Source organism: Canis lupus, chromosome 26, assembly GCF_011100685.1.
Source record: "Canis lupus familiaris isolate Mischka breed German Shepherd chromosome 26, alternate assembly UU_Cfam_GSD_1.0, whole genome shotgun sequence".
Lineage (NCBI taxonomy): Eukaryota > Metazoa > Chordata > Mammalia > Carnivora > Canidae > Canis > Canis lupus.
Window position 1 is genome coordinate 18,919,423 of NC_049247.1, and position 288,358 is coordinate 19,207,780.

The 288,358-nt window shown below is 47.2% G+C and overlaps 1 protein-coding gene and 3 long non-coding RNA genes across 4 annotated transcripts; 2 read left to right on the plus strand and 2 right to left on the minus strand.

Moving 5' to 3' along the window:
* Positions 1–3,784: 3,784 nt before the first annotated feature.
* LOC119866188 lies at positions 3,785–7,809 on the minus strand. The gene is made up of 2 exons (XR_005379297.1): positions 7,269–7,809; positions 3,785–7,043 (listed from the first exon to the last, which is right to left on the minus strand). It is a non-coding gene; the product is annotated as an uncharacterized LOC119866188 (long non-coding RNA).
* Positions 7,810–8,290: 481 nt separating this feature from the next.
* Positions 8,291–15,804, plus strand: LOC111092500. The gene is made up of 3 exons (XR_005379298.1): positions 8,291–9,029; positions 14,707–14,851; positions 15,421–15,804. It is a non-coding gene; the product is annotated as an uncharacterized LOC111092500 (long non-coding RNA).
* On the minus strand, positions 10,713–126,866 carry WSCD2 (WSC domain containing 2). The gene is given in 11 exon segments (XM_038575454.1): positions 10,713–12,710; positions 18,958–19,158; positions 27,028–27,192; positions 33,193–33,352; positions 33,354–33,368; positions 36,124–36,245; positions 49,644–49,828; positions 53,807–53,921; positions 65,119–66,049; positions 66,887–67,012; positions 126,852–126,866. Coding segments are annotated over 9 exon segments (1,695 nt in total). The 5' UTR covers positions 65,498–66,049; positions 66,887–67,012; positions 126,852–126,866; the 3' UTR covers positions 10,713–12,357.
* Positions 104,979–106,364, plus strand: LOC119866190. The gene is made up of 3 exons (XR_005379299.1): positions 104,979–105,664; positions 105,805–105,919; positions 106,093–106,364. It is a non-coding gene; the product is annotated as an uncharacterized LOC119866190 (long non-coding RNA).
* Positions 126,867–288,358: the final 161,492 nt, after the last annotated feature.

Sequence of the window (288,358 nt, forward strand, 5' to 3'; positions counted from 1 at the left end):
AAATTATCATGATAGAAAGCAAACCAGTGGTTTCCAGGGGGCCAAGGGGAGAGAATGCAGTGGAAGGAGGAAATTAACTGCAAATGGCTTGAAAGAACTTTTTTGGGGAAATGGTTATGTTCTATAGCATCATATTGATGGTAGTCATATTATTATATCATGAGTATTAAAATTCATCAACTCATTATACCTGAAATTGGCAACTTTTGTCATATGTAAAATATATTTCAATAAAGCCGACCAAAAAGCAAAAGAAAACGCTGAGCTAATGGTAAAAGAAATATTAATATTGATAATCAAATCCCTTTAGCGGATCAAATGATCTGCATACATTTGTCTCCTTTTCTAGACTAGGAAGCAGATGCTCAAAGACATGGAGCAACATTCCTAATGACACACATCAGGGAAGTAAATGTCAAGGCTGAGACTTTAACCTGCAAGGATAAAGGCAGAGCCTATACGCTTTCCACAGGAGCCCTCATTAGAGCTTTCAGACAAACCAGCTTGCCGTCCTGTGGCTTGGAAACTGGGTGAATTTCTGGGGAAAGAAGCAACCCTAACACTTGAGGGGCTCCTGGTTTCTTCTTGGGAATTAGCTAACAATTACCAAATCCATGCATTTAATGAGGTGGAAAGTGGCCTATGATAACAATAATTAGCACTTAAACATTGCTGTTTAACATTAGCTTGCTTTAAAGGTGTGTTTATTAATTAAACACTTTACACAGCCCTAGGAGGCAAGAGAAGGATGGTATGGCTGGCTGTCCAGGAGAGCCAACTGAGGCAAGGAAGTGGGTATGGTATCTTCCAGATCATCTTTCCATCAGGAAATAGTGGCATTAGTTCATTCAGACCATCAATGTGCAGAGAAGGGGCATATGGTGGGTGATAGCTCTCTGATTCATAGCTTTGACATCAGGGAAAGTAGGTATGAAATATGGTGTACCCTTGGGAAAGGCCCTTTCTTTCTCTGGGCCTTGTTCCCCCAGTGGGTCAGTGTGTGTGATGCCAAGTCCTGCATATGCCCCTAGTCTTCTCACTACCAGGATGACTAAATCCTTAGGGAATTGCCCACTTCAGCACACTGGTTTTGCAGAGCGGGAGACTGAGACCTGGAGAAGGGAGAGCCTTGTTTAGGTGGTCTTTCTGAAGCAAACTTTAGTTCCATGATGAGGGAGAGTGGAATGAATTGATTTAGAATGAAGGAGGAGTCACTGAAAAAGCCACTCTGTGGTTCAGTCCTTGTGGGATAGCCTGGATCTGAGGGAGGGTTGAACTTGTTTGTGGAGTATGTTGGATAAATAGAATTCACTGGTGAGTGAGGATGTGGTGATGAGTAGTTTGTAAGCCAATGAATTTCCAAGGAGTGAGTGAACAAGCAAATAAAGGAATGGATGGGTGATGGGCCATACTTTCCTGTTTCTTAACATGCCTTGTAATTCTTTACAGGCAGCATTTTGAGTATTATAATGTAGTAACTCTGGAAATCAGATTCTTCCCCCTCCCCCTAAAGTTTAAACTTATTGATGGTTGGGGGCTGCAACTGTCTGTTTAGTGATTTTTTTCATACCACCCCGCTTTGCCCCACCCTGTAAAGATGGTATTCCTTGTCATGTGTGGTCACTGAAGTGTCTCCTTTGTTATTCCCATAGGCAGAAACCCAAGTCCTGTCATTTCCTTAAAATGCAGAAATTCAGTCCTTAAATTATTTTCTTCATTAAGCATTGCCCTGGTTGCCAGAAGTCTTGGATTAGGTTTCAAAGCTTTGATTTTGTCCAGAGTTTATTTTCTCAGTCTTTGCAAGTTAATGGTGGTTTCAGTGAAGGTTGATTCTTTGAGTGGCTTACTCCATGATTTTCTGTGACACCAGTGGGATATAGAATTCCCATCCTCTCCCTATTGCTTCCCCAACACCAATGCCGAGTTGGCTGCTATGTAATAATGCACTGGTATATTTTTCTTATAGTAGAGAATACTTTCTCTGGACATGTCTCTAGTAAAAGTGTGAAAATTAAAGAAGGGATATGAGAGCCCTATGTTTCAAGAAAGTAAAAGGAGAATATAATTCTTTATGGAAAAAGAATATTCTTTTGTATTCAGTATGTGTACTTACTGCACACTTAACTCATTTATGGCATTCAGCTGGCTCCCCTAGGCATCTGAATTTGAGACCTTCTACTGAAGCCGGTCTCGTGGTTTTTCTATTTGGAAGAGTGGAAAAAGGAAGATTTTCATCCATTCTAGCTGAGCCAACATCAGCTGGAACCTGTTCCAGAAGTGAGCCACAGAAAAGGATTGGGGATGTGTCAAATGAGCTCCTCAGTGAAGACCATTATGGTGGCATTAATCCCCAAAGAGCCTCCTTGTGACTCACTCCCAACCCCTCCCTGCCAACGTGTCCTCCATTTCACACTTTGTCTCAGAGTCCCTCAGAATCTCCCAATTTTGCTTCCTAGGAATTCATTCTGTGGCATAAATCATGTCAGACAGGTTCACAAAAGTGAGGCAGATTGCACAGCCAAGAAAAACTGCTTTCAGGTTGGGGCTGCTGCACAGGCAGAAAGGTGACTGTTCCTGTTTCCTGAGCACCTACTGTATGCTTTAAAAAAACATAAGCTCAGGGGCACCTGGGTGGCTCAGTAGGTTAAGCATCTGCCTTTGGCTCAGGTCATGATTCTGGGGTCCTGGGATCGAGTCCTATGTCAGGCTCCCTCTGCCCGCCCCCACCCCCTTGCTCATGCTCTCTCCCTCTCTCCCTCTCTCTCTCTCTCTCTCTCTCTCTCTCTCAAGTAAATGGATAAAATCTTAAAAAAACAAAACGAAAACAAAAACATAAGCTCTGCCCACTCCCCCAGCAGCTCTATGAGATAGGTACTATTATTCGTACCTTACAGAAGAGAACCCCGACACTCAAGAGTTTCATCATTGGCAGAGGTGAGACTTGAGCCCAGAAAGGGGATCTTATGTCCATGGTGCCATACCCTTGTTAGCTCACTTCAGATTTCAGTTGTGGCTGGTGTGGACAGTTCTGTGTAGGGGACCCCCATTCACATCCTCTTCCTACCTTGCCTCAAGTGTGCACCACACACCTTACTTGTGGTCCTGGGCCTCTCCAGTGCCATGAACTCCTGCTGCATTTCATGTGGGCCCATACAAGAGAGTTCAAAGCCCCACTGACAACCCCTGACCAGAGAAGGTGGAGAGCAGATGGGCAGATGCTCCTCTCAGTGCATGGTCTGGGAGGCATTCTGTATACTCTTCAGGAGTGGTGGAGTCGCCCCTTTCCTTCCCCACCGTGGCTTACCGCTGAGACCTTCATAAGAGAACTAACATTGGCCTTTTCTTATCTCCTTTTTCCTGCTCCCATGTGTTCCCTCTTGATTAAATGGCCTGCACACAAATCCTTGTCCCAGGCTCTGCTTTTAGGAGACTCCCAAGCAAAGGCAGGCAATACAGATTTCTTAAATTAAAATCATCCCAAAGTTGGATGTTGGGATTCTAATTGGTGAATGTAGGAAGTAGAGGTAGGCAATTATAAGGTGGAGCTTTCTATAAACTGCCAGACCAGACATGCCCACAAGGGGATGTGTGTCTTAAGGCAGTCCTTGTGACAAGTGTCACATTTGACATTGATGAGAGACGTTCGTATATTTCGGGGCTAGTTTATAAACTACACAGGGGAATACAGTTCCATGGTCACACTGTTGTGCTAGGTTTTCAGTTCAACAAGACCCCTCTTGGCTTAAACATGTCTGTGGATGCTGCTATAACAGTACATCACAGGGGCTTAAAGAAGACATTTATTTCTCATGGTTCTGGAGGCTGGGAAGGATCCTCTTCCTGCCTTCTTGCTGGGCCCTCACACATAGTAGAGGGAGGGAGAGTAGTGGAGTGATCTTGATCTTGTGTCTTTTCCTCTTTTTATAAGGGCATTAATACCATCGTGACTTAATCTAATCCTGATTACCTCCAAAGGCCCCACACCCTGATACCATCACACTGGGGATTACAATGATACACTGTGGGAGGACACATTGAGTCCCTAGCAGTCCCTGGTCCCTCACATTAGCCAGGGAGAGATGCTTCTCTGAGTTATTACAGATTGGATCCCTCACTTGTGAAATCTTCCACACCACCATTAATAATATGACAATAAAGAGTACAACACCCTTGTTCTTTGCTTCCCGGGTGCATATGGTCCCATGCTCAGTATAGCAAGCCTCATGGTTATATTTCATGATAACCTTCATTTTAGAGATGAAGAAACTAAAGCTCAGAGATGTTTAACAGTTGGCCCCAGGTCACAGCTGAGTCTAAATGGGAGTCAGGTTTGTCTGATGCAAGAGGAGCTCCATACCCCCACTCCTCATCCACTTCACTGAATGAGTGAATGAATGAATGAATGAATGAATGAATAGCTCCCCTTTTTCGATATTATACCAAGGTTTATCAACCTTGGCACTACTAACCTTTTTGGTCAAATCCTTTCGTATCATGGTGGGAGCTGTTCTGTGCTGTGTAGGATATTGAGCAGCATCCCCTGTCTCTACCCAGTAGGTGCCAGTAGAACCTCTCCCTCCCCCCAGTTGTGACAACCAAAAATATCTCCAGACATTGCTAAATGCCCCCTGGGGTGCAAGATTGCCCCTGATGGGAACCCACTATTAGAGGCATCACATTTGGCCTTGATTAAAGATAGGATTCCATTGTCCTAATTTGGAAGCCACTAGATTAGATGATTTTTTTAATTTTCTACTTTAGGTCCCAAGGGATTTACACACTCCCTGAAACTACACAAAACTCTGTATGTGTGAGTATATGTGCATGGTCACATTTTTCGAGGGCGGTAATTCATGGTTTTCGTGAGATTTTTATGGTGGTCTGAAAACCCCCTTCTGCAATCCTTTTCCAATCTGATGATTGGACCTTTGGGGTCTTAAGCCCCTCTTTCTCTTTTCTTATGCCTCCCCCACCGCTCCACTCCAATGTCCCTTCTCCTGGGCCCATCCTTTCTTCTCCAGCACAGTTTCTCCTGGGGAAGAAGCTGTCACCTTGCCTCCGTGGGCTAGGGGGAGTGGCAGTGAAGGGAGGAGGAAAGAATTTCTAGAGAAGCACTGAGCTGTGGAGTAAGAGATTATTGCTTAGCAGTTGCCATGGGGATCTATAAATCAGCCTCGCTGCTTAGAACCCAGAGACGCCTGGCACACCACCTCCCTGCTTGCTTTCCGAGGGGGCAGCCTCACTTCCCTGCCCTACCCCGCAGGTCCTCGGCCCCAGAAAGGCCACCCCTTCACATAGTTTATTTCCCTCCACCGTCTCCTGTGCTACAGTCTGTCTTCTCCCTGACGCCTTGCCAGACCTGTCCCTTCCTTCTTGGCTTGGGGCTCATCTGTCCTCCTAGGATGCAGTGTATCTGCTAAATATAAGGACTCTGAAGTTAGACTGCCTGAGTTCAAAGTCCAGTTCCATCGTTTCCTAGCTGTGGGACCTTGGGCAAATTACTGACTTTCCCTGAGCCTCTATTACCTGATTGTAAAATGGGAAGACTGAGTCCTCTGCCTGCCAGGGTCCTGGTGATTCAGGCTCCTGGCTCCATATAATTTTATATATAATAAAAGCACCCCAGCATATAATTTCTCCTCAGTAAATATTAGCTACTCTCATCTCATGAGTAGTTTCCTATTTCCCTTATTGGCCATTGTTTGGGCAGGTGGATCCTGCTATTCATTCACTGCAAAGTTTGTAGCCCTAAGGTTGGTGGATGGTGTTAAATGTGATTAATTCTTTCATTGGCTGAGTATTTGCTTATTACCTAGTCTGTGCTGGGGGCCATGGAAATACAGAGGTGAAGATATGGTTTCTACCCTAATAGAGCTCATGTCCTGGTGAGAGAGAGATTCCAAATTACTCAAGTGATAGCAAAAAAAAAAAAAAAAAAAAAAGCCACATCCAAAGCTATGATCAAGGTCAGAAGAGTTACTGAATGTGGTCTTCATAATCCAGGGAGGCTGCCTGGAAGAGGAAGAGCCTGAGCCAAGTCCTAGGGAGGGGAAGACATTAACCAGATAAAGCCTTTCCAGGAGTAGGGGGTGGTATGAATACAAGACAAGCACTAGCACAGCCTGTGCCTGTGTGCTTTGGGCAGCAGCGTGCTGGTAAATGCTTGACTGGCTATCCCCCATCCCCCATGAAAGACAAATCTGCCTGATTTGCCAATTTCCATGGTGTAAATATTCTCACCACAGCCTATCAGGCTATCGGCACAGCATCACTGAATGTGAATTTGAGAAGAGATGCACATGACTGGTTCTCAAGAGCCAGTATGAGTGGGCTGTGCTACATTATTGGCTTTGAGGATGCAAGAAAAGGGAGGGGGGCAGTCAGTAATTAATTCAGTATTACTGCAGATAAAATTCAGGGCAAGAAGGGGAATAGTAACTTGGGTCTGTGTTGGCTGATGACTTGTGGCTTTTCTAAATATCCTTTAATATTCCTGAATCCACATATTCAGAAAAATCCACATACATTTGCTTAGCACCTGCTATGTGCCAGGTCCTGAGCCAGTTCTAGGGGTCACCGAGATCATAATGCGCGAAATGCTGGGATGCGTGGATGATACCAACAATCTTTTGCACGCTTCTGCTGTAGCGATGCCCAGACCTGGGCCAGTGGTCATCAGTAAGACAACCATAAACACACCTTTGCCTCCCGGCAAGCACAGAGGATCCCAGTTTGGTCCCCATTGAAATGGACCCTCTCACTTGTGGTTGACTGTTCCCTGTAATTGTTTGGCAAATGACTCCAGAAGACACAAAAATCATCCCATTCCGCGAGGACTGTTCATTTCAATTAGCCGGCAGAGGCCCAGAGCAGAGATGTGCAGGCCCGTTCCAATCAGTCCCCACCTTTGTTTGAAATTGGATTTAAGGTGCCAGGGTGTGGAGGTGGAGTCGGGGGATAAATAGTTTATCATTTCTTCCTCCTCAATGTTCTGCTAGTTCTCATTTCCATGTTTCTCCTCCTGCACGCCGGCAGATTGCAGACTGTAAATTTGAGGGGAAATAGTAAACGTGCAAACATGATAAATAAACATGTTGCTTTTGCGAGGACGGATATTATCATCCAGATTTATAGCTCTCCTCGCCTGCACGTTTTATTGCATTTGGGGAAAAGCTGAGCGAGGTTTCCGTGTTACATTGATCAACTTTCTGCCCTTTGCCCCTGTCACTCCCCTCCTCCCCCTCCCCCCCAGTCACTGAAATATCAACCTGGACCAGGAACACAATTTCTCTCCCAGGAAGGGAATGCATCTTGACAGGTGTTTTCTTTGGGGACAGTTATTTATAGCTACAACCACGATCCTTCTGCTGGCCACTGTTGTCTACTCCCTCCCCGTCCTCAATTCTCAAAAATGGAACATATTTTTGTTTTCCTGGTAGGGGAAAAAGTGGCAAATCAGTGATTTAAATCTCTCTCTGTTCTTCTGTTGCTGTCTCTCTGTCTCTTTCTCTGCCTTTCTTTCCATATTCTAGCCTCTCCGTCTTCCACTTTCTGGACAGGCTCTGGATTGTACCCAGGTTCAAATCTACGTGTTGCCACCCAATTTTTGTGTCACCTGAGCAGTTTACTGACCTTCTCTGTTCCTTGTTGCCAATGTACAGGGACAATTGCATGAGATATTTCTGTGTCTGTCTTCACCTTCCCTCCCCCAGTCTCACCCCAACTAGACGGGGAAGGCTTGGGGACAGGGAGCTGTGTCAGCTTGCCATCTTCTCTCCCGCCCTCACCTGCTCCTCAGCTCCAGTTCTCCATCTGTCACCCTCCCCTCCCGCCCCCCCGCCCAGCTACCCAGGCAGAGCCTTGGTGGCCCCCCTGCTGCCTTTGGCACTGCCTCCCTCCCCCCCACATCCAGTCCGTCACCCAGTCCTGCGGATTCCTCTACATGCTTCTCTCTGTCCCCACCCCTCCTATTTTTGAGTGTCCCCAAAGTGGCAGGCACTGAGCCAGTCTCTGGCCACAGTCCCCTCTCAGGGTCACTACAGCAGTGTCTTTACAGACTCCTGTCTCCAGGCTCGGCGCCCCCTTCCCCCTCTGAGGACTTACTGGAACAGCTAAGGGACAGGGCAGTGGAGCACGTGCCTGCAGTTCGGTTGCTAGGGAAACCACTTCCTTGGTTACCGGCCTGGGTAGCATTTGTCTCCCTGAGTCTGCATCCCGCAGAGTCGCCCCCACTCTCCAGGAAGAGGAGGAGGAGGCAAGAGAGGACAAACGGGTGGGGAGGGAGGCGGTAGGGAGCGAGCAAGAGACAGGCAGAGAGACAGAGATGAAGAGATGGAGAGATGCTGGCACAGACAGCAGAAATCAAGAGAGAAAGATGAATAGGGGGAATGAGGGGGGTGAGGACAAGAGAGAAGAGGTTTAATGAGCAGCTGGAGGAAATAAAACCAGAAAGAGGGAGATGCAACCTGGGAGGCATATGAAGAAAAATGGGGAAGAACCAACGCAAGAGAAAAGGGGTCTTGGCTTCTAGGAGATGGGTCCCCTTGGGACATGCCCCCTGGCAACCCCTCTGCCTCCCCATCCTTCTCCCCCTCCCAGACTGCCCACCAGGGACATGTCTGTGGCAGCCTCCCCCGATTACCAGAACAATCCCAGCCTTCAGCAGATGCCCAGCATGGCCTGTTCCCCTCTAGGAACAACAGCAGGATGAGCCAGGTGTCCCAGCTGCCCCCAGGTACCATACCCTGCACCGGGTGACCACTGTTCCCCAGCTTTCCCTCCTCTGCAGATGCATGCAGAGGTACTGTCCCTCTGCCAGAGAGACTTTCTGGAGAAGTCCCTGACTGGCCCGGTTCTGCCGTGACCTTGGTGGGGCTCAGGCCAGTTCCGGCTAATCTCGGGCATCGGTGGGCCACGCTCCTGTCTGTTGGGGTTGCTGACAACCTCCCGGGGTCGGCCAGGACCCACCGTGGGCCCCTGTCCTCTTTGCCCTGCCATCGCATCCTCAGAAGCTTTCTGACCACTTACGGGTATGTACTCAGCACTTGGTGAAGTATCAGCTGTGCAGAAACAGGGCTTTTTGTCTGTTGTGTTCCTCTTTAAGTCTCTAGAAGCTAGAATAGTGCCAAGTACATAGTAGATGCCCAGTAAGTATTTGCTGAAGGAATGAGGGGATGCTACCTTGGTTCCTTCTGGGCCTGCAACACAGGTGTGACTTGAGACGGTTGAAGTGCAGTAAAGATGGACAGAGAAGAGGTTGCTAAACTGTCCATCTTGCCACCCCCCACCCCTACCCTCAGCCTAAAGGGCTGGAAAAAAATCTCTTCCTTCCTCCCCACCATCATCTGTGATGGGGAGAAGGACGCGGCACAGGATCCGTGAGATCTGAGCAGCAGTGTCTAGGGAGTGTGGGGCTGGATGCGCCCTGGCTTCCTTCGCTTCTGGTCAGGGAGGAAGAGATCATGGAAAAGGTAAAAGAAATTGGCATAGGGCTTTAGGGCTCAACTTGAGACCAGAGACAAGGCTCAATCTAAGGTCAGATGAGGGCCCAGAGGCCAAGGAAAAGACTCCTCCAGGGCCAGGACTGGGGCTCAGTTTCCAACCAGAATCAGAGCTGTGGCAGATTCAGGCACAGTCCACACACAGGATCAGCATTTGTTTGGGGGCAGGTCTGAGTTTAGCCTACTACCCAGGCTGGAGTGCCATCAGTGACTTGGGTCAAGACTTGGTACGGGTGGGGCCGAGGCTCGATGTGGGGATGGAATCGATGTGGGAATCTGTAGGAGATCAGGATCATGGATCAGCAGGTGTTTAGAATTAGGGCTCCACTGTCACCCAGGATCAAGACTCCAGGATTGAGGCTCCATCTGTGACCAGGTCAGACTTGGCTTGAGACTTTGGCCGGGGTCTAGGAGACCTCCTAGATTTCTGAAGCCAACACAAAATCCCAGAAGAGAAAGACCCTGCCCTTGGTCCTGGAGCAGCCTCCTGCTCTTCCCGCTTTCTGAGCTCTTCTTTCGCCCTCCCTACTTCAGAGAACCCAGGACTGGGGTGCGGGGGGTGGGGAGGTGTCCTCACCCACCCATCCTGAGCAATCCCTCATGATGGGGAGAAGTCTCTCCCTCCCCTTCCTCTGCCTGTCTGCACTTGGCTTATCCCCTTCCTCCCCCTTTCTGCCCACAAGGCAGTATGGAAACGCTGGTCCCTCCCGGGAGACAAAGAAGCCTTCTCTTCTGCTCTTACTGGCTTCCCTTCTGCACATACAAATTCACAGCGCCCCACACCCAGGGATGTCCCTTGCACATTCACACAGAAGGGAACCCCCTCCATACATGCACACACCCATACAGGGGCGTTTACACCACACCCCCGCACAGACGCACACTTGCCAAGGACAAGGCATAGGCAGGAGACACAACTTGAGACCAGAGACAATCTGGCAATCTGACAATCTCCACAACAGGCGCCTTCCCTGGCACGGGGCTCACACTCGAGCCCTTTCCTCCTCTACAAGTGCACAATTCCACACACAGGAGCCCACACAACCCCTTAGAAATGGGGCAGTCATCACATCCACACGGGGGACGCCGTCTCGAGACATACAAGGGTAGGTGAGCAGTTTCACACACACAGGCACGTTGTACTTCCCAGACACAAACACAACTACCTCCCCCCAGAGCAATTCTCTTACACTCACACAACGCTCTACCATGTGCTAGAATAAACAAAGTCTCTTTTTAATGATGGTGTTGACCTGAGGAATCTTCAGACAGAGGCCTGTGGCCTGAGGTGACCACCAACAGAACTGGCCCAGGTGGTGGACCTGGAGTCTCCGGGGGACAGACCTCGAAGCGGGAGGGGAGGCCACGCCCTGTACTGCTCTCAAAAGACTAGAAATTAGCCTGGGGGGAAAGAGACAAGGTACAAAATACATTCAGCAGCCCCTGGCTGGGCCCTGGGGGTGGCCTAAATCCCACAGCTGAGGGGATCAGGGAAGAGAGCCACAGGCCCAGGCCCTAAGCCCTTCCCTCTGCGTGGCCAGGTGCCAAAGGGCAGAATGTACTAGTTATATTCCTCTTAAAAAAATATATCTCTTTACACTCGCCTTCTCCGTAGTCTCTTGGGTATTTGGAAACGAGCATTTACCTGCACCCCAAGCCTACTGGGGGGCTGCTCCAGACAGAATAGCAAAGATCTGTGACCTATGGCTTTTGCATCTACATGGTGGCAAAGGTGCAGGTGTGGGCCGGATGCGAAGCCACTGGTATCCAAGGCGGGGGGTGGGGTGGGCAAAGATGTGATCCCCAATCAGTGCTTTCTAAGACAGGATTAGCGACCAAGGTCCTTGAGAATCCTTTGGTTTGAGGTCTTACCACCAAGGGAGCAGGGTTTGTGTGGAAATGGAAGAACCATTCTCTTAAAGAACCATCCCAAGGGAAGCTGGCCCCACTGGACTATGACCAAGGGAATGGTCCAGGAAGGTAGTGGGGGTCTCTTTTGGTCCTGGTCCAACCTGATGTGGAGCACCCCTTCTCTCTCACCCGGATAGCAAAGGACCCATTGGTAGGGGTCAGAGGGCAGTGTAAGATCAATGCATCGGGCCCCACCATGGAGAGAGGTCACTGGGGCTGTCAATCTTAGGATTTGGCATGTGGCTGGCCATCCTGGAGCTAACCGTTGGCGCCTGAGGAACCCCTGGAAGTGGGATCAAAGATGCCAAGGTCCCCTCCTGGCTGAAGCGGGGGAAGAAGAGCACAGAATTCTGGCCCTCGAGGTGGTCAGGCAACCAGATGGTTTCTCAGGAGCAGTGTGACCCACGGTGGTGCCAGTTAGCACACTGGGAGCACCAGTGCCTCCACACCCCACTGAGAACGTCAGAAGCCTTTCTTCAGACAGAAGTGTCCTGAGTCCACATTGGTGCCAGTGCCTCCCAGGGGCGGAGGAGAAAAGGGCAGGCTGTGGACGCTCGGCCCAGGAGGGGACACAGTCGGGGTCCATTTCCTTCTGCAACAGTCCCCCTAGCTCTCAAATCAAGATCCTCGACCTCAGCAGTGGGGCTGCCGGGTCTTGGGGATGCCATGAGCCCTCCCTCCCACAGGGCAGCAGGGTAGGGACATGGGAGACAGAGAAGGGTCCATGTGGTTGCAACACCCCAAAGCAGCGGCCCCCTCTATCTCCAAGGGGGGCTGTGAGTGGGGTGGGGAGGGCCCAGGCAGGCAGTCTCTTCCCTGGAGCTTCCTCTGTCATGCAGGAAACTCACTGAAGGCCCACAGCAGCTGGGGGACTGTCCTCAAAGTGGAGAGGACAGAGGGGCGGGGGTCCCCGGCCCCTCCCCACTTCTCCCCCCTCCCCAACGCATCATCTGGGGTAGTAGTCATCAGGGACGCCGGTCAGGTTCCTCCCCTTGAGGGCCGCGTCCACCACCTTGATGTAGGCAGAGATGACCTTCTGCATGTCGGCCGTGTAGGGGTCGTACTCGAGCTTGCGGAGGCCCGAGCGCTTGAAGTTGCCGTCCTTCTGGCTCTCCACACACAGCAGCCGGTCCTCCCTGACGGCCACACCCAGCAGGCTGACCATGCGGCCCAGCTGCACGAACAGGTCCTGCTTCAGGTCCTCAAAGTGAACCACCAGCACCTTCTTACCGAACCTGAGCCAGTCCAGCGTGTGCGTGGCCCACCACGGGGCGTAGTTCCTCACAAACTCAGGCCACTCTGCAGAGAAGAGGCAGGGCCCAGTCAGAGAGGGGAGGCACTCAAGGGACCAGGGTCAGATGGTGGTGGGCACACAGGAAGTCAGTGACTGGCAACAGCCTTCACTCCTTCGAGGCCCTGGCCTGGCCCGACTCCTCCCCACCTCCTGGCTGCTGCTTCTATCTGGAGCATTCTGAGCTTTTCCTTCTCTTCAGGGAGAACAGTTAACACTTGTCGGGTGCTTACTGCATGCATGGCCCAGACTCCTCCAACAATGCATATTACTGTATTTTTATATACATTTATATTAACCAAGTAATAGTGGTTATTATATTAACCAAGTAATAGTGGTATCATCATTTTCTTCACTTAACAGAAAAAGTGAGGCGCAGAGAGGTCAAGTAATTTGCTCCAGGTCACACAGCTACTCAGGGGCAGAGCCAGGATTAGAAACTGAGCAGTCTGGCTTCAGACTATCAAGCTACTCTGTGCAGTAATAGTTATCCTGCTTGGTAATGGGATCTATGCACAGGATGGTAATAGGACATTTGTATAGAGAAGTGGATAAATGCACAGGAGGTTTGGGTGGGGGGACGGGGTAACTGAGCGATGGGCATTAAATGCACGTACCCGATGTAAGTCATATGCAACTGATGACTTTAAATTCTACCCTGAAACGAATAATCTACTGTGCTAACTTGAATTTAAATTTAAAAAATAGTGACTTGCCGAGGAACAAACAAAATCCTCTAAGGGTTTTAGCATGGCACCCCGTACCCAGTAGGGGCTCAGCAAACGTTGCCAATTGTTATTCCTGCCATTACTCTGTTCTGAGACAGGACAATCGTTTTCCCAGACTCAGGCAGGAGGCCAATCTTTGGGCTTCAGCGTTCCCCATCTAAGCCCCCTCATGTCTGTTGAAGGTCTCTCCAGTAGACTGGGCTGGGGGTACAGTTTAAGTCGGATTATCTAGATTGTCATCTTTGCCTTACTGTTCTACTTTTTATCATGTGTATTTATATTTTTGGAGTTTATTACCTTACCATGGTAAACTGGCAGGGGAATCATCACCAACATTGAGAAGGTGTGTTGGGATGCTCTGACTTGAAAGGCAGGCTACAAAAGAATGTGGGTGATTCCTTAGGGAGCCCCGGAGAGAACCTCAAAGAGACACCAGCCAGCTCTGGAGCTGCTGAAATGGACAAAATGGGGAGCTGGGGAGCTGCAGGGGATGGGGAGGTGGGGTGATCACTGATGACGACGGGAAGGGAGAAAGGGATTCTGAGCCCCCGCTGGACAGTCACAAGGCAGGTGTTCTGAAATCCTGAAGCCAGACCCACTGCTTCTCACAGAAGCAACCCCACCCTGCACCGTCCAGAGGGATGTGCTTATTGAAGGAGGGTCTGTGAGTCTCCCAAGCCGGGTTAGGGGGTCCCAGCTGGTTAATAACCAAATCCTCCTCCTTTGCTGGGTGATGGGTACCCAAGATCTCTAATTCTAAAGACTACCCTGAAAGGAAAGGGCTGCTGTTGACCCTATATCACCAGTGAGGAAATGGGAGCTCAGAGAGGTAAGGTGACTGGCCCAAGGTCACACAGCCAGGCAGCAGCATCCAGATCAGACCTGATTCCAGGTCCTGATCTTTTCCGGTAGCAGTAGCCTCACCCCCCTACATCCCACTGTTTTACCCCCAGCAGGGGCTCAATAAATGGTGGTTGAACTAAATTGGAATTCCCCACCGCCAAAGTGTGACATGATAAAGGGCTCCTCTTTCTTTGCAGAACACATTAGACCCTATGGTGAGGCTCCTGCTTCCCTGTGCACCCCCAGAACACCACTGCTCCTTGCAAAACATTGATGTGGGTGACAAGGAGATCTTTCGTGCTTACGGTAGATGATTTACAATGGTATCTGGCTAATTGGGCCCATACTGTTGTAATAGGTTAAGACCAGATGTATCTGAGTGATTAGAAGAACATATAGCATGTATATGTTCTGTTGTAATTTTTTTTTTCAGAATCTGTGTCACCTCACCGCATTCCTGATGGCTCAGGACACCTGTTGCCTTTCTAGCAGAAGCCCAGGCGGATGAAGGTGGTACTGAGTCGCCTGGTAGCACACGGATTGGATTTTTAAGCTTGGCCATTTCTGACTAACCTTAGGTATTTGCTGGAGGGGTGAGGGTTGCAGCTTGGAGGTCATAAGGGAAGAGGAAGGACCCGTCTGCATGGCAGTCAGGGTCCTACAGAGGGTAGACCTAGCCTTGGGTGCAGATGGGCTGCAGAGGGCACAGCCCCCTTGCTGACTGCACAGCGTCCTGGGATGGGAGTGTACGGTGCCTGAGTCACTTCACATTTTCTGCTCCCAAGCAGGAACTGTGCTCCCAAGAAGCTTGGAGAGTGGGGATTACCAGCAGTTTTACACACGGGGTGGTGGTGGTGGGGGTGGGGTATGGATAAAGGAGGCTGGGAGACCTGAAGCCAGTTGTTCCAGGCCACACTGTGCTTGCCCAAGACAGGATTCCAACCCAGTCTATTCAGACTGAGCCTGGCTCCTGCCTCCTGGCAAGCCCTTCCAGAGCTCCTGTTCCGATCAGCTCCAGCTCCTAGTCGAGCACTGCTCGCTTTGGGTGTTAGTCTACGACTCAGGATCTGTTCATGGCTGACTTTGGGTCCTACAGAGGGTAGGTACAGACTAGCCGCATTCACAACCCCCTTCCTGTCTCCATTAGCTGTGGCAGCTTGGGAACTCCAGTCCGTCTCGAGACTCAGTTTATCCATTGGCAAAACGTGCTAAGACCTGCATCCTGGCCATGCAGATAGAACGGAAGCAGAGGGGCAAGGACTGCGGCAGGGGACCCCTGGGACCCAGGTGGTGCTCACTAAATGCCAGCTGCTGTCACGAGGATTCCTGATGGTGGCACCCTGGTGTCACAAAGATGCCCATCCCCACCAAACCCAGCCCTACCCCATTATCACTGGGATCAGAGCTCCCCAGGCTGCTTTGGCAGCAGCTGTTCACCTACCCCACCGATCCCTCCCTGGAAGCTCCTGAACTTCGTGGAAAAGAAGGAAAAAAAAAAAAAAAGAAACCCTCAGAAGTCCTGATTAGCACAGGATTCCTGGTCATTGATTGCTGCCTTCAAACTGAGTCATAAAGAAGCCAAGCCACAGACCACAGAGCATGAGCACTGGTTCCACCGGAAGGGTCACACAGGTGCGCCCAGCAGGGCACCCCCCAGTCTTCATGCTCCCTCTTCTTGTCCAGAGGAACCAGGGCCTGATTAATAGCTTAACTGCGCTTAATTCCCCACGGAATCATTAAACGCCGTCTGTTTCATTAAACAGATCCAGGACAATTCACCTTGTGTAATCAGATCACATAAAACTTTGCTTTGGCCCCACTCCAGGGAGATTGTAAAATTAACGTTATAGAACCAAAAATGGGGGGGGGGGAGGGTTACAAGAGCCGTGCCCCAGCTCTAAATGGAAAGAGGGCACAGGTGGGGGTGGGGGGTGGAGGCACTCAACTGCTAGGGAACTCTGCTTTTTAGGGGTTGACCTTCACACACTAAGGCAAAGCGCACAAGAGGCTTCGCTTCTCTGGGAATCTTGTTCAAATGCAGATTCCTGTTCAGAGAGCCCGAGGGCAGAGATGTGCTTTTCTAAAAAATCTTCCAGCTGATGTGGAAGCCACTGCTACACAGGCCCCACTCTGTGAGCGGTACAAACAGCAGGGGTTGAAAGCAGTGGTTCTTAAACTGGAGCATGCATCAGAAACATCTGGAGGGATTGGTAAAACGCAGATGGCCCAGCCGCCCTCCCAGAGTTTCTACAGGGTCTGGGGTATGGCCAGAGGATTTGCATTTCTAACCAGTTTCCAAGTGATACTGCTGTGGCCGTGGCTGGTGCGGGCAATCTAAAGCAAGGGGCTCAAACTCCAGTGTCTACAGGGCAAACAGAGAAATGGATTTTTTGGGGAAGGCTCCCAGGGCCCTTCAGACCTGGGTCAGGCCTGGGAGGGGATGCAGGGAGAAGGCTCCCCATCCCAGACTACTGTGGGGCCCCCGGGGCCCCTGCTAGGAGATGCGGGTGCTGGAACCTCCTCTCTCCCATCCCCTGCAGCCTCATGGTACAGCTTGTCCCAACACCTTCCTGATCTTTGATTTTAAAGCTCCCAGCTGCCTTGAGTAAGGAAAAAGAGGCAAGGTGGCTCCTGGGAATTAGAACTACCTGAACCTGAGACCAGATGCTAAGCCAGGAGAGAAGCTGTGAATTCATCACAAAGTCAGGGACATCCCCAAGCTAAGAGACAGCCTGGTAGCTAATGCCTGGGTTCAATCCCAGTTGGGTGAAGCCTGGCCGAGGGTGGGGGCAGGGGGGCAGCTTAGCCACATAATTGCTCCCTTCCTGGGATGGTTTTCTCACCTGTGCAATGGAATGCCACCAGGACTGGCACCCTTTCTCACCTCTCCAGGGACTTAGAAGGTTTAAATGTCCTCATGAATGCACAGTGCTAGGAGCTTCCCAAGTGATTTCCCTTCCCTTTTCTCTGGGGGCAGCAGGAGGCCTGGGAGGCAGAGAGCCAGATTCTACTCCTGCCACCATGTGCCCAAATGACCTGGGAAGGTTCCCTGCCTCTCTCTGGGCCTGAGTTTCCCCATTAATCCATAGAGGATTAATCAGTGGTTCTTGGTCCTACCTGTACCCTAGAAGCAGTGGGGAGCTTTAGAAAAATACCGATGCCCAGGTTCCACTGCACCAATGGTCCTGGTCCGGTGGGATTTCCCCACACCCCTCTGGGGATGCTGATACGTAGTTGGAACTGAGGACCACTGGGGTTGGTCACCCCCAGGTCCTTTCCAACTGGGCCAGAGAAGTCTCTGCTCTGGGCAGGCCTCTGCCACATGCACCTGTAGACTTCTCAGCCTGGCCCTGAGCAGTGGTCATTTTCAACTACAAATCTTCTGGGAATAAATGTCACCACCTAAGCTTCCACCCTCTGAGAGGGGGAGTAAAGCAAGGGGAGGAACAAGGGACCCCCTTGACTGAACTAGGAGCCCAGGGCACAGCTGGCCAAAGAGGCCCAAGGGTTGTGATGAATGAGGTCATTAAGTACTGGACTGCTGCATTAACACCATGCTGCCAAGCTCCAGACTTCTCTGGGGTGGGGCCGGGGCTTCAAAGCAGCTTTAGAAGGGGTAAAGTGGAAAGCACCTCTCAAGGCTGAGCCTGGAGCAGCCTGGCTCCCAGAGGCTAAGGTGAAGAGAGCTCACACGTACAGAGCACTTACGGGACTGGGTGATCTTACTGATCCATCAATATTTTGTCCGATCCGTTATCATAGGGCTGTGGTTAAGGGCAGGAGCAAGACTGTCTGGGGACAAACCCCAGGTCCACCACCTCCTTTTGGAAAAGCCTCTTCACCTCCCTGAATCTAGCTTGTCCCATCTATAAAACAAGGTTCATTTTGGGGTTTAAAGACTCTCATTACAGTGATGGAGATGTGGATGATAATAGATATGGGGTTCTGAGAGCCAGAGGGGTCAAAGATACTCCAGCTGATAGAAGTTGGGTCTGACTCCAGAGCTCTCACCATTATCATGGGCCACCGCTCTGGAGTGAGACATTCATCCCCAAGGCTGTCATCTACTAAGTGCTGGAAATGAGTCTCAAACCCCAATCGTATAAGATTCGCTGCTTAAAAAAAAAAAATGCAGCTTGTTAGCCAACACTGTCACTTCCCAGGTGTGGAGCCTAGCACAAGTCACTGAACCTTACATCCCAGAGTTGTTAGGGATGGGTTCATGGAAATGATGCTCTGCGAGTTCTTAGGAGCTCCTGAGTGACCTGGCCATCAGCCCCTGACTGTAGGCTGGATTCAGGTCTCCTGATTCTCAGGAGAGGGCTCTAGAAACTGTTTCTATTCATCCCATATCAATTATGTGAGAGTCTCCATCTCCATAAGGAGTCACATTTACTGGATTTGTTTGTAAAGGGTTAAAAATTCTCACAATTATTGCTCCCGTTTTATAGATGGGACAAGCCTAAGTTCAGGAAGGTAGTGGTGGAGCTGGGGTTTGAACCCAGGGAGTCTTGCCCTTGAGCCCATGCCCTGGATGGCTGCACTATGGCATCACCCAGGCTCCCAGCAGGTGCAGCTCGTGGGGTGGCGCACCACGGCGGGGGGGCCCTTCTGGATCCCTGGCAGCAGACAGCACTGGCTGCTCCCCCACCTCCCCCGCACCCGGGCCTGCCCCTCCCCCTACCTTTGCCCTTCCAGTGGGCATGCGCCGCAAAGCCCACGTGGCCGCCGTACTTGCGGTTGAACTCTGCCATGAGTGCCTTGTAGGGGTTACGGATGAGCAGGATGGCTGCATCGAAGGCCTCAATCTCCTTCTGGCCGCTCTCATGCGTCTTGATGCAGATGGTCCTGCCGCTGCGCCAGTGGTCCCGCTCGCCTTTGAAGCCTTCCCAAGGTGGGGGGGGGGCGGGTTGGGGTATGTGACCGTCAGTGCAAGGAGTTCGGAGTCCCGGGCACTCCCCGGGGCCACCCAGGAATCCTCCCACGTTCATGCATTTCCCCCCAGATGTGCGGAGCACCTACTGTGTGCCAGGCACTGTGCTGAGAGGTGGGGATAAAAATCTGCAAGAATATCCACGGCTCTTGCTGTCTTTGGGAGCCAGATTATGCAGATCATGACATAAATGAACTAACAAACCCCTAGTGCTGCAGAAGAGACATAGATTTCTTGCTCAGGTGCCCCAAGAGGCGCCTGACAGTGATGCACTGGAGGAGTCTTCTTTGCACGGAGTCTACACCTCTGGGCATGGCTGCATGACTCACTTTGGCCAGTGGAATGAGGACAGAAGCGGGTCTCTATTAAAGACCCAAGGTGCATCATGTTTGTTCTTGTGTGCGCCTGCCATCACTGTGAGAAGGACATGCGCTAGAAGGCTGTTGGTCCCAGATGGTGACTCGTGGAACAGACATGGGTGCCACAGGCAGGTGCTGAGCAGCCCAGCCAGCCTAGCCAAGATCACTGATCTGCTCAGCGTCATCCAGAAAGGTTTCCTGGAGGAAGAGGTGCTTAAGCTAACTTGTGAAGGATGAGGAATTTGCTAGCTCCAGAGAGGAAGGAAAGGGTGCTGGGAACAATAGATGCAAAGGTCCTGGGGTGGGTCAGAAGAAACATGTCATGTGTGTGACTGCTGAGAGCAGAAAGAAGGGAGTGTAAAGCTGGATCAGATTTTAGCAGTTGTGATGGAGTGTTCAGTACTAAGACCACAAAGATTAGGCAGCCCTGAAAAGGATTTAAGCAAAAGAAAGCGGGACATGATCGGATTTTCATTTCAACAGCTGAGGAACTGAGAGAAATTGTGGGTGGCCGCAGAATGTTTCTCTGGTGCCAGTTGTGTGCTGGACACTGGCCTGAGCCTTTTATGTAATTAGGCAACTCCACGCTTTCAGTGATCCTCAGAGATTTTATGGATAAGGAAACTGAGGCACAGATCAAAGATTTTGCCCAAGTTACAGAGTGAGTGAGAGGCAGAGCCAAGATTCAAACCAAGCTACCCAGGCTCCTGAGACTGAGTTCTTGAGCTTCTTGCTCTCACAGGAGCTAAGGCACTTGGATGGCATCTTGAAAGCCAAGTAGAAATGTTCTGGGACTGGGCCTTCAAGATACTGGCTGTGTTTCAACTCACTGTTATTTCTTTGGGCCTCAGTTTCCTCCTCTATAAAATGGGACCATGCTGCTTTTACTTCACAGGGCTGTTTGAAAAGTCAGTGAGGTACCTAGGAGGACTTAGATCAATGGCTGCTCAACCAGAACAAGTCTTGGGGTGACACTGTGGGCCAAGAAGCCACCGTGCTCACTTTTTCTCGCCTTACCCCTGCACAAAGGTTTCTGAGGCTCTACACTTTGGCTTTTAAGGTGGATTAAAATGAGGCCAATATGGTACCTACTCCTGTCCCTGGAGATCAGGTTTCAGACAGGTATAGCACCCCCCATACCCACCCCACCAGGGTCACAAGGTAGAAGAGTCAGGAATGGACTGTCATTTCCAGAGCCAGATTCCATCCTGGCACTTGCCAAGTGAAGCTGCAGGAACCAGTCTAGCCCCGGCCCATGCCCACAAGGAAATATTAACCCACTGCCTTTGAGGCCCATGGACCATGCAGTGTCATGCGACAATGAGGGATGGGGTCTGGAAGCTTGAGAACAAGTCTGGGACACAGATGTTTACCCACAAGGTGGCACCGGATACGATTTCATGGCATGCAATCAGGCATTCCATCGGCAAAGCTCCTCATGACACAGACAAGGAACTTCCCATCTAGGATTGTGTTTTATCTTTGTCAAAATGCATTTCGCCATGAGCATAGCAACAGAAAAACACATGCGGGGGTTACAAAGAATTCATACAGGTTCTCAGAGAAGAAAAATAAACAGAAACCTGGCAGAGTGGTCAAACTAGTCTAAGTCAGCTCTCAGATCACATTTCTCTCTGTTACGTGATGGAGTCAGCCTAGCACGGTGTTTATCAAGATACAAAAACAATGCACATAAGAAAAGACCTGCTCTAGATTCCAGATTTGGGTCACCTAAGAAGTTAGTTTGTAGGGTCTGCTGGAGAAGTAGGGAGGTGGAGAAGATTTAGAACAATGCCTCCCAGAGAGAGGAGTTCTATGTCTAGGAAGAAGCCTTTAAGCCACATGGGATCCACCTGCCTGTGGAACTGGGGATGGTGGCTGGAGGATCCTCCAGGGAGGGCCATCTAGGTGATTACACAGCCATCAGGGATGCAAGCACAGGGCCAGAGCGGAATTGCTGGCCTCCACTGCCAGGGGCCCCCCCTCCCCTCCTCCTGAAACAGGACCCAGCTCCTCCATTGCATCAAGGGGGAGAATTTAAATCCCATTACTTTGAGGGATCATCACACTAGCAGTTTATCTGGGGCACCCACGTGAGCCTCAGAAACTCTCAGGAGCTGGACAACAGTCCCAGGCTTTGGAGAAACGAACTTGTGGATTCAGGGCCAGAATAAGATATACATTCTCCTTCCCCCTCATCCTCCATATGACAGTTGTCAGTGCACTTTGCAGCTAAGGAAGCCAGCATGGAAAAGGGCAGGGGCAAAAACCCCACATTTCTGCATGCCCTGGTGTCTACTGGGCAGGAACGGCCTGCTCCTGGTTCTGCACATGGACACTCTGCAGGCTGGTGGTCCTCCAGGGGTAATGGGGTTGATTTGGGGGCCGTCCTCAGAAATCCTTTCCTGTATCAGCGGGGCCGAGAGGCTGCCTCATCAATGTCCTGGGGCATCCAGGGCCCCCAGGAGCCTAGCAGGGCCTTGGTCAACTCCGGGCAGTCAACCCAGCCCCTCTTGCCACAGAGCTGGAGCCTACACTCGGGGCAGCGGGGTCCCTGAGATGGGGAGGGGGACAGGGAGGGAGAAGAAGGGGATCCCAAGAGAAGTAGACACAGAAACAAAATAAGGAGAAAAAGATCAGAGGCACAAGGAAGGAAAAAGCAGGAGACAGAGCCAGCAAGACCAAGAAAGAGACAGACAGACAGATAGATGGACAAAGACCCAAGTCACGTTTTACAAAGGGCCATCGTCTCTGGGTAAGCGGCAGGCAGAGCTCAAGTGGTACAGACGCTTGGCCTCCGGGAAGGGAGAAGCCACCCATCCAGACATGCCCTCTCCTTCCCCCCTCCCTCCCTCCCTTAGCAGTCCCTTGGAGGGGCAGCCTGCTCAGGTGCGAGGAGAGAAGGTTGCAGAGGAAGTGCCAGGCAGTCCATCAGACCTAGGAGGGCCCTGGGGGTCACCCACCCAACACCAGCTTGTTACAGAGGAGGAAATCGTTTCAAGCTGGGTGTGGGGTGGGGGAGGATGCACCCCCACTTATCCAGCTAGTTAGTGGCAGGGATGAGGGAAGAAACCCTAAAATACTCCAAGCAGCAGGAGTCCCTGGAGCATGGGCTCATCCTACAGAAACCACCCTCTCTGGGCCATCATTGAGGCCCCTCACCTCCAGTCAGTGGGCTCTTGATGTCGTTGTCCCCCCACCCCCGTCCCCTACTTCCCACCCCTGTCCCTGCAGCTGAACATCCATCTGAAGCTCTGCGGCCAGAGGGGTATTTCCCTGCCTGGCCCATGGCCCCAGGATAATGGGGTTCAGGGCCTTTGCCTACCCAGCTCAGGCTGCTCCTTCCTGCATCACTGCCACAGCCCTCACCCCTCCCACGGTCCAACACGCTGCCACCAAACCCTGTTGTTGACCAACTGCTCTGTTTCCTCCTCCTGCTGCTTGTCACATCTCCGCCTCTGCCTGGGGCTCCCTCCACGCCCTTCGGGTGAGTCCTGTCCACTTCTGCACAACCCTGCCCCGGACCAAATCACAGAATATATAAAGCACCCACCCTGTTGCGTCCCTGGACTCATGATCCCATTGCAGACATTCAATAAAACACCCACAATGCTTAGCATTGCTAACCGTGACATGATAGATTTATAACAAGGGCCATGACGCAGGGATGCCCTGGGTACAAGGAAGACAAAGCAGGAGGACACGCGAGTCTGCCAGCAATGCAGTGGAGGGGGTGTGGCCCGTGGCCTGGGGAGCAGGTTTCCAGGCAGATGGGATGGGATAGGGGAGGATCCTGACCTCCCAGGTAGATGAAACCCATGGGCACAGGGCTAGCGTGTTCTCAAACCCAGGACCCAGCAGGGTTCGGGGACTTCCTGAAGTGTCTCTCGGCTGCAGAGGTGATGTTGGGAGCGATTCGAGGTTAGCAGAGCTGACTAATGCTATGGCAGGGGGCTCACCCACGTGTCTGCACCCCACTGCCAGGCCCTAACTCCCAGGGCCAACCCACCATTGCTCCACTGGGGCTCAGCACACAGGAAGCAGGTTTTTAAGCCCTTCACGAAGGGGGAGCTGCTCCAAAGGCTTCCACTGCCTGTGACAGGCCACAATCTGCTCTTTCTCAGATGCACTGAAGGAAACCTTTCTACAGTGTGAGCCAGAGGAACAGCCACGGACAGTTGATATTCTCTCTCTCTTTTCTTTTTTAAAATTCTAGTATACGCCTCACCCCATTAATGATCAACTCTTGATATCCACCCCCACAAGACTCGAGTCAAAATACATCTAGCAGGGACACCTGGGTGGCTCAGGGGTTAACTGTCTGCCTTTGGCTCAGGTCATGATCCTGGAGTCACCGGATCGAGTCCCACATCAGGCTCCCTGCATGGAGCCTGCTTCTCCCTCTGCCTGTGTCTCTGCCTCTGTGTGTGTCTCTCATGAATAAATAAAATCTTTTATAAAAATACATCTCAAAAAAAAAATACATCTCATATTCTCTGAATGTGGTGGGGCTGGAGGTGAGAATACAGACTTCCTAGTCAAGGGAACCCAGCAGTCTCTGGAATACTGGGAATCTGCCCTGGAATCACCTGGGGAGGTTTTAAAAAAAACATGGATGTCACAGCCCCCACCCCACCCCCCAGGATCCTGATGGAAATGGTTGCGGGTGCAACCTGGGCATCAAGAGTTTAAAAGTTCCCCAGGTAGAATGTCTGGGTGGCTCAGTGGTTGAGCGTCTGCCTTCAGCTCAGGGCGTGATCCTGGGGTACTGGGATCAAGTCCTGCATCGGGCTCCCCAGAGGGAGTGGGCTTCTCCCTCTACCTATGTCTCTGCCTCTCTCTATGGGTCTTTCATGATCAAACAAAATCTTAAAAAAGAAGAAAAAAAGCTCCCCAGGTAATTCTACTATGTAGTCAAAGACCAACCTCCCGCCTTTGACTTTGCCTAATAGCTGATTGTCCCCCCTTTCAGGTCATTAAAAAATAATGTGTATTTTAACACTATAGCCTCATACACATGGTCTTATTATATATTTTCAAAGCTGCCATTGAGTTCAGTATTGACATCTCTGTACTATAAATGAGGAAACTGAAACTCAGAGGAATAAATCTTGCCCAAGGTCCCATACCTGATAAGCAAACGGGTCAGTCTAAAGATTCAACCTCCTGACTTCACCTTTTGTTTTTTCTTTTTAAAGATTTTATTTATTTATTCACGAGAGACACATGGAGACAGGCAGGGACACAGGCAGAGGGAGAAACAGGCTCCCTGCAGGGAACCTGATGTGGGACTGGATCCCCTGACCCCAGGGATCATGCCCTGAGCCAAAGGCAGACAGACACTCAACCGCTGAGCCGCCCAGGTGTCCTCCCAACTCCATCTTAAGATTCAGTTTCCCGGGATCCCTGGGTGGCGCAGCGGTTTGGCGCCTGCCTTTGTCCCAGGGCGCGATCCTGGAGATCCGGGATCGAATCCCACGTCGGGCTCCCGGTGCATGGAGCCTGCTTCTCCCTCTGCCTGTGTCTCTGCCTCTCTCTCTCTCTCACTGTGTGCCTATCATGAATAAATAAAAAAATTAAAAAAAAAAAGATTCAGTTTCCCTCTGTTTGAAGTTAGGAGGTTGAGTTAGAGCAGAGGTGGTAAATATCTGGCACAGAGCTCACCATTCCCCCTTTATACCCTCAACCAGGCATCACTACTAGATTAAGGCATTTTGTTTCTGAAAGACAAGAGAACCTCAGAATCCTCCTTAAGACCTCATCCTAAAACAGGGATTCACTGGAACAGACACATGAGATGAAAACACTTTGCATCCCTGGACTAACAATCCTGAGGATCCCTGTATTTGTAAATTCTAGAATTCCCTAAATAGGGTTGCTGCCCCAGCCCCAGAAAGGTTAGATGTGGGCCAGCCATGGAATGCTTCCTGAGTCTCCTTTTCCCTGCCACTCTCCAGGACAAGCCAGAGAGATTCCAGACCGTGCCTGGGCTTCTCCAGGAACTCCCATAAAGGCTGCACAACACAGTGGTTAAGCGTGCAGATACCATTGACAGCCAGGCCTGGGTTCAAATCCTGGTAGAAAAGCATGCAAAACCCCAAGCTGGGAGCCTTGTGCATATTTTGCGCTTGATAAATGATCGCTTAAACCAAAACTAAAAATTAAACAATATATAGAAGTTGGGATTCTTGCTAACTCCGTCCTCCAACCTGTCCCTCTTCATCCTTTTTAACCTTCCTCCCTCCCACTTCTTACCCTCAGATAGACACCCCCTGGCTCTCCCTGAGCTGGCATTCAGGGATGGCTCTCTGTCAACACCACGTTGTGCCTGGCCAGTGCCTGGCCCCCGGACCATAGTATTCACAGCTTACATTTATTGCACACTTATTCTATGCTAAGCGTATTACACGTTGCAACTCGTTAACTTTCACAATGACCCCACAAAGTACATACTGTGATCTTTGATTTGTGCATGATGACACAGGATCAGAGAGCAGCAGACACTTGTTCAATGTCACACAGTCAGGAAGGGGTCTTCATCTGGTTGGCAGACACGAAGACCCACAGCCACGGGCTGCCCCACATATGGACAAAACCTCTCCCAAACAGAGCTGCTTCCCTTATAACCCCCACCATGCCTGGGAGGGGGCTTCACACCCAATGGGGATTTCACCCATGATTTTCAGCTCCCCAGTAAGAGCCCCCTGGACTTTCTTGCCTGGGTGATGAAGTCAGAACGCAGGCTTTGAAACTGGAACACACTAGGGTGTAAACCCTCAACAGTCCTTTGAAAACAATCTGTGTGACCTGGAGTAAGTTACTTCTCTCCAAGCCTCAGTGTTTGCATCTGGGAAATGGTACCACATCCTATGTCCCAGGTCTATTGTGCAGGGCTAAATAAAAATGTAGCACCTAGCAGGCGGCCAAGAAAGTTTGTCCGTGGCCATCTGAACCTACATGAAGTGCCTGGCACAGTCAGAACTGCATAAATGCCTGCTGGGAAACCAAGCTTGGAAGTACATCCAGAGCATAGCAGTGCTCAGTAAACATCTATGAATTAGATGAAAATAAAGTACCCACACAACAGATATCATTGTCTTCAGGGCAGCTAAGATACCTGATGCATAGAAGGTGCTCAATAAATGTCCCCCAAATGAACCTAGTTTTGTCCCTCTGTATATGGCATAGAGTTGCTGGAGAGGGCCTTGCACATAGTAGGTATGCAAAGGTTTATGGCACCCTAATCAGAGACGCACATAGTAGGCTCTAGGTAAGTGTCCATTACTGAACAGATGCCGCTCAGGCAAGGTTTGTGGGGTATAAACGAAGGCAGGGTATCAAGCACACAGTAGGTTTTCACAAACATGCCCTGGTGAGCTGAGAGGCACATACTAGGTACTCGGGAAGGGTATTCCCATGCCCTCCCCCAGGGGGTCCTCTCCACTCCCCTCCGCCTCCTCACCTTTGTTGTAGAGAGAACCGTCAAAGTAGTAGCTGCCAGTATAGAAGCCCGTGGCCAGCTCGATGAGATGGCGAGCCCACGTGTTGCCTGCGCCTGGGAAGCTGGCCAGCGCGATGAGCTGCTTGGACTTGGCTGGGAGGAACCGTCTGTCCATGCAGCGGTTGTCTGCAAAAGGCAGGACGCAGTCAGGGGCGGGGGTGGACGGAGACCCACCCCCACCACTTCCCAACCATGTGGCCCAGGGCCTGTGATGGAACTCCTTCTGGGCCCACATCCCCGTCACAGGGTTGACATGAAGGTTATATGAGATCACAGATGAGAAGGGATGGTCACACAGTAGGGATTCTGTGAATGTCAGCTAGGAGGAAGAGTCTTCTCTCCTGCCTCAGTTTCTGCCTGGCATGGAGAATCACTCTCTCATCTTACCACCCCACACCCACCTTCCTTGCCTCTATCCATTTTCCTATCTTTACTCCTTTAACTCCTTAAATTTCAACACTCTAACACAACAGATCTGGCAACGTACTTATCAATTACATCTTTTGAATGTGAACTTCTCATGGCAGGGCTTTTTCTCTTTTGTGCACTCATCGTCGATGTGCATTTCCCATCATGAAGAGTACCTGGACGTGGGAGACTAGATGAAATCCCTCAAATGGCATCTACCTCACGGCATCTAGTCCAGGGTTCTGACTCTGGTTCTGACCCCATGTGTGGCCTGGCTCTTGCCATCTCCCAGGCCCATCCCTCCCACGCACCTGCCAGCCTCTGGGGTCCCTCCATTTCCTATCCATGCTCTGCTCCTTCCTGACCCAGCAGCACCTTGGGTAGCAGGAGCCTTCACCGCCTCCCGCATGCCTTTGCCAGGCAGAAGGCTTCTCTCCGTGCACTCTGCTGAATCAGCACTGCTCACCTTCCCTATTCGCTGGGCTATGGTTCGAGAACATGCTCCATCCCCTCCTAGTCGCTCAACTCAGTGGGTACTTAAAGGATTATTTGCTTATAATGTTCTTTTGCAGATTCCCCTGCACTTTCCATATCATCTGGCACATAGTAGGGATAATCCAAACATCCTGAATGGATGACTGGACAGATTATGTGGATGGCTGGGTGGGTGGAAGGATGGATACAGTGGTGGGTAGACGGGACGGATGAGGAACAATGGTATTACGTGGCAGGGATCTCATAAGGATTGTCATTATACACGTAATATGTTAATATGCTTCAGTGCTCAAAGGGAAGATTTTTTTTTAGCCTTTGACTTTCTCATGTGTAAATGGGTGGGGACAGGTGGGTACCATTCTGATTCTCTAGATTCTCTGGCTTTACAGAGTCCTCAGGATGCCACTGTTGTCAGAGCCCCAACACCTCCCAACTGCAGCCCCCCCCCAGAGCTAAGAAGGCACCCCCCTGATTTCTTTTGATCCCTAGAGATGCAAGAGAAGCTGAGAGAAGGCCTGGCATGGGGGCCTCTGCAGTGGAAGAGAAAGAGGGGAGGCTCCTAGGTTGGGGGGGGGGGGTTCTAGCCTTACTTCCTCACTCTGGGCCAATGACCTCCATCCTTAGTTACAACAAAGGGACAGCAGACAACCCTGTCTTCACCTGGCCACGGTTCCCCTGCCCCTGAGCTCACCAGACTGCTCTGCATCCCATGTTCCCCGTCCCTCCTTCTCCTGGGGTGGAGAGGGGCTGCCCGTGCTCCCGTGCCTTGGTCTCATCTCCTCCCTTCTCCCCCATCCTCCCCCCCTCCACTCACCCAGCTGGCTCCATCACATCAGCATTCACACAAAAACAAATCACTCCATCATTACAAAAATCTTTTTCGAGGAACCATGCTCTGTCCTCACCGCATTCCAATCCCACTTCTCGCAGAGCTTGGCCACACTCCCCATCCCACCTTCTCCTCCTGCTTGCTCCCAGCCAGGCCCCTCTGGGCTCCACCTGGCTCCTGCATAAAACCAGTCCCCCGCTGGAGGCACAGGTGGCCACCCAGCACTCCACGCAGTGTCTGGCACCACCCACCATCCCACCCCCCCTGCACAGAATTCCTTTCAGGGTTTCACGTGGTCTTTCCTATCCTGCAGGACCAGTCAGTACCAAGATCTTACTATGAGCCACAGTGAGGTCTCTTAACAGCCCATCAAGGGAAAGCTCTGAAGTCCTCAACTGAGATTCCAATCTGCCACCTATTTGCTGGGTGCCCTGGGAAAAATGATGGATCTGAGCCTCAGTTTCCTCACCTATAAAATGGGACTACTAACAACATGGTGCTCTCATGAGGGTGACATGGGGGAGCGTGTGTTAACAAAGGGCTCACGCACTAGGAGTACCAAGCAAATGCCCCTCAACGTGTTGGGGCTTCCGGCCAGGGAGCCAGCTCTCTTCTCCCACCCTGCCAGGTTCAATCTGTTCAGAACAGACTTTAGAAAAAATAAATCTGGTCTTTCTCTTTGCTGAAGCCAAGTAGGTGTCTAGGAACGGTTTTCCTGGAAATACACCGCAAAAAAAAAAAAAAAAAGCTTAGGTGTGTACCTTTCTTGTTCAGGTCTCCTATTTTGATAGGAGTATGGATTATCCAGTTATCTTTGAATAGCACCCTTAAAATCTGTGCATTTCACAATATGTAAAAGGTCACTTAAAAAATCATTAGTAAATACTGAATTAAAAATCATTCAGTAAATACTGAATTATAATTAATGAATGTAACAATGTTTGCAACTTACAGTTGACCCTCAAACAACATGGATTTGAACTGTGCAGTTCTACTCCATGCAGGTTTTTTTAATAAATACAGTACACTACCTTAATAAATGGTTTTCCTTAAAGTTTTCTTAATAGTATTTTCTTTTCCTTAGCTTATTGTGATACAGTGTATTATATATGTAACATACAAAGTATAGGTTAACTGTTGATGTTACCTGCATGGTTTCCAATCAACAGCAGCCTGTTAGGAGTTAACTTTGAACTCCACAGAAACTTAAATGTAGGGGCACCCAGCTGGCTCAGTCAGAAGAGCATGCAACTCAGTCTCCAGCTTGTGAGTTCAAGCCTCATGCTGGGCATAGAGATTACTTAAAAATAAACTTGTAAAAAAAGTTAAATATGGGGGCACCTGAGTGGCTTGGTGGTTGAGCTTCACACATGCTTCACACGTATTCTCCATTTAATCCTGTAAGATTATTAGCCCCATGTTATGGGAGGAAACAGGCTGGGAGGGGGGAGAGTGGTGGGCAAGAATCTTGCTCACACAGCTAGGCCATGACAGCCCTGGCATTAAGACCCAGCTCTGTCTGGTTCTAAAGCTCTGCACGCAGTATTGCCTCCAGCACCTGATTTGATTTATAGAGCTTAGACACCAAATAAACTTTCTTTTTAGGGCTGAGAACAACAGCCTTTACCTCGGGAGTGGGTCTTGGCCTCTCAGACAGCATTTGAATGGAGAATGCGGTTTTTTGGAGAAATTGAAGGGCCAGGTTCCCCCCCCGCCCAAATATTTCATGATGGGGGGGAACAATGTCAGGCCTCCAGAAAAAAATGGAATCACACCGTGAACATTCATAATTCATGGAAGATTTTACATTTGTCAACATTGTTACATTGACTTGATCCTCTTATACCTCTTCATTTTACCCCCCTCGATCCTATTTTTTTCATGCATTTCAAAGTACAGTTGACCCTTGAATAGCACAGGGTTTAGGGGTTGTGATGATCCCCTGGCACAGTTGAAAATCCACACTTTTTTTTTTTTTTAAAGATTTTATTTGTTCATGGGAGACACAAAGAGAGGCAGAGACATAGGCAGAGGGAGAAACAGGCTTCCTGTGGGGAGGCTGATGCGGGACTTGATCCCAGTACCCTGGGATCATGACCTGAGCTAAAGGCAGATGCTCAACCAATGAGCCACCCAGGTGCCGCGTGAAGCATTTTCAACGTATCCTGAGAATGCTGCGGCTCAGAGTGCAGCCCAGGATCCAGACCGCCTGGATCTGAACCCCAGATCCGCCCTGTCCTAGCTGTGTGACTCTGGCCAAGCTACCCAACCTCCCTGTGCCAAGCTGCCTTGTTTGTACAGTAGTAGTAATAGCAGCCTTGTCATTGTGAGGATTGAAGGAGTTAATTCGGCCTAAAGGGCTTACGCGGTACCTGGCACACAGTAGGTGTTAAATAGTTTTGTTCAAGGTAGGAATGTTAGGGTTTAGCACACGGCAAATGCACAATAAATGGGAGCCATGATGCACCAGGCTCTCGGCCACCTAATAAGTCACAGGCCTCTCAAACCTCACCAGTGTGAGGGACTGGAAGCCTGATGTGGAAAAAACTGAAGAACAATAATGGCCTGGGGACGCAGCCCAGGGAATGAGCAAAGTCATCAATTAGGGGCTCTTTATCTGCTATTGAAAAGGCTCCAATGTGTTCTGTCCACATCAAAGCCAGTCACGGTCATGGAATCTGTGCATGACTCTCCCTTAGGCTAGGACAACATGGTTCTGCACACACTAACCACCACTTCCTAAAAGCTAACAAATGTTCGTCCCTCCTCACTGGACTGTAAACAAAGCCAACAGCCACGATTACTAGATTCCCACTCACCAGGCTCTTAGCAGGATTTCAGAGCCATGGAAGGAGCCACAGGTGGCTACCATCAGTACCTTCATCAGGCCAAAGAGGGGACAAGCTCTTCATGGGGCTGCCACTAGCTCTTTCAGCACCTTGGTGCCCATCAGAAAAAGGCACCCTCTCCTCCCTCTGGGCAGAGGCACTGCTATCCAGAGTGCAGAGCAAGGGCTGGCTTTTAGGCACCACTTTTCCTACAGGTCATGCTGTACAGTGCCCAACCTGCCCAACCATACATGGATGCCTGGTTCCTGGGAGATGAAGAGGAGGTCTAGCCCAATAGTGTTGTATAGGGTCTCCAGGCTTCAGAGGGTATGGAGAATGTTCTCTGCCCTGTGAACAGTTTTCTAGCAAGGGCTTTGGAGTCTGAGACCTGAAAACAAGTCACTCTCATAGACGTGCAACTGTGGCCAGTTCCCAACCCCAGAGTCTGCTTCTCCCACCTGGAAAACAGGGATGATGTTGCCTGATCAGAGGCTGTGGGTTTTACATCATTCAATGAGCTGAGGCTTGGCATGTGACCAATGCATAGTAGGTGGTCAGTATATTCTGAAATTGGGGTAATCGTTAAAGGGTTTCCTTCGGACTGAGCACGGCACCCTTGTAAGCACCACCCACCCTTCATGATGCCTGGGTCAGGGGAAATGGCTCTCAGCTAGAAATTTTACAAGTGGTGTGACCTCAGGCAAGGCCCTGAACCATTCGGAGCATCAGTTTCCCTCTCTGTAAAGCGGGCATAACTATTCCCACCTCCTGGGAGAGCAGAGGGGATTCAGTGAGAAAGTTTAAGGAAGAACTCCACACGGACTCTGGCACCAAGACCGTCCTCGAGAGACCCTCAGCACTGCCACCACCACAGACTGGTGGCCCCAAGAACGGAACAGGAGCCAAGCAGAAAGCACTGGGAGGGGAACAGAAGTGAAAAGTGTGAGATGGAGAAAAAGAAGGTTTTATAAATAAATGGACAGAACTCTAGAATTGAAAGGGCTCTTGGAGGGACGCCTAAGTGGCTCAGTGGCTAAGCATCTGCCTTGGGCTGAGGGCGTGATCACGGGGACCTGGGATCGAGTCCCACATCGGGCTCCCTGCATGGAGCCTGCTTCTCCCTGTCTAGGTCTCTGTCTCTCATAAATAAAATCTTAAAAAAAGGGAGGGGGCTCTTGGAGGTCAGCACTCACAGCTTCATATTGCAGATGGAGAAACCGAGGCCCAGAAGAGGAAGGGGCTTGCCCAGGATCCTGCTGCAGCTCTGTGCTGGTTCCCTCAGTGTCCCCCACTCCCAGCCCAGGTGACTTCATACTCAATCTCACTGCCTCCATTACAGGAGAACCACCACCAAGGTGGGGCCCCCTAGGAGGAACAGAGAGGAGGGTCTCCAGAGCCCCACACCCCTTGCCTGGTGGCCCTGGCTCTGTGGCCCCTTGGGATCGCCGAGCCTGGCCAAGTTCCCCAGCCCTGCCCTTGTGTCCCGTGTGCAGTATGGAAGCAGCTGGCCAGGGGCACCTCTGGGAGGGAAGCCGCCGGGAGTCTGCTGGGGGAGCCCCGGCCTACCTTGGACCTGGGTCTGGTACACGATGAAGTAATGGGGAGTCCCGCAGCTCTCAAACTCCTCTGCGCTGCACTTCTGGGCACAGAGCTGCTCATCCTCCCGCTCGTGGAGGGGGAATCGAGTGGTGGGGAAGCCGCAGTGGCAGGCGGTGCCCGCCAGGGCCTGCCAGCGGGTACTCCTGGAGGGGGGCAGAGAGAAACAGCCGCTGACACCCACCCCCCCCCCCCCCCCCCCGGGGCTGCCCAGACTCCCCGGGGAGAGCAGGGCTGGGCTTCCAAACGTCCTGCTCCACCACCCTCCCCGACCTGACACTCCTCAAACTTCACTTTTCCGAGTTTGGCCCCACTTGCGGACCTCGGACCTCGGACCCTCTCATTTCTTTCCAGCTTAATTAAGGTGTAGTTGACAAATAAAACTGGCCCTTCTTACATTTCGGCGCTGCAGAGGCAAGTAGCACAGAAAGAAAACAATGTAATTACTTTCTAAGGAGGCGCTGCGCCTGCCAAGACTCAGAGCCCCAGTGGGCTCTAGCTTTTCCTGCAGAGGGGAGATTAGTGGAGGGTTGAGAGGTGTCACAGACACCTGAGCACGGAGAAGTGGAGAAGGAGCTTTCCCCCGGAGGACTGGAAAGAAAACGGAGAAGAAAATGCTTTTCTCACTGTCCCGCGCCCTGGCACTGGAAACCCCCAGGCCTCAGAGCGACACGAAGCCCGTACTTTGGGAAAAGCTGTCTGAGCCGGTTCCTTTAAGCCAAGGAGGCTGCGGGTCCCCAGGTGTAGCTACGATCTTTGATCTTCGTGGGGACAGCTGCCCCCGTTACATTAACTGTTCTGTGGAGCAGCTAAGCCGGAGCTAGGGGGGACTTGGGTTCAGGGGTGCAGGGGGCTGTCCTTTGCCCCATTCGCCTCTGCTCCGGAATCCTCCCTGAGAGGAATACTCTAGTAATAAAGCAAAATCACGCGTCTGTGGCCAATCCAGAGAACTTTCCACAATAGGTTTGGTTTCTTCCTAACATGTATTAAATAGGAACTTCACCTCTTAGCCGAAGAGCAGAGACAGAAAGGGAGGGAGGGAGGAGAGATGCTGGTACGCAGGTGGGTCTGCGTGGGCCCTGACTGATGGCATTTCTAACAGGTGATACATATCGAGCCTCCGCTGAGCTCCTGAGTCTCTTACACCCTCCACCCCGTGGCACAGGCAGCGCTACACCCCGCCCACATATTCCCTTCAATTTTTCTCCTGTGACCCCCTAAGGAGAGGAGAAAAAACTGGAAGGGGGCTTGCAGAGGGGCCTTCCTGTCCACCCACACATCCTTGCTTCTCTCCGGTCCTGCATACAGTCTGCCCCTTTGTTACGCTGCTTTGCCCGTGACCTGATCATCTCACATGTTTGTGTGCCACGTGCAGCTGATCTGCAGCCTCCGGCACCCTCAGGGACTGAGGAGTGTCCACCTGGAGGAGACACCATTGGCGAGGGGCACTCCTGCCCAAGAGAGAAAGCTGGTCAAACCTCCTCATCTTACAAATGTCACCCTTGACCTTCCAGGATGCCCCTTCAGAGCAGAGCAAGCACTCAGGAGATGCTCGGTGACTTGAGGTTGCCTGGCTGCCCTTGAATGGCTCTGGAATCTTCTCTGGGGTGGCTCAGAAATTCAGAGCACAGATGTGGAGTCAGGCCCAGGTGTCAGCCCTATTCTCTTGTGCCGTGAGCTTGGGCAAATGACTTCACCTGTCTGAGTCTTGGTTTGTCATCTGGGAGATGAGCGTGAAAATCCTCAACCCCAAGCCTCCATGTGAGAAGTTAAACTGAGGCCTGTGGTGCAGAGGGCTGCATGGAGGACCTGCGAGGTGCTCTATAGATCAGAAGGCTCGCTGAGGGTTGAGTCAAGCAGGACAACTCAGAGTGGGTGGGGCTTCGGGAGTTGGGGTGCAGGCTTGAGCACCCAGCAGGAGCCACAAGCAGGCCCCCAGCAAATGCCAGCATCTTTGAGGAGAGACACCACTTCTGTGGATTCTGCATTCCCAGCACTGAGCACAGAGGCCTGGCACAAAGAAGCTTCTCGGCAGCTATCAGCCAAGCAAATGAATAAAATGGGCAACCACCTTTGTGTGGTGGGGAAGCGGTGGTTCTTTGGCCCCTCATGTAAAGAGTTCATCTTAAAAGAAGGATGGAGGGGTGCCTGGGTGGCTCAGTGGTGAGCGTCTGCCTTCGGCTCAGGGTGTGATCCTGGGGTCCTGGGATCGAGTCCCACATCAGGTTGCCTGCAGGGAGCCTGCTTCTCCCTCTGCCTATGTCTGTGCCTCTCTCGGTGTATCTCTCATGAATAAACAAATACAGTCTTTAAAAAAAAAAAAAGGATGGAGCTCCTCCGACATCACTGAGTGCCAATGATACACCTAGTCCTGCTCCGGGTATTGAGAAGGCACCAATGTTCAAGGCACAGCCCCTATTATTGTGGTGTTCACTGCCTGGTTAGGGAGGAAGGATCTCAGGATCTCAGGCTGAGAAAGAACCCACGGGTCATCTAGTCCAACTTCAATCCAACACCCAAAGTTCTGGATGCCATGCCTACCCTGACTCTACTTGCATGTCTCCAGTGATGGGGAGCTCACTCTGTCACAAAGTGGGGCTGCCCTTGCCTTTCCCTGACAATCTGCAACTCAGGCTTGTGGGCCCATTTAAGAACATCACTCTCATTCCTGAGCATTCCTGATGATTAGAACAAACCCACTTCCTCAAGAAATCGACCCCATGTCACTTCTACCCCTTAGATGCACATGAAACCATCATGTCCCTCTCCCGTGTCACAGATCACAAAACTGACCCCCTCCTTATCCAGGCTGGGCCGCTGCCTCTCCAGCCAAGACCCCTTCCTGCAAGCTGCTCCATGCTGCCCCTCCTCAGAGTCCTGTGAACAGGACCCTGCGCTCACCTTCTCGGTGCAGAGGTCCACACACTTGTCCACGGACATGTTCGGCATGGCAGCTGTCACGGGCAGGGCCAAGGAGAGGTTGTCGGGCCTGCGGAAGCAGCCTCGGAACACCGCACTTCCATCTGCAGGGACAGAGGGAAAAGCAGTGGTCAGATCTCGGCCGGAGAGCCACCTTCTGGAGAAAGCACTTTCAAATTAAAGCCCAGAGAAGGCAAGAGTCTTGCCCAAGGTCACAGAGTGAACCAAAGTGGAGACTAATCAGCTAAATAATTCAGAGTGTCCTCCTGAACCCTGGGATCACTGTCAACAGCCCAGGTCACAGAGATGTTCTTTTGGGGCCACATCATTCCCCATTCTTTGTCAGGAGGCTGCTCCTCTCAGGCCAGGGGGCATTTTCACAAAAGGGGACAGGTGAGAACCGCGGCTGCCAACGTCACAGCAGGTAAAGGGGGTTGGGGTGGGAGTCTGTGGCACCCACCATGGGTGTACACAAAGATTTAGGAATAAGGATGTTCGCCGTAGCGTTTATTTAAAGTAACACATGAAAGTCTGGGAACAGCCTAGGAGTCCAACGATAAAGCACTAGACAAAGTACACAACGACAAGACAACGAGCTTCTGTGCCCCCGTCAATCGTAAGTGGTATTCAGGGTTACTTTAGACAGATGAACATGTGTTCAAGAGGTTAAATATAAACTGAGACGACGAAACTCCACATATGATAAAATAGCAGTTTTATATAAAAATTCTCTCTCAGTATTAATCTCTAGAAGGACCTGTACTAACACATCGATACCCACCGTCATCTCTGAAGAGCAAGCATAATGGCCATCATACGTCAACGTGCCTAGGCTACTGCGCCCCGCTGTTTGGTCAAACATATGTCTAGGTGTGGCTGTGAAGGTATTTTGTAGATGTGACTACGATTTATTAAGTAGTGGACTTTAGGGAGACTTATGGGAGATGACCCTCGAGGACGTGGGTGGGCCTGATCCAATCAGTTGAAGGCCTCCAGAGCAACACGTGAGGTTTCCCAGAGAAGGCGGCATTCTGCCTCAAGGCTGCAGCATTAACTGCTATCTGAGTTCCCAGCCTGCTGGTCTGCCCTACAAATTTCAGGCCTGCCAGCTTCCACAACTCCATGAGCCAATTCCTTAAATAAATCCCCTAACATATATATATATATATATATATCCTACAAATTCTGTTTCTCTGGAGAACGCTGACTAATGGAGCAGCATTATAGGCAATTTTTCTTTCCATCTTTTAAAACCTTTCCTAGCTTTTTCTACAGTGAATATATATTTTTAATACAGTTAAGACAAATGTAAAAAAATTTTAGGGGCACCTGGGTGGCTCAGTCAGTTGAGTGTTGGACTCTTGATTTCCATGCAGGTCGTGATCTCAGGGTCATGAGAGCAAACCTAGCACGGGGCTCCGCACGCAGCACGGAGTCTGCTTGGGCTTCTCTCTGTCCCTCCCCCTCTAATCCTCCCCCTCCGCACACATGCTTGCTCTCTCTTGCTCTCTCTCTCTAAAATAAATAAATCTTTAAAAAAATTTTTTAAATGCCCCTGTCAAACTTATCAAAAGGCTCATGATGCCCATTTAAAATTGAGGTCAGCTGTTCTCAAATTTGAGTTGCATGAACCTTTCCAGAACACAGCTGTCACGGAAAACCAAGGACACCGTTCATATGGTGCAGATCAAAACCCGGAGCACAGAAATAGGTGTCATTTACTGAGTGCCCACCACGTGTGATCTACTCTGCTGGGAACTTTACTAACATCATCTCATTGCACCTTCTGGAAAGCTCTCCAAGGTCTGGAGTAAACTCTCGCTCTGCAGCTGAGAGTAGCGGGACTTAGGTTAAGTGCCCATCACTGGCAAAATGTTACTGTGGATCATCTCTGAAACAGAATGTCAGCCCTTGGCCAAAAGGGAAGCAAGTTGCAAAAACCATATACCTCCATCTAGGTCTGTCTCTATGTCTGTCTGGAGTGTCAAACCACCCTGGTGGCATAGCCACATATGTTGATGCTTATGTGCAGGGGAGAAGACACAGAACTGCTCCCCGAGTGGGAGGGTGATGGAGGAGGGGGAGGGAGGGAGGGAGGGAGTTGGGGAGCGATCGCTCTAAATGTCAGCTGTCACCCTAGTGATTATTTCTACCACCTGGCACCCAGTAGCCCAGAGTCGTTCCTGGCGGAGGCAATCCAGCAAACTGAGAAGACATCTGGAATCTGGGTAAACAGCTCATTTCCAGAGCACGCCGCAGGCTTGCACCATCCCATCCTGTCTTCCCTGCTTTCCTCGGCCACTGCTCCAGGCTGGTGAGGGAGGTGGCGGTGGCTGTGGTAGCTGGGGGTGCTCAGGGTGCTGCAGACCCACTCTGTGGTCCTCCAGGCCACAGACCACACCAATTCTCTCCCGTAAAGGATGGCACTCCACCCCCCAAGTGAGGAACTGTCACACCCCAAATGCCACTCGAGTCCCAACCCGTGACCCAGAATGCTCAGAGGGAAGCCCCACGAACTGATCAGTCACCCCGAGGAAGATGCAATGATGCTCAGAGGATGTGCCATCCACAGTGAGGCCAGGGAGGGGAGTCAGGCATTTGAGCTAAAGACTCTCAGCAATGAGGTGGGAGGCCCAAAAGCAGGTGTGCAGACCCTCACTTAACCAGAAAACCATTAGCTGGCAGCCCGCTCAGGTCTGCCTTGCTTCCAGAAAGAAGGGAGCTCGCCTTCCCTCTTCAACTCTTGCTACCACTGATTGAGCCCCTGCCAATGCCGGGCTCCATGCTGGGTGCCTGGCATCCCCTTCCTCTTCACAACAGCCACCAGCCATCACAGTAGATGGCTCCTCCCATTCTACAGACAGAGAGTCAAAGACTTAAGGGGTCTCTCTGCCTTCCAGTGCCACGAAGCAGTCCAATGACAGTGAAATGACGTCACGTTGCTCTGTCTCCCAAGTCCATGCTTTTTCCAGGTCCATTAGAATGATGCTGTTATGAATTAGGTGCTTAGAAGGGTATCGGGGTATGGCTGGTATCACTGTGGCTCCCGCGTCCTGGTCATGTGCTATCTGCCAGGAACGAGGCTGAGCCACTCCCACACGTGGCCTTGTGGAACAGGCACATCACCTTGGTGGTAGGAGCAGCCGCGTTTTTACGGATACAGACACAAGGCTCAGAGGGCTGAAACCACCTGACCCAGTCAGCCAGCGTAGAGACGCAGAGCTGAGTCTGCAATCTAAGTGAGACACCTCCTCCCCTCTGGATGGTATGATCGGCTGCTCTCTGGATGCCGGCCACTGCGTAAACACCGGACATACCTTACCCCCTGTTCCCTACCAGGAAGGCCTCACTCTTCCCATTATATAGATGGGGACACTGAGGCTCAGAGGGGGAGTGTGACTTGCCCAAGGCCACCCAGCTGACAAGTAGCAGCTTCTGGATTCAGATCCAGGAATGTCTGAGCTCAGAGGTCTCACGCTTTCTGGGCCGTGCCTCTTTAAGAAGCCACCATGGGGCCTCATATTAACATTTTCAAAAAACACTGTGACACTCATTTTGCCTCTCCCGCCCTTCGCACTCACTCTACTTTGACCTCTCGTCATTCACAAAGTCAAGGCTGTCGCTCTAGGATATCTCGACGCTAGAATCAGATTTTCTTTAAGTACCAAAAAACGCCCAGATCTTGACCCTGAGTTTCCAAAACCATATTCAAATTGTTAACCTTCCTCTTTCCAAGCAGGATCCTAGTCAAAAGATCATCCTATAATACCCCTGGGTCATGGCTGAGGCTGGGAGGGCTGCTATGGGAAATGATCTGGGGGTTGACGTCCCTTTGGGACTGGGGCAGGCCTGGGGATACTGGAGAGATCTGAAGCCCACCACCTCTTCCCCTCCAGGTGCTTCCTTCCTGAATGCCTCTACCCCTCCCTTGAGACCATGAACAGGAAGACAGAGTTGTTAGATGGGGTCAAGGGTGTCAGGGCACCTGTCGGGTGAGTGGCACCTGTCTGAACATCAGTGGGGCAAGAGGTCAGAAGGTTAGCCATGGGCTTAGTTGCAGTGAAGGTGTGTCTGAGAGGTGGGACAGGTGTGCATAATGCGTGTGACAAGGAGGCAGTGTGTGTGTATGTGTGACTGTGGCAATGTGAGTGCAGATCTTCCTGTTTGGGCATTTGGATGCTCAGTGCCGAGGCTGCGAACATGGGCACCACAGGCACGTGGGTCTGTGTTTGTGGGAATGTAGGGCCCTGTGTGTGCAGGCTGTCTCTTGACAGTAGGCACCTGTATGTGGCCATGTGGCTGTGCGTGGGACCTCTACCATGGGGCGGAGAAATAACCCTATGTGATCTCTCTGGGTTGCCTGGCAACCACATAGCTGAGAGGAAGGCTCCCTCTCTCCTAGCAGAGGGCCCGGCTGAGCCTCAGCCAACCTCCCACCAGACAGGCTCAGTGCCACCAGGGGTTGGGCATTTCTCAAAAATCCCCAGAACAGTCAGCACCTAGGTTCCAGCAGAGATGTTTGTGCCCCCAGTGGAAGGCCACTGCTTGCACCATGCAAGAGAGAGGAATAGGAGGGGGCCAGTCCCTCTACTGGAGCCAAGCCCAGACTAAGTCTCTCTCTAGGATGCTGAGAGCAGAGGGACCCGCAAGCCTGGAGCTCACAGAGAGGGGCACTGCTGGTTATCTGTCTGGGGTCCTGTGTATCACTGGACCTGACATTCCAGTCTCTGGACAGCAGTGTGTGTTTGCCCGTGGACATGTGAGAGCTGGAGTCCACCCAAGGTGGTCTTTGGGGTCACCACTGCTAGGGGCTCACCCCTGCATCCTCTTGCAAACATGACCTTGAGTAACTGAGGTTGCCAGGGCATCACTCAGAGTCCTTGAGCCTGCACATGCATCTGGACCTAGCTGGCCGAATGCCCTGCCCTCCACCACCCCCGGCCTGGTGCCTGTGTCTGGGGCTCCAACTGCTAATGAGTCCACATCATCAGCATGCATCTACAGGTGGCCTTGAGGGGCTTGGCCCTGACCCAAGGGCTCCAGAATAGGTTGTCCAGGCTAGCACCACAGTCGAAAGCCACAGTACTTCCCTGGGAGTGAAAGGTTCAGGATGATCTGCCTGGCCAAGGAGCGGAAACCTAGCAGTCAGCTCGGTGCCCAGACATGAGCTCTCGTGCCCATTTTGCTTCTCTTTCCTTGACCTTAGAGTCTTCACCTATCATACAGGCAGCTCTGTATGGTGCATAATGGCCCCTTCCTTGATGTTTGCCCTTGTGCAAGTTTCCCCTCCTTCTGGAGCCTCAATGTTTTCATCTCTAAAGTGGAGGCGCGGATACAGGGTGGATTTTGCATAGAGACAGAGATGCAGGAGTCTGGGGAGCTGGAAATAGGGCAGGAGGGGCAGCAAAACTCTGTGGACCTGTCTCTTTGTCGTCTGCCCTTAGACTTAAATGGAAAGGCAGGGGGAGTAGTTGAATCTCTTCCCTGCCACCTCTCCGTGTGACTTCCTCCCACTGGCCTGGATGCTGAGATGCCAGGTCATCTTTAAGCAGCCAGACTCTGAGGGTGGGAAGGGTAAGGAAGACTGTCAGCCTAGCTCCACTGAGGTTGTCTCCTTTGACATTTAAGCATCTGCTAATGAGTCCCTGACCCCTCCCAGCTTAGAGAGGAGGGCTGAGCTGAATGCCCTGAATAGCAAATAAGGTAAGGTTTTCAGAGGAGGTATGGAGCCAGCATGAGATCAGGAGGCACTGCTGTGAGTCTCTCTTTGGGCAAAGTGTGTGCTAGGGGTGGGGTGAGGAGGGGACTACGGGTTGGAAGGCGCTTCCAGGAGCAGCTGATCTGTTGGATGAGGGGTCTTCCAACAGTCCTGCCCATTCTGCTTTCTGGGAAAACCACATGGTCACTGAGGGCTTCGTGATGTCCGGCAGAAAGGTGGGGCTCCCAGGGATCTGGGAAATGCTTTGGAGGCCACTTCTCTCTGCAGGTTGCTCTCCATTGTGGCTTAGTGATCAGAACATGGAGAATATGCATGGTGGCCAAGACATTTAACTCTCCTGCTACTCTCATTTCCTCCATCTATAAAATGGGCCACCTGGTTCTCCCCATCAGTGGTGAGAGGCCCTCCCACTACTTATATGTCTGCAAATGAAGGAGAAGCTGCCAGCCTGGGTCCCTTGACCTTCTTTTTTTTTTTTTTTTTTTTTTTCCTTTGACCTTTTAACACTCTGCTGTGATGGAAAGAATTTTTCACTTCCACAGCAGTGGGTAGACGTCTTCCTGTTTGCAAAAAGCTCTGGTGCAGGGCGCCTGGGTGGCTCAGTCAGTTAAGTGTCTGTCTTCAGCTCAGGTCATGATCCCGGTCCTGGGATGGAGCCTGCATTAGGCTCCCTGCTCAGCACAGAGTCTGCTTCTTTCGCCTGCCTCTGTACCCTCCACCTGCTCATGCTGTCTCACTCGGTTGCATTTAAATAAATAATCTTAAAACAAAAAAGCTCTGGTCTCCAGCAGAAAGGGAACCAGTTTTAAGTTCAGATAGACCTGGGTTACATACTGACTAAGCTGTGTGTCTTTGGGCAGGGGTCTTCACCTCCTGAGCCTCAGTTTTTCCCTATCTGTAAGCAGGGATCGTATCTGCACTGCACCATGAGAGTGGAAGTCCATGCAATGGTATTTACAGTGCCTGAGATCCAACCAGGACTCAGCGTCCTTCCCTGCTCCTTTCTCCTTCACCTGACCATGATATGTGAAGGGTGGCTAGACCCCATGTAGTAGACACTGTCAGTGCCCCATTAACGAGCCTTTGGTACTCCCCATCCCGGTACAGACAGATGACGACTTACAATACACACTCAGGATTCTGTCTTAGGGCCTAGAAGGAACGGGCTGGACCTGCCATCTCCCCATGGAGCCACCCTCAACCTGTGGGGAAGCGTGGGGGGGTCAATACGGCGGCTTCCTGCTCCTCTGCTGGGATACCTCTGAAACACATTTGCCACCATCTCCCAGAGCTCTCCCTGGGATTAAGCTTTAGCTGTCCTCAGTGGTGTCTTGCTTTGTAAAGGACTTTGTAAGGGCTTCCTCCGTCTCTCATCTCACTTCTTCATTCCTCTCCCGGCACATCCTGGGCTGGCTTCCCAAACAAACCAAGGTTCACATCCTTGCCTCTCGGGAAACCCAACTTAAAATATCTTTGGATCTTGGAGCGTTTTTAATCCACAAGGGAAATCCCATATGGAGTTGAGGGCTGTTGCTCTTCCCAGCTTACAGTCTGTGAGAATGGGGCTCTAAGTGTTGTGAATATCCAGCCCCTTGACAATGGCAGTGACCCCAGGTAGGGTCTTCCTCATGACCAACATGATGATGGTAAGGACATCAGCTGTTTGCTCTACGTCACTAGTGTTATGTGTTACACGTTGCCTCCCAATTAATCCTCACAGCCACCTGTGAGGTGGACCATACTCTTACCCTGTTTTGTAGATGGGGACCCTGAGATCCAGTTGCTTTTCCAGGGCACACAGCTAGTGAGGAGCAGAGCTGGGATGTGACCCCAATCCTGCTTGACCTCTCATCTTGGTTTCCCACCCCTCTGCCATTCTGCAGGAGGCCTGCCCAATTCTCACATGGCTAGGGGCTCCAGGGATCCCACGCCAGCCCCCTGAATTTCCCAGAAACCCTCTCATGCCCCATAGTAGGGGTCCAGGCATCACAAAAGCCCATGCCCCACATTCTGATAATGTCAGCTCTTCATTGCCAGGCCAGCTGGGATGGTGCATGACCTTGGCAGCTTGAAGCTTTTACTAGCAAGAGGTGAGCAGAGCAACTGTTCAGCAACTCTCTTTGCTGGGGGCAGATGAAGAACAGCCCGGAACCGCTGCAAGTATCTCTGAAGTCCTATCATCTCTTTGTTCTGGGGCTTCACAAAAACGAGGTAAATGTCACCAGGCGTCAGCTTAAAGGCAGGCGTGGAAGAGTTCCCCTTGGTTTGAAAGAGGCCACCACCCCCTGGGTAATTAGGCCAGGCTCTACTGCATTAAAGATGCCAGCAAGGAGGAAAGGCAGTGAGCTGGGAGCTGTTAACGGCTACCTATAATCAGAGAGAGATTGAATTACACAAAGAGCCTAACTGTCCGAGAATTCAAACCAGCTATTTTTAGGCATCACCAAAGGCTCCTGCGGGCTGTTGCAAATTCAGATAGGATGAATTGGGTGCTGCTTGGAGTGCATTGAGGAGTTTTCATTTCAGGAAGAAAAGGGCATCACAACTGCTCAACAACACTGTGCTAGGTGCTTTCTCTATTTTCTCTCACTTGGTGGTCACAGCCATCTTTAAAGGTTGGAATTGTCCCCATTTTACTGATGGGGCACTTGAGGCTCAGAGAGCCAGCAGCCTGGCCAACGTCAACACGGCAAGTAAGTGACAAAGCTGTGATAGAAACAGTGTCTGCCTGATTTCAAAACCCACATTGTGGGCAGCCCCAGTGGTGCAGTGGTTTAGCGCCGCCTGCAGCCCAGGGCGTGATCCTGGAGACCCTGGATCGAGTCCCATGTCAGGCTCTCTGCTTCTCCCTCTGCCTGTGTCTCTGCCTCTCTCTCTCTCTGCATCTCTATGAATAAATAAATAAAATCTTTAAAAAAAAACCCACATTGTCCCCATGGCCTCTGTGGACTTTGCTGAGAGCAAACCAATTCTCCTCCATCATGATGCGAAAGAAAATTTTTCTAGCTATCATCTCCTTGACTCTACACAGCAGAACTATGAAGACCAATATAAATTATAAAATTCAGGAGTCCAAGACACATAACAAGGGGGAAGGAGAGACCTCTAGAACTGGCAAAGGAGGAGCGAGGGATGTTCTGCCCATCCAGTGTGACTTTCCACTATCATCTGTGGCTGCCCTTGAGAGAAGTGGCTGGAATGGAGTGATCAAAGAGCATGACATGAGCCCTACACAAAACTCCCCTTCTAACTTTCAAAGGCAGCAAATTGTCAAAATTCACAGTAGACAAAATATGCCATGTGAATTGTGAACTGTAAGTCAAGGATCTATTTTTTCCATGATCACACAACACACCCACCATAATAATACTTTGTAATACTTCATAATACTTCTACCAAGATAGAAAACAAAACACAGGAGGAAAAGCTGCTCTGTCTGCAGTCCTGGAGGTTTTAGGAAGCAATAAAGGATGGTCAGCACCACGGACAGCCACCCAACAGGGGTTCAATGTAGTTCTAAGAAAACCTTTAACACAAAATCTTGCAAGAATCTTCCAGGCAAATGAAATCTCCTGCAAAATCCTACAAAGCCTTAATATCCTCAAATCACTGGCAGGTCTCTGCCCCTGGGAGGAGAGCTACACTTGCTGACAGATTTAGCAAACTTCTGTGAAAAATGTAATCCAACCAAGAAGGAAGTCCATTTCTCGGTTCTTTTGTAATAAGAGCAAAGAGTCCATGTGCCTGAGAGTCTGTGTCAAGGAAGAATAGCAGGGTGCCTGCAGACATTTGCTCTGCCAACCTTTTAATGCTCTCACTACTGTAGGAGCATACCATCACCGCGGGAACACGTGGGCTGCCTCCCTACGCAAGGCATACGCTCAACCAGAGTGGTGCTTGGAGATAATAAGCCTCCTTTAGATCTTTCCAATTGTTAAGAATTCTGTGCCACTGCTCAGGGAAACACAATTAGGACACAGTGTTAATACCAACTAATAACTCTACAAATTAAGTCTGGTTTCCACCATACCTGTTTCCTGGTGTGTTTGCCCATTTCCCTGCCTAGTGTTGTGTGCCAGTGACTTGGAAGGCCTCCCTTTCTGATTTATTTGTGTATAAATCAGATCCAGAAATGGGAAGCCAAAGGTGCCACAGGGTCAGAGCAAAGATGCTGGCGATTCTGTTTTGCTTGGATTCAGCATACAGAGCAGGAGGAGAGATCAGAGGTCAGGGAAAGGAGGAGGTAAGCTAGATACAAAGAGTTCTCCCAAAAGAGAGGATATGAGGTCCAGAATCCAATATGAGAGGTCAAGGTGTCCACGGCACCCAAACTAGGAGTCAGGGGCTGGGTTCCAGCCCATGCCCAGTCCCTAAGAAGCATTGTGGCCTCGGAAAAATCATGCTTGCTGAGCATTTCCCAAACTCACATTTAGGCTTTGGCATACTCATTCCCTCTGCCTAGATTTCTCTCCCACCCCTTGGCAACTTGAGTCTGGATATCCTCTCCTACTCCAGGCAAAATCCTATGCATCTTTCAAGGCCCTAATCAAACAGCTCTCATCTGTGAAGCCTCCCCCACAGCTGTTCAACTCAGGCCTTTGTGTTCTCTGGGCTTCAGTCTCTAAAGCTGTAAGATGGGACATCAGGAAGGAAGGTGCTTCCAACAGGGTACTCAACATATGATCTTTGCTGACCCTGTACTTTTTGTTCATAGGGCTCTCTCCCTTTCACCCGGAAATCTCCTTAGAATGAGATTCAGCTCAAATGGTGCTCCACTGGTTCCTGCTGACAGAGTCCCTGCAACCCCGCAACACATACCCCCAGGCTAGAACAGATCCCACTGGTGTTGGATCTGTTTCTCTACTGGATGGTGACATCCAGAGGACAGGGACTGTGTTTCATTCTCCACTCAGCCTCGCCATGCCTAATTCATATGGGTGCTCGTCAAGTTTCTAGTTCAACAATGGTCCCCATGCTCTCTCCAGATACCATGTTGCCAAATGGGAGCTCACTGGGAGTGTCAATCTGACACATCATCAACCATCCATCTCCTTATCCAAGCCACTTCCATTCTTGACTCAGTCTTGAGATTAATAAGGCTTCAATTTTCTTCTGGAGGCTCCAGCTGACGGTGCCCAAGCTTCAAACCTGGTAGAAGAGCAACGTGTGGCCTTAGAGAATCCGCGACTCCACCTTCAGTAGACAGGACTATGTTCCCCTCCTGGACAGCAATACAAAAGACTCCTTTCTCACGTGGAACAAAACACCATCCAGGTAATTTTGCTATTGCAGAAGTGGGTAAGCTAAGGGGTGCAGCAGCATCTGTGCTAGCCTCAGGGGCTGTCTCTCACAATCCACCCAACCCTACTATGGCTACAGGGGCAAGACACATCCTATTTTACAGAATCTAAGGTCTTTGTGTGCTGAGGCTTGTATATTTCAGCTGATTGAAAAATCTTGGGGATCCCTGGGTGGCTCAGAGGTTTGGTGCCTGCCTTTGGCCCTGGGCGTGATCCTGGAGTCCCGGGATCTAGTTCCGCGTCGGGCTCCCAGTATGGAGCCTGCTTCTCCCTTTGCCTGTGTCTCTGCCTCTCTCTCTCTCTCTCTCTGTCTGTCTCTTTCTCTCTCGATGTCTATCATGAATAAATAAATAAATTGTTTAAAAAAGAAAAATCTTTGATGGCCTGTGACAGTGTCATTCATAACAGGTGAGCACAATAGTGTGTGTGTATGTGAGAGAGGGAGAGAGACCATAAGCGCCAGTGTTGGGTGGGGGGAGGAATATGTCCAGATTATCCAGCCAATCTGAACATTAACCAAAAGGAGGTCTGGCTAATATCTGGCTAATGACCTACATGGCCTAATTCTTGTTATCCAGCTCATCCTCATCCATGAGGATGTTGTAGTGGCAACAGCTTTCTCACTAAATACCCATGACTCTAAGGCCATCTCTTCAGATAGTCAAAGTCACCATCAAATAACATAAATATTGGCATAAAGGGATCTGTGTGAGCATGGTAAATCTGCCATCAAATTAAAACCTCATTACGCTAACGGCTAAACCAGAGACTCACTGTGTGGACATTCTCCAACCTGGATTTCATACACCGCCTGTGCCTGCTGCCAGCCAGGACTTTGGCCCCGGGTGAACTGAGATGACTCTGGGGCAGTAGACGGTGCAGCCACTTGCAGCAAATCAGCACTTTTGCAAATTGGCAGCACGCTCAACCCCACTGCAGAGCAAATCTTGAACGGGGCTTCCGAAGCACAGGATTTGGAAACCAGAACACATTACGAAGCAAACCAATAATGAATTTTTATAAACAATGGCACTCCCATGGCAGACAGGCAAACCCCGCCTGTGTGGGTGGGTGAACATTCTGGGCAGGCCGTGTCAGCTCCACTGAGGTCTGAGGCCTTATTATTCAAAGCGTGGTCCCTGGCCCCAGCTACCTAGCATCACCTGGGAGCTCCTCAGAAATACAAAATCTCACCCTGACCCCCGGAAACAGAATCTGCATAGTAACAACATCTCCACTGGGTTCACGGGCACATTCAAATTTAGGAAGCACTAGCCCAAGGGTCAGAGATGTGGTTATGGGTTCCTGTCCCTGCCCTGGTGCTGCATGAGAAGGGTAACTGGGAGAAACCCTGCTCTCCATCTTTTGTCAAGGCCATTAGCAATTTTCATAGGTTTGTGGTCACCTTTCAATAGACTAGGTGACCTTGGGCAGGTTTACTTAAACTCAGTAAGCCTCAGTTTCCCCACTGCAAAATTAACACTGATAACCGCCTGAAGAGGCTGTAGAGAAGGGATATGGAATCGGGCCCTAGCAGGCTTGGCACAGTGCCTGGCACATGGCAGATTCTTGCTCAACAGACATTAACTGTTACTAAGCACCCGGAGGGGGGACAGTGTGACAATGTCTGCAGAAGATGGGCCAGCGCTCATGCTCTCCTGCTCATCTCCCTCCCTCCATGTGAAAACTGGAGAGTTTTTGCAACAAAACCAAAGCATTGACAAGCAAGAAAGAAATTCCATCCCTGGAAGCATTAAAGACGTAGGCTCAGGAGTTGGTTTAAATCCTCTGTGGCTAATGTGACACAGACCTTCAGTTTCTCAGTCTATAAAATGGGAGCAAGAGAATAACTGCCTACTTCTAGGGTCACTGTGAGGACGCACTACTCCGCATAAGGCACTTAGAAAAAGGACCAAGTGGGGATGTCTAGGTGGCTCAGTGGTCGAGTGTCTACCTTTGGCTCAGGTCCTGATCCCATGGTCCTGGAATGGAGTCCCACATGGCCTCCCACGGGGAGCCTACTTCTTCCTCTGCTTTTGTCTCTGCCTCTCTCTCTGTCTCTCATGAATAAATAAATAAAATCTTAAAAAAAAAAAAAGGCCAAGTGCCTGCTCTAGCCATCAGTATGGTCATCATCCTTGTCTGCATCACTGTTACAGCAATATGCTTTCAGAACATCACGAAGGCCCTCGGGCTCAGGCTCTAGCTCACTGTGTCAGGGAGGAAGACGGGAGGAGGAGGACGTAGCTGGCACAGGAGGCAGCTCGGAGTGGGAGGGAGAGGACACGGGTGGGGGTGGGGGGAAACACTCAAAGTGGCTGGAGCAGAGGACTCTGCAAGGGCTGTGGTGGAAGTTGGGGTGGGGCTGGGCTGCGGGGGTGCTGGGGAGCCACAGAAGGTGCAGGGCAGGGAGCAGCACACCACGGAGAGGGCGCAGAATGGGCGTGGCGGGGCGTGGGGGGGGCGGGGGCAGACTCACGTACACCTGCGAGCAGACTCCTGGGCCAGTTGCAGCCGGTAGACGGAGAGGCGGTTGGCGCCGCCGCACACGCTGCCGCGCTCGCCTTTGCACCCCATGTCACACTCGGCCTCGCTCACATTTGTTGCCTGGATCTTGTGGCCGCAGTAGCACTCGGCACCGAACTCCAGCCCGGCGTACAGGTAACCCCTGGGGAAGGCTGTGGTCAGGCGGGGGCAGCTGCCACCATGCAGACCCCAGGACTGGGAGATTCAAAGGAGGTGGGAGGACTCTGGGGTTCAGGACCCCCCAGGGACCACCCCCGGCCTTCCTCCCCGTACACCTATCCACGTGGCCACACCGTGTCCTACGGACACCCACCTTATACACTTCAACACATGGCATACTTGACAACACACACACCTCAGAGCCTGGGGTCCCTCTGTTCTAACCCATTCTCTTGCTCCATCAGTGTAGAGCTGCACTAACTCTATCTGTAGAGTCCAGCCCCTTTATTCCAGGAAACATCCCCTAGGGATGATGCCTCCATGCCCCTTGAGAAGAGCTGGAACAAAGGGAGGAGGCAGGAACTCTCAGATCCCCTTGGAAGATGGCTAAACCAAGGTCACATATCCAGCTCAGGAAAAAATTCCTTCCCCTAAAACAAAACAAACAAACAAACAAAAATCCAGGCACTGCAAGGTTTTCAACTTTTTTTTTTCCCATAGCCATGGGACTGTTTCCTAAAGAGGATTCTCAGTGGACACCTATTCTATAAACAAATGAGACATCGCCTGCTCGGCTACAGGGGCTGGGGACAGAGGACAAGAGGGGGTTAGGACAAGCCTGGTTCAGCCCTCTTGCCTCTGAGGCATTCTTCAGAACCAGGAAGGCTTGTGGGACAGCAGCCTGCAGAACCCTGGCCATGCAGGGCAGGCCCAAGGGGGAGCAGTCAGCTCAAGTCTTCACTCCGGACACCCAAGGGACACGGGAGAGATGGACCGACGGACCGGGGCAGACTCATGCCTCCACACACTTCCGCAGCCCAGGTGCCACCTGCCATCCTCTGCTCAAGCTCACCCAGGCAGATGCAGCACGACCAGCTTAAACCAAATGGGCATCTTGGGTGGCTGAACCCCACTGAAATCCTGGAGCTGGGCCAGCCTGTCCTCCACCTGTCTTGTCTCAGTTTTCCTGTCTCTCTGAATTCTGGGTTCTGGGGTCCCCTGGGCCCCTCTCATGATACAAGGAACATTTCCCAAGGAGAAAAGAAAAAAAAAAACCCTTCCAGTAGGTGTTCTGGTTCCAGAGCAAGTGGTAGCCTCCTCTTTGCTCCCTCCCTTGGATGGTGCACAGCGGGGAGGGCAGAGAACAGCTGCCATGGGAGGACACACAAGCAGGCCTTGTGGACACATCCATGCAGTGAGGACACGTCCATGCAGTGAGGACACATCCGTGGGGTAAGGACTCGTCCATTCAGTGAGGACCCACGGGTGCCAGCTGGGAGTGCTTGTCTCAGAAGGGGATCCACCAGACATGTCCATACCCTCAGATGGCTACAGTCCCTGCCATATTTTGGCCACGAGCTCTTGGGGACACTGAGGCAGAATCACCTGGCTAATCTTACTTCCAGATCACAGTTTCTGGCACTCAAACACTCTGTGAGATGATAAATGTCTGCTGGTGTAAGACGCTATATTTGGGGATAATTTATTGCCCAGCGATGGATGACTAACAGAATAGGAAATGGAGTCAGCCTTGCTGTCGTTAGGGTCTCCAGTGGTCTCTGGGAGGGCTTCAGGCTGTTAATCCTGATGTCCCTGCTGTGGCCTTTGCCAGAAGAATCTTTCCAGAATTAAAACAGATCACACCTCTCCACTCTCTAAACCACCCCTGCCCCCAGGGGCTTCCACTGCACACAGAGAAGCTTCCAGATGGCTTGGTTCAACCTACAAACCCTCCTATCAGTGGTTCTTGAACATGGACAGCTATGAGGATCACCTGGGGAACATTTTTTAAATGCCACACCTGGTTCCCACTTCCAGAGAGTCTAATTTAATCGGCCCTGTGATTCTAATGTGTAGCTGCATGTGAAAATCAGAGCAGCAGTGCTCCAACCATGCACCCAGAACCCACAGAGTCCGTATGGTCTCTGTTTCGGAACTCACGAAAAATGCAAATTCTCGTGGCCCCAACCTGCTCAATCAGAAAGTGGGAATGGGAAAAAAAAAGTGGGAATGGAATCCAGCAATCTATAGGATTCCAGGTAATGCAGATATTCACCCTAGGCTGAAGACCTCTGTCCTAGATTATCTGGTCCCCCCAACCTACCTCATCCTTTCAAAACCTGGCAAAAAGTGTTTAATGAATATTTGTTGAATGAATGTCCACCAATCCCCTGATTAACGCCCTCCAGCAGTTCCCCCTTGTCCGTGGCCAGTCCAGATGCTTTAGATGGCATTCAAGACTCTGTGTCCACGGGCATGAGCCAGCCCCGCAGCTTCCCCTCCCTCCCGACAACTCCCATTGGACTTTCTGTGCATCCCTCCCCCTGCCCACCTGAGATGCTGGGCATTGAGGGATGTTTCAGGAGTTCTGGTCTTCATACACGCTGTTCTTTCTGTCCTTTGACTACCCAGAAAACTCCTATTCACCCTTCAAAACTCAACTCAAGATCTCACCTTTGTAACTCTTCTGGAGCCCTCCATTCCATCAACCTTCACAAGCCCCCTGTACTCTAGACAGCACACTCTGCCCAGCACCCATCATCCTTGAGGTCTCTACACTCTGGTTTCCTCATCTGTGGAATGTGGATCATAACGTTTCTGCCCCTTGGGGGTCTTGGGGGTCTTGAACTCTTGCTAAGAGTTCATATTTGCAAAGTGCTGAGAACAGTGCCTGGCAGGGAGCAAACGGCCACCATGTGTAAGCTCCTGCTCTTCTACTGCTCAAGCCTGTTGCTGCCTCAGTCTTCCCAGCTGGCGGGGGAGCCCCCGGAAGGCAGGGCTGCGGGTGACTCATCTCTGCATCGCCAGCACCCAGACACCCTGCGGGCAGCAATAAATATTTGCTGAAGTGGATTACGTGAGTCCGTCTGACTCATCCTCTGAAGCTCACCTTGGCTATCCCCTCTTCTGAGTCTTTCCTGACATCCCAGGCAGGTCGGGGCCCCTTCTGCATTTCCACAGTCTGCGATTCATTACGTCTGGACTCTCATCCCACTACAAGGCCCTCTTCTGCTTACAGGTCTGTCTCCTCGTCAACGCTGTGACTCCACGGGGCCATGAACTCTGTGGACCTCACCTACGTCTCTCCACAGTTTGGTACATTAATGAATCGATATCATCAAGGACTCAGAGTCTTTCCCAAGTTGGAGAGGGCCCTGGGCTCGGGGAAAGAATTATAAAGAGGACGGTGTTTCTCCTAATTAAGGACAGAGGGAGGAGTCCCTCGGGCACACACGTGGTCATTTCCATTACAGCCATGTAGCTGAGATCTTTGGAGTTTGTGACCTCGGAGCCAGGCAGCTAGAGTCCTGAAGGTGGGCATGTTGGCAGGCCACCTTCACAAGCCACCCTGGGTCAAGGCGGCAATGCTGGGGCCCAAGCCTGAACTGAGGGTCCCGTCCCCATGTGCCAGTCCTCTGGGGCCTCGCCCACCCTTGGAGAGTCAGCTCCCTCCCCCAGTGTGTGTTCTAATCAAGAACATCACTGTCTCCTTCAACTGGAAAACACTATAGATTCAGGTGATAGTTTCTTCCTGGGAGACGTCCCATGGATGTCATACAAGCCTCCCTCACACAGAGTCACACCTAAAGGCCTTTCCCACACATGAGCCCAAGTATGGACCCTTGCACACAGATTCAGAGTCTCCTGTACACACAACCACTATTACTTAAAGATTACGATGTATGAACATTAAGCTTACAGACGTGACCTGCCGATGCTGCACATGGTACAAACAAACTCACACCTAGGCCCAGGGGTCACATGAGGACACGATCACAAACTCCAGCTGGCCAACTCGAGAACCATCCTGCACTCGCATGTGCACACGCACACATAGCTACCTCACCCTCTCCTTGTGGCCACGTGCTCATTCTCCACTACGCCCTTCCATGGAAAAGGGAAGAACACCACAGAAGGAAGGAGGCTGAAATGAATGGAGCGTGGGACGTCAGGGCCCTACCGTTCCGCACAGTTGTCCTGGCAACGGAAGATGGTCATCTTTTTGTAGTCGAAAAAGGACACGCCTCGCAGGGCTCGGCTCTGGGTGTCATCCAGGTAGCAGCCGATGTACTTGGCTTTGGGGAGAGGAGAAAAGTCAGATCTGGCTGAGGACAAAGCAGAGAAGGGTTTGCAAACCAGTGGCAACCAGTGTCCCTCTGGCTGTGTGGCCTTCTTGACCTTTTGGTACCAGCTCCAACAGCAAAGCAGAAACGAGAGACTGAAGGTCATGTGGGCTAGCAGACCCCAGACCCGTAAGGGCAGCGGAGGCCAACAGGGGAGGAAGGGACCCTTCTGTGGCCAAGGCTAAGGCCAAGCCCCTGGGCTCTATGGGGACAATGGAGCACTCAGGAAGCACCATGCAGATGCGACCCATATGAAGATGGCTCTGAAGAGCTTACACAGCTAATAGCGTGTTATTTCTACAAGCTGCATTAAGATACTTACCTTTCCTTGGACATGTGGTCTTGGATACCTCAAAGGCTAGATTCTCTTCCTACTTTGGTTACTTCTAGGCACTGGCCTAGTGAGTTTGGGCCGGTGTTATCTCTCTAGGTTTTAGTTTCCTTCACAGTGGGCATGAAAACACTAACCCAGTGAGATCAGAATGGAATGATCGGTGTAAATGTTTCTACCATAGTGTCTTGCACATGATTGGCACAAAGGTAAAATGAGTGCAACCTGAATCCGGCCATTCACAGCACCTGCAGGTACTTTACAGTTTGCCTATATATATGGGCCAGGGTGAGTGCTTTCATCCAAAAATTTTTGAATTATTTATAAAAACCAATTGTAGGGATGCCTGGGTGGCTGAGTGGTTGAGCATCTGCCTTTGGCTCAGGGCATGATCCCAGAGTCCCAGGATCGAGTCCCACATCGGGCTTCCTGCATGGAGCTTGCTTCTCCCTCTGCCTGTGTCTCTGCCTCTCAATGTCTCTCATGAATAAATAAATAAAATCTTTTAAAAAAAACCAATTGTAAACTATACACAAAGTTTTCTTAAAGTAGTAAACATGTTCCTGTACTTCATGGTAAATAGTACTTCTCACACGTGATGACCATGCTTTACAGTTTATGCAAGTGTTTTTCCCCCTGTATGTTCTTATAATTGGGACATGTGCTTTGCTAAGCAGTTTGCACATACTGTCTCACTGAATCTTTACAATGACCTTACAAGTACTAATATTCAGGGATCCCTGGGTGGCGCAGCGGTTTGGCGCCTGCCTTTGGCCCAGGGCTCGATCCTGGAGACCCGGGATCGAATCCCACGTCAGGCTCCCGGTGCATGGAGCCTGCTTCTCCCTCTGCCTATGTCTCTGCCTCTCTCTCTCTCTCTCTGTATGACTATCATAAATAAATAATAAAAAAAAATAAAAAAAAAACAAGTACTAATATTCCCACTCTATAGAGAAGAGGAAGCTGAGGCCAGAGGCGTCAAGTCACTTGCCCAAGGAAACACAGCTGGTCCACGGGGAGCCAGGGTGGACCCCAGGTGATGTGGCTGCAGAGCCTATGTTCTGAACCACCACTTACTTCTTCTGGATTCCAGAGATCCTTGCAAGGACCAAGTGAAGCGGGGAGCATCGGCAAGTTCATGCTCTCGGATAACCAAACAGGCCTACAGAGGTCAAGTGGCTGTCCTAAAACCAGGGGCTCACTGGGGGCAGAGAAAGATTTAAACCCAGGTCTAGGGGATCCCCCAAACCAGCGCCCTTTCCATTTCTCCCCTTGGAAGTATCTGGAGGGTGTAGCCAGCCGTTGCAGAGAATAATTGAGGAAGATACTACAGGCCACTTGGTCACGTTCCCTGGTGGACCCGCCGTCTGTTTCAGCCATGGGCTTGGGCCCCCCTCACTTGCAGTGAACAGGGTCTAAAAGTGAGCGTAGGCTCCTTCCCAAGCATCGTGCCCCCCAATGCCAGCCCACTAAGTGCAGAATCTGTCAGCCCCTATCAGGAGATAGGCCTTGTCCTGATCACTCTGAGTTTCTTTTATAAGACTAAGAGCTGTCCTTTAAAAGAAAGATTGCTTCCCTGGAGCAGGCGCATCACATGGTGACCGCTCTGGAGAAGCCCACATCCTGTCACTGCTTCTTCTACAACGTGGGTCCTTCCTGTCACAGAGGGAGTCCTGGCCCCATGACCGGGGCGTCGGTGCCATTCGCACCCGAGCCGGGAGAGGCAGACCCTCTGGCAAGGGCATCACACCAACTCGGCCTCGATAGTTCCCTGAGGGACAGTGTCCTGGGATGTATTGTACGGGGAGCAGGGCAGGAGGGGAGAAAAGGGGCTTGGGAGGAGGGAGAGAGGAAGGGGGAAAAGGTTATTTTGGCAGCAGGAAGTCTTTGTTGTCAGATCAAAAGATTGCATGGCGGGGCATGTACTGAGCACCTACCATATGCTATCTACGATGGGCCATTTCTTTAAATTTCTTAAACTTTTTAAACTTTTAAGTCCAAAGGCACCTGGGTGGCTCAGTGGCCTTCCGCTCAGGTTGTGATCCTGGAGTCCCGGGATCGAGTCCCACATCGGGCTCCCTGCAGGGAGCCTGCTTCTCCCTCTGCCTATGTCTCTGCCTCTCTGTGTGTCTCTCATGAATAAATAAACTTAATTTTTTTCCAGTATAGTTAACGTACAGTGTTATATTAGTTTCTGGTATACAATACAGTGATTCAGCAATTCTGTACATTACTCAGTGCTCATCATGAGTGTACTCTTAATCCCCATCACCAATTTCCCCCATCCACCGCCCCCCCCATCCCCTCTGGTCACCATCAGTTTGTTCTCTATAGCTAAGGGTTGGTTTCTTGGTTTTTCTCACCTTTTTTCCTTTGTTTTGTTTCTGAAATTCTATGTAGGAGTGAAATCATATGTATAGGTCTTTCTCTGGCTAACTTTGCTTAGCATTTTTTTAATTCACACCCTCAGACGCTTCTCATTAACCCATTTTATAGGTGAGGAAACTGATCCTAATGACAATTACACCTGCCTGCCTTAGAAGGGAGTGCATTTTGGCATCTGGCATATGTTCTGACTGGTCACCACTTCTGTTTTTCATCTTTTCTAAGTAGAATCAGAAGCTTTGAAATCTGCCCAAGTTCCTATATCCTGTAAGTTTCTCTCGCAAATTTTAAACCCAGGTCTGTCCTCACTCGTTTTATTTGTGGGGAGGGACCTCTTCCTCTTGGCCCAGGATCATTAAGAGCCACATTGAGACGTGATGGGGAGAAACGCTACTGCTCCGATATGCTGGGCCTGAAGTTTCATGTGCTGTGGCTCTGGATGGTCTCACCTAAGGGTGAGGGCAGGGGCATTTGGCTGTATCTGAGATAGTGGATCGTGCTAGATGAAATTAAACAACGGTGAGAGTGTACATGTATATGTACGTACACGTGTCCTCTTTGGAGTGAAGTGATGGGCTGTCATGATACTGTTTGCACCTTCAAAGCACCACCTTTTTAAAAAATTATTATTATTAACCGACCTTACTCACCCTAACCTTGGCAGGGCCAATTACATCATCCCTCCCACCAGCCAGTGACGGCTTGACCACTCCAGGGAAGGGCACATGGCCCACTCCTACAGATCAAAGCTAGGACAAAGAAATCTATTTCCCTTAGGTGATGGCGCTGGCAGTCTCTAAACCCAGAGCCACCAAGAGCCAGGATCCCTGGCACCAGAGTCAGCTGTTTTGGGAGAATGAGGCAACCAGAGAGGGCAGTCACAAAGAAACAGAGGACACAAATCACTCCTCTGAAATGCCAGTCCCTTCCGTAGTTGGGTGACAAGACACAATGCATTTTCTCTTTGGCTTAAGCTGGCTCGAGATGGGCTTTTGTCTCCTGCCACCAGAGTAGCACTGAGTCACATGTCAGTCCTCCAGCTAAGCTGATGAATCCACCCAGCTGTGAGGGTCTAGACCAAATCCATACCCAAGCCTGTCTGTTCCCAAAGCTGTCCCTTCCTGTGTACCACAGCGAGTCTTGGCCTGGGAGGACATCTCTGTCCCTGCTAGTGAGACCACCCAGGGAAGGGCAGGGGAAAGAGGGTCCCCTAGAAGAGAGCTGGGAATTGACCTTAGGTCCATCTGCCCCAAAGCCTGGGCTTTTAAATGCTGTGCCACCTCCTCTCTGTCCCTCCCACCAGGCCAGGCATCAGGCTGCGATGTCTCCTACAGCACATGCTCAGAGGTTTGTTAGAGGAACAGAAGTTGCTCTGTTTCCTCATCAGCGGGATGGAGAGAGGATAAATGGTCCCTCATTAATGCCCTGGAGAGGGGATCCCTGGGTGGCTCAGTGGTTTAGCGCCTGCCTTTGGCCCAGGGTGCAATCCTGGAGTCCCCAGATTGAGTCCTGCATCAGGCTCCTGGCATGGAGCCTGCTTCTCCCCCCACCCTGTCTATCATGAATGAATGAATGAATGAATAAATAAATAAATAAATAAATAAATAAATAAATAAATAAATCTTTTTAAAAAAAATGCCCTGGAGAAACATGGGCGTGCTACACTGACCGGATGGACGGGCTGAGCTCTGTGGGTCAGGAAACAAACACTGAATCAGTTACCTTCCTATCCCGGGCAAGTGCTGGTGTGTACCTCCCCACTGACCCTTCCGTGCAGGCTGTAGCCAGCACGACCATGATCCCCCGCCCCACCCACCCATCCAGCACCTGCCACCTGCTGACCTTGTCAGTGTGGTTCCTGCCAACCCGCTTCAGTGTTTTCCCCAGCGCCCTGCCTTCATATCCTGCTGTGGTGGCACAATGTCTCCAAGATGAGGGGGACGTGACGTATGTGAAACGGACAAAATCACGGGCCAAGGGTACCTGGGTGGCTCAGTGGTTGAGGTCTGCCTTTGGTTCAGGGTGTGATTCCCGGGTCCTAGGATGGAGTCCCGCATGGGGCTCCCTGCTGGGAGCCTGCTTCTCCTCTCCCTCTGCCTCTGCCTCTGTGTGTCTCTCATGAATAAGTAAATAAAATCTTTAAAAAAATCATGGGCCACTTGAGGGGGGATAAATGGCCGAGTTCACACAATCTATCACCTCATCTCGGTAGCTATCCAAATATTGCTGAAATGGCAGAGTTGTCCCAGCTGTACTATTCATCTCCAGCACAGGACCCTGTGAGGGGTAAGCCCGGGAGAGCGCAGGCATCTGGAAGAGTCCTCCTGACTGTGGTTTGGCATTTTTCCCCCCTCTTTCCTTTTTCCTTTGGCTTCAATTAATCTTCAAGAAATTTTGCTCTCTTCAATAAAGGTAATTTGTTAAAAGGATAACTAAATATGAACTGATCTGTATTCCTCTGATTTACTGTCCATGAGTCGATTCACAAACAGGAGGCCTTACGATGTGCTAGAAGAAGCCCAGGTCTGGAGTCAACCAAATCTGGGGTCTGGACCTGACCTCGCAGTAGCCTTGCAATGGGACTTAAGCTGTTGGAGGTATTGTTCTCCTGCGTGGAAATTGGGAAGGAAGAAGTGAGATGGACTGAACTGTGTCCCACCCCCAACCAAAAGAAAAGCTGAGCCCCTGAGCTCAGAACCTAAGGATGTGATCTTATTTGGAAACAGGGTCATTGTCGATGTGATTCTTGAAGGTATGAGGGCATTATCAGAGTGGGGGCAGGGCGACCAATAGGACCGGTGTCCTTATAAAAAGATGGCCATCTGAAGACAGCTACAAGGAGAAGGCATGTGAAGAGAGGCAGAGGCTGGAGTTCTGCAGACGCAAGCCAAGGAATGTTAAGGGTTGCTGGTGATGACAGAAGCTAGGAGAAAGGCAGGTTCCCCTGCTGGTGTCTTTAAGAGCGCACACCCCTGCTGACATCTTGATTTTGTTCTGGCCTCCAGAACTGCAAGAGAATACATTTCTGTTGCTTTAAGCCACCCAGTTCCTGCTCCTTTGTTATAGTAGACCCAGAGCAGTAATACAACGGGTACTGTTCAAACCGATTGTCAGTAGGATTAACCTATACACTGAGCCTTGGCACAGAACAGAGACTCAAGAGTCATTTTCTCTGCCACCCTGGATTCTCCATCCTTCAAGATGACCACTCCAGCACTGTCTGGGTTTCCCAGTGCAGAGAATGAAATTTTCTGCTCACACCCAGGCTTCCATGGGGTAGAAGGGAGGCATCCTTCACTCCCGTCAAAGCCTACAAGTCCTACAGACTCAGCTCAACAATTTCTTCCTCCAAGAAGGCAGCCATGATACACCCCATGGCTGAACAGGATCCTTCCCTTAGGATGCCACATCCCCTGGCCCACCCCACTGTAACACTTTTCTAAGCAATTCTCCAGGTACTGTCCACTACTTTTTCAAATTAGAAATAATTGAGGTGCAATGTAGAAGGATTTTTAACACCAGGAAAAGGTGCTAGCACGGGGAAAAGCAAGATACAATGCTATATAAATACAACATGTGCCTGGGAAATTCGAACATGAAGGAAAGAGACGGTAGGATACAACACCAAGTGTTGGCTGTGGCTGCAGGTAGATGAAGCTCTGGGCCATTTTTATTTTCATCTCTCTGTGCATTTTGATTTTTCTACAATGACCACGTGTGATTTTGAGAGTCAGAACAAAGCTATTTTTTAAACATACAAATGTATCATTTTACTTGAGTTAGGTATGTGATAAATACGGGATGGAGGGATGGATGGGTGGAGGGGTGGATGGGGGAGGGAGGGAGGAAGGGAGGGAGGGAGGGAGATGGGAATGTATAGCTCAGCAGTTAAGAATAAGAGCTATAGACAGACTTGGATTGGGAGTCACCTCTGCCTCTTAGCAGCTGTGTGACACTGAGTAAGTCACTTAACCTTTCTGAGCTTCTGTTTTTTTATCTGTGATGGGGCTTCAATTGCTGCCTGGTATAAAGCTGAGGGTTCTGATGCAGTTTCTGATGTAGACTAGACCCTCGACAGGCTGCAGAGATTGTATCTTCAGCTGAAGAAGACGAGGAATGGGTGCTCTGCTATTCCTCCCAGAAGTGCAGACCAATTCTCCCCATGCCCGGGCTTCAAAATCAAATTGGATTTGGCTTCTGTATGGGCTCTGCACATGGCTAGCTGTGTCACCTGAGGCAAGTCACATCTGCTTCTCTGTTTTCTTCTGCAGAATTACAGTATTGATAGTAATAACTGGCATACATTAAGTGCTTACTGAATGCCAGCCTCTGTGCTGAGCACTTCCTGTACACCGAGAAGTGAGCTGCTATGATGGTTAAGGTTCAGGTGTTAAGACTCAGACCAGCAAGGTTCAAATTGCTAGTTTACTCCCTTTTCCTACTGGACAACCTTGGGCAAATTACTCAACCTCTCTGTGCCTTAGTTTCCTCCCCCCTAAGATGAAGTTAGTAACAGTGTCCACCTCACTGGGTTGCTGTGAAGATTATGTGATGTAATAGGTACAAAGTGCTTGGAAGAGTGCCCAGCACTTAGCACACAATCAATTTATCTTTTAGAATCATCTGATAGCCGTCTACTGTTATGCACTTCTCATCCCCAAAAGAAAAACAGAGGCTCAGAGAGGTGAAGTGACCTGCCCAAAGCTGCAGTCAGCAAGCTGCAGAACTGGAAGCTGGGCCCTAATTTGGCTGCTCAGGCTCTCTCGGGGGGCGGAGGGGGGGGGGCAGTTACGTAAAGGACCCGGCAAGGTGCATGGCATACTGTAGGCGCCAGCTCCACTCGCGAAGTCAGGCTTCTTCTCACCCAGCCCCAGGCCAGTCAGGGAGCAGGGCCTCCCTCCCCTCCCACCCCGTGATGGGTTCTGAATCCTTTACAGCTGAAGTCCCGCATCACTGCATCAAGCAGAGCCCTTGCCAGCTTCAGAGAAAAACCAAATGTGTTCAGCGTCAGGTCAGAGAAGCGTCTTGTTTTTATTAGCGTTAATCTAATACGTTGTCTTTCCTCGCTGAACTCCGAATAAGTTAATCAAGGACAGGCCAGATTTGTGTTTTCTTAATAACGCTGCCTGATTCCAAAGGCTGCCTGCTGTGAGCTCTAGGCTCCAGGCTTCTTTCTTATTTTCTCTTCCTTCTCTCTTTACATTTTGTAAAATATATACGATTTCCAGGGGGCACAGGGGTTAGTGTGGTATAGGAAAAGGCTCGCCAGCTTTGGAATTCAATGAACCTTGTTTCAAATCTTAGTTTCTCACTTCCCCGTGTAACCTGGGTTTCTGAGTTTAAAATTGTCCCCATTTGTGAAACAGAATAACAGTGGTCTCTAACATTCTGAATTGCTGAAATTAAATTGGTGAAATTAAATAAGGCAATTTACAACATGGTCTAGCCCACAATGATCACTCAATAGACAGTAGCTATTATTACTACTACTGAGAAGAACAACAACTATTAAGTGACCTATTATCATGAACCAGGAGATGTGATTAGCATTTTACGTATATCATTTCACTCAAATAATATGTGAAAAACAGGGCACCTGGGTGGCTCAGTTGGTTAAGCATCTGTCTTTGGCTCAGGTCATGATCTCAGGGTCCTGGGATTGAGCCCTGTGTCAGGCTCCCTGCTCCACAGAGAGTCTGCTTCTCCCTCTCTCGCTCCCCCTCCCCCTCTGCTCATGTTCTCTCTCTCTCTCTCTCTCTCTCTCAAATAAATAAAAAAATTTTAAAATCTTTAATACGTCAAAAACAAACAGGACAGGGGCTGGTGTGGCGCTGGTATTTAAGAAATGGTAGTAATTGCTAGTAGTGGTGGCAGTGAGAGCTCATTCTCACAACAACTGGGAGGTGTTGTGAGTGTTGTTTGAATCAACTACACCAGAAGGAATTCATATTCTATTCAGAACCTTGACAAGCACAGGTAATTAGATTCACCTAAGGACCCTGACAAGGACCAGAGAGGAAGGAGGATCATTTGATCAAGCCTGGTGGGAGATCAGGAACAATTTCCTGGAAGTGAGCAAAGATGAGAGCTGGAGAAAGAGTGGAGTTGACCTTTGGAGGCACTCCAGACTGAGGGATGCTCATTCATTCATGGGTCCATCCAATCTTCCATTCATTCAAGAAGTATGATCACCATGTCAGTGTCGAGTGCTGTCCCAGGTACTGAACAAACAGCCTGGGGTGGGGGTGGGGAATAGGGCTCTGCCCCCATGGAGGTGGTAGTGGACTAAAGTAGGGGAGGCAGACTACAAACAAGGAAGCAAACATATCAACAGGATGCTTCTGGATGGTGGTAAGTGCTGTCACAAAAATAAAACCAGGGGATATGGTTGTGACCAGATACAAAGTGGGGCCATTTTACTTAGGAAGGCCTCTATGGAAAGGCAAAGTTAGACTGGGGATCTAAAGGAAGGGAAGAAGGGCTCCATGGAAAGATACAGAGGAAGAGCATCCCACACAAAAAGAACTGGCCAAAGACCCTGCATTAGGAACGGGCTTGGTGCATTCAGCGAAGAAGAGGAAGGACAGTGGGGCAGGGTGGGGTGGTGAGGGGCAGTGGAGAGTGTTCCAAGATAAGGTTGAAGAGGTGACCACGGTAGGAGACTCTGGAATCTATCCTAAGTGGGATTACAGTGTATCCTAAGATGTGGGCTTCTAACAAACTTTGGAGCTTGCAAATTACTGAAAGGAGTTGAGAGTGGTGGGGGAAAGTCAGGTGTGTGGAGAAGGAAAGAGAAGCCACTTCATGACTTCTCCGTCAATGCAGCACCTCACACCTCATCCATGCCTACAAAGTGGGGTCCCTTCTGCAGGTAGATCCACAGGAATTTCCTGATCACCTTTAAGAACCTAGTATGTGCCAAGTGCTTTTATAACCACTGTCTCAGTGAGCTTTCAGGAAAAGCCCCAGACAGGAGGGGCCGCTGCCCCTAGTTTACAAATGACAAAACTACAGGCACCTGGGTGACTCAGTGGTTGAGCATCTACCTTCAGCTCAGGTCATGATCCTGGGGGCCCTGGGATTAAGTCCTGCATCAGGCTCTTCACAGGGAGCCTGCTTCTCCCCCTGCCTGTGTCTCTACCCCCGCCCCCCACACAAATAAAACATTAAAAAAAAAAAAAACATGACAAAAGCATGGGAAGGTAAAGCCATTTGCCTAGCCACACAGCTGGCAGGGATGGAACTGGACTATGAATCCAAGTTCCCCAGTCTCTTCTGGCACCACCCCCACCTTCTCCTCCACCTCCCTGTGAATGCTGGGGTCTTGAAGAGGCAGATTCTAGGAAATCCCCGAGGGTGGGGAGGTGGGATCTCCTGGATGGCCTCGGAGCCAGGTATAGGGTGGGACCGAAGCAGGGGAATGTGCTCCCCTGGAGTGAGTCCCTGCCACCAATCCTGCTTCCCTCCAAGGCAAGAGAAGGGGTTTTCTAGGAGTTGAATCACCACGGAAATGTGACATGTGGCAGGGAACACAGAGGCTGGGGAGGTTTTCCTCTTGTCCTGATTCGTGGTGGATTTTCCCAAACCATCTGGCCTGGATTCCCAAAACATGCATTTGTGTTCATCTCAAGAACTGCAGGGTTGTGGGCTCCTCTCTCACATGCTGGCAGACAATGGGCAGACCTCAGCAGACTCTGGGAGACCATCAGGGGGCAAGGGTCTCCCTTCACCAAGCCTCAGTCTCCAGAGGTGTGACCTGGGCATAGGATCACACTCCTTGCTCAAGTCCATGGGGCACAGTGGAAATCAGACAAGTTACCACACTCACAAAGAGCTTTGTGACTGAAAGGGTAAGAAAATGCACGGAAATATGACCATGGCAGTGACACCCTCCAAGTGCCATCCCCTAAGCCATCCAGCAAGCCGGACCGACAGGTGGCATAGTAGAACACAAGCTCTGCCCCTTACTAGTTATGCAGCCTTGGGATCCTGGTACCTCGGTTTCCTCATCCCTAAAATGGGTACCACAGCACCTTCCACACGGAATTGTAGTAACAATTCAATGCACACAGAGTGCTTAAAAAAGTGCCTGGCACATAGTAAGTGCTCAGAAGGTGCTGCTTTCATCCTCATGTGTATTTATCTAACGAGACTAAAAAGGCTGCAAGGAAGTGTCAGGCTTTGAAATCTTGACAGAGGTAGGGTTCAAATCCATGCTTGGCTGTTTACAAGCTTCATGACCTTGGGTAAGTTACTTAATCTGAGCTTTGAATTTCTCCTCTGCAATGGGGGTGACAGTGAACCCCCTGGCATGCTGGTAGCTCTAGCTGTATGGCAGCTGGTTCCTGTTAAACACTGAGACCTGGGAGTTGTTACTGTATTTTTCTCAGCCCCCCACTCTCCTTGGCCACCGTCCCTGCCTACCGCTCTTACCTCGCTCCTCCTCCTTCTCCCGGACGATCCTCCCCTTGAGGGCTCGGCTCCAGGCTCCACCGTAGTCGCCCAGCTTGGCCCTCTCACTCCCGTCCTTGCCCTTGAACCAGGGTCCGTACCTGCGGGCGATGCTTGAGGCGTCACCCGTGTCCCGGAAGCCTCTGCCCAGATGCAGGTCACCCAAGAAGGGCAGCTCGGCGCCCTCGGCCGGCACCCCCACGGCGGGGCTGGCCTGGCCCTGGGAGACAGCAGGCTGGCCCACAAAGCCCGAGTGCAGGAAGACCAGGCTCCCGGCCGTCAGGTAGAGCACCAGGAAGGTAAAGAATCGCACGGGCTTTCTGCGGAAGTACCGCTGGAATCTGAGCCAGAGCTTGGCCATAGCAGGATCATTCCGGACTGGCTCGCTGGGGCTCAGCTGGCGGGGTTGGGGTGGAGTGGGAGGGGAGTGTTCCACAAGGGGAGCGAGGGGGCTGCGTTTCCCAAGCTTCCCTTAGAGATGGAACCCCTGGGGGTCTGCAGTCTTCTTCCCTCTGTGAAGGTGACGTCCCAAAACCAGAAGAGGAGGCCAAGTCTAGCACTTGGTTGAGGCCAAGTGAATGAAGCCCTCCGGTCAAGGTGAGATTCTCTGGGCCACAAAAGGGGCCCAACGCCCAGGAGTTGGTCTTATTTTCCTACATCTTGTTCTTTGTATCAGGGAGTTCCTGAAGAATTCTGACCACAGCAATCATAGGAGAACTTGGTCGGCCACCAGGACTGCAGCTCACTTCTCGCCTTTTTTCTCAGCTCCTCGGGACCGTGAGGGCTGGATGAGTTCACCCAAAGCAGTTTTCTGGCTCCTTCTGAAGCTGGGGGCCAAGCTCAGTGTCCACCTCATGAAAACAGAAGCTGGTCACCTTCCATCAGCTCAAGCTCTAAGCCTCAAGGCTGCCACCTGCAAAACAGCACAGACACAGGCTTAAGAAGCCCCCTCACAGAGGCCAGAGCTCAAAGGGTTTCTGAACCTTCCCAAGGGGGAAGCAGAGGCCCAAGAGAAGGGAGGCAACCAATGCTGAAGCATCCAGCAATGCCAGGTCTTCCAGCATACCACCTTTTTCTTTAAACCAAACTGGGAATTTGGGGCCTTGACTCCTACTGGGCCCATGTTTGGAGACAAGCTTTATCTTGGACAAACACAAGTTCTTATGCCCCGCACTTCCTACGTATGTGTCAAATATACACTAATTCGCGAATTATTTTAAGTCCAAAAAGTACTTCCTAGAGTTGCCTGCTGGATCCTGCTGATTCTAAACCAGATCAAATTCATTTTCTCCCCCACAGCAAATACATAGCAAGTACCTACTATGTAGCAGGTGCTGTGCTAAGTTCTGGAGATAAAGCCGTGAACCAGAGACATCAAGTTCTCTCCCTGCACAGGGCTCATATTCTAAAGGGGGGAGATCAAATTTGTAGCCTCTCTCTTCTATCCAAGGAAGAAAAGGAAAAGAAATCAGGATTATTTAGCAACATGGTCATTCCCTCTGCATTTACTCAGCATCTACAGTATGTCCAGCTTTGTGCCAAGCCCTCTACATGTGTCACCCATTCATTCTTCCCAGTGTTCCCATGGGAGGTAACAATTTCCCCACTTCATAGATTAGGAAATTAAGGACACATAGCCAGTGAGTGGTGGAGTTGGGATTTCAACCCAGGACAGTCCAAATCCAAAAACCACAGTTCTCAACCACTGCCTTTGTGACTCAGCTTTTGTCCCACATGGACTGGGTATCACCTGGAGATTCAGAGAGAGGCCCTGAAGCAGCAGCCCATCTCCACTGTCTCCCAGTCACCCAGTGGCTCACTCTTTAACAGGGGGCCCCTCAGAGTGTGGTCCAAGGAGCATCTGATTCAAAATCACCTGAGGAAAAAAAAAAAAAATCACCTGAGAGCCTGGTAACATATGGAGATCTGAACCTCTCAAACCAGACTTTCTGGTAGAAGGGAAAACCTACAGGTGTAACAAGGTGCCCTCAGGTAAAGGCGATGGGCTCAGAGGCCCAAGGGCACTGCTTTATGAGTAAACATTAAGGATCATTAGCCAGGATGAAAACAGAATGTAAATTAGGAAACAGAATACACCTTCAGGCCAATGTGATTTCATATTATCACCAGCAGGGGGCCTTGTGACAATCTTGGCACAGGATTACCTGGCAGGCTTTGGAGGTCCTGAATGGTAACAGCCCCTCCCAACCAGAGCAGCATGGGAGTTTTAACTGTGGTTCAAGGTAGAATTCATCAGTCCTCCATATGCCATTCTGTTCATTCCGGGACGAAGTACTAAGCTCCTACTATGCACCAGTTATTGTTCTAGGCACTTGAAACAGATCCAAAAGCCCCATATCCATGCTTTTGTGGAATCAAACCACCTGTTCATCCATCAAGCCATCTATCTATCCATCATCCTTTAATCCATCCATCAGTCCTCTTACTCATCCATCCATTAAGTCACAATATATCCATCCATCATCCTTTAATCCATCCATCAATCCACCTACTCATCTATCCATTAAGCCACAATCTATCCATCCATTGTCCATTCCTTCATCCATCCATCAGTTCTCCTACTCATCTATCCATTAAGTCACAATCTATCCATCCATCCATCGTCCATTCCTTAATCCATCTATCCATCAATCCACCTACCCATCCATCCAACCACCCACCATTCATCTGTTCATTAACCCATCCATTCACCTCTCCATCCATCTGAACTACACCCGCCCATTCATCCATACAGCTCTCCCCTCACCCATCCCTCTACCTGTTCTTCCATGCATTCAAAACTGTGTGTTGCTTGCCTACTGTGTGTGCTTGGGATGCGGGAATAAAGAATCCAGGGTCCTACTTCCAGAGAATTCAGTCTACTGAGGGAGACAGCAATTTAATCAACCACCATACTGAATCACTATACTAGATAGTGACAAATCCTGTAGTAGACACAGAGCAGCAATTAATATTAATAGCTAATGTTTCCTGAGCACTTATTATGTGCCAGACACTTCTCTGAACACGTAACGTATTCTGACTTAATCCTTAAAACAATTATATGAGGGAGATCTATAGCCACTTTACAGAAGATAGAAATGAGGCTCAGAGAGATTAGCTAATCTATCCAGGGCCACACAGCTGTGAGGAGCCTTGAACACCAAGCTCGGGAGTCTGGACTATGTTCTTACTGTATGCGTGTGGATCCACTTAAGTTTCATGGTCACACCGACACTTTAGAAAGCTCAATTTCTTATCAGCTTTGAAAACTGCTAGGCAGTGGGTGGTGACCCATCGTATTCCATGCAGATTACACACCTGCCAGATGTTTCTGCAGCTGGGCCAGGCTGAGAAAGAGCCAGCAGCCATCATGGGGATGGAGACAGGGGGACACTAGCCCTTTCAGAAGCAGACAGCCAAGAGCATGGGCTCCGGAGGTGGACAGATCTGGGTTCAGATCCTACCTCTTCCACCCACCAGGTATGTGACTGGGTCAACACCTGTTCTTGCCCACCAAAGTGCCTCGCCTGGAGAGTGGGCATAAGAATCTTGACACCTCCCAAAAGATACGACTTCTGGGAGGACTGTATTTTAAAAGGTAGGAAGGCACTGCCTGGCACACAGTAGGTGCTCCAGGAAAGCACACACCCCCCTCCCCCACCCCACTCCTCTCAAGGGCACATGTGAGCAGCCTTCAAAGGCATTTGCCTCAGCAGCACATTTGCTGCCGTGGAGACGGCAGAGATTCTGGCTGTTACGTTCCCTGTGGCTTTTTGTCTCTCTGAGGATATTTCTGGGTCTAGTCCTTTTTTGTTGTTCCCTTCTCGTTCTTTTCTATTTCAACACATCTTTTCTCTAAGTGGGTGCCAAATGGGTTTTAAGAGGATAATGAGCTCATTAGAAGCTGGCAGGGAACAGGAAGAGACGAAGGCATGGGTGATGTGGGGAGTGAAGGGGCCCCACCCGGGAAGGGGCTGCGATGAGGAGGGGCTCCTCCAGGGAACCGGGGGCAGGGCTGACTTGAGCCACGCATGGCCCCCTGCCAGGGCCGGGAGGGAGGGGCCCAGAGGGAGAGCCCCCCCGGGAACCTGGGATCCACAGAGGTGGGGGGGCCCTGTCTGTTCTCTCCTCATGTGAGCCCCAGCATCTGAAGGTCCCCAAGAGGTACCAGAAATTCTTGAAAAAGAGTCAGGCCTCTGACCTCCCCTGGGGGCTTAAACCGAAACCCTGACATCAGGACACGGGTGACAGCCTCAGAGGACAATGTTCAGGGCTCTGTGGAGATGGTGACTTCCATTTCTCAGCTCTGGGTGGTCCTGGGGTTCAGGGTTCCCCACTCAGCTGCAGCCCCACCTCCCCAAGGGAACCCTCGAAGACTACTCTGTCTCTTTCCCTCTGTCTCTCTCTCCAGACAGAAATTCTAACCTCAGAGGGAATGGGGCAACAAAACCAAGTGCCATTTGTTGAACACCTACTACATGCTGGACACTGCATTCAAAGACTTTGCGAACATTCTCACAAACCCCTCCCTCCCAGCAACCCCCGAGGCAGGTGATGGTTCTCCCCAGCCCACAGACGGCGCATCTACATCCCTGAGCTGGGGGCACATGCTGGCCTTCACCTCTCCGTCTCTGTGTGCCCATTACGTGTTGGAAACCACAATCCCGGCAACATTCTCACCTGTCACTAACTGGTGTGAGACCCCGACAGGTGCCCTCCCCTCTGTGAGTTGCAGATTTCTATGAAATGGGCCAACCAGAGAGTCTTCTTCTTGGGATCTTGGGAGGGTCGGAAGTGGCAGCCCACAGGGCTGGAGTTGGTGTTCACGATGAGCTCTCAGGCTCCATCCCTCTCCATTCTGCATAAGAATCCTCTGAGCTCAGTTTCCCCACTGAATGTGGCGGATGAACTGATCCCTAGCCTGCCTCCCTCCCAGGGCTGGCGTGAGTCTCCACAAGGGTGAGGGCTAGAGGCCCCCTTTGCAAGAATGGTAGCATTTGGTTACTTACTGCAGTTCGTGTTTCCAGCTGGAGCCTCAGAGTGTCTAAACACAGCCTATTTTTAGCAGCGAATGAACCGCTGGTGCTGAGCTGCCAAGAAAATGACTGGCGGGGCAGAGCTGCCCTGCAGGCAGGGAAAATAGGAGGTACAGACTGCCCCATGGCTCTCTCCCCTGGGGGGGCCATGGAGCTGTCCTTCCAGATTGTGGGGGCAGGTAGGTCTGGCTGGAAGCCCGTGAGTCTGGGCAGGGGTGCCCCCCCCCTCTCTGGCCCTTAGAACTTGACTTGAGGGCACCAGCCCCAGGAATCAGCTGACCCCTCCGAGACATCCGAGCTTGGATGGGAGCCAAGAGAGAGCTCCCAATAAATCAGGTTTGTGAAGTTTTGATATCTTTGCACTCTGGGTAGGAGACACACTCGGGGCTCTCCAGAAAACCGGAAGCCCAGACCAGAGATGAAATTTTAGTACTGGCCTAATGATAAGAATATCATCAGACAGAAATCACCAGTATTTGTTGAGCATTTACTTTGTGCCAGGCACTGTGCTGAGCATCATATCCCCATTGGGCCATTTAATCCCTTTGAGAACCTTGGAGGTGATTATTAACCTCTTTGTACCTCAGTTTCTCCATCTGTAGAATGGGAGAAATCATAGTACTATTCTCACAGGATTTGTGTGAGGACCAAATGAGTTCATGTGGGCAAGTGTCACCTACCCACTACTGCTTATCAGAATAATTTGTAGGTAATGTATGTGGTTTTGCCTGCCCAGTGCCCTTTTTTTTTCTGGTAGAAGGACCTTATTTTCCTGCAGAGAGCTTCTCTGTCAATTCTTAACATGTATGGCTGGGGTAGAATAAATTCCCCTCACCAGCTGCTGCAAACACTGGAACTTGTGGTCTCCTAATACCCGACTACAAGAATGAAGGATGTACGTATACCCAGGAGTGGAATTCCTAGAGCCTACTGTGTGAGCATCTCAAGATAACCCAAAGAAATGCTGATTGGTTTTCCAAAAGGCTATACTGACAATCCCCCCCCCCCCCAGTTGGTGTACGGGTCTTCCTGTTGCTCCAAACTGGCATCAACAGTTAACGTTGTCAGCCTTTTGCAGTTTTGCCAATCTCAGAGATCTTTTCTTCTTTAAGATCTTACTTATATATTCATGAGAGAGACAGACATAGGCAGACACAGGCAGAGGGAGAAGCAGGTTCCCTGTGAGGAGACTGATGCAGGACTCGATCCCAGGACCGAGGTATCACGACCTGAGACGAAGGCAGACGCTCAACCACTGAGTGGGGAAGGAAAGACAGGGAGTCCCACCAATCTGAGAGATCTTTAACAGATTTCGTATGTGCCCAACCCAGAGAGTTAACTCCCAAATGCCATTTGGAAGCAATGATGGGAGCTGGGGTGTAAATGCCCCAGTTCCCTCATCCCTGTGATAGGGTAACTGTCAGGCTGAGTTAAAGAGACTCCCTCACTCTCCCTGGAGGGACTCTGCCTCAGTTTCCCTCCATGATAGCTGACTTGACAGCACACCCTGTTGGTTTCTTCCCTTCCCTGTCTTTCCTTCCCCACTCAGGGAAGGAAAAGAGTCAGGATGCTGTAGACACAGTTATGATTATACCCATTTTATAGATGGGGAAGCCAAGGCTCACAGAGATGAAGTGATTGGCCCAAGCACACAGCTCGCAAGACACGGAGCATGAATTCAAGTGCCTAACTGTCTAAACCTCCGTGTCGTGATACACGGGCACACACCAAGTAGAGCACCAGAACAATTAACTCCCCCTTACCCATTCCCTCTCAGTGGAATCTCAGCCTCATGGAAGGATCCTTCCTGAGCTTGGAGACACGGGAAACCATCCCTCAAACAATTCTCTGGCAGTCTAATCAAAGTTCTTTTGGCAAGTGTAAAAAGTAATGAAATAGCCCCAAATAGACCATTATAAATTATTTGCCAGTCTCATGATTTCCACTCATGGTCTTTAGGAATATAGAATTCTCTTAACCCAACTAACCCTGGGGAAGAACTTCACACCCCTATATGGTCCATGGACTTCCCCCCCACCCCTGGGATATATCCTTCCTTCATAGGTGTCCACAGTGTAATGATGCCACTGTGTCCACAGTGGACCTGCTGGGTTGGCTCCCCCGTTTTTGGCCACTCTGTGCAAAGGGCAATGAGTGCTTTGGTACATACAGACTTGCTTTGGGGGTCCTAGAAGTGGGATTATAGTGTCCAAGATTCTGCACATTTGTGTCTGTGGCCACGGGCAAAACCTTGCTCCAGGCTCACACAGGCACCAAGAAGAGTCTCAGAGCCCCCATACTTCCTTCCTTCCGTTCCTAGGACGAGACTCACCCACCATCACCCAGCATCCACAGCTCACCATCCGCGTCCATTATCATTCATCTTTCCCAAAACTCAGGAAAATAAATGAGAAGGCAAAGTGCCATTAGCTTAATGGCCTTTAACACCCAGCCATCTGCCATGATGTAATTAAATAAAAAAATCAAAAGGAGCATATGGTCCCCATTAAAAATAAATATTAAAATTTAGTTTCCCTGGGTAATGACTCCAGTGCCTCTTGCTCTGCGGGCAAACTTTATGGCCATCTTCACTTGTTGTGGAGAACTTGCTGGGCCACAGTGAATAGAAACGAGCAGGGGAGAACCGATTGAGAGGCAGACATTTCTGGTTTGAACCTGCTTCAGCCATACGGTGGTTGTGTGATCTTCAGCAAGCAGTCTGCCTCTTTGAGACTCAGTTTCCTCACCTACCAAAATATGGCCAATCTCCACTGCCTCACTGGAAGGGTATAAAAGTATGAGCTAATGTGTGTAAAATACATAGCACCGTATAATAGGATGTACTTACATTTACTGAGCACCTACTGTGTGTCGGGCACTTTTAACCATCCTAAAAGAAAGGTCTAATTGGTCAGCCCCATTTTACAGATGAGAAAACTGAGGTTTTAGAGAGGCTAAGGCATCTGTGTAACATTACACGGCTAGGAAGTGGTGGAGCAGAGTTCACTCTCCAGCAGCCTGGCTCCAAATCCTGCATTCCACTGAGCGTTACGTAACAATTTCTCAGTACGTGGTCATACTCTGCCCCAACTTTGGCCAACTCAACAAAGCATCTCCCCACTTCTCATGATCAACACCATTTGCCCAGACTTCACAGAAAAAAATGAAGATTCTGTGAGTTGTTTTGATCAATCTTGACCACCCAAGGTAGGTGTGGAGGGCACATTTTGGGGGGTGAGTCTGTCTAGTGAGTGATTTCCAACCCCCTGCTCATGGGGGCAGGCTCCAGCGGCCATGATTATACCATAAAACATGCCCACTGGCATTGCAGGTGACCATAAGTGGACTCAGATATAAAACTGACCCATCAATTCTTGCCCCCTCTCCCCCAGAATGTGGAGCTGGGATTTGAGACGGGAACAATCTCTGCCTGTCACTTGGACTAGAAGCTGTCATCACATGGCCAAAGAAAGAGCTAAAGTTAGTCTGCAGAGAGAGGAAGAAGAAAACAGACTGAGACAGAGGAGCCAAGAAAGCTTTGGGTCCCTGACTCACGGAGGGCTAAGTGCCAGCCTCCCAGGCCTGGAGACAGCGCCGGATGAGAAAATGTGGGTACTTTTCTTACTATGGAGCTAGGTATATAGCAGGGACTCAATAAGAGTTAGCTGGAGGTAGTGTTCAAAGGGCAGCCATACAAAACTAAACATACCTTACCATCGTAAGAAATTGTGCTCCTTTGCATCCATCCAAAGGAGTTGAACCCTGAGGTCCACACAAAAACCTACATACAGATGCTTACAGCAGCTTTGTTCATCACTGTAATAATGTGGAGTCAGCCGAGATGTCCTTCAGTGGGTGAACAGGTAAATAAGCTGCAGTCCATCTGGACAATGGAATATTACTCGGTGCTAAAAAGAAATGAGCTCTCAAGCCATTAAAAGACATGGAGGAACCTTACTTAAATGCATCTTAGTAAGTGGAAGAAGCCAACCTGAAGAGGCTACGTTCTGTATGATTCCAGCTACAGGACATTCTAGAAAAGGCAAAACCAGAGAGACAGTAAAAAGACCAGTGGTTGCCAAGGGTTGGGGGAAAGGAAGAATGGAGGGGAGCACAGAGGATTCTGAGGGCAGGGAAGTATTCTGTGTAATACTGCAATGGTGGATGCAGGTCATTATGGGTTTGTCCAAACTCATAGAAGGTACACCAACCACAATGAGCGAACCCCGATGTAAACTATGGGCTCCAAGTGACAGGGCCATGCTGGTGTAGGTCCACCAATCGTAACACATGTTCTACCCTGGGTGTGGGATGTCGATGGTGAGGGAGGCCGTGCAGATGTAGGGCAGGAGGCATCCTGTACTTTCTGCTCAATTTTGCTGTAAACCTAAAATTGCCTTACAAAGTAAAAATCTGGGGTGCCTGGGTGGCTCAGCTAGTAAAGCAAACATCTGCCTTCAGCTCAGGTCATGATCTCAGAGTCCAGGGATTGAGCCCTACATTGGGCTCCCTGCTCAGTGGAGGGTCTGTTTCTCCCCCTCCCTCTGCCTGCCACTCCCCTTGCTTGTGTGCACTCTCTCTGTCAAATAAATAAATAAAATCTCTAAAAAAGTCTATTAAAAAGAGGGAATGCAATCTTACACCTGAAAAGGTGAGACCCACTAGAGTAGCGGCAAGAAGGGATAGAGCAGGGAGGAGGGTTAAGAGGTGAAGGGACCGCTCCCCTCGACCAATGGTTCAATGAAAGGGACCCAAAGGTGCAGCTCACTCCATCCCCTGGCCTCCCCTGTCAGACTGGCAGCTGGCAGCCCTCCTCAGAGCCCAGATCACTTTCCTCCCCAAGTGGGACTTCTAAAGAAAGGCCCTAAATTCCTATCATTAAGCCATCTGGAGTCATCCTTCTCCAGGAGCTGCTCTGTCGTGGGTCAATTAGTGTGCATTTGCATAGAGTTCCTTAATAGGTTGCTAATTGTCTGGGGGAGATAATGGATGGCTCTGGTGGTTCTGGGCAGAATGTTTACCCACAGGGGCAGACCTACAGGGGGTATCAGAGAACAGAGAGGAAGGAGAGAGGAAGGGAGGGAGGGGAGAGGATGGGAGAGGTGGGAACAGTGAGCTGTTACTGCCTCACGTGCAGCAAAGGAGATGTATTATTTTGTGAACCTTTTGCTGTGTGTGTGTGTGTGTGTGTGTGTGTGCATGCGTGTACATTCTGGATCCTAACCTACAGTGCTGTTCTCGCTGTACGTCCATTAAAATTATCTGAAAGCCCTAGTGATGGAGAATAGCAGGGGAGAGCCAGCCACTCCAGGTAGAGCAGTTGCAGGAGAACCCACTGAGAAGGCATTTGAGTGGAAACCCGATCAATGAGAAAGGTGAGACCCTGGGAAGATCTGGGGCGAGAATGTCACAGGCAGAGAGGACATAGTGTGGAGTGGGAAGTGGGAAAGAGCCGCAGCACATCCCAAAAGCAGGTGGGCAGGGTCAGAGTGCAGAGGACCGCTTGGGGAGAGCGTGTACCCCATTCCACCAGGTCAGAACTGCACACCTGTTTCCTACCATGTACAGTGAGGAGGTGCGGAGGAGGCCTCCAAGGAGCCCCTCCTGTCCCAGGAGACAATGGCCAGGACTCTGGCTCTCAAAGGCTGAGCTGGTGTCAAGAAATGTTGGTTGACTGGCAGGGCTGAGGGCAGGCTGAGGTCCTGGCCCTTCATTGGATCGGTGGTGGCTCTAGAATTTCTTTCTAGGTGGGGCTCAGGGGAAAACTCTGGCCAGAAGGGCAGGCTCTGGTCTTGACCTGACCATACGGGACGTCAAGCACTTAGATGAAGTGAGAACATTTGTCGCTATTAGGGGTCAGCAAACTGTGACCTCAGCCAAACTGTCTCTTGGCTTTTGTCAGCCCTAGAGCTAAGAATGGCACATAAATATATATTTTTAAAAGATTTTATTTATTTATTCATGAGAGTCAGAGAAAGAGGCAGAGACATAGGCAGAGGGAGAAGCAGGCTCCCTGCAGGGAGCCCAATGTGGGACTGGATCCCAGGACCCCAGGATCACGACCAGAGCCAAAAGCAGATGCTCAACCACTGAGCCACCCAGGCATCCCTGGCTTTTGTTTTTAAAGGGTTGCAAAGATGAGATGAGCACTGGGTGTTATACTGTATGTTGGCAAATCAAACTTAAATAAAAACAAATGAAGAAGAAGGAGGAGGAGAAGGAGAAGGAGAAGGAGAAGGAGAAGGAGAAGGAGAAAGAAGGGAAGGAGGAGGAGGAGGAGGATAAGCAGCAGCAGACAGCACGTGACCCCCAAAGCCTAAATTATTTCCTATCTGGCCCTTTATCAGCAATGGAGGCTGGGGGTGGAGATCACAGGGGGAAAGGCATAGATAGGGTTGTCAGTCCTCAGAGCTCAAAGACCCCCCTCTGGTCTTTAAGCAAGTTCCTTAGCACAGGTGACAAACAGCTGGAAGAAGTCTGGAGATCATTGGCCTCGGGGAAACAGTCTCCTTTTACAGAAGGGGAAACTGAAGCCCAGGGACAGTCAGATGAAATCTACCCCATCCGTGTGCAACGCCTCCCGTGGACCTGGACCCCAGTAAGGGTTCAGTAAGTTTCCGCTATTCCCATCATTATTACTATTGTTATTATGCTACCATAGAATCGTAGAAGTAAAAAGCTCCTTTGAAGCCTGTTAGAGCAAGTCTGAGGGTTGACAGATGAGGAACCTGAGGCTCAGAGAGGTTCAAGGGTTGTCCGGGGTTCCACAGCCAGGCCAGTGGGGCGCCAGTTCCCAAACCAAGCCCGCTGCCCTACAACTTTCCTCCTCCTGCTCATGCCTCTCTCCCTGCCAGCCCCCTCACCTCCGCGCCACCTCCCCCCACTCGTCCTCACCACAAGTCAATCCTACCCCTTTGACACTTGCTGGCCCCCCGCTGGCCAAGGCGGATTAAAATCTAATTTAGGACCAGTGACAGCTCCTATTAGCAGCTGGACCACAGAAGGGTTTTCACCAGCGGTTTCCCCAGCAAGAACCCTCGCTCCCACCCTCAAACCTCCAGCCCAGTCCTTCTGCCCAAGCTAGTGTGTATGTGTGTGAGAATATGTGTGTGCTTGTGTCTATGTAGGTGTGCATGTGTGTCTGTGTATGTCTTGGTGTATGTACATGTGTGTATCTATATAGATGTCTGACTGTACCTCTGTATCTATGTGTACGTGTGTATGTCTGTGTAGGTGCGTGTATGTTTGTATATCTGTATCTGTGAGGGGACATGGGTGTGTATGTATGTAGGTGTATGCATGTTTGTATGTATGTATGTATGTGTGTGTAGGTGTGGAGGTCTAGTATGCATGTGCAAATGTATATGGAGGTGTGCATCTGTGTCTGTTGTAGGAAAGGGTCTCTGAGCCCCCAGCCCAGCTGTGCATGCTCAAGCTCTCTCCCCTTCCAGAGCACCCCACCCACCCCAGTCTTAGAGCAGAACTAAGAAGTGGGCTCTTAGCCCAACAGAACTGGAGGGAAGACCCTTCACAATCCCCAGGCCACTTTCCCCACTTTGACCCAAAGGGGAAGGTGGAGTCAGCCGGTGACTCTTACCCAGGCCTCTTGGACCCCAGGGGAAAGCCTTGACGCCCTCCCTAGGGAAAAAGGACAATGTATAAACTGCTGACTGCACACCTACTAGGTGCTGGGGCCTTCTGCTTACACCATGTCACTGATTCTCCCCAGCGGCTCTATCGGCAGGTTGGCTTTAACCTCACTTTACAGATGAAGCAATCAAGGTTGGGGAGGCCAGTCAACTGGCCAGAAGGCAGAGCTGGTGAGTGGCAGAGCAAGACTCGACCCTGGGCCTGTCTGACTCCAGAACCTTAATCACAACGTCCCCGTGACATTGCCTCTGGCTACAGCAGTGTGCTTCAACCGCTGCAGGCGAGTGGGCTGATTCTGAAGCCCGCCAGGCCCAGAAGGCCTTTCTCCGGAGGGTCTGCTCATCGAGCTGGTGCCACCCCTGAGGCTCCTCAGCTGGGAATGAGGGCTTACAGAAGGTACGGGGGTCCTCAGACCCCTGTGGTATCTTCACCATGGCCTTTAGTGGCCCAAGGAGATCTGCTGGCACCCAACACAGAGACATCCCCTCCATGAGGGTAACCACTGCTGGAAACTGCCCAGTACCTCAGCTGCCTGGTTCGCCATCTGGACACCATCCAGAAGGTAGCGTGTGAGCATACATACCACCAGAGACGCACGCATGCATGACCTCATACATCCCCATGCCTGTCGCCTCCCCTCACAGCACATGTACATATGCACCCACCTGTTTCTCCATCCCCCGTTCAGAGCACATGGCAGGAAACCTTCATCCTGACTCACATATGACAAAGAGCAGACATCATGTAATGATTAGTCCAGACATGTTTAGGGTCACACCTAAACCCAGAAACCAGAGCTTCTCATTCGGACCAAGCATGGCTTCTTACCTCCTGGAATTGCCAAAAGAACAGAGATATGGACCCGAAGACCACCCTTGAACCCTCTGATTCCAGATTTACAGAGTTTAGTCTCTGTTTCTAGATCTTACTTCTAGGATTTTACCCCAAAATTGTCTGTCATGAGATTTTAGTATATGTGCTGCTGAAGCGAGCACATGTCGTGAGATTGATTATAAGGTTCCACGCCAGGATCCCTGACACCTAGCATTCTATATGGGGGTACTGGGGTCAGCTTCAATGTTGGCAGGTTCTCAGATTACGAAATTCTGTTCTGAGCCCCTAAGATCCCATCCCCTCCCGTGTCAAGGTTGAAATTCTCCCTGGGAGACAGCCATGCCTCACTGCCTTCCAGTGACCAGGATGAAAGATGTGCACATAAATTATATATTTCCAGGCATCTCTAAATTGCTCAGCAATTACAGAACGCCAAAGGTCAGCTGCCTGGAGCAAGACTGTCCCCTTCGGCAGAGAAAAACAGCTGGATGGAAACTCACCAATGTACATAAAGACATTACCTCTTGCAGGGTAGGTGTAGAGGTGATTTTTTTTTTTTTTTTGGTCATTTTTGCCTGTCTTTCCTTTTTTCCCTCTGACTGGCTGTGGTCTAAAGAAAGAGATGGGAGGGGATGCCTGGGTGGCTCAGCAGTTGAATGTCTGCCTTTGGCTCAGGGTGTGATCCCGGGATCTGGATCGAGTCCCTCATCGAGGCTCCTCGCAGGGAGCCTGCTTCTCCCTCTGCCTGTGTCTCTGCCCCTCTCTCTCTGTGTCTCTCATGAATAAATAAATACAAATCTTTAAAAAAATTTTTTTAAAGAAAGAGATGGAAGGGCACCTGAGTGACTCAGTGGTTAAGCGTCTGCCTTTGGTTCAGGGCATGATCCTGAGGTCCTGGGATTGAGTCCCATATCAGGTTCCCCACAGGGAGCCCACTTCTCCCTCTGTCTGTGTCTCTGCCTCTCTGTGTGTCTCTCATGAATAAATAAATAAATAAAATCTTAAAAAAAAAAAGGAAAGAAGAAAGAAATATGGAGAACCCATGACTTTTGGGGTTAGTGAGACTTGACCTGGGATCTTGGCTTCATCACTAGCACTGAAAAGATAAGCAAGCCTCTTATCTCCCCAAGCTGCAGGCTCCTCATCCATAAAACAGGATGAATGATGGTCCCTGCTGCATGGGTTGTTTTAAAGATTTTTTTTTTGAGAGAAAGAGAAAGAGAGAGAGTGTGTGTGAGCAGGAGGGAGAGGGAGAGAGAATCTGAAGTAGACTCCATGCTAAGTGTAGAGGTGGATGTAGGACTCCATCTCACAACCCTGAGATCATGACCAGAGCTGAAACCAAGAGTCGGACACCTGACTGAACCACCCAGGCACCCTTGCATGGGTTGTTTTAAAGGTTTTGCTCAAGGGGCACCTGGGTGGCTCAATCCAAGCATCCGACTCTTGATCTCAGCTCAGGTCTTGGTCTTGGGGTTGTGAGTTCAGGCCCTCCACCCAGCATGGAGCCTACTGTATAAAGCAAATAAATAAAAGAAATATAGGGTTTGCCCAAGTAACACACATAAAATGCTTATTAGCACAGGGCTGGGCACATTGCTGGGTCTCAACACAATCAAAACTATTGCTAACTTTGTTTGAACCAACACAGGCAGCCAAGGCTTGGCTGAGGGTACTGGGGTTCTGGAATGTAAGGGACTCCCTGAAACCCTACGTCAGCTGTCAATTCGTAACTCAAGACCTATAAAATGGGCACAAACAGGCCACTTTTTCGGGTGTATGATAAGGTGATTCAACACTTGCATACATCACCAAGGGCTCACCATAACCAGTGATCTCTCCGTCACACCCCCCCCCCCATCGCCTATTATTACCCCCTGCTGCCAGGGGGCCCGGCAGGCACAGAGCTGGAGCTGGGAGGGGCGGGCCTGGGGCAGAAGTTAGAACCGGGGCGGCACCTGCTCTGTCAGCTTGTTCGTGATTCTTCTAAAGGAGAGACTCCCCAGTCTCAACATTAATAGGCTGTTGCTGTCATGATGTCTTTAAATTTAGACAAACATCCCCCACACAAACATGCATCTGCCCACACACCCCCAGGAATAAATCTGCCCCGGGAAGGAAGGAGGGAGGTCTGTCTCCTTACATCCTGAGAGGGAAAGGGAGGCAGGGGGCGGGCTGGGTGCTCAACCTGCAGCAATAGGGCCCCTGGGGGCAGGGAAGCTTCTCTCCTCCCTGCCCAGAGTCCTGGGAAGCAAGTAGGGCACTCAGATGTTCAGCCTCAGCAGGGGGTGGGGGGCAGGCTCAGGGGCAGGTTAGCACAATGAAGGACTGGACTAGATGACCACTAAGGTCTGTGGGTTCAAATCCGGACACCGGAGGACAAGTGGGGTGTCCTGGGTGAAATATGCAGCCTGTCTGAGCTGGGGTTTCCTTGCCTGCAAACCAAGTGGTTGCAGGGCGCTTTCCCTGGGTGTGTGGTCCCCTGGGACCTTGTACTTGGTTTATTGCTCTGCTGCTGCCTCTTGAAATTCTTAACAATTATCCAACAGGGAAGCATCTGCATTTTGCATGAGGCCCTGCCAATTGTGTACTGGTCCTGGGTGGCTGTGAAAATGGAAGGAGGCTCAGCACTGAAGCTCCTAGCCCAGTGCAGGCACCAGGTGAAGATTCAGATTCAAGTCTGGTCTCTCACTCCCCATCCTCCTCCTTCTCCCCAACTTTTCAAGCCCCTTCTATGCTTATGTGTTCCAGGCAAGTGGATTATCCTCTCTGGGCCTTCAATTTCTCCTTTGGAAGACACAAAAACCACCTAAAATGTCTTCTGGCTCCTACTTCCTGCCCTCCTCCCATTCAAACTACAATTCACTCATTGATTTATCCAACACTCACTGAGCCCCAGCCACCTGCCAAACCAAGGTTTGCCCCACAGGCCTGACCCAAACCAAGGGATCTATCTATGGTGAGACCTTCTCCTGCAGGAACTTCACGTGCATCATCTCTGGGGAAAGGTTCTTCTTCCTCACCTCAAAATACCTCTGCTCTGATCCACAGGAGCCCAATATTCTCCCCTAAACCTCCCTAAATTCTCCCCTAAAAATCACAACATGATTTTATTTCTTCATTCAACAAGCATTTATTACACACCTGTAACATGCCAAGTGCTATGGTGCCCTCCACCCCACAAAGAAGATGGGGCCCCTGCCAATAGGGAGAGGACAACTTGATTTTTCGGCTTTTAAAATCTTGGGGTCCAGGGTAGGGGGGAGGCGTGAAATAGGTGATGAGGATTGAAGAGTACACTTACCACCAGTAAGTGCAGAGTAATGTATAGAATTATCAAATGGCTGTATTGTACACCTGAAACTAACGCTGTATGTTAACTCTACTGGAATTAAAATTTTTAAAAATAAAATAAAATCTTGGGATCTGGGTTGGTTTCAAGCACTAACAATGACACTTTGTTAGCTTCCAGACCTTGTAATGTGTAAATTCAAATGCTCATAACTTTGTAAGGTAGGTACTATTCTCTCCATTATACAGATGAGAAACTGAGGCTCGAATAGGTCAAGGGACTTACTCAGGGTCACCCAGCTCACAAGAAGCAAAGCCAGGATTTCAGCCCAGGGCTCTGTGGCTCCCAAGGGCTTTTGATGATACTGCTGCCTCTTGGATTGAAGTTTATCTCACCAAAGGGAACATGCACTCCTCAGGGCTGGGGACTCTGACTTAGAGTCTTTTCATCTCCATGGCTAATTTGTAGTTTGAGGCATGGAATCTTCCAGCAAGTTCTGGTTGAGTGTCTGGAGCACACCACTTCTGAAGGAATCCCAAACACTAAAGCCAGCCCCATCAGCCAAAGCTTTTCTGCTACTGCTCAAACAGCACGCTGGTTCCTGAAGTTTTCCAAATCAGAGAGAGGATGACATTCAAGGCCAGAGAGCCACGGGCTGTAAGCCACCTGGGGCTGAAGCTTTAGGTTCCGTCTGGGATCTGATGTGGCCTTTTGATCTGATTCACTTAGGCAACTCAGTGCTTCCAGGTGATCCTCAGGGTACAAAGCAGGGGTTCTCAAACTGGAACGAGCACAGGAATCCTCTGGAGGGCACTGGGCTCTGCTCCCAGAGTTCCTGATTCAGCAGGTCCTGGGCAGAGAGCCTGACAACATGCGTTTCCTTCCTTCCTTCTTTCTTTTTTCTTTTCTTTTTTCTTTTTTTAAAGATTTTGTTTTTATTATTCACTTATTTGAGGGAAAGGGAGAGAACAAGCAAACGGGGGGCGGGGGCGAGAGGGAGAGGGACAAGTAGACTCTGTACTGAGCAGGGGGCCCAACTTGGGGACTCGATCCTAGGACCCTGAGATCATGACTCAAGCCGAAATCAAGAGTCAGATGCTCAACAACTGGGCCACCCAGGTGCCCGACATGTGCATTCCTAACAAGCTCCCAGGGAGGCAGTGGCTGCTGCTGCTGATCCAGAGACCAGACTTTACAAACTTTCTAAGTACTTTGTAATTACAAGAGGCTGGGACAAATCAGGATTTGATCCTCTGGCAGAGAGCACAGACTCTGGGGACAAGCAGACCTGGATTCACATCGCAGCCCCCACATGGGGACCCAAGAGTCACAGGGTATATCAAGAAGCTGTTCTGAGCCTCAGTTTCTTCATGTCGGAGTGGACGTCTGTTAACAGTCCTCAGAGAGTGCTTTCTACGAACAGTGATGGGTTGAACTGCGTCCACCACCACCAGCCCTGCCCCAAATGTGGATGTTGAAGTCTTAACCCCCACACCTCAGAATGTGACCTTATCTGCAAACAGGGTCTTTATAGAGGTAAACAAGTTAAAATGAAGTCAGTAGGGTAGGCCCTAACCCAGGATGACCCGTGTTCCTAAAAGAAGACATTGCACACAGACAGGTACAGAGGGAAGCCGGTGCAAAGCCACCGGCAGAAGGAGGCTTCGCAGGAGCCAAGGAGACAGGTCTGGGACAGAACCTCCCCTCTCACGGCCCTCACAAGGAACCAACCCTTCTGACACCCTGACTGTGGATTCCCAGCCTCCAGAACTAGGAGACAATATGTTTCTGTAGTTTGAGCCACTAGAACACCTCAGACTTTTTCTTAAATGAGAATCTGCGAACAGTACAATAGAAACCACACATCTTAATTGGACAGGAATCTACAGAATCATTTGTCCACATATGTCCGCATTCACGTGACCCTACCCATATCAAGACCTAGAACATTCCCCACACTGCATAGAGGATCCTGGTGCCATCTCTCTAGCAGCAGTCGCCTGCTCTGTCACTAGACATCAGTTTGGCATGTTCTTGAGCCTCATAAAAGCTGAACAATAGGGGATCCCTGGGTAGCGCAGCGGTTTAGCGCCTGCCTTTGGCCCAGGGCGCGATCCTGGAGACCCAGGATCGAATCCTCTTGGTGCATGGAGCCTGCTTCTCCCTCTGCCTATGTCTCTGCCTCTCTCTCTCTCTCTCTGTGACTATCATAAATAAATAAAAATTTAAAAAAAAAGCTGAACAATGTTGAACGGAGGAAACCAGCCCTTCACATTTAAACCCACTTGACCCTCATACAAATCCACCACCACCACCCCCCGCCCCCCGCAAAAGGTGGTATGATGATCTCCATGGTACAGGGGAAGAATCAGAGGCCCAGAGAGGTCCTGTAACTTGCTCAAGATCACACAGCAGCAGAGCCAGGATGGGAACCCAGGTAGTCTGGCTCCACTTCCTGTAGTTACTGCTGTTATAATACACAGTGAGTGTCCAGCAAATATAACCCCAATGACTTCCGTCAAGCCAGGTATGCTATATTATAGAATACACATGCATGCACACATATACACTATATAACACAGCCAGGAGTAAGTAAATATTAGCACTGTCCCCTTTTACAGAGGGAAAACAGAGACTCAGAGCAGCTGAGAACGCATGTCCAAGGTCACAGGGCTAGTCAGTGGCACAGCAAGGATGGAGTACACCTGTTTGCAAACTTTGTGCTCCTCACCATGGACTTCACCAGCTGGCAGGGGTGCAAGCTTCCCCTAAGTGGTAGCGCCAGGACTACGGCACCCAACAAACTGCACTTCCATTAAAACCGCAATGAGCTACCACAGCACATCCACTAGAAGGGCTCAGGCATGCAACCCAACAATCCAAGTGCTGGAAAGGCTACAGAGCAACCGGAAGGCTCATGCATCTGCAGGGCAATGCAAAAGGGAATGTGGACCCTCTGGCAGGCAGTCTGATGGGTTTCTTATAAAATTAAATGTCCATTTACCATACGACCCACCAATCCCACCCCTGGGTACTGACCCAAGAGAAAGGAGAACCCAGCCTCACACAGAAACCTGTATACCAGTGTCAACAGCAGCTTGTCACTGCTGAAAATAAAAACCACCCAAATATCCTCCAAGGATAAAGGGACAAACTCTGTGGCTTTTACACAAACAGGAGTACTATTTGGCCATTAAAAGGGATAAACTACTGATACACACAATGGCATTGATGAATCTCAAGGCATTATGCTGAGTGGAAGAACCCAGGCTCAAAAAGCTATATGATTCCATTTATAGGATATTCTAGAATAGGCCAAAGGCAAAGAGATTGGTGGTTGCCAGGGGCTAGGATGGGGGGCGGATGGATTGACTACAAAGGGGCACAGAGGAATTTTGAGGGTGACGAACACCTCTCTATCTTTATTCTGGAGGTGGTTACGGGGCCACTTGCATTTGTGAAAACTTGCAGAACTATAAACTACCATGGGTGGGTTTTACTGTAGGTAAATTATACTCAAAAACTGTGCTTTTTCCTGTGCTGGCTGAGCTCCGAAGGAAGGGAGGCTTCCAAGAGAATCAACACCTGCTCTCTTCCCATCCCAGACCCCTGGGATGCTCACCTGGAGGGAAGGGATGGCTCAGCAGGGGCAGGGACAGCTCCCATGAGCACCTGGCTGTCCACGTGACCCTAGTCTCATGCCTGCTCTGCTCCAAGAGCAGGAACAGGCAGGGTTATTTTTGCTCTGAGAAGTACCAGCCATAGGGTACTTTCTCCACAGGCAGCAGCCACCCCCTGCTGTGTTTACATAAAAACACATTTGCCCAGGGTTTTGTTTTTACATTTGCCTTAGCGGCCTGGATTCTACGCAATGTGGGGAGGCCTGATTATCAGGCTGCAGGCAGCTGATGGGAGAGGGCACAGGCTGAAGGCAGGTGGTTCAGGCTCGAGCTTTCTGTCCCACAGCACATTGGGGCCTCTGCGCAGAGGTGACAAAGTGCTCGCCACACTCCCTCCTGCACACACCAGCATTTCTCAACCTTGGTGTTCTTACCGAGATCTGGGGCTGGATGCTTTGCTGTTGGGGGGCCGGGGGGCCGTCCCAGGCATTGCAGGATGTTTACAGCATCCTGGCTTCTGCCTACCAGTGCCCCTCTGCTAATTGTGACAATCAAAAAGGTCTCTAGATGTTGCCAAATATATCCTGGGAGGGGGAGCGGCAAAATCGCCCCCCAGTTAAGAGTCACCGTGCACACACAAAGACTCACACACAAGCTCAGTTCAGCATCCCTCTACTTTCCAAGGCCCACCTAAAGAGAGAACTGTCTCTTTCTTTTTTACGTCTGTATCCCCAACTCCTTCCACAGCGTGTGACACGTTCGTATTTTAGAGGCTTGAAGCCATCTGTGGGACGGGCTAACCATCACAGCAGGAGTGACATCCTTGGTCACTACCAGCTGTGCCTTGGTTTGGAGGACGTCATCACCCAGTGGTCAGATTCTGGCTGCCGGGTGTGGATCAGAACCATGTGCCAGGTGGTTCCCACATGACCGCACCTGGCCTCAGGACTGAGGTCCATGACTGTCCCCGTGTGACAAGTCAGGAACCCGAGGCACGCAGCTAGTGGGCGACAGAGCTGGGGCTTGGGCCTAGAAACATGTGACACCAGAGCCCAATCTCTTCAGATCATCAAACTCCTTCAAGGCAACTGAAGCCTTCAATATTTAAGGGCAAGATGGGGAATAAATAGTGATTGTCTGCTTAGCGACATTCCACTCAGCCTTCCTTGAACTTGTCTTCAAGTAGGCATCTCTGCATTGTCCAATTTTAGCAAGAATCCTGTCATGTCAGCTTAGCAGAAGCCCCACCCTCCATATCTGATCACCTTCAATGCCTCCCCAGGGCTCCTTCTCTCCCGCCAGCCCTCAGGTAATGTCTGATCACCCGGCCCACGTGCAGCACAAATCCTGTTGGGTTGGTTTACACAGAAGCCTGATGTTTCCTATCTTCCACCTGCTGACCGCCCCCCACCCTGGTTTTAGCTCTAAATTCCCATTTACCTCTGCGGGATTCAGAGTTAAGCTGGTTCTATCCATGCGTCTCTTTCTCCTTTTTTGCTACAGTCCTGAATAAAATCTGCGTTTATCCATTCAACTACTGTCCAGCTCTGGGAAGAGAATGTGGTCAAAAGGCAGAGATCCTCCCAGGATTACTGCAGTCAGGAAGTGTGGACTTTGGTGCAAGACAGACCAGCACCCAAACTCCACTCGGCCATTTACCAGCTCTATAAACTTGGGCCAGGGACCAAGCCTAGATTTTGTCATCTGTAAAATGGGGACAGTGACAATAATACAGCTCAGGATTTCTGCAATGATTAAATGAGATGATGCTACAAAGGGCTCTCCTAGGGCCCAGAAAACAGCCTGTACACAAGAATACTGGTTGGATGGATGTGCAAATAGGCGTAGGGGAGAATGGCCCTAGCTGAGGTGGAAACCAGAGGTACCAGAGGTAGAAGTGAGTGTATCACATCAATCAGCAGGGTGAGGGTGTTCAAATCCCAGAGAGTCCCCTACACACACACACACACACACACACACACACACAGAGGGAGCCAGAAGCCAGCCACTCCTCAATGGCCTCCTGCCCATTCGATTGGACCAAATGAAGGTCCACTGTGTGTGCTGACCAAGGACAGGCTGCCAAGCTGGGTCAGAGGCCTACACCAGCCCCTCTGCATGGGCATCAGAAAGGTGATGACCCTTTGAAAATTATGGAGCCTAATTCAGCACCCTTTGACCCCTCCTAAACAGACATACCAAACATCAGAGACATGGACCTGCTCTCAGCTCTTCTGGGGAGCACGGAGAGGTGCCACGGTCCCTCCCAGGCCTGACCACAGGACAGGACAAAGGCGTACAGGGGTGGGGGCGGGTGCTCCAGGCCATCGGTCATGGAAGGTTCTGCTTCTCCTCGTTAATTCAAGAGCATCCACGGCTCCCGCTGAGCAGCTGAAGAGCTCTCTGGAACCTCTTTTCAACTGAAAACAGTAATTTGCAAGAGCTCACAATGCAAGCAACAGACGAGATGCACAGTTGAACGGTAGCCGCAGCCAGCCTTTCTCCCAGCCCGGGGTCTGTGGAGCCACTCAGAGGCTGGGCAGCTGCCCCAGGCTGGTGGGAGGGTCCTGGGACGCAGGATGAGAGCCCATATCAACGGCTCCCTAGAACAAGCTGGGGTTTTTACCGTGAGGCCCAGCAAGTCCACCTTCCCCCCAAGTATTGGTTTCCTAGAGCTGCCGTAATAAACGACCAAACTGGAGGGCTTAAGACAACAGAAATGCATCCTCTCCCAGATCTGGAGGTCAAAGTCCAAAATCAAGGTGTCGGCCAGGGCTGGTTCCTTCTGGAGGTTCTAAGGGAACATCCATTCTGTGCCTGCCTCCTAACCTCTGGGGGCTTCTGGCAATATCTGGCATTTGCTGGCTTGTAGATGCATCAATCCAACCTCTGTCTCCATCTTCATGTGTGTTCCCTCTGGGTGTCTGCCTCTGTTTCCTCTTCTTATAAGAACACCAGTCATTGGGTTGGGGCCCACTCAATTCCAATAGGGCTTCATCTTAACTCATTATACCTATTTCCACATAAGGTCCAATTCTGAGGTTCCTGATGGACATGAATTTTGGGGAGACACTGTTTAATCCAGTATATGCTGTACTGAATTCCACTTCGGCTACTTGCTGCTGTGGTGATGGTAGGCAAGTGACTCAACCTCTCTGATCCTGTTTCCTCATATTTAAATAGGAAGGATTTTAAGACTGCCATGATGATTAGGTGCCATGACACAGTACAGTAAGTGGTCACGAGCAAAGACCGTGAAGCCGGATGACGTGCCACCAACTTGCTGTGTGACCTTGGATAGGTTGCCTAACCTCTCTGGTCATCTGCCCCCCTGTCTTTAAATTGAGGAGATTAAAAGACATCATGGTCCTCCTCCCCCTCCCATAGTCTCAAATTCTTAAAGATCCCTAAAGGTAGCACAGAGGTCCATGGGGCCTGTTAGGATTTCCAAGACCCTAGAAACTATACATTAACCATCAACAATAATACAACTCTGTTTGGGAGCTGGAATTGGATTGACTTAGCACTACACTCCATCTTTTCTCAGTACAAGCAGAATTCCTCACCAAGAGTTATCAGTGTAGGGGTGCCTGGGTGGCACAGTTGGTCAAACGTCTGACTCTTGGTCTCAGCTCAGGTCGTGATCTCAGGGTTATGAGATCAAACCCCAAGACGGGCTCCACGCTCAGTTATGGAGTCTGCTTATAACTCTTTCCCCTCTCCCTCTGACCCTCCCCTGCTCTCTTTCTCTCGCTCTGTAAGATAAATAAATCTTTAAAAAAAATAGCAGTATCTCTGGTAGGTTTTAATTTACTGAAAAAAATTCAGTAAATTAAAATCGTGCAATTTGTTTAAGAAACAAAAATATTTCTGGTCACAGAAAAGACAGATAATAAGAACATTCTTGGGGCTGGAGAGGTAGGGGCTCAACAGGATTAGCGCATATCAGCTCATAATAAATGACAACATCAGCTGCCAGTTATGGATCGCTCACTGGATGCCAGATGTTATTTTCACTACCGCCCACTTTGTCTCTCATTTACCCACAAGACAACCCTGTGAGGTAGGTATTCTTACCTTTATTTTACAGTTGAAGAAACTAAGGCTGAGAGGGGCAGTGAATCACCCAAGGTCACACAGCTGGTTAGGATAGGAGCTAGGTGGAAATCTGAATTCAGGTCTGAAACTCTCTTAAGTAAGCTGTTCAGCTATGAAACTGTTAACTGTCTCAGCTAACTGTAAGCTCTAAAGCAGAGAAACACAACGTCAGCGGTATGCATAACCTAAAATGTTCAAGCAGCCACATGAAAAAGGAAAAACAGAAGAAATTAGCTTTAATCATATACTTTAATGTAACCCCCAAATCTAGAATATTGCCGTTCCAGGATGAAATAAATTCAAATATTATTATTAACAACATATTTTACATTCTTTTCTTCACATGAAGACCTCAAAATCTGGTGTGTATTTTACACTTATGGCACACCTAGGATCAGACTGGCCCCATCTCAACTGCTCAACAGGCACGAGGGGCCACCGGCTGGTGTAGCTCAGCAGATCTGGAGATCTGTCTGCGGATTTCCAGAGCTGGGAAAATTATGTGCATCTAGACTGACTCCAAATCAAGACACATCCCTGCTGCCAGTCCATGGCCTCCTTAGGCGGGAAGCAAGGGAACTGGGAAACTATGTCTCTGGCATCCAGACTATCCAGGTACCAGGTGACTCACTCCGTGTGCCCCAGAGCTCCAGCCTCTCCTGCGTTACCCACTCTGACCCTGTGGGCAGCCCCAGGCCTCTCAGCTGAGGGCCCACGGTGCTGAGCCCAGTGTGCCCTGGGGCTGATCTGGGCTCACGTGCACCTAGCGTGGGCACCCCGTGGATCCGAAAGCACCCTGCAAGGACAACCGAAACTGCTTCCATAGGCCAATGGGACTGGCAGTCCATGCCTGGCTTCAGACCCCAGCTCAGCCACTCCTGCCTAGGAGAGTTGCGCCATTCTGTAAAATTGGGGTCATATGACACCTCCTCCTTCACAGGGTTGATAGGAGGGCCCAATAAAGAATTCTAAGAATTGCCTGTATCTGGGGCGCCTGAGTGGCTCAGTCGGTTAAGCATCTAGGTCTTGATTTCTGCTCAGGTCATGATCTCAGGGTCATGAGATTGAGCCCTGCATGGGGCTCCATCTTCAGCCCCTGAATCTGCTTGAGATTCTCTCTTCCTCTCTCTCTGCCCCTCCCCTTCTCCAGCTTGCTCTGTCTCAAATAGACAAACCTAAAAAAAAAAAAAAAAAAAAGAATCATTTTATCTCTTCAACACTTATGTCAAATACTGAGCATGTTCCAAAGACATGCCATTTTATGGATAGGGAAACTGAGATCTGAGAGATGAAATCACTTGCCCAGCATTACACAGCTAGCAGATGATGGATTGCTCATATTGTGGCTGTGAGGGTTAAATCTATTAGTATGCTAAATGAAAGCACTTCAAAGAGAACTTGGCACCTAGTGAGCTCAATAAGGTTTTGCTCATGCCATCATCACTGTCACCATCACCACCATCATCATCATTGACATCATATCACCATTTACATCATTGTCCTCACCGTCACCATCACAGTCATCATTGTCATTGTCATCATCATTATCACCATCACTGTCATCATGTCATCATGTCAACATCATCACTATTGTCAGCCATCACCATCACTGTCACCATCGTCATCACTGTCATCACCATCAGTCATTGTCAGCCATCACCATCATCACCATCGTCATGTCATCACTGTCAACATCATCACCATCGTCAGCATCACCATCATTGTCATCATCATTGTCCCCAGAACCATCATCATCTGACATTCACATCATCACCATCACTCTAATCATCACCACTGATGTTATTACCGAAATCCTCATCCTCTGCCTCCCCATATGTGCTGTGAGCACAAAGCAGCACTGGGCACAGAGGTGCAGGGCCCACATTGAGCAAGCTTCTTAACCTAAGTAATAAATAGACTTGAATCCAATCAATAACACAAAATAAAGATAAAGCTGAAAGATGATTCCTGTTTAGGATGGACGGACAGACGGGGACACACACACACACACACACACACACACACACACACACTCAGACACACACCCAGGACATTTTCTTTGGCCAAAGAACACTGCCAGCACACAGCTCTGTGCTTGCCTTGGGGGAGAGAAAAAGAAGCCAGCCACCACAGGTCCTGTGGAGTTTTTTTCCTTCCCAGTACAAGAAGTCTCAAGGAGCACAGCCTCCATCTTCAGCTTCTTGGCCAACCAGGGGGTAAGCTGCCAAGTGAAATAACCTCCCTCGGGCCCTTAATGGTCTGTGCAACAGAAGGGGCCTTGTTTGGGGCACTCTATTTATTTACCATCAGCACTGCTGCCAGCCCACTTTATATAGAGTCACTGCAGGTCAAGCTCTGGGCAGAACCAGAGATGCCCTCTCTGGCTGACCTTCCCCTCAGCCAGGGAGGTAGCCTCTCGGTGACTCCTTCATATTCCTCCATCCCTGACCCCGCAAAATTTACCAGCTGAGTGTCCTACCTCCACCACACACTGCTCTTCTCATTAACTCTTTCAAGTCAGTGACACCCTGGTGACTGTGGATTTATGTCCAGGTGTTTGGGTGTTAGCAGAGCTTTCCTAAAAGTCAAGGCTTTGGGTGCGTGGGGCCTGGAAAGAACAGAGGCTGGAATGTAAGAGAAGGCAAACAATTTTAGCACCACTCTGACCATTCTACGGAAGCCTCCTGCTCTCAGTTTATACCAGCCTTTCGAGCTTGACATTTCTGGTAAGACCTGTGGACAAACCCAACTGCATGATTTTGGGCTCTCAGCAAAGCTAGGGGAATTCCCTAGAATATGGAACCTGGGGCATTTATAGTCCACAATTTTTATTGAGCACATACTATATGCCAGAAAGGATGCTAGGTAATAAGGGAGAGGGGAGAATGATATAAAACCCCAGTTTCACGTATCTTACATGATAGGAGACTAGAGCTTGATTTCCTTACTTAATATTTCCCCTGGATGTCAAAATCATCTCTATTTTTAATTATTTTTTAAAGATTTTATTTATTTGAGTGAGAGAATGTGTGAGTGTGAGCAAGGGGAGGGGGAGAGGGAGAGTTAGAGGGAGAATCTTAAGCAGACTCCCAACTGAACAGGGAGCCCAACATGGGGCTCGATCTCATGACACTGAGATCATGACCTGAGCTGAAATCAAGAGTCGGATGCTTAACCAACTGAGCTACCCCAGTGCCCTAGAATCATTACTATTTTAAACTAGTGTTTACTGAGACCAGCTCCTAAATGTTTATTACATAAATTACACAAGTTCATTATGGCACCAACCCCAAGATGGGTACCACTCTCATTATCCCCACTTGACAGATGAGAAAACTGAGGCACTATGTGGTTGACAGATTTACCCCAACTCATTCATTGAGAAGCTGGGAGAAATGGGACTTCCACCCAAAAGCCTAAGGCTCTGGAAGCACACAGAGGGGCAACCAACCCAGTCCTGGGATAAATCTGGCAGTGACCCAAGATGTGAAGGAGGTGGGGTCAGAAGGAAAGGAGAGCTGGAAGAGATGGGGAGATGCTAGCCCAGGGAGGGTAGATCACTGACCTGAAGGCTCCGAGTCAAAAGTACCAGAGTATGATTAGGCCCCAAGACTTCTGCTTCAGTCCCATGTTTTTGCTCCCTTTTTATACCCTTGACCTCATGAGCCCTGCTCTAACCAGCTAAGCTAAACCAGGGCTCAGCAGGGACCCAAAATAGCTACAGCTTCGAGGCAAAATTAGTGCCGAGTCAATCTTGCCCCATTCATCACTCTGGCTCCAACCTTGTTATTTTCAGGCCACACAGCACTGGGAATGAGAGAGAGAGAGATGTTCCTTCAATCCTACTGCATTGCTAGATCCCTAACAGAAAATCTCTCATTGCTTTGTTTCAGAAAAGTGTCAAGATGCTGGCTGATTGCAACCCATCCCAGCATCCTTTTCTACCCCACACTCTCTTCTTCCAGCATCAACTTCCAACCGGTGTCGTTTGAGTAGGGCTAACTCTAGATTCAGCTCCAAAAATGGGTCCTGTACTGGCTGAAGCCAATCATCATGGCCCATCTCCCACTTTTTTTTTTTTTTTTTTACCACTGGCTGGTTCAGAAACAGGCAAGTAATCTAATTAGAACCAACAAGACTGGGTGGCAGAGGTCCTGGTTCCCAGTGGATTCAGCATCTAGTAGAAGTGATCTTGGGCTCCCAAGGACATCTTGTTACTATCAGAAAGCCAAAGACTAGGGAAAGGTAGAGAAACAAAGAAACTAAGATCTGATGGTCTTTGTTTGAGCCTGGATCAAGCCACACCTGAAGCATAGAAACATACTTGTTGATTTTGGTGTCAATGAGCCAAAATAAATTACTCTTTTCTTAGTAAGTCATCTGAGTTGTGTTTTTGCCACTCCTACATTATAAAGTCTTACCTGAGTCAGAGCTGTTTGCAGAATTTCCACCCAGGTTTGTGAAAATCTGTGGTCTAGGCTGTGGGAAGCAGAAATCTAGGATAGAATTACAATAGAAAGGGAGAGCTTTCTAAAACAAAGATTTGGGATGATCAGAAGTCCAAGAGGCAGAAGAGGCTCTGCAGAGAATTTAAATGCAACCCATGGTTTCCTTGAGAAAGAATAATTATAATAGTTTGTCTCTTAAATATCTGGCTGTTATATTTTGTACATTATCTTATCTGGTCATTCTTTTTTTTTTTAAATTTATTTATTCATGAGAGACAGAGGCAGAGACATAGGCAGAGAGAGAAGCAGGCTCCTTGCAGGGAGCCTGATGCAGGACTCTATCCCAGGGCCCTGGGATTACGAGCCAAAGGCAGGCACTCAACCCCGGAGTCACCCAGGTACCCCTAATCTGGTAATTCTTATCTCTTGATGAGGTAGGGGTGAATATTTCCATTTGCAGAAGAGCAAACTGAGACCCAGAGAGAAGTGGCTACCCAAGGCAGAGAGTGAGTAGACAGTGGAACTGGGCTTGGAACCCTAGATGGGTCTGATAGGGACACCCCCTCCCAACATCACAACCTCCCTGATAGCAGGTGCATGCGGAGGTCCTGTTTACCCTCCAGTGGATGGGATTTAATGCCTGTGCCTGTGAACAAATGACAAATGTGAATTTCACCAGGACTGTATTCTCCATTTAACCTTGGCAGGATCCCAAGGGCAGTAAACACTCCCCCAGAATGGCAGAGGACTTTGCTGAAGCGAACAGGTGACTTTGCTTCAGCACAAGGGCCCTAAGAGAATTGTAATGCTGGGCTGTCCTGGGTGCTCATTCCCGCTGCCAGCCACAAGATTCATGAGATGTCCAACATCGTGATAACACCAAGACCAGGGTCACTCAATGGGAACCCACAGGCCTCCGAGTCAGAAGTCGTGATGCTCCCGTTGCACAAATGAGGCAGCTGAGAGGTGAAGTCACTGATTCAATATTACAGAGCTGGTGTAGGATCCAAATAGAGACCACTTTCCGGGACTCCAGTGTTTCTCCAGTGTTCACCAGGCCCAGTGTGGACCCCGGCCTGGGCGTGAGAGAAGATTCCAGCACTATGTAACATTCAATCACAAAGTGAGAAAGTTATTCCTTTTTTTCTTTCAATGTATCTGATTACATCAAAACAGAGCCTCACTTCGGCGCTAATAATTCTTTAATGCTTCGCCTCCCTGATATTCACCAATCTGCAGTGAAGACACAGGGAAGCCTCAGGGGTATGGCCCCAGGCTGGCAACAGTATCTGCCCAGAATTGATCAACTTTGTTTTGCTTTTATAGCGTTTGTAGTGGTTAACCTCTGCTTAGGGAAAGTCCTATTGATTTCATATTTGCAGGTAAGTTAACTCCTTCAATAAGTAGTTTTTAGTAAAAAAAAAAAAAAAAAAAAGATAAATCAATCCAAAGAAAGGCATGCAGATGTGGCAAAAAATCTCAAAGGTGGTGTGCTGGTAACTTTAGGAGGAATCACCACACATTCAGCTGACCCCAAACGTCCGCCTTACCAACTCACCAAATGGGGTAGAGAGGTCTCCAACATAGAAAGAATCACCCTGAGTGAAAAGGAGAGTGGTCCCCACCCCCTTTCTCTCCACTTGCACCCATGTCCTACCCACCCTAAACCACCAGGTCAGATGATGCTTTTCTGGCCAGGAAGAGAGGGACCCTTGCACCTCCTTGTCACATAATCCTAGTTCCTGGTCTCATAATCCCCATTACCAGCATAATACCAGTTTCCAGAGATAGAAAATGGACATTCTTAAAACAAAGCTGATGTGAGCAGAGAAGGCATTCCTGAGACTCCCTCCAGGACAGAGATTTTTTTTTTAAGATTTTATTTCTTTATTCATAAGAGACACAGAGAGAGAGGCAGAGGCACAGGCAGAGGGAGAAGCGGGCTCCCTGTGGGGAGCCTGATGCAGGACTCAATCCCAGGACTCCAGGATCATGACCTGAGCCAAAGGCAGATGCTCAACCACTGAGCCATCCAGGTGCCCCTGAGAACCAGGGTATCTACTGAAGCTAAACACCCACCTGCCCTATGATCCACAATGCCACTGCCAGGCACACACCTAAGAGAAATAAGTGCTTCTATCGACCACAAGATTTGTGCAAGAACATTCCTAGCGGACCTGTTCATTATGGCCCCAAGCTGGAGAAACACCCCACCTGTCCTTCAACAGGAAAGCAGACAAACTTGAACTGCTGATAACATGGAACAACATGGGTAAATCTCACAGACATAATGTGGAGCTAAGGGAGCGTGTGCAAGAGAACAGACACCACGTGATGCTATTTATATGAAGTTCAAGGACAGGCAAAGTAATCTCTGGTGACAGAAATCAGAGAGACGGGTCACCCCTGAAGGGTATCAGTTAGGAAGGGGTGCCAAAGAACTTCCTGGGTGATGAGAATATTCTTCATCCTGACCTTGGTGATGGTGATACAGTTCTATAAGATTTGTAACATGTATCAACATTTTACTTTTATTGTATGCAGGTTGTACCTCCATACGAAGTTCCCAATCTCCCCCCCCTCCATCCCCCACCGAAAGTCAAGGGTTAAACACTAAAAGAATGAAAGAGGGGCGCCTGGGTGACTCAGTGGTTGAGCGTCTGTCTTCAGGTCAGGTCTTGATCCCAGGGTCCTGGGATCGAGTCCTGCCTCAGGCTCCCCTTGGGGAGCCTGGTTCTCCCTCTGCCTCTCTCTGTGTCTCTTGTGAATAAATAAATAAAAAAAATGGGGATCCCTGGGTGGCGCAGCAGTTTGGCGCCTGCCTTTGGCCCAGGGCCTGATCCTGGAGACCCGGGATCTAATCCCACGTCGGGCTCCCGGTGCATGGAGCCTGCTTCTCCCTCTGCCTGTGTCTCTGCCTCTCTCTCTCTCTCTGTGACTATCATAAATAAAAAAAAAAAAAAAAAAAAAAATGAAAGACTTAGATCACAATGGGAATGCCAACTGCTCCTTCACTGGGCCCAGGGGCTGGAAGAAGACCGTGAGCCCACTGGGGTGTCCCACAGGCCAGCATTAATGTCACCATGTATCATTCAATCATCTAATACAGCTGGGAAACCACGCGCCTACATTCACGAGCTCTCAAGACATCCTTTATGCTTGTAGTTAGTACCTTTTATTTTTTTCTCTCTCTCTGCTTAGTGAATTCATTTCCTATCACCGCAGTAACAAACAGCAGCTTCAAACAACACATTTATTCTATTAGCGTTCTGGTGATCAGAAATCTAAAATCAAGGCATCGGGCAGCGGGGCTGTTTCCTCTGGAGGCTCTAGGGGAGAATTTGCTTCCTTGCTTCCCAGCCCCCAGAGGGGCACCTGCAGTCCTTGGCTCGTGGTCCCTTCCTGCCATCTGTCTGGCCTCTGGCAAATGTCATTGCATCTCCTTCCCTGACTTTGACCGCCCCCCAATCCACCCCCCTCTTCTAAGGACCCTTAAGAGGACATTGGGCCCTTCCAGATAATCCGGGATAATGTCCCCATCTCGAGATCCTTAACCTAATCACCTCTGCAAAGTCCCTTTTACCATGTCATGTAGCCTATTCATGGGCTCAAGAGACCAGAACATGGACTGGTTGGCAGGTGGGGGTGGGGGAGGGGGCATGCCTTATTCAGTTGACTTCATTTAGAACAGCATAGACTTTTTAAGAGCATAGATTTTGGAATAGGGTCAGACCCATCTGGGTTCAGTTGCCTGTCCTACCACTTATTATCTTCATGTTCTTTGGGGCATCTGCCTGCCTATACAATTGGACGTGACTACACTTCCCTTGGGTTGCCGGGAGAACAGGTGATGAGGGAAGCAGTTGGCATGGAGTCCGGTTCACTGGAAGCGCCTGGTAAGTAGCCTGTGTATCTTCAGTGATGTTCAATGAATGAATTTTTTTTTTCTCAATACTCAACCGCGGTAAATGTAGTCACCATCTGTCACCATACAACGGTATTATGGTTTCACTGGCTGTATTTCCTGTGCTGTAACTCTTCATCTCTGTGACTCCGTTTATAATTCAAGTTTGTGTGCCTTAGTACCCTTTACCTATTTCCCTCAACCCCCCGCCCACCCCCCCTCTGGCAACTGCCAGTCTCATCTCCGTACTTATGAGTGTGTCTCTGTTTTTCATTTTGTTTTGTTGTTTAAATTCCGCATGTAGGGATGCCCGGGTGGCTCAGTGGTTGAGCATCTGCCTTCGACTCAGGGCATGATCCCAGGGTCCTGAGATCGAGTTCCACATCAGGCTCTCCACAGGGAGCCTGCTTCTCTATATTTCTGCCTCTCTCTCTGTATCTGTCATGAATACATAAAATCTTTTTTTAAAAGAGTTTAAATTTCACATGGAAGTGAATCACATAGTATTTGTCTTTCTCCCACTGACTTCACTTAGCCTAATAAGGTCCATCTAGACCTTATGGACCTGTAGGTCCATCCGTGTTGCATATGGGAAGATCTCAGTCTTTTTTAATGGCTGAAAATATTCCACTGTGGTGTGCGCGTGTATGTGTGTACACGTGTGTGTGCACGCACGCATGCCACATTTTCTTTATCCGTTCACCTATTTTTTTTTTCCGTTCACCTATTGATGGACACTTACGTTTGCTTCCATATCTTGGCGATTTTAAATATGCTGCAATAAACACAGGGGTGCATATATTTTTTCAAATGGGTGTTTCCATTTTCTTTGGGTAGATGCCCAGTAGTGGAATTCCTGGATTCTATGGTATCTCCAGCTGCAATTTATTTAAGGAACCTCCATACTGTTTTCCACAGTGGCTACACCAATTTACATTCCCACCAACGTGCACAAGGTTCTCTCTTTCTCTGCATCCTCGCCAACACTGGATATGTCTTGTTTTCTTGATATGAGCCATTCTGATGTAAGGTGATCTCATTGTGGTTTTGATTTGCATTTCCCTGATGATGAGTGATGTTGAGCATCTTTTTATGTGTCTGTTGGCTGCCTGGTTGTCTTCTTTGTAAGAATGTCTTTTTTAGTTCCTCTGCCCGTTTTTTAAATCTGATTATTTGGGGTTTTTTGGTGTTGAGTTGGATGCGTTCTTCATATATCTTAGGTATTAACCCTTTATTAGAGAGGTCATTTGCAAATACATTCTCCCATTCAGTAGGTTGCCTTTTCATTTTGTTGATGGTTTTTGCTGTGTAATGAATGAATGGTATTGATGAAAAATAAAAAGCCACCTACTAAGGTCTGGGCACTTATCTCTCCAGCCTGTCTGACTCTAGAATTCTTTAGAAATGTTACTGAAGTCCCTGAGTCTGGGCAGAGCTTATCTGGGGATAGGGAAGGGAAGGACTAGCTCCCAGCCCTTCCAGAAAATGGATGGAATGTGTTCTTCAGAATGCTGGGGGGAGGGTCTGAGCCGAATTCCTCCCCTAGCAGGGAATACACATCTTAGCTTTTCTGGTGGGTGCCTATTGTTTATCAGAAGTGGAATTTCCTTGGTACTTTGGGGGACACAGATGCCCAGGCGCAGAACAAAATAGCTTTTCTTTTTCTTTCCTCAAAAAAGCAGAACTTGGTTCATACACGTGCAGGGCACATTCATAAAGTTGGAATGAGAAAGCTTCGTGAGCCTGGGGACCAAAGATGTGGCTCTTATCTGTGTGCGAAATGGGTTAGAAGGGCTGAAGTTCCCCCCATTCCCTTTGCAAGGTGAATCCAGGTGATTATTTCATGTGTGAATCTGAAGAGGGATCTGTGACTCCCCCTGCACCCTACCCACCACCTTATCTTCCCCAGTGAATGGACAGGACTCCAAGAGCTTGGGGAGTAATGGGGGCTGCGAGGGAGACACAGGATAAGCCCAAAGGAGGAAATGACAGAAACAGGGTCAATCCCATCTTCACCCCTGGAGGGAATCGGAGATCATCCTCTCTCTTTACTGCCCTCACCAGAGCTCCATGGCCAAAGGACATAGCATGGACAGTCTGTGTCTGACCCCACTTGGCCTCAGCATGACCTTGGGCAGGTAACTTCTTCCCTCTGTAAGCATCAGTGTCCTCATCTATCAAATGTGGAAGGCAGCAATGATAGGGGTCACTGGAGAGTCTGGGAAGACAGGGCCCAGGGAGAGCCGGAGTGCACTCTGCATGCAAGCAGTCCCATTATTCTAATCACGTAGAGCATCCACTTTACACGTTAGGGAACTGAGAGGCCCAGAGAGGGAAAGTGACTTACCTAAGTCACACAGATGGTAAGGGGCCATCTCCTAGCTCTGACCAGTCCTTGATCTGCAGTGAGCTGCACAGGAACTGCACTGCAGAACATACTAGTAATAGTAGCAACGGCAGGCACCGTTATTGCAGTGGGCTCTCACTCTGAGCCAGGCTCTGTGCTAAGGGCCCTGGATGCATTTGCTAGGGCTGCTGACAAATTACCACGGACTGGGTGGCTTCCCCAACATGGACTTATTCTTTCACAGTTCTGAGGCTAGAAATCCAAGATCAGGGCCGGTTCCTTCTGAGGCTGTGAGGGAAAATCTTTTCCATGCCTCTCGCCGGTTCCAAGCCCAGCTTCTGGTGGACTGCTGGCAATCTTTAGCATTCCTTGGAGTATAGAAGCACCACCCCAACCTCTGCCTTCACATCCACATGGCGTCCTGCCTGTATGTGTGTCCGTGTCCAAATGTCCTCTTTTTATGAACACTACTCATAGTGGATTAGGACCCACCCTACCCCAGTATGACCTCGTCCTCATTTAATGGATTATATCTACAATGAACCTTTTCCAAATAAAGTCACATTCTGAGGTTACTGAGGGGTTCGGATTTCAATTTATGAATTTGGGGGGTGGGGCACAACACAACACAGCCTGTCACAGCCCCAAAATGCATTCTGACATTTTCCTACAACGGCTCTACCAAGGTAGATTGGAAATAATATTTCCACTTTACAGATGGGGAGACTCAGGCTCAGAGAGGCAATGGGACAAAGCTGAGGATTGCACAGCTCACCAGGGGGCAGACCTGGGATTTGAAACCGGACATCTACCTCCCAAGTTTGTGTGATCACTTTACCATTCTGTTTTTGAAAAATCCTGGGTTTATTACATGGCATAGTACACACAGTATAGTACAGTATAGCATAGTATAGAATAGATAATACAGTATAGTATAGATAGTATAATATATAGTATAGTATGGATAGTTTAGTATCAATAGTGTGGCACAGATGGCATAGAACAGGACAGGTTGGCTCAGTGGTTTAGCGCCTGCCTTTGGCCCAGGGCACGATCCTGGAGTCCCAGGATCGAGTCCCGCATTGGGCTCTGGCATGGAGCCTGCTTCTCCCTCCTGCTGTGTCTCTGCCTCTCTCTCTCTCTCTCTATCATAAATAAATAAATAAATCTTTAAAAAAAACAGTACAGGTCGTATAGAACAGTATAGACGGTACACTATAGAATAGAGAGCACAGCACAGAGAGTACAGTAAAGGTAGCATACTGCATAGTACAGATGGTTCAGTATATGGTATGGATAGGATAGTACAGTACAGGTAGTATAGTATATAGTATAATATAAATAGTTTAGTACAGTATAATATAATAGGATAGTGTAACATGGTATAGCACAGATAGGATAGCACTGATGGGATAGCATACAGCATACTAAAGTTTAGCATAAATAGTGCAGTGTAGTGTAGACAGTATAGCACAGATAGCATAGTATTAATAATAAAGTGGAGAATATTGTATTACACATCATATCACATCATCTCTAGCTACAGCATAACCAGGAAAGGATTTAAAGCAAGCTGTGTGCATGCCAGACCTCAGGCTCTGAAGAGCGTCCTTCCAACATCCCTCTCTCCCCTGCCTGCCCTACCAGCCATCCTCCTGCAGAATTCGCAGTGGTTCATTTTCACTCGGGGTCCTGAAAACAGCCTAACGCTCAGCAGCCTCCAAAGACCCAGTAACCCTCACGCCTGGTCCAGCAAGCTCCTAAATTAACGATGAGGTTGTAATGAGCTGCGGTTCTTACGCTGCCATACCCGCGTCTGATACCCCCATTAGGCCCCAGCAGAGCCACCGCCAAGCAAACTCCCTGTGTCTCAGTGCAAAGGGGAAACCTTAGGAGTCCCTGTAGGCAGAGATCTCCCCAACGATATCATATCTCTGGACTCCACTGCCTGCCAGAGGCAGTCTATATTGCAAAATAGTCTGAGGAAAACAAATGATGGCAAGGACCTTCCTCCCACACCCACATTCCCTGGCGAGAGATGCTTCAGTGGCAGCCAGGGCCTCTCTGGAGCAAGGAGACGGGATTCCTCCCCTTGGCTGAACCAACTCACAGTCCAAGTGGAATTATAAGAACCCCTTAGAGCAGGCAGTCCCAAGCAATTCAAGTAGGGCTTTGACCATGATGAGCTCATTTGTTTATCAATACAGTCATTCATCCTATAAGGAGAGTTTACTGAGCACCTACTGTGTGCCGCGTCCTGTGTGCTGCAGATGCAAAGACAAGCAAGACAGAGTCTCTGCTCCAAGGGACTCGTGATGGAATGGCCAGAGGTGACTGAAATATTGTGGGAACCCAGCAAAGACATTTTCCTCTCTGTACCTTGCTTCTCTCATCTGTAAAATGGACACAGAGTCTGATACACAGAAAGCACAGTGTGTGTGTTGGCTATTATTCTCATCAGGGCTGTGATGGGTAAACAGAGAGGGCTAAGGAGGGCTGGCTGGACAATAAGGTGCCAAAAGCGACACCTGAAAAGAAGACAATATCATATTAAGAACAGGAAACCAAGTGGAGGGAGACAGCAAAGGCAAACATTCAGAGGTGTGGGGGGGAATCCATCAGTTGCAGGGACAGAAAGGAGACTAAGAAGACTGTAAGTTTCCATTTTATTCTAGGGGCAGCAGGGAGCCCTGGATTCATCAGATCTGCAATTCAGGAAAAACTCTGGCTGCAGTGAGGAGAATGTTCCAGGAATCCAGGCAAGAAACAGGGGTGGCCCGGGTCAGGGTACTTTGAAGTGAGGATAAAGACACTGAGAAGGTCACTGATGAGACACTCCAAGGCCAGGGACAGGGTCTATCTTGTTCACCACTGTGTCCTTGGAGCCTAGGACAGTGCCTGGCATACAGTACACGCTCAGTAAATATCTGTGGATTGAATGAACATGGAGGGAGAGGAGCAGAACGTCAGTGCTGTGGGGAGGGATGCAGGCCTGCGGCAGGAGACGGAAGACCCCCTGAGATATGACAACCCCATTTACGCTCCCCTGACACAGTATTGCCACCTTCTTTTTTTCCATCCAGAGACAGATATGAAGACTCAAAGAGACAAAGCAATTTAGCTAAGATGACAGCACAAAGGGAGCAGACACTGGACTCTACATTAAGTGCTCTTTTGACCACTCCTCGACCTGTCCTGGAGGCTCAGAGCATAAGGATCACAGAGGGCCTTGCTGTGGGGAGAGAAGGGAACACACTCCCATCACGCCAACCCACGTTTCACTGCTCAGAAATGCAGGTTTTCCTCCAAAGTAAAACTGGGTTAAAAGGCTATCTTCATCTCTGTGTCTCAGAGACGCTCTGGCCTTGATGCTTCCAGAGTCTCCCCAGGCACCCACCACCTCCACTCTCCCACCTGCCACTCCCCGGGGCAACTTAATCTCTGGGTGTCCAGTTCCCCGACACACTCCAGGAAAGCAGGTCAGTAGGTTGAATTGCAGCATTAGCATAAATAATTGACCCAGTGCGGTGGCCACCACTAAAGGACTTTGTGCAAAGCCCACACCAGAGTCCACAGCCCCAGACAACCAGCCGTTTCAGGTTGTACAGAGAACACAGAAAAAAAAAAAAAAAAACCAATACACCAATCTGCTGAGTGTAGGATGTTGGCCAATTTGGTTCTGGCCTCAGCTGGGTATTTGCATGGCTTCAGATGAGCCTCCCACAGGTTACAAGATAATTTCCAGGGGAATAAATTTGTGTTTTACTTCCCTAGTTCTTCTCTTCCCAATTTCAAGCAGGTGTCCAGGCTGTTGCAAGACCTGGCCTCAGGGATGCATTTGCAGGGCAGGAGAACAGAAGCCACCCACAAACCAGAGGCTGTTCTGGTCTTCCATAGGGGGCCAGGGCAGGGTGGCAAACTCAAATGCCGAGATGGGCCACCAAAAGGAGAGGGACCACACGTACGAGGACACGGAGGAAAGAACAGGAGGGCCACTCATTCCCTTCTGAGAGGGCAGCTACTTGTATTCAGCTCCAGCCTGAAGTTACTGAGGATACCCCAATTCTTCACGAGCTATTGGACATCTGGGTTTTTATGTAAAGTATTCTGCTTTTTTTTTTTCATCTTGGAAGCTAAACTAATTAATTTAAACAACACAGAAACGGCAAGCCTATGGAGATAGTAAAAAGATCAGTGGTTGCTAGGGGATGGGGGGAGGGAGGGAACACAGCGGATTTTTAGGGCATGAAGCTATTCTGTATGAGACAGTAATGGTGGATACAGGTCATTACACACTTGTCAAAACCCACGGGATGTACAACACGCAGTGAACTCTAACATAAACTATGGACTTTAGATAATAGCAACGTACCAGTATTGGCTCATCAGCTGTAACAAATAAGCACACTAATGTAAGATATTTATCAGAGGAAGCCCAGGGCAGGGGTGTGGGGGGAGCAGGGTTGAAAGGGTATATGGGAACTCTGTACTGCCTGGTCAATTTTTCTATAAGCCTAAAAATCCCTACTCCTACATAAAGTCTATTAATTAAGCAAATAAGCACACAAACCCAGCAAGCAAAAGTGAAATATCTCGGGGATGGGGGGCTCTCATCCAATCTTAACAACTGCCCATCTGCAAAGTCACAGCAGTGCCAGAGGAAAGTGGGGAGACCCCTGATACCAGAAATAGCAATCTGGGCACAGGTCCCCTCCCGTCTCCAGGGCTGGCTCAGAAATTGGCCAAGTTTCCAGATTTGGAGAAAACCTGCAAGATGAGTGCATGCTTTGGTGGTGACAGGTGGACAGGGTAAGTCCCTGGGGGATATCTACCCACCTTCGGTGAAGGAGCCCCAGCAAGGATGAAAATTAGGTTCCTTGCAAGTCAGTAGAGACTCCACATCTAACTTGAATTCGCTTAACAGAGATTTAAGAAAGTTGGTATTTCTGGTAAACCTGAATTTGTTGGCTTCAACCGATTCCTTGATACCCGCCACCCACACCTGTCCGCCTCATTGGAACGCAACGCTTTGTCAAACCTGACTCTTAAGTGTGCTGGTTCTTGAGATATACAGATGGGGTGGATTTCAACCCATTCTTGGAAAGGCATTGCTCAAATCCAACTAAAATTCATCCACTGATCCCTCTGCTACTGGGTCCGGTTTACAGGGAAACTAACCAATAGTCAGCCAGTTGTTGAAAGACCAATTGATGGAACAAAAAGCATGACAGTCCCAAGAGGTCAACGCTTCCAGAAAAGCCCTTCGTGGGATCAGAAGCCCCTAGAAAACTCGGCGGTGAGCATATGGGTTCTGTGAATCAGACAGACCTGGGTTCAAATCCCAGAGCCACCACTTAGGAGCTCCCTACTGTGTGCCAACCGCTTCACCAGTATTGTTTGAGCACTCTAACAGCTACTGTTGGTTGCGTTTACTAGGTACCAAGCTAGCCCAACTGGGCAATGTGGGAGTGACCCGTTGCATAGAGGGGCCAACAGTTCAGAGACACTAAGTGGCTGTCCTGAGTCACCGCGTCATAAGCAGCAGAGCGAGGTATGTACCCAGCACACAGCCTTCCTCCTCTTTGTGACGATCTGAATCTACTGCCTCCGTTTCCTCTCCATCCCCAATCTATTCGTGCAACATAGAGCCAATTAACAATGATATTTTTTGTTCACGGGGGATTTTTAGTTTTGGCAGGCATTTAAGAACCGTCTTAAATACAGTTTCAGAATATTACATCCGAACACTATTTGAGCTGCAGCGAGAAGCTGTTGGTGCAGAATGATGGGGGGATCGGCACAAATTTCGGAGACCCCAACGTGCCTCCTTACATACAGCGTCTCCACAGAAGTTCCCCACTTACCCCGTGTGGCCCAGGAGAGGCGCGGGCTCTCATCGGATCATCAACATCTTCCCCAGACAACGTGGGTGGCAAGGGTAATAATAGCAGTTTTAGTTGTTATTTCTACAGCACGAACTATGTGCCAGGTGCTGGGCTGGGTGCTCTGTGTAGATTATCTCATGTAAATCTCAGCACACGGGGACGCCTGGGTGGCTCAGTTAGTTAAGCAGCTGCCTTCAGCTCGGGTCAGGATACTGGGGTCCTGGGATTGAGCCCCTGCGTCACAGGAAGCCTGCTTCTCCCTCTCCCTCCGCTCCTCCCCCTGGCTTGTACTCTCTTGCTGTCAAATAAATCAATAAAATAGACTTTTTAAAAATTTCAGCACACACTTAGGAACTCGCTTCTATTGGCATCCTTACTGTACATCAGAACACCGAGGCTCAGGTGAAGTAACTTGCCCAAGGCCAGGCAGCTCCTCGGTGGTGGCTCTGGGATGTGAACCCAGGTCCGTCGGATTCACAGAGGCTACATGCTCACCACTGAGTTTTCTGGGGGCTTCCAGTCAGTGCTGACCTCTTGGAACTGTCATGCCAGTCAACTGGTCTTTCAACAAGTTGTAAATATGTTGCCTGCCTATTCCAAGGGCTGGTGTGATGGCCACAAGGCTGAATAAAGCTGGGTCTCCCTGCTACGAGCCATGATGGATGTGTGCCTATGGTGCGAGCTGAGGGCCAGGAACAACATGCTGGCCCTGGAATGGGGTGGCTCCCTACGGTGCCTCTGAATAACCTCTACACTAGCTGTCCAGGTCAAAGCTGGCCTGCCCCACACTCTGCTCTCTCATAATTAAGATACCAAGCAGCTAACAGCAGAAGCTTTACATGTCTGAACTAGAGAGAACCTGAGGAATGATCCCCATCACACAGATGAGGAAACGGACACTCCCTGGAATGGAATGAGACTTGCCCAATGATTCAGAGTAGACCCAGAACCCAAACCCAGGTCCCTTCACTCCCCACTCTGAGTTCTTTTCACAACGTCCCTGTGATGGCTAATTTTACGGGTCAACTTGACCCAGCCATAGGGTGCCCAGACATTTGGTCAAACGTTACCCTGGGGGTGTCTATGGGGGTGAGACAAACACTTGAATTGGTAGATGGAGGAAAACAGATTGCCCTCCCCAGGGTGGGTGGGTCTCAGCCCATCCTTTGAAGGCAACAGTAGAACACAAAGGTGGAGGACAGGTGCATTCACTCGCCCCCTGGTTTCTTCTGCCTTCAGACTCGGACTCAGACTGGAACTTACACCGTGGGCTCTCCTGGGTCTCCAGCTTGCCCATCGCAAATTGGGGGACTTCTCGGCTTCCATAATGGCGTGAGCCAATTTCTTACATTAAATTTCTCAGTGTTTCTGCCTCTGTCATGTACATATATATGTGGATATATATATACACACATACACACATACACACACACACACACACACATTCTGTCTAAGAAGAACCCTGCCTAATGCAATCACAGTGCAGCCAGCAGGATGGGATTCAGGGTATATTTGCCATTCGGGCAACACATTTGCTTTTAATATGGTGATCCAGAGTTCCCCACTGTGCGGTATACATATACTCATAGTACTCCACGAGGCACTTTTAGGTGGCTCACATATCAACTGTCCTTGAAGTGCTGAGAATTATGTAATTGTTTTAATGGGAATTGTTAGAAAAATTAGAATTGAGCATCAGACTTCGACTTTACATGTACTGTCACTTAAGGATGACACGGAGCAAAATAGTGAGTGGATATAAGATCCTATTTAAAGACAAATGTGCAGCTCTGGGAAAATTCTTGAGGGCAGATTAAGAAGTATTGGAGTTTGAGGACATCATTAGTCCAAAAAAGAGACACTAATGGAGGAGATTTGGGATTTCTGAGCATGGCAGTGGGAATATATTTTCCATCTGAGAAGCTTCTAGAACCCTTTAGTCGTGGGCAGAACAGTGGCCCTCAAAGATGTCCTAATCCCCAGAACCTGTGACCCTGTCACCTCAAGGGCTAAAGGCACATTGCAAATGGATTAAATTAAGGGTCTTGAGGTTAGGGAGGTTATCTTAGATCATCCAGCAGGCAGATGTCATCATAAAGGTCCTCAGAAGAGGGAAGCATGAAAGTCAGAGTCAGGGACGCAGATACGACAACAGAAGCAGACACAGAGCATCATGATCAATTATTGGTTTTCAAGATGGAAAGGGATCATGCACTAAGGAACGTGGGCAGCTTCTAGAAGCAGGAATGGGTGAGGAAATGACCTCCTCCGAGAGCCCCCCAAAGGCACCTGCCCTGCCAACATCTTGATTTTAACCTAGTGAGACCCATTTTGGCCTTCTGACCTTCAGAACTGTAAGGGAATAAACGTATGCTGCTCTAAGGCATCGAGTTGGTGGTAATTTGTTACGGCCACAATAGGAAATACACCTTCCAACACCAGGGGTGGGGGGCCATCTGCTTCCCCCTGAAGTGCACCAGTCTTCCCTCCTTCGTGACAACAGGAGTACCTTCAAGCTCTTGCTACCACCATGTGTCGGGCATCGCACTTCCCCTAGACCAAGGAAAGCCTTCCAGAACTGAGGCTGCCAAGGACATCACCTGTCTTCTCCCTTCTCTGCCAGGATCTCTGCCTGGGGAGTGGTCTGCATGGACCACATCCACAGGCCCTCTGGTTCTTTGGCTTCCCCTTGACGATGATTAGTAGGAGAGCAGGAGGGGAGACGGTGGGTTGCGAATGACCAGGGCACTCCTTCCTCCAGCATCTCTCTCTCTCTCTCTCTCTCTCTGTCTGTGGGGCCACAAGGACGGGCTGAGCCCCTCTACTGAAGACTCCAGCTCCAGTAGGTGATCCTTTCTACACAGCTGACTTCCCGTCACTACTCAGAATAGCTCCCTCTGCTACTAACTCTGGAGTGCTTCCCCACCCCTTGTGATTTCCCCACATCGCGCCCCCCCCCCCATTAAACTCTCACCCACTGCCCAACGTGAGTGATCACTTCTGCTAAGCTCGCGACTGATGCCCCAGACAATGGGAACATGGCAGAGACAAATTAAGTCACTTGTCCAGGCTCCAGAACCAGGCAAGGGAAGAGCCAGTGCTGGAGCCTAGGTCTGTCCAAAACCCCTGGCCACAGTTCGCCAGGGTGGCCTGCAGGCCGTCAGCTGCAGACAGCCAGAGGACAAACTGTATCTACCTACCTTTCTTTCTTTCTTTCTTTCTTTCTTTCTTTCTTTCTTTCTTTCTTTCTTTCTTTCTTTCTTTCTTTCTTTTCTTTCTTTCTTCTTTCTTTCTTTCTTTTCTTTCTTTCTTCTTTTTTCTACCTATTTTTCTATTTGAATTCATTACTAACAGTTAATGATCTGGAGCTCTTGAATACAAACCCGAGCTCCTGTTTGTTTTTTTAAGATTTTATTTCTTTATTTGAGAGAGAGAGAGAGAGAGAGCACAAGCAGAGGGAGCAGCAGAGGGAGAAGGAAAAGCATGGTTCCCACTGAGCAGGGAGCCCAACGTGGGGCTCAATCCCAGGACCCCGGAATCATGACCTGAGCCAAAGGCAGATGCTTAACTGACTGAACCACCCAGGGACCCTGTCCCCGCTTATCCTAAAATTTGAGAAAATTAACCAGCACTGTGCTAAGTGCTTTTGTGTGTTAAATGGTTTAACCCTCCCAAGTGCTGGCACTGACCCAAAGTTCGAGGTAGGGAAACTGAGGCACAAGATTAAACTGCTTGCCTGAGGCTGCCTAGCCAGCAGGTGGAAGAGCTGGCATCTGAACCTAGTTCTCTGATCGGCCATAGGAAACAGAGCCATCGGACGTGGCACAGGATCCCCGCACTGCCAGGTCTGCCACAAACCGGCCTTCACCTCACCTGCCTCGCACCTAAGGGCATTAGAGTTGCCACCCCTTCCCTGGGCTTTTCGTTGTCTCCAGGGGAAGAAAGCCCAAGCCCCCTCCTCCCCCTCCAGGTTCCTGAGATGGAATCATTTTTACCCCAGGGCAGGCCTGGCCATCCAGAACTCTTCATCCCAAACGCAGCTCACCGAGGAAACTCGCGCACACCTAGATCACACAGCCCTGGTGCTGCCCAAGCCCGTGCTCCTCCAGCCACACCATGGATTTCTAATTGCGTCCAGTGCGGGCTGGAGCCGGGAAGCATGTGCTCCCCAGCCCTGTGCCCAGAAACACAGAGCCCTTGTTCCCCGGCCCCCATGCCGCCCTGCACGGGCTGGACCCTTGCCTCGGCTGGTCTGAATGGGGCCTCTGACTCTGCTCCTCCTTGGGCACTGTGCCCTATCAGCCCAGCAGTGGAGAAAACAAGCCATGCAGAGGCACTTCCTAAAAAAAAAAAAAAAAAAAAAAAAAAAAAAAAATCTCTGAAATCTGACCTGGCAAGGCCTCCTTCTCCCAGCGCATGGCCTTTGGAATGGGCAGTTTTGCCGGGTTCTGTTTCCTCTCTTTCTCCTCCCGGCTATTCCTCTGGTTTCTGCCTCTGAGCATCCCAGGATGGGCGAGTCCAGCTCAATGCCCTCATTGTCGGGGGAAACCAAAGCTCCCAGACGCCTTGAGATGGGTCCAGGAGGCCAGCGCCACCCGGGAAAGGGGATCTGCGGCCCTCTTATCACTGAGCAGCTCTCCCAGTCAGGCCCCAGTGTGGGCAGGGGGAGGGTGGCGACAGAGGGATGGGAACTATCAGAAAGTGCTGGTCAGACCTCAGGGGAAACAGACAAAATTTCTAGAAAAAAAAAAAAAAGAAAAGAAAAAGAGAAGTGTTATCTGGCCAAAGAGAGCAGTTAACTGGCCATTAGTCTATGGAGTAGGTTTTCCTCTCCAAAACTCTCAGAGATTAGGAAGGGAACTGGGTGAGTCCTGGGGAGTCCCCAGAGGCCACAGGGTCACTCGGGATGCACATGGTGCCCAGGGTTGCAAGGCATTGTGGGAGGTGTCTGGGAGAGACACCCAGGAGGGCCTGCCAGGCACAGGGAGGCCTGGATGTGACCCCGGAATTTGGTTCTAACTGGCTGCATACCTGGGCAAGTCCCTCCCAACAGAGATGATCTTGGTTCATCCACCTCTGAGCAAGAACCTCTCAGAAAAGAGTTCTGGAGCTGGATGGCAGTGATGGTACATTACAAATGTACAGTTGATCCCTGAACAACACAGTTTCGTAAATCCATAGAATTTTTTTTCAATACAATACACAATACGGTATATATACGTACTTTCTTTTCCCAATGATTTCATTATTAACAATTTTTTCCTCTAGCTCATTTTATTGGAAGATTACCGTATATGATATACATAACACACAAAGTATGTGCTAACCAGCTGTTGACTTTTAATCGTTAAGAATTCCAGTTAAAAGGGGCACCTGGGTGGCTCAGTCGGCTGAGCATCCAACTGTTAATTTTGGCTCAAGTCATGGTCTTGGTGGTTTGGGATGGAGCCCCACATCAGGCTCTGAACTCAGTGTGGAGTCTGCTTGTCTCTCTCCCTCTGTTCCTCCCCCCACACTTTCTCTCTAAAATAAATAAATTTTTAAAGGAATTTATTGCAGGGACATCTGGGTGGTTCAGTGGTTGAGGGTCTGCCTTTGGCTCAGGGTGTGATCCCAGGATCCAGGGATTGAGTCCCACGTCAGGCTCCTGCAAGTAGCCTGCTTCTCCCTCTGCCTATGTCTCTGCTTCTCTCTGTGTGTCTCTCATGAATAAACAAAATCTTAAAAAAAATTGAATTTAAATTAAAAAAATAAAAAAAATATTGCAAGGGGGTCAGTACCCCAATCTCAGAATTGTTCAAGGTCATCTGTTTTAATACCACTGAACTATATGCTTAAAAATGGCTCAGATGGCAAATGTTAGGTTATGTGTACAGCTATCCCTTGAACACAGGTCAAAGGAGGGCTTGAAAGGTGGGGACGGAGGGCCACGCTGCAAACTTCTAGCGGCTACACTGGAAGGCTGGTTTGTGGCTCCAACAAAGGGGCTTTTCTTTCAGAGCTCAGGGAGGTCTGCTCAGAGTATATGCCTGGCCTGGCCACACTCAGGACAGGTCCCCATCCACGTAAAGTACTGAGGACAGTCCCTGGCACACAGTAGGTGACTAATAAGTACTTGTTCGCTGAATTTCCACATAAGGAATGTACAGCCTAACGGGGAGGATACATAAATGGAAACACCGTCTAGCTGGGGCTATACAAAGAGATATGCAACATACTTGGGCTTCCAGAGGGCACCCATCTGTCTCTCAGGAAGGCTGGACCTCAGCTTCCCCATCTGTAAAATGGGCTGTGAACATGGCTTGGGGGCTAGCTGGCAAAAGCTCAGGCAATGTGGGTGCCTCTTACATGCTTCCACTCCAGGACCCTGGGAAAGCTTCCACAGAGAGGGAGAGAGAAGGAGATTAAAATCTGGGGGAATTAAAAAACAAAACAAAACCTGCAAAGCCATTGTTATCATCTTCCATCCCAGTACTGAATTAAGCCAACATTGGGTCCTACTGTCTTTGGCCAAAAAAGAAATAAAAGACCCTCTATTTGCTCAGGGGTTTGCTGACTTGACCTCGCCTGCACGTCTGCTGTAACCCCCTAGCCCCATTCAGCCCAGTCCCCACCCCTACCACTGGGCTTATTGAGATCAAGGCTAAGGAGGGAGAGGTTTCTCACGGCTGGGGGGCCTGGTGAATTTTACAGGGTCTCCAGCAGGACGCTTCGAACTGCAGTCTTGATAATTAATGTGTCAGTGGGAGCCCTTTGATCATTTGTCCTCAGCAGACAAAAGGCAAAGGAAAGACTCTCAGGGGTGAGGCTATTATCTGAAGTGGGGTGGGGAGGGCTTGTGCCTCCTTGTCCCCTGCTTAGAAGTCAGCCTCAGACTCCAGAATCACATGGGTCCACTCCACCCTGGCTGTGTGACTCCAGGCAACTCACTCCACCTCTCTGATCCTCAGAGTCCCCACTGGTAAAAGCAGGATAATGACAGTAATCCATGATGTTGTCAGAGGCATTAATAAGGTGATCCATCCAAAACGTAGTGGCTGGCCCGTAGCAAATGCTCAATAATGGCAGTTAATGCCCTATGAGGGCATCTGATGCTTGAAAAAACTCTGAATATGGTGTCTAAGACCCAAGTTTGAGCCTGGTTCCATCACCATTACCATGAGATTTTTACTCACATCATTTAACCTCTCTGACCCTCCTCTGTTATATGATGGAAGGAGTACAAGCCCTGGAGAGGATTATGAAGAGCACCAGGATCATCACTGTAACAAACACGATGGCAGCTCTATTTATCGATCAAGTCTACTACTTAACTGTTTCCCAATCCTTGCTTTCCCTACTCGCTCAGGCCACCACCTCCCACTCATTCATTCATCCAACGGCTGTTCAGTGATCCACAGCACACCTGATTTACCTCTTCAACACACCAGGCTCTCACCTATCCCGCCTGTCAAGAATCCCATCTTTCACTCCCCCACCCACCCACCTTTCACTCCTGCCTGACCCTGTTCCTCTTGAAGGCTTCGGTTTAGATGTTACCTCCTCCAGGAAGCCTTCCTAGACACCCTCTGCTGGGTAAGGGGCCTCCTCTGGGCTTTCACACCACCCTCTACTTCCTCCACTGAAACACTGATCTCCTGGTTTGTAACTCCCTGCCTCCTCCACCAGGCCATGAACTCTGTGAGAGTGGGCATGAGAAGCATCTCTCTTACCATGGGCCAACCATCTAGGTTTGCCTGGGACTGAGGGGTCCCCAAGATGCTTAGACTGGAAAATCCAGACAAACCAAACCCAGCTGATCGCTCAAACTGTATTATTGAGGCTTAACAGAGTCTAGTCCAAGGTAAGCCCAATTCTCATTTGTTGATAGAATGGGGAGTAAGAGATTTACATATGTTTCCTAAATGGATGGATGAAGTTCATCAAGGAGTTAATAATCCAAAACCATCAGCCAGACTTCTGGAAGGCCCTGGAAGACCTCAACCCCACTGCATTCTGCTCCAAGCTCCAAGGTCCTATAAAATTCATAGTGTTTCTGCTCTCTAGCAAGGGCCCAGATTCAAGATCAGGATCCAGGCCCACCCTCCTGTCTGTAAAGAAAGGGAGGTCAAGGCCATGGGCAAACAGCCAGGATGGCAAGTCCAAAGACCTAATTCTTCTGGACCGAAAGGCCAGCCCACCCTGGGCAGCACTCAGCTGCCCCACCTCAGGGCCCCAGCTCCTTATTCTTACACTGCCCCAGCCCTGTTATCTGACCCTCCATCCAGGACAGCTTATCTCCCTGTCTTTGGGTAGCCTGCAAAACTAGAAACTTGAAAATGCTTCTCGGGTTTTATTTTTCTCTTTCTTTCTTTCTTTCTTTCTTTCTTTCTTTCTTTCTTTCTTTCTTTCTTTCTTTCTTTCTTCTTTCTTTCTCTTTCTTTCTTTCTTTCTTTCTTTCTTCTTTCTTTCTTTCTTTTTCTTTTTTTTTAACTTTTTCTGGGGCAATCAACCCTCCATCCTTATCACATTCTGGAAAAAGGGGCTAATCGTGTCCTCTAGCCAGGTGGCCTCTGTGCCAAGACAAAAGCTGTTTGGGCTGTTCCTGCACCTGTAAATTTGGAGCTCTAAGAGGATTCTGGGACACACAGGGGGCACACTCCACACCAGAAGTAATCTGTTGCACTGGAAGGGGAGGCTTAAAAGAAGATAGCAGAGGGGGTCCTCTGTAGATTAAGGGCAAAGGGGTATATTTCAGGTGGGGACCCCCCCCAGATATAATTATCAGGGAGAGCTCAGGGGATCTTCTCGTGGGACCCATGAAAACAAAACAAAGATGAACAGTTTGGTGAACTGTTACACAATGAACACACGCTCACCTTCAGGGCAGGACAGAGAACAAGCCCCTTCCAGGCCCCTTCCCACCCCCCCGCAAAGTAACTGCCCCCTGACTACTGCAACCATTTTTCCCTTGCTTCACTTTACATGTTGACCTAAAGCAAGTAGGCATTCCTAAACTCAGGTTTAGCTTCTATTTCAAGCTTTTTCTAATGAGAATTAGATACTGTATGATTTTGTATGTCTGCTTTGTTTGCTTGGCATTATTTTGTGCATGATCCATCCTTCTCCAGCATGTAGCTGCAGCTTGTTCCTTTTTACTACTGTCTGCTACTCCATGGTGTGTTGGAACTTCCTTTTACTTGTCTATTCTATCATAAAGGACATCCAGGTAGTTTTTGGTTTTCTCACTAGTGTGTTATTATATAAGTAGACACATATTATTACATACATACAGTCATATAGTAGTCCTACCAGTTGAAGAAAGAGAGAATACCTACGCAGATCCTGGTTATTGTTGAGTCTGTATCTCAGAGTGGAAGAGCAGATTAGAGGTGGTCTTAAGCCACTTCAGTAAATACCACCAAATGGTTTTCCAAAGCGGTTGTGCTAATTCATGCTCCCGCTGGCAGTGCATGAGGGTCCTCAGACCTCCTTTTACATTTCAGTTATTAATCACAACCTTTTGCTGCACCATGTGGCAGGCTTGGAGTGTGAGCACGGGAAGGGAGCTCAATAGCTTCCTGACCCCACCCGCACCTCCACTCCCACCCCGAGCAGGCAGCCTGGTAGGGGCAATACAGGGTAGTTAAATCATCACACAGTGCTGTAATCACAAACTCTGAAGAAATGATCTGGAGTTTGGAGCGCTCATGGCAGGAGAGATGTGACCTGGTCTAAGGGAGCTCCAGAGGAATTCTTAGAAGCGGTACTTCAGCCAAGATCCGGAAGGAGGAGTTGCAAATAATCTGGTGAAGGAAGGGTAGAGATGGAGAGGGAAAAACATGCTAGCCAAGTGGCACAGCATGTGCAAAGGCCCAGAGGTAGAAGGCATTAAGGTGAGTTCAAGGAGCTAGGGAGAGGTGCCTAGATGGCTCAGTCAGTTAAGCATCTGACTTTTGATTTTTGGCTCAGGTCATGATCTCAGGGTCGAGAGATCAAGCCCCGCATAGGACCCCATGTCTGTGGAGTCTTGCTTATGGTTCTCCCTCTCTGTGGCATTTGAGTGGCTCAGTTGGTTAAGCATCTAGCTCTTGTGGTTTCAGCTCAGGTTATAATCCCAGGGTCATGACAACAAGCCCTGCATCAGGCTCTGTGCTCAGCACAGAGTCAGCTTGAGGTCCTCTTGCTTTCCCTCTATCCCTCTCCCCACTCACACATTCTAAAATAAATAAAATTTTTAAAAATATACAAAAATTTTTTTTAAAAGTTTCTGTCTTGAAAGAAAGAAAAAAAAGAAAAAGAAAGAGAGAGCTAGGGAAAAAAGGCCAAGAGAGCTAGATCTAGACTCCATGTTGCTAAGGGGCCCTGGCACAGAGTGGGTACTCAGTACATATAAGGAGCATGACCATCTCCCCAGGTTGCTAGGGCTATAGTTTTGCAGGAGAAGCTAAGCTTGGCTGAGTACCTACTATGTGCCCGTCACCTCCTTAGGAGGCAGGAGCTACGAGGACACCCATGTTGCCAGTGAGAACACGGAGACTCAGAGAGGTACAGTGAGCTGCCCTTAGTCACACAGCAGAGGGTGGGAGCCAGGATTGAATTCTCCCTCACCTGGAGGGATGGCCACTGAATATCTTCTTAGCCTCTGCATAGAAAGTTTTATACCAGGAAATCAATAGCGTGAAGCAGGAAATCAGAGAGAACATTAATAATCTCAGGCAGCAAAATGAACTCCTTCTAAGCGGTCACTCTCACCAAATTCCACCCAATCCACAGAGCCGTTACAAATGGTGCAGTTCAGAGTGAAAAGGTTCCTCCGTGGCCAACCACAGCAATGCCAAAAGCACACTGCCCAGGACCCAGGTTTCTAGAATAATGGGCCGGTATGTCTTCTGAGGTTATCCACAACATGAGCTCTGTTCGGTGAGGGCGGAACCAGCTCCACATCCCCCTCCCTGGCGACACCTGACTTTACAACATTGGCCTGAACGAACCCACAGACAAGCCTGCTTGGTCTGTCCTGTGTTTTAAGATCACCTGAATTAGGGGATCCCTGGGTGGCTCAGTGGTTTGATGCCTGCCTTTGGCTCAGGGCGTGATCCTGGAGTCCCAGGATCGAGTCCTGCGTCGGGCTCCTGGCATGGAGCCTGCTTCTCCCTCCTCCTGTGTCTCTGCCTCTCTCTCTCTCTCTCTCTCTCTATCATAAATAAATAAATAAATAAATAAATAAACAAACAAACAAATAAATAAATAAATATTAAAAAAAAAAGATCACCTGAATTGGTGATCATTTATAAGGGGGTGAATTTTGCATAAAACCCTGGAATCCTATTGGAAACAATAATCGAGAAAGATGCGGGTACCCAGGACTCAGCACTCCCTGGTGACAGGGGGCAGGAATTAGAAGCAAGAGCCCTTGTAGGCAAGGCACCTGGTCTCTAGTTCACTGAGGTCCCTCTGCTCAGTTTCCCTCCCATGGGACCTACTACCCTGGAAGGGTCTAGATATACAACCTCTCCCCGCCTCCTTTGAGGCATTACAGCTTTTAGCTGGTGTATTGACACATGAGGTGGGGCTTGTTTGGGGACAGTGGCTTTCAGCAACCAAAGCTGGAAGGGAAGTGACAGGTCCAAGGCTCACAGCAGGCAACAGGATGTCCAGGCTAAGCATTCTGGTCAGAGGTGTCTCCCGTCGCCCCAACTACTTGCGGAGCCCCGGCCTGGCTTCTATTAGCCAGTAACAATCACCAGCGTGGCAGTGCTGAGGAGTCAGCACATCCTGAGCACCTGGCACACCTGGTCTCATTTCAGCCCTGCAGCACTGGTGCCAACTGGACAGCCTGCCAAGAGGTCATTTTAGTCTGACCAGCATTTGCTTCCCCTTCTTCAGTTAACTGGGTCCTGATTTTCCTTTGAGGACCAATCCCTCTCCCACTGTGGGTCTTGTGGCTCAGGAAGCTGCAGAGAGTATTCACCTGTCACAAGGCCCCAGGGATCATGTGACTTAGATTGGGTCCATAATGACTGGTTCCAAGAGGCCTGAAGGCTCAATTCCAGCACTTGCTGGAACTGGGCTTGCAGTTGGCATGATGGAGACATGGAGCTACTGATGGGCATCTGTGCCCAGAAAGAAAACAGCCAGAGCCAGTCTGAGTAGGAAGCCCACACAGAGAAAAGGAGAGTCAAAAAGCTATGAGGAAAGAAGAGAGAGCAGGAACACTGTTGAGCTTCTGGATCCAGCTACTCCTGAAGCCAGACTGCTAGTTACATAAGGCAATACATTGAGAATAAGAGTGTAATGATATTTAAGGTGGATTTTGTGTGTCTTACAATCCAAAGAATCCTGTTGAATATAAATACTGTCATTAATTTCCATTTTACATATGTAACTGGAGGCTAAGGGGACTGAAATAAATTACCTAAAGTCACACAGCTGTGAATCAGTAGCACATGAATTGAGATTCAGTCTAAACCTAACGCAGTTTAGTCAGAAATCTTGTAGGTCTCTTAATGGGCTGTCCATGTGCCTGTAGGAGCTAAAAGTTGGGGGTTTTCGGAACAGCACATGTTCAGAGCTGCTGGTAGTATGTTGGGGAGGCCAGAAAGGAGGAAAGGAGGCTGCACTGAGATGAAATATATAATTATTATTTAAATCAGTTCAGATGCCATAAGGAGAAAAATCAAAGCTTACCGTGGCATTTCCCCAGTGCCATTTTTAATTCTATCTTATCAAAACACGGCTGGGATTTGTTTTTCAAAAAGAAAAAAACTCCTTTAATTTAAAAAAAATTCTCTAATAAAAGTTAAAATAGCCCACAGGCCATCAGGTGACAATGGAAGGAAGACAGGGCACTTCAGCAACTTAAAGCAGATTAAAAAACTAATTTGTTGACTCTTTTTTCCAAAGCTCACCTCTCCCTTGGAAGGCCATGTGTTTTGCATAATGAGCCTGAATTCCTGAAATCACTGCTGTCTGCTCAGCTCCCTCTTTGTTGGGACTTCAATGGGCTCCCACCTCACATGGGGGTGCGGGGTATTTTTCTTGTTGCTCCAACCAGGGTTTAATGGAATCATTTCACTCTCTTGCTTAAAATCTTTACAAGGTTTTCCACTGCCAGAAGGATAAAGGCCAGAACACATAGGAGGCCCACGAGGCCCTGGGAATCGTCCATTTTCATTGTGTACCAGTTTCCTCCCACCCACCCAAAAGCCCTAGTGTCCATGTCCTTGGTTCATGCCATTCTCCTTCCCACCCCAGGGCCTTTGCACATGCTGCTTCTGTCTTCCCATTCTTCACCTGGGTAAACCTGCTCATCCTTCAAATACCAGCTGAATTTTTCTCTGTCTCAAGGCAGACTTCCTTTCAAATGCCCTAACTTGTACCCTCCCAGTGTCAGACACTTCCCTTCCTGACAGTTACCTTGAGTTGCAATTATATGCAGGAGAGCACCTTGGTTTTTTTCTCCATTGTCTTCACAGGGCTTGCACGCAGTAAGTGCTCGGTAAGAATTTTTTAAGCAAACAAATGGGTGAACCTCGATGGATGTGAGGGCCTAATATCAGCATGCCATGGCTTTTCTCAACACCTGGACTTCCTTTACTGCACCCTAAGCCCCAACCCATTCTCTCCCAGCTTGTGTAAAAATCTGCTTGCACATTCACCTTTGGGTGTGCATGACACCCTAGGCAATAGACCATGCTGTGCAGAGAACGGAGTATGGGCTCTAGGGTGGGACCCATGTTCAAATCCCAGCTCTGCTACTTTAGACTGTGCCTCTCTAGATGTGCGTTTTTTCTTTCTTTCTTTCTTTCTTTCTTTCTTTCTTTCTTTCTTTCTTTCTTTCTTTCTTTCTTTCTCTTTCTTTCTTTCTTTCTTTCCTTTCTTTCCTTTCTTTCTCTCTCTCTCTTTCCTTCCTTCCTTCCTTCCTTCCTTCCTTCCTTCCTTCCTTCCTTCCTTCCTTCCTTCCTTTCTCATTCTTTCTTCTGGTTAGATGGCTTGTCAGTTGGGAGTCTCCTTCCAGGGCCAAGCACAGAACTTGGAAGCTCTGGTAGGAGGTAGGCACCCAATAAAGGAGTGCTGGCATAAATGAATGGATACCCAAGTATACTTCTGAATGGAAGAGAAAGCTCAAGTTCAAAGAGAAAACTGCCCAGAGATGCCCTGGCTGGTTTGAGGACGATGAAGAAATTGGCAAATTCATCCCTGGTCCCAACCAGAGGCCTATGGATACTTTGATGATGCTGGAAGGAATCTAAGTTATGCCCATTCGAGAAAACGTCTTCTGGCTTGGATGATCATCACTGTGTACTTAATATACGCAGGGCATTTCCTCAGAGTCCCTATAACCCGCCACAGCAAGCATCATTGTTCCTGTTTTATAGGTGGGGAAATGGAGGCAAAGTGAGCTCAAACAACTTCCTGAGGCTCACTCAGCTTGTGAGTGAGACAGCTGCGGTGCGAACACAAGCCTATTCAACTGTGCAAGCCAAGGTCCCCACTCCTGAGTCAGACTGGAGTCAGGCAGGCCACTGGGCACGTATGAAGATGCCACTGTACTTCTTGGAGACTGTGGCACCTTCGAAGCTGGCTCGCCACTCAAGTCCATCCCAGCGCCCGGTGCTGGCGGGCCTTCCTGTGCACTAGCCACCCGATAGCCAGACCCCGCGTCCTAGTGCTCGTGCCAGCCTGGTTTCTGCAGGTGGCTGGCTTCCAGATGAGATCAACAAGATGGGAAGCAAACATCCCAGACACCAAGCGCGGACAGAGTGCTCTGGTGTTTGGCAGCCACTTTAGCTCCTCCGTGGGTGTCCCCATTTTACAGATGAGAACACTGAGGCAAGAGAGGGGACTACTCGCTGTTGGTAAGTGGCTGGCATCTGAACCCAGATTTGCCTGCCTGCAGAGAATGTTTATTTCTTGAGTGCCTACCATGCGCCAGATACTTTTCTAGGTACAGCAGGGTATCATTCACCCGACACCATAAGAAACAGAGTTCTACGTAAGTGAATTTTCAGACACCTGAGGCATCAGACACAGAAACGTTGACCAGCTTAACCACAGGGATGGAAATATTTTATACAATGAATTATTCTTGACCCTTCACCCTGCCTACTGAATGGGGTTCACCGGTTCTTAGCGCCATCACAGAGCCCACATTGTTGCCGTCCTCTAATACCGCACCCTGCATCACACTGTTGTATAATTGGTTGCACGGTTCTGTAATATTGAGAGGAGCAGAAGCTACTGGGATGAGGGGGCACTTGATCCCTGTGCTAAATCCCCCCTAGGCTGTGATTCTTTTTGTTTTCATGCTTATTTTCAAGATTTTTACTTTTATTTTTTTAAGTAAACTCTACCCCCAATGTGGGGCTTGAACCTATGACCCCAAGATCAAGAGTTGCCACGTTCTACCAAGTGAGCCAGCCAGGTGCCCCTCGTGCTTATTTTGATAACCTCTTCATCTGTACCCTTGTTCTCAGGCTGTCAGCTGTCGTTCCTGGCTGTAGTCACCATGCTTTATCTACCATCCCATATAGGTCTGATTTGCTCATTCTGTAGGCTATAAAAGCCCAGGCTGTAAGTCAGGTTCCTGAGCTTATCAGAATAGTGTGCAAACTAAGAGTAAACAGGCTCTGAGTGAGAAATATTGGCTCTTTCCTGATATGGACACTGTGGCAATTACATGGGATGACTTTTTTGTTCCGTTTTATGTATAGTTGAGTTTCTAGGACAAAAGGCCTGCAATCATGATGGTTAAAGCTTTACAGAAATGAAAGCAAGTTAGATTGATCCAGAAATTCTGGATTTTCTCCCTGTCCAAGAGGTAGGCATTCAAACTACAAAGAATCCAGGCCAGTGGCTTATTGACTGACACCTTATCAGGGAGACACTGGGGCCATCTTGGCCCAATGGGGCTCACCTTGGGGACAGTCTAAGGGAAGGAGAAACACGAGTGGTCTGCCATCCCCAGAAACTTCTCCATGGGTCATCATGGCAAATGTCGTGTGGCCCCAGCTTCCTGGAGGTTCTGGGACTGAATCCACAAAGCCAGAGCCCAGTGCACACTGCCCTTGTGCCCAGACCCATGTAAGCTGGCTGCTGTTCACAGGCCTAGAAGCGGATTCTCTGGCCATCTCCAGTCATTCATGCCCACCCAGACTGTGGGCTCGCCCACAGACCCACACTGGCCATCCTGAATGGGGAAGGAAAGGCACTTGCTCATGGCCACAAAGTCAATGGGTGGCAGAGTGGAGACCCAGATGCCTCACTTCCCATCCAGAGGCTCTTCTCTTCTCTTCCCTTCTCTGGGTCTCCATCTCCCCATCTCAGAATTCTCCTGGTTCACCAAGTCAGAGAGTCTCTGGAGGTGCTACCCTCTTCCTAACCCCCTGGATCCAAGCCTCACGCACCACCTGACCCAGTGATTCAGCCAAGCGCACCAACTTTTCGCTTCATCACTCTTGGCCAATGCCCAGGACCCTGGCTGGGCTTTCTAAGCTCAGAGGTCAGCAATTTTTTTTTCTGTAAAGGATATGATAGTAAATATTGTAGGTTGTGCAGGCCGTATGGACTCTGTCACAACTACTCAACTCTGCAGTTGTAACTGGAAAGCAGTCATAGACAATACATGAATGAATGGCTAACCCCATGTCCCAGTAAAACTTTATTTATAAGAGCAGACAGGGGACTAGACTTGGCCTGTGGGCCATAGTTTACCAAGCCCTGTTCTAAATCATTCCCAGCGGGGTCCAGCACCTCCTCTAGGACAAAGGTAACTAACTTTTCCTGGTTTGCATGGGACTCTCCTGGTTTTGGCACTAAATCCTGCAACCTGGGGCGCCTGGGTGGCTCAGTGGTTGAGCACCTGCCTTTGGGCCAGGTTGTGATCCTGGGGTCCTGGAATTGAGTCCCACATCGGGCTCCCCGCAGGGAACCTGCTTCTCCATCTGCCTATGTCTCTGCCTTTCTCTGTGTGTCTCCCATGAATAAATAAAAATATTTTTTAAAAAATTTCTGCATCTTGAAAAACCTCACAGTTTCGGACAAAACAAAATGGTTATCACCCTATCTGGGATCCCGTGACCCCTAGTTTCTCCCATCTCAGTGTTAGTCTAGCTATGACATTCAACTGTCTCCTCCATAAGGAAGAGGAGAAAGAAAAAGAATAGGAGGCAGAAGGTCCTATGTGACTTCCCATGTGCCAGGCACCGTGTGAAGGGCTTGGTCAACACGACCTCCTTTGATTCTCCAACAGTCCAGGATGGTAGGGATGAAGCCGCTCTCAGGAAGGGGTCAAGATTGGACTGGATCCCAGTCTAATCTGCCTCCTTCTTTCTCTCCAAACTGTAAGCTCCTGAGGACAGAATTGGGGTCTCTCACCTGAATGGCCTTAGTGTCCAGCACACGGTATGATAATTAGAAGGTTCTGAGCAAATACTGATCATCAGTGATCACTCATGTTGAATGAATGAGTATGCCCATGAATGAATGAATGAGTGAATGAATGAATCATCCCTCAATCTGGACAGACACTTCCCATTTCTATGACATGATTATTTCCTGCCTATCCAAACTCCAGGCGAGGTAAGCAGAAAATGTCAAATATAGGTTATGCCGTCATTTCTGTCAAAATACACCTGCTGGCACTGGGGAGGCAGTATGACAACATATTAAAAATGTGGTCTCTGAAGTCGGGTGATCCGGGTGGAAACCCCAGGTATGCCTCTTCTGGGCCGTGTGATGAGACCGGCCAACTCACCTATCTGAGCCTCACAGCTTACAACAGAAGACGGTGCCCACCTCTGAGGGCATGGGGCACGGAGTCAGCTAAGGCCTCCAAAAACATGTATACATTGTCATCATCACCACTGTTGATGTTGATGAGCAGAAACAAGGTAGCGACGGGATATCCGGGCTGAGAAGTTTAAGTGTTCATTATGCAGCTCTGAACAAGCACCTGGGCCAAGCAGGAGATACATACGCATGCTGGTAACTGCACAAGCTAGCTAGAACCACAGCAATGGTGCGTAACAAACACCCATTAAACCCCAGGAACGTACAAGAAGGAGCATTTCCCTTACTAAGCTGTTTGTGGCCAGCAGGAGCCTAACTGAGCTAGGCTGTTTATTGAGGTTTGGGCTCAGGGTGGTTGGACACATGTTCATTCTGAGTGGGTGGCAGCTGCCGTGGGGAAGCTCCTCCCCAACTCATGGCAGAAACAGGGCGCCCTCGAGACCTAAGCTGGGAACGAACCCACCGTCACTTCCACCTCACACTAAAGACCAAAGCCAGTCAACATGGCCAAACCCAACATGAAGGAGCAGGGGCATAAACCCGGCCACCCCTTGAGTGAGGGAAATGGCAAAGTCTCCCAGCTAAGCGCAGGGGGGCATGCAGGAGGGAGGAACTGGGGTCAGTGGCGTCTCCACCACAATCACCAAACACCAGCCAACCCTTGGAAAGGGGGCCCCACTGGACCTGCCCCCCTCACCAGGTTCCTCTTCGGCCCCTCTGCCTCATCAGAGTGTGGTTCAAATCTACAAAAGACCCTGAGTGCTAGCAATGGCACTCCTTGGGGACCCCATCCCCATCTTCCCAACATCTGGACCTGCTCCGGGGAGCCATTAATCTCGGGCAATTTCTTTCCTCACTTGATTTGTTTATTTAAGGAAAACAAGTTGCTCCTAATTAGAAGCACTGCTGTCGAGATGTTCAGTGCGTCCTGGGCTGTCTATTTTCAGACCTTCTGCCTAAAATTATACCTGTGCTCTTAACATCTGTGAGCTTGTTCGGCAACTGTCCTGCGTGCAGGCTTTCGGTGAGAGAGGCTGGAGGTGCTGTGGGAGCCCAGGGGGCCGGGCCATGGGGGACACGGGCTTCAGAGCAAAGGCACTTGGAAAAATGCACACACAACATCCCCACCACCTATTCGGAGCTGGCACAGATCACCGAGTCAACACTTGGCGTGTGCACAGCACAAACACAGTCCTGACCCGAGCAGCGGGGCGAAGAGTGGCTTCAAAGGTTCCAAGAGGTTTTCTGTTGGGAAGCTCTCAGCTTACATCCACCCCACACGCTCTTACACCTCTGCGACGGATACACAGACACACCTGTGGAAATACACACACACACACACACGAGACACGCACAGAAGTTGCACTGCCCCACAGACAGGCAAACATGCTGCAGGCACACACACACTCAGAAACACACTCATGCGCAGGAGACATGCACAAAAGTTATACTGCAACTCCCACAAACACACATTCAGAGACACATGTACGTGGAGACACCCTCCAATGCGCACAGCAACCAACACACCAGATACCCATACTCAGAAACACACACGAGACACAAGCAAGCATGCAGTGCTACACACAGGAATGCACACTCAGAGACACAGGCATATATACAGAGATGCACAGGAAGTTTACCCTGCCATACACACAGGGATACACCCACAGAAGCACACATATATGTGGAGATACTCACAGGGGTTACAAACAGGTACACACACCTGTTTGCAAGGAGATGTGCAATGCTATACATACGTGGGCACAAAGGTACACTGAAAAACCTGGAGGCTGTAAGCACATACCACAGGTTCACGCTCACAGCATTGCACACGCATGCAGGCACTCACACACACCCAGACACGTGCAGACAGCACACACGGCTGCTCATGCAGGCACCCAGACAGGCTTGCCCAGCCTCTCAAACGGGTTTCGCCACCCAGACCGCCTCCCCCACCAGACACATGTGTGCCGTAGTGCAGCCACGCACCTACCTGGTCACAGACACACATCCAACTCATATTCACCCGACTGTTCAACACTCGCAAGCGTGTATGCGTACCCACACTTGCTGTGACTCACACAGGCACACATTCCCTTGCAGACACGCACACGCACACACTCAGAAATCCACAGAGAAGCAATGCCACAAGTACACACCCAGATCGACACTCTTCACATGTGTACACACACACACGCATAAGGTTTCTATATTCTGTCAGACATATGAACACGTGGGCACAGACCTGCATGAGATTACACTCATTTACACACAGGCACCTACACACGTCCACATCGTACGCCACCAAGAAAGCAAACCGTTCATGTTCTCAGAGTCCTAAAAGTCAAGCCCACAGGCCGAGCCAGCACCTGGCCTACTGCTTCTGCCCCAGTCCCTACCGCAAGCCCAGGAACTCACTCCGTGGCAGCCAAGATGAGGTCTGCCCTCCCCACCGGTGGGTTCCGCATGGACCCAGGGGACCCCTAGTTTGGGTAAGGACACAGAGGTCCCAAGCCTCAGAACCACTCAGAAATAAACAAGACTGACCAAAACTGCTGCCTTTCCCCATAATCTCAGCAACCATACCCCCTTACCCCAAACACGCACGCTCATGCATGCACACATATACCCAGGCACGCATGCACGCACAGGTGCGCGTGTGTGCACACACGGCACTTTCCCTAGCGCAGCTGTTCCTCTAGGGAACAACAGCTTCGCCCGTTCCAACAGCCTCAGCAGCCTGGGCGCCTGACGCCCAGACATACTGAACTTCTGGGCCCTGGGTCCCTGCACAGCTGCAAAGTTGAAGCCATGGAGACAGCTTACCTCCACCTTCTGTTGTCATGGCGACGCAGCAGCTGGGCGCACAGGCCCTCCCTAACTGCCCTGAGCTCCTCTCTAGGAGCTGCTGGCCCAGCAGAGCTTTTATGAGGAAGCAGCAAGGGGGTGGGGACTGCAGGTGTCAGCTGATTGGAGAGAACAAGGGCCCCCGCGGCCCCCCCCCCCCAAGGATCACCTGGTGCTCAGGTGGGACCCAGAGAGCTTCCCTGGGGAAACAGCACCGCCTGCTCACACACAACACCCAAAAACGCAGCCCTGCTGCTGCATGCCCGAGCCGGCGGAGACCCAGTCTTCACCAGACTCTACGGTAAGCACTTCCCATGCACCATCCCAGTCGGTACCCCCCACCCCCAACACTCTTCCTCCCAGGAACCATGAGTTCCCCATCTTACGGAGGCCCACCGAGGTCTGGAGGGTGAAGTGACTGGTCAACCTCAGATGCATCCCACGCCTCTCAAGTGCTACACCACATTACAGGATTTTGAAGATCTCGTCAGTGATGATCGCTCTGTGTCTGAGAAGTGCCTGAACTGGGACCTCTGAAGACACGTGAAATCTCTTCATTTTGCAGAAGCAGCCACCAGAGCCCAGAGAGGTCTAGTGATTCGCCCGAAGTCACACAGCACATTGCCAGCAGTCTCCAAGCTCAGTCTTCTGCCCCAGAGATGAGGTTTCCCCAGGACATCACCAGCCTCTGACCTCAGGTCTCGGCAGCCTAGGGAAGCAGCTCCTAGCATGGCCCTACCCTCACACCCCAAGAACTGGCCCAGGACCACACAGCAATGCTAGTCCCCAGGGGCAGATGCTCAGCCCCAGCAGGACCAGCACACTATTTTCAAACTTCAAGTCACAGTCAGAAGCACTTTCACCGCCTGCCTTACTGACCAAGCAGTCCATCCAGATGACCCCAACCCTAGGCTGTACCCCCCTGAGGCAGCACGATGCTATCTAGGAGGCTGTGGCCACAGGGGTGACTCCAAAATGCTCCTCAGAGACCAGGTGGCTCTTTGGAGCCTGCTTTTCATTAGGAAGAAGAAGAATTCAGCCAAACTCATGAGCTATGTGCTGGGCTCTGCAGAGCCTCTAGGGACCTGGAAAGGGTGAGGACTATCCACACCCTGAGCCACAGACCAAGACGCCCAGAGCCTCTCTCTATCCAACTGTCCACTCCAGCCCCTCTTTCCGCACAAAGTTTGTGCCTCCCCAGTGAATGATCTCCTCGAGTGGCCCAGGTAACTTCCCCCAAATCTTTTGCTCATCTCAGGAGCTGCAGGTGATGGGAGGTGATCCCCACCTCTGCTGCCGTCTCTGCCAAAGAAGTGAGTGGGCTCCTGTGATGACACTTGGGGCTGTGGGAAGGGCTTGGCCAGAGGCAGTCTGAGTGGGGGCCCGGCTCCCGTTGTCGCTCCTCGTCCTGACACACGCAGAGACACACGCGGGAATGGGCTGAAGCAAGCCTGCAAAGCACTCCCCACAAAGCCCATCCCCTGGGCAGCCCTGGGAGCTGCCTCCAGACGCCAGGACAACGCATGCACCCGAGGATCACCGCAACAAGCACCTCCCAAAGCCAACTCGAAAATATGACCGGCCCCTTCTCCTCCGGAACTCTGCCCCGGCGGAGCAAGGGGAAGTCGTGACTTACAGGGGCCCGGCGCCTCGCCCCCGGCCCAGCTCAGCCTCAGGAGGGGCACCCAGTGGGATGCCCGCAGGAAGGACGCTTGGATGAGCCGCAACCGCCCGCCCTGCGCCAGAGGAGAGAAAGTTTGTCATTCACCCGGCGCTGGGCTGTCCCCGCTCCGGGCTCCGTCCTCACCGGGCTCTGCGCGCCGAGCCCCCGGCCCGCGGGGAGGCGGCGGGACCTGGGAGCCCGGATCGGGCGGCGATCGCCGGGCAGCGGCTCGGCGCCCCGCTCCCCCCGGCGGCCCTCGCCGGGCCCCGCGCCTCCGCCCTCACCTGGGGTCCGCGGCCACTTGCAAGTCCGCCCGCCGAGCCCGGCAGGCGCCGGGGGCTCCGGGGGCGCCGGGGGCTCCGAGGGCTCCGGGGCGCCTCCCCGGCCGCCGGGGCTGCAGCGGCATCCAGCGACGCGGAGCCCGGGCTTCCCTTCTCGCCGCCCAGCCGCCTCCGCCGGGCCGGGGGGCGCGCTCTCCGCGCTGGTGCAGGGGGCGCCCCGCGCGCCGCCAGCGGCAAAGTGCAAGAGTGTGCGCCCCGGACTGCAGCGGGCGGCGGCGGCCCGGCCGAGGAGGCGGTGGCGACGCCAGCCGGCGAGCCGGGGAGCGGGCGGCGGCGCCGAGGGGAAGCCCGGCTCCCGCGAGCCCGGCGCCCGGGCGGGCGGCACTGCGGGGGCCCCGCCGCCGCGACGAGGCCCCGCGCGGCCACCCGGCCCGGGGAGGTCGAGGACGGGGGCGCGGGTGCGGGCGCGGGCGCGGGCGGCCGCCGGGCGCCGGGCTGGCTGCGCGCCTCGCCTCCCGCTCGCCTCCCGCGCGCCGCTCGCTCCGCGCCCGACCTCCCTCTCCGGCCGAGCTCCCCGCGCCGCCGCCGCCGCCGCCGCCGCCGCCGCCGCCGCCGCCGCCGCCAGCAGCGCGCCTCGACCGGGCGCGCTCCTCGCGCGGAGCCACAGCGCGGCCGCCGCTTAACTCCTTGCGTGCCACCCGGCCCTCCCGCAGCCGCCCGCGCAGCCAGCCGCCGGCGTCAGGCCCCGGGCCTCGCTTTGCTCGTCTCTACAGTGGGCTCGCAGACCCGCGTCCGGGGAGGGCGGTGGCCCGCACAGTTGGCGGAGCCAACGGATTCTGCAAAGTGGCGCGCCGCAGGCACTGAGGAAGCACCCAGCAAAGGGCAGAGCATTTGCTGCCGCTGCTGCCGAGTTCAAGACACTGAGCACACGCTACCTTGCAAAGAGCCTACCCCTTTCGAGGGCAATTTGGTTTGTTGGTGTTGAGTCCGTCGTGTTAACAGGAAGTAGGTTTAAGCTGTGTAGCCTCGGGCTAGTCACTTACCCTCTCTCGCAGCCTGTTGCAGAAGAGTCCTTCTGAGCTCGGTGACCTTGGATCTCAGCATCCCTTTGAACTTCTGCATCCTCATCTGTAAAGTGGGGAGGATAGATACTGCCCACCTTGAGAGGATCTCCAGCAAACGTCGGGGAAGGGAGCTGCTCTCCTGAGAGCCCCCATTGAGAGAGGGTGTCTCCCAAATGCCAGGCACCTATCCAGCGTAGTTTCAAATACATCATCTCGTTAAGTCATGGAAACAACTCTAGAAGGCAGCTAGTTCCAATTCCATTTTTCAGATGAGAGATTTAGGGCCCCAGGAGGTGAAGTTCACCCGAGTTAGCGCAGCTAAAAAGTATGGGAGCTAGACCCTGGGCCATCTGACTCCAAAACCTGTATCTGTTAAGCTTGGGGCTGAAGAAGAAACCCTAATGTGGCCTGATCTTTTTTTAGGATGAACAACATGAATTCACATCTGCATTTCTTTACTTAGAGCACGTTATTTTCCCAATTATAAAAGACTTACCGAGGGGCACCTGAGTGGCTCAGTGGTCGAGAGTCTGCCTTTGGTTCACCCCGTGATTCAGGGGTCCTGGGATCGAGTCCCACATTGGGCTCCCCACAGGGAGTCTGCCTCTCCCTTTGCCTATATCTCTGCCTCTTTCTCTGTGTCTCCTGAATAAACAAAATCTTAAAAAAAAACAAAAACTCTTGTCGAACATAGATATTTCAGAAAATACTGAAACATATGAAGGAAAGCAAATCAACTCTATTTCCATCACCCAGAAGTAATGATGATTAATTGATGTAATTTCCCCAATCTTTTTTCTATACCTACACGTAAAGGCAGTTGGCACAAATGGAATCATCCATGGACACCATTCTGTATCAGGAGATGGGGAGGGTCTGGCACCCTTGCTAAGGCTGGACCCCCAGCTCCCCAGACCCCCAACAACCCCAGATCAGTCACCACACTGGTCCAATGGAGAGCCAACCAGGCTGCACATCTGTGCATCTCACCCAGTTATCATTGGACAAGCCCTGCTCTGATGCTTTCCCTTCTCCCACTGTTTTTGTGTCTCCCTCTTAGAAAACCAAATCATTCCTTTGCTTGGGATACAGAGACCACTGATATCACACACATACCTTCCAGCCTGCCCAAACCCATCAGGAACAAGGCATTCCCAGCGTGCCAGCCCCAGAGGGACAAAGGCAGTACCAGATCTTAAAGGTGCAGGCAATCTAGGTTCAAATCTGGGCTCTGCCCCAAGCAGCTGTCACCTCTCTGAGCCTCTGTTTCACGTCTATAACATGCGGCATAAAGAACACCAACCCTCTGCAGTCGTTGTGAGGATTACATGAGATAAAGACAAGTAAATGCTGAATTAATGGCAGCTGTTGCTTTTTATCAGTGAGGAGAAGTGATCTGAATGACCCTAATACTGGTTGCCAATAATTGAGTTGAGTTCTTGCTAAGTGCCAGGCATGGTGTGCATGAATTCTTAACAACTTTGGGTGGTAGGTATTAGGAATTTAGAGACAAGGAAACTGAGGCCCAGAGAGATGAAATCCTCTGTCCAAGGGTACATGGCAAGCTCATGGCAGAGTGAGCTTGGATTAGATCTCAGCTCGTCTTGCCCCTGCCCACCCAGTTGCCAGCACAATTGCCAATGGTACACCTGCCCACCCAGTTGCCAGCACAATTGCCAATGGTACACCTGCCCACCCAGTTGCCAGCACAATTGCCAATGGTAGACTTCCTAAGTCCTCCTCATCCCTCCCCAGCTCAGAACCCTCTTGCTCTGTCTGGGGGACAAATGTCCTCCTGGGAGAGATGTAGGGGCTGATACTTAACTTGGCCAGGGAGCCCACTGCAAGGTGGTGGGGGTCTGAGGACAGTGCTAGTGGTTTCCATCTACCCCCATCCCCTCCACCGAAGCCCACTTCTCCCCACCTGCCCCTAAACCCGGTCAGGAATAGGCAGTGAGCTTGTGGACAAGTGGGAAGAGCCCCAGGCTTGGAATCAGGCAACTAAAATTCAAGCACTTGTCAGGTGCTGTGGGTGGGTCACTCACCCTTCAGAGTCAACCTCATCATCCATGAAAGGACTAATAACATCCTCCCTGATTACTCCTAGGGTTGTTGGGGGAAAATATGGATTGGAAAAACACCTTGAGAGTAGCACAATCTGCAAACACACAACCGTAACATCAGAGTCGTTGCAGGCATCATACAAGCACGCTAGAACACAGCATCATGGCATTTTGTAGCAGTGAAAACTGGGGGCTCTGGAGACAGGTTTGTTCTCCCCCATATGATGTCCAGTTGACCCAAACCATTTCTTGAAAGAAGCACCTTTCCCCTCACTGTTCTCTGGGGCCACCATGTGGGTAGAGGGGAGCTGGTTCTGCTTTTTCCTCCTTTGCCTAATTCCTGGGGTTGTCAGGGCTTGTTCCCAACATTGTTTTAGCCCCATTGCTGGCCTTTGAAACCAAGGGATTATGATTAGCTATAAAAGGTAAGTAGTAAAACTGTAGGATTTTTGTCTAACACACACAGAGAGAGTCAATTTTGGCAGGAAGGGACAAGTCCCCTTCCTCTAGACCCAACCATTGGACAAACTCTAATTTCTGCCGAGGACTTTCTCTGCTCACCCTTTAGCCTGGCCATCATTTGTGTATCGGGTTTCTGAAAAAAACCTCTTCTTTTCTCTGCACCTTCTATTTCAGCTAGAATCTAACCATTTTGGGCCCAAGTCTGTGGCAGGACTCATGGAGGAAAGCGAAGAGACAAAGTAATCTTTGAAATAAATTACAAAGACCAAAACAGTGATGTAAGAGAATTTCAGTGCACAACATCAGGTAACACCTCCAAGCTGCGTTCGTAGAACAAGTCACTAACCAATACATCACTGTCCCTTGAACCACAGTGTCTAAAAATAGGATTTGCTCTAATTTCCTGAGTAGCAGGTGTAGATGGAGAGTGTTAGAGTAGTGAGCGGGCTGTGTCAGGTGGTAAGTAACTTCCCCTTCATGGTATTTTTCTAATGTAGAAAGGAGGGGACTTGCCTCCAGAAATGTCAGGCAATTCCTAACAGAGCTCAGAGGGTTAAATGAAAGATGCTGGAGTCGGCCAGAGCTGGGATGAAGCCCCAGCCCTGCTACCACCCTCCTTGGTGGCCTTGGGTAAATTAAGTAACCTCTCTGGGCCTCCATCTTCTAAAAGCTGGAGAACAGTAGTTCCAACCTAAGGAGGATCTGCATATATTAAATGACAGGCATATATAGACTGTGTACCACAGTGCCACCTGCACATGTATTACTCCCATGAGCCATGACCTATTATTATAAGGGTTCTAGATGGAGAGGACAAATCCGCAGCAAAATATGGATGCCACTCATTCAGGGCTCCAGACAGAATTTCAGAATTCAAGCCTGTGTGGGTTTCCCAGAATCTGATTTTTTTTTTTTTTTTTTTAGCCACTGAATAACTGACTCACACATTGCTGTTAATGTGTGGAAGAAAGAGTAAGATTGAGAAAAGGGGACCGCAAAGGTCACTGTGACTTTGTACGAGGTGCTAATACACAGTGGGGGAGGTCCTTTCATTGCAAGGAGTTTGGGCATGCTGCCCAGGATGGGCTGGTCACTTCCTCCACCACCCTGCATTTCTGTTTTCTGCGTGGAATCTCTCTCTACTCCCTGGCCCCTCCATTCAGAGCCCTTTTGTGAGTTCCCCTCATTCCTCCATCCTGTCTGATAGTGGCTGGCCTGCCATACAGACTCGCAGAGTCCAAGAGCTGTGTCTTTCAGCCATTCCTCTGTCCCTGGCACTCAACACAGTGCTGGGCACCTTGTAGGCTGTCTTAGTCCACTTGGCCTTCCATAACAAAAATACCAAAGACTGGGGGGCACCTGGGTGGCTCAGTGGTTGAGCATCTGCCTTTGGCTCAGGTCTGAGTCCTGCATCACACTCCCCACAGGGAGCCTTGCTTCTCCCCCTGCCTGTGTCTCTGCCTCTCTCTGTGTCTCTCATGAATAAATAAGTAAAATCTTACCAAAGACTGTCTTATGAGCAACAGAAGTTTATTTCTCACAGTTCTGGGGGCTGGGAAATCCAAGATGAAGGCACCAGCAGAGACTCAGGGTTTGGGGAGAGCCCACTTCTTGGTTCGCAGACAGCCAGTTTTTTGCTGTGTCCTCTTCAGGCAGAAGGAGCCGAGGGATTCCTCTGCGGGTCTCTTTTGTAAGGACAAGCATCTCATTCATAAGGGCTCCACCCGGATAACCTACTCACCCCCCCCCCACCAGGCCTCACCTGCTCATAGTAGCACATTAGAGATTAGGTTTCAGTGTATGAATTTTGGAGGGACACGTTCGGCCTACAGCCTAGGTGCTCTGAAAAAAAATTGATGAATTAATAAAACTGTCCAGTACTACCGCAGATATGTCCGGATTAAAAGAAAACCTGGTATGACCAGGAGAATTCACCCATTAAAAATGTAGTGAAAGAGGCAAAGGTCCATAAAAGTAGAAGAATGTATACTGCAGTCACTTTTAATGGCAGGACGCTGGAAAGAATCTGAATGCCCAACAACAGGAGAACGGAGAGATCAATTCTAGTGTATTCTTAAAGGGAAGGTACCAAACAACAGTGAAAATTAATGAACTAGAACTCTATGAATTAGCTTAGATAAATCTCAAAAATTATAGCATTGAGTAAAAACATAAAATTGTTTTAAAAAGCTAGTTGTGAAATAAATATGCTAGTTGCAAAAGGACATATACATGATAATACCAATTAATAAAGTTTAAAACCATACGAAAAACAGTTCAGCATGTTTTCATGAGCACATACATGTAGAGTAAAAGCATAGAAATGGTGAACACCAAGTTCAGGAGAGAGGTTATTGCTGGGGGGCGGAGGGGGTGGTTTCAAAGATTCCTAAGAGCTTTAATTGTGTTTTTAATAATCTATTTCTGATGCAGTTTGGTAGATACATAGAAGTTTTATGGTTTTCTGAACTTTTTTTTGTACGCCTGAAATATTTTATTAAAGAAAAAAAAACTGAGGTAGTAGCTGAGAGAGAAGGCCTAATTCCTACCCCTGTTTGGGTATTTGCTCTGTGTCTCGAGTAAGGGATTTAATCTCTCTGAGCTTCAGTTTCCTCAACATTACAATAGGGATAATAAATCTTGGAAGATTAAATGACATCATGGGTATAAGTTGTTTAAAGCAATGGAAGCACTCAACAAATGATAACTATTCATATCATAATTATCAATAGCAGTTAATTTCAAATAATTTGAGAATTGGAGACATCCAATAAGATCAGCCTTTTCTTTTTTTTTTTTAAGATTTTATTTTTAAGTCATCTCTACACCCAACGTGGGACTTGAACTTACAAGCTGTAACCCTGAGATCAAGAGTCACATGCTCCACTGACTGTGCCAGGGACCCCCAAGATCAGCCATCTCTAACCAGTCTTCAGAGATGAAACCCCCGAGACCAGAGAGGTTGGGTACGTTGTCTGAGGCCGTGGGGTGTGTGGAAGGTAGCACCAAGGATGGGAGGTGTGTGGAGGGCCCACTCTGGGTAAGGCCCTGTGTGGGGCTTCCACTCCAAAGCACTTCCCACAAAACCTGCAGAAACCCTCATTTCCTTCCAGGGAAACAGCAATAGTCATATGGGTCACCCGCTAAACCAGGGACACAGAACCCAGAGGCAGCAAGATGGAACCTAATGTGGCTTTACCCTTTCCCTTCCTGATCCCAAGACCTATTTTTGTCACCATGAAAGAGATCAAGAAGAATAATGTTCTATTTTACATTTTTTTAGATAGTAAAAAAAATCTGATGCCTGACACACAAAGGCATAGATCTTCACAAAAATACACAAACCTGAATGCACTATTTGTAATAGCCCCAATCTGGAGACAACTCAAATGTCCATCAGTGGAAGAATGGAGAGCGTGGCGTTCATTCAACAAGACAGTATCCAGCAAAGAGAGTGAACATGCTATTGTCACCACGACCACACAGATGAATGTCACAAACAGTGTGAGCCAGACCCAAAGTTGCTGTCTGCTGCTATTTACATAAGGTTCAACAATCACAAAACTAACCAGGATGCTAGATGTCAGAATAGTGGTTATGCTTCAGTGAAGGTTGGAAGCGGGCTGAGGGGGGCTTCCGGGGACTGGTGGTGTCCCTTCTGTTGATCTGGGTCTTGGTTTCAAGGGTGTGTTCTTTGTGAAAATGTATAAGCTATACATGTATCGTTTACACACTTATAGTCATATATTATATATGTAATATATAGTCATATATTACATTTCAAGTAAAATGTTGTTTAATGTAAAAAAATTTACCAAATGCAGTATTTTAACCTTTATTAGTTACCGATACTTATGCTCATCACGGACGGAGTCATATAATATAGAGGGCGACTGTGGGCCTCTAAATTATCAACCTCTCCTAAGCCTTGACCTTGAACGTACCAGCTGAAACCAGCTTTCATTTCAGGCTCACTGAAAGGGGGATTGTCCACCGAGGACCCAGCCAGGTGGAGACAAGGGCCATTACTCACGACATCTGATCCAGAGACACAGGCAAATTATCTGATTTGGCAGTTTCCTGGGATCAGATGACCCAGATAATGGTCAAACCGCCATGGAGACCCACACATCCCAGCCAAAATACCCACAAGGTGGACTCTTCTCCTGGAGCCATTTGTGTGGGTAGAGTGGAGAGAGGCCTGTGTCACCCCAGGGTCTCATTTCTGCAAGAGGAATGGTAAGAGCCCTCTGAGAGTCTGCAGAGGCCCCAGCAAGGTAAAGCTGATCTGGCCCCTGCGGGGCTCCAGGCAGGTCCCCTTCTGGTCCTGTGCTTAGGCTCTCTCACGGACTCAGCTCTGAGCCATCGGATGAAGCTTATCTCATTTAATCTAGCAGCCCTAGGAAGGAATATCATGACTCCCATTTTCGGCCAAGGAAACAGGCAGAGGGGGTTCAATGAGCCTCCCAGGTCTGAACACCAGGGGTGCTATTTCCCATTTCTTACCCCAGTGACTCACCTGTGGTCATCACTGTGAGCCTCAGTGCCATGGGATGCTCGATGAGTTCAGGTCCTCTGCCAGGGAGGCACGCAGATGGCATTAGGAGCGCATGGGTTTGATGGTGGAAATCAATGCAGAGGCGGAAGGGAGGAAGCAAGATTGGGCTAGATGCAGGTCTGCTACCTGGGAAAGGCCAGAGGAAGGAAGGAGGTCTGTGCAGGGAGATCCTCGGGCCATGGCTTAGCTCCGAGACACGAATATCATTTTGAGTGGACATTTACGTCCACGGAAAAAAATCATATTCAACATTCATAGACATATGTCTCACAGAGAAGGGTAGCACGAGGCAAAACCTATCTTATAACATCATTGCCTGGGTATTGGGTTATCTGTGCTCCAAGCCTACCTCCATGGGGCCAGGATCTGTATCTTATTTGTAAGTTGCTAGCCCTGGGCCAGGAGCTGACACATCATAAGGACTCAATAAATGCACATGTCTGATCCCAAACTGGAGGCAAATCTGTGTGACCATGTGCCACATGCACTAGTAGATTTAACCCCCACAACGGCCCATGTGGGCAGTACTGTTCCCACACTCCAAATGGAGAAACTGAGGCCCAACACGGTGAGGCAACTTTCCTGAACTTGCAGAACCTGGAGGTTTCAGGCCTCGGTTGTCCTGGCTCTACACTGGGATTTTTCCACTGGGACGTGTCTGTCAGGCCCGGCAAAACAAATGAGTCCAAGGTGTAGTCTAAAATGTAGCCCAATGCCCTCATTCTCCCCAGAGACTCCTGCCTGGCCTGCAGGGAAATGCTCTTGAAAACCAATCTCTTCTGGGATGTTCCAACTTAGACACATGAGTGTCCTGGGAGGAGAGAGAGCCAGGGGCTTGTGGGCTGAAGGATTTTGACCTTGGAGTTCAGGAGAAGTCAGCCTGCCCTGGTTTCAGAGGTGCCCCATGAAGCTTCAGTGTTTTGAATGTCCTTTCTTTCCCATGTCTTCCATGTTCAAGCTTTTTCCATGCAAATAAACTCAGGAGTCACACCCATGAATAACAACAGCAACATTTGCTGATCTCCCATGATGTGTGGGTCTGGGGTCTGCTGGTCTGAGGCCTATCCCATCCATTTTAGCTTGCCAGACTCCCGGACACTGTGCACTGAGGGTATGCCTCCCTCCGTTTTCCAGATGAGCAAATAGGCTCAAGGAAATAAGGTAACCTGCCCAGTGCTGGAAGGTGGCACAGCAGAGACCCGGATCCAGCCAGGTCAAGGTCTGAGCAAAAGAGGGGGAGAAAGGACACCAGCAGCCTGAACTGGAAACTTGGTGTGCTGCCATCCACCCTGGAGGCAGCAGTTCCTTAAAGACATATTGGGACAGCCTCATCCTTGGCACCCTGCCTCCTAACACCAGCTTGTCCACCCTCCAAATTCAGCCACAGCAATCTCTTAGAACATACACAGCTCTGACTACACCACCCCCTGCTTAAGACCTCCAAATGGCTTCATGGCTCCCACAGCTGAAAGCCCAGACTCCTTCACTTGGCACCCAAGGCCTTCTGCCACCAGGCCTCCAATCCACTTCCTGCTTCCCTTGTCGCAGTTCCAGTCTACCCTCTGTAGCAGACTCTTCATTCCTCCCTCACATGGCATGTTCCTTCACCACCTTGCCTTTGAATATGCTATTTCTCCTCCCTGGAATGTTCTTTCCCTCCTTCCACTTCTCTATTCAACCAAGTCCTGCTCATCTTTCAATTTCAAATGGTGCCTTTCCTTGAGATGCCTTGCTTTCTAGAATGCCATGGTTCCACTAACATAACAGGGACAGAAGAGTAAAGTGAAACCAGTTGGACCAATGGAATCTTGTTTTCCTTATGCCTTTTGACATATCAGAGGAGGCAATACCATATCTTCGATCTAGCTCAAAGAAATGCCTCTCAACAACCATTTGCAGAAGCTGTGAACCCTCCCTCCACCTTTCTCCCCACACCGTTCTATTTGCCCAGAAAAGCACACCCCAACTTTGTGATAATTGCTTCTTCCTACTCCAATCTTGTGTGTCTGGAGGAAGCCATCCCTGACTGAGAAAGGGACACCTTTGAATCTTGCTTGGCTAATCTTAGAATCCTGAGGCCCCAACCCCAGTGATTGGTCAGGGATTGGTACAGGACCCAAGCTCAGCCAGTTAGAAAACTTCTCTGGGAGTTTTCTGACTAGTTGGTGGGAAACAATCCTATTTCATGTGGTCAGCAGGTTCTGTGTTTAGCTGTCCAGAGCTACCGGTTATATTGGTTTGAGTCCAGTGACAATGACCAGCTTGAACGGAATGAACCAGCACACCGACAAAAGACTAGAGAGAAAACATGTTGCTGACTTAGCTCCTGGCTGAAACCCTCCCCAAGATTGGCTACACCCCTGATCTTTCTGCAGTTGGGTCATAAGAGCCCATGAAGTCTTTGGAAGTTCAAGATGGGTTTTGGTCTTAAACCATGGGCTAGATTTTGGTCACTTAACAATGAAAGTGTTCTAACAAACAAGGTTTAAAACTCGTTCTTCAGATGAGATCGGGCATGTTCAGGGTGGTAAAAAACAGTCAACAAAACTGAAAGACAACCTACAGAATGGGAGAAGATATTTGCAAATGACCTATCAGACAAAGGGCTAGTGTCCAAGATCTATAAAGAACATATTCAACTCAAGAGCAAAGAAATAAACAATCTGATCGTGAAACGGGCAAAAGACCCGAACAGAAATTTCACCAAAGAAGACACACACAGCCAAAAAGCACATGAGAACATGCTCCGCATCACTTGCCATCAGGGAAATTCAAATCAAAACCACAATGAGATACCACCTCACACCAGTGAGAATGGAGAAAATTAACAAGGCAGGAAACCACACATGTTGGAGAGGATGCGGACAAGGGGGGGACCCTCTTGCACTGTCGGTGGGAATGTGAACTGGTGCAGCCACTCTGGAAACCTGTGTGGAGGTTCCTCAAAGAGTTAAAAATAGATCTGCCCTAGGACCCAGCAATTGCACTGTTGGGGATTTAGCCCAAAGATACAGATGCAGTGAAACGCCGGGACACCTGCACCCCGATGTTTATGGCAGCAATGTCCACAATAGCCAAACTGTGGAAGGAGCCTCGGGGTCCATCGAGAGATGAATGGATAAAGAAGATGTGGTCTATGTATATATACGATGGAATACTACTCAGCCATCAGAAAGGACAGATACCCACCATTTGCTTTGACATGGATGGAACTGGAGGGTATTATGCTGAGTGAAATAAGTCAATCGGAGAAGGACAATCATCATATGGTTTCACTCATACAGGGGATATAAGAAATATATTTCTTATATATATGATAAGGGAAAGGAGGGGAACTGAATGGGAAAAAATTAGAGAGGAGGACAAACCATGAAAGACTCCTAACTCTGGAAAACAAAGGGTTCTAGAAGGGGAAGTGGGTGGGGGGATGGGGTAACTGGGTGACAGGCACAGAGGGGAGCAGTTGATGGGATGAGCACTGGGTGTTATATGTTGGCAAATAGAACTTAAATAATAACAACAAATGTAAACAACAACAACAAAACCCCTTGTTCTTCAGGGCACCTGGGTGGCTCAGTGGTTGAGCATTTGCGTTTGGCTCACGTCATGATCCCGGGGTCCTGGGATAGAGTCCGGCATCAGGCTCGCCACAGGAAGCCTGCTTCTCCCTCTGCCTATGTCTCCGCTTCTCTGTGTGTCTCTCATAAATAAATAAAATATTTTCTAAAAAACTATAAAACTCATTCTTCAACATTATGTAATAATGTAGTCAATAAATATTTATTAAAGACCCAGTGTAGACCAGGCACTCTGCTAATGGGGACCCAAGAGGAGAGAAAAGCAGGGTCACTGCCCATACAGAGCTCACTTGTGCTTTCAATGCGGTAGCCACTAGCCTCTCTTAAGCTATTGAAATTTAAAATCATTAAATAAAATTTAGAGTTCAGTTATTTGGCTTCTTGCTCGAAATGGAGAATCTCAAATTCCATCATAGATTTACTGAGTCAGAATCTGCATTTCAAGTAGATTGTTGAGACTTTGCTAAATTAATATTTGTTGTGGGGGGAAGAGTGCCGGGGGAGGGGTGATTGGGTGTTAAGCCACAGTTAAACAAGAAAGACAACAAGGTTTGTAACAGAGTTCATTCAGTACCCACCTGTCAGGGAGGAGGTGGTCAGCCACCTTGAGGGCCCAAGAGGGCAGGTCCATGCAGAGTACAAGGATCAAATGATTTTATTAGAGTCAATGGGGAGAGTGCTTTGGGGTTCCCAGTCTAGGGCTAGCTTGGTCAGTTCAAAACAAAAAGAGTGGCATTTTTGTAAGCCTCATGGACCTGGGAGGCAAGAGACCACGCTCATCACAAGGGCCTTTGGAGGGTTCATATGGGGAACTTACATTTACTTATGATGGCAGATTGTTAATTTAGGGCGTGTGGCCATAGAAGAGGCTCCTATCAATCCAAGGCCTCTGCAGGCCACTGGGCCACACAGAGTAGAGGCCGAGGCAGAGAAACTGAAGTAGTGTAGCGAAGTGCTCATCAAAGATGCCCAGGGATTCACGGGCATATTATTTGAAGAAACCCTGTCCTGACGGCCACTCTGAGTCTAGCTCCTCTGCCTAACACTGTCACAAACACCCTCCCATGAGCAGCAGAGAGGATTCTAATCATGAGAAGGACATGCAGGTTCGCCTGCCCATCAGCTCGCTGACCTCTCCCCAAACCACAAAATAACAACCTCCCTGGGCTTCTGTCCACCAAGCAAAGGCTTGAAGGACCACCACCCACCTTCAGCTGAACAAACTGTGCCCCTTGCACTCACCAAGGTGGTAAGTCAGTTTCAGATTAATAATGACCGCTGGACTAGGTTGGCCCCTGGGGGCAATGCCACCCCAGGGATGATTTATTAGTGACTCATTTCTTCATCATAAAACCACTGCAGAGTGGGAGAATGATCAAGGGCTTATGCTATGTTTGTTGGGTTTTTTTCCAGAAAGAGGAAGAAGGCCTTTGCTGTGTGGCATGAGTTCTGCTTGTTCTCATGCTATAAAGGATGTGCCCACCCCTGTGTGGGCTTAGAGGCTGTCAACCAACCCAGCCTGATTGAGAAGCGCTCTTTGAAAAACCTCTAACACACACACACACACTTCAACTAATTGGTGGCACCCAACCATAACCAAGAAAAAAAGGCAACAAACTATCCATTTAAATTGCAGATTGTGACCTTTATGCTTGAAATCTTTTCAAACATCCTGTTTATAGCTTTGGGGTTCTGGCACTCAATAATTCTCCAAATTATTTTCCTCGGTTGTTTTTTTTCCAGTGGTTATTATTATGCATTACATTCCCTCAATTTCTGGGCCTCTCCCCCCTGTCCCCCCCCCCCCCGCCCCCCCCCCTTACACGCACCCCACTGGTTGGTTTCTCCTGAGAGTCTAGGTAATTTGAAAAGGCCTGCAGCAGGACTTTTCTTGAATGTTGCCACTTTATTCCGCTCAGCCGAACCAGCTGCAGGAGCTGCTTTGCAAGGCTTGGCCCTGCCCACGCAGACACAGAGGCAGGGGGGTTTCCAAAAGGCTGGGGGTGGAAACAAGAGCTTTTTCTTCAAGCTGTGAAACTCCTCTGCGGCCCAAAGATCTCGAATGCATTGGCCTGTGCTGGCATTAGTAAGTTAGTAAGTTATAGGGACATAGGTTAGTAGGTGTTACAAGGGAGCTATGGGTTAAATTAAAAGAGCGCCTTCCTTAATGGGGGATTTCTCAGGACCTTCAAACACTAATTCCCTTTTGGTGTCAAATGAGGAGACCGGTTTCCCAGGCGTATTTAATCAGAGTGCACCTGTTTTCCTGGATGGTCCAATAGAAAGTGGTCCGGGGCCTGCTTGGGGAGAAGCTGCTTGTTGGATAGCACAGCTGCAAGGTTGCCAGGGACCCAGCCCACAGGATGGGAAATAGGCTCCGCCCTCCATAGAACATGCAGCTGCTTCCACGGACTACCCTGCAGCCCCTGTCTGTCCAGACAGCACAGTTAGCGACTCAGAGTCCGAAAAGGGGGATAGGAGCCCTGCTTCCTGGCATCGCGAATATGTCCATTTTAAGTACCAGCTCATCCTCACAAGGTACCCGATCATCTAGGAGCCAGCGCGGGCGCTGTAGCTTCTGGCTTCCTGTTCTCTTTCCCCTTCTGGAAACAAGCCCCTTTGAGGAGGGGACCCGTGGATCCTGAGAGTTTGCCTGTTGAGGATCATAGCACATTGGATTCTTCTCCTCCCAGAGCTAACACCTGCAACAGAAGGGTTCAATGACTGAATGCAGACTGTTGGATAATTCTAGCAAAAATAACGAATACTAACAAAAAGGATGGTGCGCTGTGTGCCACACGGTGTGCTAAGCAGTTTCAATTCAGTTACTCACTTCATCCTCCTCATAACTCTGTGCGGTGGCTCCTGCGATTATTCCTATCTTACAGGTGAGGAACCGGAACCACCTGCCACATGGCTAATAAGGAGCAAATCAAGAGATTCCAGGCCAGAACTGTCTTCTTTCACATCTGTAGTTCTTAAACGCTCCACAACAGACTGGATGGATGGAAGGAAAAGCGGCCAGTCCCCGTGATGGTTACTATTTATGGAATACTTTCCATATGCCAGGCTCACCCGTTACTATTTATCAAGTACTTTCTGTAAACCAGGCTCTGCTCTTAAGATCCCTATGTTCACTTAACCCATATTGCGACCCCCCCCCATAATGTAGGGATCATTCTTTAAGGAAACTGAGGCACGCTAACATCTGTCAGCCTGAAAAATAGAACTGTTCTTTCACCAGCAATACAGGTTTATTCGGGAATAACAGAGAATTGCAACGCAGCAAAACCATAGGCAAGTACAACAAAGGGGAGAATCGGGGATCCCTGGGTGGCTCAGCGGTTTAGCACCTGCCTTTGGCCCAGGGCGCAATCCTGGAGTCCTGGGATCGAGCCCAACGTAGGTTGGGCTCCTAGCATGGAGCCTGCTTCTCCCTCTGCCTCTCTCTCTCTATCATAAAAAAAAAAAAAAAAAACAAACAACAACAACAAAAAACACAAAGGGGAGAATCATTTTATGGAGAAAGAGGAAGTTGGGGTTGTTTTGAATGAAAGTCCCTTAAACAAAGCAAGAGTTCAGGGTGCTGTTTCCCACTTGCTGGATTGCTAGGATCCTTGATTTCTGGTAGGGGATGCACCATACGTCTTTTCCCTGTTGGAGCTTGTAATTGATGATTATTTCCTGAATCTTCTGTTGGGAGTCTGTAATTGATAATTCATCCTATAATTGATACTTGAGTGATACTCTGGCCCCAGCTAGACTCTCGTTTAGGGAGATTTCCTTTGATCAATTTTTACGTTAAATGACCTGTCCACTGCTGCACAGTGAGGACACGGGATGGGAACCCAGAACTCTGCAGAGTCCAGAGTCTGTGCTTTCACCCATCCTGCTGCCCCACAAAAGGGCCTTTGTCCCCCTCCCGGAGGGCAACAATGGTTTGGACCCAAAAGCCAGATCTCAGTAGCTTTCAGCTCTTCCTGAACGTTTGAAAGCTGGAGCATCAGCAAGGCTGCGGCAGTGTCCTTCCTCCTGCCTTGGTTCTGAGGACATGTACCTTTTCAGTTCCCCTCGCCCTCCTTGGGGCAGCCCCTGCGTGAATCAAAGCTTTCAGACAGAGGAAGGAAAACTGCAGACGGCCAAGAGCCCGGCCTCAGGGGTCCTGCTTGCCAGGCCCGGCTGTTTGAACGGCCCCTCTTCATGTCTGACCACTGCTCTGACACCAGAGCGGAGAAATTTTATTTAAGGGGCTCTGAAGGCCCTGGCAGGCCCACCCTGAATTCCCCACATTCCCCACTGCCTGGGGTGGAAAGAATTTCCAACCAAACTTGGCAAGCCAGAAAGGATTGTGGTCTGACTGCTCCTTTTGAAAGGTGCTATGCAGCCCTGGCAGCCCAAAGCATCTTTTTCCTCTCCTAACTCATTGCTAAGAATAACCAGGCCACCTCCACACCCTCCAGTCAGGCTCAGCCTTTTTCTGAGATCTCCCTTTGCTGGGTTTGAGCCTCTTTGGCAGCAGAGAAAGTGGACAGTGAGCCCCTGAGAGCTGGGATTTGAACCCAGGAACAACCTAGGGGCAGGGCTTTTCTGGAGATCAGAGCGGTTTTTCACTCAGATTGCATTCATGGCACAGGGAGCAGACCCTCGGCCCCTGCTGTGGCTGCGGCTGTCCTGCCCATATTCCCCTGCGCTCATCATCCTTTTGTAGGGCAGTTTCCTGGGCAAGCCTGGATCTCTCAACTGGAGTGCTTGGGAATTAGCAAATGAGAGTAAGTGGGTGAATGTTCTAGGTGCTTGTTCCTGGGGTGGGACAACTCTGTGCACATTAATACCCTGTCTGCCCCCAGGTCCCGCAGTGGGGCTGCCCACAGCACTCACTTGCTCATTAACACATGCTGTGCTGGTTTTCTTCCCTTCCTGGCATCTCTCTCCCCTCACCTCCTGCTGTTCCCAAGGATCTGCTGCATCTCTAAGTGTCTCTTCTGGGGACACCCAACCTAGAAGCCCTCTGAGATTCCAGAAGGAGTAGGCTAAGGAGTCTCTTTCTTTTTATTTTTATTTATTAATTTATCTATCTATCTATCTATCTATCTATCTATCTATTTATTTATTTAATTTATTTAATTTATTTTTTATTTTTTAGGAGTCTATTTAGGAGCCTAGCCGTTTGAATTGTCCAGACTCACAAAGGTGGTAGGATGGGGCAGGCAAGCAGTCCTGTGACTGGCTCCTACATCTTTAGTCCATGGCTTTGCAATCAATCCATCACTTGGGTTTCTTCTGGCTACAACTGCTTTGCCTTCTGGGAGCCTGTGCTGAGCAGAAGCTTGTTTGCCCTGAAATCTATACTGAGTGTTGACCATGTGCTAGGCACCATGCTGGGCTCTGGCAATTCAAAGGGTGAGGCTGCAGGGAGCTTTTAGCAGAGGGGAGCACATAGCAGAGGAAGTCAGCCCACCACAAGTCCATTGGGGAGCCTTCCCAGAGAAAATGCAAGCACCTGGACCCCATCCCCAGATCCTGATTGGATAGATCCAGGTGTGGTTGCGTATTGCCATGTTTATTTTTTTTTATTATTTTTTTTATTTTTATTTATTTATGATAGTCACACAGAGAGAGAGAGAGAGAGAGGCAGAGACACAGGCAGAGGGAGAAGCAGGCTCCATGCACCGGGAGCCCGACGTGGGATTCGATCCTGGGTCTCCAGGATTGTGCCCTGGGCCAAAGGCAGGCGCTAAACTGCTGCGCCACCCAGGGATCCCTGTATTGCCATGTTTAAAAGCTGCGCAGGTAGTTCTAGTTGTTGCTTTAAGGGTCCGGTGGTGAGCTGGTGGGAGGTGAGAATGTGGGCAGGGACTTCTAGGGGGCAGTGTCCCTAGTTCTCTGTTGTCTTACCCACCCTGGGCCATGGGGGTAGAGGAAGGTGTGGAGTCAGGTTTCCTGGTAGTCCTCAAGTATGTTAACCTTAAAAATAAAAGTCCGTCATTTTACCAACAAAATGACGTTTTATTCAGGAACAGCAGAGAATTACAGTTTGGGACATGCTCTAGCAAAACCATAGGCAAGTTCTACTACCAAAGAAGAGGAGTATTTTACGGAGAGGAAGTTAGAAGGGGTTATTTTGAACAAAGTTCCCTGAGAAAATCAAGAGTTCAGAGCGATGACCGTTCTCATGGGCTGAGTTGCAGGAATCGTTGATTTCTCCTTTGAGATACAAGCACATCTCTCCCCTGTTGGGGCCTCTAATTGATGGTACCTCTTGACCATTCTTCTGTTGGGTCTGTAAGTGACACTTCTGCGGGAGTCTGTAATTGACGATTCTTCCTGTAATTAACATGGAGTGGTACATCTCTCCCTTCCAGGCTCCCACTCTACTTTAGTGAGGTTTTTCCCTTTATTAATTTTCACGAGTGTATACCCCAGATAACCAGTCAGTCCCCACCAACCATGCTCTGAAGTAGAGCCCAGCTCTGAACCAGAATTTGTATTTGTACACGCGTACATGTACAGCATGAGCCCCTGCATGTGATTACATAGTCTCCGGAGTCAGAAAGACATGGGTCCTAGCACCAGCTGCATCATTTACTAGCTGTGTGACTTTGTGCAGGAGACCTCACCACTCTGTGGAATAATAATACCACCTCACAGAGAAGTTATTCAAGGGGTAACTGGGGCCAATTGGGACATTTGACAATGTCTAGAGACATTTTTGTTGTCGGAAGTATGTGTCGGGGGGTGATACTGGCATGGTGTAGGTGCTGCTTAACGTCCTACAATGCACCGGGACCTCTTCCCTCTATACATCCGCACCCCCCCCAGCAGCAGAGGATTCTTTGAAACAGAATGTCAATAGAGTCACTGTTGGCAAAGCCATGAGTTAGACAAAGAGTAAATGCCCCCAGAACATCAGCTCTTTTCCATTTTATTTGATTGCCAAATGTCGACCTGGTATGGTGATCCTGGGTGGCACCTTGGGAGAAAAAAAACTAATACAGAGTAATGAGACAGAAGTGCTAGGCCAGCACTCTCCAACAGAAATATGGTAACGGCCACAAATGTAAGTCAAACATGTGACGTGAAATATTGCAATTTTTAAAAATATTCTGTTTATTTATTTATTTGAGAGAGAGAGACAATGAGCAGGGAGGAGGGGCAGAGGGAGAGAGAGAAAAGCAGACTCCCCTGCTGAGCAGGGTACGGTATGATGCGGGGCTTGATCCCAGGACCCTGAGATCATGACCTGAGTTGAAGGCAGACACTTACCCGACTGAGCCACCCAGGGGCCCCGAAATATTGTACTTTTTAAAATATTTTACTTAACCACCCTATCAAAGATATTAGCATTTTTACAGGAAATCATATAAAATAATAAGATACTTTATACTTTTTTTTTTCTGCACTAAGTCTTCAAAATCCAGCACACATGTTACCCTTACACATCATGGACTGTAACCTGGAATGTGTAATGTGGACTTGTCACGTTTCAAGTGCCACATAGATACATACGGCTCTTGACTCCGGGACAGCACAGCATTCGACTAAAGCCTTCCCACTCACAGATGCTTGGTGATGATCAGGTCAGGCCTCTTTTCAGAGGTGAGGAGAAAAAGGAAGATGGGAAGGGAATCTTGGAAAATGTACAAGCAGGAAGCAGGACTCACATCTCCAAAAAAGGTCTGGAGCCCTGTTCTCTGCCTCTGCCCACTGGCAGAGAGGTAACGGCATCTGGACCCTGTCTCCTCTCTCCAGGTTAACTTTGGTCCCATGAACCAGCAGCAGAGGAGGCTGGGTGGATGCTGACCTACCAGCCGCTCACAGCAGGGACCCAGGGCCATGGGGAGAGCCACAAGATCCACCCCCCACCAACAAATTAAACAGATTGTTTATGTAAGCCTCATCTAAGGCTGGCTCCTGCAATGCTTTTTGGGTTTTGGGTTTTATTATTCATGAGAGACACAGAGAGAGGCAGAGACATAGGTAGAGGGAGAAGCAGGCGCCTCTTGGGGAGCCCGATACGGGGCTCAAACTTGGGATTCCAGGATCATGCCCTGAGCCAAAGGCAGACACTCAACCACTGAACCACCCAGGTGTCTCTCTTGCAATGTTTTTAAATCACCTTTGGCTTAGGGAGGTTGAGTGCCTGCTCAGTGTCATCAAGTGATGACTCCCGGACCAGACAAAGCCTATTTCCATGGTTAATAGGACAGAGCATTCAGAGAGTGCTGAATCCATTAGGGACCAAAGTGGTTTCCCTGCTGTCATCGGCTGAAATTCAGATGAAGATACAGCTCAGGGCACAGGGTGGAGGCCCTGGGATCCTGCAGAGATTTCTCCAACCCACAGCTAAGTCAGAGCAATCCTGGTCTGAGAGCCCTTAAGACCCTCTACAAAATAGTTAAGGGCACAGGCACTGGGGTCAGGTTACCCGGGGTCAGAAAACTGGCCCAAGTCCCAGCTCTGTCACTTGCCATCTAACAATGGGCAAGCAATTTAATCCTTCCAAGCCCATTTTGTCATCCATAAAATGGAGTAATAATTGTTATTCCCACTGGGTGGTCTTCCCTCAGACATTGATGACTCACACAGTCACCTTTTCTGAGTCTTTGTTCAGATGCCACCTTCACCAAGAGACCCTCCCTCCCCACCCTGTTGGAAACCACAACTCCACTCTTGCCACTCTTCATCTCCTTCCCTGCTTTTTCCCTTTCTTCCCTGCTTCTGATTTTGGTTATATATATATATATATATATATATATATATATATATATATATATATATATATATTTTTTTTTTTTTACATATCTTGTTTGTTTGTTGTCTATCTCACCCGAATAGAATTTCAGCTCTAAGAGGGCAGAGGTTTTATCTATTTTATTTCCTACTAGCACCTAGAACAATGCCCAGGATGAAGTATATACTTGGTATGTATTTGTTGAGATAATTTCTTTCTAAGCTTATTTATTTATTTTTAGTAATCTCTACACCCAACATGGGGCTTGAACCTACAACCCAAGATCAAGAGTTGTATACTCCTCTGACTGAGCCAGCCAGGCATCCCAATTGAAATAATTTCTTATTAAATAAAAAGCAACAATGTCTGGCACATAGTAATTCATTATGATTACTCAGATGTTGGTCACAAAGCAGAGAAGTGCCAGATGGTTCCAACTTTCACCTTATTAACTCACCTAAGAATGCATATTGTGGCTGTATCAATGTGCCAGGCAGTGTCCTAGGCTCTGCTGATGTAGGGGCTGGGCAAAGGGGCTCCTAGATCAGCAGGGATTTAATAGTACCTCCCTGGGAGGTTGTTGTAAGCCTCCCTCCTAGGCTACTGCTTGGAAAATGCTTTGCATAATCCAGGAATCCAGGAACGGAATGTTTGTATTAGTCAGCTTTTGCTATGATAAAGCTGTATGACAAACACTGCCCAAAAATCTCAGTGGGCTCCAACAAAGTTATTTCTTACTTCTATGTCTGAAGGGTAGGTGGGTCTGAACTGGGTCTGCTCCGAGTGTCTTCTCATGTTGGGCCCCAGGGTAAAGGATCAGCTTCTCTCTGGAAATGCTGTTCTCTTAGGTGAAGAACAAGAACTGGCAGAAACTTGCCATGCCTGAAACCACTGCCTAGAAATGGGATATCATTGCTTCTGTGCACATTCTGTTGGCCAAGTCAATCCACATGGCCAAGCCCCACATCCAGGGGGTGAGGAAATGTACTCTTTTCACTGACCAGAGAGGGGAGAGTGAATACTTGCTGTATAATAGTACAGAATACCCTATGTTTAATAAGAGGTCTTTAAGGGACACCTGAGTGGCTCAGCGGTTGAGCGTTCGGCTCAGGGCATGATCCTGGGGTCGGGGATCGAGTCCCACATTGGGCTCCTTGCAGGGAACCTGTTTCTCCCTCTGCCTGTGTCTCTGCCTCTCTATCTCTCATAAATAAATAAAATCTAAATAAATAAATAGTCTTTAATATTATAAGTAAGAGAAAACGTTTCTTCCACAAAATCCAGGATGGGCAGTGCCAACAGTGACATATGACCCCAGGATAGCTACCTAGATAATGACAGAGTTTGAAGTTGGAGCATCTGTCTTTGGCTCAGGGCATGATCCTGGGTCCTGGGATCAAGTCCCACATCGGGTTCCCCATAGGGAGCCTGCTTCTCCCTCTGCCTATGTCTCTGCCTCTCTCTGTTTCTCTCATGAATAGTAAATAAAATCTTAAAAAAAAAAAAAAGAAGCTGGACCCTGGTGTTTTTTATGAATCAAAGAAAGCATCAGTTTGAAATCCACACAGGCTCAGTATGCAAATCTCAGCCCTATCAATGGACAACCAAGTTGTGTGTCCTTTTACCCTTCCAGGAGTCATCTACAAAATGAGCTTCCCACGTGACCCTGGGAGTTGTTGCAAGGGTCAGAGGACTAATGCGTGGGCAGACCCTTTGTGGACCATGAACACCCAGAGTTGTTGGCTATTATTCAGAGCCATTAACATGGTGGTGCTGAGCAGCTGGTGAAGCTTACTGGGCATCCAGCTGAGCCTCGAGCTGTTCCCAGTGGAAATCTGCATAAAGGCACCCTTGCAGGCAACGTTGCAATATTTCTCTTGCAGTTCCTTCTCCTGCATTGATCCAGAGTTCCAGTCTTAGCAGAACAGACACAGGCAAAATGAATATTTACCGGGCACTTCAGTGGGCCAGGTATTCTGTGAGGAGCTGGGAATATAGCAGTATGTGAGGTGGTTGTACCTGCTATCATGAAGTTTAAGTTCTGTGGAGGAAGCCAGGTAAGTCATTCTAAATATGGGGCATATTGGGGTGCTTCAGGGGACAGTGGATGAGGATGACAGAGCAAGGTGGGAGGGGAAGCCTTACCAATGAAGCAGCCACTATAAAACCTGGCGATCAGAGCTGTGCTGGAAGGAGGCCATGTCACAGTGGCCATGCTGTGTTATAATGTGCAAGGTTGACAAGCTCGGAGAACCTGCTCCAGCCTTAAAAGTCAGAGGCAGCTTCCTAGGGGACATGGATCATGGCCATAGTGGTTGACCCACCCATACCCACTCCATCAGAGATGATTGGATGTGTCAAAGCCAATGATAGTGATATAGTCCTCTTCCTGCCAGGGACTGGCTCGGAGAAGGAGACGTGACTCAGTCCTGGACAGGGAGACTTAGGGATATCTGCCTGAAGGCTGCAGAGAGGGGTTTCCTTGACTCTCAAATGAGACACAAGTTAAAAAAAAAAAAACCCTTTGATTTCTTTGAATGTGGCAGGGTCCGGATGCAATGCCAGGTCTACACCTACAGCTACCTTGCAACCTGCCATGAGTGAAGCTTACAGAGCAAAGAAATGGAAGGGATGGGGGTTCTTGAGGATATCCCTGTACTGTGGCCTCAACCAAACCGGGCCTCTCCTTCCTACCTCATGTCTGGAGTTCCATTCATGTAGGGTATTAAATTTTCTTACCTCTTTGATAAAGGAACTTTTTATTACTTGCTGCAAAGAGCCAATAAGAGCTGCTAAGGGGTGATACAGAGGTGGGTCTTGAAGGTTGCATAAGAGCTTTCTAGGTGAAAAAGATGGAAAGGTCACCCTGGGGAGAGGGAATGGCTTGAGCAAAGGCATGAATGTTTTTGGAGAAGGATCAAAAAGGGAAATCAGAGGCTAGGTCATGGAGGGCCTGTCATGCCAGCTGGGGAACCTGGCCTTACTCTGAGAGCAACTTCTCTATAGATTGGTCAGTGTTCTTCCGAGACAGTACAAAGCAAACTCTGGAGTCAGATAGAGCTGAGTTCCAATCCTAACTTCTCCAATGAAAGCAAATGATGCTAGACAATTAAGATACACCTTACCAAGCCTTAGCTTCCTCCCCTATAAAATGAGAAGGGCCATTGTGACAATTAAATACAGATCCAGAGACAGATAGATATAATCACTTACAGTCCTTGAAAAGTGGTACATGATAGCTTTTACTACAGTCTCATTGTTCTAATTATCATCACACATGCACTGTATCAGTTAGCTATTGCCACCTAACAAACCACCCCAAAGCTCCTAGCCTAAAACAATAAGCAATTATTTTGCTCATGGTCTACAGGTCAGCTGGAGGTTCTTCTGGCCTTGGCTGGGTTCACTGATGGCTCTGAGTACAGCTGGAGTCAAGTAGGTGGCTCTGCTGTCTGGGCTGGGTTGAGCCTTCTCACATATTTGGGGGCCCCCCTTTGGTGGGGGGGGGTCTCTTCTCCTCTAGCAGACTAGCTTGAACTAGTGCTCAGGATGGCTGGGCAAGATTCCAAAACAGAGAGCCCAAGTGTTCTAGTCCTCTTGATCCCCATGCTGGGGACCACTGCAGTCACTTCCAGAACATTCTGTAGGCCAAAAGAAGTGAGAGGGCCAGCCCAGGTTCAGGGGCTTTCAGGGAAACAGAGTCCACTCCTTCATGGCAGCAGCTGCAAAGTCGCACTGGAAAATGAGAGGATACAGGGAAGGGTAGAGAATTAAGGTCATGAGTTATGAAGGCCCCTCTCAGGTTTGTACCTGGGTAAGAGTCCCCAGCCAGCAAACATCCAGAAAAGGCCTTGGCCCTCTCTGGAGGTGTCCCCAGCTTCTTTCTCAGCTGTATTTGCATATTTTGATTGGTTCCCCTACATATCATCTGTCCCAGCAGGAAGAGCCTTTCTTGTCTCCAGCCCCTGGAGAATGAGTAAAATCCTGCACTATCATCCGACCTTAACATGAGATCCTGGAGGCAGAAACCTGACTTGCCCTAATTTCCCATAATTAACTCATCTGGACACCTGGTGTGCCTGCTGCTCCCCTCAGAGACTCTCTGGCTTTCCCCCAAGCCGTCCAGTGGAGCCCCGCTCTGCTCTCATGGGGTGGGGGTAGGGGTGGAGAGGGAGGCTCTTTTTCTGGAAGACCTACTGTGATCCCAACCCTGGAGTGGGTGTATGTATGTGAAGTCACTTCTTCCCTCAACAGCCCTGCCATGTGGACACTCTGATTCCCATGTTATAGAGGAGCTGACTAAGGCTCAGGGAGGTGGTCCCTTGGCCAAGGACACACAGCTGAGAAGTATCAGAACTCTGGCAATGGTTATTGGTTACTCAGGGAGCCATACCTGGGCAGATGCCAAAGAAATTGTGCTTAAAGCCAGTGTAGGATCCTCTCTCCGGGAAAGGCAGGCCTCCTGAGCTGGCAGGGTGTAGGGGTGATGTGTGTGCATGGACTACCACATTGTCTTCCCTACTCTTTGTCACAATGCCTGGGACACCTCCATTAATCCTACCTTTCATGGAGTATTTCCCCACCCCTGCTCCCCCCCTCACCCAAAATTAGCACCAGCCAAGGAGACCCTATTAAAATACAAATACAGCTGACCTTGAACCACAGGTTGGGATTACAGTAGGTCTTCCAGAAACAGAGCCTCCCTCTCCACCCCCATCCCCACCCCTTGAGAGCAGAGCCAGGCTCCAGTGGATGGCTTGGGGGAAAGCCAGAGAGTCCGAGGGGAGCAGCAGGCACACCAGGTGTCTTGAACCATGTGGGTCCACTTATACAATGATTTTTTTCAATAAATACAGTACATAAATGTATTTTCCTTATGATTTTCTTAATACCATTTTCTTTCTTCTAACTTATGTTATAAGAATACAATACGTAATATGTATATAACACACAAAATATGTGTCGATTGACTGTGTTATCAGTAAGGCTTCCAGTCAACAGTTAGGCTATTAGTATTTCTATCTGGGCAGAGTCCAAACTGAATATGTGGATTTTTTTTTAAATTTTTATTTATTATTTATGATAGTCACAGAGAGAGAGAGAGGCAGAGACATAGGCAGAGGGAGAAGCAGGCTCCATGCACTGGGAGCCCGACGTGGGATTCGATCCCGGGTCTCCAGGATCGTGCCCTGGGCCAAAGGCAGGCGCCAAACCGCTGCGCCACCCAGGGATCCCGAATATGTGGATTTTTGACTGTGTGGGGTGCCCCAACCCTTGCATTGCTGAAGGGTCCCCTGTACTGTGGATGGATCTACCATTAGTTACAAATATAGATTCCTGGACTTCCCTTCAAAGCCTCAGAATGAGGTGTGGGAGTCTGCATTTGATAATTCTCCTTCCAGAGGATTCTGAAGCCCTAGACGCTGACTACATTCTTTACAGAAGAGCACTCACGTTGTTGTTAAGTGCAAAGGTACATTGTGTAAAGTGTGAGCCTACATTTGACAAAAAAATCTCAGATGGGCTCAGAATTCTGGAAGAATATGTTAACAGTGGAAAGTCTCCCCTTGGAGTGGAATTATAGAGCTGGATCCCGCTTATTTGTCTTGCTTGATCATTGTGCACTGAGCATGTGTTCCCTTGTAATCAGAAAAGGCAACAAGGATCTTTTAATGCAATATCCTTGAAAGACAGAGAGGGTATTAGCAGCTGGAAGGCAACATTGAAAAAAAGATTTCTGGCCGTGGTAGCTAGCTGAGAACAAAGGCTTGTGGGAAAACAGCTTTGGTATAGGCACTTAAGGGGGGGCCTGGGGACGGTATGAAAGCCCCTACAGTGAGAGGCGCCAAAATCCAGGTCTTTCTGTCTGCACAACCTGTAATCTTGACCTCTGTGCCAGACCATTGTGGCAGATTCCAAGGGTGGCCCCAATTCTTTATCCTTCCCTGTGCCCATGTGACTGTAGTGCTTCCCCTCTGTCACTCGCCTCAACATGTGACTTGCTCTCACCAGTGGGCTTTTAGCACACACACATTCTGATAACTCCAGAATTCTGTGCCCACACCAAAGCTTGTAAATAACAGAAATAATTTATTGAAGTACATATCAGGAATTCTGCTCATGCTTTAATCCTCACAAGACAGTGCAGTGGGATCATTATTATAGGATAAAAAAAAGAACAAAAGATAATTCTAGAAAAAAGCTGTAATGCAGGTAAGAGGTAAAGTCCATACCATATTAGGGTAATGTCCATACTATAGTAAAGAGCTCTCACAAATTAACAAGTGACAAATGATCTGATAGAAAAACGAACAAAGGGTAAGAATTCACAGAAGAAATCTGAGTGGACAACAAATAAATATAGGAGAAGATGCTTAAATTCTCTCGAGGTTAGGGGCACCTGAGTAGCTCAGTTAGTTAAGCGTGTGACTCGTGATTTTGGATCAGGTCATGATCTCATGGGTTGTGGGATCCCCACATCTAGCCAAGTGCTGAGGTGGGTTTGAGCACCACACTCAGTGGAGTCAGATTGAGATTCTCTCCTTCTGCCCCTCCCCTGACTCTTGCACATGTTCTCTCTCTAAAACAAATAAATCTTTGAAAAAAATTATCTAGAGCATAGGGAAATGCAAATTTAAGTAACAAAGAAATAAATACCACTTTGTACCCATTGAAGTGGCAAAAATTTTAAAGAGCTATAACACCTCCTGCTGGCAGAGATGAGGGGAAAAGAAACTCTCATGAACCGCTGGTAGAGGATTAGAAACTGGCTCAGGAAATAATCTGCTTCCCCAAGTTGACGAAGGTAGTTAATGTCAGAGTCATCATTCAAATCTGGTGGGTTGCACTTCAAAGCTCATGCTGTCAACCACTGAGTAAATGGAAGAAATTTAGTGATCTAATCTAGAGTTTGGGGAGGGTTTTTGTTTTGTTTTGTTTTGTTTTTAATTATAGCAGCAGAAGCCTGTCTTCAAAGAGCATCTTACAGAAAACCCAGTCCCATGAAAGAAATAACACGAGAACTGCTGTGCTTGAAGCCGTGCTGGGGTGGGGAGGTTCCCATTCCTGCTCCTGGGCCCCTTCCTCATTACAGAGCCAGTGAATCTCTCCAACTCCATGGAGCAGAGTTTGAAAACAATTGGTGAGGCTAAACCTCAACATTGTACAGATCGAAGCAACTAAACAAACCAGAGAGGGCAGGAATGGCTCAAGGTCACACAGCTCATCATAGCAGAGCTGGCACTAGGACTTGGGTCTTCTTGCCATCAGAACAGCACTCTTTCTGCTAGGTGACTTCAAAGTTCTTAACAATCCTGCCATAATCGTCCTCATAGCTCTCATTCACTGAGCATCTTCTACGTGTCCAGCAACGTGCATCCATCTGTCCACCCCTCAGAACAAGCACAAGGTAACAGACTCAGAGGTGATAGGACACACCCAATGTCACATAGCTAAGGAAGTAGCAGAGATAGGATTCGAACCCAGGTCTAATCTGAATTTAAAATGGGAGTGCTTTCCACTGTACCACAGGGCTCCAGGAAAAGCAGCTGCTGGCTGTGGAGAGTGAGGGGGTTGGGAGGGGGGCTGGAGCCCAGCACCAGAAAAGTGGCTTCACTGCCACCCATCCTGTTGTGCTCTTCTTACAGGATCGTCACCATTTTCTCTTTCTTTGGGTATAAGCTCCCTACCTGCTTAGCATCCAGCACTGCCCACAGTGGATGTCAAACGTCTATCGTTTACCAACTGCTTATTCTCAGAGGCCAGTTAGAGGTCACCTATGTGGACAGGCAGCTGGCGGCAGAGGCTCCTGGGTTCACGATCTAATTCAGATGTCTCCCAGCTGACAAGTTAACCGGCTTCTCCGGGCCTGCTCCTTTATAGATAATAAATCAGAGTTCTACAAAAATACTGCTGCATTGAGTAGGATGCTTTGGGATGCAAATAACAGAAACCCCCACCTATCCTGGCTAAAGCACTAAGGAAATCTATTATCCTACAGAGCAGGAAGCCCAAGGGAGCCTTTGCAGTTAAAAACTTAGCTCAATGATATCAGTGAGGATATAGTTCTTCTCATCTTTCCACTCTGCCACTGTCAGAATTTGTTTCATCTCTTACCTTCTGGCACGTGGCAATATGGCTGTCAAAACTGCAGCTGTTGGGGCACCTGGGTGACTCAGTTGGTTAAGTGTGGGACTGTTGATTTTGGTTCAGATTAGGATTTCAGGGTTGTGAGATTGAGCCCTGAATCAGCTCCAGGCTGGGTATGGAGTCTTCTTGAGCTTCTCTTCCTCTCCCTCTGCGCACCCCCCACCTCTCTCTCTCAAAAAATAAAAATAAAAACCCTGCAGGTGTCACATCTATACATACTATAAGTGATGGAGAAGAGCCCCATCCCTTCCTCTAGCTCCTTCTTAGTCCTGGGAGAAAGTTTCTCAAAGGCCACTAACAGACTTACTCTCACTTCTTATTGGGCAGAACTAGGTCACATGTTAACCCCTAGACTAATTACCAGCAAGAGAATCCTATCGCTGTGATTGATTAGCTTAAGCCAATCATCTGCAGTGCAGTGGTGGATGGGAAGCCAAATACCTACGCTGAAAAGATCCATTGAATGAGGATCTGCCCTGCTAAATGGCCAGCATGTGGAACTTCTCCTTCTTTCAGCTCTGAATCCCCAACCCAGGACCCTACAGACACTCAGTCAACTAGTGAGTGAAGGAGGGAATAAAGGAAGAATTTCTTTCCTCCCCCTACTTTCTGCCCAAGTCAATCATCTCCTGATGCCCTCAATGCCCAAATGAAGCCACAAAAGATGGCGTATCTGGAGCAAATTAGGAAATAGTTTGAACTCTCTGGGAAGCGCTACTGAAGAAATGAGTGGATCTGGGCCAGGCCCACTGTTGTCTATGTCCAAAAATACCCATCAACTCAGCCCCAGCCTCCCCTGGGCGAGGGTGGATACCACACGACCAACTTGTCCATTTTGTCATCAGTGTTGTTGCTGCTGTTGTTTTAAATGAACTGTCCCTGCTATTGAGAGGATTTTGGAAGCCTTGTTTATCAATGTGGCTAACAACAGCCATTGGCATCCAGAATAAACAGCCCCCCCTGGTTTCAGCGGCCAGAGGAAATTGAATGGGCAGTGTTGGGTGCTGAGTATTGGAATGTCAGTGGTCATTAGCCAACATGGGGGCTGTCTTGTTATTTTTCCTCATGCTTGACTCGGGGGCAGGGGGCAGGGGGCTGCCTTCACATTCCATCAGTAAATTAGGCTTTGCCTGGAAATTCAGCCTAGAACTACCTATCAGAAACCCACTGAAATACAACGTACAGTGTCCCTATGGACACTTCCCAATGCCTAAGAATCTTCTGTGGTTGAAGACAACCATGGGAAGGAGCCTGTTAATCCTTGAGAAACATAGAGGGGAGTGTTGGGGAGGTCATGGAATCATATTGCCCACAGCTATGCTATGAGTTTTGGCAGTTGTGGTCTTGACACAATTCTTCTTCCCCTCTCCCCCCTTACTGTAGTTTATTGTGGGCAGAGTGTGCTCCATTGCTATTGGCCTGGACCAAGTGACTGGCTCCGGTTGACGGGATATTTTGAAGCAACTGCAGGTCAGTTCTGGGTTCAAGCCTTAGGTGGCACCTGAGTTTTCACTCAGGCCTCTTGAAATTTCTGTTCCCGCCTTTAGAAGACCACGTCTTATGTGGGTACTGGTCCCAAAAATGAAACCCAACCTGGGGAGCTGTCCCCAGCTGATCCATGAAACTGTGAGACGAAAAAGAGATAAACGCTCTTCTATTTTTTTTCCAGCCTATAATGTTTATTGGCAACTTTTCGGTTTTCTGTTCATGAGTTTGTTATGTAGTAATTTTCTTATTTATTTATTTATTTTTATTTTTTATTGGTGTTCAATTTGCCAACATATAAAATACAACCCAGTGCTCATCCCATCAAGTGCCCCTCTCAGTGCCCGTCACCTAGTCACCCCCACTCCCCGCCCACCTCCCATTCTACCACCCCTTGTTCGGATAAACGCTCTTCTAAATCCCAGGTTGTTATTGCATGATTGCAGCAAAGACTAATTCAGAATTCTGATCATCAATTGTAATAAAAATAATAGCCAATAATAAATACTGGGCATTTACTACACGGCAGGCTCTACTTGCTATCATAGCAACCACAGGACACAGGAATTTTCTCCATTTTATAGATGAGAAACTGAAGTTCTTAGAAATTAGGGAACTGGCCCCAGGTCACTTAACTAGAAACCTGCAGAGCTGGAGTCTGATGGCTCCAAAGGCTAGGCTCTCCCTATCCTCTCCGCCTACCCAAGCACATGATCAACGAAGCAAATGTAGGTCCCCCAGGGCACAAGACCATTGTTCTGTCATCAGAGCATAAGTGGGAAAGTAGGAGCGTTTTCTTTTCTTGAATGTCACTCTCCAGAGACAATGGAGTCAACCCCAAACTTGAGACTCTGGAAGCCTGGTAGTCCCAGGAACACGAGTCATTGTCATCTGGGCAGGTGCTGCTGCCTGCCTTTATGTGAGTATCCGGCTAGAACAGATGACAGCGGGCTTGCTCCCTACTGCTAGGGTAACATTTGATTCTTGGAAGCATTTATTGAGCACCTACTACCTAGTATATGGAAATGGGGTGGTAAAACCTGAGGCTCTTTCTAGAGAAGGGAAGGAAATACATTTTCAAAGTCCAAAGCATCTCATCCCAACCTCTCCTCCTCTGGTTTCGAACAAGCCCTGCTGTCATTTGTGACCACCCTCTGCTTCCTTCTGCCCCTCGCTCACCCTAGACTCGGGCACCTGGCGGTTGTTTCAAACCAAGCCTTTGCTTCACCTGTTCCTGGGATCCTCTACACCCTCACCCATTTCAGTGATCACATTTCTGTTCATTATGAAAGATGTAAATCAAAGGTCACCTTCTTGGATGCTTCTTCCTCCTGGGAGCTCTGTGTCTTTCTTTCTTTCTTTTTTTTAATTAATTAATTAATTAATTAATTAATTAATAATAGTCACAGAGAGAGAGAGAGAGAGGCAGAGACACAGGCAGAGGGAGAAGCAGGCTCCATGCACCGGGAGCCCGACGTGGGATTCGATCCCGGGTCTCCAGGACCGCGCCCTGGGCCAAAGGCAGGCGCCAAACCGCTGCGCCACCCAGGGATCCCTCTGTGTCTTTCATAACTGCTCATCTCGCCAGCTGATCTAGGCGGAGGTCTGTCTTTCCCAAAACCTCACAGGTTTTCCAAGGATGGAGTCTGTCCCTTGCTTGTTATCTATCACTTGCCATCCCAAGATGCAGCATGATGCTGGGCACTGGGTAGGCAGTCTATTTGGAATCAACGCCTTTATTACCATAGAGCACTTTTTCGTTTGCAAACTGCCAGTCAGCTCCAGGGTCGGGTCTCAGACTCCTTGCCTGTGAGGATGGGCAGTTGCTCACCTCTCTGAGCAGCTGCCTGATGGTATTGCTGGAGGATTCCAGGAGATCATCCACCGAAGACTAGCAGAATGCCTGACTCCTAGTTAGCCCTCCAAAAATGCAATCTAATCACAGGACTGATGTGATCACCTATTACCCTAGATTTGGGGGTAACAGATGTTGATTTTTGCACCTTCTAGGAATCAGGAAACTTTTTCTCTAAGGGCCCCAAAGTAAATATCGTAGGTTTTGTGGACCATATGATGTCTGTCCCACTACTCATCTGTGCTTTGGTAGCATGAAAGCAGCCACAGACCATAAGTAAATGAATGTACATGGGTGTGTGCCAGTAAAACTTTATTTACACAAACTGGCAGTGGGCCAGATTTGGACCAAGGGCTGACCTTGGCCACAGGAAATTACAGGAAGTCAGAGATGGAATGTCCCCTGTACATACTTAAGGCTGTAGTTCTTTAACTCCTATCCCAGGCTGTTAGCATCAATTGCAGAGTCATGGCCTAGGAAGACTCTGCAGAGGGGCAAGGGAGGGGGCATTCTTGACTTGGCAAGTGGAGAAAGAAATCACAGTGCATCAAAGCACAGGCTTTGGATTCAGACAGACACTTGTCCAGAACCCAGCCCCATCATCTGCTGTGTGTGACTTCAGGCAAGGGACCCCTCTTGGTTCAAGCCTCAATTTCTTTATTTTTTTTTATTTTTTTTCAATTTCTTTATTTTTAAAAAATATTTTATTTATTTATTTGTGAGACACACACACAGAGAGGCAGAGACATAGAGAGCTCTTAGAAGAGGCTCCCCCCAGGGAGCACAATGCAGGACTCGATCCCAGGACCCCAGGATCACGACCTGACCCAAAGGCAGATGCTCAACTACTGAGCCACTCAGGCACCCAATTTCCTTATTTTCAAAATGGAAATAGTAACAACCTTCATTTCACAGGCTTTGGGGAGGATAAATCCCATCAAGCGCTTAGCTACCTTGCCAGAATTTGTAGGAACATCTTCAAAATGCCGAAGGGAGCATTACCTAGACTCTGGGCAGCAGAAAGAAAAAAAAATCGAAATAGAAAATGCTGACCTTCTATTAGCTTCTAGTACATGGAATTTCTCAGCAAGACCTTGTAAACCGCTTAACTTTCGGCAAGGCTGACATTTGGGGGATGATAAACTTAGGTGTTACTCATAGCCAAGAAGCTTTTATCAAGAGGACAGCAAAGGTCTCAGTGTGGCAATCCCACACCTGTAATCTCACCCCAGCAGGTGCAGGCGGAGGATGGGGTCCTGCATCTCTGGGGCTCCAGGGCCCAACTTCACCGGGTGCCGGGAACCCTGACCCCTCCAGGGTGGTGGGAGAAGTAGGTGGAAGCTCCATGGGCGGGTATTGTCCTCCTGAGGATCCAAAGTGGAGGGAAATTTCAGGGGGGAAAAACATGGATTAACACCAGCAAGCAGGAGGATTAAAACAGACTTCAGAGGGTAAAGAGAAACTCCGAACGCTGGTCTATCAGGTACTTGTGTCCTCAGAACGCCAGGTTTTCTCTTGATTCCAATAAGGTCTTTAAAAAATTCATGAGGTTTTTGTTTCTCTGCTTATTTATTCGAGTCCCCAGGATAAACTCATGAAAAGCAGCTTCTTGTCGTGGGCATCCGGGGGGAAGGTATAATTTATATAGTTCAGGCTAATAAATTACACAGTGTCAACATGTTCAGTCACTAATGTCCCACGGCAATCCCAGGCCCTATTAATGAGGGGTGGCCAGAGTAAGGAAGCTTTCTCTCACTTCCTCCTCCTTTCTTTGTTTCTTTCCCTGCCATTTCTGAGTGGCTTCCTGGTGCCAGGCACTGGGGACATAGGGATAGAAAAGCTATGGAAGGTCATGGTCAGGCAGGATCAGGACGCTTTAATGGAGAGTCTTTTGAGGCAGTGTGCCAGGGATGGCAATAGAGAGAGACAGGGAGGCATCCTTAAACAGCATGCATGAAGCACCTGCTGTATACTCGCAGCTGCCCTGAGGATGAGGGCAGGGCAAGAAACAACCCCCAGGCAAACTACTATACCATGCAAACCATCTACTTCGTGCCTCCCATGCCCCCACTTAAATTGGACCCACGAACCCCAGACAGGGCAGACTGGGCAAAGCTAAAACTCTCACCTATAAGGATGCAAAACCAAGAAACTACCTAATGTTCAACCATAGGGAGCCGGTTATGGAAATGAGTACTTAGGGGCACATTAATGCAGCCATAAGAGTAGTAAGGAAGAAGGTTGAGTAAGCAACATGGAAGAAATGCTTCGAAAATAACCCCAGGAGGGGCACCTGGATGGCACAGTCAGCAAAGCATCCGATTCTTGGTTTTGGTTCAGGGCCTGATGTGTATGCATATATATCTCTGTCTCTATATATTGATATCACTATATCCATCTATATATTTGCGACTGGGTCCTAACCCCACTGCCTGGTGGAGGCGATGTGAGAAATGTAAGGCAGAGGAAAAGATGACTATGCCACTCCTCCTGCATGCTGGGCAGTGCGTAGTGTCTTGCATACAGTGGCCAAAGATCAATATTGGAAGATGGAGGGATGGCTGGATGAGCAAGAAGAGAAGACAGGAAGGGAGAGGAAAGAAAGGAAGAAAAGGAGAGCAAGAGGAAGAAGGAAAGACACAGAAAAGGGTAGAAAGGAAAGGGAAGAGAAGGATGACGCTGCCTCTGACTCCCATCTATTAGAGAAGACACCTGGGCCAGGACCCAGCTAGGATGCAACACCGGCACAGCTAACTCACTCCCTCAACAGGCTGTTGTTCTTTTTTTTTTTTTTTAATATTTATTTACAATAGACATAGAGAGAGAGAGGCAGAGACACAGGAGGAGGGAGAAGCAGGCTCCATGCCGGGAGCCCAACGTGGGAACTCGATCCCGGGACTCCAGGATTGCGCCCTGGGCCAAAGGCAGGCGCTCAACCGCTGAGCCACCCAGGGATTCCCAAGGCTGTTGTTCTTGATGGAGCCAGAGCTGGAATTCCTGGAAGCTGCAGCTTGTGGACTCCCTGGGATTGTCTTGGGCCTGAAGCGGGCTCATGCCAAGCAGCTCAGGATGGGGCCGTCTCCTTGGCCCCTCTATGGCCAGTCTCAGGCTGTCAAAATCCAAAGAGCACCTGAATCTACCTCTGAAGGCATTGACAAAACTTAGGGATTTTATTGCAGGTTTAGCCAGGGGCAGAGGATGGAGATTACAGATTTTATCTGTGAGCAAAGCTCCCTAAAACTCCCCTTTCAGTGTCTCTGTCTTCACCAGATTTGTGGTACTTTTGGCAGCTGCTACAACTCAGCCTTGCACTCTGCCAGCTTTGTCCACTCAGGCTGGTTTCTCTCTGAAGCTCACTTCTCTAAACCCGCTGTGTGCACGCCCAGTGATGAGGACCAAGCCAGCCAGCTGGTAGCCATGCCCACCCTGTCAGCTTCTCCAGGCAAGCTGGACAAAGTGGAGGGAAAGTGGAGGGACCCCCCAAGGGTCCCAAGTCCCTCAAGCATTTTTTCCCTCTAGCATCATATGGGACTATGGTGAGTGACATACTCTGGTGAACAAGATGGGCTCTAAATTCTGACTTACTCTTTGCAGGCTGGGTGACCTCAGACAAGCAACACATCTGTTTTTTGCCTCTGGACCCATTTATCCATCTAAAAAATGAGGATAGTATAAGCACATGCCCATTAAGATTGCTGTGAGTATTCAGTGAGTTGATGCAAGCAAAATTCTAGTGTGTGGAGAGTGTGCAGTAACTGTTAGCCGTCAGTACTATGATTTATCCGCTGGAAAATTCTGTGAGGTCAGTAGGGCAAGGGCTGTGGTTCTACTTTTCTGACGAACAAGCCAAGGACCAGAGTGGTGAGTTGACTTGCCTATGGCTGCACAGGATAATCAGCCAAGCGAGAAGTCAAACTTGGCCCCTTGAGCCCAGAGCCTTCAGATTTCAGCCCAGCTCCTTGAAGTCAAGCTCTGAAAAGGCAGGTCTAGGGATTGGGGTCCCCATGGCTTAGATGCTGGTTAAGCATTCTGAGGAGAGGAGGTCCTCCTTCCAGTTTTCAGTTTTCAGAGCCCCAACACAAAATTATGATAATGTAGGACATGAGATTGTACTGCCTGCTAGTGTCTGACAATTATATTTCTTCCAGGCATACCTCCAGAGAGCCCATTTGGCTGTTCTCATCAGAGTCTAGAGTGACGTACTCTAGTCTCTCTGCTTGGGAGAGGAAGTTTAGTGCCCTTATGAGCCATTTCCCATGGCAGCCTTTCAATAATTTCCTTTTTAAAAAATTTATTTTTAAGTAATCTTTATACCTAACATGGGGCTCAAACCCACAACCCAAAATCAAGAGTCACATGCTCCATCGACTGAGCCAGCCAGGTGCTCCAAGGATTTCCTATGTCATTTCTAGTTTGGCTGCACGGTGCCCCTCTTTGGAGTACTGTCATCCCTATAGTAAAGCACAGAATTCAAAGATCATCACTGGACACCTAGCTAGTTGTCAGGATTTCCTCTCCTCCCCCTGCCATCATCACACTTGGTACTTCACAGTATAGGGCAGTGGTTAGTAAATTCTGGAGTCAGACAGATATGGGTTCAAAGCTTACCTGTGACACTTACTGAGACTGAATTTGGGTAATTATGTAGCCTCTCTGAGTCTCCATTTCTTCATCTGTAAATGGATATTTGGATAATGGAAAGCTGACAAATAATACTTCATAGGGCTGTAGTAATTCAGTGAGATTGTATTAGTTAGCCATGACTACAATAATGCTGCATAACAAATACCCCAAAAACCCTGGTGGCTGTGACAATCAGCAATCCATAGAAGAAGAAATAGAAGTAGCCAACACATACATGAAAAGGCTTTGGTGCAATAGTAAACAAAGAAGGTTAAACTAAAGAAAACCCAAGGGGTGCCTGGGTGGCTCAGTCAGTTGAGCGCCTGACTCTTGATTTCACCTCAGGTCATGATCTCAGGTTCATGCGATTGAGCACGTTGGGCTCTGTTCTCAGCATGGAATCTGCTTGGGTTTCTCTCTCTCCCTCTCCTTCTGCCTCTCTCTCCCATATGTGCTATCTCTCTCTCTTTCTCTCTCCCTCTCCCTCTCTTTCTCTGTCCCTTTCTCTCACTGTCAAATAAATAAATAAATAAATAAATAAATAAATAAATAAATAAAATCTAAAAAAAAAAAAAAAAAAAGAAAATCCAAGATACCATTCTTTATCTATGCCTAATTGGTAATTTTTTAAAAGATAGACTTAACTTTTTAGATCAGTTTTATTTTTTTTAAAGATTTTATTTATTCATGACAGACACAGAAAGAGAGAGGCAGAGACACACACAGGCAGAGAGAGAAGCAGGCTCCCTGCAGGGAAAGCCTGTTGTGGGACTTGACCCCAGAACTCTGGGACCACGACCAGAGCCAAAGGCAGATGCTCAACCACTGAACCACCTAGGGGTCCCATAGAACAGTTTCAGATTGACAGAAAATTTGAGAAGAGAGTATGGAGAGTTCCCATATATCCCCAGTCAGTTTTGCCTATTAGTATCATCTTACCGTAATATGGTACATTTGAGCCACTGCTGATACATAATTATTAACTAGAGTTCATATTTTATTCAAATTTCCTTACTTTTCACCTAACTTTCCTTTTTTTTTTTTTTAAAAAGATTTTATTTATTTATTCATGAGAGACACACACACACAGAGAGGCAGAGACACAGGCAGAGGGAGAAGCAGGCTCCACGCAGGGAGCCCGACGTGGGACTCGATCCCGGGTCTCCAGGATCACACCCTGGACTGAAGGCGGCGCTGAACCGCTGAGCCACCGGGGCAGCCCAACTTTCCTTTTTGAATTCAGAATCCCACCCAAGATAGCACATTATATATAGTTGTCATGTGTCCTTAGGTTTCACAGACTTTCCTCATTTTCGATGACCTTGACAGCTTTGAGGAGTACTGGTTATGTATTTTGTAGAGTGTCTCTATTAGTATCAAAAAAATTTTAAAGGATTGATTGATTGATTGATTGATTGATGTAATCTCTACTCTCAACATGGGCTTGTACTCACAACCCCACGGTCCAGAGTTGCATGCTTTTCTGACTGAACCATCCAGGTCCCCCTGATTTTTTTTTAATGAATTGACAGGAGTTGTAGGTTTCTGGGATGAAGACTGCAGAGGTAATACGCAATTTTCATCACATGATATCAAGTGTACATAATATTAACATGCTATATGACCCTTATGTGGGCCTTGATCATCTATCTGGCTGGGGTAATGTCTGTCAGGTTTCTCCACTGTCAGGGTACTCTTTTGCCCCTTTCCAGAATGTCCACTTTATTTATTTATTTATTTATTTATTTATTTATTTATTTATTTATTTATAAATAGGTACATTCATTTTTTTAAAGATTTTTAATTTATTTATTCATCAGAAACACGGGTAGAGAGAGAGAGAAAGAGAGAGAGAGAGAGAGAGGCAGAGACACAGGCAGAGAGAGAAGCAGGCTCTAGGCAGGGAGCCCGATGCAGGACTCGATCCCAGGATCCCAGGATCATGCCCTGGGCCAAAGGCAGGTGCTAAACTGCTGCGCCACCCAGGGATCCCCAGAATGTACAATTTAAAGGCAAGTTACATGCATAGGAGCAGAGTTCCTTGAGGACAGAGTATCTACATAAATTATTTGTAATTCTTCTGCAGGGGATATTTGTCTTTTCTTCCCTTTATTAAGTTATTCAATCATTTAGTTATATCAGTATGGACTCATGGCTATTTGTTTTATACTTTGAGTTATAATCCAATAATTCTTTATTTATCTTGTTCAAATTGTTCCAGCTTGGGCCATTGGGAGCTTTTCAGTTGGTTCCTGTGTTCCTTTGACATACTCCAATCAACTTCTTAGTTTCTTTCTTTCTTTTTTCTTTTTTTAGTTTGGAGCACATTCTTACAATTTGGCGGAAGATACTCCAGGCTCACCTTGTGTGTTTACAGTCCTGGTCATTGAGTCAACTATTTTTCCAATGATCCCTGGTTCCTTGTATAGGAGAATGGTGTTATAAACCAAATCTGGGCATTAGATGTTCTTGTTGCCACTGGGGTGTCATTGCTTCTATGCCTTCTCAGTGGACAAAGCAAGGAAATGTATGCTAGTATACTAACCTATGTATATACACATGGATATAAATATTTCTACATGTAATCATATGTACATATATTAAGCTATATATGAGGTCATATTGATCTCTCCAGGTCTAATCCATTACCATAAAAATCACCCAGCCTCCTACCCTTGCTCATCTTGTACTCAAACAATGAGAAGATTGGCTCCCACCATGTACCATCCATTTACATAATTCTTCAATTCCATGATACATGTAGAGTGATCTAAGAATTGTTAGCCTGCACCCCCATGGAGATCAACTTTATCAACTAGAGTACAGTGCTTATGTGATGTTCCTTTTGCCTTTGGTCTTACAGACTGCACATTTCCAAAGTTACTTGGATCAGCACCTTTTCCCTTTAGTGTGGTTGTTTCATATATTTGGTTTTTTTAAAGATTGTATTTATTCATAAGAGTCACAGAGAGAGAGGCGGGGAGAATGGCAGAGACATAGGCAGAGGGAGAAGCAGGCTCCATGCAGGGAGCCCAATATGGGACTCGATCCAGGGACCCCAGGATCATGCCCCAAGCTGAAGGAAGATGCTCAACTGCTGAGCCACACAGGTGTCCCTGTTTCATAAATTTATAATACAGTTAGATTCTTCCCCACAGTCATCACAGCAAACAGGAGCTGGTGCTGACCATGATGACACAGAGCTAGTACAAGGCAAGACCATCCAGAATGTCAAGTGAGATTAATGCATTTGGTATAGAAATGGACTGCAGTGCCTCACATAAACTCCATACTCATGTTAGAGAATTTACTAGGCATCACTTATTTATTTGTATTGTTATTTTATTTTTTGAGAGAGAGAGCAGGGAAGGGGGAGAGGGAGAGAAGGGGGAGAGAGAATCTCAAGTAGGGGCTCAATCTCACAACCTTAAGATCATGACCTGAGCTGAAATCAAGAACCAGACACTTAACCAACCGAGCCACCCAGGAGCTCCTAGGCATCATTTATTCCTTCCCTACAATCACCCATGCCTTGGGGGTCAAAGGTGTATCACATATGGGTCTAGCCAAGTTCAAGAAGGCATGTAAGGCATGGGCATAGCTCACCTTAATACCAGGCAGACAATGAAACACAACATGGGAGAGCAGTTTAGAAAACTAAGCCTTCCTGCCTTGTTAATCAACAAATGTTGGAGAGGATGCGGAGAAAAGGGAACCCTCTTACACTGTTGGTGGGAATATGAACTGGTGCAGCCACTCTGGAAAACTGTGTGGAGGTTCCTCAAACAGTTAAAAATAGACCTGCCCTACGACCCAGCAATTGCACTGTTGGGGATTTACCCCAAAGATACAGATGCAATGAAACGCCGGGACACCTGGACCACGATGTTTATAGCAGCAATGGCCACAATAGCCAAACTGTGGAAGGAGCCTTGGTGTCCATCGAAAGATGAGTGGATAAAGAAGATGTGGTTTATGTATACAATGGAATATTACTCAGCCATTAGAAATGACAAATACCCACCATTTGCTTCAACATGGATGGAACTGGAGGGTATTATGCTGAGTGAAGTAAGTCAATCGGAGAAGGACAAACATTATATGTTCTCATTCATTTGGGGAATATAAATAATAGTGAAAGGGAATAGAAGGGAAGGGAGAAGAAATGTGTGGGAAATATCAGAAAGAGAGACAGAATGTAAAGACTGCTAACTCTGGGAAACGAACTAGGGTGGTAGAAGGGGAGGAGGGTGGGGAGTGGGAGTGAATGGGTGACGGGCACTGGGGGTTATTCTATATGTTAGTAAATTGAACACCAATAAAAAATAAATTAAAAAGAAAAGAAAACTAAGCCTTCAGTTCCAGCAGGGATTGGAAGCCCCAGAAAGATCTGGAAACGTTGTGCAAGGGGATGTCCAGGAAACTGAATGGGAAGAACCTCCTCTGAGGGTAAAAACATGGGTATGGAGAAAAGTGAGCAGTCCTGTGAATGGAGGTTAGATTTGATTTGATTTCATTTCATCATTTTGTTCCAAATATTCCAACCTTTCAAAATAGAAATAGCTTTATCATTTCTATGCCTAGAAAAGGATGTCAGGACATCAGGCACATAGAAAAACGAACAAACAAATAAAAACTAGCTGTATACATTTCACTGTGGGGCAAAAGTATAATTTACTCAATCAATCTCACTGGCCAGACACTGGTTTATTTTCAAGCTTTCACTGTTATAACTGACCCTATAATAAAGATATATATTTGTACTTGTCCAATTTTTGCCTTGGGATAAATTTCTAGTAGTAAAGTAGTTGAATCAAAGACTATGTACATTCTAAGTTTTCAATATATACTGCAAAATTTCCTTACATGGACCAGTTTATACAGTCAGGCATGAGAGTGACCATGTGTCCACAATTGTATTATTGACAATATTTTTGTATTATCATTATTTTTAATCTGCTGGCTCTGTGGGAGGATGCCACAGGACCTCATGGGTCACATGATATCAACTTGCCTGTCATCATTCACCTTTGACTTCCTCCCCTACACTGAGCTCTGGGGCTCAGAGGAAAACTTCCAAAATCCCCGACATGTCATACCTGGAAATGTCTCCAGACATTTCTTTCCTGGTGACAACTTAGCAGCTCAGCCTGAAAGCAGTATATTCATTGTCTCTTTCAGGTTGGGTACTGAAAACCTGGACCAGAGGCAAGGAGGACTGTGCTGTGATGGAGGGAAGACTTGGCCTTTAAGGAGAATATTTCCTCCACGAGCCTAAGGTGTACCAGTGTTTCTGAAGCTATGCTTCTATGTTCCCTTCCGGCAGATCACTCTGCAATGAGCAGCCCTGTCACTCTGGACACACACATCACGTCCCAGCCCCTTGGAACCAAAGTGTCCATACCTGGGGGTGGCAAGATGTTGGGAAGCCTGGGATCTTGAGAACCGGCTTGGAGTAGGGTTTAACAAAGACCAAGTGCATCATTTCTAGTTCCAAATCTCCTTTTGCATGGAGTAAAGCAGGTTTATTTACTTTTTTAAAGATTTTTTAATTTATTAATGAGAGAGAGAGAGAGAGAATGAGGCAGAGACACAGGCAGAGGGATAAGCAGGCTCCATGCAGGGAGCCCAATGTGGGACTCGATCCCGGGACTCCAGGACCACACCCCAGGCCGAAGGCAGGCGCTAAACTGCTGAGCCACCCAGGGATTCCCAAAGCAGGTTTATTAAGGAGGAAAAGTAAAGGGTTGTCTGGGTGGCTCAGCAGTGGAGCATCTGCCTTTGGCTCAGAATATCATCCTGGGGTCTGGGATCAAGTCGCACATTGGGCTCCTTGCAGGGAGCCTGCTTCTCCCTCTGCCTATGCCCCTGCCTCTCTCTCTCTTTGTGTCTCTCATGAATAAATTTTTTTTTTTAAAAAAGGAGGAAAAGTGAAGCCCAGAGACGGGGAGGCATCTGCCTGGGGCCACCCAGCAAATCACTCTGCCTAAAGCCTTCTGAGACTGAGTCCTCATCAGACCTGGCTCCTTCTCCTACAGCAAACGCTTGGCTCTAAATCTCAGCATGCAGTGAGACTCATACAGTGGCTTCTTTATGATGTTGCATTACCAAGCTTTTAAAAGTCCAGATGGTTCCAGTTGTGGGGATCTACAGGCCATAAAACTGTCATGCTCACAACGCAGCATCTCTTGATGTAATGATGTAATCTGTTTGCAGAAAAAGGCCCCTGTCCAGGCTGTCACCACATGGAGCTACAGCCAGGGTAGGGAGAGCTCATGATGGGTCTGTGTAGAGTAACTTTGCTAGGTCTGGTCTGCGTTCTCCAGCTAACAAAGGCCTGATGTGCCTAGGGAGAGTGGGAATCAGATACATGTACCTTGTTCTTGTCCTACATCTCATCTCTGAGTAGAACTGCAGGCAATGCCCTTGGCCTTCTCTCAGTGCTCCTGCACATCGTGTATGCTGCCAGGAATGCCCTCCCTTACTTTTGCCTTCAAAACAAGCTTAGGGGGCACCTGGCTGGCTCAGTGGTTATAACTCTTGATTTCAGCTCAGGTTATAACTCATGGGTCCTGGGATAGAGCCTTTTGACGGCTCTATGCTCAGCAGGGAGTCTACTTCTCTCTCTCTGTCTCTCCCTCCCTGTCTGTCCCCCCACTTGTGCATTCTCTCTCTATCTAAAATAAATAAATACTTAATTTCAAAGATTTTATTTATTTATTTGAGAGAGGGTGAGAGAGAGAGCGAGAGAGTGAGAGAAAGAGAGAGAGCACAAGTGGGGTGATGAGCAGAGAGAGAAGCAGACTCCCCACTGATCAGGGAGCCAGTTGATTGGCCAAGATCCAAGCATGTGGTACATCCAAAGTCTTCCTATTAAATGCCCTATCCATGTCTTCATCCACAATGGACCCTTCTTGGGTGGTTCGTGGATCCCAGGGCTGGAATCCACAGTGAGGGGATTCCACACCAGAGAGTGGCTTGCCTGGTGTCACAGAGGGACTGCCCTGACCCCAGAGATGAAGCTGAGCTTCCCAAATTGCAGCGCTCAGCCTCAGCCTTTTTAGTCCTATTCCACTTGCCAAGAACCTGGAGTAAGTTCTGTAAGATCAAGAACCATGTTTGTCTTATTTATCACTGAGTGGCCAGTGTCCTGAACAAGGTCTTGGCACCCAATATCCATTATGTGTTGAAGGGATGAATGAGTGAGTGATTGGGTGGGTGGATGGATGGATGGATGGATGTAGGTGGGTGGCTGGATAAATGGATGGATGGATGGATGGATAGATGGATGGACAGATGAATGTATAAGTGGAAATATAGATGAATGATTGGATGAGTATATGAATTAATGAATGGACAGATGGGTGGAAGGATGGCGAGGATGGCAGGAAAGAGAAGGAAGGAGGGAAGGAAGGTAAGAGGGAAAGAAAGATGAATGGATGGGACAGACAACTCAAGGTGTGAAATATCAGCCCAAGTCATGATTAATAAAATTTTGTAAGTGAACACCTTTGGTAATTTAGCATTTTGAATAGCTAGGTATGGGATCCCTGGGTGGCGCAGTGGTTTAGCGCCTGCCTTTGGCCCAGGGCGTGGACCTGGAGACCTGGGATCGAGTCCCACGTCGGGCTCCCGGTGCATGGAGCCTGCTTCTCCCTCTGCCTATGTCTCTGCCTTTCTCTCTCTCTCTCTCTCTCTGTGTGACTATCATAAAAAAAAATTTAGAATAGCTAGGTATGTATCTTTTTTTAAAAAAAATAGAAAAAGTAAATCAACATCTTTAAAATCATAGTCTAGGAACTTGCTGACTCTGCATGAATTTGCTATCTTCTCACTGCCTTATGTAATGATCACAATCACACATGTAAATACATTTATAAAACACAGTCTCTAAGTACATGGATGTGATTTCTGTCGATGCCTCTGGGAAAGAGGTCAAAAGACACCAGAAAGGGAATGAAAGCAAACATTTACTCAATGTCCACTATCGGTCAAGTTCTTTTATTAAAATGCTACCCTGCCAGATTCTCTCAATTCTGCACTGAGAGTAATTTTATGCCAGTTTTTCAGGTGAGGGAACCCAGATGTCATGAGGTTTCACGTCCTGTGGGAGGCCACTTGGCTGGTAAATGGCTTAGCTGGCTTTGAATTCAGCTTTGCTCAGTCCCACATGGCCTACCTGGGAAGAGAGATTTCTGGAATGGCAGGAATTGGGGTGACCATTGTTTCCGGACTGTGCTTACCTGTGCTGGCTCATTAATCTCACAGCAATCCTGTAAGGAAGGGACTGTCAGTCTCCCCATCTGGCAGGTGAGGAAACTGAGTTTCAGAGCTGAACCTCACTTCTGAGGTCATTGATTTAATCCTTAGGAAAGCTTTTCAAGGTCAACCGGATTTCATGGCAATATGGCCCCAGAGAAGGCAGACAATGGGCTTGGGGGTCTCATGGGCTCGTTCAGTGCCCTAAATTCCTTCATTACACTCTCCTCGGAGTCACGGTGTGTTGATTCTGGTTAAAATGCAAATCGTACCTGGAGGGATAACACAGAAAGCCATTATTGGCCTGGAATAAAGCCAGGCCACATTTGTGTCCAAATTCCATTTTCAATACCTTTGGGTTTCTTTCTAATAACTTGATTTTTTTTTTCAACTAATTCATGTTCAGTGTAGAAATTTAGGAAAAGTAGAGAGGCAAAAAAAAAAGAAAAGAAAAGAAAAGAAAAGAAAAGAAAAGATCGAAATCTCACTGAGGCAGCCATTTTCTTCCCATTTTATCTAATATCAGTGCTCAAATCTAAAACTATACATACCTCACTCTCCATGCAGGTAGTTAGGGGCTGACGCCATTCCCAAGCTGGTGGGAGGGAGGAGCATATGACCCAGAAATGACCAATCAGAGCATCCCAGCTCTGGCCACAGTGATTGGCTCATGAAAGGGAGCCTAACCAAACCCAACCAGGAGCCAATTAAAGTTCTGCCCAGAAATTGCCCTGCGATCAGTGAGAGGGTGGCTTTTTTTTTTTTTTTTTTTTAACTTGTCTTAAGCTGCAAAGGGACTGGAAGCCAAGAGTGGCCAGCCTTGCCTTAGTCTGTGGAGATCTTACCTGAGAATAAAGCCGTCTCCACAGAAGAAGGGAAAGCTAAGTCATACAGCAAGGGAGATTTCTGACACTGAGCACCTGGATTCAACTACACCTGAAGCCAATATTTTAATAGAGTTTTCAGTTACCAAACTGAGCCATATGTAATTCCAATATTAGGCAATTTTTGACTTCCAAAGACAATTTCAAATCGCTCAACTTAATACATGAGACAACAAATCCCCTTTCTTACTTAAATGAGTTTAAAGATTTCTTTTTTATTTTGAGAGAGAGAGATAATGAGCGGGGGGAGGCCAGAAGGAGAGAGAGAGAGAATCCCAAGCAGACTCCATACTGAGTGCATAGCCTGATGTGGGGATCGATCCCAGGACCCTAACTGAAATCAAGAGTCAGATGTCCAACCAACTGAAACCCCCCAGGAGCCCCTAGTTTCTGATTCATTCGGCTGAAAGGATCCTGTCCAACATACCCATCATCCAAGAAAATCAACATTCACATTTTGCTCTATCTCTTCCCGTACTTACTTCTCTATATGTCTATGTTTGTATATGTTTGCATAATAGAGCATAGCATAGTGTAATTTAATATAGTAAATTTGTGATGTTTTAATTTGGCTTATTATCTGTGCAATTTGTTGTTTGATATCTGCCTTCTCCTATGGACTAAAGGTTTAATATCTGCCTTCCCTTGTGGAGAATACAGTGGCAGGACCATACTAGGTGCTCAACAAACATCTGTTGACTGTATCAATACAAGTGTATACTAAAAAGTGGAATCTAGTGAGAGAATGATCTAGAGAAAGCCAGTCTGCAGCCAGGTATATATATCTACTCCATAAAAGTGAGATATACTGTTCCGGTAGAGTAGGATCCACATGAACAACAATGAAAACTGAGCACCTACATTAAAATTTAAATGGCAGGCCAGCTAAACCTAGCAGGTTAAATAAAAGACTGGCACTGGAGGAAAACATGTTGTTCAACTTATCAGCCTTTAAAAAAAAATTATTTATTTATTTATTTATTTATTTATTTATTTATTTATTTATAGCTAGAGAAAGGAGGGTGGGGGAAGAGCAGAGAGAGAGGGAGAGAGATAACCCCAAGCAGACTCCCTGCTGGGCACAGAGCCCAAGGCAGGCTCAGTCTCACAACCCTGGGATCATGACCTGAGCTGAAATCAAGAGTTACACACCTAACCATGCAGTTAAGGCATGCAGGTGTCCCTAACTCATTAGCCTTTTTAAAATGTTGACAGGGCCAGGGGTGAGGGTGAACACAGGAAAGAAATCCAATACAGGATTCGTGGTGTGAAACCCATAAAAAGAGGTTCAGCGGAGGATTTTTTTTTTTTTTTTAATTAAACTTCTGAATGTTTCTTCCTCAGGCCACAGGCTTGTGACTCACTACTGCCTTCTCAGGTGGCACAGGGAAATGCAGGGGAAGAAATGAAATGTAGTCAGTCAAGCCATTAGTCGTGCTACTGCAATTATCACAGACTCGGTGATGATCAGAACATGAAGTTGTGCTCTTTTGTTGTTGCTGCTGTAGTTATTGTAACCACCATCAATATTCACATCAATAGCACTAAGAGTGGCTGGTGGGGATAGCCGATCAAGGTGTTGTGGTGGCAGCATGCTGAGTCCCTCCAAGTATCTGCCTCTAAATAAATGGATGAGTAAACTATGGTGGACACACACCAGGGAGTACCATGTGGCAGTCCTAGATGTAGGCATGACAGCATGGGCAGATCTTAAAATCACAGTGTCACAAAGAAAACAATAAACAGGATGCAACCCATAGCGCAGTACCGTTTAGGTAAATAAAAAACACATGCACACAAAACATATTTCCTAGAAAAATACAAATAAAAGGACTTCAAACAGATCAGATTGGCTGCCTATGGGGAGTGTATGGGAGGAGTGGATGAAAACAGGGCATGAGGATCAATGAAAATGAATGAATGAATGAATGAATGAATGACACATGGGAAATGCTTGCAAACAATAATGTGAATGTGTCATAAGCCAAGAAATATGAATGCCTCCACCTTGCACATAAAATTCAAAAAAATAGAAATAAAAATATAACCACCCTATTAGGCTTGTGAGCAAAATAAAGTTACAGCAGAAGGAGTCCAACATTTTTGAAACACTTACTATGTACCAGGTGCTATTCTATGGGTGTGTTATCTTATTTGCTTTTCAACAGAATATGCAAGGGAAGTGCTGTTTGTTTTATAGATAGGGAAGGTGGAAGAGAGAAGGGAAGCAACTTGTGTATTCACTGGAGTTGGACTCATAATCGCCTAGAGTGAAAACTTTATTTTCACCTGGTAGTCCGAACCCAAAGCCATTTGCTTCCAGATGGCCCTGGGCAATCCACACTCTGCATGATCTACTTTCCACGAAGTGAGTGGAAAAGACATCGTTAGAGGATATTAAGAGAAAAATTGTGACAAGTCTATAGGATGGCCCTGTTCTTTTAAAAAAAATATGTGTCATGTGACTTTGCATAGAAAGCTAGCTGGAAGGATCTGTGTCCAGGTGCTAGCCGCGAGTTCCTGGGAGCAGGCGTGAAGTCTCTGCTGGTCACCCCTGTCTTTAGCACACCCAGCCAGGAGGGCTTAATACACATTCATGTACATGGTTCTTTAGATGGGAAGTACATGCTTTTATCTACACCTTTATGTTTCATTTGCATGTCTTAAAAGAGCATAAATAGTTGTAATAAAAAAAAAAGAATGATAAAGCATTTTCTGTTTGGAAGGAAAGTGTTTGCTTAGTGTGAAAGAACAGAGGGATTCTGAGGCCAGCCCTGTCTGAGATTCTTTTCTCCCAGGGCGATGATTGCCTGTCTCTTTACAGGTAGTCTGACCATCTTTAGTACCCACTGGGAACACAGTTCCAGGCAGAGGGATCCAGAGGGAAAAGGCAAATTTAGGAAGGAGGGGTCATGGTTAGCCCAAGCCTTGGAGCCTAACTCCAGACTAGTGTGTGATGCTGGACATATTCTTTGACCACTAAACCTCTGTTCTACACCTGCAAAATGGGCACGATGCCAGGTATGACATCAAGGTTAAATGAGAAAGTGTGTGGAAGGGGTTTAGCACAAAGCAGGGTTCAACACATAACAACCTTTTTAAAAAAGATCTTAAAGGAATCTCTACACCCAATGTGGGATGAACTAATGACCCCAAGATCAAGAGTTGCATGCTCTTCTGACTGAGCAAGTCAGGCACTTCCTGAATGTGTAAGAACCTTGTTATTGTGGCTGGGGGCCAAGCAAACACCTCAGCTGGCAGGAACAGGGGAGACAAAGGTACTTAGTATGTATGTGCCCGGTGCTGTAGGGCTTTTGCTTTCAGATTTTTACTTTAAAGGCATCAGAGCTGGGGTGGCTGGTTTCTTGTCCTTCCCCAGCCTCTTCTGGAGCTATGCCAGAAGCCTTAATTCCTGGATATAAAAGGCAGTGAATGATCATTTGGGCCAATTTCATCAGCGGAGCATTCCGTGCTTTGAGGAAAACCTAAGGAATTATAGCACAGCCCACAGCTACCAGGCTGGGGCCCTGGACCAGGTGATTAGAAATGAAGAGACCAGAGTCTAGAAGCAGACAGAGTAGGAGTTGCCTGAGGATATGAGTCAGCTCTACCCAGACCAAAGCAGACCCTACACACATCTATGAGGTTCTGGCGATAGTCCCTGAGGACACACACACACACACACACACACACACACACACCAGCTCAGGGAACTCTTTAGAATTGCTTTTTTCGGGAAGCCCTGGTGGCGCAGTGGTTTAGTGCCGCCTGCAGCCTGGGGTGTGATCCTGGAAACCCAGGATTAAGTCCCACGTTGGGCTCCCTGCCTGGAGCCTGCTTCTCTCTCTGCCTGTGTCTCTGCCTCTCTCTCTCTCTCTCTCTCTTTGTCTCTCATGAATAAATAAATAAAATCTTAAAAAAATTTTTTTTCCACCTCAGTCCAATCAGAAGTGATACCCCAGATTGTCCAACCACAATTCACCAATCCCTTTTGTTCTTGCCTTTATTTTTTTAAAGATTTTTAAATTTTATATATTCATGATAGAGAGAGAGGCGGGGGGAGGGGTGCAGAGGGAGAAGCAGGCTCCATGCAGGGAGACGTGGGACTCCATCCCGGGTCTCCAGGATCACACCCAGGGCTGAAGGCAAGCGCTAAACCACTGAGCCACCCAGGGATCCCTCTTTCTTGCCTTTAAAAGAATGCAAATATTCTACCATATGGAGTGATGATTTCTATGAGCCAGACACTGTGCTGACATCTTCACAGAAATGAGCTCATTTAGTCCTCTCAACATCAGGTAGCAATTAGGATTCTGATGGGTTGCAAGGACAAGAAATAAAATAACCATGGCTTAAGGGAGAAAGCTTATTTTCCTGCATGTTAAATGAGTTCAGAAACAGTGGGTCCAGAACGGACACTAATGACTAGGGTTCCTTCTTTCTTGAAGCTCTGTCTTCCTCAGCTTGTGGCTTTATCCTCCTGGTCCACAATGGCTGCATGATCTTGCATCACAACCACATTCCAGTCAGCAGGCAGGAGACAGGAACAAAGAAAGGCTCACTTCTCTCTCTTAGGGTCATTCCAGGCAGTTGAGTGTGATGTTTGTTTTTATATCTTCCCAGCTGGAATTACTCCAGTGACACAATGGGGAGTGATGGAAAATGAAGTTTTCACTCCAGGTAACCAGGAGTCCAACTCCATGCCAGGGAAGGAAATGGGAGAATGGCTACCTGGTGGGGGCAGGACATTTGAGATCTTGGCCACAGAGCTGATAGTACTTCTGCTTTCCAGGAACTGAAATTCAGGGCAAGTGGAGGCTCAAAGAGAGGCATTGGCTTGCCAGAGGTCACCAGATCGTCTGTGGCAGAGCCAGGAGCTGAACCAATGCCCATCTGATTGAGCCACTGGACCCTCTGAAACCTATATAAAAAGATGTAGATGGGAAGTTCTGCAAACAGCAGAAACCCACAGAAACACACCTTCAAAATCACAGGCTTCAGGGCTTGGGTTTTATATGCAGAGTTTCAAACCAGAGCCACTTTGACAACTGAATCCAAATCCCCAGGAAACGGTTGTTTCTGGCTGAGACTGTGACAGAGCCGGGATTACAGCAGCCCAAAGAATGCCACTTCCCAAGGCCCCAGGAAACAAGCTGCAAATTCTGCCAAGAATGAGCCTCCAGAAGGAATACAGCCTCTGATTTTTGCCTTTTAAGATCCATTTTGGGGGATGCCTGGGGGCTCAGCAGTTGAGTGTCTGCCTTCAGCTCAGGTCGTGATTGAGTCCTGCATTGGGCTCCCTGCACGGAGCCTGCTTCTCCCTCTGCCTGTGTCTCTGCCTCTCTCTGTGTGTCTTTCATGAATAAATAAATAAAATCTTAAACAATATATATATATATATGTATATATAATCTATTTTGGAGGAGAGGGGGATGGAGGGATGGGTAATTGAGTGATGGGCATTAAGGAGGGCATGTGATGTAATGAGCCCTGGGAGTTATATACAACTGATGAATCACTAAATTCTACCCTGAAATTAATAATACACTATATGTTAACTAACGTGAATTTGAATAGAACAATGACAAAAAAAGAAAACAAAAAGGCACAAACTTCCAAGGGTAAGATAAACAAGCTCTGGGGATGTAATGTACAGCATCATGACTATAGTTAACAATACCATATTGAATACTTGAAAGTTATTAAGAGTATATCTTAAAAGTTCTAATCATAGAGAAAAAAATCGTAACTATGTGAGATGATGGAGGTTAATTCATCTTACCATGGTAATCATTTTGCAATATATCCATACATCAAATGTGTTGTACACCTAAAATTTATACTATGTGATATGTCAGTTAATAAAAATAAGGAGAAAAAGAAAAAAAAAAGATCCATTTTGGACTTCTGACGTCCAGAATTATAAAATAATAAATTTCTGTTGTTTCAAGCCTCCAAAAAAAAAAAAAAAAAAAAAAAGAATGTCCCTTCCTGGCCGAGTTAAACCAGGAAGGAAGGAGGTTGATGCCAGCCGCGAGATCGCACCCGGAGGTCCCTCTCCAAGGCGGTGGCAGGCTGTTCTGCGAGGGCCATTTGTCTCCCGTCCTCTTGGTTCAGAGGATGTGCAAAGAATCATGGTTATCTGGAGGGCCTCGGGGCAGGGAGTTAATGAAACCCTGCTGAGGAGTCACTGAGGAAGGGCGCCTGCGAGGTGAGCCGTCTCCTGTTTCGTGCCCACGTTCAAGGCCTGCAGCCTCCTGACCGCAGGACTTGCCAACCATGGGTGCAAATCACCCGGCAGGAGAGCAAATGGGAGTAACGATGACCGGAGCTAAGCCACTTGGCCTGCAAGTTCCTGACTTCCTCCTTAGAAAGCCTTCATGACTGAGGGGTACAGCAGAAAGGAAGGAATCTGATTTTTAAAATTGTTTTATTTAAATGCAATTCAGTTAACATATAGTGTATTAGTTTCAGAGGTAGAGTTTGGTGATTCATCAGTTGCATGTAGCACCCAGTGCTCACTGCGTCATGTGCCCTCCTTAATGCCCATCACCCGGTTACCCCAGCTCCCCACCCACCTCCCCTCCAGCAATCCTTGGCTTGTTTCCTAGAGTTAGAGTCTCTATCGTTTGTCTCTCTCTCTGATTTCATCTTGTTTTATTTTTCCTTCCCTTCCCCTGTGTTCATCTATTTTGAGTGAGATCATATGGTATTTGTCTTTCTCTGATTGACTTATTTCACTTAGCATAATACCCTCTAGTTCCATCCACATCACTGCAAATGGAAAAAAATGGAGTCGTGAAGACGAAGGAGTACAACCACTTTGGAAATCTGTTCGTGAGTTTCCAATAAAAGGTAATGCAGAGTCTTCTCATTCTTTTTTTTTTTTTAAGATTTTATTTATTTATTCATGAGAGACAGAGAGAGAGAGAGACAAAGACACAGGCAGAGGGAGAAGCAGGCTCCATGCAGGGAGCCCGACGTGGGACTCGATCCTGGGACTCTGGGATCACGCCCTGGGCTGAAGGCAGAGGCTCAACCGCTAAGCCACCCAGGCATCCCTCATTCTTTTTTTTTTTTTTTTAAGATTTTATTTATTCATTTGAGAAAGATAGACAGAGATAGCAAGAGAGCACAAGCAGGGAGGAGAGGGAAAAGTGGGCTCCCCACTGAGCAAGGAGCCTGATGCTGGGCTCGATCCTAGAACTCCAGGATCACAACCCAAGCCAAAGGCAGACGCCCAAGTGCCAAGTGCCACCCAGGTGCCCCTAGTTTTTTCATTCTTATCATAGGACTGATTTTATTCCAAGGTATTTACCCAAGAGAATTGAAAACAAAAAGACTTGCACAGGAAACAACCCTAATGTTCCCAAATAGGAGAATGGGGAGAGGGGTGATTATGGGTCTATACAGCGGAATACTACTCAGCAATAAAAAGGAATGAACCAGGGATCCTTGGGTGGTGCAGCAGTTTAGTGCCTGCCTTTGGCCCAGGGCGCGATCCTGGAGACCCGGGATCGAATCCCACATCGGGCTCCCGGTGCATGGGGCCTGCTTCTCCCTCTGCCTGCGTCTCTGCCTCTCTCTCTCTCTGTGCGACTATAATAAATAAATAAATAAATAAATAAATAAATAAATAAATAAACCACAGACATTCAACAGCGTGGATAAATCACACAGAAATCGTGGAGTATGTATGTAGAAGTTGGTGCACCTGAAGTTCCAGGGCAGACAGTTTCCCGATGGTGATAGGGATCAGAGGAGTGCTCTCCTCTGTGGGAAGGATATGGAGTAAGAAGGGGCATAGGGAAGCTTCTGGAAGGATTTTTGTATAAATTGATCAAGGTGATACAAGAGTGTTGCATTTGGCAAAATTAAGCAAGCTGTGGACTTAAGATTTGTGTATTTTACTGTATGTAAATCATGCCTTGATAAAGTCCAGGGAAAAGAATAAAGAGGTAAAGTGATTTGTCCAGTTACACAGGGAGAAAAGGGACCAAGTTGTGCCATAAACCAAGAGCCAGGCAGAACCAAATACTGAAAGGTTGGCCACTGCCTTTTTTCCAGGGACTGGGAAGATGTTTATTCAGGGCGGAGGTGCTCTGAGCCTTTTCCCCCGAGCCAGGCCGGTGCTGGGGATTTTTGTGTAAATTGATCAAGGTTATACAAGAGTGTTGCATTTGGCAAAAGAGAGCAATGTGACAGCCACAGTTCCTGTCCTGTTGAAGCTTTTGCCCCGGGAAGAGGCGCAGCCATTCCAGGGGGGAGGGGATGCCCCAGGAGGGGACTGAGTCCCGATTTTCTAGACAAAAGGGGAACAAGCCAGAAGGGAATAAGGGAAAGGAGTGACACAATGCAGATGTAAGGAACAGGCTGGGCAATGAACCCACGGTGTGGAAAGAGAGAATGTGGTCCATCTGGGGCTAGAACTCCTTAGTAACAATCCTCCTTAGAGAGGGGACAGGTGATCATGAAAAATGCTATCAATAAAAAATCATAAAAGTGCCTATACTTATATGCTACTTACTCTGTGGCAAGCACTCTTCATATATTAACTCATTAAATCTTCACAAGGACCTTATGCAGTCCTTTGTCCCCACTTCAGAGATCATGAAAATGAGGCTCAGCGTGGGGAAGTAACCTGCCTAGTGTCACACAGATAGTAAGTGGTAGAAACAGAATTTGAGCCCAGATCAGCTGGGTCCAGCCTCCATTCTCGCTTTTACTCTACTGCCCAGCCATGGAGGTGGAGAGGGACAGATCACAAAGTCCCTCATCAGCCGATTTAAGGATTCATCACGCAGTCAACAGAAGCTAGCCCTTCTCTGAGCTTCAGTTTCTGCATCCATAAGATATAGATATTAATGATTTCTACCTCAAAGCATTGTGATGGGCTTACAGTGAATGCAGAGTGTAGAGAATGCAGAGCGTAGAGAACGAGCAAAGGGCCTTGCTTGGTTAACACCATCCCGTATGGTGGTTGTCATTAGTTTCTGGGAAGAACCATTGACTAGCTGACACGCCAGGACCTACTATGTGCAGGGACTCTGCTAAAAGGTTTGCATGAATTACTACATTTAATGCTCACAGAAACCTCCGAGTTACAGGTCATTATCATCACACATCCCACAGACAAAGGAGGTGAGGAAGAGAGGTTTGTAACTTAGGCAATGCCCTAAACAAACACCAGGGCAGGGTTGACCCCAGAGCATCAGGCCCCACAGTACGGCAGCCACATATGACTGGTGAGCACAGAAACAGTCAAGTCTGAGTGGAGGTGTGCTAGGCCTGTCAAACACACACAGCATACTGAAGACTTTTTTTGAAATAGCTCATAAATAATGTTTTTGTATTGATTCCATGATACTTTTTAGATGTACTGGGTTAAATACAAGAGATTATTAAAATTAATTTCAACTGTTTCTTTTTACCTTTTTTAAATGGGGCTACCAGAAAATTTTAAATTACCTGTGAAGTGTGTGTTGTTTTCTCAGGGCAGTGCTGCCTCAACTACTGTGCTACATGGTTCCTGGAGCCTGGGGTGAACTGTGAGGGTTGCCTCCCTCCACCCCCACCAGCCTCTCCACGAGGTCCTTCTGATGTTGCTGCACTTGGACTTCAGTCTGTGAGCCAATGAGCGGACTCTCTTGACCCTCACGCCTTAGCAAGTGTGTGTGTGTGTGTGTGTGTGTGTGTATGCACATGTGCACTCAAATGCATGCAAGTGTGTGTGTCCTCTTCAAAGTCACTTTCTGCTGGGTTCCTTCTCACCACTGTTAGCATCACAGCAGCTCACCGAGGCTGGGGGGGCAGAGAACCCCCCCCCCCCCATGGAAACACAGACTCTGCACCCTCCGCTCCCACTCCTGCTGGCCACTCCATCTGATGGCCCACCAGCCCAGCAGTTCCAGATTCTGGCCCCTGGCAAGGTTATTGAAGCTGAGATCCGCTGTCCTCTCTCTCCCAGGGAAAATAAAAATATTCTAATTAAAGCTGGGAAGGCCCTGGGAACAATTGTGCTGGCGCCAGGCTGATGGATGTAATTCAATTTGCAGCGTGAAGAGCAGGACTCTAGGCTCTCACCATTACCATGCCGATTGCAGGGCAAACATGATCCAAAAGCCGATTTGGCGAATGCAGGCCAGGCCACACGGGGGTGGAGGTGGGGGCTTGCAACCTGTTCTACCTGCAGCCAGGGAACAGATGAGGTAGTGGAGAGGGGAGGCCCAGATACACCCGGCCCCTCCGAATCTCAGTTTCCACATCTGAGAAGAGGGTACCTCACCTCCTAGGTCCTCATGAAGACTGAGAAAGGCAATGCGGGCAAAGTGCCTGGCTCAGGGCCTGGCACAAAGTAAGCCTTAAAAGAAATGAAGCCATTCTCTCTCTCTCTCTCTCTCTCTCTCTCTCTCTCTCTCATTCTTTTGTGAGAGGGGGGAGGGGCAGAGGGAAAGAATCCCAAGCAGGCTCCTAGCTCAGCCCAGAGCCTGACATGGGGCTCCATCTCAGGATCCTGAGATCATGACCTGAGCTGAAGTAAGAGTCTGACACTTAACTGACTGAGTCACCTGGGCACCCCAGATCCATTCTCTCTCTCTCTCTCTCTCTCTTTGCTCCTTCCCCCCACCCCATGGTGATATCTAATGTCCATCACCTATTCTCATGCTCTCAGCAAGCACCTGGCACTATAGACAGATCCCTGTTTCCAGGCGTGATGCCCTGGGAAGGCAGTGAGCAGAGGAGGGGGACACACTAAGATAAAGGCTCCTGTGCTGGCCTGTGGTCATAGCTAAAAATAATCATCGCAATTAAATGGGAAAATATTATTATACTAACAGCTGGCTACCGAAGTCATAGGGTCGGGAACAGAAGGTAAGATTCAAAGGCCTGGGTCGGATCTCCAAAAGCTTTTGGAGAAAAGTCTGAAGTGACTCTGTACTAGGCAACAAAACTAACGGATGCTTTTTTTTTTTTTTTTTTTCCCCAGGGCAGGGGGGAGGAAAGTGAGATTAGGAAAGCCTGAAGAGATGAGAGGCAGAGAAGACCCAGGCAGATGGTGAGAGGCTGGAGCTGAGCAAGGGAAAGGGGGCTTGAATCACACTGATCATCACTGCCAACCCTAAAAAGTGTTGATCCAGGGACGTTAGAAAAATCCTGGTACCTAATGTTCCATTTGGAAGTTGTTCTCCTTAAAGCAGTGTTGACCTTTCCTGTCTTCCACCCCGTGCCTGAAATCTGTGGAAAATTCTACTATCCTCACAAATAATTTGTGCAGTTGGATTTCTCTTTCTTCTTTCTTTCTTTTTCTTTCTTTCTTTCTTTCTTTCTTTCTTTCTTTCTTTCTTTCTTTCTTTCTTTCTTTCTTTCTTTTTCTTTCTTCTTTCTTTCTTTCTTTCTTTCTTTCTTTCTTTCTTTCTTTCTTTCTTTCTTTCTTTCTTTCTTTCTTTCTTTCTTTCTTTCTTTCATGGAACTCAAGCAGGAGGCTGAGTTTCATGTCAGGAGGGATGTGGGACCACAAAATGTGGAAACAAGAAAAGCGGAAATCTTAATCCTTCTGTAAATTGGCAAAAATCTTGAGGGGGGGCTCTGAATTTTTCAGGCTGCTGCTGAGCTAGCATTATGTTGGGACCCTCCCCCGGCAAAATGCCATCCTCCCCAATCCTCTTGGCAAAGAAGATCATCCAGAGTTCGGGTCCTTCCTCTCTGTTGGTGACCAGCTCTAAAACAAAAAAGCATACAGAGTCCAGCTTAAAAGCAAGGGGAAGGTAAACTGGGAAGTTAATGGAAGTAACAGAACTGAAATATGAGATAAACAACAGGCCACAGAAAGGCCGGTCACCAGAGCTGTCTCAGCAATCTTAGCAGCTGGAATGGTGGGCTGCCTCAAAGGACAAATAAATTCATTCTTTTTGTTTCTGGAGTATGTGCTCAAGATTTAAATCGCCAAGAAAGAGACTAATTGGCCTAGCCCAAGTTACCCAGTTACCCTGGCATCCGAGGGAGAGGGCTCAGTGGCAGGATATGGGGAGGGAGGGACAGACATTTCCCTAAAGAAAGGGGATGGTGCTGTTTACAGAATAAGGAGAGAGGGGTACAGGGCTCAAGTATGTGCACACGTACTCACACACGGAGATGCCTACTACATTCCACCCCTTGGCTGCCCAGAGTCCATCATCCTCCCCATACATACAAATCTTAAAAGTCACTTTCCTCACCTAATGCAATTATTCCAAATAGAACTACAAACACATGCACCTCCTACTCAATGACAAGAGGGCAAATAAAGCAGCTTATTTATTTGAAAAGGTCACTTTCAGGAATAAGAGTAACAATTTCAGGAAGCTGTGAAAATGTTCAGGTAGGAGGTGAGTGGGAGAAGACTTGGGGCTGGCTCTTAGATTAGAAGTACCCAGCCTCTCCTCAGCCTATAGGGAGACTGCAGCTCTAGGGAAGGTGGGGGTCCTCAGGCCACTTAGGTGGGCCACTTGCTCTTCAGTATTTGGCTCTAAGAGTGCTTACATCTTGAGAGGGGACACAATACCACCCAATGGGACTTTGTCCAGCTCTTAGAAGACACTATACAGGGCACTTAGGGCTGGCTGAGCAAGGAATTTTGCTTGGGTTTGCAAATTCCTCCTTGCCCCTCTGTCCTGACATACTTCTGGCCCTAAATTAAGCAAGTGAGTAAGAATAAGTATAGTGTAGTAGTAAAGAATACGGGTGTTGGAGTAAGATAGAACTAGGTTCAAGTCCTGGCTCTTCTTGCCAGTTACACTACTTCGATGAGGGCTGGAACCTCAATTTCCTCAACTGTGAAATGGGTTGATGCCTATGTCCTAGCGTCATTCTGATGAGTAACTGAGCTAATGCATGTAACATACTCAGAATAGTTCCTGATAAAGGCTCAGTAAATGTTAACTCTGACTTTTCTCTCTTTCTGCCTGGTAAAGAAACTGAGACTCAGAGAGTGATGTAATTTGTCCAGGGGAGCACGGAGCTCATCAGATTTCATGAAACAAAAACATATAAGAGAAAGAAAGCACTAGATCAGTGTCATTCAACAGATATATAATGAGAGTCATGCATGTAACTCTAGATTTTCTTATAGACTACATTTTAAAAAATAAAAATGAACAGGTGAAATTCATTTAAATAATATATTTTATTTAAGGCAGCATATTGCAGATAATATCATTTCAACATGGGACCCATATAAAAAGTTATTGAGATATTTTCCACTTTTTCTTTTCTGGTAGCCACATTAAAAAAAAAAACTAAAAAGAAGCATTTGCCATTAGTTTTCATGGTATATTTCATTTAGCTCAATATGTCTAAAATGTTATTATTTCAACATGCATGCAATGGATATGAAAAAGCATTAAAGAGGTATTGTTCATTCCTATTATCATAGGAAAGTCCTCGAAATCTGCTGTGTTTATATATATATATAAATATTTATATATAATATATTTATATAATTTATATATAAATATATTATATATAATATAATAATATATAAATAATATATAAATATATAATTTATATATATAAATTATATTATATATAATATAATAATATATAAATATTTATATATATAATTTATTTACTCTTGAGAGAGGTAGAGAGAGATGCAGAGATATAAGCAGAGGAGAAGCAGACTCCATGGAGGGATCCCAGTGTGGGACTCGATCCCAGAACCCCAGGATCATGCCCTGAGCCAAAGACAGATGATCAACCAGTGAGCCACCCAGGTGCCCCGAAATCTGGCATGTTCTTTTACATCTGCGGTGTGTCTCAATTTGGACCTGCTGCATGCCAAGGTCTCAGCCGGCCACAGGTGGCTGTCACAGTGGACAGGGCAGTGGTAGACTGTCTGCACTTCATTCACTGAAGCTTCCCAGGAGGTATTACTAGAACCATCTTGTAGATGAGGAAATGGTGCATGAGGTTAAGTGACTTGTCCAAGCTCACACAGTCAGAAAGAGCAGCGCTGGGTTTGGGGCTATCTGACCTGTTCAGATACAACCCCTTTGGGACCTGGGTCTTTCCACCTTCTCTGGAGCCCCCATGCTTGCCTCACGATTGTCTACCCCCAAGCTATTGATTACCACGATGATTTATGACCCTCCTGCCAGGCAGTCCTGGAGACATAAGTAATTTGTTTCTGACAGTGGAGGCCTGCCTGGACACCCTCACCTCCCTGCACCGCCTCTGCTTCCAGCCCAGACAATCGATCGATTCCCCCCTAGTCAATGGTGCCGAGGAGTAACCTACGGCAGCAGTTAGATTCGCTTAATCAGGCACTTGCTCAAAGCAGCCCATCTGACAATTTTATTGGGCCGGGAGCATCATATTTCAGTGTCTGTTTCCGCCCGGGAGTCTTGTTCCTAGATCATCCAGGGTGGATGTTGGGTCTGCTGCTTTATGTATTACATACCTGTGCTCCTTCCCAGGAAGAGGAAACCCACTGACTGGAGTATCATCGATTGTCTGACCTGGAAGGGGCACCTGTCATCCCACCAGCATTTACTGAGCAGAATCTGTGAGCTCAGCTCTCAGTGGGACAGCATTACTGACAATAATGCCAGTCGCTAGAACGACAGTAATAGTTAACACTTACTTAGCCCTTACTGTGTTCCAGGTACTGTTCTAGCATGTTGCACAAAGACACACAATATTGCAGGGCAGGTGCTTTCATTATTCCCTTGTTACTGGAAAGGAAACGGAGACTCAGGAAAGTGAAGGGACTTACCCAAGATCACATAGCTGGAGAGGGATACATTTGAAATCTAATCCCAAGCGGTCTGGCTGCCCTCAAGAGCTCACTGCCTTGACGCAAGATACATACTCAAAAAAACGTGATGAGTAACAGAAAGGAGAAAGCAACAGGGACTACTGTGTCTGGGCCAACAATAATAGTATCACAGCAAATCCTTATCGGAAAGCTTATGATGCTCCAGCCTCTGTTGTGAAAGCTTCACATACCATATCTCACTAAAACTCTATGAAACCTAGAAATAGGTACTATTACCATTTTATTTTACAGAGGGGGAAACTGAGGCTTGAAGAGGTCAGATGGTTTGGCCAAGGTCATGACAATGTAACCCCAGTGAATGGATGGAGGATCCTGCTGTAATGTTTACCTGTATATTTGGCTTGTTTCTGATCCCTGTGCTATCCACCCCAAGACTGTAAGGTAAGGCTGACACCCTAAGAGAGACATCTGAATGGGAAGAAACTGACATTGAACTGGGCCCTCCCAACTGACACAGGTTTGGGAGTTACAATGTTTTAGGATCCATGAGGATCCATGAGTTTTATTGGATTCTCAAAAAATCTGCTTTAGAGGGTTGTTTGGAGGAAGAAGAGGGGTTCACTTGCCAATGGAAAGCACAGAATAAAGCAGTGAAGAGGTTGCAGGATCTGGAGCCAGACCTGGGTTCAAATCCTATACTGACACCAAATAGCCACATGAACTTGGACAAGTTAGTTACCATTCCTAAGCCAAGCCTCCTCATCTCTCAGATGGGGGTCAGAATGGCACCTCGTTCATAGGGTTGTTGTTGTAGGGATGTGCTATAAAATGATGTGTGAAAGACTGGATGTGTCCCCCCACCTCCAGACTCATATGTTGAAATCCTAATCCTCAATAAGATGGTATTTGGAGATGGGGGCCTTTGGAAGGTAAGTAGGTCATGAGAGTAGCGTCTTCATGAGGTATTAGTGCCCCTATAAGAACAGAGAGGAGAAAGCTTGTTTCCCTTTTCTCTCTCCATCATGTGAGGACACAGCAAGAAGGCAGTTGTCCCTAAAATAGGGAGCAGGCCCTCAACAGACATTAAATCTGCTGCCACCTTGATCGTGGACTTCCCACCCAGTCTTGGACTTCCCAGACTTCCAGAACTGTGAGACATAAATGCTTACTGCTTAAACTGCCCAGTCTGTGGTCTTTGTTATAACAGCCTGAGCTGACTAAGACAGGATGAAACAAGATGATGTGTGTAAAGTTCTTGGAAGCTTAGCACAGAGTTGGTAGCTGCTATAAAGTGGGTCTCAACACCTCCCGCCCCTTCTCCTGACTTCAAATGGGGACTTCTCCAAAATGTAAAATTAAAAACCAACTTAAGCCCACCCTCACCATTTGCCTATATACTGGACTTTGCAAATGTCATTTCCAACCAATCCAAGTATGAACCAATGGGACCCCACAAGATACTTCTGGTCTAATATCTAAAGTGGACATTCTCTAGAATAGCTTAGAATCCTCCCTTTCGCTGTCCCTCTGTCCCTCTGTCCTTGACTAGCATTCTCCAATGCCCAAGACTTCTCAAACCCAATCCATCTGCATCCCCCAAGTGGGAATGAAGGATATCCAAATGGAGAACTTCTAGGACAAACCTCAGGCATCGAGAAACACCTGCTATAATGGATATTGCAACAGCCACACATCTCCTGTGCTAAGCACTTTCCCTACATGTGCTCATTTAAGTCCTCACAGCCCCTCTCTGTGGTGGTTGATATTATTACCCTCATTTTCCAGTTGAAGAAGCTAAGACTCAGAGACATGAACTTGCCTGAAATCACACAGCTAAAAAGTGGCAGAGACAGGATATCAGCCCCAGAATCCACATTCTTTTTTTTTTTTTTTAATATTTTTTTAAATTTATTTATGATAGTCACAGAGAGAGGGAGAGGCAGAGACACAGGCAGAGGGAGTAGCAGGCTCCATGCACCGGGAGCCCGACGTGGGACTCGATCCCGGGTCTCCAGGATCGCGCCCTGGGCCAAAGGCAGGCGCCAAACCGCTGCGCCACCCAGGGATCCCCCAGAATCCACATTCTTGACCACTATGCTCTGCTGCCTCCTTTCCTTGGAGCAAACGATCTATTTTGTATATGAGCACGGGTTTTTGGAAGAACCCACGGCCAAATGGATTTTTAACACCATATCATTATAAAGAACAGCAGGAAGGAATTGGCAAAGAAGCCACTACAGGAGGGAAAGAAAAGACCACCCCAAATTACAAAAATCACAATGGGATATCTGTACAAGGACAATGTGGAGGATTAAACAGTTTATAATAATTTTTTTAATTTTTATTTATTTATGATAGGCACACAGTGAGAGAGAGAGAGGCAGAGACATAGGCAGAGGGAGAAGCAGGCTCCATGCACCGGGAGCCCGACGTGGGATTTGATCCCGGGTCTCCAGGATCGCGCCCTGGGCCAAAGGCAGGCGCTAAACTGCTGCGCCACCCTGGGATCCCTATAATAATTTTTTAAAAGTCTTTCATGATTTGGGATAAAGTCTTATGAAGTAGCATCATGCCCTGGAGTATTCACTGGAGTTTTTTTCCAGACTGCATTTCTTAACAGCACCTCCTGCCCCACATTCAGGCGGCACGTGGCTGGCAAGGTGTCTCTGCCTGAGAAAGAGTTGACACAGAAGAACAGACATAATAAAGCAGTCAGGCTCCTGGCTTGAGAGCTTTGAAGCCTTTCTCCTGACTCAGAATCTCTGGAGTTGTGACCTGCACAAAGCAGCAGTTTTTATTAAGTTTCCCGGGTGATTATAATGTATGCTAAAGTTTGAGAAGCACTCTTAGGCTGCCGATGAACCATTTGGAAGAATGTTTAGTAAGGACAAGATGTCCTAGTTTTTGAGAAGCTCCACAGGGGTCAAGAAAGAAGAGAGTAAAGGAGGGATTCCTGGGTGGCACAGCGGTTCGGCGCCTGGCTTTGGCCCAGGGCGCGATCCTGGAGACCCGGGATCGAATCCCACATCGGGCTCCCAGTGCATGGAGCCTGCTTCTCCCTCTGCCTGTGTCTTTGCCTCTCCTCTGTGTGTGACTATCATAAATAAATAAAAATTAAAAAAAAAAGAAGAGAGTAAAGGAGAACCAAGGAGCTCAGGTAGTGTTAGGACCCTGAGAAGGAGCTTCTACTCCTCACCCTCCTCTCCAACCCCAAGCCAAGGAAGGATCCCCATGTAGGTTGGGGTACCTGAGAGCAGCAGTCATCTTCATCAGCCCCTCCCTTGGGTGTCACCTGCAGACAGGAGGGGTAAGACTGAACTCTTGGTGCACAGCATGGAATAGGCCTGACATGTGAACCTGACACTTCCTTCCCCCTTCTGAGGTTCCTGTGCTAAAGCATAGCGCCAGCGAAGAAGAACCCAGATGCTAAAGCAGGTCCTGGAGACAGTTTCCTAAATCCCAGAGTGATGTGAAGGCAGCAGAAGAGCTCCTATGGGCTAAGCTGGGGTCAGAAACACAGACTCAGCAATTCAGCACTGACTCGGATGGGCGGATACCCCAAGAGTACACAGGTCAGAATGTTGCAGCTGTTGCCAGAGGGAACAGACTAGAACAGAAGGATATGATCCCTATCTCATTGCCACACTTTGGTACATTGTATGCCACCTCCCTCCCCACAAAGTAACTCCAGTGAGACCTAGTCTAGATTTCTGTCTGAGGCAGCATGGGGTCTATTGCACATGCTATGCATGCCCCTATTACATCCCTCAGATCTGTTACAATTTTGATGGACACACACTCCCCAGGTGTTTGATTCTCTATGGCCAGAACCTACATCTCTTTGGGGCAGGACTGTCCTCAGGCTTCCAGAACCCCCTAGGCCCTGCCCACCCAGATAACCCAAAGGGCCTGTGCATTCAAAGGCGCCAGGAAAGCCTTTAACTAATACTTGACAGAGGCAGAGAAAAGGAGATAAAAATATTCAGTTTGAGCACATGGGTGGTTCAATTAGTTAAGCGTCCCACTCTTGATTTCAACTCAGGTCATGATCTCAGGGTCATGAGATCGAGTCCTGCATTGGGATCTGTGCTCAGCAAGGAGTCTGCTTGATTCTTTCTCCCTCTGTCCCCAACCCCTCTACTCCTCCCCCCACTCACATGTGCTCTCTCTCTCTCCCAAGTATATAAATAAAATCTTTTAAAAAAATCTTCAGCTTATGTGCCTCCAGTCTGGAACATTCTAAGGTGTGATCATCACTGTCCCCAGCACCTTGCAGGTCTGAGCAGGGCTTGTCCTCCAAGGGGCTTGGCTTGACCTCCCCTGTCTTGGGAGTATCACTTGCCTATACCTTCATCATATTTTCCTGAGACCACTTCCACCAAAAGTGACTTTACTTTTACCTGAATCCTCTCCTTAAGGTATGTTTTTGAGGAATCTAATGTAAAACAAGAGCCCAAATTAAAACCAAGTTTGGTTACAGAGGAAAAACATTAAGTCTGTTTTTGTGCCTGCCAGAGTTTATAAATTGAGATTTATAAGACTATACTTGTTCATGAATATCGTCATAAAGGTTATTTCTTTTTAGCACTCACACATTTCCATGAACATTTCACTAAATCTGAGAGTTGGAAACCACTGTTGTGCCCATTTTGCAGATTTCAAGAGGCACAGAAACTCTTGGTTCAAGGGCTACAAGCAAAGTTGGAGCCCTGCCCCAACCATAGACTCCATATCTGGGTCTGGCTCCAGTCTCATGCTCTGAGCAGAAGCACTGAGGAAATTCAGACATAGTCACTAAGCCAGGGGCCCTGAGCTCCTGCTACAACGGGCAGTTCTAGGCCAGGAGAATTGATAGGAGCAGACCTCATAGACAGACTTTGTAGTGGAATGGGCAGAGCACAGGCTCAGAGCATACCAGCCCTGAGTGGGTTTAAATCCCGGCATTAGCACCTACTTGCTAAGGTCACAAGGCCTTGACCCATTTCTGAATTCCTATTTTCTCATTTGTAAAGTGGAGTTAATACTTATGAAAAACGCAGATGCTCCAGCTAGTGATTCAGGGAACAGGATATGGGTTCCTGACATCTGTGGTCTTAATAAGCCTCTGCCAAAGTGTGCTGATGGTTGCAATGTATCAGAAAAACGAAGACTGGGTTGATTGAGAGATAAGTGATAAAGTAAGAAAAATAAAATATTAAGTGGTAGCATCTTTATGGTGGATAAAATTCTTCTCAACTCTACCATAGGTTTGAAACTTTTCATAATAAAATATTGGGAAGAAGATTTCCCAAGGAGTGATTCTTTTCTGATGCAAAAGGTCCCTGTGTGCTTCTTTTAGAAGTCACTGTGTTGCCCAAAGCAAGAGAGAGAGGTAAGGCAAAGGTCTGGAGTACTTGCTTACTTTTGCAGGGTCTCCTCCTTGGGCATTTAATTCAGTCTTTGCATTTTCTTTTTGTTTGGGAGTTTTTGAAAGAACATGTCCCCAACAGGTGCTTAGCTGCAAAAGAATGCTGGGTTTGTTAGCAAGATAGTGGGACCGGGGCTACAGTTACCTAAGAGAAGAGATGGATGTCACCGGGCACAAGATGTATCTCGCAGTCACCAGATGTAACTTCACTGTGGGGCCCATGATATTTCCCAGTGCTTTGGAAACCACTCCTATTCGTCACCCTTTATGCCTCTGATTCATCTTGCAGGCAAGACAAGTCGTTTTACGGTGAAGCAAGAAGGATTCCTTTCATATAGCCTTCTGAATCAGTGGGCTATTTATTCTCTTTCTCCAAAGGCTACTGTCAGTTCATGCTGGATCTATCCAGGTTTATTCTAGTGCCTCCCTCCAGCAGACAAAGCCACAAGCGGTGACAAACTTCACTGGTAATGCACCCAGACCCAGAGAGATGACCACACCATAGTCAAAACAACGGGGGTCAGCATTAACAAGCTACCTTTTCATCAGAGGTACCCAGGAAATGACAAGAGGAAGCTGGGCATCAGTCAAGAGCCAAGCAGTAGAGAACCAGCTTTTATTCTGAAGTTTATTTTTTTCCCTTTTTATGATATAAAAATTAACTTGTCTTCTTGGTGGCAGTTCAGTGCCCAACATAGCAAACCCAGCTGCTATCTTTAGCATACAGCCTGAATCATAGTGTATACTCAATAAATTTCTGAATGAACCAATGAGTGGACAATATAGAAAAATCCATTTGCCTTCATGGATTAATAATATACTATTAGGCATCATTTACTGAATGAATTGTGTGCCAAATTAGGGTAGATTGTTTGCAAAAATGGTGCTCATTATTCCCCTCCCTGTATCTATACCTCTTGGCAATGGGACTCTGCGTCTGTTCCCATCAAGAAGGTGGAGTCTCTTCTCCTGCTCCAGAATCTTGATTGGCCTTGTGACATGTTTTGGTCAACAGGATGTAACAGAAGTGATTGGGGAGCAGTCCTGATCCTAAGCCCCAACAGGCCTTTGCATGTTCCCTCACTATCTTGGAACTCTGTCACTAACCAGCTGGAGAATAAGAAATTAAGTAGAGCAGAGACAAGATGGTCCAGCTGGGACCATCCTAGACCAGCCAGCTCCCCTGCCAGCACAACCCAACTCAGCAACCTACTGGAATGGCATGAGTAAGCCAAGATCATCTGAGATTAGATCCACTCAAGTGAAGCCAGCCCAAACTGTGAGCTAACTTGGTTCTTGTTCTAGGATATAAGTGTTGTTTTCTAAGACCCTAAGTGTTAAAGTTTTTTTTTTCCCCACAGCAAAAGCTGAATGATACATAAGTACTGTGTTATGCACAGAATATTATCTAACCCTTACAATAACCCTCCAAAGTAGGTGCAATGGATATAGCTGTCTTCCAAAATGTGTTCTTTCCTTATCCCAAAGCAAGAGTTTTAGCTAGAACGGAGCTGGCCAGCTGGAGACTAACTCTTCAGCTCCTGTAGCAGGTATGAGTTGTAATGTGAGTGAGTTCTTGCCAAGGATTGGAAGAGTAGAAATGATGGTGTAACTGCTACCTCAATTGCTTAAGATAAAATCCCTAGCCTGGAGTCCTGCTGTTTTTCCCTTCCTGCTGGCTGGACTGGGGATAACTGTGATCCTGTGTTGGAGGAAGCAAAGCCCATAATCTTGAATTCCTGAATATCCCTTGGCAGAGACATGGCCCTGGATTGTTACACAGGCAAGAAAGAAACTTCTAACTTGGAGCCACTATGCCAGAGAACCTGTTTGTTATAGCAGATGGTGTTGACCTGATGGCAGAGAAATTATTTCCATTTGACAGTGAAAGAAGTAGAGGCTCAGAGGGGTGACATGACTGGACCTCTAAAATTGCACTGTCTAGGACAGTAGCCACTAGCCACGTGTTGATATTAGATTTAAGTTAATTAAAGTTAAAATAAATTAAAAATCCAATTCCTCAGTGGCGCTAAGCACACTTTAAGTCCTCAATAGCCATGGGTGGCTGGCGGCTACACTGGACAGCACAGATGTAGAACATTGCACTGACACAGAATGTTCTCTTGGATAGTCCTGGTCTAGAAAGTCCGGAGCTGTGATTCTAACTGGGGTAAATGACTCCAATGCTTTGCTTGTCTGTCTGCCTCCTGCCATGCAGAGTGCTTTTCAAGAGTTGCTCCCCTGGTGCATGTTCATGTTTATTTACAGATCATTATTATCTATCTGTCAGAGAGGCTAGGAGGGAGGAGGGAAGAGGGGACACAATTAAAGGGTGATGACAGCTGGCAAGAAGATCAATAAAAAAAAAAAAGAAGTCATCTCTGAAGTTTTCACACAGAGTCATTACAAAAATATCACTTGATTTGCCAACATTGGATATGAAACAATATAGATGTCTGTGCCTATGCCCAAACCTTTAAAGCACGGTGACCCACCCTGGACAGAATTTACTGTTGCTTTCTTTGCAACCACTGTGAAAAGGACCCATATTGATCTGTCTAGGATGGTTATGGTCAGAAAGAGCCTGGTGAGTCACAGCAATGGGGTTGGCAGGCATTGCTGGATATATTTGCCACACTGGTCTAGTTGATGAGATTAAGCAAAATCATGGCACAGTCAGATTTCATTCTACAAAGATCACCTTTGAATGCATCCATATGATGGATTTCAGGGGCAAGACAGGGGGCTGGATGACAGGTTGAGAGGCTGGGCAGTGGTCCATATCAGAGATGCTGGTGGCTTGGACTAAGGCAGAAAGTGAAGGGAAGGAAGTGAAGAGGTCAGATTAGAGAGAATATTGAAGGAGACAGGCCATTGAAGATGGATGGACATGAAGACTCAATGGAGAGAGAAGAATTCTTAGTTTGGTCCCCAGGATGACAAGGAGACTCTGAGACAAGGATTCAAGAGTGAGAGTCTCATTTAGGAAGTGAAGGTAGCAGAGTCAGGAGGTGAGAGGGGAAGAGAAAGTAGCCAGTAAAAGGATCTAGTCAGCTATCACTGAAGACAAAAGTCACCCAATCCTGCTGGGGAGCTCTAGTGATAGTATAGACCATGACTGCAGAGGAATCCTACTCAGGCTGCAAGGGAGCTGGGGTATTTATATACCAGCTCCTGCTAGTATCAGCTGAGAGTTGCTTCTGGAGGGTAGGCTCATTCCTCATCACATCTGAGCCCCAATTTACATGACAGAGTAGCCTTCGGGCCACAAATTGCAGGCGCCAACAGATAAAATCTGTTTGGTGTACCCTGAATGGTCAGGATGAGAGAGATGGTTGGGGCACAGTGTCTGTCCCAGGAACCTAGATGACTTTGGTATCTGGCTTGGGTATCCAGATCCAGTACCCTACGCACTGAATTGAGAAATGGAAGAGGAGGAGGAGAAGGGGGAGATTATTTTAGATGCATTGCTACCTGTAGTGGCTCCCAGTAGACAGCTGGGATGTGGCTAGGGAGATCATGGACCATCCAGGCTATGAAACCAATGGAGGATCAACAGAATGTGGCCAGCACTGATGGAGAGGACGCTGATGGGCCAGAGGGAATGCACAGCATGAAGAGGTCTGGGGCCCCAGGATGGAGCCCCAAAGGACACCCACAACATCTGACAGCACATCCCCAAACTCCAGGGACTAGTCCTGTGCAGCTCAGGCTGCCAAGAACATCCATTAAACGAGCAGCAGATAGAATCTCATGGCGGCACAGAGGAAAGTGATTACTAAGAAGAAGTATCTGAATTAGGGAAATAATTCTCTAGCATTTTTTAATTAAAACCTTCAACCCAAGAAGCTTGTTAATTTTAGCTTCGGCAAGTGGTTCTGCTGCCACTCGGCATCCTGCTGCCTGCGCTCTGTCTGAAGTGGTTGCCTCTAATTTCCCTAATTTGTGAGGTGCTCGCACTTTGGGTGGCAGGCGGGTGATTACAGCCAGATGGGAAGCCAGCCCCTCTAGAAGCAGGTTCCTGTTGGATTCTTGCAGCCAGCAGGAAGCTGGAGGGAATCCTGGGGAGTTTCTTATTCCCCCTCCCCTCTCCCCTCAGACTAGATACATTTGAAGAGCAAAAGTGAAAAATCCTACTTGCACAGTGGTTGACAAAGAGATTATCAAGTTGGCTGGCTGAGCACTCCCCACTGTGCGAAGGAAGAAGTAATGTTCTTTCCTGATTAGCTCCGTGGACAGATGGATCTATCCGGAATTCTTCCTATGTCCCAAGCATTGTGCTCTTTGCCTGTCCTATCTCACTCGATCCTTAGAATTAGTCTGTATATTGGGTAGTATTATTAGCCCCATCTTACAGATGATATAACTGAGGCTCAGAGAGTTGTGAGGATTTGTTTAAGGTCACACGGCTAACTAGTGGTTAAACCCAGCCATCCAGGTTCCAAATGGTGGGTTCCAAGAACAAGCACAAACATGGAGCCTGGAAACAGATCAACTAGCTTGGTGGCACTTGCTATACATAACATGCTCTGTGACTGTTAGCTATTACTCTCATCAGGATGATCCTCATACTCTAAAAGGGTTTCAGAAGACTACCACCTCAAACATACAGAGGTGGGCCAAGATTCACATTCAAGGTTGCTTCTCCCAGCATCATTTATTCCCAGGTGTGACAAGTTGGAACCAATCTAGTTGTACAAAGATAAGGGGTTGCGGTAATCAATCGTGGGGGGATCTATACACTGTTATAGCATGTGTTAAAACTCATATGTAGATAAGTGGTTAATGATGGGAAGATATTCAGAATATATTGTTAGGTGTGGGAGTTCTTATAAAACACGTTACCAACAGCATAGTGCCTTTTGTATAAAAATTATTTGAAAAATAGTATATGTGTGGATTTGTATATATTCACGTCTATACATATATATTTAAACTGAGAAGAAAGACACTAAAATAAGAGTTTTCTCTCCGTGCTCTGATAGGAATGACTTGGATTCTTTGTTGTTCTGTATTTTCCCCCGTATTTTCCACTATTTGCAGAGATTCTTTTGTAATCTTTGTAATCATGTAAAAAACCCATGTGACTATTATCATTATTTTTCATGTCGACATACTCTAATTGATCACAGAATCCCTCACTCTTGTTTGAGGAATACAATATCCTGTCCTGCCCTTCTAAATTGATCAATCACATTTGGTTTGCCATCTTCTATTGGCTCTGTTATCTCTGCTTACTTGGATAGAATTTTTCTCTTTCAGGAGTGGTTTCTTTTTTTTTTTCAAATACTGAGATTCTTGGCTCCTGATCATGTTTGCATCTGGGATGCAGTTTGCTTGCCTGTGAGTGATATTTCTATTTCCTGCTGCCTGCCTTTGAGGAGGATGGGGGTGACACGTGCTGCAGGGAGGGGAGTGTCAGCAACTTGTCCTCTGGTGTCCCTCTTGGGGTAGGTAGCTCCCTGGGGACCAGCATGCACTAGAGTATCCACACTTCCACTGCCCTCAAAGTAAAGAGGGTGAAGGACTCAATCAGGCTCACTGGGCAGAGCATGGCCCACAAATAATCCCCCATCACTCCACAGAGTCTCCCTTACTCCTTCTGTGTGTTCATTCTGAACTTGGAGCTGGGTTAGAGATTATGGCTTTCTCCAGACTTCCTTCTCCATAGATCAGATTTATGTCCTAACTTTAATCAGTCTAATTTAAATATGTCTGATGTTACTTTAAATTTCTGGTCCATGAACAATACCTTTTTTTCCCCCACAAAGTCGTAGACTGATTGTAGGCTTTTTTTTTTTTTCATTGAATTTTGGTCAAGAGGGAAAGAGATACACGTGTTAAGTCCTTCATCTTGATCCACTCTCTATAAGTGTTGGAAAAATATTTTGTTTTGATGGAACCTTAATGACATGAAAATAATTTTTTAACTATTGCCTCTCCTTTTTTGAGGATTAACTGAGACAAAAAGTCAGCAACATTTGTTTTAAACTTTAAACTATAGATTGGTGTTATTGCAATTCCACATGTATGTTTCGATGCAAAATGGAATCAAGCAGATGCTGGCAGGTGAGATGTGAAAGGAACCCCAGGGGCTGGCCTATCCAGGAGTTTCTACTGTAAGTTGGCAGCAGAGCCTTTGCTTGTGTGGGAGCTGAATGGCCAGGATTGTCTAGGCCTAGATGGCCTTGGTGGCACAATCCAACCTCATCCAACTCCCTTCATCTTACATATCTCAAAAGGGAGGCTTTGGGATATGATGTGGCTCCTCTTACCCCACAGCCACGATTTAGGACTCAAACATGAGCCTCCAGATACTGAAGCGATGGGTCTGTAGAAACCCCCTATGTTTTGTGCCCTATTCATTTACCTTGTAAGAATGCTGCCCTAAAGACATTACCTAATCATCACAAGGCCCCTGGAAACTCCAGAAATGTTTTAATACCCCAAACCTGCCATTTGGGACTCAACTGAGCACTTCAGGCCACCTCAAAGTGGGACATGCCATGCCAAAGATGAGGAACTAAGCCAGAGGAATGCCTACATGAAGAGGAGTGCTGGGAAGACACTTAAGAGCTTGGGTTCTCAGGTCACCCAAACCTGAGTTCGAATCCCAGTTCTACCACTCACCAGCTGAGAGCTTGGAGGAGTAGGCCAATCTCTCACAAATGAAGACTTACCTTACCATGAAAATGGAAGTAATAATACCACCTATCTTTTACTGCAGTATTGAGGACAATGAGATAATTCATGTTGAGTGTTCTTCACAATGCCTGGTAAGTACTCAAAAATATCAGCTAAAAGCTTAGTCACACATTACATAAACAAATATTTACTGACCATTAGGTGTCTACCAATTACTGACCATCTACTACGTGTCTACTCTTTACTGACTGTCTACCAGGCAGGGCTCCAGATACACATGACGTAGTTGAGAACATAAAAGAAAAGTCCTTGCTCTCCTGGGGTTCCCATTTTGGAGGAGAGACAGGCACTAATCAACAAGAACTAGCCCCTGGACAGAAGCGGCCTGAGCACAATTGATAGAAGATAATGTCACAGAAGCTGAGGAGTGGCAACTGTCAGTGTGATCAGAGGCGGCTGCTCTGGAAATTCTGGAAGAATGACTTGAATAAAAAAAAAGAAGCTGACAAAGAGGAGATGGGGGGAGGACATTACAGGCAGGGGGAGTGGCTGGGGACCGGTTGGCCATTGTTACCTGCAGCAGAATGGGTACAGGGCAGTGGGTCAAGAGGTCCAAGAAGTAGGTGGGACCTCATATATCAGGTTTCCTAGGCCAAGGTCAGGGCATCGGATTTTATTCAAAGTCCTCCAAAGCCTATGTAGGATTTCCAGCAAGGGTGATGTGATGTGACGTGACCTCCTTTAGGTTTCATCACATTTATCAGGTGTTCCAGTTATCAATCAACTTGCTGTAGCCTCCCCTGTGTCCTGTAGACTCTGAGGGCAGAAGTCAAGCTCCATCCATCTTTACAACCACTCCTTTCAGGTCCCACAAAACTGCCCTGGGTCCCTGCAAATATTTGTAGAATGAAGAAAGAAACAAAGACAGATGGGGCCTGTTTTCTTTGCATTTGTCTTAAACCTCCTCTTGGTTCTTTTGTCTTGTCTCCTAGGGGAGAGAGTGTCAACTTGGCTCTTGTTCTCTCATCTTTGTGAGAGAAGCCCCTGGGCTGGTACAGGAAGATTTTCCCTCTGTCAGCCAGCGATGGATGGGCTGGCTCCACAACACTCCTGGGTGAGACTTTCTGTGACTGTGACTGGGGCCAGAGCAAGAATGATGATGGGGAAGCAGAGCGGTTGGTGAAATGACTGGTCATTTGTTACCCACCGGCAACTTGGCACAAGAGAAATTGGGCCCTTGGAATGCTAAATGAACCTGCCTCCCTGGATCAAATAGCCAGGGTTCCACCCTAGCCCAGATGTGTGGCCCTGGAAGGCATTCCAGAGAGATGGCTGGTTCCCAAGGTCCAGTCAATGCAAGATTCAGGAGACCGGATGCAGGTTGGGTCACCCTGACGCTGGGACTAAAGGTACACCCAGATCTGACATTCGCCTTCCACCAGATGATGTGAATGATCTAAGGCAGGGATGGCATCTATGTTTCATGTCTTGCCAATTCAGATCAATGGGTAGTGGCTGCCTGTGTTGAGAAGACTTCTAAGGTTCCACCCAGGCTCAGATGGAGAGAAGCTGTGATTGATTGGTGATGTCTGCCAAGATATATGATGGGAGAATAAGAGTCTAGTACCACAAATTTTCCATCCATGTTGTAAAGTATCTTGTCACACAGAAAGAAAAAGGGGAACATTTTCTTCTCCAGTGCATGAAATTTTGGTTTTAATTTTGCCTCAATGGAATAATAATTTCTGCCATAATTACTTAAAGTGTGCCAGACACAAGGCTCTGTGCTTTACATATATTATTTTCTCAGCATTATTACCCTACGGTTCTGTCGTTACTGTCTGACACATAAAGAAATTCAAGCTTAGAAAGTTAACCGACTTGTCCAAAGACTCTCAGCCAGTAAGTGGCAGAATCAAGATTTGAACCCAGTTCTGTGGAATAAAGACTCTACAGCTTTTCTCAGCATCCAGCGTCTGCATTTTAGTCCCACCCCGACTCACATACATTCACGTACGTGCGCACACACACATATGGACATGCACACACTTAAACATGCACATATATACACATGTACACATACACACATAAGCACACACAATATACATATGCACATACACATATATACACGCGTGCATATACATGCATACACATACACCCACACGAAGCTCTCTCCTATTTTTAACCTCCATCCCTCTTGCTGCAATAAGAGCACAATCCATCTTAGAATCCCACAATCTGGGCACCTGGGTGGCTCAGTGGTTGAGAACCTGCCTTTAGCTCAGATGATCTCAGGGTCCTGGGATCGAGTCCTGCTTCTCCCTCTGCCTGTGTCTCTGCCTCTCTCTCTGTCTTTCATGAATAAATAAATAAATAATTTTAAAAAAGGATCCCACAATCTAAATTCAAGATCTGAGCAACCCTGATGTTTGCTGCCCAATTCAGAGGCCACTGGCCACAAGTGGCTAATGACACTTGACATGTGGCCAATCCAAATTGAGATGTGCTGTAAATGTAAAATGCATGCCTGATTTTGAAGACTCAGTAGAAAAAGAAGAATGTAAAAAATCACATTATTCACATTTTATATTGGTTATATATTAAAATTATAATATTTTCTATATATTGAGTTACATAAACTATAATATCAGAATTGATCACACTTGCTTTTTTCTCTCTCTCGTTAAAGATTTTATGTTGAAGTAATCTCTATACCCAACACGGGATTTGAACTCACAACCCTGAGATCAAGGGTCGCAGGCTCCACTGACTGAGCCAGCCAGGCACTCCTCTCCTTCTTTTTAAATGGGACTATGAAAAAATTGAAAATTACACATGTGGCTTGCATGTGTGGCTCATGAAATATCTCTCCTGGACAGCACTGCTTTTGAGATCAGAAGAGGCCAGAGAGGCAAAGACACTGGCCTAAGTCATGTCACTTTGGGCAGGAGATAAAGACCTCATGTTAGTTCGCTCCTCCCCAGCTCCTATGCCCTTTGTTCCTTAGAGGAAGGACAGCCGGCTGGAAACCTTTTGTCTTCCTTTCAGACACACTTGCACAGGGAGGTGGGAGAAGGGAGAAATGAATTTAGACCTAACAGAAGAGCCATTCTTCCCCCCAATCCAATGCCTGATGGGACCCAAGAAAGCTGAACCCATGAAGCCTTGACTGCCTTCTCCTGGAGGCTCCCAGAGACTCCGGGGGTTGCCTACATACCTGCTGTCCCAAAGACTTTTTGCAGTTAGCTGTGGCTCCAGTGGGCACGGAGAGGCTCAAGCCACAGCAAACCCTTGTCCTGCCTGCCTGCCAAATCCTTGCCTTCCGGCTCGTGACTCACACGCTCTCTCTGACAGTACCACACACAGCAAGACCCAGGCAGGATTCCCACACAGAATCTCAGGGTTTGGACACTGAGATTTGAGCTGGCCTCTAGTGTAACTGTCTTGAAAGGCGCACCTGACTCTGCCATCCACCCTCCTAAAACATCCTCACTGTCCCCCACTGACTGCCACCGGGACGAACTTTATGTACTTCCAGCTGAACCAAGGTCAGAAGAGGGACTCTACTGATGCCTTCAGGTTGCCCCTTGTCACAGGCCCGGGCAGTCCTGCACTGACCAGTGTCCCCCACGCCCTTCCAAGCCAGCGTGCTGCAGACAGCTGGAGAGCCTAGGGGCCTTCCTGATTCCAGAAGGCTGCTCTGCCTGCTGCAGGAAGTGCTGGGGAATTAACACCTTGGAGGAGCAGCCCTGGACCAACTGAGCCAAGTAGATATATAGAAGATACTCCAGCTCTCTGGTCTTTTTGTGGAATCGTTCTTTGGTGGGTGTTTTACTCCATTTCCCAGCACCTTTCCCTGGGATTAAGCTCCAGCTGCCTTCTGTATGAATAAGGAAACCCAGGTCCCCAGGAAAGGCTCCAACAGACCTCTTTTGAACTCAAGGGAAAGGCAGTGTTCAGATTAAGCCAACACATGGAAATCAGAGAAAGGAGAAACCAGGGGATCAGATTGCTGGCGACAAGGTAGAGCTACTAGATTCAGCTTTACCTGGTCCACAGTCTGCCTTCTGACTTTTTGGTTATATTAACCCATGTATTTCTTTGATTTTTCTTTTTTAAAGATTTTTATTCATTTATTCGTTCATGAGAGACACAAAGAGAGAGGCAGAGACATAAGCAGAGGGAGAAGCAAGCTCCCTGTGGGGAACCCGATGTGGTACTTGATCCCAGGACCCCGGGATCACACTGTGAGCTGAAGGCAGACGCTCAACTGCTGAGTCACCCAGGTGTCCCTTCTTTGGTTTTTCTGAAGTACATTTTCATATGCAACAGGGGTGACAGCCATTGTTCACACTTTGAGATGGCCTGAGTGCTCAGTTGAGTCCCAAATGGCTGGTTTGGGATCTCCTCCAAGTGTACCCACACATTTCTGGAGTTTCTAGGGGTCTTCTGAGGCATAGTGAGTATCTTTAGGGCAGATAAACAGGGCACAAAGCATAGGAAGGGCCTTGATGCCACTTACCTGTTGGCAGGACTATCAGCAGGAAAGTTCTGGAGGTCCAGGCAGGCACTGGTTCCCTGGCCATGATGGAAATCCAGGCTGGGTGAGCCATCCCTGGGCCAAAAGGCTTGTCCCCCTAGGGCTCAAATGCTGTCCCTCCCAAGCACTAACCCACCTTCAGACCATTAGAGTGACAATCTTGGGAATGGAACACAATCTTGCAAGTCTCCAGCCTCCAACTCCTCCCCCTGCCCTGGCCCTGGATCCTGCCTCATTCGTCTTTCAGCTCATCCTCAAAAATCTTTTATGTGGCAAACTTTCATGGCATACCATAAAGAAAGTATTGAAAAGGAACCCATGCCTTTAGCAAGCTGTGACATCCCATGAAAGGCCCCATGATTAGAACACAAAAATAAGTCCCTTCCTGAAAATGAGAAATGATATTTTCATTCCTCCTGGAAAGTCACCCTCCACCCAAGGATTAGCCAGAAGGCTGATTCTAATACCTTTTGATGGGGGTGGACACATTACAACAACACTCTAACCTCAAATTATAAGGTAGCCCAGGTTGTTGGAACCACGCAAGGCTGCCATTTTGGTTACATACATGTATCTCAGCTTCTAGAAGCCTGTGTGCTCCTGGAGGACAGGGATGATATATTCAGCTCTGTTTACCCAATACTGAGTTTCAATTATGGCCCATTTTCACCAGCATCACTTGCATGGGCCAGGTCTAGGATCAAGCCAGGATAAAACATCCTTTCCTACCTCTCCACTGCTCCACATCCAACCCTCTCCCCCATGTAAGCCAGCCATCTTGCAATACAAAGTTACAGTATATCACCTCTCCACCCTTAGAAGAGTGAGTCAATCGAATCCAGAAATTCAGGCAGGCCCAGAAGAAGTGGGAATTTATCACTACCAACTATTGAGGCCTTACAAGGGCTAGGCAGTGGGCTAGAGGTCTCCCATGGCTTATCTCATCTATCTCAAAATATATCTACAATGTAGTTATGATTATAATCTCCACCTCACAGCTGGGGAAAATGGAGGATCATAAAGGTCAAGCCACATGGTCCAGGGTCACACAGCCAGCTAATGTCAGAGCCAGGATTCAATCCCAAGCAGTCTGACTCCAAAACCTGCCCGGTCAACTTGTACTCCACACGGGGCAGGGCCCAGCGTCTGTCCTTTTGGGGAGTATGGCCTGTGGACCACTGTGAGCTACACTCAAGAAAGCAAGAGCTTCTTCCTCTTGGAAAACTGCGTTACACAGTATGTTTCTTGGCTGAGCCTCCGAGAAAGAATTCTGTGGGAACTAAAAATGATTCTGATTTCCTTCCGGGGGAAGCCAGTATTTTTTATCTCATCAGAAAAGATACTCTGTGTGGTTCTCTGTTCCATTTTGGAACTCCCTCTATTCTGGTCATATCCTTACTAAAAGTGAAGGCTCTGGGCTCCCTCCTTGGCTCTTTACTCTAGAAGCTGTGCTCCGCTCAGCCATAGTGACATTCTGCATCACCGACAATTCGCAAATTATAATCAAGGACTTTCCTGTGTGTCAGGTGCTGGTGACACACCAGCCAACATCACAGCTACAGGTCTCCTCTCCAGGGTGGACAATCTAGATGGTGGCCGCAGTATTTTCAACTCCCTTTACAAAGCACCGTGTTTTTGTGTTTTGTTTTTTAAATTGGAGGCTGTGCTGGGGGAGGAGAGAACGGGGGTGGCCTGGAGCACCCTCAGGATAACCTTTAGAGCGGGGCTGGGTTAAATGCTGTCGTCCTGCCTTGTGTCTCCGCTGCCTGGGCGGCACCCCAGTCTGCTGGGGTCCTGAGAGGTGGGCATCAGCCACCAGGAACGGGGCTTGTCTCCCCACCAGGCGGTTCTCCCAGCAATCCCAGCACGACCCAACGCTTTTCCTTTGGGCTCTGCGGAAAGCCTCGCTGGCAGACAGCTGTAGCCTGGCTGCCTGCAGTTCCACCTTTCAGGAATTTGGGGGGGAGGAGTTCCTTTTCCGGAGGCCACTGGAGCAGACCTTGAATTCTGGGGCAGAGATGCAGCTCTTGATGGAAGTGTCTGTGAATGGCGCCAGATGCAGCTGCGTCTTCCTTCCCAGGGCTTCAAGTCAAGCTTCCCTTGGACCTTTGGGGTTATCCTGTTTTGTTAGGCTTCAAAGGACAGAGAAACATGACTACTAATGGCCCTCCCCATGGACTTGCTGTGAGGACGAAGTATAATCGTGTGTGTAGAGCATTTGGCTTGAAACCTGACTTCCAGAAGTGTCCTGGGCCAGGTTATCACTTCAAACAGCCCACTCGCTCCCTGAAGTCTGGTACCCAGCAGCTCCTGTGCATTGTCCTGTGGCCACGCCCTCTACCCCAGCCACAGCTGATTGGACAGTGATGGGCATATGACCTGGGAGCAACCAATCCCAAGGCTGCTGGCGGACACTGAGTAGTGGCTTCAAACAGGTGAGCTAGTCCAGGGCTTTCCAAGGAGTAGGGTGTTCACCCTGGATGTGCAGAGAACAATATTAGTTGGTACACAGAAGATTTTTAAATTTTTAAATTTGTTATGCTTTTATTTTAGTCTATATCAGGAACATGCTGTCTCCCACTTATGGTACTGATTAAAAATTCCCTTTATGATAAATAATATTAAATTCACAAGGAACTGTTTTTTTTTTTTTTAATGTATGAAGTAAATTTTACCCCAGCTGGTAGAAGTCTATGGCAAATAATTCAAGAGCAGAAGGCAGATGATTGACACATGGTGAAGTCCCAAGGCCACATGCCTCCCTCAGGAATTGGAAATGAGAGGTGGAGTGGTAGCCGGTGATGAGTTTCCTTGGGGTTGAGTCAGGACCGCGGCAAAGCAAAGCCAGGTGCAGGCTGTAGCTGTGAGGGAGAGGGAAACCAACCCGCTGGGTGGGAAACTAGGAGACTAGAATAAATGTGTATAAAGGAGTTGAGAGACAGAGACAGAGAAACAGTGGAGGTAGATATGGAGACACAGAGGCAAAAAGACAGTTGCATATAGAGGGAAACAGAGACAGGCAGAAATGCCCTGTTACCTACCTCCAAGGACTCTGTGGCTTACCTCCACTCAACACATATCCTTCCAGTGAATCCTTGCTTATTTCCTGAGATACCTTGAGTGGGTATGCATTCATATCAGAAAGCCTAACATAAATGGATGGGAAAGGATTGTATTTTGAAGATTCTTGGGCACGAGCCAGCACATTTAAATCTATAATGGCAGGCAATGGGGAGCCATTGATGGTTCTTGAGACAGAAATAGGGAGGTACTAGGGTGAGCCAGGTAAGGTATTTAAAGAGAAATCTAAGGGGATCCTCACTTGGTGGGCTCAGATCAAATTCCAGTAGATGACTGATTTCCACAGCTCTTCTAGAAACTTCATGGAATTCACTGATCAAAGCATTGGCAAGTATGTTAGGTCCTACTCCATCCAAACCCCAGGTAACCATCTCTAGAACTTTGTTAAACTGGAAGCAAATGGAGAGAACCAACTGGTATATAATTTAAATTCTGCTAATGTGTATTTACTATCTGCACCCAATTATCACCAATCAATATAACAGTTATTACTTAATGGGTAAAAACTGTAATTCTAGTGCCCCAGATCGGCATAGGGCGTTGAGCTAATTGGGACAGAACTTATTCAGGAGTGTAATGAAAATGTAAATTCCCACACATTAATCAAACAATTATTTCTATAACCACTAGACAGCTGATCCTAAACCTAATTAGGAAATAAACAAAGTTAATCAGTGAGCAGACAACATTTACTAATCATATATGTGTCACAAGAAAAGAAATATTAGGCAGTAATTCATTAAAACATCCCAAACCAAGACCATTCTGCAATCCTTAATAATATAGCCTCTCAGCCTCAAGGAGGCAATATACAAACTTTTATTAAAGCATTTTTTCTGCTTTAGGGTCTAGAGGACACCAGAGAACAAAGATACATATTACCATGTACAATAAATAATGGCACCACTTTAAATAACAGAACCAAGAACTGGAAATGTACTTATGTGACATGGTAGACACTGTTGGCTCACTTTGCACTTAATTATCAGAGAGCAGTTCTCTTTAAGTGAGAGGGAGAAAAGGAAGCTCATTCCAATGCAGACATAAAAACTGTAAGACAACATAAACCAAAGCCAATTGCATTCCTCTCTCCACTGCACATTCTTAGCTTCTTGTCAAAACTGCCGCCTGGTACAATTCTTGGCCCAAAATGTGGATTCTTCTTCTCAACTTGCCTGGACTGCTGATTGGTTCCTGGGGCTTTTATTATCCTTGATGGCTCTGTGAGGCTCTGCCCAACCATCATGCGGATCTGATGATGGTGCAAACCCATCCGGAAGTTTCCTAGAGGATGTTTACGCTCTCCTACTGAAAGGAGCAAATGCACAGAATGGAGATATTTGGGAGGCTGCTGGGAGAGGAATACCTAGTATGAAAATTTCCCTTGGGTCCCCACCTCTGTACGTTTCCTCAGTAAAGTCTTTTAAAAGAATAAAAGAAAAAAAAAAAAGAAAATTCCCCTTGGAAAACCATGACCTTGGTCAAGATCAAACTGCATAGCTGAATGTAATGCCAACTAACACAGATGGATCATTGTCAGCGAGGTCTCTTAGTGCTCTACATACTGCTATGGTCTGACTGTTTGTGTCTTCCCAAGTTCAAATGTTGAAACCTTAACCCTCAAGGTGATGGTGTTTGAAGATGGGGCCTTTCGGGCCATGATTAGGTGATGAGGCTGGAAACTTCATGAATGGGGTTAGTGCTCTTATAAAAAAGACTGCAGAGAGCTCACTTGCTCCTTCCACCATGTGAGAACAAAGCCAGAAGCCTGTGATCCAGAAGAGGACCCTCAACTGACCATGCTGGCCCCTTGATCTTGAACTTCTACTCTCCAGAACAGTGAACAATACATCTCTGTTGTTTATAAGCCACTCAGTCTGTGGTATTTTGTTATAGAAGCCTGAATGAACTAAGAGATTTACCTTAATGTGTAATACCCCTCACAACAACCCTATGAAATAGATACTATGGTTATAAACCCCATTTATACAGATGAGGGAACTAAGGTACAGAGAGTTCAAGTAACTTGGCCTGTCGTGCAACTTGTAAGTGGTAGGCAGAGCCAGAATTTGAATGTATGTAGCTAGTTTCCAAAGCTCATGGTTTACTGTGCTCACCGGCCAAGTTTGGGTTTTCCAACACGCCCCATTTGTGCTCCCAGAACACTTTGTGTTGCTCCAATCATATCATTTATCAATTGGTGTCACTGGGAAATTATTTTTCAATTGGTAATATTTCCTATAGTACACATTTCAAAAGATACCAAAGGTTCTATGATGAAAAGCCCTCTTGTCACCCCTGCCCTCAACTATCCAATTCTCCTCCCCAGAGGCTGCCACTGATTCTACTTTCAATCTATTCCAAGCAATTACAATGTCTTAGTTTGAGTTTCCTCCCAAATAGACCTCAAGGTAAATATTGGGTGCAAGAAGTTTATTTGGGAGATCATTCCAGGCAGTGTAGTGAAAAAGTGGGGAAAAGAAATGGGGAAGGGAGGAAATCCAAGTGTGTGTGAATGAGCAGGTCATGACTGGGTAACTGAGCCTCAATCCACATCTCTCAGTTGTCTCCACTGATGGGTGAAGGAGCTGAGGTATGTATCCACCAGTGCCCATCCTTTATTCATTGAGGGTCACTTCAAGGTATTTAAACCTCTAGAAAAAGCCTCTGTGTGCATTGGTTCTGTTTGCAAAAAAAATGTTATATACATATTACATGTGTTACTGTTTGGGTATAGGTGGTGAAATAACACACTGTTCTGTATCCTTCTTTAATCTTAAATCTTAGTGACCTTCCCATATCAGTACATAAGAGGTGCAGGATATTCTTGTGTATCTGCTGTCATTTGTCTCATAAGTCCCTTCACCTTGGTCATTGGGGTGATTTCCAAACTTTTGCTATTACCAATAATGCCAAAGTGAATAACTCAGTACACAAGTCATTTTCTACATGGATGGTTAGTTACATCTGCAGGTTAACTTTCTAAAAGTGGAATTGTGGGCTCAAGGGGAATTTGCAGTTATAATGCTGCCAAGCTGCTCTACCTAGGGGTTGTACTATTTAAACTCCACAGCAATTAATGAGAGTATCCTGTTCTGTGAAATTAGCAACTTTTCTTTCTTTCCCTCTATACTTGGGGGTCCTTGGGGAAGCATTCATTTTGGAGAATACCTGGCACATTGCAAGTGCTCCATAAATATTTGGATGGATAGAGAAATGACTGGCTGGGTGCATGGCTGGATTGGTGGGTGGGTGGATGAGTGGAAGAAAGAAAGGTAGGAAGGAAGGATGGATGGGTAGATGAATAGATGGGTGGATGGACAGATGGGTGAATAGATGGATGGGTGGAAGGTTAGATGGGCGGATGAGTGGATGAATGGATGGATGGATGGATGAATAGATTACCCCAAAAGTCTCATTCTTATAGGGGCCAAGACCCAATGCAAATAAATAAATAAGAACTTGAAATTAATTATATCAGATGTCCTTTATTATATACTCTCATAGCACATTTTGTGCTCTCTGGGAGTGGCAGGAAGAAATTCAGCCATGCTTGGCTGGAAGCAGGGCATTCACAATGGCCATGTTAGTATAAGCCAGGGCAACTCAGGCTCCTGAAACTTACCAGGCTGACCACTGTCAGCTGCTCTGCTGTTTGTTCATGAAAACAGAGCTGCCTCTCACTCTAAAGTCTGCAGTGACAGCTTCAGAATTTCAGTAGCAGGGCTCCACTGTTCCTACTTTAGTTTTAAATTATAGATACAGGGGCACCTGGGTGGCACAGTCAGTGGAGCGTCCAACTTTTGGTTTCAACTCAGATGGTGATCTCAGGGTCCTAAGATTGAGCTCTGTGTTGGACTCGGTGCTCAGCACAGACTCGGCTTGAGTTACTCTCTCCCTCTGCCCTTTCTCCCTCTCTGTCTCAAAAATGAATGAATGAATGAATGAATAAAATAAATAAATAGTAAATATTACAGAGCCATTAAAATAGCCAAATTGTGTAAAAATGCTTTTATCCACACCCTACATAAGATGGAGAAAATACATAGCAAAGAAGAATGCCATAATTCGGGATGTGGCTTTGAGATGATGAGAAGGTAAAGCCCACCCCTACTCTTGGCCTGTGAGCCCCCAAACCCTCGGTGCTTCTCTGATCAACTTTCTCTCGCCAGAGCTCCAAATCCTTCCTTTCTGAAAACGTTGCTTCTTTATTCTTCCAAGGACACGGCTGGCTGAGGGATTGGATGAAGAATTTGGCTCCCCTCCCTGCTTGTTCCTGAACAGATCTCCTTAAGCTGCATTTTGGGTTTATTTCCTAGAATTTTTTCCAGTCAGGCAGACCCCAGGGAGGCACATGGGAGCATCGGGAGGAGAATGGAGTCCCACACTCAGAGCCAAAGCAGCTCCATTGGTAAAATAGGATGCAAAATAACATTCACTTTTTCCAGTGTAAATCTAGAATTTATATTTTTTGATGGCAACTTCAGAAAATGCCAATAAAACAGAAGGAAATAAAAGTTACCCAGGCCCCCATACAGAGGTTACAACTCTTAACATTTTGGTCAAACTAATTTAATAGTCCTTTTTCTATCCCTGTAACTGGTTTTCATCATGAAAATGGCATCATATTGTGCCAACTTTTTGGACCACTTTTCTCTATTTGATGTTTAGTGAAAGTCATCTCCTCTCTTTCTACTAGACTGCCATTATTTTTAACTACCAGGTAATAATCTACTGGATGACTGATTTAACCACCTCCTCCTGTTGGCTATTGACACTGTCTTCCTTTTATTTTTTTAAAGATGTATTTATTTATTTTAGAGAGAGAGCAGGGGGAGGGGCAGAGGAAGAGGGAGAGAGAAAATCCCCAAGCCGACTTCCCGCTGAGTGTGGAGCCTGACACAGGGCTCCATCCTAGGGCCCTGAGATCATGACCTGAGCTGAAATCAAGAATCACTCAACTAGACCTGTAGCCACCCAGGTGCCCCTACACTGCCCCCTTTTATTATAAAAGATACTGCTGGCAAGAATTACAGTCTCTTCAAGAGCTTTCTTTCCCTCCTCTCCCGAACATCTCTGAGGTTTCTCAAGGGTGACCCCACCATAGTTGGCACCGGCCAAGGAAGAGGGAACTTGCCATCGCAAAAGGCTATGGGTACTCCTCCTTTAATCCTGCTGAGGGTAGAGCCCGGGGTGCCAGGGGATGCGATCCAGGGCTTTGCTGCTGCCCTGATGTCTCCTGGTGTTCTGGTCTTTTGCAGTTCCCACTGTGATCTCTACTTTGTCCTTTCTTGATTTGTCTCCATCTGGGAACAAAGCCTTACTTTAAGTTGCATGACACAACCAAGACCAGACCATCAAGTTTCCCAAGAAGTTGTTGAACATCCAGGAGGGATTTACAATCAAGGATGCAATGTAGTTCTGTTGCTAGAGATGACTTCTCTCAGATCCCTCTGGCTCCAAGGCCATCCTGTACCAGCTGCCCTTGCCTGGCTGCAGTCCTGCCTCCAAGCCCCAGAGGCAGCAGATCCCACCACCGAGGGGTGCCTGAGACCATGCCTATACTCTTGGGTTGAGCTCCACTTATCTGAAATGCCACCTTTCCTGGCCCTCTCCTGTCTGCGATCAGACAGGGGGAATTGTGGCAAAAAATTAAGACCACCCAAATAAGAATAAGCAAAAGCGATTTATTCAGAGTTGGCCATAAAGCAAAGGGTGAGCCACAATCACTTGCATTTGGCAGAAACTCAAGGACAGGCAGAGACGTGGGAAAGCTTTATGTCAGAAAAAAGGGACAACCTCACATGTGCCCTGAGTAGAGGCTGTTGGCCCAGGAAGCTGGAAGTGGGCTACCTGGAAGAGGGTGCTCCATGTGATTGGTTAGGGGGTTTATTTTCCTGTCCATGGTTGGTTGTCATTTGCAAGTAGGGGCAAAATTAGAGAAGCTGGCCATTCTCTCTCTCTCTCTCTCTCTCTCTCTCTCTTTTAAAGCTAGTGGTTCTTGATCAAGTCCTTACCATGCATGGCTAGTGGCATGGAGCTGGTGAGTTTGTGAATCAGAATTCTGCTTTTGTATATGCTCTGGCCATTGTCCATTTGTAAAATTGGTCTCAGAATTGTCCCTCTATGGGAAGCCCCGCTGGGGGCCTGGCTCTGGAGTGGAATCAGAATAAAATCACCCAGCATCAGTACCTTTCCCAAAGTCTAAGTAACTGAGTCTTCAACAGCATTGTAAGAAAGAAAAATTTCCACTGACATCAGCACTTACCTTAACTGATATTACATAGCCACTGTCTGTCCTGTCTCATCACAAATGGTTGCAATCAGCTAAAGTTGATAAAAGACCACAAACTCATAGTGACCCTGAGCACCAGATCTCTCCAGAAGCAAGTGAAGACTCTTTCCTGCCCACCAGATCTGTGCACAGACAGAGGGACCCATTCACCCTGTCCACAAGGCTAACTTCCAATCCATAATTAGCACAGCACCATGAAAATCCCTTTCTAGCACTTAACACTCCTGACTTCACTCCCTCTGTGCATAATCTGCTCAGCAAAATTCCATTCTTTTGCATGACAGGTAAATAGACTCGATTCTGTAATTTTTCTGTAAACTCTGGCATTTGTATTTTTTATTTTATTCTTTATTTTTTTAAGTAGTCTTGGAATGTCTGGGTGGCTCAGTGGTTGAGCCTTTGGCTGCCTTTGGCTTAAGGTGTGATCCTAAGGTTCTGGAATTGAGTCCCACATTGGGAATGCATGGAGCCTGGTTCTCCCTCTGCCTGTCTCTGTCTCTGTCTCTCTCTGTCTCTCATGAATAAATAAATAAAATCTTTAAAAAAAAGTAGTCTCTACACCCAATGTGGAGCCCGACACAGGGCTTGAATGCATGACCCAGAGACCAAGACCTGAGCTGAGATCAAGAGTCAAGAACTTAACTGACTGAGCCACCCAGGTGCCCCAACTTTGTATGTTTTTGACCACACCATTTGTATCACCTCCAGTACATAGTTGGGGTTGGACTCGCTCAAGCTGGACCAAGTTCTCTTGGAAGCTGGCCCTTCTTATCCTTCCAACAGCCACCAGGACTTCTGTGCCAGCTCCCCATTGGCAACGCTCATCACCAGTACACAGCAGTCCCCAAAGACCTGCGGTAGGACCTAGGCCTCCTGAATAGTGCTACCTAAACAGCATACAGAAAAAAGAGAAAAAAAAAATCCTCCCATCCACCCAAAATGTAACAGAGTCTCCAGGGAGTTAAGAGGAGCTTGGCCTAACCATCTGTGTTCAGGATAACAGCTAGTTCACAGATTTCCCTGAAACAATTGGCATCCACTTGCTTTGCTCTTGTGTAGCTGAAGGGCCTATTCAGGTGGTTTTTCCAGAACAGAGAAATAGCTCGCCTCAAAGGGCATTTAAATCCCCACCATTTGCCAAGCAGAAGACTTTTTCCAGCTATGAAATGAGAGTTTTTCCAGCCTCTGCTAGTCCCAGTAGGGTTTTTTTATGGCTTTGTGGGTATTAGGCAGGACAGTCTGTTATATCCATGAAGGTAGAAGGGTATAATCCACCACTTTTTGATCAACAGATGTTCCCGGTACATTTAAAATGGGGCTTTAATTGGCGTACAAAAAGCAAAAGTTTCACATCATATGATATTATAAACATTATGAGATCAGGAGATGGTTTTGTTCATCACTCATTTGCACAGGGTAATTTCCCCAGAGCCTTGATAATGGTGGATACCCAATAAATACATTTTGATTGAGTGAACAAAGTCGATTTCCTAGGAGCGTTATAGATTAAGAGAAAGATTTGGGGAACAGGTAGTCAAGGAGGCCTGAGATGTGCATACATTTGTGAAATGAGAGGGAGGAGGGGGGAGGGCCAGCAGGTGAGGAAGAGAGGGAGAAGGAGAGGAAAGTAGAGGACTGATAGACTGGAGACAGACAGGCAGGTCTTCAAAGGAAACCCTGATCTAATTTATCAACAAACTGAACGTTCTGAGAGGGTAGATCAAAGACAGATGAATTCAGGCATGAGAACAAAGGGCAAGGCCTGGGGACCTTCTCCATTGCTGTGTGGCCTGAGGCAAGTGACTTCACCTTTCTGACCTTGGTATACTCAGCTGCAAAATGAGGATCACTTCAGAATCTTACTCCTGAGCTCATCCATGTAAAGCACTAATCAGAGAATTTAACACAGAGTAAATCCATATAAATATGAGCTGCTGGAAAAAAAAAAAAGGCTATGTTTTACCAAATCTACAATGTTGTAAGACACATGTTATTTCATGAACCGCTAGCAATGAGACAACAATGTCAATTATCCTATGACAACATTTTTGTGTCAGTGGATAGTAAGAAACATCCTGATTTCAGAGATGTTAAGATGTGGGAGAAAATGTGCATCTTAGAACCAATGAACCATAATATAAAGATAAAATTCATCTCTTTCTCAGTTATGCTCTCTGGGACAATTTTGTGACTCTGGCAATGCTTTTTTTTTTTTTTTTTTTTAATTTATTTGACAGAGAGAGAGAGAGCAAGCATGAGCAGCAAGGAGGAGCAGAGGGAGAGAGAGAAGCAGACTCTTCGCTGAGCAGGGACATGATCCCAGGACACTGAGATTATGACCTGAGCCGAAGGCAGATGCTTAACCAACTGAGCCACCCAGGTGCCAATCCTTTTTTTTTTTTTTTTTTTTTGAGATGTATTTATTTTTAGGGGGTGCCTGATGACAGAGAGAGAGATAGAGTGCAACCATAGAGAGGTGGAGGGGCAAAGGGAGAGAGAGACAGAACCTCAAGCTGTCTCCCTAATGAGTGTGGAGTCCAACACGGGACTCGATCTCACAACCTCGAGATCATGACCTGAGCTGAAATCAAGAGTCGGACACTTAACTGACTGAGCCCCCCAGGTGCCCCTCTAGCAGTCTTTCTCAAACACTCCTTCACCCACAGAGTGTAGACCCCAATAGAACCTCCAGCACCTTCTCACTTTAGAGAGAGCCAAGGCCCCCTGGGCTCCCTCACAGAGGCCAAAGCAGAAGTGGAGTGGCTGTACCTTCTCCTCTGGCTCAGACTGAGCTTGTCATCTTCCAGCCACACAGCCTATGTTTACAAACCTGGCTGGCTCACTGAGCTTTTGGTATTCACCCTACAGGATTCAGACTTGTCACATTAAGGAAAGAATCCAGCTTTACAAGACACTCAGAACCTGACCCCACTCTCTGTGATCTTTGGCAACTGCCCAGGGTCTGGATTTTTAACCTCCCTGGAAAGACATGATTCATGCCCTTCTTCTCAACACTTGACATCAACCTCCCAGAATCTGCTGAGGCCTCTCCAGAGGGAAACCAAAGAGTGTGTGCATTTCAGAACCATCCCCTTCCGCCAGAAACAGAGGGTGAGGGTGTAGGCCAGGCTCACCAGCAAAGAGATGTGAGTAGAGGCGATCTAGCTCCCAAGTCTGACTGGGCCATGAGGTAAAATCCAAAAATAATAGGTCTGAAGCAATGATCTCCAATCATGGTAAAGGATAATGATCGACCACTACTTGTTGAAAATTTATTATGTGCCAGATAATGTTCAACATATTTTATAGCATTACCTCATTTAAAACTCATACCCCTTGGGGCACTTGGGTGGATCAATTGAACTTTTCCTACTCTTGGTTTCAGCTCAGGTCATCATTTCAGGGTCCTAGGATTGAACCCTGTGTTGGGCTCCACACTCAATGGGGACTCTGCTTGGGATTCTCTCTCTCCCTCTCCCTCTGCCCCTCCTCCCCCACACACTGACACAAACATGTGCTCTCCTTCTCTCTGTCTCAAAAATAAATAAATAAGGGGCACTTGGGTGGCTCAGTTGGCTAAGCATCTGCTTTGGGGCCAGGTCATGATCTCAGGGTCCTGGGGTCAAACCTCACATCAGGCTCTCTGCTCAGTGGTGAGTCTGCTTCTCCCTCTCCTTCTCCCTCTGTGTTCTTTTTTTTTTTTTTAAGACAGAGAGAGAGAGAGGGCGAGGCAGAGACACAGGCAGAGGGAGAAGCAGGCTCCATGCAGGGAGCCTGATGTGGGACTCGATCCCGGGTCTCCAGGATCACACCCCAGGCTGCAGGCGGTGCTAAACCACTGCGCCACCGGGGCTGCCCCTCCCTCTGTGTTCTCTCTCGCTCTTGATCTCTCTTAAACAAACAAATCTTTTTAAAAAACCCTAACTCCTACCCCTTTAAGTAGCTAATAATAATTTCCATTTTATAGATAAGGAAACAGAGCTAGAAAGAATTGGAATGAGGATGTGAAGTCAGGTAGCAAAGACTCTTACCTATGATCCCTGGGGAGAGGGTTGGAATGAGTGGTGTCTACTAGAGTCTGGTGACACTCTTCGTGCTTAGCAACAGGGAAGGGGCTTGAAAGGGTTCCACATATTGGGAAGATGATAAGGTTCTCAGTCCACCATCTAAGCATTTATTTTTCACTCACATATCTGAGAGTTATTTGGGGTTTGGCTGACCCAGGCTGGGCTCAGCAGGGTTTGGCTCAGGTCAGATTGGATCCCCATCTGCTCCATGTGTGCCTCATCCTCCCTGGCCTACAATCTGACTCAAGAGTCATGTTCTACGCATGCTAAAGCGGGAGCTTAAGCGGACAAACCGCACAAATGCGTTTCAAGTCATTTTGCCTCATGCCCTCTAATGTCCTGTTGGCCAAACGATATGGCCAGACCCAAGGCAAGGGGTGGGATACAGAGCACTCCTTACAGATGCACGAGGGAACAGATACTTGCTGAATGATGGTCTAACATGCTACATCTTCCTTGTGGGATTTCCTCCTTCTGAGTACCTTATGATCATCTGGCCATTTGTAGGGTGGAAACCATTTCCCTGGCACAGACTAGGTCGGGGCACCTAATTATTGGTGCAAGCTTTCCCATTTCAGTTGTAAACTTTGGTCTGCTGTCTCCAGCTATAAGGTGAGTTCCTCCTCTGAATTACAGTTCTCTAAATGGGAAGCCCCTTCCTTACTGAGGAGTCCTTATTCTTGGGAGGCAATGCTCTCTAGGCTGCTCAGCAGGTGTAACCCCCTGAGGGCCCGGTGACTGTGCCTGCCCCTGACTTTGACTGAAGGGCCTCTCACACCTGGAACCTGTCTGTCCACCAGTGACCCCTCTAAGCTGATCTCTTTCTCTCTAGCTTGCGGTCTGGGACAACTCCATGGGAACATGGATTACTCACTCAGCCTTAACTTGCTGGTTTAATAAAAATCCTTAATTGGCTACTCCCTGCAGGTAAGCTCCTCTTCTTGGCTTTTCTCGGGTCCTTTGATGTGCTTCTCTCAGGCTATCCCTGTGGCCCCATGACAATGAGAGATCCACTCTGTTTCCTGATCTGCAAACACGTATGCTTTCTTCAAAAGGCTTCTTCATTTTTCTGTTTTTCTTCTTCCTTGAGTTCAAATATCCATTTCTCAGCATGTAGTGCTTGCAGCCAGGTGACTTCATTGGGTCTTCACACGGCCCCTCTCAGCAACCCAGTAACTGTGTTGGATATTTGCGGGCCCCGAAGTTTCCCTCCGGGCGTGGCAATCCCCCTAGATTGTTCCACGAGATCTAGCAGGGATCAGGCTCTATTTCCCCATCTTTCCCAGTCACCATCATCTCTCCCACTGGCCCACCAGGAGCCTATTCCAATGAGCTTAATTTCCCTAGCTGATGTTATCCATTAATCCGGGATGAAGAGCAGGGTATGAATGCCTTCTCCCCCTTCCAGTACACCCTATCAGAGGGATCTCAGTGCTACTGCTTGGCTCTCAAGCTTCAAGAAGCTGCTCCCTTGCTTCACCCTGTGACACATGTATTCAGGCGGCTGGCCTGGGTTGGGGATGCATTTGAGCAACGCTCATAATATCATAATCTTTCTACTCAGAATCCCTTTGTCCCTATGACAACTTGAGCTCTGCAGTTGGAATAATGTCATCATGCCAGACGTTTCTTCCCTTAGGGGGAGTTCTCTCCCAGAGTGATGGCAGGGGTCACACTCTAGGTTCAAGCCCAACCCCTCCTTGTCAATCAAATTCAAATCCTAGTTTACAGGAAATCATTTTGTTTATAGGAAAATAAGTTATGAATCAATCCCAGGCATGACCAAGGGGAGGGGATGTCAGGGAATTTGAGCTGGAAACAGACCCGCTTCTGCCTCAACCAGACCCCTAGCACATCCCCAATGGCCCTGAAAAGTCAATCTTTCCATGATTCGTGATTAGATTTCCATTCGGAGTTAACATCTTTCCGACTGCTGAGATCTAAAAAGGCCTCTGGCCCAAGCAGCAGGAAGATGGGAACCATTAGCATCATTATGAATGCCCTGTATGTAATTTCAAGAGAAAATGGTCAGAAATTGGTGGTGAGGAAGGAGGGGGCCACACAAACTAAAATGCCCCTGTCCTTTGCCCATGGCTGTAGCTGGTGATGTCCTTGGGTTGAAAGCGTCCCGAGCATGCCACCTCTCTAGGGCCACCATCTATCTTCCTGCCTGCATGAGCCAGTGGGTACATTCACAGGAAACCGAGGTGATTAGCACAAAACTGAAAAATGTCCCTTCTGAGGTAAGAGCAAAACCTGCAATTGCACTGTACTTAACTGGCTCCGGCCTGGGAACCCACTGACTTTGCACTCACCACTATGTTCTGCTACAGAACATTCCAGCTCCATCTGGCCACTGAGCCATAAATACTATTCTCTACCACCTGACCAGAAGTCCCCGGGAGGTCATGGAATTCCAGATGGAAGGCTCAGATGATGGACAGACTGTGTCCTTCTCAGGGTCCCAGGAATCAGGGACAAATGAGGGAGCCATGATCAGAGGGGAGCCATGTCCCATGAATGGACAGAATTTTCAGGAAACCATGGGTCACCTGAGCAGCCATTTCTCAGCATGTAGTGCTTGCAGCCAGGTGACTTCAAGGCGAGGTGCGTGGAGGGGTGGGGGGCATTCCCCTTTGGGTTTCAAACAATAGTAGAAAATCATTCCCTTTACAATTAATTGCCTTTCATCTTTCATTGGTCTCTAAACTCTAACACCTGCTAATCTGTCCTGATTTAACTAAGAGCTACCAAGCCCCCGGGAAAGACCCTCAGGTTGGCAATGGTTTCCAGCCAAAGTTCGGCAACTCTTTTGTTTAAGACTTACACCTGGAAGTGGCATAGCATTGCCTCTGCCACAGGCTATTGGTCAGAGGAGCCCCAGGGCCAGCCAGATGGCACGGGAGAGAACACCGCAAAGGTGAGAATATTGGGAGCCCGGTTCCCTGGCGGCTGCTAATATGTACACATCCGCTGTGTACTCGAGTCTGAACTGCTCACTTCATGATAGGGCCATTTTTAAAAACTGTATTTTGTTTGTTTCAGATATTCCTTTAAGCAACACACATCAGCTGAGGTCCACTTTGTGCGGGGTCTGGAAATCGCTGAGGCACAGTCTCATAGAAGGTTGCCAAGGCCGAGCCCCTGGGCTTGCTCTGTGTCTGGTCCCCACCGGCCCCAACCTGGCCCCAGACACCGAGCAGTGTCTCTGGGCTCAGCTGGCGCTCAGCGACAGAGGGAAGAAAGTCAGAGGAAGGAAGCAAGAGGGGCCAAGGCCCCCACATGTGGGCTGGCTGCCTTCTGAGTCAATAGCCACAGTGGTGAGGTGGGGCGGTGACAATGACAATAAGAATAGCTACGGTTCTAGAGTTCTTCTGACATGGCCAGCCTCCATCCTTGTATCATATGCCTTTATTCATTTAGTACTGGGAGATAGGTGTTCTTCAGAGGAGGAAACCAGCTCATGGGGGTGAGGTGGCTTTCCTGAGGACACAGGGTGATTAAATCAAGTAGATAGGACCCCAGCTCAAGCTTGTCTGGATCCAATGACCAAATCTCTAAATACCCTCATACACCAGGGGGATTTCTCTGACTTTCAGACCACCCCTGCCCTCCGGCCCCGCCACCTCTCCTCTGGGTTCCAGTTGGCCTGATTAGGTCCTCATTGGGTGTGAAAGGCAGAAACACTAATTTAGAAGTCCCTTCTCGGGGGTCTCAGAGCTCCCTCCCACCTCCATCCCTTGGTGTGGTTATTGCCTATTTACCTGTCCATGATCCTGCCAGGACACGGGCTCCCAAGGAGAGGACTGCATCTACTGGACCCCCAGCTCCCAGCATAGCCGCAAAAGGCAATCCAGTCACACACCTGCTGAATGGGTGAGTGAGTGAGCGTGCTCAGCTTTGCACCGGGCACACTGAGGAGTGAACACTTAGTATAAGTTCCCTTGCCTGCCTTCAAGGAAGTTCAGTTTTAGCACAAAGTTCTAGAGTAGTCAGGAATACTAGCAGCGGGTCAGGAGACTGAGTGGTGAGTCCCGCCACCCCCTTCCACCCCTGTGCCCACAGGTCAGTTAGCAGGCTGCAAGCTCCACATCCCCATCTGTAAAATGGGGAATGATGTTTCCTGGTCAGGGTCTTGTGGGTTCCAGCATGACAGCAAATGGAAGCATTTACTGCAAGCGGCCGACAGAATGAATGCATTAGTGAAAGGGGGTGAGTGAACAAAGGAACATACCCCACATTGCTCAGGGGCCAAGCACTGGGCAGAGGGCAAGGGGTTACAGAGTCGAGGGGCTAAGAGTTTGAACCCTAGTGTCAGACTATATAGGTCTGAGTCACTCTGCAGCTCACTTGCTGCATGACCTCTCCAGCTCTGTTACTTCCTCTGGAAAATGAAAGTAAGAGAGCACCACCTTCCCAGCCTGCAGTAAGCGTCAGCTGTCATCAGAGATCAGGGCAGTGGGGAGCCAGCCCTGAGCCCCTGTTTTCCTGCCCCCAGGGCGCTGGCCTTGAGAGGCTGTGAATGCCCCTGTCTTGGCAGCTACTAGTTCTGGAAGGTCTCCAAGCGTAACTCAGACCCCGCAGAGAGAATCTGCAAATGAGGCCTCCCGTAAATCACAGTTGACCACTCCAATCAGGCGCCTTGTGCCGCTTTCAGTTCCAATAAAGCCAGGCCCTGTCGCCCGACGCACGACTCCATCTCCTCTCCATGATCAGTGACCCTGGAAGGGAGATGGCTCTGGGGCTGATGTCCTGAGACCCTGTCCTTGCAGTCTGCGCAAGTGAGTTGTGAAGACCTCATGAGTCTCCACACCACTGCCACCGTGAGCCCCCGTCCTCCGCCTCCCCATCCACTTAGACTGGTTGATTCATCTCCTCGATTTAATAAAAATAGTGTCTTCCCGGGTTCCCTCCAAGGCCCGAGACAGGCAGGAGCCCTCCAAAGTTTAAACCAGGCCAGCCCTTAATTAGTCGGCAACATCAATATCACTTTTTCCCCGTGATTTGCATTTCAAAGTAAATTCCGCATCTTGGGCTGTCAGCGTCCAGGAGCCTGGCGGAAGGTTGTTATGTGCAGCAGGAAAAAAAATCCCGCCACGGAGTGCCTGGGATTTCAGAAACTCAGCGACTTTGCTGAGGCCTCTTCCCTCAGCGGCTAGATTTCGTGCCAAGGCCACTGATTGGCTCCATTTTCCCCTATTCTGTCCCTGGGGCTGATTTGCCCTCCAAGGCCTGGGTGGACTACAGGTCATACAAACCACTTAGACTAGTAAATGGAGGGCTGACTCCCCCAGTGGATGCGTTTGTGTTGTCTAGACCAAAAAAAAAAAAAAAAAAAAGGTACGCAAAAACCTCCATTTCTGGCTTCTGGAAAATGCAAGATGTGGCCACGCCTAGCTCACCTTTGCTCCTGTGGCAGCATCAATGGGAGCTGAGCAGCACCTGCTGCTTTGAGATGGGCTCGGACACACCAGTTTGTCCCAGTCCTCACCAGTCCCTACTGTCTCATGCCTGGCCCTCCCATCTGCTATGGACTTGGCCCCTGTGAAAACTCAAGTGTTTGTCCCTTCTTAAAGAGGCTGGATTGGAGGAGGCAGGACTGGTTAGAGAGGTGTCAGAGGGAGAGGCAGGAAATTATCTATGGCCCATAGACCATTCAGGGGTGAGATCAAAGGGGTTGCCCCTTGAGAAGAGGAGGGGAATGGAGACGGGGTGAGGAAAGCCTCCTGGGGTGTGAAGGAAAAGCCCGGCAGACAGATGGCATAGGACACATTTAAGCTGTCCCTTACCCTGCAACCCCAGCCTCTCCCTCCCCCCAGCTCAGACCTGGAGCTGCGAGAATCTCCAAGAGTGGAGGTGGAGTAGAATGCACACCTGGATGAGTGATAGGATAAATGGGTCCCTGCCCAGAGCTGTCACAAACCTGATTGGTCACCATGGACAAGTTTCTCTGGCCTTTGGTTTCCACTTCTGGAAAATTAAGTACCCCAGCATTGGGGTACTGACCTCTGAGCTTCCTCCTTCCCCACCTCCTTGTCACTGTCCTAAGGAGGAGGCTGAGTAACCAGAGGGTCTCTGAGCTCTGAAGAGAGACAGAGTGGCCCTCCCCAGTAGACTTAAACACCTCTCCCTCCCACAATCTCCATCATCTGCCTCCACTTCTGAATTTTAGGTAAAGGGCTTTGCCCATCATGTAGCCTTGCCCCCAGCACATGGTTCCTGGTGAATGGTACCGCTAAGCCCTTCCCAGAGAGAAATTCTGGCATTAACGCTGAGCCTGCTGGGGGCTTGGATCTCTGCTCTTCATCCTGCCTGTCTACCAATAATTCACTTTTCATTCAACACATATGTATTAAGTTTGTTTTAAGTGGCTTTTATGTGCCAGAAACTATGTAGGACCCCAGGGCTTTGATGTCTAAGGAAACTGTAGAGAGAATTCTGTTGCTGACACCACTCCCTCACCGCTACCCTCTGCCATCCCCACCCACCCAGTGTTCCCCACAGGCAGAGGAGAGAATGGAGGTAATGATCATTTATTGAGTACCTGGGGTGTGCCAGGTGCTTGACTCATTCAATCTTCCATTGACTTTCCACAACAGATCTACATAGATGCTATTACCATCCCCATTTTGCAGATGAGGAAAGTAAGGCTCAGAGACGTGAACCCTCTTAACTGCACTTCACCTCACTACCAAACAATAGGAAATGAGTCTGTCCTGTAAGGTCCTTACTCTTGGGTACTAAACTGTGCTGGATCCCATTATGGTAAATAAATAAATAAATAAATAAATAAATAAATAAATAATAACATCAGAATGGTAAGAGTCAGTGTTTCTCTCTGGTTCCACTGTGCTTGGAACATAAGAATATTTAGCACATTTTAAAAAATAATCTCTGCACCTAACATGGGGCTTGAACTCATAACCCCAAGATCCAGAATTACATGTTCTACTGACTAAGCTAGCCAGGTGCCCCTCACAGTGACTGTTTATAAGTCACTTTCAAATCCTTAAGAGTAAAAATGGGTGCTTATTCATGTATGAAACCCTAGAACCCAGTAAAATGTCCAGGACGTAGTAAGTGCTTAAAACAAGTTGGATAAAGCATACCTGGTTGGCTCAGTCAGTGGAGCATGCAACTCTTGGTCTTGGGGTTGTGAGTTTGAGCCACACATTGGGTGTAGAGATTACTTAAAAAAATAAAGTCTTTTTTAAAAATTTTTATTTATTTATGATAGTCACACGCACACACAGAGAGAGAGAGAGGCAGAGACACAGGCAGAGGGAGAAGCAGGCTCCGTGCACTGGGAGCCCGACGTGGGATTTGATCCCGGGTCTCCAGGATCGCGCCCTGGGCCAAAGACAGGCACCAAACCGCTGCGCCACCCAGTGATCCCCAAAGTCTTTTTTTTTTTTATTTCTCTTCCTCTTTATTTTTTTATTATTTTTTAAATTTTTTTTAATTTATTTTTTATTGGTGTTCAATTTATAATAAATTTATTTTTTATTGGTGTTCAAGTTGCCAACATACATAACAACACCCAGTGCTCATCCCGTCAAGTGCCCCCCCTCAGTGCCCGTCACTCATTCACCCCCACCCCCCACCCTCCTCCCCTTCCACCACCCCCAGTTCGCTTCCCAGCATTAGGAGTCCTTATGTTCTGTCTCCCTTTCTGATATCCCCTACCCATTTCTTCTCCCTTCCCTTCTATTCCCCTTCACTATTACTTATATTCCCCAAATGAATGAGAACATACAATGTTTGTCCTTCTCCGATTGACTCATTTAACTCAGCATAATACCCTCCAGTTCCATCCACGATGAAGCAAATGGTGGGTATTTGTCATTTCTAATGGCTGAGTAATATTCCATTGTATACATAAACCACATGAATGGATAAAGAAAAATAAAGTCTTTAAAACAACAACAATCAAAGTTGGATGAATTGAGTTGTATTGAATCTAACTGAATAGTCAATGGAATAAAATGGGATTGAATGGAATGCAATTGAATTGAATTGAATTGAACCGAATCAAATTCTTGCCAAGTAGGTGGAGACTGAGGAGTATAGAGCAGAGAGGCCACAGAAAATACTATAACCTCTTGCGTTTTGCACCTATAATCAGCCAGGATTCTTTTGACTTGTAAGTGATAGCCAACCCAAAATAACATCAACAAAAATTAGAATATACTGGCTCATGAAATTGGAATTCCAGATTGACCTTTGAGATTCAGACATAGCTGGATCCAAGAGTTCAAATTGGACTCTGTCAGGAAACTCTGAGTCTTCATCTTTCTTCTCTGTTTGGCTCTCATGATGTGATGAAAGAACCATTGGCAATGCTGGATTCGTACTGTTCTGTTAAGCTACCTCAATGGGAAACCCATCTTTCCCAAGAACTCTGTTAAAAAATCCTAGGAAGGGCTCTGGTTGGACAGCCTGGTTCATGAACTCCCCCTCAAACTGATCACTGTGACTAGAAGGAGGAGATACTTGATAAGAACACATAGCTAGAGGCCCATAGCTATGGCTGGCCAAAGTTGGGGATAGCCCCACCAAGCCACATGAAGTCCACCCCCACCACCCCAGATAGAAGAGTTTGGACTCCAGAAGAAAGTTTGGAAGCTACCAGCAGGAGCACATCACAAAATTTCACTTTTCAGACCTTCTCCACAGATGTGGGTGACCTCACTGTACACCCCTTTCCAGCAGCTACTTGAAATACAAACTCCACCTTTCCTGGGGCTTGCTGAGCCCATCTGTCTTTGGTCACTTTCTTCTATCTAGGCATGTCAGTACTGTGTTAAACTGACACTGAATAGAGACAAGATTATGAAGCCTCTTCCCTCCCAAGCAGGTGCCAAAGGAAAATGATTTATTTTCATTCATCTAGAGGCCCAAACCAGGACATTGCTTCAGTTCCAATTCTTCACAGGAGGGAACAGAGGAGGGGCATGCTTCCTTCTGCCTCTCTGGAAGCCAGCGGCCATGGTTGGGAAACTGCCTTTGGATTTTTCCAGAATTTTTTCCCTAGTTTGCAAATACCCATCCATATCCTTCACAATCAGTGAGGATTCCTGACAGCTCCCTACACAGCTGTGGGCCTGCCCATGGGCACACGCTTTCTGCAAGGTGCTCTGTCCAAAAATAACAAAGCTTTAAAAATTTAAGTGTGATGGAGGAAAAATGTCTTCTTTTTAAAGATTTATTTGTGTGTGGGTGTGTGAGAGAGAGGGATGGAGAGGGAGTGCATGAGCAGGGGAAGAGGAAGAAGCAGATTCTCCACTGAGCTCGATCCCAGGATGCTGAGATCTTGACCTGAGCCAAAGGCAGATGCTTAAGCAACTGAGCTACCCAGGCACTCCAGAAAAATAATTTAATATTTGATTGCTTACATCTTTTAACCCTCCTCCACCTACTAAAGATAATTCTGTGGTTGCCTATTTAGCTCTCCCTCTTCTTCCCCCACACCAGTAGAAAGAATTCTGTGTTAACCATCTGGGTTCCTGAGCTTTCACAGTGCAGAATTGGGTATAAAAAGAACTGGATGAATAAGGAGGGATTCTTACTCTTGTAAGAGAAAAAGAATAAAAGTGGAAGGAAACAAGGAGGAGGAGGAGAGGCAGGATCCTCAGGTGGTTGAGTGTCAGTGGAAAGGGAGTGGTTCAGGGGTAAATATCAGGAAAATCATAAGGATGCAAGAAAATAAAAATGGAGAAAGAGGACTTTTTGAAGAGTTACTAAGGATTACAAAATGGAATCTCTTTGATCTTCTCTAAGAATTCCGATAAATATTTGTACTGCTTTCAGGGTATATATATATATATATATATATATATATATATATATAGAGAGAGAGAGAGAGAGAGAGAGAGAGAGAGGGAGAGAGAGATCAGGATTATACATAGTATAATAGTAGTCCCCCATACCTCTGTTTATCTAACCAATTTTCCCTATTGCTGGAAATTTGGGTTCTTTTCATTTATCGATTTTATAAATAACACTGTGATGAATATCCTTGTAACTAAATATCTGTGTGCATCCAAGATGATTTCCTTAGGGTTATTCATTGGGTCCACATTTGGTCTAAGGAAGCCATATAAAAAGCCAAGGCCTGAGGGACTCAGCCCCAGTATTTCCTAAGAATGTGACTTTATGAAATCTATTTAACCTGAGCCTCAGTTTTCTTATCTGGGAAATGGGGCTGTTCATTCCTTCTTCATGGGGTCATTTTGAGGAGCAAATAAGGTAACATGTAAAATTGCTTTGGTGGTCTAAAGCAAGTTCTACAGGTGCAAGCATCTCTTCTCCCCACTTCCCTACATTATTTGGATGCTCAGACTAAGTTCATGAATTGTTTTGATGAAAAGAGAAATTAAATATCTATTTTTTTAAGATTTTATTTATTTATTCATGAGAGAGACACACACACACAGAGAGAGAGAGAGAGAGAGAGAGAGAGAGAGGCAGAGACACAGGCAGAGGGAGAAGCAGGCTCCACACAGGGAGCCCGATGTGGGACTCAATCCCGGGTCTCCAGGATCACACCCTGGAGGCAGGCACTAAACCACGGAGCCACCCAGGGATCTCCTAAATGTCTGTTTAAAAGTCTGCATTGTATATTTGCATTCTCTACTAAAAAATTAATCTGAAAAATCAGGCAACTTCTCAATTTCCACCAAATTCTCCTGTTTTATTCTCTTTAAAGCCCTTATCACCACCTTAGGTTTGTTTTTTTTTTTTAATTATTATTTACCTGATTTTAATCTTCACTCTAGAGTTTTATCAGGTCTTTTGAGAGCAGGCACCTCTTTAGTCATATTCTCTGCCATATCCCCAGGCCTAGCACACACTTGGCACATGTTCCATAAATACTTGGTGATATATGTGCAGAGATAGAGGGATTAAGAGAGGGATGGATGGATGGATGGATGGAGAGAGGGTGGAACTCCACAGATCAAGTTCTTAATCACCTCCTTGACCTTCGTATTTCCTTTTCTCTTGCTCTCTCGTTGTCTCTCTTATCCTATCTTCTTCTCCCACCCTTTCCATGCCCTGCAAGTTGATTGAGCAGAAGAGTTCAGACCAGAGACCTGTATTGCTGCCCTTGCCCTCACTGCTCTTCGGCTCCACTTTCTGGGATCACGGACCCCTCCGCCCTGACCTTCTGGCTCCATGTGTCCACTCAGGGCTGCCAGGGGCCCCTGCTGGTCCAGCCCCTGCCCTATGGAACAGAGCCCCCAAGTGTCAGGCCAGCGCCTCTCCCATTAAGAAGCCCACTCACCCTTTACCATGGGGACCTCTACATTCCGAGATGAGTGGGAGGGAGAGCGGAAGGATAGTGAAATTGAGGATGCTTTGGGGACCTCAGCAATGGCTGGGCTGCTACTGGAGAAGGCATTCTCTTTCCTCCTTCCAGGCTCCAAGCACTGTTCTGGGCATATTGGCTTTGGCATCTGCAGGAAGCTGGCAGCAAGCAAGGACCTCAAAAGGCTGCTGGGGGATAGGGCCAACAGGTAGCTACTTTCCAAGTGAGCCCAGCTCCTGCTTGCCAGCCCAGAGTCACCTGAGGGAGGGGCTTCTCTTGCTCTTGAAAGGCAGCAGACTATACCACCCCCCAAAATGCAGTCTGTTTTAGGCTGTGTCAAAAAGAAAACCACAGGCCCCAAATGGCATCACTTCCCTTAAGGTCTTATATCAGCAAACGAAGACTTAAACACCTAACTGTGGTTTCAATTTTACAGGAATGTGACCTTTAACCAGTCAACCTGGAATTTCCTGATTAGCACTGGGAAATTTGCTGGTCCTTAGGAGGCCAACCTTACCTAAAACAACGCATTCTTTGCTACTATTTTACTATCCCTCCCTGCCCTGCCTCTCTACCTTTACAAACCTTTCCTTTTCTACAGCTCAGGGGAGCTCCTTTCTATTTACTAGATGGGACTGACTGATTCAGGAATCATTTAATAAAGCCAATTAGATCTTCGAAGTTACTCAGTTGCATTTTTGTTATTTAACAGTTGATTATTTTTCAGAAACAGCAGACATAGGAAAAACTCTGAAAACCGAGTAAAGTAGAGGTTACTCTTCATAGGAGACATGGACACAAAGGAAATCTCCATTTGTAAGAGTATCTCCCTCTCAGTAACAGGAGGAGAAAGGTGACTCGAAATTTCTAGAAACCCCTATCAATGGAAAAAGCAGATTTAAATCTGCACAACCACCTCATCCTTGTTTACTGTGTTTTTTCTGGTCACCTCCTGTAACTGGCGTCCCTCCCATCACCATTTGTGTTTAGCTGGAGATGTTATTTAAGGTGGCGGTATGGGCCACTTGGGGGAGTTACTTAGTTTTCCTGGGTCTCTCCAGTGTATATAGGAGGTATGCATGTTATTAAAGTTCCGTGTTTTTCAATTTTTTTATTTAAATTCAATTTAGTTAACATCTAATATATTATTAGTTTTAGGGGTAGAATTTAGTGATTCATCAGTTGCGTATAACACCCAGTGCTCATTATATCACATGCCCCCCTTAATGCCCATCACCCGGTTACCCCAGCCCCGCCACCTCTTCCCCCTCCAATGACCTTCAGTTTGTTTCCTAGAGTTAAGAGTCTCTTATGGTTTGTCTCCCTCTCTGTTTTTATCTTATTTTATTTTTCCTTCCCTTCCCCAATGTTCATCTGTTTTGTTTCTTAAATTTCCCATATAAGGGAAATCATATGGTATTTGTCTTTCTCTGGCTGATTTATTTCGCTTAGCATAATACATCTAGTTCCATCCATGTTGTTACAAATGGCAAGATCTCATTCTTTCGGATGGCTGAGTAATAGTCCATTGTGTATATATACCACATCTTTATCTATTCATCTGTTGGTGGACATCTGGGCTCTTTCCATATTTTGGCTATTGTGGACATTGGTACTGTAAACACTGGGGTTTGTTTTTCTCCTGGTAACCTGTCTTTCATTCAGGGGGCATCTCAGTCAAAAATCTAGAAGGGTAGAGGAAAAATTATGCTTCCTCCCCCACATTCTCCCCAAGCATCTCTACACTCTGGTCAGCATCTCTCCTTCTCCTCTCCTGTCTCTTATTATCTCTGATCTCTCTCCCTCTCCTCTTCCCACGTCTTCCCCATCTCACATTCTCTTCCACAAGGTGGTATAATGTGGCCCAACAATCTGAGAAACCTCCAGGTCAGGAGATACCCTCCCCAGCATCTTGGGGAGGCCACCTGGTTAAAGTCTCAGTTCACTATGTTCCTTAGACAAATACAAACGGATTTGGGGGATCTGTGAATATCATCCCCCTATATGATACATACATTTTTCTAGGGAAAGGCCTGGAAAAATTTACCAAAGGAGACAGTCTTTGATGAATTAATGAATTACTTGGGATGAGGGCTCTTATCCCCAACCAAGCCTCAGTTTCCTCTTCCATAAATTAGTGGTAATGACTTTCAAAGTCTACTTTTTAGAGCTCCACGCTCCTGGGTATCTGTTCAGATGAGAAGATGGTTCTGGGTCCGGGAGTCCAGATCCCCACTTCTACTTCTACCTCAGGGCTCTGTGTCCATCTGAAGTACACACAGGGGACTGCCAAGACAGGTTTCAGTGGCACAAATGATTCTAAAGCTTTACAAAAATGCTCAAGTATTTAGTACTGATGTCTGAAACTTAATTTGAAATGCATCATAAATGGGAGACATGATAATGTAAGCACAGTAAGGTGCTAATGGTAGATTCTAGGTGGTGGGTTTACTCCTGGTGGTTCATTGATTTCTCTTCTCTCCTGGGACTCCTGACTCAGAGAGAAATAACAAAAAGGACATGCCTGGCTCTGGCACATTGAGGGATCAAGTGTGGGCTGGAATGCAAACCAACATGGTAACTGAAGTGGTCACCAAAAAAACCCAGGCTTTCCATCACCAAGAACTTTTAGGGTCAAGAGACAATGTCCAATGAGATACCCAGCCCATATCTGAACCAGGACAGACAGCTCTGTGGGTCTGTAGGATACCTTCATTGATCTTATTCTGTCTCCTGTGCTCCACTTGGACAAGAATGCTGCTTTTCATGTGTGATTCCACAATCCCTGGCTACCATGCCTCCTCCACTGGTGACAACCACGTAATCATGAATAATGAGCAGTACCCCTAGTGGGTAACAGCCATGCTAAACTCTCTAGAGACCTTCAACTATTTCATTTGCTGAATAGTCAATCAGCCAGATATTATTGTTCTATCAAATTCACACCATTTACTCACTGTGTGATATAGGCAATTTAGTTAGTCCCTCTGAACCTCAGTTTCCCCACCTGTAAAATGGGAATAATAAAAGATATCTGCCTCCTGGGTTGTTGAGGGATTTTTCCATGCATGCAAAGGGCTTGGCCCAAAGCATGGCTCATGGAGGTGGAGGCTGACTTTTCAGAGAGGTTAGGTGATTTGTTCAGGGACACACAGCCAGCATTAGGGCCCAGGTTTTCCTGCTCCTAAAACAAGTGCTCTCAATTAGTATGCAATGCTTAAAAATCAGAGCTCTCTGCAGCTGAAAGCACCAGGGGAAAATCTTTGCCTTCCCTTAATTAGATTAAAAGATCCATCATGAGCATGTAAACCAGCGAGCCATAATCCACGGACGCTGTTGCATTTTAAACAGAAAGTCAGAGCAAGCGGTTCAGATGGGACTGAGCAGCTGGTGGCTGCTGACAGCACACACCGTGTTGTTAACCAGCAAATCATTCCTCCCTTTGAGAGTGAGGGCTGACGGGTGTTGGCAGCAGGGTGGTCAGGAGTGGGCTGGAGGCTTAGTAAGGCCACCTCCAAGCTGGTGAGCCACCTTGTGTGGTAGGTGCAAACCACATCTCTTAATGTTCACTCTGATTTTGAAAGCAGGGGGAAAACAGGTGAATCTCTCAGCTCCATGCTTCCTAAATCTGGCTGGGTATCACTACACTTGGAGACTTGACAAAAGTGGACGTTGTTTGGCCCCACCATCAGATGTGGTGATTCGGATGCTTCAGCACGGGACTTGAAGATCTGTATTTCAAGAGCATCATCCTGAAACATGTCTGAGGCAGCTGAAAACCACCACGTAGTGTCCTTGAATTCTCATAATGATTCTAAGGATTTGGAATTTTAAAATCTATTTTGTTGATGAGATACTGAGACTGGGAGAGATTGAGGACATTTGCTCCAGGCCATACAACTAGTATATCAGGATTCATTCTACCCTGAGAAGGAGAAAATTCAAAATTTAAAGATGGCTTAAACATGATGAGAGCATCTTTCTCATTCACAGAATCAAAAACTGCAGTGAAGGAGTTCAGGTGCCCGGATTCCTTCCGGCATGTTACTCAGTCACCTCAACACCAGGCTTCCTCCTCATGGTTCAAAATGGTTGCTCCAGCTCCAGTTATCAAGCCCACCTTCTAGCTTCCAGGAAGAAGGAAAAAGAAGGTTCTTTCTACTCTAGACACCATGGAGCTTCAGTTGCTTATGACATATGGATGGGGGAGAAAGGATACAGGATGAGGTTGAGGAATAGACAGAAAAACAGAGTTTGGCTTGTTTTGTTCTGTAAGCCTTCTGTAAATAGTCATTTTTTCAGACAAATATTTATTTTGGGATTTAGTCATTTAATTTATAAAATAGCCATTCATCTTTCGTTGGACACCGAGGCTCCTTCCACAGTTTGGCTATCGTGGCCATTGCTGCTATCGGGGTGCAGGTGTCCCGGCGTTTCATTGCATTTGTATCTTTGGGGTAAATCCCCAACAGTGCAATTGCTGGGTCGTAGGGCAGGTCTATTTTTAACTGTTTGAGGAACCTCCACACAGTTTTCCAGAGTGGCTGCACCAGTTCACATTCCCACTGGGGGTTATTCTGTATGTTAGTAAATTGAACACCAATAAAAAATAAATTAAAAATAAATAAATAAAATAAAATAAAATAAATAAAAATAAAAAAAATAATTTATAAAATAGCATTGTAGATTTTTATGCCTTTTTGAAAAGAAATGTGTGTTTATTATAGAAAAACTTTAAAATATCATCGGGCACTAAGAATGAAAAAAAACCCCACTCATCATCCATATACCATAATAGCCACCCTGTTTTGATCTTTATCCTTTTATTTCTATATTATACATTAAAACATTTTTTGATTGCAAAAATGAAATCATAGAGTGTCTACTGTTTTTAACTTTTTAGTTTTTATTTTTTATTTTTATTTTATTTTTTTTTTTAACTTTTTAGTTTTTAAAACATTTTATTTATTTATTTGAGAGAGAGAGAGAGAGAGACAGAGAGAGACAGAGAGAGACAGAGAGCACAAGCAGGGAGCAGAGGGAAAAGCAAGTTCCCTGCTCAGCAGGGAGCCCAACATGATGCGGCCCGATCCCAGAACTCTAGGATCACAGTACAAACTGAAGGCAGCTGCTTAACCAACTAAGCCACCCAGGCACCCCGTGTCCACGGTTTTATAGCCTGATTTTAAAAATTAAATGTGACTTGAATTTAAATAAGAAAATTAAATGTGGATATGATTTAAAAAAAGAAAAAATAAGGTGTTTCTTAGAAGTTCAAGGCACCAGAGGCTCTTACCGTACCATACTCACATGGCCATGTCCAGCTACAAGGGAGATTGGGAAAATATGGTCCTTACTCCCCATTGCAAAATCGAGAGTAGGAATTTCAAGTACCAACTGGCTTGTGTTCTGTTTTCTCATCGTAATCTTACTAACACTCAACGAGACAGGTGCTATCATCTCTGCTCTGGTGATGAAGACACTGACACTCAGAAGAGTTAGTAGTTTGCTCCAAGCAGATGGCTCCCCCATGGCAGAGAGTTAGGTTTAAACTGGATGGGCTTACTCTGAAATCTCGGACTTCCCCTTCTGGTCGTGACCCTGCAACACCAGCAGAAGGCAGCAGAGGGAACCCCCTGTTAAACAAGACTTCCCCATGGGAAAGATGCCTTCTTCCAACTGAGCATCTGGGGGAGGACATCACAGCTTCCCTATCACCCGGGCTCAGGAAGTCACGGAGGCAAGCTGGTCTGTAATGTGAGCCAACCGCTGGCAATAACCAGGGGAACGCCAAGGCGCCGTGTGTGTCCCCCAGCCCGCTGGGACACATAGGCTTGGCTGCTATGGATGAGACACCCTCTGGCTTCCCCCCTCAGCCCCTGGGAGGGCTATTGCTCATCGGGTATGGTCTCCACAACCTGAAAATAAGGAGCCACGTTGAGAGGCAAAGGAGCATTTATTTTAATTCAGGGAGCACAGATTCAGGTAGATCCCCGGATAGTGCTCCCACCTGGAGGATGGAGGCAAGAAGTTTTTATGAGGAAAAGGAAGAGGGTGGGTGATTAGGTGAGTTAAGGGGGAAACAATTGTCAGCCGGTACTACAGGCTGAGCTGCTTTGGGTCACACATTGATGGACTCCTCTGGCTTAACTGGTGTTAAACAAGCAAAAAAGGATTCCTGGTCTGTGTTAGCTAACTGTTTTGTCTTCAGAAAGTCTGCAACCAACAGTGTTATGATCAGGATATTCACGGTCCTGAAGACTTTTTTAAAAAAAATTTATTCATTTATTTGAGACAGAGAGGACTTGAGCAGGAGGAGGGGCAGAGGGACAAGCAGACTCCCCTGTGACTGCAGACCACCCCCCTAGGTGGGGCTGATCCCAGGACCCTGAGGCCATGACCTGAGCCAAAATCAAGAGACAGATGCTTAACCCACTGAGCCACCCAGGCGCAGTTGACTTTGTCCTGCCCCCCCTTTTTTTTTAAAAAAAGATGTTATTCATTCATTCATGAGAGACACAGAGAGAGAGAGGCAGAGACACAGGCAGAGGGAGAAGCAGGCTCCATGCAGGGAGCCCAACGCGGGACCCGATCCCAGGACCCCAGGATCACACCCCAGGCCGAAGGCAGGCACTAAACCGCTGAACGACCCAGGGATCCCCAACCTTGTCCTGTCCTGTTGACTTTTACAAACGATTGTCACTTTGCCCAGTCCAGAGGTTCTGGCGCAGTTCAGACAAGGCAGGTAAGGCAGTTTCTCTACGGTGGCTTCCCTGACTCCATTTCAGAATGGTTCCAGTCACGTCAATTTTTCATGATCTGAAGAGGCCGTCCCTGTATTGTCTGTAACAATACTTCTCTATGGATGCCAAGACCTTCTGCTCCCTTGAAAGGGACATTCCTTCCCACAGACAGCCCTGTGTGCTCGCTTATGAGACATTTTCAGCTTTTCTCCTTCACCTCTCCCCCTCCTCCTTTTTCCCTCCATACAGTGGCCTGGATGATGCATATTCCCAGGGGATTTGACTCGTCACCTGCTTCCACAAAAGGCAAAGGGCAAGACAGAGAAGGCAGACATCATTGTCTAGCACGGGGTTGTGCAAACTTTATCTGTAAAGGATCAGACCGAAAATACTGAGGCTCTCTAGGCCACCAGGTTTCTGTTAGGATTACTTGACTCTGCCATTGTGACATGAAACAGCCATAGACAATATATCAATGAATGGCTGTGTTCTGATAAAACTTTATTTACAAAATCAGGTGAGGGGCTGATTTAACCCATGGGCCATAGTTTGCTGACCTCTGACCTAGTAGGTACAGGCAGATTGACATCCATCAACACTTCCTGCAAATCCTGTCTTCTGGGGTGGATGGGAATTATTTGACTAGTCTACTTGGGCCTCAATTCTCTCATCTCTCAAATGGGAATAAATAGACCTGCCTCCTGAAATCATGGTAATAAATTTTCTGTTCCCCAAACAGGCCAAGCTTGCTCTGGCCTCAGGGCCTTTGCACTTGCCTTGTTAGCTTTTCTACCCCTAAGTGCCCTTCCTTCTAGCAATTGCATGCTGGTTCCATTTCATCATTCAGTCTCTTAACTCACCTCAGAGTCTTCCCTGGCACCCCTGTACAAAGCAGTGAATCTCCCTAGCCTGGCAGGTAGCAGATGCAGAAGCTGACTTGTTTAAAGTATGTTGATTCTTATTTGGATGAGAAAAGGATTGGATTTTTGCAGCCCAGGAATTTCTGTGCACTGGGAATGCTGCATTTTCCCCTTTTCCAGAATCTTTAGAGAAGGTCACATGTGAGATCAAAAACTCAAGGCAAGGGCAGCCCGTGTGGCTCAGTGGTTTAGCGCTGCCTTGAGCCCAGGGTGTGATCTTGGAGACCTGGGATCAAGTCCCACGTCAGGCTCCCTGCATGGAGGCTGCTTCTCCCTCTGCCTGTGTCTCTGCCTCTTTCTCTCATGTCTCTCATGAATAAATAAGTAAAATCTTAAAAAAAAAAAACACTCAAGGCAAGAAGAATCAACACCCCATTTTCCAGCCTGTACTTTTCAACCCTGGGTACTCCCTCCTTCAATTGGAATCACTGTCTGGACTAGCAGATTAAAGAAAATGAAGAAGTGACCTTTGAGGCCCTTCATCCAAAGCAGGAGTATAGAGTTTGACTACCTGGTGACCCATCTCCACCCTGCTGATGGGCCTTCATGAGTCACTCAGAATTTTCCACCTAGATTTATGAAATTCATTTTCCCTGAGACAGACTAAGCAGTTTATAGAGAACCAATATCATTAAGTTAATGATTCCCCATAAATTATTACCCACGCAGCCCAGTTAATCCCACAGATGGGGCATTAATGGTGGAGGGTCAGTGGCTGGCTTTTCAGAGTTCCCTGGCATGACCTTGGCTCAGGCAGATGGCACACCGTAAGAAAGGCTTGTGTCCTCCAAATCCTGGGTTGAATCCCCACTCTGTAATAATCTTCCATCAGCTGCTTCAGGGCTCCCACTGCAGCCTGGGTGCGATGCCCCAAATGAGCATCATAGAATAGGAATGATTTTCTGTCTCGTTTCATCCTTGGCCATGACTTTTCATTTCCCACTGATGTCTGATTTATTTATCTGTTTATGAAGCGACCCGTTTGGCTTGAAGCGACAGCAATAGGCATTTGATCAAATAGAGCTGCAAATCTCATCTTCCACCATCCTGAATTTTTATTCCATCATTACTTAACAAAATAGAATTAAGTTGGGGAGAAAGTGAGCTCCTGCATTATGCATTGGCCTCATTTCATTGGTCTTTATGCTCTCTCTTAGGGTTGCAGTGTTTTCATGTTACCCAGCAATCCCAGAGGGAAGTGATTCCATCTCCAATGACCGAAGACTATCGTTCTTCACTCCGATTTGCCTGGGTTCAGAAAGTTGGCAGAGCTGTCTAAGGAACATGGATTTCACAAGCATCTGATTGTCTTTAGCCAAGGTGGTTCCCATGGGGCAGCACTCTAGAACGGTTTTCTGTAGACTAACAGAGCTCCCCAAATTCTAACCTTTCTTAGAATCAAGCCTGTGTTTTCAATTCATCCCATATACCCGGCTATTCCTCACCCAAGCAAGTGTGGAATCACATAGGACAGACAATATTAATATCATCATCATTATTAAAATTATCAGAAACTCATTACTGAGGTCCTGGCCAGGTGTCAGACATGGTTTTTATGTTCTATAGATGAGGAAACTGAACAAGAGACAGACCTAGGATACACTTCTCATCTACCTCCCACCAGAGCCAGGTTCTTAATAACCATAGGATCTGAATTCATGAAGAGCAACTTCCTTTTTTGCCAAGGAGGAAGGGAAACTAATTAATATCTACTGGGCACCGCCCCCCCGGACTAGGCACCTTTCTGCATTATCTCATTTAATTCTTAAAGTCCCCCATGACATATGCATTAATCCATCTCACAGGCAAGAAAACTGGAGCTTAAAAATCTGAAGATAATCTGATTCTAAATCCAGGATAGCAATGGTATCCAGCCAAATCAGGGGTCTTTGAAGGAAAGGTATCATGCTGTAATTTTTACCGCAGAGGGCTAAGTCCTGAGATGACCTTCAGGGCTCTCACAAATCTTACCATGTGCATGTGTGCATGAGAGTATTTTGTAAGGAAAGCTCCATAGCTCTGATCAGACACTTGACAGAGTTCAAACCCAAAATAGGTTAAGGGCTGGGCTAGAAGATGGGAAGCTACACAAAATACAACTTTATTTTTATTTATTTAAAGATATTTATTTATTTATTTATTTATTTATTTATTTATTTAAGAGAGCATGAGCAGGAGGGGCAGAGGGAGAAGGAGAAGCAGACTCCCCTCCACCCTGCCATGCTGAGCAGGGAGCCCAATGCGGGGTTGGATCCCAGGGCCCCAGGATCATGACTTGAGCTGAAGGCAGTTGCTTGACTGACTGAGCCACCAGGTGCCCTTATTTCTTTTTATTTTTAAGTAATTAATCTCTACACCCAACTTCGGGCTGGAAATCACAACTCCAAAATCAAGAGTTGCGTGCTCCACCAGCAGAGCTATCCAGTCGCCCCCCGAATACGACTTTAAATCCTTGTTGACTTCAAGCAATCAGCCATCAGCACACATATTTTCAGTACTTACTCTTCACAGATGCCAAAAAATACAAAGATTGAGATCCATCTACGTCTCCAAGGAAACAAATAACAGGTGGAACGAGATCAGGTCTGGTCATTTTTCTGCTTAAACCCCTTCACTGGTTCTCCATCCATTGAGAAGAGAATCCAGACTTTGGGTCACTGTGACCCACAAGTTAGACTCATAGAATACTTCTTCTTATCCCCCTGGACTTGGAATGAAGGTCACTTCACAAAGACCCTCCTTAAATTCATGTGATTCTAGCATATGCTGGGATCCCTCTTAGTTTCTACCACAGTCTGTGATCATTTTGTCTGTGTGTTTACTTATTCATTGTCTCCCCAGCAAGAAGAAAGCTCACAGGGGCTGGGGCTTGTCTATCCTGTTCACCATCTGCTGGACCTGCCACCATGCCTGGAAGAGTCAGTGACCAACAATATTGAATGAATGAATGAATGAATGGGCATATCACTTACCCTCTATGAGTCCCAGTTTCACTACACATAAGATGAAGTCTTAGACTATGAGTCCCCAGGTCTCATATGCCTCCCCAAAGTGCCTCAAGACCCTGTAGGAAAAAAGGGGTATTCATGGTGGTGTTCCTAGTCTCCTAACCACACCCATCTATGTATTTTAAATATTATCACTTGGAATAGGATTTCATTGGAATGAAAAAGAATTTTTAGCTCAAATGTAAAGTTTTAAGCTGTTGGATGCTAAGCATCTTTCCAGCTCTAAGTCTATGACCTGTGACAATCAACCACTATGAGTGTCACAGAGAAAGAACCTTAGCATGTGGGAGACGAAAAAGGTGCCACCTGGCTGGGCCATCAGGAAACCATCAAAGAAGGACTTGAATTAGACCTTGAAGGACAAGTTGGGAAAACTGGAACAGGCAAGCATGGCATTCTGGACCATGGCAGTGAACAGCAACTAGAGGGGCTATTAAGCAAGAATAGTTCTAAGACCATGGTCTCAAAGGATGGTCCATGCATCAGCAGCATCAATGTCTCCTGGAATTTGTTAGAGATGCAAATTCTCAGGCTCCACCCTTCACCTACTAAACCAGAAACTCTGGGTGGTGGGACCCAGAAATCTGTATTTTAGTAAGTCCTCTGGATGATTTTATGCATCCTCAAGTCCTAAGGTCATAAGGTAAGGCAAGAAGGGTGAGAGGTCTGCCCAAATCCAACTACAGAGCAATCATGACACAATCCTCAGGGATAACTTTCTTCATCTTAATTTTCTCAGCCCTGGCTACACATTACAATCACCTAGAAAGATTTTCAAACTCCTGATGCCCGGGCCCCATGAAGAACACTTAAACTAGAATCGCTAGGGTTGGAGCCAAGGCTTCTGTATCTTTTTAAACCTCCTCCATGCAATTCCACTATACAGATGTGGTTGAGGAGCATGGCATCTATATGTTTTTGTAGAATGGGTGGCAAGGGTAGCCAGGACGCAGTATACCTGGAAATTCTGTCAATAATTAGCTTGCTGGGGTTCACCGAGCTGCAGAGAGTTGATGGTGGTACTGCTCAGGAGGGGGAATTAATGTATTTCAAAGGGAAGAATGTATTGAGTTAATTAAAGTGGTAAATGTACCTCATAAGTAGTTCTGTGTGAGACAGAGAGAAAGAGGGGGCAGGAGGAGAGGAGAGGTATAATTGTGTGGTTGTGTAAGTTATCTCTTGTTGCTAGAAATAGAATATATTGGATCAGTAGAATTAGATGAAAAGTCTTAATGATAAAGAATAGATGAACACCAAGGACATCCTACGAAAATGGGTTTCAAGTAGAATTTGGGAGGATGTTATGCAGAAGATAAGGAAAGATCAAACCTGTATCATAGAGGTCAGGACTCTGAGATCTGGGGTTCAAAAGCCATCTCACCCATTTCACAGCTATGTGACTCCAGGCACATCACTTTACCTCTCTATTCCAGTGTGTTTGTAAAATAGGGGTAACAATAATTTCTATCTTATGGGGTTTTTGTGATGAGTAAATGGGTTAACCTATGCAACGTGTTTACAGCAGAGCCCAGTACTCAGCAATGGTTGCTGTATTTATTGTTGTTTTTGTTTAGAGGGTTCTGAATAAAAAGGGATGCACTGAACCAGGAGCTGGAGGATTTGTGGTTTGGGATATGCTCCTTTTCTTCCCCCAATAACATGGCTGTGACTCTTGCAAATAAGCCATGTGTACATGAATCCATGCCATCGCAAGTGTTCTATCTATGTTGATTTCTTTTTTTTTTTTAATTTATGATAGTCACAGAGAGAGAGAGAGAGAGAGAGGCAGAGACACAGGCAGAGGGAGAAGCAGGCTCCATGCACCTGGGAGCCCGATGTGGGACTCGATCCCGGGTCTCCAGGATCGCGCCCTGGGCCAAAGGCAGGCGCCAAACCGCTGCGCCACCCAGGGATCCCCTCTATGTTGATTTCTTAACAGGTGCAATGATCATTGCTTCAACTACTGTCCAGCTTCTGGCCATCATCAAAGAGTGTCAGATCAGCCCCAAGGGTGTAGGAACAGCTCAGAGACTGCCAGCCAACATAGAAGCTGAGTTGACATCAGAACCCTCTCAACACTCCAGGGACATAGGAATGCAGGATAAAATATAACATCAAAAGCTTCAAATACATAGCTTGGATCAAAAAATAAACATAAAGGAAAAGAGAATCCCAGGTGCCAGAAAGGATGAGCAAAACTAAATGAGCCATACGGTCCATGTGATATCAAAACTACATACACCTAGAAAGTCATAATATCAATGCCTGGAGAGCAGAGTTGCATCCATAAGATAGGAGCTAGTAATGCCCAAAGCAGGAAATCATAAAGGACTTTCCATCCATGAAAGGGGCAATAAAAACCTCTACCCACTGGCTTGAGCACATGGCTTCTAGGCAAGTTGGCAATCCCAGGCCACAGGTGGTAAAAGATTCTCAGGGATAAATTTAAAAATCAAGCCTGTGCCAAGAGCTTCCCCAATCTTGGCCCCTGGTAACCTCAAAGAAAAATTTCCCACCAAAGATGAGTTCACAGTTAGAAATCATAAAGCACATAGATAACCAAGCCCCATGAGAGTCCGAAGATACAACTAATTAAGGAACTCAAACCATAGAAATTACATGCATGAGACTGTTCAAACGTCTCTTTGAGGGTATTCGAGGATACAATCAATAAAATAAAGGGAAGAAATAGAGTTGCAGTGGCTACAGATCATTAATCATAAGACACAAAGTCTGTATGAAGGAATTTTATATGGTGAGCCTTGGATGGTCTTCTGTTCCATCTTTGCCTGGTGGCTTCAAGGAGATGAGGCAGGGGAGTGAGAAAAGGACATTCATACCCATGTAGGCTGATACAGTCTTTCCACATAAGGCAAGTTACCAATATGGATCAGAAGCCTTACATTTTTTGCACTCACTTTGGAGAGATTCACTTTTAGGGATTTGTTCTAAAAAAATAAAGATTGATATGAGCAAAGATTAGCTATAAGGATCTTTTTTTCAGTGATGAAAAAAATGGAAACATTCTATATGTCCAGCAGCAAAAGATTTGTCAAATAAATGAGGATATATCCAGATGTTGGGATTCTAGGCAGGCATTATAATGGATGCTGTAGAAGAATGTTTAATGGCATGGAAAGACGTTCATAACATTGTAAGCAAAAAGGCAGGCTTTGTTGTGACTGCGTGGGCAATGCAAATTCCATTTTTATAAATACAAGATAAATACTGTGGTTTAATATTTAATTGTGGAAACTCAAATTATGAAAAATAGATGTAATACTGGAAACAAAAGTCACAAACAGGATTATCTTTGAGTGGTAATACATTATGTTGAGTTGTAATACATTATGTTGTTGATAGACACCACTGGCCCAGCTGAAAAACAAAAATTGCCTTTAGTAGGAAAAGACACAGAAACTGTGGAGATGTTACACGAAGCAGAAAATAACAGAGCCACTCACAGACAGACAGAGATTTCCAGTTTTCCTGAGGTTCTCCCTGAGGATGACAGCTGTCAATAATGTGTATGAAGTCTCTCCCTGTGCGCTGCTCCAATTTATCCTCTCATCTGCCTATTCTGGAGACTCTGGTTTCCTGCCTGTGTGAAATCTGGTGATAATCACTGATTCAAAAGGGCCCAGCACATTCCTGGGATCCCTGGGTGGCGCAGCGGTTTGGCGCCTGCCTTTGGCCCAGGGCGCGATCCTGGAGACCCGGGGTCGAATCCCATGTCGGGCTCCCGGTGCATGGAGCCTGCTTCTCCCTCGGCCTGTGTCTCTGCCTCTCTCTCTCTCTCTCTCTCTCTCTCTCTCTCTGTGACTATCATAAATAAATAAAAATTAAAAAAAAAAACAAAAGAAAAGGGCCCAGCACATTCCTGATAGTTCATTGAAGGGTTCGATTAAGAGATGGAGTCTTCAAGAACATTCCATAGAGTACCATGGCCACCTGAAGTCTGGTAGGACTATAGATTTTTTTATATTTGCCAAATATATTACTCTGTGAATTAGTTATGACAAGCTCTAGGGGAACAAAATAACCCTTAAATCAGTAGCTTGGTACAATAACTTTTCTTTTTCTAAACTAAAACCCGATGCCATCTTGTAACTATGCCATTTAGGATACACAGCTCTGAAGGGTGAGGCAGCAGGAAAGAGAGGGCATAGAGGTGCCACACCTGTCCCTAAATACTTTAGGACAGAAGACACAGGTGTCATTTCAGCTTACCCTTTATTGGTTGAATTAATCATGTGGCAAGGCACTGGGAAGTATGTTCTTCACTTGTATTGCATAGTCTACTAAACCACATATAGAGGACTTTGGTAATCCTGATCATCCTCTCTAATGAATAGCATTTTTAACACACTCACCAGGGTGGGGGAAATGGTCCCACTAGAATTAATCTATGAAGAAAATTATGTGCTATCTGTACAGGGAACCATTCACAAAGGTCATTGGCTTTTGTAAAATAAGTGGGTTACAGGTCTTGGGAAGCTCTCAGCAATCTCTTTGCCAGCCTCCTCCCACAGATACCTAAACTTTCCCATTCTGGAAGAAAGAGAATTGAGGGCACAAATCCCTGTATTATGCAATGGGGACAGGCTGGTTAGCCCCAAAGCACAATAGGGTCACCTTGATCCCAGGTGCTTCCGTCCTTTTACACTGCCACTGTCCTTGTGTGGCCTCAGGATGGCTGCTCCTGCCTGAGATGTTGGCCTTACAGAATTTCATCCAAAGGCAGAATGAGACTTTTCTCTAGTGCAACAACTTTTATCAAGAAAGGACACCTTTTCCCACGATCTTCACACTCAGCACACTTGCCTTACATTAGCCAAGACCACATACATGAGTACACTTAAACCAATCACTGGCCCAAGTTGTGGAATTACCACTGGTTATATTTAAATAACTAACATCCATTCCCCTGGAACTGGGAAAGGGCCATGTATCTAGATCAAATTGGGGTTCCATTAGCAAGAAAGAAGGGATAAGGGGCTGTTGAGTGGAAAATCAACAGTCTTCTATGGATAGAATAGGCAATGCCTGTTGTAGGTCAGGTTTCATCTATATATTCACTCCACAAACATTTCTACTTGGTCTCAAGTGTCATGATTAGCATTCTGGAATTAGAGAGGAACTAGACACAGCCCCTACCTTCAGTGGATTTTCAGTTCAGGAGAATTGGTCAGACATGTAATTAAATAATCAAAACAGATTGTGATAAATACAAAGATTAATGCCTAAGATATATGTAGAAATATGAAAGAGAGCATGGAGGAGAAACTTGAAGGCAGTCAAGGAAGGCTTCTCAGAGGAGGTGACATTTGAGTTGGACTTTAAAGGCTGACGATATGCAAAAAGCAGTCCAGGGAAAGGTGGAAATGAATGAACAAATGAATGGATTACATTAATTAAAAAGACAACAGGAGAAGATTTTTCAAAAAGAGGATAGTGTCAGCTTTGGAAAGGCCTTTGAGAATGTCAAGAGGAGTCTGTGGGTTTTAGTATCCATGATTATATGCACTACTGACTGTATAACTTCAGAGTAATTGCAGGGAAAGAAAATGCAGTACATTCAAATATAGGAAGACACATTCAGCAGAAGTAATAAATCTGAAAACCCTTCCAAACACAAACCTTTATGAGTATGAAGTATCTTAGGAACAGCTAAAATCAGGTACAATGGAGCTACGCATCCTAATGCAGTGGAACCTGGGAACCACTTCTCTCTCATTTTGGATCTTTCCAAAGAGTTCACTCTTGGTGGCCAGTCCTCTTTCAGGCTAGGGGAGAGACTGGAGAGGTTTAATCAAACCAAATGGGAAAAGTTGGATGACAAAGATGGCCAGTCCCCATGGAGAGTATGTCCTTATTTACATGTCACCCTGGGACTCTGGAAATGTGTGGCCACAATGTATTGCCACACTGGGGGCTCCTCTGGCCTATGATATTTACTTGCTTTTTTTAAGAGTAGGAAGGGGCACAGGGAGAAGGAGAATCCATGCCCAGCATGGAGCCCAATGCAGGGCTCAATCTCACAACCCTGAGATCATAACTTGAGCTGAAATCAAGAGTCAGACACTCAACCAACTGATCTACCCAGGTGCCTCTCCCTGTCTTTTTCTTCCTTTTTTTCTGAAAATGATAATTAGCTGTCTTCAATGATTAATATACAGGCTCACCAGGAGGGAGGGGGATAGACAATTTGACCTCTTAAGCCCTTCCTTCAGCCTTTTATTGCAGGAGACAGCATGGTAGAGGGAATGTGCTATAATAAAGGACATATATGCTTTGGTCTAGGTTCCTGGCTCTCCTTCAAAAACTTTTGGAATTTCCTGAGTGATAGGAATATATTTTGTTATTCATGATGAGCCCTCTTGTGGGGCTGGGAAGTACAAGAAGGGGAGAGCTAGATAGCTTCAGGAGACAGAGGGCTGGTTTCCAGAAGAAACTTCCAAGTGATTAGAGGGTTGAACCTTTCAGCCCCACACCCCATCTCTGGAGAGGGGACAGGGGCTGGAGATTGAGTTCAACCACATGGTTTAAATTAAATCAATAATTTAATTAATTCTTCCTAAAGCTCTTGGGTGCCAAAGCTTAGGGGAGCTTCCAGGTTGGAGAATGCATCAATGTATTTGGAGGGTAACAAACCCTGATTCCATGGGAAGATATCATGGAAGCTCTGTGCTCCCTCACTCCATCCACCTCACCTTAGACATATATTCCATTTGTCTGTTAATGAGTTGTATCCTTTATAATAAAACTGTAATTGCAAGTATAATGCATTCAGTGAGTTCCATAAATTGTTTTCATGAAGTACTGAACCTGAAAGGGAGTTGTCAGAGCCTCCAAATTTGTAGCAGAAGCATGAGTGGTTAAGGGATACCTGAGGGTTGTGGTTGGTGTCTGAAGTAGAGACAGTCTTGTGGGATGAGCCCTTTAACTTATGGTGTATGCAATAACTCAGGGTAGTGTCAGAATTGAATTGAGCTCTAGGACATCTAGCTAGTGCTAGAGAATTGTTGGAACCTAGAGAATGATGATGATGGGTGACATTTGTTGACCACTTATTAAGTGTCATGTGTATACAAATACTTTCATGTGCATTTTCTCAGACAAGAACCCAGGTCACACCCTGATCCCAGCATTGATGGTTGTAGGTATGCTTCTCTTTACCTTGTGGGTAGATTCCTCCACATGTATAGCTTTAAGTCAGGTCACACATTCCTTAGAATGCCCTTCAATGGACCAGGAATTCTGCAATTTTTGTTTTAGGTTTCCCTTCTCATCTGCAGCCCTTCCAGCAAGCAAGTTACAGATCTGTAAACACTTCAAGGGCGCTATTTTAAGACAGCCCTTTATAAATCAGAGAGCTTCTGAAACACAAATGGATGTAATCACCCCCTAATTTGCCTGGTTTGTGGGTTTGGATTTGCTTGCTTGCTTTATTTAGACTGTTTTGAATCCTGTTGTGGGCTGAGAATCAACAATCTCAGCCATAAGCGAGCTAGCTCTGTTATGTTTTGTTTTGTGCAACACCAGGTGTGATGCCAAATGAATGATGGTTATTTTTTCCCAATGCTATAAAGTTATACATTCAAGTGAGCATTGTTTTTCAAAGTTCTCACTTTGAGAAGGTAAATGCTTCTCCCACCACTCTGCCTTGAGTACCTGAAGCACCCCTGCAGCATCCCTCCTCTCACCCCCTTCCCTGAGAGCCTGAGGGTTCTTCCAGTACCAAAGTGTGCAGTTTGGTTTTATATTCTCACAGGTAGCACATGACTGGGTCTTTCTCACCCCTACCCTCTCCTACATGGGACTCTCCATTTCAGTTGATGAGCAAGAACATAAGTGAAGAGAAAAGCATTGTGAGGGTTCAAGTGCAAGAGGATCAAGAGGTGACAGTGGGGATCAGGAGAGATAAACTACTTTTGGAGTCCACCACTCATTGGGTATATATAATGTGACATTGAAGAAAAACCATGTCACTTCTTATAGTCTCTTGCCAAAACTCTTAGTGACCCTTAGAGCCTATGTCATACTTCGGAATCAGAGGTATTTGTGATTTTTTTCATTGTCTGTCTCCTAGACTGTGAGCTCCAGAAGGGCAATGGGTAGTGGAGGGCTTAGCATACAGGAGGGCCAAATAACTATTTGTGGAATGAATAAATGAAGGAATATCCTCCCTGACTAGTAGAAGCCTACACACAAACATAAACTTGCTGCATCCAGTGATCGGGCCCCCAATTTGACTCTTGGAAGGTGAAATCACTCATAGTCCTCCTAAGCCCCCATCATGAGCAGTGCAGGTACAGAAAAACAACTCTCTAGACTCACAGAAGACATTGGAATCATGGCCTGATTTAGGATTGAACTGAGATTTAGCAATTGATCAGTCCAAGAGTTTTCCAGCTTCAGAGGGCATGAACACTTGAAAATCTGATGAAAGCTGTAGAGCCTCTCCCCCTCCCCAAACGCACATACAAACATAATTAGCACAATATTTCAGAGATTACACTGACCACACATGAATCACCCAAAATACTTGGTTAAGGATTTCTGATCTCTAATCTGAGGCTCTAGTTTTACAAGTGTGCCTAGAGAGAATTGACTTGCTCATCAACACACAACTAGATAGAAAGAAGAGGAAAAAAACCCCTCCTTTGAGCTGTGAGCAGTCAGGACTTCCTCATCATTTATGATCCCCTACTTCCTTTAGGCAGAGACAACCAGCACATTTTTCCAGAGCTGGACTTTTCCATTTAAAATTCCTCATTTAGGGGATCCCTGGGTGGCACAGTGGTTTGGCGCCTGCCTTTGGCCCAGGGCACGATCCTGGAGACCCGGGATCGAATCCCACGTCGGGCTCCCGGTGCATGGAGCCTGCTTCTCCCTCTGCCTATGTCTCTGCCTCTCTCTCTCTCTCTCTCTCTCTCTCTCTGTGACTATCATAAATAAAAAATATAAAAAAATAAATAAAATTCCTCATTTAGAAATGCATCTTCAGAAATTTCTTTTTACCAAAATCCCCTGAGACTGGGTTTAAGGTTTGGAAGAGAGAAGAGCTGCACAGTAATGTGTGTGTTGGAAGAGTCTGGGGAGGGTGGTTTCCGTTGTTAGTTGGGGGGGAAGTATTTTTCTTTTTTATTTTCTTTTTACTGTTTCCCAAGTATTTTCTAACTCACAGGTGAATCAGATCTCAGTTCTGCTCCAAAGGATTAGTTAACAATCTTTGACAGTGCGGCATTCTCCCTGGAAGTCAGAACCCCTGCAAAACACTGAATTATTCACACCAAATAGGTCACATTTGCTGATGGAGCAAGTAGAATTTTGTGTGTCAAAGAAAGACTCGTTAAACTGAGTGCTTCAGTAAAGCAAGCATCACTGGGGTATAATTTATTGGTGTTGCTTGACTGCTTCACAAAAATGATGGAGGCTGCCTCTGTCCACGTGGAGTAAGCCCATTTCTGGCTGTGACCAGGACCTATGTCTCATGAAGGCAAGCTCCAAGCTCTGTCCTTCATCCATGCTACCGGTATTTGGATATTGGAGTCTTCCATGCCCAAAGCTCTATGGGTGGCAGAAAGATAAGACTTGTCATTTATTGGGTGAAGGTTCCTAATCCAACGATGCTGTCTTTATCAGGAATCATTTGGTTTCAAGGAATGGAAACCTCCTTAGACTGACTCAGGTAAAAGGAGGTTGATTGAATGGATAAAGGGGAATCTTTTGGATCCCAGTGGTGGCGAAAACCACTGGACCTTGTAAGAATCAGGAGTTAGCAGGTAACTATGTTTTCTATCCTTTGCTCTCTTTCTCTCTAGGGCTATATGACAGAATAAATGAATGAATGGAGTGAATGAATATATAGGAACCCAGTGCATCAATTATGCCAGATGGCCCCACAATTTCTGTTTATTTATTTTTTTTTTCACAATTTCTGTTTAAATAGGATTCCTGACAACCTAGGGCCATTAATGAATGTAGCCTGATGATGTAGTCTAATCCCAGCAGCCAAAGGAGGTGCAAATGCATGTTGCTGTCCGTGGTCCTAACCAACCATTGTGCACACGTATTTTTTCCCCTAGCATTGGGATCCTGGTGACCTCATCCAAACTGGCCCAGAACATCTTAATCAGATTTTGAAAGAGGGTAGAAAAGCTAAAAAAAGGAAGGGTGAAAGAAAAAGGCTATGACAGGCAGACGTGCAGGGCTACAGTCTGCTATCAGTGACAGGAACCGAGTAGGACCCTTGGAGAGTCTATTCCAATGCACTCATGTTTGTTTGTTTTGTGTTATGGCTGTTTAATCCTCTATACTAATGAACAAATTTGGAATTTTTCACAGTTGTAGAACAACTAGATTTAGGAATCCTGTGGTGTTCTGATGTCATGCTTAGAAGTATCAGGAAGCTCACCACTTTGTAGTATAGCCTAATCACAACAGTATTGGAAGCTCCATTTTTGAAAACATTTCCAACACCAGGCTCAGTCTGCCCGTTTGTGAACATCACCCTCTTCCACAAGACAGACCTTCAGACAATTGAAATCTGCTCTTGCCTCCCCCCAGGTCAGCCCTTCTCCAACAGCTCACTCAGTCACTCCCTGGCTGACCCTGGGACTCCTGCTATGCTGCATAAGCACATCCTGCCCGAGTAGCAAGTAGCCCATAGATACTGAGGCAAAATGGTGAGGTGGGAGTCTGGGCTAATGCCAGCATCTGGATGCTTAGTTCCAAGCCATCTCAAGTCCTGCACGGTTCCAGGCTACAAGAAGGTGTCCTGAATAGGCTCCAGAGATCAAATAACCCAGTTATCCTGTTTTCCATTCTGGTGTAATTTGCCAGTTTTTATGAATGTACATGTATGCACACAGCACCTGGACATTCAGAGGGTGGCTGGCTGTTCATGTCAGCTTGTCTGCAGGTAGAATGCTTCCACTTTCTCTAAGCCTGCCTCCCAATTCATTAGGAATAAGCTGAAAAGATTTGAAATCCAGCATGTGGGTCTCACTCCATAAAGTCTTACTGCCGTTGCCAGGATCCTGTGGCCCTGTCAGCCCCTCAGATGGGTCTATAAAAGGTGGTGTTCAGTTGCACCATTGCTATTCTAGAGTATAGACTTTGGAGGTTGGAGTATCCAGGGTGAAATATCAGGGTGCTTTTCCTCACAAGCTGTAGTAAATAAACACTTGAAAGCCACTTGCCTCACCTGTCTTCCTGCTGCTCTGAGAACTGTAGCCAGACTTTTGCCATCATCCTGCTTCCCTCACTCCTCCTCCTGTCACTGCTTATTGGACCTGGAACATGTTGGCAATGGTATGAGTTGGGCAGCTGTGGAAAGAAGGGGTGTCTTCTTCTGGGAAGCCAGTCTGCAGACATACTGAGAAGGAGAACAATGAAATAGAGACCAGAGCTGGGTCCAGGAAGTATGTGGCTGAGATAGGGACAGGGTAACAAAGAGACTTCCCTTAGGCCCAGAGTAGCAGAGTCCCACCATTCAGGAGAACTTGGACTTTAGAATGCATTCTTGCTTTCCTAGAAATGTTCTAAATCCCTTCTCTAGAGCTTGGAGTGTGCTGGGGCTGGCAGGACCATCCAGGAAGGGCACTTTAAACTCAGATCAGCACCCATAGAAGTTCCAGTCTCTGCTCCTCCACTGCAGGGATCCTTCGCCACATGTATTGGGTTGGTCAGATGCCCCAAAGATTGTGTGGTCCATGGCCCTGGAGTTTCACAAGCTAATGGTTCCCACTAGTTACTATGATCTTTCTTTTAGTGGCACTACAAGCAATTGGTCCACAAAAATATGCCAACACACTGGTATGTATGTATGTATGTATGTATGTATGTATTATTTGCCAACATGCTCTTTTGGATTGACTCACATTGTTTGTATAGATAGGAGATCTGCAGAAAACATATGCCCTGGGACCTGCATACCCTAGTGACAGCCTTGATCTGCAGGTCCTAATACCTTCCATTTTATTCTTCCAGTCCTTCTGGAGGGAGGCCTTGGCCTCTATAAGGGGTGCAGTACCTCTCTGTAAATCCCTCTGTTTGTTTCAGCCATCTGAAACGAACTGTTTTCTAGAGTCCCAGAAGCCCAGGAGCGGAGCTTCAACAAACCTCTCCCTGCTCAGGGCTTCCACTGTCTGATCTAAGAAATGGAATAATAACCCCAAATATCTCCTTTGCAGAGCTGTTTGAGAGTCCACATACTTATTCATTTATCAAATACTGAGTGCCTACTGCATTCCAGGAGATACGTCAGGCACTAAAGATACAATAGTGGACAGACACAGCCCAATATGCTTTCTCACAAACCTGACACCTAGCAAGAGGAGACAGACAAGAACACATTTAAAAATATATGTCTGTGATGGTAAGTGTTACAGAGAAAAATCAGGCAGGATGTGAGGACAGGAAATTCCTGAAGTTGTGGTGTTGCTATTTTACTTAGGGTGACCAGGGAAGGCTTTTTTTTTTTGATAAGATGACATTTGATCAATGACCTGAAATGAGGAAATGGACCATGTGGACATCTAGGGAAGGTTTATCCTTGCAGAGGGAATAGTAAGTGCAAAGGCCCTGAGGCAGGAACATGTTTGGCATAATGCAAGGAGAACACAAAGGGCATGTGGTTAGAACACAGTGAAAGAGGAAAGGAAAGGTCAGAAACAAGTCAGGAGGTGAGAAGAAGGTCAATCCTACAGGGCCTTCAGAGCCATCATAAAGACTGCTTTTTCCTTTGAGTGAGACGGAAAGCATAAGAAAGTTTTGACAGAGGAGGAATGTGATCTGAATTACATTTTCATAAGATCATCCTGACTTCTGGATCTAAATTAGATTGGAAAGCAGAGAAGTGGGTATTGGAGCATGGACAGAAGCAGGGAATCATTTATGGGGATAGTATAGTCCTCTAGGCAAGAAGTGGTAGAACAGAGCAATATCTGCAGATGTGATAAAAGTGGCAGGATTCTGGAAGTATTTTGAAGGTAGAGTTCATAAGTTTTTCTAACGTGCATTGTAAGAATTATACCCATAAAGTACATACCTACCACTGTACCTGGCTAACGTATGGAGATGTGGTGTGTCTAGGTCAAAAATCCATACACTGTATTCAGAGAGCAATACTTCCTCTGCTCCTGGATGTGGGCCATGGCACCAAGACATGAGCCCTGGCCTTCCCTGTCTCTGTAAGGTTAGACAAGGCAGGGGATGCTGTAAGGTTAGACAAGGCAGGTTAGACAAGGCAGAGAGGAGAATAAAGTGATGCCCTTCCTCTCAGTCTTCACTGGGTCTCATAATCTATCCCATCATCCCAATGAGTTAGAAAATACAACTATCTTGACGGTGTCCACTAATCCGTGGCCCCTATCATAACACATAGTCTCTTATCCAGACAGTGGACATTTGTTGAACTGCTTTTATGGGCCAGGCACAGATGATAGAAAGGGCCCCAACGTCCAGACCCTACTCCAAAGAAGCCCTGACCTGGTAAAGGAAACAGAAACATAAAAAAACAAATGAGTACAATAAAATAGTCCTTTGAAATAAGGACCAAACTGGACATATAAACAAGGAGCTTAGAGGCATTGTATAGAGAGGATAGGTGCTGCTCAGTAGATCAGAAGAAAACTTTGCAGAAGAGAAAGCATTTGGTCTGAGTCTTGAAAGGTACATCAGAGTTTTCCAGATGCCTAAGGATGAAAATAAGATTCCAGATGGTATTTGCCAAGGCATACAAGTGTAAGAATCCATGGAATGTCTGGGGAGGGACTGATGGCCCCGTGGGGCAAGAATGTTGGATTCACACCACTAAGTCGACCAACAAAAAGGAATGAACCCCGCAAAGAGCCAGGTCCAAGGATATAGTGGTGAATGTGCCAGGCCTGACTCATAACTTCCCAGAGCCTCTACTGCTTGAGGGAAAAACTTCAAGGAATGATATTCCTTAGATCCTCCCATGGAGATGCTTCCACAACACCCTGCATGTCCTAGGTAGCACAGCTGTCATCTGGTGATTTGTCATGGTCTCCAATTAAGCCGTGAGTTCCTCAGGAGCAGAATGCTGTTTACCCCTTCCACATCCCTTATGCCCAACACAGTTTCTGGCATATTGTGGCCACTCAAGACACATGTGAGGAAAGAATAATTAATGAAAAGGTGGTAGGGTTAGTTTGTAACTGGCCTGTCTTGGCTCCCAGGCCTCTTGAGGGAACTTATTACTATTACTTGTATTCAATGCAACAGGGCAGGAAGTTTCCTTAAGCTGCGATAATTGCATTACCCTAACCTAGTATTGAATTAAACACAGCCTTTAACATGAGTGATTAAAAATGCTTCACATCTCCCGCTGGCACTTAGAAGTCAGCTCTCCTCCTGAGCCATTCTCTTCCTTCATTGACTTCTCCTTATCAGGGACGTCAAGATCATTGGCATTTAGAAAGCACATTATGTTGGCTCTTTTCTTTCCCAATGCTGCAAAAAGAAGCAATTTGACCTTTCATAAGGAAAATGGAACCTTGAGCTTCCCCTACATGGCAGCGGTGTCTGGAATTTCTTATCTTCATGTCAGGAGACCTCCTCTCCAGCCAGGCAGGAATAAGGCTAGCGAGATAGATGAAGACTATCTGATACTGTTTCCTCAAGAGAAAATGCTGAGGAGAAGGTTTATTAATAGAGTAGACCAGCCCTGCCAAAGGCAACCATGAGGAGAAGAAGGACAGTGAGGAGGGGAGCACCCACCCTCAGGGTCACAGTGAACTCTACTGACATTTCATCTCGGTGACATCTGTGCAGAGGATCCCAGGCTGTTGTCCTGGGAGATAAAAAGAACAGAATTTTCTCAATCAGAAAATTAAAATGAAAAGAAATGGACCGACCCAGCAGCCAGAAGGGACAGAGTGGTTCCCCTCTTGGAAAAAAAGCAGGTCTCCCTGAGTTTCCTGTTTGGGTGGGAGAGATAAGAAATGTGACTGTTGCCATCATCTGCTGATTAGAGCTCTCTTTTGTGGTTACTTTTACCCCTTGGAAGAATTAGAAGTGCTTGAGTCATTGGAGTAGATTGTCAAATTGCCTCAAATCTTCCTCTCCCTGTGCCCATGCCCTTTGCAACCAGATTCTTCTGCTGCTCCTATTGAGAGGCAGAGACTATTTATCCACTTCCAGAACCTTCTTGGACCTTGTGACTTGCTTTGGCCAGTAGAACACCCGCAGGAGTGCCAATTCCAAGCCTGAGCTTCAAGAAACTGTGCGCATTTCCATTCTCTCTGGAGAACCTTTGGGCTGTCCCATGAACAGTCTGGGATAGACTCTGGGAGGATGAAGGACACAGGAATCAGACTCAATCCAGAACAATAATCCATGCTGAGGCCTCAAATATGCAAGAGCAGCCAGCGTCAGTAAAACTGTTTATCCAATCTGTGGCTGAACACAGATATAAGAATGTATTCAGCTGAGATGAGAAGGATGCCCCAGCTGAGCTCAGCCTAAGTTGCCAATGGCAGAATTTCAAGCTAAATAAATGGTTACAATTTTAAACCACTGGGTTTTGAGGGCATTTTTGTTATACAACAATAGCTAACTGATACACTCTAGTCTTGTTCAAGCACTCCTAGAGGACAGGAGGATTTAGCACTTTAGAAGATACTAGGAACTCTAGGATGAGATGTAAGTGCTGTGAGGGCAGAAACCAAACAGGCCCCACAAGTGACTCAGGGCAGGCGATGAATAAATTTGGTAGGACTGAGTTTGAAGACCATGTAAAAATTAAGAGGATGCTCTTGGGGCACCAAGGTGGCTCAGTCAGTAAAGTGTCTGCCTTCAGCTCAGGTCATGATCTCAGGGTTCTGGGATCATGTCCTGCATTGAGCTCCCTGTTCATGGGGAGCTTGCTTCTCCCTCTCCCTCTGACTGCCACTCCCCCTGCTTGTGCATGCTCTCTCTGTCAAATAAATAAAAGAATAAATTTTTAAAAAGAGGATACTCTCATAAGAATATATGCAATTTGCCTCTCTGGAATAATTATTATCCTGATTCAAGCTTCAGTAAGAATGGCTTGCAAAATCAATTGAGCTTCTAGAACTTAATCTAAAGAGGCATGTGGCCTGGTTAAGAAGAGCCATCTAATATTAAACGTTTCTACCCCATAGAAGCCCTGCCCCACAAAGAGGCTCCATCATCCGCCTGGTTCCTAAACCTGGATTCAGTCCTGACATCTCACCTCCTCCTCTCCACTGGGCCTCCATGTCCTGTTGCTTATGTCTTTTAAATATATCTCGATCTATTCCCTTCTTGCCACCACCTCGTTTAGATTTGAATGACCATATCAGCCTCTTAAACTAATCTCTTAACTAATCTCGTAACGTCCAATTCATTCCCTGCAGAGCATCAAGTGTGATCTTTCCAAAACACCATTCCAATCACCCTCCCCTTCGAGCCTTCAATGGCTCCTCATCATCGCAACCAGGTTTCTTAGTCTGTGTGTGTCCCTGCTGACTTTCCTCCCTCCCTTCTCCCTGTTTTGTCACCAAAAACACACACCTTTCCTGCAGTGCCAAACTATTTGCAGTTCTCCAGGTCTGGGATATTCTTGAGCTGAGACAGTCTTCTCATTCCCTATTCCATTTCCCAGCTGTTTCCTCTCTTCTTTTTAGAACTTGCTTCAGATGTCAGTTTCCTTTCCTGATCTCCAGGCTGGGCAGGGTAGAAGCATCTCCTTTGAGGTCCTTTGGCTTCCTGTGTGCTTCTGGAATCTCACCGTGGTGTCAATGCCTGTTTCTTTCTCCCCTTGTGCCCACCACTAGACCATGAGCTCCGTGTGGCTGGAGCTGGTTCTTTCATCTCTGTGTCTAGTACAGGCCTGATTTAGACTGAGCGGTTTATTGAATGGATGAAGGAAGCTAAAACAAGAGAGTTGGAGCAGCCCCTCTGGGAATGAATCAGATTTGAGGGCAAGCTTATAGAGAGAACTCCAAAAACCAGTTCACCAGTTGCAAGTGACACAATCTTTCGGGTAGTGCATCACAAGTAAAGATGAGCAGTAAAGTCAGAATCAGGCACAAACATGGAGCAAATACATGAATTGATGGTTCTCATTAGACTTCAGTCATCAAGGGTGAGACTTGCTAAGTAAGTGTTGGTGTGCTTTAAGGTCCTGTACCTGGCACTGTGCTGAGGGTTTTACAAGTCTTATCTCACTTAACTCCTCTCAGCCTTGGGATGTAGGGTCTATCATCATCTTCCCTTTTCAAATTAAAATGCAAAAGCACAGAGAGGTTAATTAACTTGTAGAAGGTCACTCAGTCAGTGGACTAGGTTAAGGAAATCATTTTGCTTGAGTGTAAGCTATATAGTCTTTACCTGATACCCTGCTATGAAAGGTAGGATTTGGAAAATTCAAAACAATGGCACCCTTGTAACATATTTTGCTTACTTGCAGATACAGATCAAAATAAAGCAGCACACTTAAATGATTAGTCTAGCCAGTACAAGAGTAAACAGGATCCCAGTCAATAAACATAGTTTTTTCCTTTCTGAGATTATAATCATCAGTGCACATTTCTTACCAAGATATAAGCATTTCCTTCCACCAGACTCCTAAGAGTGAAGTGAAAATTATATATGCACTTAATGTAGCCAATTAGCACATTCTCTATTTGTTTCTAGTAATATTAATGTTGTTTTCCCTCATATTAACTAGGCTTTACTATAAAACTAGTCATTTCTCCTGCATCCTACAAACTGTCAGCTCCTGGGCCTTCACTTATGTGACTTCCCTTTTATCAAAACCACCTTCATCTGTCATTTAAGGTCAAGTCCATGACCTACCTCCTACTATCTTGCCATATCTTCCCATCCTAAGAAACATTACGTGGGGCTCAGCGCCCTCTCAGCAACGTCTTGTGCTGATCAAGAAAACATTTGCTCACACGCATGTTTTTGTTTGGTCTGCATGACTTGGCTTCACTGAATTTTTTTTAAAGATTTTATTTATTTATTCATGAGAGACACAGAGACAGAGAGAGAGGCAGAGACACAGGCAGAAGGAGAATCAGGCTCCATGCAGGGAGCCCGAGATGAGTCTCGGTCCTGGGTCTCCAGGATCATGCCCTGGGCTGAAGACAGGCACTAAACCGCTGAGCCACTCAGACTGCCCTGAATTTGTTTTTTTTTTTTTTCTTTAAGATTTATTTATTTATTTATTTATTTATTTATTTATTTATTTATTTATTTATTTATTTATTATAGACAGAGAGAGAGAGAGGCAGAGACACAGGCAGAGGGAGAAGCAGGCTCCACGCAGGGAGCCAGACGCGGGACTCCATCCCGGGACTCCAGGATCGCGCCCTGGGCCAAAGGCAGGCGCCAAACCGCTGCGCCACCCAGGGATCCCACGAAATTCTATATAAAGATCCAGCCTTCTGATTTTTCTTGGGAGGACACAAGAATTGATAACTCCATAGTCATATTCTTTCATGGCTACAATGATCTAGAATTGAGAAGCTGCTTTCTGAGGCAGGAGAGTAGATGCTGGGGTGCCCCTTGCACTCCCATAATCCATCGCCACTTACCACTTCTGTGCACCCAGCTGGCCAGCTGATTTCCAACTACTTGCTGATCAGATTCTTTGTGTCAAGTGTCCCTCTGCCCATGGAACCTGCTCTGTCTTATTGCAGGACGGGAAGTACCAGGGAATAAATACCTCCTCACTTCCCTCCAAGGGCAGCTCTCAACCAAAGACTGCAATAAACCCCCTCATCATCTAAAAATTTCAGAATACTAACATCCTGGTGGTCTGCTTGTGATCTAGTGACATGGAATAATCACCCCAAACGTACTGGCTTAAAACACTGTATCATCTCTCACTATTCTATAGGTTACCTGGGGAGTTACTTTGCCTTACCTGGTGTCAAGTGATCACTGGGGGGCTGCATGCATGTGCAGGCTCATATAAACTGGACCGTTCAAGATAGCTGGAGAAGGTGATGGCAGTCGGCTGGGAACACAGCTGTATTGGTCTAAGAGTAAGCATTCCAAGAGACCCAGACAGAAACCACAGGCTTCTCATGACTTGGCCTCAGGAACCGCACAACGTCCCTTCCCCCATAATCTATTAGTCTAGCAAGTCACGGGACCAGTCCAGACTCAAGGGGAAGAGGATTAGAGCCCACCTGTCCAGGGTGATATGATGGGGAGTTTGTAGATATCTTTAATCTAGCACCTGGTCTACTTGAACAAATGAACACTGGCTGCCACTTTGTTACTTAAATCACTCACTCATTCTTTAATTCAACAATTAGTGAACACTGGAGAAACAACATGAATCAGGGCAGCCTGGGTGGCTCAGCGGTTTAGTGCCGCCTTCAGCCCGGGGTGAGATCCTGGAGACCCAGGATCGAGTCCCACGTCAGGCTCCCTGCATGGAGCCTGCTTCTCTTTCTGCCTCTCTCTCTCTCTCTCTCTCTGTGTGTGTGTGTGTGTGTTTCTCATGAATAAATAAATAAATAAATAAATAAATAAATAAATCTTTAAAAAATACTTATTAAAAAAAAAGAAACAACATGAATTAGATATGGTATCTACCCTGGAGAAGCTCATTTGGTAAATTGGTTTGTGACCATAACAGATTGAAGTTCACCTCCACATTCATCAAGGCTCACATGGTTGCACTTAGAATCATCTGGACTTTGTTTAAAAAAAAAAATGGACACTTCACCAGAGGAGCACCTCTCAGTATCCCAGGAACCCTTAGAATATTGCCCTGCCTGCATAGGAGTGGTCTTCAATGGCACTATGCATGGAAACAGCCTTGGGTGCTTGCTAGAAGTCAGATTCTTGGGCTCCTGCTCTCTGAAATACTTGAATTCATAGATATAGGGTGGAGATAGAGAGTCTACATTTTTATGAAGGATTTCAGGGGATTCTGGTGTGAATTGTCCATGGACCTCATTTTGTTGTGTTTTCCAAACTCCTCATTTTAAAGGAAGCGTGTGTGCATGTAATCTGTATGAACACCTGTGATCAGTTGAGTTTAATTGCACCACAGCTGGTGTTGATTGCATATTTTTTAATGTGGCTTTTCAATACTCACTCCCCCTAGCACAGCCTTTATGACTGAAAATCAGCATTGAGCCCAACCCTGGCTGTCGATTTTAAGGTTTATTTAAAGGCACATGACAGCGGAAGCTGCTCATTCTTTAGCAAATGATGCTACATATGGACTTAGGAGTTTAGGGGCAGCATGTTGAAAGTGGAATCTCCACCATGACTGAGCAGCTGTCCCAGTTGGTTTTAAAAACTGTGAGGGGGCACCTAGATGGCTCAGGTGGTTGAGCATCCAACTCTTGATTTCAGCTCAGGTCATGATCTCAAGGTTGTGGGATTGAGCCCCAGGTCCTGCTCTGCACTCAGCATAGAGCCTGCTTGGGATTCTCTCTCTCCTGCTCTTCTCCTTGCTTGCGAGCTCTGTCATTTTAAAAATATATAAATAATGGGGACACCTGAGTGGCTCAGTGGTTGAGCATCTGCCCTCAGCTCAGGGTGTGATCCTGGGGTCCTGGAATTGAGTCCCACATCAGGCTCTCTGCAGGGAGCCTACTTCTCCCTCTGCTTAGGTTTCTCTCTCTCTCTCTCTCTCTCTCTCTCTCTCTCTGTGCCTCTCATGAATAGATAAATAAAATCTTATAAATAAATAGAATCTTAAAAACAAACAAATAAACTCTGAGTTGCTTGCTGCTGCCAAAGTCAGCTTGGGCAGATTATGTCACAACCTCAGTCCAGCAGAAGGTTCTATCCTGAAAATAGTCATCAAGGCTACTGCAAACCTACACAGGTCTCTGAATGTGAATTGAAAAAAAAAGGTGCTTTCCTCAGGCAGAAACAGCCTGCCCTGGATTTAATGAGTGATTAAAGAGTGAAGGGAAGGGGCTCCTAAAACAAAGCAAAACAAAACAAAACCGGGCTGTTGTTACTAAAAGGGGAAGGGATATTGAATGTGTTCACTGCTATTGGAAAAGAGAGCTCAGTATGTTGACTTTGTATATGATCCACTCACCCTTGTAGCCAGATATCCCTTATGCAGTACACAACCCATACAACTGCACATGATAGCCATGTAGGAGTTAATACAAGTCTTGTTCAGAATTGAGGAATTGGAAGAGCTCCAAACGTCAAATTGGAGGCTGTGAATGTTGGTGGAAAAATAAAAAACACAGTGGCAATATTCTTCTAAATAAGCCAGATGGTGAAGGCCTCTTTTTTGAAGGGTGACCACATAGAGAAAACCTCAGGTGACATTTACCCCTGAGTGGCCACATGAGTTTCTCCCAAAGGCCACAGCGGATCACTGGGATCCATCTGAAAAATGAGTTCTCCATCAGAGAACAGCCTTGTGGAGGCCTGTGTCCAGCAGGAATGGACACACTAGGATCCCTTCCCCATTTCAGGTACCAGTATCTCATTTGTCCTTTGAAGAATTGCCTCCTTCTATTCCAGTTTTAATGATTTGGATACTAATGACCCACAGCAGCTCCAGAGGTAAACAAATGACCCAGATTCAGCTATCAGGATAAATCTTCCAGGAAAAGCTTTGCTTTGGATTTCATTGACTGTAGATGGGGCAGCTGATGGGACAGCACAATATTAAGTGTGGCCTCTGAAGTAAGATCCCAACTCCACAAGCAACTAGCTGAGTGCCCTTGAGCATCTTAACCCTTCAGGGGAAGATAGGCTTTGAGGTGGCCCCCATGAACCCCACCTCCTGATAGTCATGCTTCATGTGACCCCTTCCCCTTGAGTGTGGGCAGGACCCGTGTCTGGTTTCTAGCCGATCACTGCCACGAAGATAGCAGAATGGTGTCACTTCTGTACTAATGCTACCTAAGACTGTACCATCTGTCTGGTTTAAAGCCTCTCTCTCTCTCTCTCTCTCTCTGACTTGGAAGAAGTAAGTGACTGTGTTTGGAAGGCCTATGTGTCAAGGAAGTGAAGGTGGTCTCCAGCCCAAAGGCAACCAGAAACTGAGGTCCTGGGTTCTACAGCCCACGAGTATATGGCTGCTGGTAACAACCAAATGAGCTAGAAGCAGATCCTTCCCTGGTCAAGCCCCAGATGAGACCACATTCTGGCCAACACTGTAATTGCAACCTTGTTAGACCCCAAGCAAAGGATTCAGTTAAGCTGTGTCCAGACTCTTGACCCACAGAAATGGTGAGGTAGTAAAGTAAAGCTTACAGGTAGTTGCTGTAAGCTGCTAAGTGTATGGTAATTTATTATGCAGAATACATAATGGATGCAGATACACTCTCTCAGGAAGCGAATGGAGAAACAGTCTCATGGTGGAGAGTAAGGGTCATCAATATGACATCAAGTACCCTGACAACTGTCATGAGGTTTAAAATAGGATATCGTAGAGGTGTGTTTGGTACACAGTAGGTACTCAACAAGTTGCCCCTCCTTCCTCTTCTTAGCTAGACCAGTGTCTTAAGTTGACAACTTTAGAATGCCAGACATATTGGAAATGTTTAAACTGGACCCAGTGCCAGGGTCACCCCAGAAAATGCTAGAGAAAGTTTAAAAGCCAAATTTCCTTTGTGGAGGGTAAAATCATTTTACATCCTATGAGAGGCTGTGCACAGCAAAAACTGTTTCATAATCCTGCCATGTAAACCAGCTGGGATTTTCCTTCGCATAAATTGGATTTTGATTTATATGTCAATACATGCCCCCAGAAACCTCATCATTGCGAAGTTCATCAATCTCAGTGGGAACTGCAGATACGGCCCTCGAGGTACCTCCCAAGGAAATATAGCCCTTGAGTACCAGCCCCACATGCTGACAGGGCATGTACAAGGGGATGGGAGGCAGGAGAAATGGGGTCACCTACTGGGGCTTTGTGGTGTCAGGCTGAGGACTCCATTCCTCAGAAGAGTCTGAGAGAGCCTGGCACTTTGCATGAAGGTGTGCATAGCTGGGGCGAGCAAGGACTAACAGCCTAAGAATGGGTTGCAGGGGAGAGGCCAGGTTGTGACAAGCACTGAATGCTGGGGTGTAGGTTTTGGGTTTGGAAGTAAGAGTATGGCATATCAGATTTGAATCTTCAGAAGAGCATTCTGGCTGCAGCGTGGAGAACAGGATGGAGGGGCAAGACTGAGGGCAGGGACACCAGGCTATAGGTCATTGCAGACCTTGTGTGAACACAGTGGGGCTCTGGGACAGCAGGGATGTGAGAACTCTTGGGGAATTTGTGATGGCAATCTTGGTGACCTATAGGAAGGGACCAGGAAGGCTGCTAGGGTGACTCTGGTTTCTGACTCAAGTGGGAGAACCATGATGGCGTGTACAACTGGAATCATGGTTGAGAAATAACATAGTCCTTGACCAATAAGAAGTCTCAAAATAGTCCCAGTGGAGGTTTTTACGGAAGAGAAAGAGAGATCTGAAGTCAGGAGAGCACAGCCTCTAGCTAGGAGAAAAGTGCCCTGAGTCAGCTACGTCATGCATTCGGCTCTGTGAAGCCCCTGCCACAGGCATACCTTAGAATGATCTCCTGGGGGACATTACCACCCAGCTACAAATGAGTCACTTCATCTCTAAATCTGATAAGGCTCTTCCCATACAAGCCATGACTACTTTGGCTGTTGGGGCATAGGGATCAGATTGATTTGGCTGAACATTTTTCTGAACTAAGGAGGTGTTTGACTGTCCAGTAAAATTGACAAATATGTGCTCCATGCTGGAGGCTTGTCAATTCCATTTTCATTGTGCTCCCTGAATTGACCTGCATCAAGTCTCAATATACTGCGATCGTTACGTCCTTCAATCTGTCTGGCACGTGGATTCTAAACTCAGAGGGTCATGGTGAGGATTTAGCAATTTTTTGATACAAAGGAAGAGCTCAGATTCCCTGTTACCACACTTCCCTGGCTCCCTGCTGTACAAAAGAGCATCCACACTCATCCTGGTCATCACCACATGACATCATCATACCTGTCTAGGTTTTGTATCTTCAGTTGTCTAGCACATGTCCTACATTTAACCATAAATCACATAGGTATTTATGACATTTTGCCAAACAATAAGGAAGGGAATTAGACATGAATTAGACATTCTCTGGCCTCATGACATGCTCTATTTGCAGATTAAGATACCCTAGTGAGAGTCTAGGGAGAGCTAAATACGGGGTAAGGGACTTAGACATGAATTAGACGTTCTCTGGCCTTATGACATGCTCTATTTGAGGATTAAGATGCCCTAGTGAGAGTCTAGAGAAAGCTAAATATGGGGCAAGGACCAACTTTATAAGTACCTGGGGATTTAGTTCCTGACCCAGGAATAGGTTCCAGTGGGGATATTCCCTGATGGGCAGGAGAGAAGTCTGTGGAAAATCCCCTTGCCTAGACCCAGTATAGGGCATTCATTATACTGGGCATTTTAATCCTCATTCAGTTTGGGGCCAGGCACTATTCTAGGCACTTGGCATATATTATCTCATTTAATGAGTCACAATTCTATGAAGTGTATGATTCTGTCCCCATTCTGTAGAAGAGGAACCTGAGGCTCAGTGAGTTTCAGTAACTTGCCCAGAGTTACCCAGTGAATAAATGGCAATGCCAAACCAAGTCCAGATATTTTTAACCACTGGAATGGCTTTCAGATTCAGCTTGTTACTGAAATTCACAAGACGTATGGTAGGATCACCAGGCATGAGTTTACTTTGCCTTGAGAAAGGATACAAAATATGGAGCAGAGCAACATGTTAGGCTAATGTCCCAATGTCCCACATCCCAATCATCATTTTAGTCTCAAGAATGAATGCTAGTATATGACTGTGGATCCAGAGCCAATGTCCAATGTCCCAATCATCATTTTGGTCTCAAAAATGAACGATAGTGTGACTGTGGGTCACATCAGCATAAGGAAGCTTCAGAGCCTTGGACCCCCTCAGTTTGAATACCTTGATCATGACATGGTGCCTAGAGGAGTGCATGCTACACTATCATCCCTCAGCAGCTGCACTCCACAAACTACAGGCCATGTCATAAACAAACCTGACAACCAAGTACAATGTACTCCAGGATATCATTGGGTCAGTGATCACTGTATAGCCACCCTAGCAAGATGATCATTTACCTCTAATGGGTACATCCCTTCTGTTGACATCACAAAGAGTCCAGCTTCCTTCAGGCATTCCTGAGACTGGCAGATTTATGGTTCACCTGTTAACACCTCCTCTTCCTTCTGATGATGGTAATGTTGATGACAATGCTGGTAAGCAATGCCTATTAAGAACTCACTATGTGCCAGTCCTGTGGTAACCTTTTCCTTGCATTATATCAACTAATCTGCATAAGCCAATGCAATAAGTCCAAGTGTTACTGTTCCCCTTCTACAAAGGAGAAAACAAAAACTTCAATAGAGAGGGTCAGTAACTTTCCTAAAGTCATACCTCTAGAAAGTGAGGGTAGCAGGATATTACTCTGGTGCATTTGACTCCCTAGCTGGTGTTCTTCATCAGTCTATAAAATGGGGTCATGGATTCAAAACTCAATTCATCCCTTAGAGTTAAGTTAGTTGTATACATGAGTCTTAAATCAAATAATAAGCCAATTCAAGTGGGAAAAAAAACATTTATCAAACTAGTAAGTTGTCTAATTTGGCCAATTGTTAACAAAATTGCAAGTCATTTCACTTAAAGTAATTAAGCTTTCAATTGTGTATAGGTGATACATGGCTTAGTTACAGTGATTAATAGCTTTGTTCAGTTTTATCACTTGCAAGTTGTATTTCTGAGAGCATTCTCTAATGCACCTGAGTTCTGCAGGTGTTGCCCTATGGTCAGATGCTGGGAAGGGAGTGGAAGTTGAGGGAGTTGGTGGCTTTACCTTAAGAACCACGCATCCTCCGCGGAGCCGCCGCCCGAGCACCGACAAATACCCACCATTTGCTTCAACGTGGATGGAACTGGAGGGTATTATGCTGAGTGAAGTAAGTCAGTCGGTGAAGGACAAACATTATATGTTCTCATTCATTTGGGGAATATAAATAATAGTGAAAGGGAATATAAGGGAAGGGAGAAGAAATGTGTGGGAAATATCAGAAAGGGAGACAGAACGTAAAGACTGCTAACTCTGGGAAACGAACTAGGGGTGGTAGAAGGGGAGGAGGGCGGGGGGGTGGGAGTGAATGGGTGACGGGCACTGGGGGTTATTCTGTATGTTAGTAAATTGAACACCAATAAAAAATTCAAAAAAAAAATAAATAAATAAAAAAAAAAAAAAAAAAAGAACCACGCATCCTTACACTGTGAACCTCCATGGTGGTCAGAAGTGCAAGGATTTTCCAAATCCCGCACCCTTGGGCCCTTCTTTGGGTGGGAACATAGAGTTCCATCACACACAGGGAAATCCTGCTACATCTTTCTCCGCCCTGTGTTCCTTTGGTTTCTCTCCTTCCAGAACTGAGGCACCTCTTTTGCCCCCATCAGTCAGACTCACATCAGTTCCCTGCTTCCCAGAGCCCCATCTGCAGCACAGCAGACATCAAGAATAGTACAGTTCCCTGGGGAACAGGACATGGACTTTCCTTGCTTATGTAGGCCCAGCTTAGCCCATGTTGAGTACATTGGCTCAAAGAAATGATTTACAAAGATTACTAGAACAAAAGAAATGTCAGCGTGTACACGTGTGTGCACACACACACATGTAACATGCTATTGGGTTTCATCCATCAAGATGCCTTTGAACAGATCTCATAAACATAAAAAAATGTTTACTATGGTGAACAATGCACTTTAACACCTCCTAAATAAAAAAAAAAAAACTCCTAAATAATTTGTGTTGTCAGGAGCACCCACTGCAATATTTTTTCATTTTTGTCCTCCCTGGCTGCAGCTGACCACTCCAAAAGAGATGAGCTTCCAACTATATTAATAGCTTTTTCATCTTTCTGCCACTGCTCCTTTTAAATGGCTTGCTGTTATCTATTCATGAAATAAATAACCACTACCTTTCATGCCTCCTAAATTCTCCTTGTGCCTAGCGAGATTACAGAAATTGAATCTCTCCAAGGGCTCTCCAAATCCCCATGTTGCTGGAGAACTTTGGAAGGCTGGCTCTGTATGAAGCCAGTGGGAGTTAGAGAAGTCTGAATATCTTTTTGTCACAGAGAAGTTTCTACACGGCCTGACTGTAATGTGTGCTTGTTTGTAGGTGTTCACCAGTTGGGTGAAGACTTCACTGGGTTCATAATCCTCTTTACAAGTTCCCTGTACATTTTATAGCCACTTCTCTCTGGCAGGTAGACACTACATCCCCAGAATCTAACAGACATGGGTTCAAATCTCAGCTCTACCACTTAATAGCTCTGTGACCTTGGACAAGTTGCTTTGCCTCTCTGATGCTCAATCTCCTCAAAAAAAAAAAGCTATAACCTTTTTTTTTATTTAGTGGTAATTTTATCATCCTCACATCACATTTGAGCATATGGACCCAGATAAGTTCAGCAGTGTGTTTGTGTCCACAAGTGAGTGTGAGTGACAAAGGCAGGAGTTGAATCCAGTTTTGTCTGATGCCAATATTTGTGTTCATTCCAGCTAGATGGTTGGAACCAGATTATCAGGCTGTTCCTGGTAACCAGAGAGAGCCAGGCCCATAGGAAAGGCCCAGATATAACTCTTAACCAGCTTTTGTGATGCAGCAGGCACCATTTTAAGGACTTCCTAAATATATGCTCATTTAATCCTCACTACTATCATATAAAGTTGGTGCTGGTATTATCCCCATGTTATAGATGAGGAAATGGATGGATGGATGGATGGATGGATGGATGGATGGATGGAGACCATTATCTATTTCCCAAATTAGCCAGATCATAGAAATCACCTAGGGTCTTATTAAAAATCAGTTTCCTGGGCTCCCACAACTCCCTCTAACTCCTGGAATTCTATTTCAGTATGTTTCAGTGGGCTCCAACCCTGGAATGTATACACAGTAGAGTCCTCTCATAAGATCTGTTGAGGGTTTTTTGTTTGTTTGTTTGTTTGTTTTTGTTTTTGTTTTTTCTAAGCAAAGGTCTGTTTCTCAAACAAAAATTTTGGTCCAAGGATGACCGCCATTAGTGGCTGGATAAAGAAGCTAGTTTCCATAATTTAAGGAGGGGCTCTAGCAGATTCGGGTCCACTTATAAGTACTGTACTCATGAACTATAAGGTTGGCAGCCAACAAGAATGGCAATGTAAGAACAACTTACTGTCAAAATTCTGAAACCACCTGGGAGATGACATGGGTGGATTGGGATGAGAAGTGGCTAGTGTTTGATGTCAGAAATACTTGGGTTTAATTATGTGGTTTGTCTCTTGTTACAGTTGTGCCTCTCTGAGCCTCAACATTTCTATTTACAAAACAAGGGTGATAATGCTTACCTTAGAGGGATATTTTGAAGATAAAATAAGGTAGTAGGTAGAAAACCCTTAGCTCAACACTCCTCCTCCTCATCATCAGTAGTGGCAGGTAAATAATATAGCACACTTACAAGAGGACCCAGCTCATCCTCCTGCTGACCAAGAGCCACAGTGATCTCAGTTGCTGTCTGGTAGGGGGAAGCCAAAGAAAATATTTCTCAGCAAGTAAATTGGGATTGGCCTTATGAAGGTGCCCAAGTTCCTGAACCAGAGATCACCAAAGTGGGGAGCCTCCCAGGATGCAAGACAATATATTCACCGCAACATGTTGTAGAAAGAGATTAAAGTGGTTCTCAATAAATAAAAAGACATCTTATGTTGATTTAAGATTTTTAAGATGGCAATGTTCCTCAAAGTGATTGACAAATTCAACACAACACTTATCAAAATCTCAGAAGGCTTTTTTTCTTTCTTACAGAAATTGACAAGCTGATACTAAATTTCATATGGAGGGATGCCTGGGTGGCTCAGCAGTTGAGTGTCTGCCTTCGCCTCAGGGCATGATCCCAGGACCCAGAATCCGGGATCAAGTCCCACATCGGGTTCCCTGTGGGGAGCCTGCTTGTCCCTCTGCCTATGTCTCTGCCTTTGTGTGTGTGTGTGTCTCATGAATAAATAAATAAATCTTTTAAAAAATAAAAAATAAATAAACTTCATATGGTAATGCAAGGAACCTAGCATAGCCAAAACAATCTTTAAAAATAACAAAGTTGGTAGACTCTCACTTTCTGGTTTCAAAACTTACTACAATGTTACAGTAGTCAGGACAGTGTGATAGTAGCATAGACTAGATATATAGACCAATGGAACAAAATTGAATCCAGAAATAAGCCCTTACATCTTTGGTCAACTGATTTTTGACACGAGTGCCAATCTTCTCAACAAATAGTGGTGACATAACTGGATTTTCACAAACAAAAGAATGAAGTTGGATCCTGTCCTTATGCCACACACACAAATTAACTCAAAAGGTATAGTAGACTAGATCTAAGGGCTAAAGTTATGACATTTTTGAAGAAAGCCACAGGAGTAAATCTTTATGACCTTAGATTAGGCAAAGCCTTCTTAAATCTTGCAACAAAAGCAGAAGTGACAAAAGAAAAAGGTGAATAAATTAGACTTTATCAAAATTAAAGCCTTTTCTTCAAAGGATGCCATCAAGAAGTTGAGAATACAGCCCACAGATTAGGAGAAAAATATTTGAAATCATATATCTGTTAAGGGACTTGTATCCAGAATACATGAAGAACTCTTATGATTCAATAATGGATAGACATATAAGCCAATTATAAATGGGCAAAGGATCTGAATAGACATTCTTCCAAAGAAGATAGGCAAATGGTCAACAAGCACACAGAAAGATGCTCAACAGCATTAGTCATCAGGGAAATGCAAACCAAAATCATGGGGAATGCCACTTCGCATTGGAATGGCTAAAATTAAAAAACACAAGACAATAACAAGTGTTAGAGAGGGTGGGAGTATGTCGGAACCCTCATACATTATTGGTGGAAATGTAAAATGTAGTAGCCACTTTGAAAAATAGTTGCCCAGGGATGCCTGGGTGGCTCAGTCAGTTAAGCATCTGCCTTTGGCTCCAGTCATGATCCCAGGGTCCTGGAATCAAGTCCCATGTCGGGCTCCTGCTCAGCAGGGAGTCTGCTTCTCCCTTTGCCCCCTCCCCCCTGACCAAGCTCTCTCTCTTTCTCTCTTTTTAATTCGAGTTCATTTTGCCAACATATAGCATTACACCCTGTGCTCGCCCCATCAAGTGCCCCTCTCAGTGCCCGTCACCCAGTCACCCCCACCCCCCGCCCGCCTCCCTTTCCACCACCCCTTGTTCGTCTCCCAGAGTAGCAAGCTCTCTCTCTCATTCTCTCACTCACACTCTGTCTCTCAGATAAATAGATAAAATTTTAAAAAGAAAAATAGTTGCCCAGTTCCTCAAAAGGCCAAACACAGACTTATCAAATGACTCAGCACTTCCACTTTTAGTTACTTAGCCAAAAGGCATTTAAAAAATACCCTCACACAAACACTTGGGCACAATTGTTCACAGCAGCACTATTTGTAATAATCTCAAGTGGAAATGACTCAAATGCCCACCAGCTGATTAACTCCTAACTCTGGGAAACGAACAAAGGGTAGTGGAAGGGAAGGTGGGTGGGGGGATAGGGTGAATGGGTGATGGGCACTGAGGGGGGCATTGACGGGATGAGCACCAGGTGTTATACTATATGTTGGCAAATCGAACTCCAATTAAAAAAATATATACCAAAAAACCGAGATAAATAAATGTGGTCTCTTCATACAATGGTATATTACTCAGCAATAAGAAGAATCGTACATGCTGTGGGGACGAACCTTGAAAACATGATCTTAAGTGGAAGAAGCCAGTCACAAAAGATCACATATTATACAATCCCATTTATATAAAATATCCAGAAGGAGCAAATAGAGGGGGTTGAGGGAAAATGAGGAGTCACTGCTAATATTACAGGGTTTCCTTTGGGGACAGCAGAAATGTTCTAAAGTTGACTGTGGCAATAGCTGTACCACCCTGTGAATGTACTAAAAACCATTGAATTGTAAATTATAAATGGCTGAATTGGATGATGTATGAATTATATCTCAATAAAGCTTTTTTTAAGATTTTACTTGTTTATTTAGAGAGAAAGAGAAATATGCATGCACAAGAGGGGCAGAGGGAGAGAGAGAAAATCTCAAGCAGACTCTGCACTGAGCATAGAGCCTCATGGAGGCTCAATCCCCCACCTGAGACCATGACCCAAGCTGAAATCAAGAGTCAACTGCTCAACTGACTAAGCCCCCCGGGTGCCCCTAAAGTGGTTTTTAAATAAACAATCCATTGGGAGTGTAGGAAGAAAATGTTAGAATATTTCTATTTATCTTATACCTTTAATATTTCATTTTTATATATGTTTCATATATATATGTTTCATAATATTCATATTATGGGTTAAATTGTGCCCTCCCCCAAAATTCCTATGTTGAAGTCCTAGTCCTTAAAATCTCAGAACATGACCTTATTTGGCAATAGGACCATTGCAGATGTAAATAGTTGATGTGAAGTCATACTGGAGTAGGGCTGGCCCCTCATCCAATTTAACTGATGTCTTTACAAAAAGGGGGAAATTTGAAAACAAACACCCACAGAGAGAAGATGGTATGAAGAGACATAGGGGGAAGACTGACATCTACGAGCCAAAGAGAGAGGCCCAGAACAGATTTTCCTTAGAAGGAACCACCTTTCTGCTACCTTGGTCCCAGATTCCTAGCCTCTAGAAATCTACAACACTAAATTTCTGTTGTTTCAGCCACCCATTTGTGACGCTCTGTGATGGCAGCCCTGGAAAACGAATACAGTCCATATTCCATTAGTAGAGTGGTACATCCATACACTTTATACATACTTAATTAAATACATTGACATGTGTAGAGGTACATTCCTTTTCTCTGTAAATGAAGCACGCCTCCTGCAGTGAGTGCATTGGCTGGGGAAGAACAGGTCTTGGTGTCCAGCTGACCTAGATCCTACTCCCCATCTGCCCCTGATGGGCACCAAATCCAAGTAAACTAGCTATCAGTCTCCTCAATTGCAAAGCCTGAATAATCATCCCTTCCATGAGAAGTTACAGTAAAAATTAGCAATAATATATTTATGATGCCTTTGAGATGCCTTAGAACATGGGGAGCATTCAACAAATGATAGTTCTGATTATACATTGTTTAGGATTAGCAGTGTAATATGTAAAGGAAGCTATGGAACTAGGCATTCATTCTGCAAATATTTACTGAGCACTTACTGTGTGTCAGGGGCTGTGCTCAGACCAGTGAATACAGCAGCTAACAAAATAAATACAATTTCCTGCCCTGGGAGCTTAAAGTCAAGTAGGAGTGAAGCAGACAATACAATATATGCATGATAAATAAGTAAAATTATACAGCAAGATAGTGTATCGAAGGTAAAAAGTGCTTTGGAGACAAGAAGGAAACAGGGTGAGGGGGAACAGACATGCAGGCAGAGGCCAGGATTTGAAAAGGATGGTCACAATACATGGAGTAGAGAGAGGGATGCCTGGTGAGACTATGGAAGCAAGGTCTGCTCTATGCCATCTCTGGCATTTCTGTTTCCTTTCTGCATGATGTTGGGAAAGCCATCTTATTTCTCCAAGTCTCTGTTTCATGATCTGTAAAATGGGAATAGTGGTGCCCACTTCACAGAGTTACTTATCTGATTTCATAATTATGTGTATTAAGTTATTCTGGGCAGAAGGTATATTTTTAAAGATTTTATTCATTTTATTTTAAAGAGAGAGAGAGCAAGTGGAGAGAGGGGCAGAAGGGGGGGAAGAGGGACAAGTAGACTCCATGCTGAGCATGGAGCCCAAGGCAGGATTCAATCTCACCACCCTGAGATCATGACCTGAGCCAAAACCAAGAGATGGACACTTCACTGACTGAGCTTCCCAGGTGCCCTGGGCATAAGATATTTTTAAGAAACCTGGACAAATAGTGGCTAACATTTACTGGATACTTCCTCTACTTCCCAGGGCCCCTCCTCAGTAAGCACTTTATATGCATTAGCTCATTTTAATCCTCACCATAGCTCAATGATGTAGGTAGCATCTGTTCCCACTTTACAGATGAGGAAACTTGAAGGCTCAGGGGTTTGATATCGCCAATGAGGAAGTGATACAGGCAGGACACGAACCTAGGACTAGCTGACTCTGGAATCTACTAACCCCTTTCCCCACTCACTGGCTATGTGATCTTTGACAAATCTCACCTCTAAATCTTCATTTCTCATTATTTAAGAATTAGAGCATCATTTCTTTTTCTATTGAATGCCTTGGTTAGCATCTGAACTTAGTCCACTTTGGCCTGGATCCAAGGCAGCCTGATGGGAAAACATGGATGCCTAACTGACCTCACAAAAGACATAAAAGAGGGAGGTGGGCAGGGGGTGGGGGTGACTGGGTGACGGGCACTGAGGGGGGCACTTGATGGGATGAGCACTGGGTGCTCATTATTATGCTATATGTTGGCAAATTGAACTACAATAAAAATTTTAAATAAATAAATAGATAAATAAATAAATAAATAAATAAATAAATAAATAAATAAATAAAGTATCCAGCCAGGCTTAGTACATGATTTCACCTCTAATCCAATTCTGACTAGTGGCGGGAGGCTGCCTAGCACCCTCTCCTGGTTGTAAGAGCACAACCCACCTGAGCAGGTCAGAGTGCCAGTGCCATGATCTATTAGTGATGTCTGCAATGGATGAAGATGTGGACAGAATAGGTCTGCATGATGCAAACGAAACTTCTGCAAAATCCAAGTGTCTCAAAAAATTAAAGCCTACCCACTTATTTTCTTTGTTCAAGGTAGAAAGCAACTTGACTTACCTGAAGCCAGTTACTGACTTTGACAGTGTGAACATGAAATTCCAAGAATGTGAACATGATTCAATCTCTCCATTCTCTGGGAATTATCTGGTTCTCGATCCTTCATTGATTCGAGCGTCTTTGACAATACGTTAAAGAAACCAAAAACTTTCCCAGTGCTTTTGAATTGAACATAAAAGGGAACCAAAGGCATTTTGTTGGCCGAAAAGGAATCTGGTTCTTTCATGGATCACTTAATGAATGGCAGCCCAAGAAAGGCAGAGAAGAGAGCATTCCCCAAGCTGCTGACTCAGGGACCCGTCCATCTCAGTAAGGGTTTCCTGATTTACAACACAGCGCACCAAGGAGATCATAAAAAAATATATATCAACCAAGGAATGCACCAAGGAATGCAGACTCCTTTCTACCTTCAGGGAAGGATTTAGACAGGAACTCACTAAAAATAACTCCCAGGTGTGACAGGCTGCATTGCACCAACCACCTCTCAATTACCATGGATGGAGGCATCCTAGAACACTGGCAAAGCAAAAAAAGAGGAAAACCCAGCATTTCTGTCTATTTAGCCTCAGGGTTCAGTGCAAAGGCTTGGGAATACCTGACACACTTAGGTCCAAATCTTGTTTGGATCGCTTTCTGTTGCGTGACCTTGGGCAAGTCATTTCACCTCTCAGAGCTTTAGATTCCATATCTTGAGAGTGGCGCTAGTTACCTACCTTCCCTGTGGTATGTATGGTGATGATTCAATGAATTGAAGAATATGTAGCACTAGTAGAGTGCTGACAACACGGTAACCCCCATCCCTGTCCCTGTGAGTGCACTTATTGCTTTCCAAATGAGGAAGGAGAGTATATTTATATTTCTTAATGAGTGTTATGCAGATTAATATTAAAGTGAGTCAGAATCCCCGTATTAAATTTGAGAGATGAGGTAGGGAAAGCTGCAACTAAGAGACCTAGTCCTCACTCTGTATTCACTTGTTATTTAGCCTTGGGGGTTTTACCACACTCCTCTGAGCCCGAGTAACCCCTCGGTCACATAGAAGATGCTAGCACAAGGTTTAAGGCATGAACCCAGGGGTTCAAGTCCCACCTCAGCATTTTCCATCTGACTGAGCCTCAGTTTCCTGATCTGTAAAATAGGGGTGATGATAACAGCACCAGCTTCCTAGTGAAGATGAACCTCCCAAAAAACCAATAAAACACAACAGCAATATAAATTCTTAGCTTCTTTAATTACATTAATATAATTATATATTATTGTTATATATCATTAAATGATTAGATCTCAGGTTCCACCTTGCTTCAAGAGGCCAGGAGCAGCAGCAGGATGGAAGCAAACGAAATTGCAGTAAACAATTTGCCACACATAGGGAGCTGAGAATGACTCACTGACCACCAACAACCCAAGACTCTCCCTCCCTCACAGGCTCCATACTCCTCCTCCTCCCTCCAAAAGCAGCCAAGACTATTCAGAAAGTTGTAACAATGGAAACGTCTCCTTCTAGTGCTCTGTAGTTCAAATTCTAAGAGAAAGCCAGGCTCCTATATCAGCATTAATTAAACTGCCAGCTAGTAAGAGTCCCATTTGTCAACCAATAAATCTAATTCCTATCTGTTCTGCAGGAATCCTTAAGCCACATAAACCCAGGCCAGAGTTTTATGTAACCTTAAAGAACTCTTGATAGCTTCTGGAGTCTTTCCTCTCCCCACCCATCTTGCAGTATGGAGAAGGTCTACTCTGCACGTTAATGGGAGAAATAGCTTCCCTCGGCACTTTCCCCATCTGTCTTAATTTTTTAAATTATACTTTTATTAAACCCTTAAGGAAAATGGACTTGCAGAGTTCTCATTAAACAGGGAGCTATGCAGTGCATAAAACAGAGAGATGAATTTTTTTCTGAAAGCTACCCTCACAATTTGCCTTAATGAATTCTCCCTCCGCTGCTATATTACAGAGAGTGTGCAAATAAATAGAGCACTTTGTGAGTGGTGGATGGGCAAATGGATATTTAAGCAGTCGATAATAGTTCTTGCAGCCTCCAATTGGGATCTTTCTTCCTAGGAACTCAAAGCATTTGGTGCATTACGACGCAGCCCTCTCTCCCTGGAGACTGACTGTAGGCCAGGATGGGAAGTTAACTCATCCCTGGAACCCATCATGGATGGAGAATAGCTCCCATGCAACAGCCTCAGAGGATGCTGTGGGAGTGATCTTTCTAGAGGAATACACAATGTTTATTGAGCACCTACTCTAACCAGGCACGTGGCTAGGTGCTTTTCCTAGTATTCATGGTTCTCATCTCTGGGAAACTGGATTATGGTTTCCACCTCCACATGCCTCCTTTTTTTTTTTTTTTTTAAATTTTTATTTATTTATGATAGTCACAGAGAGAGAGAGAGGCAGAGACACAGGCAGAGGGAGAAGCAGGCTCCATGCACCGGGAGCCCGACGTGGGATTCGATCCCAGGTCTCCAGGATCGCGCCCTGGGCCAAAGACAGGCGCCAAACCGCTGCGCCACCCAGGGATCCCTCCACATGCCTCCTTGACAGAATTATACATCCATGATCTTTACCCATGTGACTTATCGGTGCAGTCTCCTTGCATGCCCCATGGTCATTTGGCCATGTGACTTGCCTTGGCCAATGAAATGCAGGAGGTAGTGATAGTGTTACCATTAGAGGTAGCGATGGTGTTATGGTTCTAAGCTGGGCTTCAAGAAGCATCATAATGTCCTGCACTCCTGACATCACTATTAGAATGAGGGCACGCTCCCAGAAAGCTGCTGATCCCAAAATGAGACTCACAGAGCAGATGCACAGCCTAGAGTGACACCAAGTGAAATTGACCAAATATTAGCCCATCCACAGACATAGAATTGAGAAAAATACATGTTTGTTATTGTAACTCACTGAGATGTGAAATTATTTGTTTCACAGCATTATTGCAGCAGTGGCTGACCAATACATCAAACGTGACCCAGAAGCACAATTTTGATGCCTAGGCCCCATCCTAGAGATCCTGACCCAGATGGTCTGAGGTGACCCAGGACCAACTGAGGCAAGTAAGTGTTAGATTTCTGATTGTTAGAGAGTTAGCATCCAAGGTGGAATCCCACAGTGACTAGGGGACCAGAGTGGATTGGCTGAGAGCTTTAGGAGATGTAAATTTCAGGACCCCTCACCTGAACAGATCTGCTAAATAAATATGTACACTCATACTTCAGTTTTATTAATAACTTTTTTGAGGGTATTATGCTGAGTGAAGTAAATCAGTTGGAGAAGAACAATCATTATATGCTTTCACTCATATGGGGAATACAAAAAATAGTGAAAGGGATTATAGGGGAAAGGAGAGAAAATGAGTGGGAAAAATCAGAGAGGGTGACAAAACATGAGAGACTCCTAACTCAGGGAAATGAACAAGAGGTAGTGGAAGCGGAGGTGGGCAGTGGGTTAGGGTGAATGGGTGATGGACACTGAGGGGGGCACTTGACCCGATGAGCACTGGGTGTTACACTATATGTTGGCAAATCGAACTCCAATAAAAAATATACAAAAAATTAAATTAAAAAAATAAGTTAAAAAATAAAAATAAAAAGTTATCCAAACTGTAAAAGCTTTAGTACCCAAGTCCTGATCTGATCCTATTAGGGACTTAGGCCAAAGTTCACCAAGACCTTAGGTCCAGCGGATGAACTTGCACATGTCCTGCAAACTCTGCAGGCAGTAATGTTTTACCCACCATCTACTTGCCTTCTTATGGAGGAAGTATTTTTTTTAAGATTTTATTTATTTAATCATGAGAGAGAGAGAGAGAGAGAGAAAGAGAGAGAGAGAAAGAGAGAGAGGCAGAGGCACAGGCAGAGGGAGAGGCAGGCTCCATGCAGTGAGCCTGACGAGGAACTCAATCCGGGGTCTCCAGGATCACGCTCTGGGCTGAAGGCGGCGCTAAACCGCTGAGCCACCCAGGCTGCCCTTACGGAGGAAGTATTATGTGTGTAGCCAGAAACCTGAAGTGGAGCCTCAGCAATGTTCTGTACATGCCCATCTTGGATGCAGCTGTATTTCTGAAAGCCTTGATTTCTCCATCTGTACAATGGACAGCATGCATGCTTACAAGTATAGGGAGAATATGAGCCAATGGCTCTGTGTAGAGCTGGACGTTTAACAGAGGCAGTATGTAGTGACTTAGCACTTGGCTTCTGGAGACTGAACATCCATGTTCAAATCCTGCCTCAGCCACTAACCAGCTGTATGACTTTGCAGGGTTCCCCACATTTCCAAGCCTCAGTATTCTCAACTGTGAAATGGGGCTAATATAACTCCATCCTGAGGTCACTCTGAAGATTAATAAAATGATGCATGAAAAGGGTTAGCTGACTCCCTCGTGCAAACTGAGTCTTCATAAATAGCAATTGTTACAGTTTTGCAAACACAGGTAGGTAGGTGATGGCTCTGTTCTGAAGTATGCAGAGAAGATATCAAAAGGCCACGGTCAAGATTAGGCTGAAGGATCCCATGACCCTTGAGCTGAGTTATGCCGACAGGCCACCCAGGGCTCAAACCCATAACCTCACAATGTGGTGCAGACATGGCCTACCCCCCACAAAGGCAGGCTGCCATAGGCCACCAAGCCTGTTTCCCTCGGCAGAGACCTGGCAGCCACGTGCACTAGTTCTCAATTCATTCCCGTATCATTTCCCCTAATATCTCCCTGGGGGCTGATTGATGGCGACAGGCCACAATCTATAGCTGTGTGACAGAATGTTTACTACCAGCCCTCTAGGAAATGATTACTTCGAGGTAATTTTGAACCTCCAGACTATGATGCAGTGTCTCATATATTAAACTGCAGCAAGCAGTGTATAAAAGTATTACAAGGAGACCTTGTATTTCACAGCTTACTGGGGAAGGAGCACACGGGGGCAAATTGGTTTCAAGGGAAGGCAAGCACAGAGGATTCAAATTCTTTGCATCCAGCTTTATGGAAGGAACAGAGAATTAAGCTTCAAGTCTACATGGCCAAGGGCAATGCCCATCTTATACCCCTGGATTGCTCCAGGGGAGATCCTACAGCTAATGGCACTGAAGCCAAAGCCAAAATTACACACAGTAATTCATACTACCACGGCTCTAGGACCTTGCTGCAGCTGCTTCCAGAAACTGGTTGGATTTCTTCCTGCCTCTCCCTTGACCATTACCAATAATGGATTCTTGGGGGTATCTCTTTCTTCACAGATCTCTCTTCCATATGAAAGTGTCTTAAATGTTAGATATATAAACCCATGAAGCAAAATAGAGTCCAGAAATGGACTCACACATATATAATCATCGGATTAATAACAAAGGCTCACTGGAAACAGAGGAGAAAGGATGTTGTTTTCAAATACTGGTAATGGTTCAGTTGGATGTGGATAGCCATATGGAAAAGAAAACTTCATCTTGAAGTTTTCTCACTTCATGTTCAAATCCTGCCTCAGCCACTAACCCTACCTCACACCATACATGAAAATAATTCCAGGTGGGGACGCCTGGGTGGCTCAGCGGTTGAGCATCTGCCTTTGGCTTAGGGCATGATCCTGTAGTCCCGGGATGGAGTCCCACATTGGGCTCCCTGCATGGAGCCTGCTTCTCCCTCTCTCTATGTCTCTGCTTCTCTCTGTGTCTCTCAGGAATAAATAAATAAAATGTTAAAAAATTAATTCCAGGTGGATCATACAGCTAAATGTGAAAGGTAAAACAATGACACATTTAGGGAAAAATAGGAGAATGTCTTCATAACCTTGGGATAGGCAAAAATTTCTTTCTTAAACAGTTCACATAAGACCTAACCGAGGGAAATTCCAATAAATTGGACTACATCTTTTGATAGTAATTAAAACATGCCATAAAGTGAATGAAAAGACAACCAGTAGATTGGACATGGATATTTCTGAATTCAAAATAAACTTTTATCCAAAGTGTGGAAAAAAAAAAAAAACAGTTGCCCCTTGAACAACATAGATTTGAACTGCAAGGATCCACTTATACACGTATTTTTTTCAATATAGTACAGTACTGTAAATGTATTTTCTCTTTCTTATGATTTTTAAAATAATATTTTCTTTTTTTCTTTTCTCTAGCTTACTTTATTGTAAGAATACAGTATATAATGCATATAACATACACAATATGTGTTAGGTGACTGTTTATGTCATCAGTAAGACTTCCACTCAATCATAGGTTGTTAGTACTTAATTTTTGAGGAAGCCAAAAGTTATACACAGATTTCAATTCTTCAGGGAGTCAATGTCCATAACCTCTGCATTATTAGAGGGTCAACTGTAACTCCTATGACTTAGTAAGAGAAAAGACCCATGACCTCAAAGAAAAATGAACAAAAGACATGAACAGGAAGTTCACAAAAGACGATACCCAACTGTCCAAAAGGTACATGAAAAAGTTCTTAAACATCAGAGAAATGCAAATCAAAACTACAATGTAGTATCTCTCACTCTTACCATACTGGGTTAAAATTAAAAAGATAGACAACACCAAGCATCCAAGCAATTGAAAACTCTCATAAATTATTGGTGGCAGTATAAATTGGTATAAACACTTCATAAAATGATTTTACAATATCTGCTAAAGCCAAGCTTGCATAAAACCTATGACTCAGCATTTCTACCCAGAAGAAACACACACATCTATTCACCAACCAACATGTGCAAGCATATTCGTAGAAGCCCTACTTGCATTAGCTGAAAACTGGAAACAACCCAAATGTCAAAAAACAGTTGAATGAATAAATAAACTATGGTTTATTTAGGCACAGTGGAATACTACACTAAAATAAGAGTGAATGGCCTACAACTAATTCAACAATGCAGATGAAACTCACAAACAAAATGTGGAATGAAAGAAGATAGACACAAAAGAATACATAGTTTATGTATTCTTTATATCATTTTGCTAAATTATATTTATATTGCATTCCATTTATATTTCCATTAATAGAAATCCATTTATTTTTCTGTATATATAACTTTGCATAATCCCATTTATCTGAGGTTCAAAAATTAGCAAAACTAGCCCATGCTTTAGAGGTCTAGACAGTAGATATTTTTGGTAAATAGTGATGGGATGTGGGCTCAGGAGGGTCTTCGGGCGGGGGTGGGAGGCTGATAACATTCTATTTTGTGTTTTAGGCATAGATATAGGGATATATTCAGTTCGTAAATATTTAATAAGTGGAAGCTTTGTGTGATTTTCTATACGTACGTTATTCTTTAATAAAAAATTTGCAAGAAACAGAGGTTCCTGGGTACCTCAGTTGATTAAGCATCTGCCTTTGGCTCAGATCATGATCCTGGGATCCTGAGATCAAGTCCCGCATCAGGCTCCATGCTCAGCGGGAAGTCTGCTTCTCCCTCTCCCTCTGTCCTTTGCCCTGCTAGTGTGCTCACTCTCTCTCTCTCTCTCTATCTATCTCATCTCTATCTCTATCATCTCTATCTCTATCTCTCTCTCTCTAATAAATAAAACCTTTAAATTTTTATTTATTTGAGAGAGAGAGAACGAGAACATACATACCCATACTATGTAGAAGCAGCTGTTCTTCTACAGCCCCGTGTTTCAGTAAACTCCCAACAGAAATGTAGGGACCACAGCTGGTCAGAAAAGGCTGGGCTTTTCACCAGGCACACACGCACTGCCCTCCCGCTCAGCATCATCTGTGCCTTTAATTGGCATGACCTGCTCCACAAGAGGAAAATGTTTACAGTGTTAACAAGGCAAACTGTTAATTAAGACAGCAGTACCTTCAGGGGATTTTAATTTAGGGTAGGCACCAACCGGGATAAAAAAGACATTCAAACCATCCAATTTGTGCGGTTTCTACACCCAACTGGTTACCACGTGGAATTTAATAAAGATGACGGTTGCTTTTTAATTATGACTTCCAATGCCTGCAAACAGGGCCTTTACCATCTCAGAAGGGTTCAGAGGCTGCTGGTGGGTGCTAATAACTTAAGAAAGGGAGGATCTGGGTAGCCCGGGTGGCTCAGCGGTTTAGCGCCGCCTTCAGCCCAGGGCCTGATCCTGGAGTCCCAGGATCGAGTCGCATGTCAGGCTTCCTGCATGGAGCCTGCTTCTCCCTCTGCCTGTGTCTCTGCCCCTCTCTCTCATGAATAAATAAAATATTTTAAAAAGAAAAGGAGGATCTATGAGGCAATAAAGAGGAAGGGGAAGAGGTGAGCTGCCCCAGTTTAAATCCCAGCTCCACCATGTACTAGTTATCATGTTATTCACCCTCTCTGAGCCTCGGGTCCCTCATCTATAAAATAAAGACAATGTGCCTAGCTAATAGTGTTTTAGAGATTATTAAATTAGAATATATCTGTGTGTACACACACCCACATTTTATATATGTACATATACATATATACACACACATCTTATTTAGCACATATAGCAAATGCTAAGCATTTAGCAAATGCTCAGTTATTCCACTCACAGCTCACTGTCCTGGGTTTGGCTTTGGGAAACTGACCTCAATGTTTTAAAGACCTTGACTTCAGACAAATTATGTAAACTGCCCAGGGGCACAGAGCTCATAAGGCTTGGCAGTGGGCCAAGGTGAGGTTAGGTTCCAACTGTACGTGACTTCCGAGAGTCCCTCCTTCTTTACTGCACTCTATTCCAGATGTGAGCTGAATTTAGACCCTCTGGTGCCAGCCCAGAAGCCTTGAATCAGAGTAATTTGCATGCAGGGCCCAGCTGGGCACAGAATGGGAACCTCTGTTGTTTCAAGGCAGATTGCCTTTACACTGTTGGTTCTCATGGGACTTTCCACTCTGGCTGCAGCTCTCCACCAAGGATGAGATGGGCTTTGGATTTCACAGCATCCAGAGGACCCGTTAAGGGTTGAGGCACAAAAAAGGTAAAAAAAAAAAAAAAAAAAAAAAAAAAAAAAAAGGCAGATTTATTAGAGCCTCTAAGAACAACTGCAAGAGCTCCCCTCAATGCAATCATTCCCTTCCCATGTTCCCAGTGAGTGATGGAGTGACCAGAAGAGACTGAGCCAAAGCATTCAAATGCTAGATTCCAACATAAACAAGCCTGGTCCCACTAAAGCCCAGATTCCCTCTGCTTGAGGTGCATTGCTGCCCATCCTAGCCCTGGCTTCTCTGGAGGACTTGATTCCACCCATTGTGGCTCAGAACTCAGATGTAAGTTCAAGTTCATCTGTAACCCCTAGGGAGTCAAAAAGATGAGCTTTTTTCCTAACCATTTAACAATTTGTTGTTAAACTGCATACATAGTCTTGTACTAATATGTATAGTATGGTGAGGTGTCTATTATAAAACATGGATAAAACACATAAAATGTAAAAGGAAGAGATGGAAAGCCTAATACCTTCTTACTACACCCTTGAACATATAGTCAACACTAAAAGGGATGCCTTTTCCCCTCTCTTTCCCATGCAACATGCCCATTCACAGAAGAGCTCCAAAGAATTGCCCACTTCTCCAAAGAATTATCCTTGGCCAAAGGGAGTGGCCTCACTTGGAAGTGGACATTCCTCATCACTGTAGGGTCAAGTGGCTGCCCAGGGGTACAGAGCTTATAAAGTTTGATAGTTGGCCAAGGTGAGGCTGGGTCCTCACAGGTCAACACCTTGTGGTGCAATTCACTTTCTAAAGCCCCCACCTGGACCAAGATGAAGCTATACTCCAGCTGAGACCACACATTTGCTTAGCTTTTTCATTCTACTCCGTCCTGCTTCCCTTACTCTCTCATAGGTGCCTCCTAAGTGCAGTGCCTAAATAAGTCACATGCATCCAGGTCCTTGCCTCAGGCTCTGCTTCCAGGGAAATTGAAATAAGGTAGCACATTATAAAACATAACCAGAAACATAACTCCCAATACAGATACAATGGAAAATAAACAGAAATAGAAGGTTTTATACCTTCTTCCCACACTCAGGAGAATCATCCTACATTGCCTCCACTTTGTAGATGCCTCACTTCAGAGACCAGAATATGGTAAACTGAGCCTTGATAGTTTGAGGCAGAGGAGAGACTGCGTCAGATCTGTGGTTTAAACAGTGATTCTGGTTGTCCAGTAGAGAGTGGAATGGGATGGGGCTAGGCTGAGCAGTGAAGAGATCATTACAGGCATCCAAGCAAAGCTGATCACAGCTTAGACTAAGGTGGTGGAGGAATAGGGAAAGGTGGCTGATGGGAAAATAATAAAGAAGTGGAACCTCCAGCACATGGCAGCTGAATGACTGTCAGGGGACAGGAAAGGAGGAGGGAGGGGGAGGGATGCCCAGTGTCTCATGTGAACTGTGGATTCTGCTATGCCCACTGAGACTGGAACCTAGAGAAGGAGCAGGCACATGGAGGCAAAGTACAAGTTTCATTTTAGGCACCACCACCTCCATGACTTCAACCAGGGTCACTTTCCTTGCAAAGAACCTGGAGTTCAGAGAAGAAGTACATACATCCTTCATCACAGACGTACGTACAGGGGCACAAGCCACAACGCATACTCAAGAAGGCTTCAAATCAAGATTGAGTCTATTCTGTTGGCCATTGGTTGAGTACTTGCTTTAAACAAAGCTCTTTGCTGGCTCTGAGGTAGACACTAGGGGGGCAGGTTCTCTGGAAGCTCGCAGTCCCCAGAGAGAGACAACACACACTCAGAAAAGGCTCCAATTGACTTCATCTCAATGGGCTTTGGAGAGACCTACTGGGGTGCAATCCTGACTCTTTAATGTTGGCTTCATTCTTCTGAGCCTCAGCTTCTTTGCCTTATAAAATGGGGATGAAAACAGTGGGTACCTACCTCTCAAGCTGTTGCTATAATAGCAAGAGCAATAATTAGCACTTCTTGAGCCTCAAAATATCCAGCACTATATGTATCTGGCACGCAGTAGGTGCTTCATGAATATTTGTTGAATGAATTCACTGAGCATTTGCCATATATGCCAGACACTGGGGAAAAATTGGTGCCCAATAAATGATATTATTTTTTATGATTCTTAAAGTTTTTTTATTTTTGAATTTTCTTAACAACTCTATGAGACAAGTATGACTGCTTTCCCCATTTTCAGGAGAGGAAACTGAGGTCCTGCCACTTTAAGTTCATCATCCAAGATCACACTGTTTGTAAATGATAGAACATGATCCCAATTCAGGCCATTGGGTCCAGAACCTGTGTCCTTAGCCCAAAGTCTACTATTCATCTGATATATGTAAATCACAGAGCCACAGTGTTCCCTGATTCCAGAAGCTTCTCTGAGCCAGGCTTGGGCATCTGGTCTCTTTCCTGTATGTAATAGGGAGCCTCCCAGAAGGATGGGATCAGAGGCCTGACATAGGAACATGTGTGATTTAGGTAATAATTCTGCCTCCATAAAGGGTCAGGACTAGGGTGAGGCTCACGAGACACAAGCCAAAATAAAAACAAAAACAAAAAACAAAAAACAAAAACCAACAACAACAACAACAACAAAAAAAAACCAACTCTCAGTTAAGAAGATAAAGATGAGGGTATCTGGGTGGCTTAGTGGTTGAGTGTCTGCCTTTGGCTCTGGTCATGATCCCGGGATCATGGGATCGAGGTCTGCATCGGGCTCCCCATAGGGAGTCTGCTTCTCCTTCTGCCTATGTCTTTGCCTCTCTCTCTGTGTCTCTCATGAATAAATAAATAAAATCTTTTTAAAAATAAAAAATAATTTTAGAAAAACCCTCAATCCTTGATCATACTGTTCCCCATCCTGTTCTCTCCTCTGCCACCTCCTGACCCCACTGCCTACCCAGTAAAGACAGTCAGACAGAATGGCTTATTCCTAAAAAGTGTGAGGGCCAAAAAAAATCCTCCAAGAATTTGTTGAAAAAAATGTGTTCTTGTTTTTGGCAAAATCCATTCTGAACTAGGCAGTTGAAAACAAACACAGCTCCTTCCCGTAGTGTCGGAAAACCATACATTGTGTTTTGAGGCCTCCCGGAGTGGGCTGAAATATTCTTTTTCTCAGGGGAAATGAAACTCGGCTTTGTACACTACAGTTGGGACCATTTCCAACCCTGCATTCAGGACATTTGCTATTCTGATTGTATAAGCCCAAGTCAGGTACACACGCTGGGGCTTCTGAATATATTTACAAGGAAATCAGCATAATGCACAGTTAATATTCAGAATGTGATTAATCCAAAAGCCCCACTCCATATTCCAATTACATCCACTGCTCCCCTACGTGGGCCGGGTTTTGCTTAAATGCATATGGAGTCAATTGGAGCGCCAGATTTATGGAGGCTGCCGAAAGTCTGGCGCTCTAACAGTAATAAGTTATATTCCTATTATGTGGTGGGCAATAAAAAATCTGATATTTATTCTGCTGGATTTTGAGAAACCCTTGGAAAGATTCTAGGCTGCTGGAACATAGTGACATATTTCACAAACAAATGTCTCCACTGAGGTTTGACTGTTTAGAGGAGATGGAGCCGCCATGGAGCCCAGTACCCAAATACTGGAAGAGGCCAACCAGCGTCCCCAACATGGCTTATAAGTCCTTATTACCCTAAGATAGGAATTTTGTTCTGTCCTCCCAGAAAGGCCTAGACTGTGACCTTGCCAAGATCCTCAAACCTCTCTGAGCCTCTTTTGCTCCATTTGTAAAATGGGAATAGCAGTAGCAACCTCAAAGGTCTGTTACAAGGATTAAATGAAATAATGAGCATGCACATGCTCAGGCCAGTACCTGATGCATAGGAATCAACTAACAGATTATTCTTTTAAACAGAGGATTTAAAAAGAGGAAATTGAATTTACAAATGAATAAATGGATCATTAATTTTTTTCTTTTTTTTAATTTTTATTTATTTATGATAGTCACACAGAGAGAGAGAGAGAGGCAGAGACACAGGCAGAGGGAGAAGCAGGCTCCATGCACCGGGAGCCCGATGTGGGATTCGATCCCGGGTCTCCAGGATCGGGCCCTGGGCCAAAGGCAGGCATCAAACCGCTGCACCACCCAGGGATCCCAAAGTTAATTTTTTTTTCAATGCATGAAGGCACTTATTAGAATGGTGCATCCTTAAAGTGTGGTTACCATTCCACTGGGGGAGGAGGGCACAGGGAATGATGGTTCACGGTACATGGATAGTGATTTTTCCGTTTAA